Raw genomic sequence first — 288,358 nt, 5'->3', positions numbered from 1 at the left:
GGCTTTCAACATGGTAATGAACAACTGCCCCGAACACATGAAACCGGTCTGCGGTACTAGGGAGTTGGAGCACCTAAGGATAAACAGTCTGTGGCGCGTCTGCCCGGTGAGAAACTCGAGGTCTGCATCAATGTGATCACCGAGGACATGTCCCTACAGCCCCGTGATGTCTACAGGAACCTAAGCGCTTTGCTCGGGAAAAGGCTCACGGAAGCCATCGTGGAAGGCATACTGTACCTTAGCAACAACGACTCTTGCTCTGACGCCTCCATCTCGCTTTCGGTACCAAATGTCATGCTGACAGACGCGGGGATCTCCTGCTCCACTGGTAGGCTTTCCATAGTGAGAAGAGAGCTGTGCGAGAGGACTCTAGTTGACCTGGCAGGTCTTCTGTATCCGACTGTACTCATGTTGCAGATACACACCCCTGACGCGTTCAGCTCTGGGCCCGTAATGTACCCTGAATCTGTTCTTTACATCATGCCATACTGTTGCACCGACGACAAAGTCATGCGAACCTGGATCGAGACCTTCAGGGAGAAAAAGTGGATCAACCCTATCCGGGCCAAGCTCGGAAAGAGGACTCGTCCTCTCTCTGACTGCAGGGAGGTTACCTATCATTGCACAGGTTGTAAAAACGTCTAAAAGGACCCGTTCACCAACAATATCCCTGGCCACAGGCTTATCCAGCGTGTCTACGGTGAGGACAAGAAGAGAAGGATAGGACGGTGTGTCAATGAAAAACGGTGGCTGTCGTGATCCTGGCGCGGCCTCGATCTCCTCAACATTGCCACTGCTCAACAGTTCCCTGAACCTAGATTGACACGAAAAGCAGCGTATATACGATTCTGTATACATGCATCGAATAAACACAGGTGATAGTACACATTATCATCCCAAGCCCGGGTAAAGAAGTCTTTCAGTCAGAAGGAGTATGTGTTCACCCACACCATGAACAAGGTCAGTGAAGCACATCAGCCTGCCATGTTCAAGATCGACTTGCACGGACTCATACCCTTTGGAGACTGCAGCACTCTGTTCATCATTGACAACATGACAGTTACCGCATACAAGCAAGGCACCTTGGAGAAAATACCGGTCAAGTTCACAGTCCTCAATGACAACAAGACAAGGGTCCTGACTAATGATCCGGCTTTCATCTGAGTGGAATGTTGACATCAACGGTGGCTCCTGTATCTGGCACGGACACGGTGCCGTTTAATCGAACCCTATCTGTGTATGATGAGGACAACAGGCAGGCTCTCATCAATGTCTTAGCCTTAATGATGTCAAACAGCCTCTGGGCCTCGGACAGAGCAAAAGGAGCTTTAGACGTTCTGGTCGCCTCTACCCGAGGGGAGTTTCAATTCACATGCGGCCTGTGTTCTACCATAGGCATTGTCAGCGTTACGAAGGGACCCAGTGGAATCTCATCCTTTTCTTTCCCTCAGTGTGCCGACAGCTACGTGTGCATACCGTCCCAGGAACTCAGCACAGACAAGGACTATGATGCTCTCAGAAATGTCCTAGCTCTTTTGCGATCTGCCTCCCTTGACAACCTTGGAATACTACACCGTGTCACTCAGGAGATGGCAACCAACCGAGTCTTCCAAGACCTTGACTGTACATCTTTCCCTCCGAGACACATGTATGGGGGGGACATTGTCATCCCATATGAGGTGATGAAATATGTCACCGCACTGTACCAGACCATGAGCGAGTACGCAGACAACATTGCCATTACAGACGAACATATGCCTCAGATCAAAGTCGTGATAGAGAGCCCCTCTGATAACATAGGTGAAATAACTGGACATCTCTCCATCACCATAATCTACGGATCAACACTCGGGCATATACACCAAACTCATCCATGGGCTGAGGCTTGCGGAAGGATGTGAGGAAGAAGACATTGACAGTCTTGCTACTGTCACACAGTTAAGCACCGAGGTGTTGATCAGGAGAACCCAGTTGAAGTTTATGTTGACTAATCATATAGCCTTAACTTCTCTAGGGTAGGGGGCAGCATTCGGAATATTGGATGAAATGCATGCCCAAATTAAACTGCCTGCTTCTCGGGCCCAGAAGATATGATATGCATATAACTGGTAGATTTGGTTAGAAAACACTCTAAAGTTTCTAAAACTGTTAAAATAGTGTCTGTGATCATGTAGTCAATCAGCTCTCCTATGGTGGAGAAGTGTAGCTGGGGTCCACATTGAAACCCAGAACTGTCGAACATGACCTTGTATACCTTTCCTTTCCCTGTTACAATTTCAAAGAGGTATCCAGCGCTGCATTCATCCATGTAACATATTGCTGCAGCAGTATTGTTGTTTTCACTTCGCATAGTTTTTAGGGTGTTTAACACAGCAGTGTGCTCAGATGACCCTCGGGACCTATTATTTCGGGACATACCAAGAGACAGTCCCCACCATCCACTCTTTAGTGACTGTATCATGGTATGCATCTCTTCCACTACAAGTACGAAAGGGAACCCGCTCTGACCACCAGGTATGGCTCTCGGTCTAGCCATCGGGTACACTCCTGGGAATCTTCCAATCATGTCTTCTATCACTTTCGCAGGGTGACTGTATTCACAGTCTAGGAACTTGGTGCATCTGTACCTGCCTCCAGCGACATATATGGCAAATGAGATAATGCCACATTCCTCTGTCTTCCAAATACATGAACACACTCCTCCCGGTGCCTCTCCAAGGTATTCCGCTATGGCAAAAGCTCCAACCTTTACCTCCGGTCTATTCAAGGAAGACATCATTTGTTCCTCCGATATGGAGCACTACCAGCACCAGCGCTCACCCAGTGACTTTACAAATTAACGCCATGTTCTGTCGAATAAAGGCCAGTTGCCATACGTTTCTTCCATCCAAGCCATGTTGAATAGACTTGATACTTCTTCCCCAGTGTTGAGACAGGCCAAATGATGTAAGATCTGAAGAACAGACCTTGCTATTTAACTGCTTCCCTGTAATATTCGGTTGGGAACACACCCAGAGTTGTATAACAGACAGGCTTGGCTGAGTGCCCAGGGCTGGATAAACAGCCAGAGTTGGAAGACTGGGCGAATGGTAGATAAACCTGACAGGGGTGGAGACAGTAAGCCTGTGTGGATACAACAGCCACCGTGTGATGAGTGGTAAACGTGTTGCTAAACAACCTGTGTGGGGATGTATTGTTAATGGCTGGATATAGAGACACGCTTAGATGCAACTGTAAAGGTTAGAAACCACAGCAACGGTTGCAGTAATAACAAGCCACGGCTGAATAACCCAGCCATTGTGACATGAATGGACTCTTGTTGGAAAGCCCAGACACACTTGGCTGAGTGCCCAGGGCTGGATAAACAACCAGAGTTGGAAGACCGGAGCCCAGACACGCTTGGCTGAGTGCCCAGGGCTGGATAAACAACCAGAGTTGGAAGACTGGGCGAAGGGTAGATAAACCTGACAGGGGTGGAGACCGTAAGCCTGTGTGGATACAACAGCCACAGTGTGATGAGTGGACTCTTGTTGGATAGCCCAGACACGCTTGGCTGAGTGCCCAGGGCTGGATAAACAACCAGAGTTGGAAGACTGGGCCATGGGTAGATAAACCTGACAGGGGTGTAGACAGTAAGCCTGTGTGGATACAACAGCCACCGTGTGATGAGTGGACTCTTGTTGGGTAGCCCAGACACGCTTGGCTGAGTGCCCTCTCTGAACACCTTTCACGTACCCCTTGTGCCTAACCGTAACCCACCATGGAATGTCGGTTGACCGTGACACCTACTGCAACTTTCACGTTTACCAGCCAATTATAGAACTCTATGTCCTTAACTCAAGCCATTGTGCATTTCAGAATTGTAATGATGTCAGAGGACAGTGGTGTAGAACCTGACAACAGCGAGCTGAGCCCGGTAAGATACACACATGATTATACCATACTCTATACACAGCTTGTTCATACTATGTCCATGCTAACCATAGTCATTTAACTTGTACTGATTCTGACCCTCATCTCCATTCCACAGGCATCTACCGTCACCCTGAACCGTTCTGTAGGTACTCGGCTTGATTGAGACTGACTATGTTTGATGTCCTTTCATTCACTGTTGTAAAGTATACCATGTGTATGTGATATATATCCCATTCATTTAATACACATTCAGGAGAGCGATTACATACTCTCTTCTGACGACGAGGGACCTAGGAACCCTGTCTTGGAACAAGAGCATCCACTGGTGCACCCAGAGGTCCTCAACCATGCACAGCCTGATCAGCCTCAACATCACCTAGAATTACCTCCTCTGAACAATGCAGACGATGCCATGGTAGATATGGTAGTGTATACTGTGATTACACTGTGCTTGTGTCTATGACCTGTTGGTAATATGATTATTTCTCTTTCTCTCAAGTATATGGCCAATGACGAGGAGGGAGATGACTAGGTGGCAATCTATGGAGGCCTAACTATACCAACCACTTTTATTCCTTTCTGTGCACAATGGAGGTTGTGTTCTTTGAAAATGGATGCTGTCACTATGTCCTGCTGTGGGTATGGATGTATTGACATGTAATGTTTTGTAATGTACTATTCCAATAAATGTGACTGGTTATTCCATCTCTGAACAATATTGTCTTTATTCACATATGGATATGGACATTGAATAGTACACCACAAGCACTTTGTAATGGCACATGTACCAAGCGATATGACAGTGATTACATATGCTATCCACCTATATCTTTACAAATCTACACAGTGTGTGGCATATCTGACACCTGGTTGACGTTCCAGATCTTCATCCCCAACGATCATGTTCATGGGTCGGGTTGCAAATATGACCTTTTCAAGGCTGCCGATGTGGGACAGTACACTTGTGATCTCTGAGAAGCGTGCACCTGTCCCAATCGTAAACCCCAAGTTATCAAACGCCACCTTGAATCTCTTCCCCTTGGCAGTTACAATATCAAACAGGTATCCCAAACTGTTCTCATCAATATAATGGATTGCGGCAGCTGGGTTGGTGTACACGTTTGTCTTCATTCGTAGAACCTCTATCACTTCACCATGCGGTGGGGACATTTCCAAACTGAGGAATGCAGCTCCCCACCATGAGCCTTTCATCACCTGTACCATGTAACACATCTCGTTCACTATATGTGTCATAGCAAAGTATTTGGGGTTATGTGCCATTCCCCTGGGTCTACGTAGCAAGTGTCCTTCTCCCAGTTTACGGACCAGAACTTTCATAATGTCAATAGGAGTTGAAAATAGACCTTGTACCATGTCAGTACACATGTACCTGCCTCGACTAATAACAACAGTAAAGGTCACCATCGCATCCTGTGTCTTCACCATAATCGAACACACTCCTCCTTGCATGCCACCGAAGTGTGCTGTGATGACATTGTCCCCTGGGCGAATCTTAGCTGTATCCATGAATGCGATAATCTGCTCTTTAGAGACCGATCCCCACCAGCGCTCACCCAGCCATTCTAGGAATGAATTCCATGATCTGTTCAGTATAGACCAATTAAGGCTGCTTTGCATCTGCTGTTGCTTTCTTGACTCCTCCACAGCGCAACCCGTGTCGTGACCATCTTTACAGTAAACTTGTACCTCGCTACCCTCTTCATCGTAGACTTCATCGCGGTCCACCATCTCGTCGTCGTCAATCTCTTCACCGTAGATCTCTTCGCAATACACCACCTCTTCATCGTCAACTTCCTCCTCACTGTCGACATCTTTGATGTGGACCTCGTAGTCTGAAACCTCGGAATCGTAAACGTCGTAGTCCACAAGACTATCCGTTGAATGGAACTGGGGACTAGTTTCCGCGTCCTGGTCTCTGGTATCCTCCATGTCAGCACCGGGAGTATCTCGGTTATGTGTAAAGTCCCCTTGACAGTATCCGTGATAATCATCACACATCCAATCCTCGTAGTCACTTGACCTTGTCGCTCGGCAACTGCTTTCGGAATCGGATGAGTTGGAGCCTGAAGACCTACCGGTTTGCGGTATACCGCTTTTCCCAATCTCATAGACCTTGCAGTACCCGTAATAAGACTGAGTTTGAGACTTCTTGACACAAACAACTGTCTCATAATGGTTCCGATTATTCTCCAAAAATATGCCCTGCTTAGACACCTGTAAACCGTTAGATCTGTATTCAATCCAATGGTTGGTATAGTATGTACCAACCATGGTATAGTATACACCCAACATCTCTGCTGCGGCTTGAATCTCCACTTCGGTCGCCCAACTACCTAGACAGTTCATGTTGGATTTCGTAATGTACTCTGACACTGAACGGTAACACATTCTCAGAATGGTCCTATACATGTGTTGTTTGCTCTGTAGCTGTTGCACGACCACATTTCGAATTGGTTCATGGTACTCCTCTGTACCACATTGCGCTTCACTGACCGGTCTGAAGAAACAATTTCCATCGCCTTTTATTTTCACATTCTTACAAGGGAGCCCCTAACACACCAGATGCAGTATGACTGAGAGCCGTCTTCTTACACTGCACCTTCAGCCTCATGCACAGCAACTGGGCAACTTCAGCTGTAACAGGGTTGAACTGCAGTCATCGCTACTGTCATTCCCCTTTGCTGTGTTACAATATCTGAGTATATCAAAAGTCTAAGATGTGCCATTATACACTATATTCTGCTTTGGAGTGTCTGCTTTGGAGTGCCATTAGTGTAGTCATTAATATATTGCTTTGGGCCCTATTGCCAATGACCATACTTCTGCAGAGACTGAGATAGACCGGACCTAAAGAAAGCGTCATCAATCACACAGAGCTTGACAGAAGCCACCGGAGCCTATACTGGCTTCCATGCTTGCTCACTGAGTCATGATAGGGCGGACCTAAAGAAAGCGTCATCAATCACATAGAGCTTGACAGAAGCCACCGGAGCCTATACCTACATGGAAACTGGAATGTACAGCTCCACTGTCCATAGCGCCACTACACTAACACTATAGCCATGGTTATGGTTTATAATGCTTTTGAATGACATTAAAAGGAAATTATGGTCACACAAGCAAATGTCAAGTGCTACCAATGTATTTTATTGACAAACGAGGTCCACAGCACCATCTTACCAAATTAATACAATATAACAAATCAACTGTTAGGATAGTCCCAGGTGGACACTAGTGGGAGGTCCTGCCTCAGAACTCACACTTTCGCATTCCACCCACGGCACACTGTGTGCCCTCGCGTGTGCCCTTGGGCACCGTGTGAGTTTGGGTATCGATTTTAAAAACGCCCCCCCCGCCCTCTACACTACCTTCCCTGTGTTGTGGACATTGTGCCGTTGGATATGGCTGTTATATATTCTTTCCCTCCCGTCGTCGTCGTATTGTGTCTAAACCCCGAGTCCTCCGGGTCACCCTGTCCCGTGTTGGCTAAAGGCCCAATGAGCGCAAGTGTGACAGTATGCGTGTGAACAGCCTTTGCAGATGTATTTCTTACACCTGCAGCACACCGTGTGTGTTTTGGAGTCCTTCTTGGGTGGGCAGAGCTGACACCTCTTCCTCTTACTTGCCCCGGTGACCGGGGCAGCGCGCGGGGCAGCGGCGGGCTCCTCATGCTGTTGATCACGAGCTGCGGTAGCACTCTGTAGGACTTTGACAAGAGCTGACGTCGCTTCCGTGCGGGGGAGATACTGCCTTCTTTGGATCAACGGCTTCACAAGTGCCTTTCCCAGCTGCTCCAGGAACACCCTCATCTTGTTCCACTTGCGAGGCATCCAGTCAGGCTTGATTTCAACGCCTGACAAAGGCGTTGTAGGAGGACACGTCGAGAATGTTGTGGAAGACGACCAGGGTCCAGCGGGCAGTCATCCATCTGCAGCTGTAGGTGCCGACCACCTTGTCTAGGTTGTCCACGCCGCCCTTGTTGCAGTTGTAGTCTTGGATGACGACTGGCTTCCTGTCGCGGAGATCGCTGACTTGGGCCTGCATGTGCAGGGTGCTCAGAAGTAGCACGTTCTTATTTTTCTTTGCCAGGTAGGACACTAGAGTGGCGGTGGGCGTGAAGGCAAACCTAGAGGACAGGACCTGTCTGCCCTTGGACTCGAGCAGCGCCGGCGGGAGCTCGGCCTTGTTCTTTCTCACCGTGCCCACCATGGTGAGGTTCCTCTCAGTCCCGTTGTCAGATCGAGGACGACGCGTATCCCCCTGGTTCTTCTTGGGGCCTCCGCTGGCCGCCTTACCGGTGTACACTTGCATCTTCCAAGCGTAGCTGGACTTGGCGTCGCAGGCCACCCACGACTTGATGCCGTATTTCGCCGGCTTGCTGGGAATGTACTGACGGAAAGGACAGCAGCCTTTGGCGAGGGGAGAAGAGATTGGCGTCGTTACCGGCTCATGGGGGCCAATGAGTGCTACGTTATAAATATACTAGCTCTCTCTACACACACATGCACACACACGCAGTACCTCTGAACAGGACCAGATGCTCATCCACCATCACGTCAGGCCCTGGGTTGTAGAGGGCAGGCGCGCCTCCCACAGGTCCCAGACTTCTCGTATGGCTGTGAGTTTGTCCGTTGTGAGTCTGGCGGGCCTCGACTGGCGATCGTCGAATCGCAGCAGCCTCGAGTACCTGTGAAAGACCTTGGAGGCTCGGAACACGGTCCTGCCGCTCTCCGCGTCCCACAGGCTGGCCGCAGCCTCGCCTCGGGACCTGTAGACGCCCGCTAGGATCAGCAGCCCTACGTAGGTGCGCAGGTCGGTGGCGTCCATGGCTAGCCAGCCGTCGCCGTATTTTCTCGCCCCGTGCAAATTCGTCATGTCCACAATTATCCTTTCTATCGCCGGTGTGACGAACAGGCGGAAGGCGGACACGATGTCGCGGGCGTGAGTCGCGGCATAGGCCGTGGGGCCCGGAGTCTCGTCTGGCCCGTCATGGCAGAGCGTACGGGCCCTGTGGCGGCGGCCGTAGGCCACGGGGGACCATTCGAATTTGTCATTTTTCGACAGCAACGGCGTCTCCCTTTGGCCCCCGGCCGAGGCGTTCTTTTCCTCACCTTCGTCCTCACCAGGGTCGCATTCCTCCCCGTCTTCGTCTTCTGAAACCTCTTCCTCCCGAGGAGGAGGAATAGTCTTCTTGGTCGACGCCGGAGAAGATCTGTTCTAGGACCTGCGCTGCAGTGAAACGCACGGTCATGGCTGCTCGGGTCCACTGATCGGGTCTACTGATCGGGTCCACTGATCGGGTCCACCGATCGGATCCACTGAGCAGCAGAGGCGGGGGAGAGCACGCGACACGGGGGTAACGATGACTTTGTGTGCCGCTGACAATATTAGTATCCTCTCTACAGCCAACTTACGCCCCCGTTGTGCCCCTGGGGGTGTGTAGCCGTGTGTACAGTTCACCCGTGCACCACTGGGCTGTCCTCTTGCACACACAGCGGGGCATGTCTGGACGTGTGTAGCCCTGGCTGGGTCACTCTGACCCCCAGCGCAGAGCGCAGAGGGGGAGCCCCCAACTCACACAGTACACACAATAGCATGAGCCGCTCCCTGCTGGCTGGCTGGCTGCCTGGGTCACTCTGACCCCCAGTGCAGAGTGCAGAGGGGGAGCCCCCAACTCACACAGTACACACAATAGCATGAGCCGCTCCCTGCTGGCTGGCTGGCTGCCTGGGTCACTCTGACCCCCAGTGCAGAGCGCAGAGGGGGAGTCCCCAACTCACACAGTACACACAATAACATACACCTCGCTATTGGCTGCCTGGGTCACTCTGACCCCCAGCGCAAAGCGCAGAGGGGGAACCCTCTAAACACAGGGCCTGGGTCACTTTGCCCGCGAGGACCACGGGAGGATTAATGAATGTATTTGTCCTCTTGCTCAGTTATGCACCAGGGCCTCCCACTCCTCTTTCTATTCTGGTTAGAGCCAGTTTGCGCTGTTCTGTGAAAAGAGTAGTACACAGCGTTGTACGAGATCTTCAGTTTCTTGGCAATTTCTCACATGAAATATCCTTCATTTCTCAGAACAAGAATAGAATTTCAGAAGAAAGTGCTTTGTTTCTGGCAATTTTGAGCCTGTAATCAAACCCACAAATGCTGATGCTCCAGATACTCAGCTAGTCTAAAGAAGGCCAGTTCTATTGCTTCTTTAATCAGAACAAAAGTTTTTAGCTGTGCTAACATAATTGTAAAAGGGTTTTCTAATGATCAATTAGCCTTTTAAAATGATAAACTTGGATTAGCTAACATAATGTGTCATTGGAACACAGGAGTGATGGTTGCGGATAATGGGCCTCTGTACGCCTATGAAGATATTCCATACAAAATCTGACGTTTCCAGCTACAATAGACATTTACAATATTAACAATGTCTACATGGTATTTCTGATCAATTTGATGTTATTTTAATGGACAAAAAATGTGATTTTCTTTAAAAAACAAGGACATTTCTAAGTGGCCCCAAAGTTTTGAACGGTATTGTATGCAGTGTTGCCAACTAATTTTCAGGGTAAGTTGCTAGAGGCAGGTTGATTTGTTGCTAAAAGTTGCTAAATGACGTTGTCATGTCATAGCTTTCCAAGATGGAGTAGCAGTCGGATGTGTGTTTTTGTCTTGTCCCTTCCTGTCCCTTGTGAACATCGTTTTTCCTTGTTTTTCCCCCAGTATATATATATTTAATATTTTAATGTCACTTTCTATCTACGGACTGAATATACTCTCCTGCAACCCGCCTCACCCAATGTGGTACGGATCTGCTATTTTTAACTGATCAACTGATTAAAAGCTAGCCAGCTAACTGGCTACCAGCTAACTGGCTACTAGTTAGCCACGGCCCACATTCTTTGGCCACTATACCCACCATACGGAGCCCTGTTGATCCTTCGTCTGAACCGTCGCCTGAACCGGAACCCCAACAGAAGTTAGTCAGCTTATTAGCTACTAGTAGTCAGCTAGCCACTGCTAGCGGTCATCAGCCACCTCGAGCACGGACAACTCTCGCCAGTCTGCACAGCGCGACCCAAACCAGAGCAATACGGACCTATTTTTCTCCATATCTCCGGATTCCTACCGTAAGCTCTGAACCTTTTTTTTCTTCACCTGGATGATCGCAACTTGCTAGCTGCTATTCGAGTGGCCATTCCTGGCTAACGTCACAGTCCCGAAGCATGGACCAATTAGCCTGGAGCTAGCCTTGTTAGGCCCATCTCCCGGCTTGCCAAAGAGGTCCATCAGCCACTACTTGGGCTACAGTACCTCTTTTTGCCAACTGGCTTGGACCCCGGCCGACTCATCACGACTGGACCACCGACGTGATTCGCCCGATGGGGTTTTTCTCAACTGGCTCCGCCGTCGCTTCGACCCCTGAAATCCCATCCGCTAGCATGCTAGCCGTGGCCTGCTAGCTGTCCAGAGCAGGTCGGACTGTTAGCTAAAGAGGCCCACCGGACAAATTCTTTGGCCACTATAACTATTCTGCCAATTGGCCTGGCCACTATAACTATTCTGCCAATTCTGCCAACGTAATTAGCACGTGGGGCCACAACAGACTTTCTTCCGTCGCGACGTCTCTCCAAGGCCCTTCTGTTAGCTTGCTAGCCCCGGCCCGCAAGCTGCCTGAAGCCACTCACTGGACTCCTATGATCACTCGGCTACGCATGCCTCTCGCTAACGTCAATATGCCTTGTCCATTGCTGTTTTGGTTAGTATTTATTGCCTTATTTCACTGTAGAGCCTCCAGCCCTGCTCAATACGCCTTATTTAACACTTTAGTTCCACCTACCACACATGCAGTGACATCACCTGGTTTAAATGATATTTCTAGGGACAAAATCTCTTTCATCGTCACTCTATGCACAGGTTTACCCTCACTATATCCACATCCTACCATACCTTTGTCTGGACATTATGCTTTGAATCTATTCTACCATGCCCTGAAATCTGCTCCTTTTACTCTCTGTTCTGAACGTACTAGACGGCCAGTTATTTTAGCCTTTAGCCGTACCGTTATTCTGTTCCTCTGGTGATGTGGAGGTTAATCCAGGCCCTGCAGTGCCTAACTCCACTCCCATTCCCCAGGCGCTATCATTTGTTGACTTCTGTAACCGTAAAAGCCTTGGTTTCATGCATGTTACAATAGTAGCATCCTCCCTAAGTTTGTTTTATTCACTGCCCTAGCACACTCTGTGAACCCGGATGTCCTAACAGTGTCTGAATCCTGGCTCAGGAAGACCACCAACAACCCAGAAATTGTCAGAGTCTAGGTGATGTAGGTAAGGCAGAGTCAGGCGCAGGACAAAGAGATGAGTAATAATAGTAACTTTACTCAAAAATAATCTTCCAACAAGGAGAACGAAAATCCAGAGTCACATAAACTAGACAACTGACAACAATAAACACGCACAAAACCATGATGGCTCCAGAGGGTTAAAAAGGGAAATAATTAAAACGTAATGGGAACCAGGTGTGTACAATCAAGACAAAACAAATGGAAAAAGAAATGTAGATCGGTGGAGGCTAGAAAGCCGGTGACGTCGACCGCCGAACGCAGCCCGAACAAGGAGAGGCACCAACTTCGGCGAAAGTCGTGACAGAAATTTCCATCCCTAACTATAACATTTTCCGACAAGATAGAACTGCCAAAGGGTGCAGCAATCTACTGCAGAGATAGCCTGCAAAGTTCTGTCTTTACTATCCAGGTCTGTACCAAAACAATTCAAGCTTCTACTTTTAAAAATCCACCTTTCCAGAAACAAGTCTCTCACCGTTGACACTTGCTATAGACCACCCTCTGCACCCAACCATATGTGAACTGATTGCCCTCCATCTATCTTGGGAGCTCGTGCTGCTAGGTGACCTAAACTGGGACATGCTTAATGGCAGACTCAACAGCCTTGGTTTCTCAAATGATTAGCCTGGTTCACCAACTACTTCTCTGATAGAGTTCAGTGTGTCAAATCGAAGGGCATGTTGTCCGGACCTTTTGCAGTCTCTATGGGGGTGCCACAGGGTTCAATTCTCGGGCTGACTCTCTTCTCTGTATGAATCAATGATGTCGCTCTCGCTGCTGGTGATTCTCTGATCCACCTCTATGCAGACGACACCACTCTGTGTACTTCTGGCCCTTCTTTGGACACTGTGTTAACTAACGAGCTTCAATGCCATTCAACTCTCATTCCGTGGGCTCCAACTGCTTTTAAATGCAAGTAAAACTAAATACATGCTCTTCAACCGATCACTGCCCGCACCTGCCCGCCGTCCAGCATCACTACTCTGGATGGTTCTGACTTAGAATATGTGGACAACTACAAATACCTAGATGTCTGGCTAGACTGTAAACTCTCCTTCCAGACTCACATTAAACATCTCCAATCCAAAATTAAATCTAGAATCAGCACAACAAAGCATCCTTCACTCATGCTGCCAAACATACCCTTGTAAAACTGACCATCCTACCGATCCTCGACTTTGGCGATGTCATCTATAAAATAGCCTCCAACACTCTACTCAACAAATTGGATGCGGTCTATCACAGTGCCATTCGTTTTGTCACCAACGCCCCATATATTACCCACCACTGCGACCTGTATGCTTTCATTGGCTGGCCATCGCTTCATACTCGTCACCAAACCCACTGGCTCCAGATCATCTACACGTCTGTTAGGTAAAGCTCTGCCTTATCTCAGCTCACTGGTCACCATAGCAGCACCCAACCGTAGAACGCGCTCCAGCAGGTATATCTCACTGGTCACCCCCAAAGCCAATTCCTCTTTGGCCGCCTTTCCTTCCAGTTCTCTGCTGCCAATGACTGGAACGAACTGCAAAAATCACTGAAGCTGGAAACACTTATTTCCCTCACTAGCTTTAAAAGCACCAGCTGTCAGAGTAGCTCACAGATCACTGCACCTGTACATAGCCCATCTGTAAACAGCCCATCCAACTACCTCATCCCCATACTGTATTTATTTATTTATCTTGCTCCTTTGCACCCCAGTATCTCTACTTGCACATTCATCTTCTGCACATCTACCATTCCAGTGTCTAATTGCTATATTGTAATTACTTCGCCACCATGGCCTATTTATTTCCTTACCTCCCTTATCTTACCTCATTTGCACTCACTGTATATAGATTTTTATTTTTTCTACTGTATTATTGACTGTATGTTTGTTTATTCCATGTGTAACTCTGTGTTGTGTGTCGAACTGCTGTGCTTTATCTTGGCCAGGTCGCAGTTGTAAATGAGAACCTGTTCTCAACTAGCCTAAAGGTGAAATAAAAATGTTAACAAATTGCGTGATAACGTAAAACTGCGTCATTACGTAGAATACACAATAACGTTTCTCAAATTGACTGGCCATCTCGGCAAAAAATATGATTTGACATTTGTTCAGGTACAGACTCCCACTCTTTTCTGTACTTCTGGCTGTACAATTTTGATTGAGACATGTTGATTGATGTTGTAAGTTCTGTTCAAGATCAAACATTCGTGACCAACTATATTCATTTGGCTCGTCGAACCCGTACTACTGCTGCTGCAGTCAGCCAACAATGATTTGCAATTTGCTGAAATTGCTGCTGGTCTGCTGCTGCCTCTGCACGAGCTGAGCGCCTGCTGCTGACGTCACTCACAATGCACTTTTGCAGCCAGGCACGTGTGTTGTGACTGAGTGTGTGACAGAGAAAATCGTTTTTGTGTCATTTAGAGGGAAATGCGTTTATTTTAGCATTTCAGTCACTTTTCAAAAGCTGCTAAAAGTTCCAAATACATTTTTAAAAGTAGCTAAATTTGTTGCTAGGTGCTGTTTGAAAAAAAGTTGCCGGGGTAGTCTGAAAAGTTGCTAAATCTAGCAACAAAATTGCTAAGTTGCCATCACTGAGTGTATGTGGCAGGGACTCCAGACAATCACGAATTACAAAGGGTAAACCAGCCACATCATAGACACTGACGTTTTGCTCCCGGACGAGCTAAACACCTTCTTCACCCGCTTTTAGGATAACTGTCACGCCATGACATTAGAGAGCCTTTTTTATGTCTCTTTTTGGTTTGGTCAGAGTGTGATTTGGGTGGGCATTCTATGTTCTTTATTTCTAGGTTTTGGTTTTCTATGTTTTGGCCGGGTATGGTTCTCAATCAGGGACAGCTGTCTATCGTTTTCTTTGATTGGGAATCATACTTAGGCAGCCTGTTTTGCCACTTTAGGTTGTGGGATGTGTTTTTTTGTTAGCTCTACGTAGCCTACGGAACGTGACATTCCGTGACTCTTTTGTTGTTTTGTTTGGTGTTCGAATTTAATAAATAAGCATGAACACGTACCACGCTGCACCTTGGTCTCCTTCCAACGACGGCCGTTACAGAACATCCCACCACAAACGGACCAAGCAGCGTGGTAAGGAGGACTGGACATGGGAGGATATCCTGGACGGAAAAAGGATCCTGGACGTGGGAGGAGATCCTGGCTGGGAAGGATCGCCTTCCATGGGAACAGGTGGAAACAGCTAGGAAGACAGAGGCAGCTAGAAAGGGGGCCCAGCGTTACGAGGGGACACGGCTAGCACGGAAGCCCGAGAAGCCACTCCCCCAAAAATTTTGGGGGGGGGCACACGAGGAGAGTGGCTGAGTCAGGCTGGAGACCTGAGCCAACTCCTCGTGCTTACCGTGGGGAGAGTGTGACTAGTCAGGCCCCATGTTATGCGGCTCTGCGCAGTGTGTCTCCAGTGCGCACTCATAGCCCGGTGCGCTATACTCCAGCTCCCCGCATCGGCCGGGCTAGAGTGGGCATCCAGCCAGGACGGATGGTGCCGGCTCAGCGCATCTGGCCTCCAGTGCGTCTCTTCGGTCCAGGATATCCTGCGCCGGCTCTGCGCACTGTGTCTCTGGTGCGTGTCCATAGCGCAGTACGTCCTGTTTCAGCACCCCGCAGTTGCCGGGCTAGGGTGAGCATCCAGCCAGGAAGGGTGGTGCCAGCTCTACGTTCCAGACCTCCAGTGTGCCTCCTCGGCCCAGTATATCCTGCGCCGGCTCTACGCACAGTGTCTCCGGTGCGCTCTCACAGCCCAGTGCATCCTGTGCCAACGCACCGCAGTTGCCGGGCTAGGGTGAGCATCCAGCCAGCATGGGTTGTGCCAGCTCTGCTCTCCAGACCTCCAGTGCGTCTCCACGGGCCAGTGATGATCCATGGCACGAAGCCTCCAGTGATGATCCATGGCACGAAGCCTCCAGTGATCCATGGCACGAAGCCTCCAGTGATGATCCATGGCACGAGGCCTCCAGTGATGATCCATGGCACGAAGCCTCCAGTGATGATCCATGGCACGAAGTCTCAAGTGATGATCTATGGCACAAAGCCTCCAGTGATGATCCATGGCACGAAGCCTCCAGTGATGATCCATGGCACGAAGCCTCCAGTGATGATCCATGGCAAGAAGCCTCCAGTGATGAGTCATGGTCCGGAGCCTCCAGCGACAGCCTCCAGTCCAGAGCCTCCAGCGACGGTCCCCAGTCCGGAGCCTCCAGTGACGGTCTCCAGTCCGGAGCCTCCAGCGACGGTCTCCAGTCCAGAGCCTCCAGCGACGGTCCCCAGTTCGGGGCCGTCAACGAGGGTCCCCAGTCCAGGGCTGGCAGTGAGGGTCCCCAGTCCAGGGCCCGCAACGAGGGTCCCCAGTTCGGGGCCCGCAACAAAGTTCCCCAGTCCAGGGCCCGCAACGAGGGTCCCCAGTCCGGGGCCCGCAACGAGGGTCCCCAGTCCGGGGTCAGCAACGAGGGTCCCCGCACCAGGGGCGCCACCAAAGTGGAGTGAGCCAGAGGTGGAGCGGGAATCATACTTAGGCAGCCTGTTTTGCCATTTTAGATTGTGGGATGTTAGCTCTACGTAGCCTACGGAACATGACGGTCGTTGCTCTTTTGTTGTTTTGTTTGGTGTTCGAATTTAATAAATAAGCATGAACACATACCACACTGTACCTTGGTCTCCTTCCAACAACGGCCGTTTCCAACAACGGCCGTTACCAACAACGGCCGTTACCAACAACGGCCGCTCCCGAGAACTGTGGGCTCTCGTTCTCCATGGCTGATGTGAGTAAGACATTTAAGCTTGTTAACCCACGCAAGGCTGCCAGACGGCATCTCTAGCCGCGTCCTCAAAACATATGCAGACGAGCTGGCTGGAGTGTTCACGGACATTTTCAATCTCTCCCTATCCCAGTCTGCTGTCCCCGCTTGCTTGAAGATGTCCACCATTGTTCCTGTACCCAAAAAAGCAAAGGTAGCTGAACTAAATGACTATCGCCCCATAGCACTCACTTCTGTCATCATGAAGTGCTTTGAGAGGCTAGGTAAGGATCATATCACCTCCACCTTACCTGACACCCTAGACCCACTTAAATTTGCATACAGCCAAAATAGAGCCACAGACGATGCAATCGCCATTGCACTGCACACTGCCCTATCACATCTGGAGAAGAGGAATACCTATGTAAAAATGTTGTTCATTGACTACAGCTCAGCCTTCAACACCATAATACCCTCCAAGCTCATCATTAAACTCGGGGTCATGGGACTGAACCCCACCCTTTGCAACTGGTCCTGGACTTCCTGACTGGCCGCCCCAGGTGGTGAAAGTAGGAAACAACACCTCCACTACGTTGATCCCCAACACAGGTCCCCATAAGAGTTAGTGCTCAGCCCCCTCCTCTACTCCCTGTTGACCCATGACGTTGTGGCCATGCAGACCTCCAACTCAATCATCAAGTTTGCAGACGACAATAGCAGTAGGCCTGATTACCAACAATGACGAGATAGCCTACAGGGAGGAGGTGAGGGCACTGGCGGAGTGGTGCCAGGAAAATAACAAAACGAAGGAGCTGATCTTGGACTTCACGAGACAGTAGAGGAAGCATGCACCCAACCACATCGATGGAGCCGCAGTGGAGAAGGTGAAAAGCTTCAAGTTCCTTGGTGTACACATCACTGACAATCTAAAATGGCCCACCCACACAGACAGTGCCTTTTCAACCTCAGGAGGCTGAAGAAATTTGGCTTGGCCCAGAAGACATGCTTTTACAGATTTTACAGCACCATTGAGAGTGTGATGTCGGGCTGTATCATCGCCTGGTATGGCAACTGCACCGCCTGCAACCACAGGACTCTCCAGAGGGAGGTGCAGTCTGCCCAACGCATCACCAGGGGCACACTGCCTGCCCTCCAGAACACCTACAGCATCCGATGGCACAGGAAGGCCAAAAAGATGATCAAGGACATCAACAACCCGAGCCACGGCCTTTTCACCCCGCTATCATCCAGAAGGCGAGGTCAGTACAGGTGCATCAAAGCTGGGACCGACAGACTGAAAAACAACTTCTATCTCAAGGCCATCACACTGTTAAATAGCCATCACTAGCTGGCCTACACCCAGCACTCTGCCCTGAACTTAGTCACTGTCACTAGCCAGCTACCAGCCGGTAACTCAAGCTTGCACCTTAGAGTCTGCTGCCCTATGTACATACACATAGGATCACTGGTCACTTTAATAATGGAACACTGGTCACTTTAATGATGTTTGCATACTGTTTTAACTTTTTAGGGATAGGGGGCAGCATTTTCACTTTTGGATGAATTGGTGCCCAAATTGAACGGCCTCCTACTCTGTCCCAGATGATAATACAGTGGGGCAAAAAAGTATTTAGTCAGCCACCAATTGTGCAAGTTCTCCCACTTAAAAAGATGAGAGAGGCCTGTAATTTTCATCATAGGTACACTTCAACTATGACAGACAAAATGAGAATAAAAACCCCAGAAAATAACATTGTAGGATTTTTAATGAATTTATTTGCAAATTATGGTGGAAAATAAGTATTTGGTCACCTACAAACAAGCAAGATTTCTGGCTCTCACAGACCTGTAACTTCTTCTTTAAGAGGCTCCTCTGTCCTCCACTCGTTACCTGTATTAATGGCACCTGTTTGAACTTGTTATCAGTATAAAAGACACCTGTCCACAACCTCAAACAGTCACACTCCAAACTCCACTATGGCCAAGACCAAAGACCTGTCAAAGGACACCAGAAACAAAATTGTAGACCTGCACCAGGCTGGGAAGACTGAATCTGCAATAGGTAAGCAGCTTGGTTTGAAGAAATCAACTGTGGGAGCAATTATTAGGAAATGGAAGACATACAAGACCACTGATAATCTCCCTCGATCTGGGGCTCCACGCAAGTTCTAACCCCGTGGGGTCAAAATGATCACAAGAACGGTGAGCAAAAATCCCAGAACCACACGGGGGGACCTAGTGAATGACCTGCAGAGAGCTGGGACCAAAGTAACAAAGCCTACCATCAGTAACACACTACGCCGCCAGGGACTCAAATCCTGCAGTGCCAGACGTGTCCCCCTGCTTAAGCTAGTACATGTCCAGGCCCGTCTGAAGTTTGCTAGAGAGCATTTGGATGATCCAGAAGAAGATTGGGAGAATGTCATATGGTCAGATGAAACCAAAATATAACTTTTTGGTAAAAACTCAACTCGTCGTGTTTGGAGGACAAAGAATGCTGAGTTGCACCCAAAGAACACCATACCTACTGTGAAGCATGGGGGTGGAAACATCATGCTTTGGGGCTGTTTTTCTGCAAAGGGACCAGGACGACTGATCCGTGTAAAGGAAAGAATGAATGGGGCAATGTATCATGAGATTTTGAGTGAAAACCTCCTTCCATCAGCAAGGGCATTCAAGATGAAACGTGGCTGGGTCTTTCAGCATGACAATGATCCCAAACATGCTTCGTAAGAAGCATTTCAAGGTCCTGGAGTGGCCTAGCCAGTCTCCAGATCTCAACCCCATGGAACATCTTTGGAGGGAGTTGAAAGTCTGTGTTGCCCAGCAACAGCCCCAAAACATCACTGCTCTAGAGAAGATCTGCATGGAGGAATGGGCCAAAATACCAGCAACAGTGTGTGAAAACCTTGTGAAGACTTACAGAAAACGTTTGACCTCTGTCATTGCCAACAAAGGGTATATAACAGAGTATTGAGATAAACTTTTGTTATTGACCAAATACTTATTTTCAACCATAATTTGCAAATAAATTCATTAAAAATCCTACAATGTGATTTTCTGGATTTTCTTTTCTCATTTCGTCTGTCATAGTTGAAGTGTACCTATGATGAAAATTACAGGCCTCTCTCTCATCTTGTTAAGTGGGAGAACTTGCACAATTGGTGGCTGACTAAATACTTTTTTGATCCACTGTATATGCACATTATTATTACTATTGGATAGAAAACACTCTGAAGTTTCTAAAACTGTTTGAATTATGTCTGTGAGTATAACAGAACTCATATGGCAGGCAAACTTCCAAACAGGAAGTGAGAATTCTGAAAAGGGTCGATGTGAAAGTCATCGCCTATTCAATTCCCTGTAATTTATGGATCTGTTTGCACTTCATACGCCTTCCACTAGATGTCAACAGTCAGTAGAACATGGAATGAAGCCTCTAGTGTGATGTGGGACTGGATGGGAGGGGAATGAGTCAGTGGTCTGGCAGAATGCTAGTTTCTAGTCACGTGCACTAGTCATGGAATGGTCATGTGTGCCATTACTTATACAGACATGAAGAAATGCTCCAGTTGGAACGTTATTTGATATATATGATAACAACATCCTGAAGATTGATTCTCTACTAAGTTTGACCAGTTTATTCGACTTGTAATATAACTTTTTGAAGTTTTCGTCCGACGTTTGCCTTCACTTGCGCCAGTGTTTGGACACGTGTACTACACATGCTAGCTAAAGTTGCTAATTTGACATAAGTAATGGACATTATCGAACAAAAAAAACAATTTATTATGGAAATAGGATTCCTGGCATTGCATTCTGATGAAGATAATCAAAGGTAAGGGAATATTTATGATGTAATTTCGTATTTCTGTTGACTCCAACATGGCGGAGAAATGTTATTTATATTTGAGCGCCGTCTCAGATTATTGCATGGTGTGCTTTTTACAAAAGTTTTTTAAAAATCTGACACAGCGGTTGCATTAAGAACCAGTGTATCTTTAATTATATGTAAAACACCCGCAATAACATCTGCTAAATATGTGTATGTGACCAATAAAACTTGATTTGAAGACCATGCAGTATATTAGTTTTCTTTTTAGTATTTTTGCAGTCGAGCACTGAGAACATAAGGGAGAAAGAGAGAGAGGATAGGAGAGGGTGATATTACAAGCAAATAAGTTATGTTCAAAGTCTACCTATGCCTTCACTTTCACCACTCTCTCTCCACATACCATTGAAACAACATCAAGTTGAATAGCAGGGGAGGAAAAGAGAGTTCAGAACCTAATGAAGTCTCTCTGTCTCTCTCTCTGTGCCTCTCTGCCTCTGATATTATTGATATTGTTTGTCACGTTAGGGAGGCCATGCCGCAGGGCTTTCTGGCTAGTCTCTTCTGCTTCCAGTTGGCTCTCTTATCTCTCACAGTAATCCTCCTGGCATGGATCGCTTTGGAGTCAGTCAGGAGCTCCTCACCCCTCCTCACCCCTCCTCTCACCTCCTCAACCCTCTCCACTTCCCTTGCTGGAACACTTTGGAGTCAGGGGCACCCTCCTCTACCCTCCTGCCCTGAGATAGGAGAAAGGGGTACTGCTCTTCTCAGAATCCCGTGGCCCCTGACTTAGGAGAAGAAGTGGCCTAATGTGCCTTTATAAAAAATATACAAGTCCATAACACTGAACAAGTTAGATTTGTTTGTTGTTGTCTGTAATGTCCTAAAGAAATGTCTGTGAAATATGTGTCTCCTCATGATGCACTGACTACTCTTCCAGAGTCTAGAAAGGAGGCAGGATCCAGGACCAGGAATCCTCCTGCTGCCCTTTCCTGCCCAGGCCAAGCCTCAGCTTCAAGACCCCAGAGGGCTGGGTGGTACTGGGGTGGAGGGGTAGATGTCTGGTGGAGGCTTTTTCTGGAGGCCCCACCATGTAGTCCTCATTTCTTCGCCAAACCATTACTGTGACAGACTGTATACAATCACAGACAGATAAGGTTTACAGAGGGATTTATGTTATTCCTTTCTGCTGAACAGATAAACACTGTGCAATGCTTTCCCTGCTCGCTGTTATAAATTAAAAGTGCCTAGCATGACCGAGGAGGGCTTAGCCTAAGTACACTGAAAACAGCAGATTTTCTAACCCGTGTTGCAGGAAAAACCATAGACCCTAAATTCCCTAATCCTTCCAAGTAGAGCAGAATAACAGTAGTTTAGGGCCTAGCTCAGAAGGTGGTGGGGGCTCTCACATACTATAGCCCACACACACACTACAGCCCTCCCTGATTCTGAAAGGTGGTCGGTCCTAGCTTTGGCATTACTCACTCTCCTCTCACTTCAGAAAAATCAACACCTTCTTAAAAAAGACTACCTGTGTCAGGAGTAAAGTTCCCTCTGTGACCACTAGAGAGACATTAACAGGAGGCTTGTGGAAACACTGAAATGTAAATTTGTTCACCTTATACTTCCCTCCATATGTATTTGGATAGCGAAGCTACATTTGTTAATTTGGCTCTATATGCCAACATTTTAGAATTGAGATATCATTTTTCATGTTAGGTGGTAGTACAGAATGTAACCTTTTATTTTAGGGTATTTTCATACACATCTGTTTTACAGTTTAGAAGAAGTCACAAGTATTTAGACAAATTCACTTATAGTGTATTAAGGCAGTAAAAGGTGTTGTATTTGGTTCCATATTCCTTGCACAAAATGACTATATTAAGCTTGTGACTCTACAAACTTGTTGGATGCATTTGCGGTTAGTTTTGGTTGTGTTTTGGTTTATGTTTTGCTCAATAGGAACTTGCCCAATAAGAACTGGGGGCCAGAGTTTTTCCTGACTATGTTAACTGACCAGTATAAACTCTCTTATGTTTCTTGATGTCAGTCTGCAAAAGGGCCTATAATTACATCAATAACTAGTATAGAAGCACAGTGACATTTGGTAAGTAATCCATGCTGTTGTGAACACAAAATAGGAGTTGAAGAAAAATATGCAAGCAATAACTGCATTATTGAAATCGTCCGTCTTCAGTGCCCCTGATGAGTCCACCCGCCCTACACCGTGTTGTGTTGTTGTCTCATGGTTCAACTCCCTACCATGGGCACACCACTCCACCGCTCCAGCCTCCCTCCTTTTGATCTCTGGCTAATTACGTGTCTCTCTCTGTGTCTCTGCCCCTGATGAGACAAGGCCCAGCATGGAAGCACATACACTCTCTTTCTCTCTCTCTTTCTGTCTCTGCATGGCATAATCCTCCACTTCTGAAGAAACAAACAATAATAACCAACAGAAAAAGAAAAGGAGGAAACACAATGAAGTGGAATTATGTCTCAGGAATTTGAGTTGTGTTGGCTCTATGGAAATAAAAGCTTTTTACTCTGGTAGGGAAATGATAAACACATGAACCAATTAATGTATATGAAATTTCAAAATCAATTCAGACGTTGTGCTTTTATGTTTATGATGCTCGGTTACTTTTCAGCCAACCAGCCTGAGCTGCTGTTTGAAGTTAATGTTGTCATGTTGTGTTGTGTACCCCAGACTACAAGACTAACTAAAGTTACAACATCAATGTCATTATTTATGTCCTTTTTTGACTTTTTATTTTCTTTGATCCCTCATCAAGTCTTTTTTAAATTAATCTCACACGGAATCAATAGACGTAGCCCTGACCAAAACAAGCTCTGAATTTCAGATGGCAAACAGGAAGACAATTATTATTCAAATAGACATTTTTCACATGGCGGCCATGAGCCGGATATGCAGCATGAATAAAGTCTATGGTCAATGAATGAGTGAGCGGCATCTCTCTGTGGAACCCTTGGCTGATCTTTCTCCCACCTGCCTGTAGAGGTTTAAATTAATACAGTAATTTTCCATTTAGGTCTCATCTGACGATGGAATCACACGCGGGATGGCATCCGGTACATGGTTTGGCACAGCACTCCATTGTAACCGCAGAGGTTCCATAGACCTCCACCTCTTCCACCTATCCTCTTCCTCCTCCCCACATTAAAAATACTAAAGTTTACTTAAGCAATAAGGCCCGGGGGGGTGTGGTATATGGCCAAGGGCTCTTCATAAACACGACACAATGCGGAGTGCCTGGACACAGCCCTTAGCCGTGGTATATTGGCTATATATCACAAACCCCCGAGGTGCCTTATTGCTATTATAAACTGTTTACCAACGGACTTAGAGCAGTAAAAATAAGTGTTTTGTCATACCCATGGTATACGGTCTGATATAACATGGCTGTTAGCCAATCAGCATGCAGGGCTCAAACCACCCAGTTTATCATTTAGATTATACCACTGCATTGTTGAATACTCGTTTCTGATTGGCTAGAAGGGCATTCTAGAATGGACATTAAAACCAGATAAAGGAACAGTTGGAAAATATATCAGGACAGTTCGAAAATGTATCGGGACACCTTGAACAACTGGGTCGCGTCTTTAGCAACCAAAAGTTGAGAAAGTATGAATTTGCTTATAAAAATGCAAATATCAATGGAAATGTATTTTTTCTAACAGTAAAATATTTTCCAAATACATACTACAGTACTTATTATAGAATTCTGTAGTAAACTGTACTACACGTAAGTGATAAACGCAGACATTCTGTACATTACCTTTGAAAATTAACTCTGCAAAGTGCGTCATTCATTATTTCTAAGATAATGTACAGAACATCTGCGTTTATCACTTTGGTATACTACAGTTTACTGCAGAATTCTATAGTAAGTACTGTGGTATGTACTTGTATTTGTATTTTTCTATGGATCCCCATTAGCTGCTGCCTAAGCAGCAACTACTCTTCCTGGTGTCCAGCAAAATTAAGGCAGTTTATAAAATGTAAAACACATTACAGTACATTCACAGATTTCATAACACACTGTGTACTCTCAGGCCCCTACTCCACCACTACCACATATCTACGGTACAAAATCCATGTCTATGTGTGTGTATATTGCATATGTTATCGTGTGTGTGTGTGTGTGTGTGTAGGCATGCATGTGTCTGTGCCTAGGTTTGTGTTGCTCCACAGTCCCCGCTGTTCCATAAGGTGAAATTTTATCTGAATAGAGTTCCATGTAGACATGGCTCTATGTAGTACTGTGCGCCTCCCATAGTCTCTTCTGGACTTGGGGACTGTGAAGTCTTGTGGCATGTCTTGTGGGGTATGCATAGGTGTCCGAACTGTGCGGCAGTAGTTCAAACAGACTGCCCGGTGCATTCAACATGTCAATAACTCTCACAAGTAGTGATGAAGTCAATCTCTCCTCCACTGAGGCAGGAGAGATTGACATATATATTATTCATATTAGCTATCTGTGTACATCCAAGGGCCAGCCATGCTGCCCTGTTCTTGAGCCAATTGCACTTTTCTTTAGTCCCTTTTTGTGGCACCTGACCACACGACTGAACAGTAGTCCAGGTGAAACAAAAAAAGGGCCTGTAGGCCCGGTCTTGTTGATAGTGCTGTTAAGAAGGTAGAGCAGCCCTTTACTATGGACATACTTCTCCCCATCTTAGCTACTGTTGTATCAATATGTTTTGACCATGACAGTTTACAATCCAGGGTTACTCCAAACAGTTTAGTCACCTCAACTTGTTCAATTTCCACATTATTTATTACAAGATTTGGTTGAGGTTTAGGGTTAGTGAATGATTTGTCCCAAATACATTGCTTTTAGTTTTAGAAATATTTAGGACTAACTTATTCCTTGCCATCCACTCTGGAACTAACTGCTAACTGTTTGTTAAGTGTTGCAGTAATTTCAGTTGCTGTAGTAGCTGACATGTATAGTGTTGAGTCATTCGCATACATAGATACACTGGCTTTACTCAAAGCCAGAGGCATGACATTAGTAAATATTGAAAAAAGTAAGAGGCCTAGGCAGCTGCCCTGGGGAATTCCTGATTCTACCTGGATTATGTTGGAGAGGCTTCCATTAAAGAACACCCTCTGTGTTCTGTTAGACAGGTAACTCTTTATCCACAATATAGCAGGTGGTGTAAAGCCAAAACACACATGTTTTTCCAGCAGCAAACTATAATCGATAATGTCAAAAGCCGCACTGAAGTCTCACAGCCCCCACAAACTTTTTATCACCAATTTCTCTCAGCCAATCATCAGTCATTGTGTATTTCTTTTTATTTTATCGACCCTTTATTTAACTTCTTATGGCTGCAAACCCGTTAACTTCTCTGGGGCAAGTGGGACGCAAACGTCCCACCGGCCAATAGCCAGGAAAAATATTCAAATAACATGATATAAAAATCAAACTTTCATTAAATCACACATGTAAGATACCAAATTAAAGCTACACTCGTTGTGAATCCAGCCGACGTGTCAGATTTCAAAAAAGCTTTTCGGCGAAAGCATAAGATGCTATTATCTGATGATAGCACAAAAGTAAACAAAGAGAGAAGCATATTTAATCAATGCAAGCACGACACAAAACGCAGAAATAAAATATAAATCATGCCTTACCTTTGACGAAATTCTTTTGTTGGCACTCCAATATGTCCCATAAACATCACAAATGGTCCTTTTGTTCGATTAATTCCGTCGATATATATCCAAAATGTCAATTTATTTGGACCGTTTCATCCAGAAAAACACAGTTTCCAACTTTCGCCAAGTCACTACAAAATATATCAAAAGTTACATGTAAACTTTACCAAAACATTTCAAACTACTTTGGTAATACAACGTTAGGTATTTTTAAACGTTAATAATCGATCAATTTGAAGACGGGATGATCTGTGTTCAATACAAAAAGAAAACAAACTGACGCATCTTTTTTTGTAACGTGACTCTCTCAAAATATTTACTTCATGTGACCCTCATTTACGATAGCCCTACTTCTTCACTACACAAAGGAATAACCTCAACCGATTTCCAAGGACTGGTGACATCCAGTGGAAGCGGTAGGAACTGCAAGCAAGTCCATTAGAAATCTGGTGTCTCTAAAAAATCTAATTGAAAAGACAGTGACATCAAAAAAATACAAATTCTGAATGGTTTGTCCTCAGGGTTTTGCCTGCTACATAAGTTCTGTTATTCTCACAGACATGATTCAAACAGTTTTAGAAACTTCCGAGTGTTTTCTACCCGAATCTACTAATAATATGCATATCTTATATTTTGGGGATGAGTAGCAAGCAGTTGAATTTTGGCATGCTATTTTTCACGAAGTGAAAATGCTGCCTCCTGCCCTCAAGAAGTTAACGGGATGATATGACAACAGCCAGTGAAAGTGCAGGGCGCCAAATTCAAACAACAGAAATCTCATAATTAAAATTCCTCAAACATACATGTATCTTATACCATTTTAAAGGTAATCTTGTTGTTAATCCCACCAAAGTGTCCGATTTCAAATAGGCTTTACAGCGAAAGCAACACAAACGATTATGTTAGGTCACCGCAAAATCACAGAAAAACACAGCCATTTTTCCAGCCAAAGACAGGAGTCACAAAAAGCAGAAATAGAGATAAAATGAATCACTAACCTTTGATGATCTTCATCAGATGACACTCATAGGACTTCATGTTACACAATAAATATATGTTTTGTTCGATTAAGTTCATATTTATATCCACAAACCTCAGTTTACATTGGCGCCATGTTCAGAAATGCCTCCAAAATATCCGGAGAAATTGCAGAGAGCCACGTCAAATAACATAAATACTCATCATAAACTTTGATGAAAGATACATGTTTTACATAGAATTAAAGATACACTTGTTCTTAATGCAACCGCTGTGTCAGATTTCAAAGATCTTTATGGCAAAAGCACAATATTCAATAATCTGAGAACAGCGTTCAGTCACAAAAGGAAGTAATACAGTTACCCGCCAAATTGTGCAGTCAACAAAACTCATAAATAGTGTTATAAATCTTCACTTACCTTTGCTGATCTTCATTGGAATGCACTCCCAGGACTCTAACAAGAATTGTTTATTTTGTTCGGTAATATCCATAATTTATGTGTTTTTAACATAAATCCTCAATAACGTTCCAACCGGAGAATTCCATTGCCTTCAGATATGCGATGGAACAGAGCTCCCTCTCATGTGAACGCGCATGGTCAGAGCATGGTCACCTCATGGCAGACCTGACTCATTCCTGTCTCCTTAGGCCCCACTTCACAGAGAGGCATCAGACAAGGTTCTACAGACTGTTGACATCTAGTGGAAGCCGTAGGAAGTGCAAACAGATCCATATCCCACTGTGTATTCAATAGGGGCTGGGTTGAAAATCGACCAACCTCAGATTTCCCACTTCCTGATTGGATTTATTCTCAGGTTTTTGCCTGCCACATGAGTTCTGTTATACTCACAGACATCATTCAAACAGTTTTAGAAACTTCAGAGTGTTTTCTATCCAAAACTAATAATATTATGCATATATTAGCAACTGGAACTGAGGAGCAGGCAGTTTACTATGGGCACCTCTGGGCACCTTTCATCCAAGCTACTCAATAATGCCCCTGCAGCCATAAGAAGTTTATTTAACTTCTTATGGCTGCAGTCCCGTTAACAGGATCGATATGACAACAGCCAGTCGAAGTGTAGGGCGCCAAATTCAAAAAACAGAAATCTCATAATTAAAATTCCTCAGACATTCATGTGTCTTATATCATTTAAAGGTAATCTTGTAGTTAATCCCACCAAAGTGTCCGATTTCAAATAGGCTTTTCAGCGAAAGCACTACAAACGATTATGTTAGGTCACCACAAAACCACAATAACCACAGCCATTTTTTCCAGCTAAAGATAGCTTTCACAAAAACCAGAATAGAGATAAAATGAATCACTAACCTTCGATTATTTTCATCAGATGACACTCATAGGACTTCATGTTACACAATACATGCATGTTTTGTTTGATTTAAGTTCATATTTATATAAAAAAATCTGAGTTTACATTGAGGCGTTAGATTCACTAGTTGTAAAAACATCAAGTGACTTTGCATAGCCACATCGTTTCAACAGAAATACTCAACATCGCGGAAGGAGATATACCTCTCCTTAACCTTTCATTGCTACCCATCCCGGATCCGGGAGCATCCTCATCAAAAAAGCTGACTAGCATAGCCTAGCCTAACGCGACAACAGAGATCATATAATATAATTTTCATGAAATCACAAGTCCTGTTACGGCTGTCCTCGCTGACAGAAGGTGTGGACCAAAACGCAGAGTAGTTAGTGTTCATTCTTTTAATAAAAGTCAACAAAACACAAAAACAACCAACGTGACAAAACCGAAACCGTCCTGTGTGGCAACAAAACCTCCACAGGAACAAACACCCACAAAACACAAGTGAAACCCAGGCTGCCTAAGTATGATTCTCAATCAGGGACAACGATTGACAGCTGTCTCTGATTGAGAATCATACCAGGCCGAACACCAAATCCCAACATAGAAAATCAACCATAGACCAACCCACCCAACTCACGCCCTGACCAACTAAAATAAATACAAGACAAAGGAAAACAGGTCAGGAACGTGACAGAACCCCCCCCTTAACCTTTACTTAGTACTGATCCCGGATCCGGGTTTGAAAATAGACAACATACGGTGTTCGCCACAAATAGTCATATTAAACATTCCTGAAAATACAAGTGTCTCACATGCTTCAAAAGCCTCGAATCTTGCTAATCTAACTGCGTTGTCAGATTTAAAAAATGATTTACTGCGAAAGAATAGGATGCGATTATCTGAGCTCAGCGCTCCATAAATAAATACTTTTCAACCAGCACAAGCGTAACATTATCACAGATTGTGTTGAAAGAAATGGTTTACCTGTTGAAAATCTTTCTCTGTTTGCAATCCCAAGGCTCATTGTTACACACTGAATGGTCTTTTGTTCGGTTAAATCCATTTTTTATAGCCTAACACTAAACATTTTGTGAACGCTTATGTCGTTGAATTTCATGTCATTAAATTTTCGGTGAAACATCCGACCTAAATACATTGACTAAACCTGACGTTATCCAGTCAAGTTTGGTTGCATTGAAATCAACTGTTTGTCTGTAAGTCTGTAACACAACCAAACATGATGGGTCATTTTGCGGGACGTATTGATCCGAAAAAAATGATTGGAAGACATCGACCTCCGACCTCATTTGCGTACCAATCGGATGACCACTGTCTCTTTGATTGACTGTATTTTAACCCAATGACCACTCATCGTCTTGAAATCTAGCTGGTTAGATAGCCAATGAACAGAGGTAAATTGCACTATCAAATGGTAATTTGTTTGGAGACTAACTCACACGGAGAACGTGTGCGCAAGAGAAGTCTTTTCAAAACGCATTTCAACGAGGAAGGTCTGAAAGTTATTACGCACAGCGGTATTTCGGCAACGCGCATCTTCAACTTTATTCAACTTTAATTTCATCGAACATCATGGCGAATAAGTCTGGGAAAGCTAAGTCCAAGACTAGATTTAGCAATGTAGAGGCAATTTTAGAAGAAATTGATCGTGATACAGATACAGAAATGTTATCTGAGGAAGAATCGGTTGGAGCGTGTTCATTTGATTCTGAGACGGAGGCATATTTCTTAGAAGGAGAGGATATCGTTTTGGATTGGTAAGTTCTTGTCATGCTAATGCCGTTGTTTGTAATATAAAATGTTATTAGCGATTGTTTTTAGTTTTAGTTGCAATATATGCACATTTTATGAAATGTGTAACGTACACGTGGTCTATTCATTGTGAGTGAGGGTACGTTTGTATAGCATGTAGCATGTCTACTGTATGTCTACTGTACTTTGACAATATATTATGGTAGCATGGCCTCAGATATGATTTGAAACCAGTGATTGTTTAGTTCCATGTTCTCTCTCTCTAAATAAATAAATAAAAATGTATTTCTGTAGAATGTAACAGCCAACACATAAAGCTAGCATGTGTACTCTACTCCAACACCTACAGCCAGCATGTGTACTGTACTTTGACAATATATTATGGTAGCATGGCCTCAGATATGATTTGAAACCAGTGATTGTTTAGTTCCATGTTCTCTCTCTCTAAATAAATAAATAAAAATGTATTTCTGTAGAATGTAACAGCCAACACATAAAGCTAGCATGTGTACTCTACTCCAACACATACAGCTAGCATGTGTACTGTACTTTGACAATATATTATGGTAGCATGGCCTCAGATATGATTTGAAACCAGTGATTGTTTAGTTCCATGTTCTCTCTCTCTAAATAAATAAATAAAAATGTATTTCTGTAGAATGTAACAGCCAACACATAAAGCTAGCATGTGTACTCTACTCCAACACATACAGCTAGCATGTGTACTGTACTTTGACAATATATTATGGTAGCATGGCCACAGATATGATTTGAAACCAGTGATTGTTTAGTTCCATGTTCTCTCTCTCTAAATAAAAATGTATATGTTTATTATACCTGTTGATACAGGGCTCATATGTGAAACTATTCTAACTGAAAATTTTGATTCACAGTGGCACTGATTCCGACTGGGAGCCCCCAGCAGAGCCCCCAGCGCCAACTTGTTCTTCCAGCCGGACCCCTGCTGTCTCTGGGCCATCTACCGGTGTGAAGGCGCCGACAAAGAAGAGGAAGAGGGGAAGTGTGCCACCTGCTAGAGAAGGGACAGAAGGGCGTTGGCACACTGTCCTAGAAGATGATGTGGAGCCACCCCAGCCAACTTTTCGGCCGAAAAGGGAGCCTGGACCTCAGGTGAACTCGACCACAACTTACAGCCCCCTTGAGCTTTTCCAGTTGTTTTTCACCCATTCTGTTGTAGGTTCACTCGTGTCTAACACGAATAAGTATGGGAAGAAGAAGCAGGGAGGCAAAAAGGTAGCATGGAAGCCTGTATCCATGTCAGACTTTTACTGCTACCTTTCAATGGTCATCTTCATGGGGCTGGTGAAGCTGAAGAGCCTGACTGACTACTGGAAGACGTCATCACTATACCAACTGCCTTTCCCCATGACTGTTATGTCCTGCAAAAGGTTTCTGGTTGTTTCACAGGCGCTACACATCAGTGACCCAAAGGTTGATGAACAGAATGACAAGAAGAAAGGCACAGCAACGTTTGATAGACTGTGCAAAATCAAACCTCTCTACTCCAGCATTGTTGAGGCCTGCAAGACCTACTTTCAGCCAGCCCAGAACCTGTCCATCGATGAGAGGATGGTAGCCTCAAAGGCCAGAATTGGCCTCAAACAATACATGCGTAACAAGCCAACCAAGTGGGGTTACAAGCTGTTTGTTTTGGCTGATTCTGTGTGTGCCTACACATGCAATTTCTTTGTCTATGAGGGGAAGAACACTTGTGCGACTGGTAAGGGACTTAGCTATGACTCTGTGATGGAGTTATTTGATTTCCAACTGCTGGGGAAGGGCTACAAACTATTTGTGGATAACTTCTACACAAGCCCTACCCTGTTCACAGACCTGAGGAAGCAGGAAGTGTGGGCTTGTGGCACCATTCGCACCAACCGGGTGGGCTTTCCGAAGACCAAGGTGAATGACATGCCTAAGCGGGCTGAGCGGGGGGCCATGCGATGGATACGCGAAGATGGCCTGCTTTTTGTAAAGTGGATGGATACCCGGGAAGTCGTGATGTGTTCAACTATACACAAGTCCTTCAATGGGGATCATGTTGCCCGGCGTATCAAGGATGGCACTGGGAATTGGACCACCAAAAATGTCCCCATTCCAACTGCAGTGAAGGACTACAACAAGAGCATGGGAGGTGTGGACCTATCAGATGCGCTGATAGGCTATTATAATGTTCTCCATAAGACGATGAAATGGTACAAGACGTTCTTCTATCATTTCGTCGACATTGCTGTGGTGAATGCATTCATCCTACAGAAGGAAATGGCTAAGAGCTGTGGAAAGCCCTTCCTCACACAGAAAGCCTTCAGAGAGCAGCTCATCAAGGAGCTTGCTGCCTACAGCACCACTGCACCAAGCCCTGTCCCTTCTGCTCCTGCCACAAGTGTTCATCTGCCCAGATATATTTGTGCAGACATGGATGTGCCTAAGGGCCAAAAGGGCACAGCATGGAGGCGTTGCTGTGTTGTTTGTAAGATGAAGTCGCCCATCACATGCACCACATGCTCGGTGACCCTCTGCTTTACATCAGAAAGAGACTGCTATAGCATCTGGCATCGACAGCAGAATATTGTGTAGAGCTTTGGCAAAGTGGGTGGGGTTATGTTATATCTGGAGTACTGTTCCTGTCTTATCCTGTGTGAATTTAAGTATGCTCTCTCTTTCTCTCCTTCTTTCTCTGAGAACCTGAGCCCCAGGACCATGCGTCATGACCCCCTGGCATGATGACTCCTTGCTGTCCCCAGTCCACCCGACCTTGCTGCTGTTCCAGTTTCAACTGTTCTGCCTGCAGCTATGGAACCCTACCTAAACTGTTCATTTTTACTCTTGAGGTGCTGTCCTGTTGCACCCTCTACAACCACTGTGATATCTACCCGGCACAGCCAGAAGAGGACTGGCCACCCCTCATGGCCTGGTTCCTCTCTAGGTTTCTTCCTAGGTTTTGCCTTTCTAGTTTTTCCTAGCCACCGTGCTTCTACACCTGCATTGCTTGCTGTTTGGGGTTTTAGGCCGGGTTTCTGTATAGCACATTGAGACATTAGCTGATGTAGGAAGGGCTATGTAAATACATTTGATTTGATAGAGGACTGAGGGTCTTCCAAATATTGAAAGTGTAAATAGTCACCCATGTTATTTTGTAAATGTATATTTTATTAATTTTTTGGGAGAAAAAAAATTATAAGAACAATTCCAATATTTTTTTTTATAAAAAGAATTTCAAATATTTTTCCTCATTTTTTTTCCTCAATTTTTTTGTGGGGCGTGTTAGAATACCATTTTGGTATTTTGTATATAGTTATTTGTTTCAGAATGTATACCTTCACCAATTTGGCCACTTGGGTACATTTGGGCTACTTGTGTGGGACACCTGGGTGACCTCATGATAAATGTCATGTAGCACACTCATTTTGGAAGTTATCATTCTGAAACTTTGCACAAGTACTGTTGCCTTCTTATGTTTTTCACTGAAATTGTTCCCATGTTCATATCTAGATGTTTGTTTATTCTTGTTCATTTTAATTATGATGATACAACAATTAAAATGAAAAAACGTATGGTTTTTTTCATTGTATTATCAAAACCAGATCTATTGTGTTTTATTCTCCTACATTCAATTCACATTTACACAAACTTCAGAGTGTTTTCTTTCAAATGGTACCAAGAATATGCATATCCTTGCTCCTGGGCCTGAGCTAGAGACAGTTAGATTTGGGTATGTCTTCAGGTGGAAATTGAAAAGGGGGGAGGGGTATTCCCAAGAATTAAGGTGCGAACTCCGGGCGCACCAGTACAAAGTCTAGGGGAGGGTCTGGGTGGGCGTCTGTCCACGGTGGCGGCTCTGGCGCTGGTCGTGGTCCCCACCCCACCATAGTCAACCCCCGCTTCCGTGGCCTCCTCCCAATATCCACCCTCCATGTCAATCCCACTATTCCAAAGGGCAGTAACGGACTGAGGGGCAGCACCGGACTGAGGGGCGGATCCTGGCTGGCTGGCTCTGGCGGATCCTGGCTGGACGGCTCCGGCTGATCCTGGCTGGACGGCTCCGGCTGATCCTGGCTGGACGGCTCCGGCTGATCCTGGCTGGACGGCTCCGGCTGGTCCTGGCTGGACGGCTCCGGCTGGTCCTGGCTGGACGGCTCTGAAGGCTCGGGACAGACGGTTAGCTCAGGACAGACGGTTAGCTCAGGACAGACGGGCAGCTCAGGACAGACGGGCAGCTCAGGACAGACGGGCAGCTCTGACGGCTCTGGACAGACGGGCAGCGCTGGGCAGGCAGACAGTTCAGACCACGCTGGGCAGGCAGACAGTTCAGGCAGCGCTGAGCAGGCAAGCAGCGCAGGCGGCGTTGGGCAGACGGCCGACTCTGACCTGCTGAGGCGCACAGTAGGCCGGGTGCGTGGTGCCGGAACTGGAGGCACTGGGCTGGAGATACGCACCACAGGGAGAGTGCGTGGAGGAGGAACAGGGCTCTGGCAACGCACTGGAAGCCTGGTGCGTGGTGTCGGCACTGATGGTACTGGGCTGGGGTGGGAAGGTGGCGCCGGATATACCGGACCGTGAAGGAGGACACGCACTCTTGAGCACCGAGCCTCCCCAACCTTACCAGGTTGACTGGTCCCCGTAGCCCTGCCAGTGCGGCGAGGTGGAATAGCCCGCACTGGGCTATGCTGGCGAACCGGGGACACCATCTGTAAGGCTGGTGCCATGTACGCCGGCCCGAGGAGACGTACTGGAGGCCAGATATGTTGGGCCGGCTTCATGGCACCCGGCTCGATGCCCAACCTAGCCCTACCAGTGCGGCAAGGTGGAATAGCCCGCACTGGGCTAAGCACGCGTACTGGGGACACCGTGCGCTTTACCGCATAACACGGTGTCTGACCAGTACGACGCCCTCTCACTCCACGGTAAGCCCAGGGAGTTGGCTCAGGTATCCTACCCGGCTTCGCCACACTCCCCTTTAACCTCCCCCCAAGAAATTTTTGGGTGAGCCTCTCGGGCTTCCAGCCGCTCTGCCTTGCTTTCGCCTCATAATACCTCCTCTCCGCTTTCGCTGCCTCCAGCTCCGCTTTGGGGCGGCGACACTCCTCTGGCTCTGCCCAGGGTCCTTTCCCGTCTAGGATTTCCTCCCATGTCCATTCCTCTTTTCCCCATTGCTGTTGTTCTTGCCGTCCTTCTCCACTCCGCTTGGTCCTTTTGTGGTGGGTGTTTCTGTTACGACTGTCCTCGCTGACAGAAGGTGTGGACCAAAACGCAGAGTGGTTAGTGTTCATTCTTTTAATAAAAGTCAACAAAACACAAAAACAACCAACGTGACAAAACCGAAACCGTCCTGTGTGGCAACAAAACCTCCACAGGAACAAACACCCACAAAACACAAGTGAAACCCAGGCTACCTAAGTATGATTCTCAATCAGGGACAACGATTGACAGCTGTCTCTGATTGAGAATCATACCAGGCCGAACACCAAATCCCAACATAGAAAATCAACCATAGACCAACCCACCCAACTCACGCCCTGACCAACTAAAATAAATACAATAAATACAAGACAAAGGAAAACAGGTCAGGAACGTGACAAGTCCAATACAGCAAATGAAAGATAAACATCTTGTGAATCCAGCCATCATTTCCGATTTTTAAAATGTTTTACAGCGAAAACACAATATGTATTTCTATTAGCTAACCACAATAGCAAAAGACTCACCATTTTTCTACCGCATAGGTAGCTATCACAAAACCGACCCAATTTCTCTCGACGCAGAGAACGGAAAACTCCAAAAGTCCCATTAAACGTTGAATAAACTGATGAAACTCGGTTGAAAAAAACCTACTTTATGATGTTTTTCTAATATGTATCAAATAAAAACAAAGCCGGAGATATTAGCCGTGTATACCGAACGCTTATCATAAGACAATATGGAGGTGCTTCCCGCGCCTAGGTAGAGAAAGGAAATTCTGGACACGTCATTCCAAAATCTCTTGTTCGACCTCAGATCAAGCTAGACACCCCATTCCACCTTCCACTGCCTGTTGACATCTAGTGGAAGGCGTATGCAGTGCATGCATATCCATAAATATAAGGCAATTCAATAGGCAGGCCCTAGAACAGAGCATCGTTTTCAGATTTTTCACTTCCTGGTCAGGAAGTTTGCTGCAAAATGAGTTCTGTTTTACTCACAGATATAATTCAAACGGTTTTAGAAACTAGAGAGTGTTTTCTATCCAATAGTAATAATAATATGCATATTGTACGAGCAAGAATTGAGTACGAGGCCGTTTGAAATGGGCACCTTTTATCCATCTACTCAATACTGCCCCTGCAGCCATAAAAGGTTAATGCAACCGCTGTGTTAGATTTTTTTTAATAACTTTACCATAACATACAGCTTGCGTTATTGTGAGACAGCACTTACCAACACGGCGGAGAAAAGGAGTCAACATTTTACACAGAAATACGAAATAACATCATAAATGTTTTCTTACTTTTGCTGAGCTTGCATCAGAATGTTGTACAAGGAGTCCTTGGTCCAGAATAAATCGTTGTTTGGTTTTAGAATGTCCATTTCTTCTGTCGAATTCGCGCCATAATGCTAGCCAAGGTTGCTAACATTCCCATCCTCTCTTGGCGCAAAGAACGGAAAACTCCAAAAGTCCCAATAAACATTGAATAAACTGATAAAACTCGGTTGAAAATACCTACTTTATGATGTTATTATCATATGTATCAAATAAAATCAGAGCCGGAGATATTCGCCGTGTATACCGAACGCTTTTCAGAAAACAATGTCGAGGTCCCTCGCGCCCCGTCGAAGACAAAGTAAATACCGGACCTGTCACTCCAAAAGCTCTTGTTCGGCCTCAGATCAAGCTAGACACCCCATTCCACCTTCCACTGCCTGTTGACATCTAGTGGAAGGCGTATGAAGTGCATGCATATCGATAAATAAAAGCCAGTTGAATAGGCAGGCCCTGAAACAGAGCCTCGTTTTCAGATTTTTCACTTCCTATATGGAAGTTTACTGCCAAATGAGTTCTGTTTTACTCACAGATATAATTCAGTTTTAGAAACTTGAGAGTGTTTTCTATCCAATAGTAATAATAATATGCATATTATATGATCTAGAACAGAGTACGAGGCCGTTTCATTTGGGCACGATTTTTCCCAAAGTGAAAACAGCGCCCCCGTATTGACAAGAAGTTAAGAACAAATTCTTATTTTACAATGACGGCCTGCCCCAGCCAAACCCTTCCCTAACTTGGACAACGCTGGGCCAATTGTACACTGCCCTATGGGACTCCCAATCACAGCCAGTTGTGATACAGCCCAGAATTGAACGAGGGTCTGTAGTGACGCCTCTAGCACTGAGATGCAGTGCCTTAGACCGCTGCGCCACTCGGGTCGCATCCCTCCCCATAATTTGGTTATTTTCATGGTGGTGGTGGAAACGCTGATTGCTGAGACACACACACCCTTTAAACCCCTATGCCTCTTTGACACCCCGCTTTCAAAGTCACTGAGATCTCTTCTTCTAGCTAAGATAGCAAAAATAATGAGTAACTTGGCATTTTTATACATGACCCAAATCATGATGGGATGTTAACTGCTTACTTAACTCAGGAACCACACCTGTGTTGAAGCAACTGCTTTCAATATACTTTGTATCCCTCATTTACTTATGTTTCCTTTATTTTGGGAGTTACCTGTATATACGTGCACACACACACACACAGGCACATGCACGCACAAACATACATGCACACACACACAGCCGCAGTCAGAGTGAAGCAGGAAGCTTGAGGAGAATGTGGGGACGGGAGGAATGGGATGGTTCCCTCTTCATTATTTGGGTTGGACTGATCTGGACTGCAGTGTGTGTGTGTGTGTGTGTGTATTTGGGTTGGACTGATCTATCCTGAACTGGACTACTAACCTTGGCTTTCCATTCAACTCCCACTGTAGTCTCCTGGGCCACCTCAAGGTCCGGGCTCACAGAAGCTTGCCGGAACCACAGCATCTAAAAATAACACACTTACTAACACATGCTCTCACATCACAATGGGTTGGCCTCTATCCTCGCTGTAGGAGACGACTTCTGAGTTCCTGTGTGTATGTGTTTGTTCCTGTTTTCCCTCCATTGCCTTCTCATAACACAGGAATCACACAAGAGGCCTCTTTACTCATTCTGTGTTTCCCCCCGACTACACAACTGCATGGATTCTGCTTTTATTCCTTCCTGTGTTTGGTGCAGTGTGAGATACATAAACCAACCCTTTATGGAGGCAGAAAGACTAACTTTGCTGCGTTATTAGAATTGACAGTGAGTTGTTGAATAATGTTATAGACTTCTGTGGTTTCCAGGTCTGGCCACTAAGATCAATCAGGAACATAAATTCAGTGTTTTCCAGAGTTCAACCTCCCCAGGTGATTTTTATCGCAACACCTTAATGAGCTGACTGTGTCTGTCTGGCACTGGCACACCCTTCTAAACCTTCCCCCTACCTTCAGTGTTGAGGCCAGGGGGATGGTAAACTGCATGGCACTTCCTGTTTGTTTCAGTGCCCAGGATTGTGTTTGACAGGAATACCAGGGAAAAAAAAAAAATCTTAAAAGAGATTAAATGAAAAAGAGTGGAGAGGCTCTGGGCGTTGGGAAAGCCACATAGTAAATCCGGGAGGGTGATGAAGTAGAGGTTAACTGACTTGCCTAGTTAAATATAGGTTAATTAAAAAAATAGAGGTCCAGACATTTGTAAAATCTATGCCAATGTCCACTGAAGCTGTTCTTGTGGTGGCCAAATCCCCTATTAAGGCAGTTTGTGTTTCCTTTATTTTGGCAGTTACCTGTATATTTTATGTGTGCTTGTGCGCGTGCATGTAAGCATGTGTGTTCGGGGGAGAGGTTCAGGCCGGTAATGGTGTTTTAAGTTTGCCCAGTGTACACTGGAAATTGAAACAAGATCACAGAGCTCTCTTGAGGGACCATGCTTAAACTGAAGACTTTGTGGAAGGTTATGTAAAATAGCTTCTTTGTTTGTAATTCTTTACTGGCCAATTACTCCGGCCATTAGAGACAATACTGACTGCTGAGTATGCAGAACAGAAATGGAAATGTATCAACTGTAAGGGGCTATTGTGTGAAGGTCTGGAAAAATGCTGTAGGAGCAAAGCCATTGTCTTGGTTGGCACAATAGCGCTGTCCTAACCTTTGAACTTGGATCCCAGAGTGTGTTTGTTTGTCTCTGAAAGAGTAATTCAGGCAGCGGGAAGTTTTAAGTTATTAGATCTCAGCCTTTTAAGTAAAGGGGGGGGGCAAAACTAGATGAAAAACGTACCTGCTGGGTGACAGAAGGAGCAGTTTCGATGGAGACAAGGGTGGAGTCTCAAATGGCACCCTATTTCCTATATAGTGCACAACTTTTGAACAGAGGCACTATATATGGAATATGGTACCATTTGGGACACATACTGTATGTGTATGAATGAACATGTGCTACGGATAAAATAACCTGGGGGGACTAAAATCAGACAAAAGGGTAGAGGGGGCAAAGAGAGAGAGGGGAGAGACCAGCATCGGACCCTGGGTCAAGTTCAGTAGGGCACACCGCAGCAAAACAGTTACACTCAGTTTCACTCAGTTTCAAAACATTTTCTCCTTACTGGACACAACTCTGGGCTTGTAGTAGTAATGTGGCAGGGTTCCACAGACCTGAGCCGTACATGGTTTGAGGAGTTAGCAAGGGAGCTTTGGTCAACCCGGATTAACCGGAACCACGAAAGTGGCTCACCTTTTAGCCAGGTAAATTTCTATGGCAACGAATCCTTTAGCACTAACCTAGAACTAACCTGCAATCTTTGCGAGAGGGAGGGAATCTGATTTATTTGGTCCTCAGCTCACTTCTCAGACGCTTCATTCAGGATACATGGAGTTAGCCTGCCCAGGGTAACTCCATGTATCCTGAATGAATCGTCTGAGATGTGAGCTGAGGACCAAGTAAATCTGATTTGTTGTCAGAGAAATTTACCTGCGTCATCATCCCCTTCATTTGAGGAAGATGACTGATTTAAATGTTTTGGTTTTTGAAAACATTTTTTAAAGACCTATCACATTACACATTTAGTAATGACATAATGCATTTGAAAATTCACACACAGTAAAACGTGTGTATGACAAATACAAGAATTTTATCAATAGGATTGAAAAAAGGTGCTTGTGCATTGATAACCACACCAAAGCACATCAAAGATGGCATTAAACCTCTACAGGATTGGTGGGTCCCCCTTGGGACGGTTGAGCTAACGTAGGCTAATACAATTAGCATGAGGTTGTAAGTAACAAGAACATTTCACAGGACATAAACATATGTATCTGATATTGGCAGAAAGCTTAAATTATTGTTAATCTAACTGCACTGTCCAATTTACAGTAGCTATTACACAAAAAATACCATGCTATTGTTTGAGGAAAGTGCACAGTTATATCAATTTGAAAAGTTATTAATAAATCAATTATCCACATTTAGACAGTCTAGACACAAAAAGGTGAACAGAAATACAATGGTTCATTGGATCAGTCTAAAACTTTGCACATACACTGCTGCCATTGAGTGGCCAAAATCTAAATTGCGACTGGGCTGGAATAATAGTATGGCCTTTCTCTTGCATTTCAAAGATGATGGTACATAAAGAATACAAAAAAATCATGTTTTTTTCTTTGTATTATCTTTTACCAGATCTAATGTGTTATATTCTCCTACATTCATTTCAAATTTTCACAAACTTCAAGGTGTTTCCTTTGACTATCACTATGTCATTTTAGGCAAAAATTGGGAAAAAAGGGTCCGATCCTTAAAACTTCTTCAGGCTGCAAGCCCGACGCCGGTACACTTATGACAACATCCAGCTCAAGTGCAGGGCGCGAAATTCAAAATCTATTTTTTTTAAATATTTAACTTTCACACATTAACAAGTCCAATACAGCATTTGAAAGATAAACATCTTGTGAATCCAGCCAACATGTCCGATTTTTAAAATGTTTTACAGCGAAAACACCACGTATATTTATGTTAGTTCACCACCAAATACAAAAGAGGACAGACATTTTTCACAGCACAGGTAGCATGCAGGTAGCATGCACAAAGCCAACCTAACTAACCTAGAACCAACCAAACTAACCTAGAAACAACTTCCTCAGATGACAGTCCTATAACATGTTACACAATAAATCTATGTTTTGTTCGAAAAATGTGCATATTTGAGCTATAAATCAGTTTTACATTACTGCTACCATCACAGCTACAGTCATAAATAGCACGGGAGTAGCCAGAGTAAATACAGACACCAACGTCAACTATCTAATTACTCATCATAAAACATTTCAGAAAAATATATGGTGTATAGCAAATGAAAGACAAAGATCTTGTGAATACAGACAATATTTCCGATTTTTTAAGTGTTTTACAGCAAAAACACAATATAGCGTTATATTAGCTTACTGCAATAGCTAACACACAACAGCATTGATTCCAGGTAATCGGTAGCGATAGCACAGTTCGACAGATATATGAAATAGCATCCCAAATCCTACCTTTGTTGATCTTCCATCAGAATGTTGTACAAGGGGTCCTTTGTCCAGAACCGTCTTTGTTTGGATCCAGAACGAACTCTTTCCCTCTTGAATTAGCAAGCACACTGGCCATGCGCGTTAACCTCTCCTTCGCGAACAAAGTCATACAACGCAACACGCCTAAAGTCCCGAATAAATTTCAATAATATAATAAAACTATATTGAAAAAACATACTTTAGGATGATATTGTGACATGTATCAAATAAAATTTAAGCCGGAGAATGTATTCGCCCATAACGACGGCTTTCCAGAAGGCGATTCCAGGTCCAACTTCGCGCTTTCGAAAAAAAAAAAAAATGTCAGACCCTTCATTCCAAGATGATGTATTCAATCTCAGAACAAGATAATCAACTCATTTCTGCTCTCACTTCCTCTTGACACCCAGGGGAAGGTGTATGACGTGTATGTATAGTCCTAAGCGACATGCCCATTTATAGACAAGCTCTTGAACAGACACCTCGCTTTCAGAAATCTCACTTCCGGAAAGGAAGTGGGCTGCAGAAGGAGTTCTGTTTCACTTAGAGAAATAATTCAAACGGTTTTAGAAACTAGAGAGTGTTTTCTATCCAATAGTAATAATAATATGCATATTGTACGAGCAAGAATTGAGTACGAGGCCGTTTGAAATGGGCACCTCTTTCCAGGTTACTCAATACTGCCCCTGCAGCCTGAAGAAGTTAAGAGGACGATAAGTAATAAAATAAAGACGGCGCTTCAACAACTTATTTCACACCATAGCTTGCTGAATTTGCAAGATACGTTTTCTTTCATTTTGACTTCGGCACAAATGACAATATGGCACTGATTCACCCATTGATGTTTCAGCATTGTCTCAGTGAAGAGTTCGACATTGGACTGCATGAGCAGTTACACACCTGCTAGGCAGGTGAGTATTAGCCCCCGTTGTAGTACAGATGAAGCCTGACCTAGAATTTGAAGCTAACTGAAGCTGGCTAACTGAAGCTGACTAGCTTAAAAAAACCTGAGTAGCTCTAGCTTCATTTGTAGTATACCAGTCTGATCTCAAATGTCAACTAGATAAATAAACAGTTTCAAACTAAAGTGGGCCATGCCAACATCTAAGGTGCCACTCTAAGTACGTCTGGCAGGGCCGGCTCTAGACTTTTGGGAGCCCTAAGCAAGATTTGTTTGGGTGCCCTCCGCAACAAGCGGGCAACATTTTTTAGTGGCCTCCCTCTTGACAGCAGAGAGAAAAAGTACTTGTTAAAGTTAATGTTTTTTTCAATCGCTTTGGTGCTATTTTCACAAGTATGTGGTGCATTTTCAAAACTGGTTACACTTGTAATGTATTCACAAAGGTTTTTATTGTGCAATAATTGTCACGTTCCTGACCTTATTTCCCTTATTTTGTATGTATTTAGTATGGTCAGGGTGTGAGTTGGGGTGGGTTGTCTATGTGTGTTTTCTATGTTGGGTTTTTTGTGTTCGGCCTGGTATGATTCTCAATCAGAGGCAGCTGTCAATCGTTGTCCCTGATTGAGAATCATACTTAGGCAGCCGGGGTTTCACATGTGGTTTGTGGGTGTTTGTTCCTGTGTTAGTGTTTCGCCACACGGGACTGTTACGGTATGTTCGTTTATTGTTTTGTATCGTGTATTGTTTTCGTGTTCATTAAATTACCATGGAAACTTACCACTCTGCAAATCGGTCCTCCGATCCTTCTCGCCTCTCCTCGTCCGATGAGGAGGACGACTTAGACTGCCGTTACAGAAACACCCACCACCAAAGGACCAAGCAGAGTGGGAGAGGACAGCAGCAGCGGAAACAGACACAGGACTCATGGACTTGGGAAGAGATCCTGGACGGCAAAGGACCCTGGGCTCAGCCAGGGGAATATCGCCGTCCCAAGGCAGAGTTGGAGGCAGTGAAGGCAGAGAGGCGCTGGTATGAGGAGGCAGCGCGGCGACGCGGTTGGACGCCCGAGAGTCAGACCCAAACATTTCTGGGGGGGGGGGCACACGCGGAGTGTGGCTAAGCCGGGTAGGAGACCTGAGCCAACTCCCCGTGCTTACCGTGGAGTGAGAGGGCGTCGTACTGGTCAGACACCGTGTTATGCGGTGGAGCGCACGGTGTCCCCAGTACGCGTGCTTAGCCCAGTGCGGGCTATTCCACCTCGCCGCACTGGCCGGGCTGGTTTGGGCATCGAGCCGGGTGCCATGAAGCCGGCCCAACGCATCTGGTCTCCAGTGCGTCTCCTCGGGCCGGCGTACATGGCACCAGCCTTACAAATGGTGTCCCCGGATCGCCAGCATAGTCCAGTGCGGGCTATTCCACCTCGCCGCACTGGCAGGGCTACGGGGAACATTCAACCGGGTAAGGTTGGGCAGGCTCGGTGCTCAAGAGCTGTGGTACTCCTTCACGGTCCGGTATATCCGGTGCCACCTCCACGTACCAGTCCTCCGGTGGCAGCCCCCCGCACCAGGCTGTCTCTTCGGGTTCTCACTACAGTTGCTCCCGCCTGTCCAGCGCTGCCAGAGCTTTCCTCTTCTCCAGCGCAGCCAGAGTCTCTCATCTGCCCAGCGCTGTCTGAGCTGCCTGCCTGCCCAGCGCTGTCTGAGCTGCCTGCCTGCCCAGCGCTGTCTGAGCTGCCTGCCTGCCCAGCGCTGTCTGAGCTGCCTGCCTGCCCAGCGCTGTCTGAGCTGCCTGCCTGCCCAGCGCCGTCTGAGCTGCCTGCCTGCCCAGCGCCGTCTGAGCTGCCTGCCTGCCCAGCGTCATCTGAGCCGCCCGTCTGTCCCGAGCCGCCAGAGCCGTCCGTCAGTCAGGAGCCGCTAGAGCCATCCGTCAGTCAGGAGCCGCTAGAGCCGTCCGTCAGTCAGGAGCCGCCAGAGCCGCCAGCCATCCAGGAGCTACCAGAGCCGCCAGCCAGCCAGGAGCTGCCAGAGCCAGCCAGCCAGGACCTACCAGAGCCAGCCAGCCAGGACCTGCCAGAGCCAGCCAGCCAGCCAGGAGCTGCCAGAGCCAGCCAGCCAGGAGCGGCCAGGGCCAACCAGCCAGGAGCTGCCAGCCAGCCAGGAGCTGCCAGAGCCAGCCAGCCAGGAGCTGCCAGAGCCAGCCAGCCAGGAGCTGCCAGAGCCAGTCAGCCAGGAGCTGCCAGAGCCAGCCAGCCAGGACCTGCCGGCGCTGTCAGTCAGCCAGGACCTGCCGGAGCTGTCAGTCAGCCAGGACCTGCCGGAGCTGTCAGTTAGCCAGGATCTGCCAGAGCTGCCTGTCAAGCCGGCGATGCCGGAATTGCCTTTTACTCCGGCGCTGCCGGAGTCGTCGTTCACTCCGGTGCTACCGGAGTATCCTGTCCATTCGGGACCCATGGCTAGGGTTCCCAGGCCAAGGTCGGCGGCGAGGATCGCCGCTCATAAGAGGCCACGGGGGCGATTAAGGAGGCGGACTAAAACATTGTTGAAGTGGGGTCCACGTCCCGCGCCAGAGCCGCCACCGCGGACAGACGCCCACCCAGACCCTCCCCTAGAGTTTTAGGTGGTGCGCCCGGAGTTCGCACCTTGAGGGGGGGGTTCTGTCACGTTCCTGACCTTATTTCCCTTATTTTGTATGTATTTAGTATGGTCAGGGCGTGAGTTGGGGTGGGTTGTCTATGTGTGTTTTCTATGTTGGGTTTTTTGTGTTCGGCCTGGTATGATTCTCAATCAGAGGCAGCTGTCAATTGTTGTCCCTGATTGAGAATCATACTTAGGCAGCCGGGGTTTCACGTGTGGTTTGTGGGTGTTTGTTCCTGTGTTAGTGTTTCGCCACACGGGACTGTTACGGTATGTTCGTTTATTGTTTTGTATCGTGTATTGTTTTCATGTTCATTAAATTACCATGGAAACTTACCACTCTGCAAATCGGTCCTCCGATCCTTCTCGTCTCTCCTCGTCCGATGAGGAGGACGACTTAGACTGCCGTTAAAATAATTTTGTTTGAAGACATCTTTCACCACACAACCATTGATCCAAAATATAAGTTCACTGTGAAATATCATGAGCACATTGATTTATTCACCAAAACAGAACATAATTATATATTTTCAATGTTGTTATTATAACAACCAGTTAATCCAACAGAAAAAAATGCAAGATACATGTTTCAAAATTTCCCTTTGAATTTGATAAGCTACAATTCTGTATATTACAGTACATTTACTGTTTTCACATTAGGCAATCCACTTGCACTACCCATAAAAATGTACTAAACATCAAAGTTCCATAATTTCTATGCCGTGTGTGATAAAATGTGTGATCATTGAAGACATCTTGCAAGCATTGATGCAAAAAATAAATCTATTGTTCAGATATAATTACAACATTCTGTAGGTGTACTGTAATCAAATGAAATAAATTAAAGAAACATATTGTTTATCAGGCAATAGTTTGCATCAAGCCTGTCATGAGCAATTGGCCATAGGTTCTCATTGACATTGCAATAAATGTCCTCATTGTTCATGCCCCTGGGGAAAAAACATTTGGCATGGTGAATCCAAGCCTGGCTGTGTGCTTAGGGTCGTTGTCCTGTTTCATCATGGATCTCTTTGTACTTTGCTCCGTTCGTCTTTGCCTCAATCCTAACTAGTCTCCCAGTCCCTGCCGCTGAAAAACATCCCCACAACATGATGCTGCCACCACCATGCTTCACCATAGGGATGGTACCAGGTTTCCTCCAGATGTTATGCTTGACATTCAGGCCAAAGTGTTCAATCTTGTTTTCATCAGACCAGATAATCTTGTTTCTTATGGTCTGAGAGTCTTTAGGTGCCATTTGGCAAACTCTAAGCAGGCTTTGATGTGCCTTTGACTGAGGAGTGGCTTCCGTCTGGCCACTCTACCATAAAGGCCTGATTGGTTGAACGCTGCAGATATTTTTGTCCTTCTGGAAGAATCTCCCATCTCCACAGAGCTCTGTCAGAGTGATCATTGGGTTCTTGGTCACCTACCTGATCAAGGCCCTTCTCCCCCGATTTCTCAGTTTGTCCGTTTGGTGGTTCCAAACTTCTTCCATTTAAGAATGATGGAGCCCACTGTGTTCTTGGGGACCTTCAATGCTGCAGACATGTTTTGTACACTTCCCCAGATCTGTGCCTCGATAAAATCCTGTCTCGGAGCTCTACGGACATTTCCTCCTCATGGCTTGGTTTTTGCTCTGACATGCACTGTCAACTGTGGGACCTTACATAGACAGGTGTGTGCCCTTCCAAATCATGTCCAATCAATTGAATTTATCACAGGTGGACTCAAATTAAACTGTAGAAACATTTCAAGGATGATCAATGGAAACAGGATGCACTTGACCTCAATTTAGAGTCTCTTTGCAAAGGGTCTGAAAACTTATGTAAATGTTTAAAAAATCTAAAAATACTATTTTCACTTTCTCATTATTGGGTATTGTGTAGATTGCTGAGGAAAATGTTGTATGTAATCCATTTTAGAATAAGACTGTAAACGTAACAAAATGTTGAAAAAGTCAAGGGGTCTGAATACATACAGTATTTCCAGATGAAACTGAATAAGTTTGGTGAAAAAGTGAATGTATGATTTTGTGTGTTGTACTTTGTCAATTGAAAATGTGCTCAGATTTTTTAAACAACATTCTTTTGATGAACTGTTTTGAGTTTTGTACTAAGAGTTTTGAAAATGCACATATACTTGTGAAGATCGTACCAAAGCGATTGAAAAAAACGAATTTCCCGCAATTGTACATATTTTGCCATGGGGCATAGAGAAAATGTTGCAGTTTTAAAGCAAGTTTTCTGCAGTTCTACACATTTTGCCATGGGGCAGAGAGAAAATTGTGCAATTTTATAAACATTTTCATGCAATTCAAAAACATCCAGGCTGCATCACATTCGACCGTGATTGGGAGTCTCACAGGGCGTTGCACAATTGGCCCAGCGTCGTCCGGGTTTGGCCGGGGTAAATAAGAAATTTGTTCTTAACTGACTCGCCTAGTTAAATAAAGGTTAAATAAAAAATAATAAAAAATATATCTACTAATTTTGCCATGGGGCAGGATACATTTTGCAGTTTTAAAAGCAAATTTCATTCAATTCCACTTATTTTGCCATGACTTATACCATGTTAATGATATCTGAGTGAGAGTAACAAAAAAAGGTCCCATGCATGCCCAGTCAGTATTCAGACATGATTACGGCTGGCACAGCTAATTGAGTGACTGTCAGTGACTGACAAAACAAGAGAAAAACTGCTGATGCACAACCAAATTTCAAACGTACATATTGTGTATTCAACTATTCTAACTCTCAACAGCAAGTTGAGACCCTGGTGTTGTACTTCATCTTATGTCTTTTCAGGGACTACGAGAAGGAGTGTGAGATGGAGGGGGCAGCTTTCACATGCACAGGAGATTGGTGGCACCTTAATTGGAGAAGGACGGGCTTGTGGTAATGGCTCGAGCGCAATAGGTTGGAATAGTTTCTATTCATGTTTAATGCCATTCCATTAATTCCGTTCCAGACATTATTATGAGCTGTCCTCCCCTCAATAGCCTCCACAGGTCACATGCATGGGTGAAAAAGAAGTGGGAGAACGATAAGCAAAATTACACAGGAAACTGTTGTCTGTTATCTTGACATATATGATGTGCTGTACTTGGCTAATAAAGTTCCCCTTTTCTCTGAGAGCAACAACACGTTCCCATCTTTTTCCTATGCTTCACCATCACATTCATGTAAGTGTGAAGATATTCATGTTAGAAAGGTGGGCTTTACATGTAGTATTGGTGAAGTTATTACTATAAATTATGACTTCATCTCTAAGGATAATTAATATTTGTTATTCATCAGGGCACCAGTCCATTATTGGACAAAAAGTATCTTCAGAAGACGTGACTTATGAGTTATCTTAACAATAACACTGTTAGACAAAAATGGTAATCATTTATTTATTTTAAGGTATATTTGATGAGCCTAATATCAGATTTGTGAAATTGTATGATTTTCTAGAGCTTGTTTTGTATCAGAGAAACATGCAACAACAGGTAAAATACAAACGTTTAATAATAAAAATAGTAAAATGAATCAATGGTTACACGATGAATGATGATAATGGCATATGATCAATACAGGAGAAAAATAGGAATTGAATAGGTTACCAGCAAATTGATAGAGGATGATATTCTTAATTTGGATGGAGCGACATTTACTCACTCAAGACTACACTTAACAGGTCCCATGGGTGCATACTGTGAAAGATTATGGTCTATGAATATTTTATGGAGGAAGTGACTTAAAAGGGGCAAGTAGTGGTTCAGTTCTAATGTTAAAGTTTTGCAGTTACTTAACGTTAACCTAAAGAGCTGCACATTACACATCATGCCAATGCTGGGAAGAGAAAGGGCAATTAGCTACATAGTTACACTCAATAGATGGATTGGGGGTCTTTGGTCAGATGACAGTGCAGCCGCACTATCTGACAATGAGTCGGATTCACGCAAGCTCGGAGATCAGAGTCCTGGGAGGCTAGGGAATCAGAGTAGTCCTGGGCTGTGCAAGGCAGAACAGGGTCCAACATACTGTAGGTTTGGCGAGGAATGCCAGCCTTCGCGGTCGTTGACTGATACAGTATCTAGATGGGATCAGTCGGATGCAAGCTGGTGATCCAGAATCCTTAGTTTGGCTTCAATGGAAATAGGACAACTTGCAAGAGTCCTTGATAGTCACTTCTGAAAGCCAAATAATTCACTGGAATTGAGGTGTGAAACATTCCTCAATTCTTTTAATCCCTCCATTTGAGGGAGTGTTCAAAATGTCCTGCCAAACCATCTTACCCTGCTGATTGGTTCAAGCGCGAAAAGGGGGAGAGAGTCATCTAAGCCTCCCCTGACCTCTCTCCTTCATGTTTGTGCCAATTTGAGAAAGTATCCATAGCATGTTCTTCATGTACCAAACACTCACAGAAGCAGTCCAAAAGTGAAGGAAATTAAGTTTGCATTCCATAGGCACCAAACATGCCTTCGTTAGGTCACACATTGGACTGCTTCTGATGCAAGAAGGAAAATTTGATTTAAAAACAGATTAAAAAAACACCTTATGGAACAGCGGGGACTGAAGCAACACAAACATTGACACAGACACATGCATACACACACACACGATAACATATGCACTATACATACACATGGATTTAGTACTGTAGATATATGGTAGTGGTGGAGTAAGGACCTGAGGGCACACAGTGTGTTGTGAAATCTCTGAATGTATTGTAATGTTTTTAAATTGTATAAACTGCCTTAATTTTGCTGGACCTAAGGAAGAGTAGCTGCTGCTTTGGCATAATAAATACAAATAAAAAATACAAATACACATTGTATGGTTACTTGTAATAAGCATATTATACCTTGTAATAACATAGGAAAAACTAGATCATATCACACAACATACCTTACACTTAGCCCAACATTTTGTCAGTCATTCATGTTTGATGTGCTGTTAGAAAGGTGTTTTAGATTACCTCTTGGTCCTGTCATGACTTGCCCTTTTGGGTGAGGATCATAGGCGCCAGACTCCCCCCCCACACACACAAAATACCTGCAGGAAAACTCTATCTCCCACTCTTACAGAAATGGAATGTTAAATCCCTTTGTTACGACAGAGAGAGAGAGACATTGCAGTATGGTAACATCAAAAGGTTGAATAATGAAACAATACTTCTGTAATCCAAACAGTTGGAAGGGTCCATGGGTACTTAAGAAGAATCATGTCTAATTCATTACTAATTTGTATTGTTACTAAGGACAGTAGAACAACATAACTGTATCTCTGAATGTGTATATTTCCCAGTGATCAGATTCACATCTAGAATGAACTTATATGATTAAATATGAAACTATATGTTGTTTTTCATATGAAGTCTTAACCAGTCAGTGAGCACACCCACGTGAGCACAGACATTATGCCAAACATCATGGAAGGCCCCTTTTTCCAGAGAGAAGAATAGTGGGACTGATAGCGTGAGCTGGAAGGTACGAAATGGTTACACAGTCTGAAACTTTCAACACAGAAGAAGAGCATCTCTATAGACCAGAGAGCATGGATCTGTAATTACATTTTGAAATGGTTGGCAATTTACCACTCTATAGATCAGTTACATGCAGCGCCAGCTGAATACATAAAAAATGGGTAAGAAATCTACAAAACTAAAGACTACACATTCACAGTCTTCAGCTGTATATGTAAAATAGTCTAGGAAACTTGACCAAAGACGAGAGAAGAACATTTCCCTATCAAACGACCAGTGGTTTGTCTGATGTATCCAGTATAACAGACACTCTGAGAAATCTGAGCACTACAACTACTACTAGGCTACCTGGGGTGGCAGGTAGCCTAGTGGTTAGAGCATTGGGCCAGTAATCAAAAGGTTGCTGGATGAAATTCCTGAGGAGACAAGGTAAAAATCAGTTGTTCTTTCCCTGAACAAGGCAGTTAATGCAACCGCCGTGTTAGATTTTTTAAAATAACTTTACCATAACAAACAGCTTACGTTATAGCGAGACATCGCCCGCAAAAAGGGCGGATAATAGGACTCAACATTTTCCACAGAAATACGAAATAACATCATAAATTGTTCTTACTTTTGCTGAGCTTCCATCAGAATCTTGAAGAAGGAGTCCTAGGTCCAGAATAAATCGTTGTTTGGTTTTAGAATGTCCTTCTCTCCTGTCGAATTCGCTCCACAAGGCTAGCCAATGTTGATGACGTTCCCAATTTCTCTCGACGCAGAGAACGGAAAACTCCAAAAGTCCCATTAAACGTTGAATAAACTGATGAAACTCGGTTGAAAAAACCTACTTTATGATGTTTTTCTAATATGTATCAAATAAAAACAAAGCTGGAGATATTAGCCGTGTATACCGAACGCTTATCATAAGACAATATGGAGGTACTTCCCGCGCCTAGGTAGAGAAAGGAAATTCTGGACACGTCATACCAAGAGCTCTATCTGTTTTACTCACAGATATAATTCAAACATTTTTGAAACTTGAGAGTGTTTTCTATCCAATAGTAATAATATAATAATATGCAAATTGTACGATCTAGAATAGAGTACGAGGCAGTTTAATTTGGGCACGATTTTTCCCAAAGTGGAAACAGCGCCCCCATCGTTTTTTGGGACTTTTCTCTAGTTTCTCTAGTTACACTACTATTCCGCCATTAATTTCGGTGCGGTCTCGCTTTAACGCACGCTGTATGTCGTAGTAACGTTAATTTTAAAAATCTAACACAGCGGTTGCATTAAGAACTAATGTATCTTTCATTTGCTGTCCAACCTGTATTTTTTAGTCAAGTTTATGATTAGTTATTGATTAGATTAGGTGCTTCTCCCAAGATTTCTCCCGACATTTTGTTGGCAGCTTGGCTACTATTCTCATTGTATAACCACGATTTGTGCCGCTAAATATGCACATTTTCGAACAAACAATATATGTATTGTGTAATATGATGTTATAGGACTGTCATCTGATGAAGTTTTGAGAAGGTTAGTGAAAAATGTAATATCTTTTGCTGGTTTATTCGCTATCGCTAACGTGCATGAATCAATGCTGCTGTGTGGTTGGCTATTGTAGTAAGCTAATATAATGCTAAATTGTGTTTTCGCTGTAAAACACTTCAAAAATCTGAAATATTGGCTGGATTCACAAGATCTTTGTCTTTCATTTGCTGTACACTGTGTATTTTTCATAAATGTTTTATGATGAGTATTTAGGTTATTCACGTTGCTCTCTGTAGTTATTCTAGTTGCTTTGGTGAGAGTTGTGATGGTGGCTGCAATGTAAAACTATGATTTATACCTGAAATATGCACATTTTTCGAACAAAACATATGCTATACAATAAATATGTTATCAGACTGTCATCTGATGAAGTTGTTTCTTGGTTAGTGACTATTTATATCTTTATTTGGTCGAATTGGTGATAGGTACCTATGCAGGAAAAAAATGGTGGGGTGGTCTTTGGTCTTTTGCTATGGTGGTTAGCTAATAGAAATACCTATTGTGTCTTCCCTGTAAACCATTTAAAAAATCAGAAATGATGGCTGGATTCACAAGATGTGTATCTTTCATTTGGTGTCTTGGACTTGTGATTTCATGAATATTTTATTATATGATATCCCTGTCGCTTTAGGCTAGGCTATGCTAGTCAGCTTTTTTGATGGGGGGATCCCGGATCCGGGATTGTGACTCGTTAGTCACAAACCTAACGAGTAGTCACAGTTACCGTTTTCTGATTTTTCTGAATTAAAGATAGAAATATATCTTACATTTCAGCCATTTATTAATTGTTACCTTCTATCAGTGTCACGTTCCTGACCTGTTTTCTGTTAGTTTTTGTATGTGTTAGTTGGTCAGGACGTGAGTTTGGGTGGGCAGTCTATGTTCTGTGTTTCTATGTTGGTTTTGGGTTACCTGATATGGTTCTCAATTAGAGGCAGGTGGTTTTCATTTCCCCTGATTGAGAGCCATATTAAGGTAGGTGATTTCACATTGTTGTTTGTGGGTGGTTGTCTCCTGTGTCTGTGTTTGTTTGCACCATACGGGACTGTTTCGTTCGTTCGTCGTTATGTGTAGTCATTTTCCTGTTCGTGAGTTCTTCGTGTTATGTAAGTTCTTATGTTCAGGTTCGTCTACTCCGTTTGTTGTTTTGTTTAGGTTCAAGTGAAGTTTGTGTTTTCGTCTTTACTTAAATAAATCATGTCATATCAACACGCTGCATTTTGGTTTAATCCCTGCTCCTCCTCTTCGGATGAAGAGGAGGAGGAACGCCGTTACAGAACCACCCACCAAACCAGAACCAAGCAGCGTGAATTCGAGCAGTGGCCTGCTACACAGGATTATTGGAGTTGGGAGGAAATATTGGACGGAAAAGGTCCATGGGCACAGCCGGGAGAATATCGCCGTCCCAAAGCTGAGCTGGAGGCAGCGAAAGCAGAGAGGTGGCGATATGAGGAGGCAGCAAGGAGACGTGGCTGGAAGCCGGAGAATCAAGCGCAAGACCGGAGTTATGAAGGTACGCGGCTAGCACGGAAGCCCGTGAAGAAACCTTAAAAATGTATTGGGGGGGAGCTAAGAGGTAGTGGGCCAAGGGCAGGTAGGAGACCTGCGCCCACTTCTCAGGCTAACCGTGGAGAGCGGGAGTACGGGCAGACACCGTGTTACGCAGTAGAGCGCACGGTGTCTCCTGTACGTGTGCATAGTCCGGTGCGGGTTATTCCACCTCCCCGCACTGGTAGGGCTAGATTGAGCATTGAGCCAAGTGCCATGAAGCCGGCTCTACATATCTGGCCACCAGTGCGTCTCCTCGGGCCGGCTTACATGGCACCAGCCTTACGCATGGTGTCCCCGGTTCGCCTACATAGCCCGGTGCGGGTTATTCCACCTCCCCGCACTGGTCGGGCGACGGGGATTATTCAACCAGGTAAGGTTGGGCAGGCTCAATGCTCAAGGGAGCCAGTACGCCTGCACGGTCCGGTATTTCCGGCGCCACCTCCCCGCCCCAGCCCAGTACCACCAGTGCCTACACCACGCACCAGGCTTCCAGTGCGTCTTCAGAGCCCCGTTCCTCTTCCACGCACTCTCCCTATGGTGCGTGTCTCCAGCCCAGTGCCTCCAGTTCCGGCACCACGCACTAAGCCACCTGTGCGTCTCCAGAGTCCTGTACGCACTGTTCCTTCTCCCCGTACTCGCCCTGATGTGCGTGCCCTCAGCCCGGTACCACCAGTGCCGGTACCACGCACCAGGTCCATAGTACGTTTTGAGAGTCCAGTGTGCCCTGTCCCTGCTCCCCGCACTAGCCTGAAGGTGCGTGTCCTTAGCCCGGTGCCTCCAGTTCCGGCACCACGCACCAGGCCTACAGTGCGCCTCATCCGGCCAGAGCCATCCGTCTGCCCAGTGCCATCTGAGCCATCCGTCTCCCCAGCGCCATCTGAGCCATCTGTCTCCCCAGCGCCATCTGAGCCATCCGTCTCCCCAGCGCCATCTGAGCCATCCGTCTCCCCAGCGCCATCTGAGCCATCCGTCTGCCCAGTGCCGTCTGAGCCATCCGTCTGTCCCGAGCCATTAGAGCCGCCCGTCTGTCCCGAGCCGTCAAAGCCGTTAGTCAGTCAGGCGCCGCTAGAGCCATTCGTCAGTCAGGATCTGCCAGAGCCGCCAACCAGACAGGATCTGCCAGAGCCGTCAGCCAGCCATGAGCGTCCAGAGCCGTCAGCCAGCCATGAGCGTCCAGAGCCGTCAGCCAGCCATGAGCGTCCAGAGCCGTCAGCCAGCCATGAGCGTCCAGAGCCGTCAGCCAGCCATGAGCGTCCAGAGCCGTCAGCCAGCCATGAGCGTCCAGAGCCGTCAGCCAGCCATGAGCGTCCAGAGCCGCCAGGCAGCCACGAGCGTCCAGAGCCGTCAGCCAGCCACGAGCGTCCAGAGCCGTCAGCCAGCCACGAGCGTCCAGAGCCGTCAGCCAGCCACGAGCGTCCAGAGCCGTCAGCCAGCCACGAGCGTCCAGAGCCGTCAGCCAGCCACGAGCGTCCAGAGCCGTCAGCCAGCCACGAGCGTCCAGAGCCGTCAGCCAGCCCAGAGCTGCCAGTAAGCCAGAACTGCCCCTCAGTCCAGAGCTGTCTCTCTGTCCGGAGCTGCCCTTCAGTCCAGAGTTGCCCCTCTATCCTGAGCTACCTCTCTATCCTGACCTACCTCTTTGTCTTGAGCTATCTCTCTATCCCGGTGCTGTCCCTTGTCCCGGTGCTGCCCCTTGTCTCGATGTTACCCAAAAAATTAAGTGGGTGGAATAGGAGGGTGGTCAGTCGTAGGGGGAAACGTAAGCTGGGATTGACTATGGTGGGGTGGGGACCTCGCCCAGAGCCTGAGCCACCACCGTGGTCAGATGCCCACCCAGACCCTCCCCTAAACTTTGTACTGGTGCGCCCGGAGTTCGCACCTTAAGGGGGGGGGTTATGTCACGTTCCTGACCTGTTTTCTGTTAGTTTTTGTATGTGTTAGTTGGTCAGGACGTGAGTTTGGGTGGGCAGTCTATGTTCTGTGTTTCTATGTTGGTTTTGGGTTACCTGATATGGTTCTCAATTAGAGGCAGGTGGTTTTCATTTCCTCTGATTGAGAGCCATATTAAGGTAGGTGATTTCACATTGTTGTTTGTGGGTGGTTGTCTCCTGTGTCTGTGTTTGTTTGCACCATACGGGACTGTTTCGTTCGTTCGTCGTTATGTGTAGTCATTTTCCTGTTCGTGAGTTCTTCGTGTTATGTAAGTTCTTATGTTCAGGTTCGTCTACTCCGTTTGTTGTTTTGTTTAGGTTCAAGTGAAGTTCGTGTTTTCGTCTTTACTTAAATAAATCATGTCATATCAAGACGCTGCATTTTGGTTTAATCCCTGCTCCTCCTCTTCGGATGAAGAGGAGGAGGAACGCCGTTACAATCAGTCTCATTTTGAATATTGCAAAATCCTTGGATATCTGCACAAACCCTAGCATAAATGATGAATCAGCGATACACAAATTGTCTTAATTATTTATTTACTAACTTACCAAAAAGTCACACAGAATTACATAAACACACAAACAGAATAGCTTACACATTGATTAGTACATAATGCAATGAAAAGTCCCAAGTGGACTAACCCGATATGTTGGCTTGATAGACAATGGAAAGGGGTGGGGACAGATAAAGAGCGGGAAGAATGGACAGAATGGACACAGTACATACAGTTGATAACTATGCTCATGGAAATGTTAATACCTTGCAAATGAGCGGCTGCTCATTCAAAAAAAATAACTTGTATGTCTTGTCGTCTCTCTGTTGAAATCACCCGGTCACTTTTCTGTCAATAGTAATTCATCAGAAGTCCCTGTTTGTGTTCCCCAGAAGTCGCAATGTCTATTTTTTAGACATGGCAAGTCAGTTAACTTCTACTTGGTCACCATCCCGGTTCCGGGAGCATCCTCATCAGTAAAAAAGCTGACTAGCATAGCCTAGCATAGCACCACAAGTAAATACTAGCATATAAATATCATGAAATCACAAGTCCAATACACCAAATGAAAGATACACATCTTGTGAATCCAGCCATCATTTCCGATTTTTAAAATGTTTTACAGCGAAAACACAATATGTATTTCTATTAGCTAACCACAATAGCAAAAGACAACCGCATATTTTCACCATTTTTTTACCGCATAGGTAGCTATCACAAAACCGACCAAATAGAGATATAATTATTCACTAACCAAGAAACAACTTCATCAGATGACAGTCTTATAACATGTTATACAATAAATCTATGTTTTGTTCGAAAAATGTGCATATTTGAGGTATAAATCATAGTTTTACATTGCAGCTACAATCAAAAATATCACCAAAGCAGCTAGAATAATTACAGAGAGCAACGTGAAATACATAAATACTCATCATAAAACATTTATGAAAAATACATGGTGTACAGCAAATGAATGATAAACATCTTTTGAATCCAGCCAATATTTCAGATTTTTTAAGTGTTTTACAGTGAAAGCACAATATAGCATTATATTAGCTTACCACAATAGCCAACCACACAAACGCATTTATCAGCAGCAAAAGGTAGTGATCGCAAAAACCAGCAAAAGATATTAAATTATTCACTAACCTTGAAAAACTTCATCAGATGACAGTCCTATAACATCATGTTACACAATACATATATGTTTTGTTCGAAAATGTGCATATGTAGCGGTACAAATCGTGGTTTTACAATGTGAATACGTAGTATTCAAAATTCTAGTATTCAAAATTCACAAAATTCTCCGGAGATATTTTGGACAGTCACCTAATCTAATCAAATAACTCATCATAAACTTTACTAAAAAATACATGTTGTACAGCAAATGAAAGATACACTAGTTCTTAATGCAACCGCTGTGTTAGATTTTTTAAAATAACTTTAGTACGACATACAGCTTACGTTATAGCGAGACAGCGCCCGCCAAAACGCTGGATAATAGGACTAAACATTTTCCACAGAAATACGAAATAACATCAAAAATGGTTTCTACTTTTGCTGAGCTTCCATCAGAATCTTGTACAAGGAGTCCTTTGTCCAGAATAAATCGTTGTTTGGTTTTAGAATTTCCTCTTCGCCTGTCGAATTAGCAACCATAGCTAGCCATGTGGCGCAAACGTGCCCAACTTCACACTTCACAAGAAAATTCCAAAACTCGCAATAAACGTTCAATAAACTGATACAACTCAGTTGAAAAAAACTACTTTATGATGTTTTTATCACATCTATCAAATAAAATCAGAGCCGGAGATATCTAACGTGTGTACCAAAAGCTTTTCAGAAGGCAATCTGGGGTTCCTTCTTGCGCCTTCGAAGACAATGAAATTTCCAGTCACGTCATTCCAAAAGCTCTTGTTCGGCCTCAGATCAAGCTAGACACCCCATTCCACCTCCCACTGCCTGTTGACATCTAGTGGAAGGCGTATGAAGTGCATGTATATCCATAGATTTCAGGCAAATTAATAGGAAGGCCCTGGAACAGAGCCTCGATTTCAGATTTTTCACTTCCTGTCAGGAAGTTTGCTGCAAAATGAGTTCTGTTTTACTCACAGATATAATTCAAACGGTTTTAGAAACTTGAGAGTGTTTTCTATCCAATAGTAATAATAATATGCATATTGTACGAGCTAGAATAGAGTACAAGGCAGTTTAATTTGGGCACGATTTTTTACAAAGTGAAAATAGCGCCCCTCTATTAGAAAAGGTTTTAAGAACACATTTTTATTTACAGCAGTGGGTTAAAACATTCCCCAACCAGACACCGTTGATTGATGGCAGCTTTCGCGCAAAACTGAACACGCGAACCACTGCTTTTAATCAGGGCAAGTTGACCGGAAACATGACCGAATACAAACAGTGTAGCTCTTCCCTCCGCAAGGCAATCAAACAAGCTAAGCGTCAGTACAGAGACAAAGTGGAGTCGCAATTCAACGGCTCAGACACGAGAGGTATGTGGCAGGGTCTACAGTTAATCATTACAAAAGAAAAACCAGCCCCGTCGCGGATCACGATGCCTTGCTCCCAGACAGACTAAACAACTTTCTTGCTTGCTTTGAGGACAATACAGTGCCACTGACACGTCCCACTACCAAAACCTGCAGGCTCTCCTTCACTGTAGCCAATGTGAGTAAAACATTAAAACGTGTTAACCCTCGCAAGGCTGCAGGCCCAGACGGCATCACCGGCCGCGTCCTCAGAGCTTGCGCAGACCAGCTGGCTGGTGTGTTTACAGACATATTCAATCAATCCTTACCGCAGTCTGTTATCCCTACATGCTTGTTCCTGTTCCCAAGAAAGCTAAGGTAACTGAGCTAAATGACTACCGCCCTGTAGCACTCACTTCCGTCATCATGAAGTGCTTTGAGAGACTAGTCAAGGACCATATCACCTCCACCCAACCTGTAAGTCTAGACCCACTCCAATTTGCTTACCGCCCCAATACGTCCACAGACGACGCAATCGCCATCACACTGCACACTGCCCTAACCCATCTGGACAAGATGAATAACTATGTAAGAATGCTGTTCTTCGATTACAGCTCAACATTTAACACAATAGTACCCTCCAAACTCATCATTAAGCTCGAGACCCCGCCCTGAGCAACTGGGTCCTGGACTTCCTGACGGGCCGCCCCCAGGTGGTGAGGGTAGGTAGGAAACATCTCCACCCTGCTGATACTCAACACTGGGTCCCCACAAGGGAACTGCGTGGCCATGCACGTCTCCAACTCAATCATCAAGTTTGCAGATGACACAACAGTAGTGGGCTTGATTACCAACAACGACGAGACAGCCTACAGTGAGGAGGTGAGGGCACTCGGAGTGTGATGCCAGGAAAACAACCTCTCACTCAACGTCAACAAAACAAAGGAGATGCTCGTGGGCTTCAGGAAACAGCAGAGGGCGCACCCCCCTATCCACATCGACGGGACAGCAGTGGAGAAGGTGGAATGTTTTAAGTTCCTTGGGGTAAACATTATGGACAAACTGAAATGGTCCACCCACACAGACAGCGTGGTGAAGGCGCAACAGCGCCTCTTCAACCTCAGGAGGCTGAAGAAATGTGGCTTGTCACCAAAAACACTCACAAACTTTTACAGCTGCACAATCGAGAGCATCCTGTCGGGCTGTATCACCGCCTGGTACGGCAGCTTCTCCGCCCATAACCGGAAGGCTCTCCAGAGTAGTGAGGTCTGCCCTCCAGGACACCTACACCACCCGATGTCACAGGAAGGCCAAAAAGATCATCAAGGACAACAACCACCCGAGCCACTGCCTGTTCACCCCGCTATCATCCAGAAGGCGAGGTCAGTACAGGTGCATCAAAGCGAGGACCGAGAGACTGAAAAACAGCTTCAATCTCAAGGTCATCAGACTGTTAGCTATCACTAACATTGAGTTGCTGCTACCAACATACTGACTCAACTCCAGCCACTTTAATAATGGAAAAATAGTTGTAATCAATTTATCACTAGCCACTTTATATTATATCATGTTTACTTACCCTACATTTCTCATCTCATATGTATATACTGTACTCTATACCATCTACTGCATCTTGCCTATGCGGTTCGGCCATCACCCATTTATATGGTTTTATGCACATATTCGTATTCATTCTTTTACACTTGTGTGTATAAGGTAGTTGTTGTGAAATTGTTAGGTTATATTACTTGTTAGATATTACTGCATGGTCGGAACTAGAAGCACAAGCATTTCGCTACACTTGCATTATCACCTGCTAACCATGTGTATGTGACAAATACATTTGATTTGAGTATGCTATTCTGTTCTTCTGAAAAATACTAAATTTTCTTCATATCATGCTTTATTAGACCTTTCTAAATGTATTGTGAAGGTGTAGGCTATATTACATGGATTTATTAGACTTTTTAAAATGTAGATGTTTCAAAGGTCTGTATCAGTGGCTTGTAGGCAACATGTGGAAGCCAGGAGATGCTGGATGTGTTTTTAATAATTAACGGTCATTTACCATGAGACCGACAGTTATCTGCTTGACAGTCACCGGCTGACAAAATTTTGTGACCGCCACAGCCCTAGTGTAGATTGATGAGAGAAAAAAACAATTTAATACATTTTAGGATAAGGTTGTATAGTAAATAAGTAGAATTATGGAGTGAAGTTTTGAATGAAATTGAAATATGACAAATTTAATATTGTAATAGAGAGTGATAGACAGAGAGAGTTTCATTTAGGCTGGTTGGAAAGACGGACAAGAAGGCAATTAGAAAGCCAGTGGCCAATTAGAAAGCCAGTGAGAGAGCAGCAGAAGCAGCAGATTCCCTGTGAGGAGAAAGAACACAAGACACTGGCTTTGTGTGACCAGGAAGAGCGACAGAGTCAGTCATACACACACTGAGACAGTGACTGCTCCAACACACTGAAGACAGTGACATGACAGAGCTGTAGTTTTGTCTCTGAAAGAGAGCTTTATGCAGAGACTGGCACCACAAGAGAAGAATATCTTTAGTTTGAACTGATTGCTTTCTTATTTATTTAAATGTTATATATTTTTACTTGAAATATTCCTCAAATCTGCTGAGATTTCAGTAAGTTTGAATTGAGTGGATCAGTGGATTCAGTGGATTGTCTCTTGACTCAGTGTGAGGAATGAGGAGACACAGGGTTTGTTGGGCTGATGCTATACTCTTGTGTTTGGTAAATTTATTTAACTAGGCAAGTCAGTTAAGAACAAATTCTTATTTACAATGACGGCCTACCCCGACTAAACCCTAACCCGGATGACGCTGGGCCAATTGTGTGACGCCCTATGGGACTCCCAATCATGGCCGGTTGTGAGGCAGCCTGAAATCGAACCAGGGTCTGTAGTGACACCTCTAGCACTGATATGCAGTGCCTTAGACCGCTGCGCCACTCGGGAACCCCTTATAGTGTGTGCTGATATTGGGACTAGAGGGGGACTGCAGCAGGGTGCCAAGGTCTATGGTCTCCCCTCATGGGAGGAGAGAATCCTTTTGGAACAGTACACAGATCATTGGGGACAACAGAAACCAGTAATTCAAGACAAAACCACATGTGAAGTCACCATTGAACAGAACTGACTTGCCTAGACCCTCCCAACACCGTCTCCCCAGCCGCTCCCTGCCGCTGAGTGAGGGAGTCAGTTAGACTCAGTAAGCTTTCCTCTTCCCAAGGCCAGAGGAAAGGACAGGCAAGGACAGGCTAGGACAGGGAGCCCCCCACCCCACCCCTCTCTCTCTCTCTGTTTCTCTCTCTCTCCCTCCCCACTTTAATAAGACCATTTATTTTACAAGACCATTCCCCCCGTCTCTCTCTCTCTTCCTCCCCACTTTAATAAGACCATTCCCTGGGTGTCAGGGAGCTGGAGAGGGGCCCCTGGAGCAGAGGTCAGGGTCACACACACAGAGGGAGGTACCCTGGACACCTTCTTCACATCTCATCTGAGAAACACACCCTGAAGCGGATGGGTTACTTTGAGGCTCAACAGTTTAGGCTTATAGGTGTGTTGTTTGTTTGTGTGATGTTGGTGAAAGATGTTTTGGTAGTTGAATTAGTTCAATTAAGCTGGAAGGTGTAAGGAAATAAGAGAGGATGAAAAGAGGATCAGATGGTCGTGCATGCACAGAGACAAACACAGACACACAGACACCTCTGTAGCCACTGGGCTCCTGAGGGTTTGAACTTGCCATGTTTAATTACTTGTATGGCATTCACCACATAAGGGGAGCTGTGAACTCAAATTTCTACTCGTGATTATATACTAGAAGCAGCCTTTCAGGGGGAAAGCTAATAGATTGTTTCAGTACACACAGTGCGACCTTCTAGGCAGGTTAGAGCAAAAATTCAACACGACCGCCATGTTCTCTCCACAAAGAGTGGTTTGTTCAAGATACCCTGTTGTTCAAGAAGCTACAGTGAAACAAGTCAGAGTTCTCCCACTAAATCTAAGCAGTCACTCTAAAAATATTAATATTCACCGGCAATTCTGAGTTAATTCCTAAACTTAAACACTTTGAAATTCCCGAGTGGCACAGTGGTCTAAGGCACTGCATTTCAGTGCTAGAGGTGTCACTACAGACCCTGGTTCGGTTCCAGGCTGTATCACAACCGGATAGGGAGTCCCATAGGGCGGTACACAATTGGCCCAGCGTCATCTGGGTTAGGGTTTGGCCAGGGTAGGCCGTCATTGTAAATAAGTATTTGTTCTTAACTGACTTGCCTAGTTAAATAAAGGTAAAAAAATAAACATTGAATTTTTACGTTTTACGTTTGAGAAATATGGATGAACATCTAATTCTGACGTGAGACTGTGAGAGCTAGTTGCCCACAAATGCCGCAGTTTTAAAACACACACAGACACTGTGGAATGCAACGATAACTCCAAGATAAGTCCGATATTTTGATTTGCTGCAATGCCTTGTGAGCGAGGCGAGCGGAGCGCCCTGGAAAAATGCCTCTGACTACTCCAACGGCATGTCTCTCAGCATTTGCTTCACTCATATGTGACTGACATTGCTTTTACAATGTTGAATACAGATATTGTTTGGTGGAGTGAGGGAGAAAAAAAAGAGGGCATAGGGTAATAATGTTGGTCTTGTGTTGTCCCGGGCCTCCTTTTGCCATGCAAGTCTTTATCACGTTCACACATCGGGAGCACACACACACATCCCTATGGATAAACTATTACTTCCCTTAAGTGCTGCTAAGAAAAATACTTTTATTTGACACTGTATTCCAAACAGTAACGTTCCTGTAAATGCTTTAGCCCAGTGTAAACATGAAATGGAACAGAACCTCCATTAATTAGCCCTATGATTAATACCATGATATGTGAATATTATTAAACAAATCAAGCTGTTTCTACACCTGCGTAGTAGAAATAAACTAAAAGATCAGTGTAATTTTCAATGAAAACAGAAACAATTCAACATTCATAATATCCAGGGCAGGCAAGAGATGCCTGTCTTATTCAGAGCACAGTTGGAGGGAGGCAGAATATAGAGTGAAATATTATCTAAATTCAAAGTCTTGTTGCACACAGGCCTCCGCTTTGTACCCCTTCTACCGACTGACAAAATATGACACGCACTCAGTACACCTGTCACACCCTGGCCTTAGTATTATTTTGTTTTCTTTATTATTTTAGTTAGGTCAGGGTGTGACATGGGGAATGTATGTGTTTTTGTAGTGTCTAGGGTGGTTGTATGATTTAGGGGGTTAAATAGAGTAGATGGGTTTGTGTTTAGTATAGGTGTCTAGCTGTGTCTATGGTTGCCTGAATGGTTCTCAATCAGAGACAGATGTCATTAATTGTCTCTGATTGGGAGCCATATTTAAGGCAGCCATAGGCACTAGGTTAATGTGGGCAATTGTCTATGTTCTATGTTGCATGTGTGCACTTAGTTCGGTTTAGCTTCACGATCGTTTGTTTTGTTCATTTTGTAGTGTCTGACACGGGCAGTAAGCGGGTGCAGAGTTTCACTCTGTCTGAGAGAGCATGGTGATTTCAAATGCTTCTGTTAAATACCACAGACAGGAGAAGGATGGGGTTATCTGCAGCTTGATTCATATGAGATCTGGGGTCTGTGCCGACACATTGGAGAGGAGTTGCCAGGAGAGAAGAAAGGAGAGTAGGTATTCTAACATTTACAGTGTCACCTTCCCTCCCGTTTCCTCTCTTTTTCCTCTCCATGCCTACCCCCTCCTGCATCATCTGTGTCATGGGAATAACTAGTTAGGTAAGTACCAGGTAAGTTACTCTTGTCTAGTGACACCAGGTTCGTTTCAATCCCCAGAACACACTATACAGCACAAAAGGTTGCAATTACATACACAATCTTTATTGTAGCAAGTAAATCCATGCAAAGGGAGTAGTCAGTACTCCTTAGTAGATCAAATCAAAACTAACAGACATGAACAGCAGGTCCACCTGGGGCCTACAGCAGTAAGAACTGACCCTGGCAAGCGCACAGACAAGTCCAGAGGCAAAAACAGTCCTAAAGAGGCCCTATTTACTTTCCCTGACCAGAAGTAAAAACAGGCAGTGTAAATCAAAAAAGAAATGGCAAATTCATGCGGCAAAAAGTAAATATTCCAAAACACAGCAAATCCCAAACTTGGCATACAAAATCACACAATTCTGTTTCCATGAGTAGCACTGTTAAGCACAGCAACCAATACAATTCTGTTTCAATGGATAGCACACTATGGCACAGCAAATCATGCAATTTTGTTTCAATGAATAGCACCCTAGGGCACAGCAAACTATGCAAGGTACTCATTATAACGGAAAAGCGAAAGCGAGATAGAGACAACAACATAGTTTGCCCCTCATCTCCTACAGTCAATATACCCATCCAACAGTTTCTTAGTTTGTTAGGATAATTTCATTGTCAAATCAAATTGAATACAACAGGTGTAGAACTTAACATGAAATGCTTACTTACAAACCCTTAACCAACAATGCAGTTGTAAGAAAAATAAGACTAAAGAAAATATTTAAGAGTAACAATAAAATAATAAAACGAGGCTGTATACAAGGGTACCGAGTCAATGTGCGGGGGTACTGGTTTGTCGCGGCAATTGAGGTAATACGTATATGTAGGTAGGGGTAAAGCAAAGATAATGAACAGCGAGTAGCAGCAGCGTCCATAATTCTTCTCCACATATAGTTCACTCGTGTCACCCGTGTCTCTTTCTCTCTTCTTAGATCAAAAGGATTGTCTGACACCCAAGGTGTTCCTTCAGTTGTCTTTCAAACCTGGAATAAATACTTGAACGTGAATGTTTGGAAATAGATTTGAACTGTATAGTCTTTGTTGTCTGAGTGCACATTTCAATATTGGTCCTCATATTGGAAAATAACAGTGACTCCAGCAATATGAAATCACAGTTTGTATCCCAAATGGCACTCTATACTGTTAATTTCCTATATAGTGCACTACTTTCGACCAGAGCCCTAAATAGGGAATATGGTGCCATTTGGAACTCAGCCACACGCTTTCTAACAGGCATATTATGAGCGCCACGAGCACCACATAACAGTTGATGCTTCACAGTGTGGTGATTGACTTAAAATGTTCCCCTCCTTACCAAACGCCGCTGGTTGGAAAATCCTCTTCACTGGAGCATCGCACAAAACATCTCTTCACCATGGAGAGAGAGGAAGGAGGGAAGCAAGCTGCAGGAGGCTAGAATACTGCATGGCTTTCCTCTCTTCTCTCTCTCTCTTGCCGCTCTGTTCTGTTCGGCTCGGCTTGACATTCTTGGATCCCGGCCGGTAGGAGAGAGAGAAGTTGAACTGGGTGAATAATAGGGCTCACCGAGCCTGCCTGGAATTGAAGCACTTGGCGGTGCAGACATATTCCTGGTTATCTGGTCGGTCCACACAATGAATGGATGTTCCGCCCACACCAGCCAGTGCCTCCACTCCTCCAACGCCATCTCCACCGCGAGAAGCTCACGATTCCCCACATCGTGGTTCCTCTCCGTGGTGTTGAGGCGGTGGGAGAAGAAGGCGCATGGATGCAACTTGAGGTCCAGGGCAGATGGCTGGGACAGGACAGCCCCCACTCCGACATCCAAAGCATTGGCCTCCACCACGAACTGGCGGGATGGGTCAGGATGAACCAAGATGTGAGCTGTGGTGAAGCGATGTTTGAGATCCCAGAACGCCCGATCAGCAGCTGGGGACCACGTAAACTGAACCTTGGGATAGGTGAGTGCAGACAGGGGGAAGCCAGGGTGCTGTATCCCCGGATAAAGCGGAGATACAAGTTGGCGAAATCCAGGAACCGCTGTAGCCGTACTCTGGACGTAGGCTGGGGCCAATTGACCACCGCTCTCTCCTTCCCAGGATCCAACTGTACGCTCCCTGCAGTGATGATGTATCCCAGAAAGGGGATGGTGGAACGATGAAAATCGCACTTCTCTGCTTTTACAAAAAGCTGGTTTTCCAGGAGGTGTTGGAGAACCTGTTGGATGTGGAGCAGGTGTTCTTGGTTGTGACAATGTGATATTAGGTTGCTTCTTGTGTAAATATTTTCAGGCTGGATTTTAATGATTTGTATGGGAGAAGATGAGGATGTCATCGAGGTAGACAAAGACTAACCGGTTCAGCATGTCACAGCTCAGCCTTCAACACAATAGTACCCTACAAGCTCATCGTTAAGCTTGAGGCCCTGGGTCTCAACTCCGTCCCGTGCAGTTGGGTCCTGTACTTCCTGACGGGCCACTCCCAGGTGGGGAAGGTAGGAAACAACATTTCCACTTCGCTGATCCTGAACACTGTGTGCTCAGCCCCCTCCTGTACTCCCTGTTCACCCATGACTGCATGGCCAAGCACGTCTCCAACTCAATCATCAAGTTTGCAGATGACACAACAGTAGTGGGCTTGATTACCAACAACAACGAGACAGCCTACAGTGAGGTGGTGAGGGCACTCGGAGTGTGATGCCAGGAAAGCAACCTCTCACTCAACGTCAACAAAACAAAGGAGATGCTCGTGGATTTCAGGAAACAGCAGAGGGCGCACCCCCCATCCACATCGACAGGACAGCAGTGGAGAAGGTGGAATGTTTTGTTCCTTGGCGTAAACATCATGGACAAACTGAAATGGTCCACCGACACAGATAGTGTGGCGAAGAAGGAGCAAAACCGCCTCTTCAACCTCAGGAGGCTGAAGAAATTTGGCTTGTCACCTAAAACTCTCTCAAACTTTTTCAGATGCACAATTGAGAGCATCCTGTCAGGCTTTATCACCGCCTGGTACGGCAGCTGCACCACACACAACTGCAAGGCTCTCCAGAGTGTGGTGCGGTCTACACAAAGAATCACCGGGGGCAAACTACCTGCCCTCCAGCACACCTACAACATCTAATGTCACAGGAGGGACAAAAAGATCATCAAGGACAACAACCACCCGAGCCACTGCCTGTTCACCTCACTATCATCCAGAAGGCGAGGTCAGTACAGCTGCATCAAAGCTGTGACCGAGAGACTGAAAAACAGCTTCTATCTGGACTGTTAACCTCTCCCGGGCAGGTGGGACGCAAACGTCCCACTGGCCAATAGCCAGGGAAAATACAGCGCGCCATATTCAAATAACATGATATAAAAATCTAACTTTCATTAAATCACACATGTAAGATACCAAATTAAAGCTACACTCGTTGTGAATCCAGCCAAGCTTTTCGGCGAAAGCATAAGATGTTATTATCTGATGATAGCACCATTGTAAACAAAGAGAGTAGCATAATTCAACACTGCAAGCACGACACAAAACGCAGAAATAAAATATAAATCATGCCTTACCGTTGACTAAATTCTTTTGTTGGCACTCCAATATGTCCCATAAACATCACAAATGGTCCTTTTGTTCGATTAATTCCGTCGATATATATCCAAAATGTCAATTTATTTGGACCGTTTCATCCAGAAAAACACAGCTTCCAACTTTCGCCAAGTCACTACAAAATATATCAAAAGTTACATGTAAACTTTACCAAAACGTTTCAAACTACTTTGGTAATACAACGTTAGGTATTTTTAAACGTTAATAATCGATCAATTTGAAGACGGGATGATCTGTGTTCAATACAAAAAGAAAACAAACTGACGCAACTTTTTTCATAACGTGACTCTCTCAAAAAATGTACTTAATGTGACCCTCATTTACGATAGCCCTACTTCTTCACTACACAAAGGAATAACCTCAACCAATTTCCAAGGACTGGTGACATCCAGTGGAAGCGGTAGGAACTGCAAGCAAGTCCCTTAGAAATCTGGTGTCTCTAAAAAATATAATTGAAAAGACAGTGCCATCAAAAAAATACAAATTCTGAATGGTTTGTCCTCAGGGTTTTGCCTGCTACATAAGTTCTGTTATTCTCACAGACATGATTCAAACAGTTTTAGAAACTTCAGAGTGTTTTCTATCAAAATATACTAATAATATGCATATCTTATATTCTGGGGATGAGTAGCAAGCAGTTGAATTTTGGCATGCTATTTTTCCCAAAAGTGAAAATGCTGCCCCCTGCCCTCAAGAAGTTGACAGCCATCACTAACAGTGAGAGGCTGCTGCCTACGTACAGACTTAAGTCATTGTCCACTTTAATAAATTGATCACTAGTCACTTTAATAATGCCACTTCAATAATGTTTACATCTCTTACATTACTCATGTCATTTGTATATACTGTATTTTATACCATCTATTGAATCTTGCCTATGCCACTCGATCATCCATATATTTATATGTACACATTCTTATTTAACCTTTTCTCAATATAGGGGGTGCTGTTTCAACGTTAGCATTTATCGTCTCCAAATTAAACTGCCTCATACTCAATTCTTGCTCGTACAATATGCATATTATTATTACTATTGGATAGAAAACAATCTCTAGTTTCTAAAACCGTTTGAATTATGTCTGTGGGTGAACCAGAACTCTTTCTACAGCGAAACTCATGACAGGACATGCGAAGCTCTGAAAAATAGTCTCTGATCTCGGATCAGTTGAAAACTCTGTGTGTGCCTTATGGCTTGACATGAACTGCACCCGCCTTCCCCTGGATGTCAGTAACCAATGAGAAGTGGAATGGTGTCTCTACGTGTTTGTCAGAGTTTATAAAAGGGAGTGGAGTGAGATGACCCTTCCTTTTGACGCTCGCCAGGACGCAAGGGAGGACATCAGAATCGCATGCTCAAAAGCTCTCGTTATTGATCAAAGATCTATCCGTCTGTGATTTAGTTCGATATAGGTGTTAGAAACATCATAACGAAGTTATTTGAAACCGATTTATATCAGTTCATGCGAGTATATTGCTATTTTTCTGAATTTCCTTAGTATTGCGTTTGACGATTTGGGCATGTGTGTGCCGTGAAGCTATCGTTAGCTGCTAGTTCTGAAGTTGAGGAGGTCGTTTTACAACAAAGCAACGATACTTTTGGACAAAGGACACATTGCCCAAGATACTGATGGAAGCTCGTCCAAAAGTAAGAGTTATTGATGATTTTATTCCGTATTTATGTGGAAAAATTTAAACGCAGTTGTCGGCCATTTTTTACGGCACTAGTCTGGCTGTAACTCACAATGTATGTCTTGTAACGTTAATTTTAAAAATCTAAATCAGCGGTTGCATTAATAACCAATGCATCTTTCATTAGCTGTCCAACCTGTATTTTTTTTGTCAATCTAATCGATAAATAATCGTAATCATAGGTGCCTTTCCAAGATGGCGCCGGCCCGAATGCATGCCATGTTTTCCAAGGAATACCTAGGATAGGATAAAGTAATCCTTCTAACCCCCCCCCTTAAAAGAGTTAGATGCACTATTGTAAAGTGGTTGTTCCACTGGATATCATAAGGTGAATGCACCAATTTGTAAGTCGCTCTGGATAAGAGCGTCTGCTAAATGACTTAAATGTAAATGTAAATGTAATGTTTTGACAGATTACATTGCATAACCAAGATTTTTGATGCTAAATATGCACATTTTCGAACAAACTCTATATGCATTGTGTAATATGATGTTACAGGACTGTCATCTGAAGAATTCTGAGAAGGTTAGTGAAAAAATTAATATATTTTGGTGGCGATAACGGTATCGACCCTTTTGGCTTGATTCAATGCTGGGTGATGTTAGCTCATGTGGTATGCTAATATAACGATATATTGTGTTTTCGCTGTAAAACACTTAGAAAATCTGAAACATTGTCTGGATTCACAAGATCTGTGTCTTTCGATTGCTGTATGCTGTGTATTTTTCAGAAATGTTTTAGGATGAGTATTTTGGTAATTGACGTCGGTCTCTGTAATTATTCCGGCTGCTTCCAACGCTATTTCAGATTGCAGCTGCAATGTAGAAATGTGATTTATACCTGAAATATGCACATTTTTCAAAAAAAAACTATCCTATACCATGAATATGTTATCAGACTGTCATCTTATGAAGTTGTTTCTTGGTTAGTGGCTATATATATCTTTATTTAGTCGAATTAGTGATAGCTACTGATGCAGGAAAAAAATGGTGGAGAAAAAAAGTGGTGTCTTTTGCTATCGTGGTTAGCTAATAGATTTACATATTGTGTCTTCCCTGTAAAACATTTTAAAAATCAGATTGGCTGGATTCACAAGATCTGTATCTTTCATCTGGTGTCTTGGACTTGTGATTTAATGATATTTAGATGCTTGTATTTACTTGTGACGCTATGCTAGGCTATGCTAGTCAGCTTTTTTACTGTGGGGGGTGCTCCCGGATCCGGGATGAGTACCAACTAAAAGTTAATCCCTTTAGATTTGTGTGTATTAGGTAGTTGTTGTGGAATTGTTAGATTACTTGTTAGATAACACTGCATTGTCAGAACTAGAAGCACAAGTATTTCGCTACACTCACATTAACATATGCTAACCATGTGTATGTGACAAATAAAATTGTATTTCTGTTTGATTTGATACTTTCAGTTGAGTGTACTAGCGCTTCACTTGTCTACTGGAAGTTGATGGTGTTGCTATCCAACTTCTTGTTAGCTAGTTAGCATAACAAATTACTAGCTAGACATCTTTTAACTTCATTAACAATGTCCATTGAGAACGCACAATGACTAGACCACTTAGGCTAAGCTAAGAATGACATGACTAAAAAAGTCAATACATGTTGGTTAGTTAGTTTGATAGTGTAAAGTAAATTTACAGGCAATTCAATGTATTAGCAGCCAACTAATGTTAGGTAGAGCCAACCACACACAAGTCAGAGTTATATTATAAAGTCCATCTTTAATTATATATGAGCTTCACCATAGCCCTTTTTGACTCTCAGATCAATTCAGTGTCTATAAATTAATTCTCTGAGAGTGTCTACAAAACAATTCTTAGTATAATTTATAGCCAAGATACACCCCTCCTAACTTACATGACAAATAACAGATCTTAGGAACATTACAAAGAACCTTTTACTTGAAAGAGGAGTATCCCATATCTAGATAGCATTAGCTATAAATTATCGTTCAGTTTGGTCTCCTAAGACGAGGTTTCAATCTCGTGCTTGGTACCAAAACATTACCTCATCCAATGGCATATATCAATTGTCAATTCTAGATACCCCCATCTCAAATACACCCCCTCCTGGATAAGCTCAGAAAAGACAGTGAACCTCTTAGGTCATATACTAGGTCAAGATAAGGGCAACCTCAGAGGGGACATACAATAGTTACAGACACATTTCCAAGCCTCCTCCTCCCCTTCTGATATTCTTCATAGCATCACATGGTTTAACCTCTACTTAATCACCCTCCCGGATCCAGGATCATCCTCATCAGAAAAGCTGACTAGCATAGCCTAGCCTAGCGCCACAGGGATATCATGTAATATAATTTCATGAAATCACAAGTCCAATACAGCAAATGAAAGATAAACATCTTGTGAATCCAGCCAATATTTCCGATTTTTTAAAGTGTTTTACAGCGAAAACACAACATATATCTATGTTAGCTCACCACAATAGCGCAACACACAACGCCATTTTGTCACCGCAAAGATAGCTTTCACAAAACCCACAAATAGAGATAAAATTAATCACTAACCTTTGAACAACTTCATCAGATGACAGTCTTATGACATCATGTTATACAATACATTTGTTTTGTTCTAAAATTTGCATATTTATAGCTACAAATCTGGGTTTTACAACGCAGCCATCGTCACAAATAACACCAAATTGTCCGGAGAAATTTTACACAGCGACGTAATCTAACCAAAAAACTCATCATAAACTTTGCTGAAAAATACATGTTGTACAGCAAATGAAAGATACAGTTGTTCTTAACAGATACATTGACATATGAAGACAAGCCTGACCTCTCCCCTCTCTGGGCCCCAAGTGACTAAGCCCTAGCTAAGGAAGGGAAAATGCAACTGCCAACCCTATTTTCCAAAAGGAACCATTCTAATGACAAGTATCTCACAAGCATATGATGAAAATAACATCTTATCTATCTATGTTACCTAACTAATTCTGATTCAGCCACGACAGTAGCGAGATAACATACTGGAACATACAAGCATCTGCTGTAATGATATGCTATGCGGTTAGTAAGGCTAGCGTAGCTTACAAATTACAATTTACATTGTTGGCTGACAATATTACATTGCTCAACATTTCTTAAGATTTCCAATAATTAGTTAAAGCAATGAATTTGTATCCGCTCTCTTCGGACCTCGACTGCATATTTTCCGCCATTTTCTTCAAATCTGATATATATTTTTAGCCACACCCTTTTTTAAATGAAGAATTGCATTATGGGCCCTAAAAGCTCGGAAATAGTATCCACTGCTTGTATACTTCGTATTTTGGCCAATGTAGTACGACATCCGGGAACATTTGGCATGCTAACTATATCCATACTATGACCAATAAGCATACTACATACTCAATTTACATCACAAATAGTATGGTAAGTGCGGTTAGTAGAGATGAGATGAGTCTGTAGTTGGATATGATGTTGTGGACAAAGTTGGGTTTCTTCTGAAAGGGGGTGACTGCAGCTGTTTTGAAGAGTGATTATCCCTCCCCGTGCACCAGGGACTTGTTGATGAGGGTGGTGACAAACTGAAGCAGGCTAGATGAGCAGGTTTGGAGCATGGATGTAGGTATAGGGTCAAGGGAGCTAGTGGTGGCCTTCATTTTAAAGATGATTGACTGCACAGCGGTGGATGGGACTTCTGTGAAGTTGCTAAGGGGAGGGGTAGTCTGAGTTGGGGGCTTAGGAGATGGGCTGCAGGTCATCTTAGAGGCCATGCTGTTTGTTCTGATGGTGTCAATCTTACTTTTGAAAAAATTTGAGAAGCAATTGCACCGCTCAAAAGAGGCTGCAGGGGGTCATCATACTGTATGTTAGTGTGTGTGTTTATCTAACTATACTGACTGTCTGGTAGGAGGGAAAGGGAATGGGGGGAGTGAGGGAGGGACGGATGGATAGAGGGATGGTGGCATATCAAAACTGGTCCCATAGCTTATCAGTGACAGGACATCATGTCTGAAATGCCTAAATAAGCCTCAGGCTATGGTAGGTGACCACTCTGTCTCTCAGGCTGACAATCTTAACCCTACCCCATCCTTAAACACAAATCCTTTTACTGTGACAGTTTCTTAGTTCCACTATGTCCATTAATTGCTCATTTGCCTAATGGATGTGAACTTAAGAGCCTGTAGTTGGTAGGGATTGGGAAGGGTGGGGGGGGGTGTGTGTGTGTGTGTGTGTGTGTGTGTGTGTGTGTGTGTGTGTGTGTGTGTGTGTACATTTATGTGTGTGCGTGTGTGTGACCCCTCAGGGGAGTTTGAGCAGCACTTTGCAGGATTATTTAGGCTGACTTTCATCTTGGTTGCTGACTTGGTTTCCGGGCATGGGCTTGCAGAGTGGTCTGACCTCATGACCTCTGGGGTTTTTGTTCACTTGTCTCACAGAAAAATTCCTAAAGTGAAGTGTTTCTCTTCTATGTCTATCCTTTTGCTCTGCTTTTTAAATATAATTTGCTAAGCTCCTCTGCCATAGGTTTTCCCCTCAGCAGAAAGATTGAGTGTCGTTATTGGAGAGATCGCCCACAAGTCAAGTTTGCAAAATGGTCTTTTCAACGACACTAAGAGGAGATTCTTCCACTGAAGCTAAAGGAATGTGACTCTCTGTGGGATGACATTGAGGTTGATCATTGTAGGATCACAAAGCATATAACACATTGTCAATGTCCCAAATGACACCTGTCCCCTATATAGTGCACTACTATATAGTCTATAGGCTCTGGTCCAAATTAGTGCACTATATAGGGAATAGGGTGCCTTGATATGCAGACATGTTCTTCAGGGGATCACAATCACTGAAAAGGCCTGGGTCATAAACACTACATACGGACACTATTTCTCCCATATCCTTGTGAGTGTGGTTTAGCTTAATTTTTGATGGTCTTACAGCTAAATTGGATACTAAAATGTCACAAAATGAAAGTTATTTATATTTATGTACAGTATGTATGCATCGTGGTTTCCGTTAGGAAAATGTGGCATAGCATTTTAATTTTACGGAAATTTGAGAAATATACCAGACCCATGTGCATTGGATGAGTAACCTAATTAGGGCGTCCACCCACGGGGCTCAGAATGACAGAAATCACATTTAGATTATGGTTTTTCATTTTAACAGAACATACAAATCGAGGATGCAACAGCGTGTGTTCTTCTTACCGAATTCCGATGCATACTTTGAAGATGTTTAACCTCTCTAGGGGGTGTGGGACGCTAGCGTCCCACCTGGCCAATATCCGGTGAAATTGCAGAGCGCCAAATTCGAAAACAGAAATACTCATAATAAAAATTCATAAACATACAAGTGTTATACATCGGCTTAAAGATTAACTTCTTGTTAATCCAACCGTTGTGTCAGATTTCAGAAAGGCTTTACGGCGAAAGCATACCATGCGATTATCTGAGGACAGCGCCCAGCAGACAAAACATTACAAACAGTTACCAGCCAAGTAGAGCAGTTACATACCTTTGATGATCTTTATATGGTTGCACTCACAAGACTCCCAGTTAGCCAATAAATGTTTGTTTTGTTCGATAAAGTCCCTCTTTATATCCAAAAACCTCCGTTTTGTTGGCGCGTTTTGTTCAGTAATCCAATGGCTCCAAGGCGGTCACAACAAGCAGACGAAAAATCACAAAAGTATCTGTAAGGTTCGTAGAAACATGTCAAACGATGTTTATATTCAATTCTTCAATCCGTTGTTTTTCGTCATAATAATCAATAATATTTTAACCGGACAATTGCTTTGTCAATATAAAAGAAAAACAAGAAAGGCGCGATCTCGGTCGTGCGCAGTAAACAGATCTGGGGACTTTCCACTATCCACTCAGAGAGGTCTTACTCTCTCATTTTTCAGAATACAAGCCTGAAACAATTTCTAAAGACTGTTGACATCTAGTGGAAGCCATAGGAAGTGCAATCTGAGTCCTAAGTCATAGGATACTGTATAGGCAGTCAGTGGAAAACTACAAACATAAAAAAATCCCACTTCCTGGATGGATTTTTCTCAGGTTTTCGCCTGCCATATCAGTTCTGTTATACTCAGACATTATTTTAACAGTTTTGGAAACTTTAGAGTGTTTTCTATGCAAATCGACCAATTATATGCATATCCTAGCTTCTGGGCTTGAGTAACAGGCAGTTTACTTTGGGCACGCTTTTCATCCGGAGGTGAAAATAGCGCCCCCTACCCTAGTGAGGTTAAATAACTGCCACATTTACTCTTCCTCAGCCATAAAGACAAGCAAAATCACTAGCCTATGTCAATCTAATATCCCCATAGTAATATCCCCCTTAGTAGAAAAGTTAACCTATTCTAATGGTCAGCAAGAAAGAAATAGCCTATTCCAAACAACGATTTATTCTGGACCAAAGACTCCTTGTACAAGATTCTGATGGAAGCTCAGCAAATGTAAGAACAATTTATGATGTTATTTCGTATTTCTGTGGAAAATGTTCTATTCTCCGACGTTTTGGCGGGCGCTGTCTTGCAATAACGCAAGCTGTTTGTTATGGTAAAGTTATTTTTAAAAATCTAACACGGCGGTTGCATTAAGAACCAGTGTATCTTTCATTTGCTGTACAACATGTATTTTTTAGTAAAGTTTATGATGAATTCTTTGGTCAGATTAGGTGAGTGTCCAAAATAGCTCCTGACATTCTGGGGAAATGTTGCTACATTTTCACAATGTATAACCACGGTTTGCAGCTCTAAATATGCACATTTTCGAACAAAACATAAGTGTATTGTATATCCTGATGTTATAAGACTGTCATCTGATGAAGTTGTTCAAGGTTAGTGATTAATTTTATATCTTTTGCTGGTTTTTGCGAATGCTATCTATGCGGTGAATAAATACGGTTGTGTGTTTGGCTATTGTGGTAAGCTAATATAATGCTATATTGTGTTTTCGCTGTAAAACACTTAAAAAATGGGAAATATTGGCTGGATTCACAAGATGTTTATCTTTCATTTGCTGTACACCATGTATTTTTCAGAAATGTTTTATGATGAGTATTTAGGTATTTCACGTTGATCTCTATAATTATTCTGGCTGCTTTGGTGATATTTTTGATGGTAGCTGCAATGTAAAACTATGATTTATACCTCAAATATGCACATTTTCAAACAAAACATAAATTTATTGTATAACATGTTATAAGACTGTAATCTGATGAAGTTGTTTCTTGGTTAGTGACTAATTATATCTCTATTTGGTCGGTTTTGTGATAGCTACCTAATGCGGTAGAAACATGGTGAAAATATGCGGTTGAGTCTTTGGCTATTGTGGTTAGCTAATAGAAATACATATTGTGGTTTCGCTGTAAAACATTTTAAAACTCGGAAATGATGGCTGGATTCACAAGATGTTTATCTTTCATTTGCTGTATTGGACTTGTGATTTCATGATATTTATATGCTATTATTTACTTGTGGCGCTATGCTAGGCTATGCTAGTCAGCTTTTACTGATGAGGATGCTCCCGGATCCGGGATGGGTGTTAAGTAAAGGTTAACTCCACCTGTTTGAACTCGTTACCTGTATAAAAGACACCTGTCCACACACTCAATCAAACAGACTCCAACCTCTCCACAATGGCCAAGACCAGAGAGCTGTGTAAGGACATCAGGGATAAAATTGTAGACCTGCACAAGGCTGGGATGGGCTACAGGACAATAGGCAAGCAGCTTGGTGAGAAGGCAACAACTGTTGGCGCAATTATTAGAAAATGGAAGAAGTTCAAGATGACGGTCAATCACCCTCGGTCTGGGGCTCCATCCAAGATCTCACCTCGTGGGGCATCAATGATCATGAGGAAGGTGAGGGATCAGCCCAGAACTACACGGCAAGACCTGGTCAATGACCTGAAGAGAGCTGGGACCACAGTCTCAAAGAAAACCATTTGTAACACACTACGCCGTCATGGATTAAAATCCTGCAGCGCACGCAAGGTCCCCCTGCTCAAGCCAGCGCATGTCCAGGCCCCTCTGAAGTTTGCCAATGACCATCTGGATGATCCAGAGGAGGAATGGGAGAAGGTCATGTGGTCTGATGATTCAAAAATAGAGCTTTTTGGTCTAAACTCCACTCGCCGTGTTTGGAGGAAGAAGAAGGATGAGTACAACCCCAAGAACACCATCCCAACCGTGAAGCATGGAGGTGGAAACATCATTCTTTGGGGATGCTTTTCTGCAAAGGGGACAGGACGACTGCACCGTATTGAGGGGAGGATGGATGGGGCCATGTATTGCGCGATCTTAGCCAACAACCTCCTTCCCTCAGTAAGAGCATTGATGATGGGTCGTGGCTGGGTCTTCCAGCATGACAACGACCCGAAACACACAGCCAGGGCAACTAAGGAGTGGCTCCGTAAGAAGTATCTCAAGGTCCTGGAGTGGCCTAGCCAGTCTCCAGACCTGAACCCAATAGAAAATCTTTGGAGGGAGCTGAAAGTCCGTATTGCCCAGCGACAGCCCCGAAACCTGAAGGATCTGGAGAAGGTCTGTATGGAGGAGTGGGCCAAAATCCCTGCTGCAGTGTGTGCAAACCTGGTCAAGAACTACAGGAAACGTATGATCTCTGTAATTGCAAACAAAGGATTCTGTACCAAATATTAAGTTCTGCTTTTCTGATGTATCAAATACTTATGTCATGCAATAAAATGCTAATTAATTACTTAAAAATCATACAATGTGATTTTCTGGATTTTTGTTTTAGATTCCGTCTCTCACAGTTGAAGTGTACCTATGATAAAAATTACAGACCTCTACATGCTTTTTAAGTAGGAAAATCTGCAAAATCGGCAGTGTATCAAATACTTGTTCTCCCCACTGTATATATGAAATAGCATCACAAAATGGTTCCTACTTTTGCTGATCTTCTATCAGAATGTTGTACCTTTGGTCCTTTGTCCAGAACCGTCTTTGTTTGGATTCAGAACGTTCTTTTTCCCTCTTGAATTAGCAAGCACACTGGCCATGCGGCGCTAAGCTCTCCAACGTCAACAAAGTCAAACAACGCAACACGCCTAACGTCCCGAATAAATTTCAATATTCTAAAGAAACTATATTGAAAAAACATACTTTAGGATGATATTGTAACATGTATCAAATAAAATCAAAACCGGAGATCATATTCGTCCATAACGACTGCTTTCCAGTAGGCAATAACAGGTCCCTCCACGCGCCTTGCAGAAAACAGAAAATGGGGGACACGTTGTTCCAAGAGGGCTCATTCAACGTCAGACAGAGATAATCAACTCATTTTTCCTCTCACTTCCTCTTGACATCCGGGTGAAGGTGTATGACGTGCACGTATAGTCATACGTATAATGCCTTTTATAGGCAGACCCTTGAACACAGCATCGATTTCAGACTTTCCACTTCCTGGTCAGAAAGTGTGCTGCCAAATGAGCTGTGTTTTACCCACAGACAAAATTCAAACGGTTTTAGAAACTAGAGAGTGTTTTCTATCCAATAGTAATAATAATATGCATATTGTACGAGCAAGAATTGAGTACGAGGCCGTTTAAATTGGATACGATAATCCCCCAAAGTGAAAACAGCGCCCTCTGGTCCTCATCAGGTTAACATCCTGACTGATGTCTTGAGATGTTGCTTCAATATATCCACATAATTTTCCTGCCTCATGATGCCATCTATTTTGTGAAGTGCACCAGCCCCTCCTGCAGCAAAGCACCCCACAACATGATGCTGCCACCCCCGTGCTTCACGGTTGGGATGGTGTTCTTCGGCTTGTAAGCCTCCCCCTTTTTCCTCCAAACATAACGATGGTCATTATGGCCAAACAGTTCTATTTTTGTTTCATCAGATCAGAGGACATTTCTCCAAAAAGTATGACCTTTGTCCCCATGTGCAGTTGCAAACGATAGTCTGGCTTTTATATGGCGGTTTTGGAGCAGTAGCTTCTTCTTTGTGGAGCGGCCTTTCAGGTTATGTCGATATAGGACTCGTTTTACTGTGGATATAGATACTTTTGTACCTTTTTCCTCCAGCATCTTCACAAGGTCCTTTGCTGTTGTTCTGGGATTGATTTGCACTTTTCCCACCAAAGTACTTTCATCTGTAGGAGACAGAACGCTTCTCCTCCCTGAGTGTTATAATGGCTTCGTGGTCCCATGGTGTTTATACTTGCGTACAATTGTTTGTACAGATGAACGTGGTACCTTCAGGTGTTGGGAAATTGCTCCCAATGATGCACCAGACTTGTGGTCTACAATATTTTTTCTGAGGTTTTGGCTGATTTCTTTTGATTTTCCCATGATGTCAAGCAAAGAGGCACTGAGTTTGAAGGTAGGCCTTGAAATACATCCACAGGTACACCTCCAATTGACTCAAATAATGTCAATTAGCCTATCAGAAGCTTCTAAAGCCATGACATCACTTTCTGGAATTTTCCAAGCTTTTCTGGAATTTTCCACACAGTCAACTTAGTGAATGTAAACTTCTGACCCACTGAAATTGTGGTACAGTGAATTATAAGTGAAATAATCTGTCTGTAAACAATTGTTGGAAAAATTACTTCTGTCATGCACAAAGTAGTTGTCTTAAACGACTTGCCAAAACTATAGTTTGTTAATTTACTTAATATCCATCCCGGATCCTCCTCATCAAAAAATCTGACTAGCATAGCCTAGCCTAATGGGACAGGGATATCATATAATATAATTTTCATGAAATCACAAGTCCAATACAGAAAATGAAAGATAAACATCTTGTGAATCCAGCCATCATTTCCGATTTTTTTAATGTTTTACAGCGAAAACCACAATATGTATTTCTATTAGCTAACCACAATAGCCAAACACACAACCGCATATTTTCACCATGATTCCACCGCATAGGTAGCTTTCACAAAACCGACAAAATAGAGATATAATTAGTCACTAACCAAGAAACAACTTCATCAGATGACAGTCTTATAACATGTTATACAATACATTTATGTTTTGTTCGAAAAATGTGCATATTTGAGGTATAAATCGTAGATTTACATTGCAGCTACCATCACAAATAGCACCGAAGCAGCCAGAATAATTACAGAGAGCAACGTGAAATACCTAAATACTCATCATAAAACATTTATGAAAAATACATGGTGTACAGCAAATGAAACATAAACATCTTGTGAATCCAGCCAATATTTCCGATTTTTTTTAAGTGTTTTACAGCGAAAACACAATGTAGAATTATATTAGCTTACCACAATAGCCAAACACACAAACGCATTTATTCACCGCAAAGGTAGCTTTCGCAAAAACCAGCAAAAGATATAAAATTAATCACTAACCTTTGGACAACTTCATCAGATGACAGTCTTATAACATGTTATACAATACACTTATGTTTTGTTTGAAAATGTGCATATTTAGCGCTGCAATCGTGGTTATACATTGTGAATATGTAGCAACATTTTCCCAGAATATCCGGAGATATTTTGGACACTCACCTAATATGACCAAAGAACTCATCATAAACTTTACATAAAAATACTTGTGGTATGGCAAATGAAAGATACACTGGTTCTTAATGCAACCGCTGTGTTAGATTAAAAAAAATAACTTTACCATAACATACAGCTTGCGTTATTGCGAGACAGCGCTCACCAAAACGGCGGAGAATAGGACTCAACATTTTACACAGAAATACGAAATAACATCATACATTTTTTCTTACTTTTGCTGAGCTTCCATCAGAATGTTGTACAAGGAGTCCTTGGTCCAGAATAAATTGTTGTTTGGTTTTAGAATGTCCATTTCTTCTGTCGAATTCACGCCACAATGCTAGCCAAGGTTGCTAACATTCCCATCCTCTCTTGGCGCAAAGAACGGAAAACTCCAAAAGTCCCAATAAACGTTGAATAAACTGATAAAACTCGGTTGAAAAAAACTACTTTATGATGTTTTTCTAATATGTATCAAATAAAATCAGAGCCGGAGATATTCACCGTGTATACCGATCGCTTATCAGAAGACAATGTCGAGGTCCTTCGTGCGCCTTGGAAAACTGACAAAATGGCTGACCTGCCACTTCAAAAGCTCTTGTTCGACCTCAGATCAAGCTAGACACCCCATTCCACCTTCCACTGCCTGTTGCCATCTAGTGGAAGCCGTATGAAGTGCATGAATATCGATAAATATAAGCCAGTTGAATAGGCAGGCCCTGACACAGAAACCCCATTTTCAGAATTTTCACTTCCTGTCTGGAAGTTTGCTGCCAAATGAGTTCTGTTTTACTCACAGATATAATTCAAACAGTTTTAGAAACTTGAGAGTGTTTTCTATCCAATAGTACTAATAATCTGCATATTGTATGATCTAGAATAGAGTACGAGGCCGTTTAAATTGGGCACAATCTTTTCCAAAGTGAAAACAGCGCCCCCCTATTGACAAGAAGTTTTAACAAGAAATGTGTGAAGTGGTTGAAAAAACTAGTTTTAATGACTCCAACCTAAGTGTATGTAACCTCCGACTTCAACTGTAAATATATGGATGGGAAAGTGGCCCAGGCAGCCATAGGGGGTGAGAAGAGAGGGTGGAGTAGATGGAGGGTGTGGGAGTTGGGTGATTCTGTTAAATTAACCAGCACTGAACATGATCAGTGTTGTAGATGCAGAGTTTGCCTCAAACCACAATCTGGATTTTTCATTTTGGTTAGTGTACAAATTATGGTTTGGGTCAACAGATTAAAATTCAGTCAATTCAGGAAATGAATATAAATTCTATGAAAATCTTCATAGAAACTATATATAATTTTCATTAGCTCAGAGGGTGACTGACGTGTTCTGTTCTTATTGAGTGTTTGGGTAGAGGTGGGGTTAAAGGTGAGGGTGTTAATGTTGTTTGTATAGGGACGTAGAGGGGGTTGTGGATGATGGACAGCCCACTGTAGAGGGGGACCGGGTGGGGGCCAGGAGGGGGCCAAGGTGGGGGGTCATACTGTCAACCCATGATGGAAGCCAAACGCTGCATGAGTAATTTCATAAATAAAGTGGCTGGTGGGTCTTCTTGGACATGCCTACTCTATCCTCTCCAAATAGAGGCTAATGTTCCTGACCTCCTCACCACTGGCTGGGGCCATGGCAGCTGGCCTACGTCATCGTTGAGTGTTTGTCTGTGTGTCTGCGTGAGTACGTGTGTGTGTGTGTTTGGTGTGTGTGTATGCTTGCATGTGTGTGTCTGTGGGCAGGGTAGGTTACTTTCTAAATGTAATCTTTTTCATTTACTAGTTATCTGTCCAAAATTATAATCAGTAAGGTAACGTTTAGATTACCCAAACTGAGTTACGTAATCTGATTACTTTTAGATTACTTTCCCCTTAAGAGGCATTAGAAGAAGACAACAAATATCCATCAAACGCATTTGGTGTCATCTTAGTAGTCTCTAACTTGTAGTCAGACTTGCTCATGTGGAACAAACTTAAACCTTTTTCAATGCTGAATTGAATGTCATTGAGAAAACAGGAAGGTCAAAATTTATGTTTTTCTCTTGCAAACATACTTGTGACTTTGTGACTGAAGTAACAAAAGAAGCAATCATCTAGTTTTTCAAAAGCATCTGTATTCTGAATACAAGATTTTTGCTGGTAACGTAACTGATTACAGTTAGTATTATTTTTTGTTGCTGTCAGATTACATGTAACTGTAATGTGGGTATATGAGTACCCTTGCCTTGCTGTACCCCATACAATCTGTCAGGAAAATTTTCCAAGCCCAAGGAACAGAAGCATAATACCTTTTCCGATCAGGAAAGAATTCCAACCTCAACCAGTATTCCCTAACCCTGCCACGACACTGAAGCATGCATGTGAGCCTCAATTGTTCCGGACGACTGTGTGACCGATGTGCTACGGAGACCGTGAAGAGGGCACGACAACGCCTATTCCCCCTCAGGAGACTGAACATTTTTGGCATGGGTCCTCAGATCTTCAAAAAGTTCTACAGCTGCACAATTGAGATCATCCTGACTGGTTGCATCACTGCCTTGAATGGCAACTGCTCTGCCTCCAACCGCAAGGTACTACAGAGGGTAGTGAGTACGGCCGAGTACATCACTGAAGCCAAGCTTCCTGCCATCCAGGACCTCTATACCAGGAGGTGTCAGAGGAAGGCCATAAAAATTGTCAAAGACTCCACTCACCCTAGACTGTTCTCTCTGCTACCGCACGGCAAGCGGTACCAAAGTGCCAAGTCTAGGTCCAAAAGATTTCTTAACAGCTTCTACCCCAAGCCATAATTCTCCTGAACAGCTAATCAAATTGCTACTAAGACTATTTGCATTGTCCCCCCCCCCCCCCCTCGCCTCTTTATGCCGCTACTACTCTGTTTATTATCTGTGCATAGTCACTTTAACTCTACTTACATGTACATATTGCCTCATTTGCCTCGACTGACCTGGGCCCTCGCACATTGACTCTGTAACGGTACCCCCTGTATATAGCCTCGCTACTGTTATTTTCCTGCTGCTCTATAAAGATATATATATATTTTTTTTTTTACTTATCTATTTTTTACTTAAACATCTATTTTTCATAAAACTCCATTGTTGGTTAAGGGCTTGTAAGTAAGCATTTCACTGTAAGGTCTACACTTTCGGTGCATGTCACAAATGAAATTAGATTTTATTTGAAAGGCCAACCACTGGAAACCAGTCAAGCTGATACATCAGTCTGTAGTCCAGTCTGTGCTATGACGTCCTGTCACTGATTTGTCTCCATGGTGGGAAGATAAATCAGCAGGCCTGGTATAAACATGTCAGTGTGAGGGTAGGGGCCAGCTCCCGGTTCACCTGGCCCAAGCACAGAGCTCCTGGCCTTTGGGAGGTCATCAGACAGACTGGGAATGGCATGGAAGTAAGGAACACAAACCTGACCCGGCTGTCAATAACTCTGCCAATGCCCCAGCAGGAAAGAGAAGGCAGTCCCATTAACACATCCCCACATCCTCACAGCCCCAAGGTCACAGCCTGGTTGTCCAGTGACAGTGCAGAATGCCTCAGAGGTTTCTTCATCGACTCCATCCTCCATCAGGACAAATCATATGATCCTGGGAGTCCTGGTCGTAGGGAGAGCCCTGCTATGAGGTCAGGCATTTAGCGAGAAGGTGCCATGGTGTGGTATACCGTCATGTCTGCGGCCAGAGGTGAGGGGGGAGGTAAAGCGAGCAGAGCACTCTTTAACAGTCACAAAGCATCCCAGTCAGAGAACAGATATAGAGGTGTGTTAGATGGAATATGGCCCTGGCTGTTTACATCATGTGGAGAGGACACCTAGATAGACTTCATAGTCTCCATATCCTCAGGACCCTGGGGGTCAAGCCATTAAAGCTAGGGATGAGATAGCAGTCCCCACTCTGACTGGAGCTCTTTGATAACATGAGGGATGCGTGTGTGTCAGCCATGAGGACTCAGATAAACAGGCACTCTCTGCCCACTAAAAGCTTCTGTTGTCTGGGCTATGTGATAGTGGAGGATGGGGGGTGGGGGTGGAGGTTCAGACATAAGACACAAGGAGGTCGGCAAGGCGGGGGGGGGGTCCCGTCTCTTGCTCACTCTCTGTCTATCTCTCTGGCACAATGTGAATATTTTGTCTATGTCTAGTGGTTTGTGTTTAGTTGTGTGTATTTAGACAAAAGTGATAGAGAGTGTTCTGCCTATCCCTCTTCTTGGGGCCAATGTGACCGGGATACACACACAAACAAACAGCCAGTGGTCAATGTCTCTGATATCATTATCAAAGCAGGCGCTGCTTGGCTCTGTTCTGGCTTTATCACACACATTTACACATTGGAGCGCACTGACCCAATGATGAGGTAATGCTTTAGACTCACAAAACAGATGTATTATACTGAAACCAATTTCATAATCAACTTCTTATAACACTGACTGTTTTCAACTGTCATGTTAATAACTTTAAAATAGTTTTTAATTGAACTAGGCAAGTCAGTTAACCTTTAGGGGCCACGGGTGCCGCTAGCGGCACTCCTCCCACATTCCATTGAAAAGGCAGAGCGGCAAATTCAAAAAATACATTTTTTTAAAATATTTAACTTTCACACATTAACAAGTCCAATACAGCATATGAAAGGCAGACATCTTGTGAATCTAGCCAACATGTCCGATTTTTAAAATGTTTTACAGGGAAGACAAAATATGTAAATCTATTAGCTAACCACCTTAGCAAAAGACACCACTTTCTAACACCAATCAGTTTTTACGTCCATCACCAGCTATCACTAATTCGACCAAATGAAGATATATATAGCCACTAACCAAGAAACAACTTCATAAGATGACAGTCTGATAACATATTTATTGTATAGCATATGTTTTTTTTGAAAAATTTGCATATTTATGGTATAAATCATAAATTACATTTCAGCTACAATCAGAAAGCAGCCATAATATTTACAGACACCAACATCAAATACCTAATTACTCCTCATAAAACATTTCTGAGAAATACATACTGTGCAGCAATTGAAAAACAGGATTCTTGTGATTCCAGACAATATTTCCGATTTATTAAATGTTTTACATCGAAAACTAAATGTAGCGCTAAATTAGCATAGCCACGCCAGACAGACACACTTGGGCGCGCGCGACCAGTTGACATGCACGACAGATATATGAAATAACATTATAAATTTGGTCTTACTTTGGCTGATCTTTCATCAGAATGTTGATCAAGTTGTCCTTAGTCCAGAAGAGTCGTTCAATCCATTCAGAATGGCAACTTTCCATCTTCATTTAGCAGGGGTACTAGTCGAGTGGCACGGATCTCTCCAACGTAAACAAAGTAAACATTACGGAACACGGCAAAACTCCCGAAAAAATTCAAATAATCTGATTAAACTATATTGAAAAAACATACATTACGATGACATGGTCTCATTTATCAAATCAAATCCGAGCTGGAGATAGTTCACATCCGAAACGGCAGCAAAACAAAACATGATATCTCTCCCAAGTCGCGCGCTTCTGACTTCCTGAAATTGACGGTCACGTCAAAGAAATAGGTCTTATTTCACGTCAGAACAAGATAAACGCAAGATTTCTCCTCTGACGTCCTCTTGACACCCAGAGGAAGGCGTACGAGGTGTGTTTCGGGTCATAGGTGGCATGACCATGTATAGGCAGAGCGTTGAAGCGAGCATAAACATCTTGCATTTTACTTCCTGGTCGGGGAAAGTGCTGCCAAAGGACTTGTGTTCCACTCAGAGAAAAAATTAAAACGGTTTTAGAAACTAGAGACTCTTTTCTATCCAATAGTATTAACAATATGTATATTGTAAGAGCAAAAATTGATTAAGAGGCCGTTTGAAAATTTGCACATATTTTCCAGTTTTTCCAATACGCCCCCTATAGCCCAAACAGGTTAAGAACAATTTCTTATTTACAATGACGGCCTACACCGGCCAAACCCGGATGATGCGGAGTCAATTGTGTACCGGCCTATAGGACTCCCAATCAAAGCCAGTTGTGATACAGTCTGGATTCAAACCAGGGTGTCTGTAGTGACGCCTCTAGCACTGATATGCAGTACCCTTGACCGCTGCACCACTGGGGAGCCTAAGTTAACTTCATGCGATAATATTATAGGCCTAAAGTACCGTTTTTTCTTATGACTGAAAAGGTATGTTTTCTAAGCACTGGCCACACTAAAGACAACTGAGCTGAAGAATTCCTTTTCCATGGCAAGTAAGATGCACAGATGCGCTTCCTCTTTCTGCCCTGAGGTGGGCAGTTATGAGCAGACATTTGGAGAGCTCTGCAGGTTTAGGGCTGTCACTGCTATTTCCAGATCTAATAGAGCGTGTGTATACACCAGTGGAGGCTGGTGACTTCAAAAATTGAGGAGGATGGGAGACCCATGGTATAGGCGCGGAACGCACAGAGACGTCAATGTGTATTTCAAAAATTGTCAAAGAGTAATTATTTTAACTTTTAGTTGGTACTCATCCCGGATCCGGGAGCACCCCCCACAGTAAAAAAGCTGACTAGCATAGCCTAGCATAGCGTCACAAGTAAATACAAGCATCTAAATATCATTAAATCACAAGTCCAAGACACCAGATGAAAGATACAGATCTTGTGAATCCAGCCATCATTTCTGATTTTTAAAATGTTTTACAGGGAAGACACAATATGTAAATCTATTAGCTAACCACGATAGCAAAAGACACAACTTTTTTTTCTCCACCATTTTTTTCCTGCATGGGCAGCTATCACAATTTCGACTAAATAAAGATATATATAGCCACTAACCAAGAAACAACTTCATCAAATGACAGTCTGATAACATATTTATGGTATAGGATAAGTTTTTTTAGAAAAATGTGCATTTTTCAGGTATAAATCACATTTCTACATTGCAGCTGCAATCTGAAATAGCGTTGGAAGCAGCCGGAATAATTACAGAGACCGACGTCAATTACCAAAATACTCATCCTAAAACATTTCTGAAAAATACACAGCATACAGCAATCGAAAGACACAGATCTTGTGAATCCAGACAATGTTTCAGATTTTCTAAGTGTTTTACAGGGAAGACACAATATGTAAATCTATTAGCTAACCACGATAGCAAAAGACACCACTTTTTTTCTCCACCATTTTTTTCCTGCATCAGTAGCTATCACTAATTCAACTAAATAAAGATATATATAGCCACTAACCAAGAAACAACTTCATAAGATGACAGTCTGATAACATATTCATGGTATAGGATAGTTTTTCTTTGAAAAATGTGCATATTTCAGGTATAAATCACATTTCTACATTGCAGCTGCAATATGAAATAGCGTTGGAAGCAGCCAGAATAATTACAGAGACCGACGTCAATTACCAAAATACTCATCCTAAAACATTTCTGAAAAATACACAGCATACAGCAATCGAAAGACACAGATCTTGTGAATCCAGACACTGTTTCAGATTTTCTAAGTGTTTTACAGCGAAAACACAATATATCGTTATATTAGCATACCACATGAGCTAACATCACCCAGCATTGAATCAAGCCAAAAGGGTCGATAACGTTATCGCCACCAAAATATATTAATTTTTTCACTAACCTTCTCAGAATTCTTCAGATGACAGTCCTGTAACATCATATTACACAATGCATATAGAGTTTGTTCGAAAATGTGCATATTTAGCATCACAAATCTTGGTTATGCAATGTAATCTGTCAAAACATGGCATGCATTCGGGCCGGCGCCATCTTGGAAAGGCACCTATGATTACGATTATTTATCGATTAGATTGACTAAAAAAATACAGGTTGGACAGCTAATGAAAGATGCATTGGTTATTAATGCAACCGCTGATTTAGATTTTTAAAATTAACGTTACAAGACATACATTGTGAGTTACAGCCAGACTAGTGCCGCAAAAAATGGCCGACAACTGCGTTTAAATTTTTCCACATAAATACGGAATAAAATCATAAATAACTCTTACTTTTGGACGAGCTTCCATCAGTATCTTGGGCAATGTGTCCTTTGTCCAAAAGTATCGTTGCTTTGTTGTAAAACGACCTCCTCAACTTCAGAACTAGCAGCTAACGATAGCTTCACGGCACACACATGCCCAAATCGTCAAACGCAATACTAAGGAAATTCAGAAAAATAGCAATATACTCGCATGAACTGATATAAATCGGTTTCAAATAACTTCGTTATGATGTTTCTAACACCTATATCGAACTAAATCACAGACGGATAGATCTTTGATCAATAACGAGAGCTTTTGAGCATGCGATTCTGATGTCCTCCCTTGCGTCCTGGCGAGCGTCAAAAGGAAGGGTCATCTCACTCCACTCCCTTTTATAAACTCTGACAAACACGTAGAGACACCATTCCACTTCTCATTGGTTACTGACATCCAGGGGAAGGCGGGTGCAGTTCATGTCAAGCCATAAGGCACACACAGAGTTTTCAACTGATCCGAGATCAGAGACTATTTTTCAGAGCTTCGCATGTCCTGTCATGAGTTTCGCTGTAGAAAGAGTTCTGGTTCACCCACAGACATAATTCAAACGGTTTTAGAAACTAGAGATTGTTTTCTATCCAATAGTAATAATAATATGCATATTGTACGAGCAAGAATTGAGTATGAGGCAGTTTAATTTGGAGACGATAAATGCTAACGTTGAAACAGCACCCCCTATATTGAGAAAAGGTTTTAACCTAAAATTTAATAAAGACATTTATAGTACAATATTATAGGGAATGGGAGGGCACATGAGACGTGGCTTCAGTTCATGTCAGGAGAGAGTTGACAATGGCAGTGGTCATCAGCTCATAATCAGGGAACAGAAGGGGACATAGCTGGAAATACAAATAGCAGAAACGTTCCATTACAGCTGCGCCATTGAAGATTTAAACAACAAGTTTCTCCATGAAGTTAAACACAGACTGCGCATCTCACCCACTTGACACATCAAAGTAGCCCAATACATTTTCCTGAATAATGCCCTGATCATCCAAATACCCAACAATAACTGCAAGCTGACTGGTGGCACCATAGGTCCAAGAGTGTTTTTTTTTTTTTAACCCTTTGGGCTTGGAGTTCTTCCTTATCTGTTAATCTAACCAGGAAAACTCTGGACCCTATAAGGTATGACAGTGATTAATCAGTTGTAAAAATGTTTTATATGGGCTATGATGGCACCAGTTTTTCCTAATCAGGTCACATGGTTTTTAAAAAATGAAGAAAAACTCCTGGCCCTGGGAAGGATGACAACACTGTCAAACTGCAGCAACCTTATACTTGTTCATATTAATTATATTTAGACTAGATTAGGAGGGGATTTCCTCTACCCAGACACAGAGACAACAACTGATAGACAATAGAACTCACAGGGCTGAGCTTGCTTTGTGCATGTTAGCGTCATACAGGCCTATGCAACTGTAGGACTTAAAACATTTATTCACATCTCAAATCAAACTTTATTTGTCACATGCGCCAAATACAAGTGTAGACTTCAACATGAAATGCTTACTTACAAGCCCTTAACCAACAGTGCAGTTCAAGAAGAGTTAAGAAAATATTTCCCAAGTAGACTGAAATAATAAGTGATAATAAAAAGTAACACAAAAATAATAACAATAACGAGGCTATATACAGGGGGCACCGGTACTGAGTCAGTGTGCAGGGGTACAGGTTAGTTCAGGTAATTTGTACATGTAGGTGGGGGTGAATAATAATAGATAATAAACAGCGAGTAGCAGCAGTGTACAAAAGGGAGGGGGGGGTCAATGTAAATTGTCAGGTGGCGATTTTATTAATTGTTCAGCAATCTTATGGTTTGGGTGTAGAAGCTGTTGAGGAGCCTTTTGGTCCTAGACTTGGTGCTCCGGTCCCGCTTGCCATGCGGTAGCAAAGAAAACAGTCTATACAGCCAGAAGAGGACTGGCCACCCCTCATAGCCTAGTTCCTCTCTAGGTTTTTCCTAGGTTCCGGCCTTTCTGGGGAGTTTTTCCGAGCCACTGTGCTTCTACACCTGCATTGCTTGCTGTTTGGAGTTTTAGGCTGGGTTTCTATACAGCGCTTTGTGACCTCCCTATAGGCCGTCTCATCGTTGCCGGTGATCAGGCCTACCACTGCTGTCAGCAAACTTAATGATGGGGTTGGAGTCATGTTTGGCCATGCTGTCGTGGGTGAACAGGGAGTACAAAAGGGGACTAAGTACACACCATTGAGAGGGCCCCAGTGTTAAGAATCAGCATGGCAGATGTGTTGTTGCCTAATCTTACCACCTTGGGGTGGCCCGTCAGGAAGTCCAGGATCCAGTTGTGGAGGGAGGTGTTTAGTCCAAGAGTCCTTAGCTTAGTGATGAGCAGCATTCTCACATAGGTGTTCCTTTTGTCCAGGTGAGAAAGGGCAGTGTGGAGTGCGATTGCGATTGCGTCATCTGTGGATCTGTCGGTGCGGTATGCACATTGGAGTGGGTCTAGGATGTCCGGGAGGATGCTGTTGATGTAATCTGTCATCTGATTGATCTATCATCACTTATTACGTTGATTGATTAATTCCAGTTAATAATTTTGGATTGAAAATGTATAGGCAGCCTAGCCAGCCCAATTTTGAATATAAACCAAATTCGATTACATTCACATTTTCTCCTGACACACAAATGGACTATGAATACATATAGTTATCAATTAGTTACCCCAACCAGATGAACAGGGTGTATAGGCTGTATGCAGCTGCTATTATTTGTAGCATACAGTTAATCAGACTGAACATTTGTCTTGTTTTCATCCCATACAGCATGTCAGATCTCTAATGTTTAGGTGTAGTCTTCCACCAGGTGGCTGATGAGATATGTTGACACAACTGCCATATTGCATCTCCATCCCAAAGCCTTTGCTTGGAAGTGTACTTCGCCAGACTGCCAGGAACCTTGCCCTCATCCAGGCCAAGGTGTCGTGACACAGTAGTGATGACACCATAGACCTTGTTGATCTCTGCACCAGACAGGATGCTTTTGCCAGCATACTTGGGGTCCAACATGTATGCTGTGGCGTGTATGGGCTTCAGGCAGAAGTCTTCACGCTTTTTGATGTATTGCCACTATGAGGTCAACCTGTCTTGATTTTAAACTTCCTGGAGCAACCACAAGTGGTTTTTAAGGCACTTCCGGTTGGCACAGGAAGCTGAAAGTAAACACATATCCTCAGTGGGGTAGGCTTTTACAGAACCCTGAGTTTAAAGTATTTAAGATAAGAACTGACTGATTTAAACAGGGTTGAAATCAGTGTTTTTCACAAACTGCAGGTTGGGTATATCAAAACACATTTAGGGTGAATTGAATCACTTGTGGTTGCTCCAAGAAGCTTAGAATCAAGACAGGTAGACCTCATAGAATTGTGCCTCATAGAATTGTGCTTCTAACCCTAACGGTTCTGCCGCTGTCACCCAAAAGCACCTGAAATTTAGGCCAGGCTTCATTTTGGCTCTACTTTTTCTGCACGGTCCCTGCGGTCAGACCGAGTGAGCTACGGTCAAGCGGGGCGTCTCGTTGATCTCGGCACGGCCTAGAGATTATGGTAATGCCATTGCAGGCTCTGTGTGTCTGTAAGCCCCGCACTGTCACTCCATCCTAGCTGTGTGTGTGTGTGTGTGTGTGTGAGGTTTTTATTTTGACATCTGTTGGGAGAAATGACTGATTTACAGTTCATGAGGGTTGCCTAATCACACATATGACGTTTTGGAAAGATCTGGCCTTTTTAACCCTTCCAAACAGCCCATATGACCCCAATTTAAGGCACTTCCGGTTGGCACAGGATGCTGAAAGTAAACACCTATCCTCATTGGATTAGGCTTTTACAGAATTCTGAGTTTAAAGTCATTATGTTAAGAACTGATTGATTTACACAGGGTTGAAATCAGTGTTTTTCACAAACTGCAGGTTGGGTATATCAAAACACCTTTAGGGTGATTTTAACGGGATTGCAGCCCTAAGAAGTTTTAACAGTGAAAACAGGGTGTTTACATCAAACAGTTTGCAATGACTTCTCTCCCCATAGGAATACATTACCTGCTCCCCTAATTCAACCCTAATTCAACCTGAAGCCTATGTGAGTTATGAATGCCTTATGAACCTGTCTTCGTTGACAATTCATCAGGCCACTATGAGGTCTACCTGTGTTGATTATAAGACTCCTGGAGCAACCAGAAGTGGTTAACGGGATCGATATGACAACAGCCAGTGAAAGTGCATGGTGCCAAATTCAAACAACAGAAATCTCATAATTAAAATTCCTCAAACACAGTGGGGCAAAAAAGTATTTAGTCAGCCACCAATTGTGCATGTTCTCCCACTTAAAAAGATGAGAGAGGCCTGTAATTTTCATCATAGGTACATTTCAACTATGACAGACAAAATGAGAAAAAAAATCCAGAAAATCACATTGTAGGATTTGTAAAGAATTTATTTGCAAATTATGGTGGAAAATAAGTATTTGGTCACCTACAAACAAGCAAGATTTCTGGCTCTCACAGACCTGTAACTTCTTCTTTAAGAGGCTCCTCTGTCCTCCACTCGTTACCTGTATTAATGGCACCTGTTTGAACTTGTTATCAGTATAAAAGACACCTGTCCACAACCTCAAACAGTCACATTCCAAACTCCACTATGGCCAAGACCAAAGAGCTGTCAAAGGACACCAGAAACAAAATTGTAGACCTGCACCAGGCTGGGAAGAATGAATCTGCAATAGTTAAGCAGCTTGGTTTGAAGAAATCAACTGTGGGAGCAATTATTAGGAAATGGAAGACATACAAGACCACTGATAATCTCCCTCGATCTGGGGCTCCACGCAAGCTCTCACCCCGTGGGGTCAAAATGATCACAAGAACGGTGAGCAAAAATCCCAGAACCACACGGGGGGACCTAGTGAATGACCTGCAGAGAGCTGGGACCAAAGTAACAAAGCCTACCATCAGTAACACACTACGCCGCCAGGGACTCAAATCCTGCAGTGCCAGACATGTCCCCCTGCTTAAGCCAGTACATGTCCAGGCCCGTCTGAAGTTTGCTAGAGAGCATTTGGATGATCCAGAAGAAGATTGGGAGAATGTCATATGGTCAGATGAAACCAAGATAGAACTTTTTGGTAAAAAGTCGTCGTGTTTGGAGGACAAAGAATGCTGAGTTGCATCCAAAGAACACCATACCTACTGTGAAGCATGGGGGTGGAAACATCATGCTTTGGGGCTGTTTTTCTGCAAAGGGACCAGGACGACTGATCCGTGTAAAGGAAAGAATGAATGGGGCCATGTATCGTGAGATTTTGAGTGAAAACCTCCTTCAGTCAGCAAGGGCATTGAAGATGAAACATGGCTGGGTCTTTCAGCATGACAATGATCCCAAACACACCGCCCGGGCAACGAAGGAGTAGCTTCGTAAGAAGCATTTCAAGGTCCTGGAGTGGCCTAGCCAGTCTCCAGATCTCAACCCCATAGAAAATCTTTGGAGGGAGTTGAAAGTCCGTGTTGCGCAGCAACAGCCCCAAAACATCACTGCTCTAGAGGAGATCTGCATGGAGGAATGGGCCAAAATACCAGCAACAGTGTGTGAAAACCTTGTGAAGACTTACAGAAAACGTTTGACCTCTGTCATTGCCAACAAAGGGTATATAACAAAGTATTGAGATACATTTTTGTTATTGACCAAATACTTATTTATTTTCCACCATAATTTGCAAATAAATTCATAAAAAATCCTACACTTCACAGTAGAGGCATCAGACAAGGTTCTACAGACTGTTGATATCTAGTGGAAGCCGTAGGAAGTGCAAACTCATCCATATCCCACTGTGTATTCAATATGGGCTTGGTTGAAAATCGACCAACCTCAGAATTCCCACTTCCTGTTTGGATTTTTTCTCAGGTTTTTGCCTGCCATATGAGTTCTGTTATACTCACAGACATCATTCAAACAGTTTTAGAAACGTCAGAGTGTTTTCTATCCAATACTAATAATAATATGCATATATTAGCAACTGGGACTGAGGAGCAGGCCGTTTACTCTGGGCACCTTTCATCCAAGCTACTCAATACTGCCCCCCAGCCCAAAGAGGTTAAGCTTATGTATTTGTTTATTATGAGAGTTTTTTGTTTTGTTGAGTTTCACGCTCTGCATTTCACCGGATGTTGTTTGAGACAGTGGATTACTGAACAAAACGCGCTAACAAAATGGGGGGTTTTGGATATAAAGAGGGACTTTATCGAATAAAACAAGCATTTATTGGGTAACTGGGAGTCTTGTGAGTGCAACCATATCATCAATATCATCAAAGGTAAGTGATTCATTTTATTGCTATTTCTGACTTTTGTTACTCCTCTTCTTGGCTGGTTACTGTTTGTAAGGGAATACCCCCCTGAAATGGACAAAAATGAATGGGAACTTATTAGCACCATACGAAACATATACACAATGTACAATACCACTCAAATGGATGCCATTTCATTCAACACTTATTGCAAATCTCATATGGCAAATGTCATGTGTCATATAGCAAAAATCCAATAGATGGCGAGCGCGCTCTACAGTAAATTTTCATATTGCAAAAGCACATCAAGTCAAGACCCAAGGGTCAAATTTTGAACATGTGAAATATTTTTCAAAAACCTATCACACCCTTAAAAAAGTGCTTTCTGGACCGTTTTTCCGAAATTCTTTCGATATTTATGACAATTATACATGTAAAACAACTGTATGAACATACTTTTTTAAACTTGTCCATAAGAAATATGTTTGGTCCATTTGCAAAAGGATTTCATAGGAAGTCAAAACTCGAAGTCAAAAGTCAGTGAACCATTACCAAATGCCATAGGAAATGTCCAAATGCAATTTGAAAGTGCAAAATCAGGTTGTTTTGTCCATTTGCAATATGATATCATAGGAAGTCAAAAGTCAGAAAACCATTGCCAAATGCCATAAGAAAGGTCCAAATGCAATATGAAAGTATTGAAAGTGCCAAATCAGGATGTTATGTCCATTTGCCATGTACGATCATAGGAAGTCGGTTTCCAAACCCAAAAGTTTGCGAAATTGACTGGCCCGATAAAATCGGGTTGACTGGGCAGTGATTCTGGTTCCTCTCCATCGCTTGTTGGTGTTGATTTCAGAATGTGAATTTGGTGATGGTCTATCACTGTTTAAACATATTGCAAATGGACAAAAGTCAGCCAGCAAGTCACCGTCCATCAGTCAACTAGATATCGTTCTGACACCAAACTGATACAAACTGACACCACACTTTTTCCAACTCGTTTAGAAGCAAACTATCACAAATTTCAGAGCAGGCCCAAAATTCACAGTGCCTTCTGTTTAAACAAAAATAAAACATTAAACACGTATTACGTTCTAGCTGCGGGTCCAGTTCTGACATTATGTGTAGGCCTATGTGAGGCGACCCTGAATCCCGAGATTCGGCTCGATAGGTCATTCGGTGCCCGAGCAATGTTCTTAATTGGTGCTGAAAATATACTTTTCCAGGCGTTGCTACGGGGTCCTTGAATGAGCTATCGGACAGAAACGTTGGGGTCCATCACCGAGAAGGTTTCAATGCACCTAATCTTGCGACTCTGAGGCTTTTCTAAATGTCGTCATTTTCGTGATGGTCATAATGAATTGAAGTTATTGCAAATGTACAAGACTGTTTCTCGGTCTGAGAACTTTCTAGAGCCACATAACTCACCACGCACTATCAACTTCAGCTCTAGAACAGGTTTCTAAAGTTTCAGAGCTCTAGGTCTGACGGTTCTTTGATAGTTCGAACGTAGGTAACTACTGTGTGTATGTAAGCCCCTCACTGTGTTACTCCCCATTGACTGTGTGTGTGTGATTTCAGAAAATCACAGAAATTCACAGAAATCACGTAGAGCTCCGAAACCTGTATTAAATGATTAGTCTGAACACGTCGCAACTGGATCTGTAACATTTTTGGGAAAAAACCTAGAATTGTTTGAACATCACCAATTGTACATTGTGTGATTTCTCATAAATTACGATAGATAAATGGCTGGTTCTTTTTTTCCTGACACCGTAGGTCATGTACTTCGACGTGAAGCGGTGAAATTAGCACTCTATGACCGTTTTTGACTTTTAATCCCAGAAAATGGTTCTTAACTCAAAAAGCGCTGAGGCCTCGACGCCATGTTGTTTCTGGGCTAAAAGCCCATTTGGCCAAGCCCGTGCTCCCGGGTTTTGTCTTTGAAGTCTTTTCCGTTTAGGAGAAATGGCCATGTCATTTTAGTGCTGTTTTGAACATTTGCATTAGCAGCCAGTTGACATCTGGTGTAATTTTCAGGAACAAGCGGAAAAATTACCAACATTTGAAAATGTTATAAAACGGAAACCAAATGTCCGAGAGACTTTATTTGATGACTTCTCGGAAGATCTGGCCCTGGGGCACGGCCTGAGGCTGTCGGCATATTTAAAAAACATTTGCGGACGTCTAGTAAGAGACTGTACATTTACAATATTCAGATCCTCATCAATCATACAGCAAATTCTGTTTGCGTCTCTTATGTAGGTAAACAATCATCGGCCAGAGCATCAAGTGTGCGCTCCGAGAGCGAAATGAGATAGGTGGGGCTAAAGCTTAAGAGGGTGTGAGCAATGCTGAATGGGTGTAGACAACAAAGAGCTCTTCACTAGATACCAAAACATTCAAAGGCCATTTTCTCAAAAGTGAGTTTACAAGTTTATCAACATTCAAATCAGAATTACTTTTCCATTGTTCCTCAAATGCATTGTATGATATACCATTTTGTAGCTCTGAGTCTCTACTTTTATCCAATGTAAAAAAAAACATTTCACATTTTGCTTCATAAGAGCGAAGCCAGGTGGTGAGTCACATAAGGAAATCAGTCAATTGAAATACATTTATTAGGCCCTAATCTATGGATTTCACAACTGTTGGTCATGGATAACTTACAAAAAAGAGGGACGTGGATCAAAAAACCCTTCAGTATCTGGTGTGATCACCATTTGCCTCATGAGGCGCGACACATCTCCTTCGCATACAGTTGATCAGGCTGTTGTTTGTGTCCTGTGGAATGTTGTCCTATTCCTCTTTCAATGGCTGTTCGAAGTTGGTGGATATTGGGGGGAACTGGAAGACGTCGATCTAGATCATCCCAAACATGCTCAATGGGTGACAAGTATAGACAGTATGCAGGCCATGGAAGAACTGGGACATTTGTTGCTTCCAGGAATTGTGTACAGAGCCTTGCGACATAGGGCTGTGCATTATCATGCTGAAACATGAGGTGATGGCATGACAATGGGCCTCAGGATCTCGTCACGGTATATCTGTGTGTTCAAATTGCCATAGATAAAATCCAAATGTGTTCGTTGTCCGTAGCTTATGCCTACCCATACCATTACCCTACTGCCACCATGGGGCACTCTGTTCACAACAATGACATTAACAAACCACTTGCACACACAACCTTGAAATAACCTATATTTCCGTACCCAGAAAATGTCAAAAACTTCCCAGGAAAATGTTCAGGGAACCAACCTAAAAGTGTTCTCAGAACAGGTGAAATGTTAACATCAATTCTCAAAAAAAAAAAAAAAGTTTAGTTAGCCGGGCGAAGAAGTTATGGCTTCATTCCAAGATTCAATGGGAAATGTAAAACATACTTTCCCACAACTTCCAAGGAACCAAATGTGCTAGCTGGGTCACAGCAGGGGAAGGTCAGGGCCCCTTTTTCCTACTTGGCTTTGTTGTTTTAAATTTTTTTTATTTAACCTTTATTTAACCAGGTAGGCTAGTTGAGAACAAGTTCTCATTTACAACTGTGACCTGGCCAAGATAAAGCAAAGCAGTGTGACACAAACAACACAGAGTTACACATGTGTACAGTCAATAACACAATATAAAAAATAAAGTCTATATACAGTGTGTGCAAATTTCGTGAGGAGGTAAGGCAATAAATAGGCCATAGTAGCAAGTAATTACAATTTGGCAAATTACACTGGAGTGATTGATGTGCAGATGATGATGTGCAAGTAGGAATACTGGTGTACAAAAGAGCAGAAAAGTAAATAGAAACAATATGGGGATGAGGTAGGTCGATTGGATGGGCTATGTACAGCTGCAGCAATTAAAGTTAGTGAGGGAAATATAGGTCTCCAGGTTCAGCGATTTTTGCAATTCATTCCAGTCATTGGCAGCAGAGAACTGGAAGGAAAGGCGGCCAAAAAGCTGTTGGCTTTGGGGATGACCAGTGAGATATACCTGCTGGAACGCATGCTACGAGTGGGTGTTGTTATCATTACCAGTGAGCTGAGATAAGGCAGAGCTTTACTGGTTTGCATTCTTAAACCACAAACTCCTCACCACACCCCAAAACTAGCCCCCACATACACACAGACTGACAGGTAACCTGTCTCGAAAAGGTAATGGAAATATATTGTAGAATAATAGTGAAGACATGAAAACTATGAAATAACACATATGGAATCATGTAGTAACCAAGAAAGTGTTAAACAATTCAAAATGTTATATTTTATATTCTTAAAATAACAGCTTTGTACACTCTTGGCATTTTTAGCACTTTTTTGGTTACTACATGATTCCATTTGTGTTATTTCATAGTTTTGATGTCTTCACTATTATTCTACAATGTAGAAAAAAGTAAAAAATATTTTTAAAAACTGGAATGAACAGGTGTGTCCAAACTTTTGACTGATACTGTAAGTTCACACCCCTGAGTCAATACTTTGTAGAAAAACCATTGTCAGTGATTACAAGTCTTTCTGGGTAAGTCTCTAAGAGCTTTCCACAATAATTGTGCAACATTTGCCCATTATTCTTTAAAAATGTCTTCAAGCTTAGTCAAATTGGTTGTTGATCATTGCTAGACAAACATGTTCAGGTCTTGCCATAGATTTTCAGTGGGTTTAAGTGAAAACCGTAACTCGGCCACAAACATTCACTATTTTCTTGGTAAGCAACCCCAGTGTTCGTTTGGCCTTGTATTTTAGGTTATTGTCCTGGTAAAAGGTGAATTTATCTCCCAGTGTCTGGTGGAAAGCAGTCTGAACCAGGTTTCCTTCTAGGATTTTGCCTCCCCAGTCCTTAACGATACATGCATACCCATAACATGATGCAGCCACGACTATGCTTGAAAATATGAAGCTCTTTACCGTTGTCACGTTCCTGACCTGTTTTATGTTATTTTTGTATGTGTTTAGTTGGTCAGGGCGTGAGTTGGGGTGGGCATTCTATGTTTTGTGTTTCTATGTTTAGGTCACTTGTAATTAGCCTTATATGGTTCTCAATCAGGGACAGGTGTTTGACGTTTTCCTCTGAGAACCATATATAGGTTGGCTGTTCACACTGTTTGTTTGTGGGTGATTTCTCCTGTGTCAGTGTATGTTACGCCACACGGGACTGTTTCGGTTTGTTTGTTTGTTTGTTTGATGTAGTCTGTTCCTGTTCGTGAGTTCTTTGTGTCTTTATGTAAGTTCCATGTTCAGGTTTCGTCTACGTCGTTTTCTTATTTTGTAGTTTGTTGAAGTGTTTTCGGTTTTCGTCTGTACTTTAATAAACTTAATTATGTATTCACAACCCGCTGCATTTTGGTCCTCCGATCCTTCTCTCCTCTCCTCGTCCGAGGAGGAGGAAGATCTAGACACCCGTTACAACCGTCTTATTACACACACAGTATAGTATACTGTTTGGTCTTGATGCCTTAGCTCTTTTTACTTACTCTCTTATTAAGTGTACATAATGCAAAAAGAGAAAAAAGAGACCTTTTTCAACCCCACTTTCATTATGCATCTGATATCCATAGACCACATGGATTTACCACACGTAATGTGGGTAAAATACATCCATAGGAGACTTTCTTTACATTGTAGTCTGTACTCTATACTGTAAGCTCTGTTGTGGGGTTAATTAGGCCATCCCAGCTCAGGCAATGCGGTTCTACTTTCCTGCTGCAAATGGCCTGCAACTTGCCAGAGTGTGCCAAGAGAACCACGATGAGAAAGGGAGGTAGGGAGAGAGGCGGAGGGAGGTGGAAGGGTGTAGAGGGGAGAGATGTGGCTTCCGTAAGTCTTGCCTACAAACAGGCCTCTACCTGGCACTGTGATAGTCAGCGAACGGCAAGAATCAGATATGGATCAGTGTCCTTGGAAACTGCTTCAAAAACCACCCTATTCGGTTTTAGCTTTGTAGACATTTTCACCCATACGTTTTGCTAAAATTATGCTAATTATTTGTCAACCCAATGCAACATTTTCTGAACTTTCCTGATTTCTGATTTGGGAGATTAGAAATGATAAATGGCGTACAGTAATAGCCTGTCATAATTATACAGATCGGAATCAGAATAGTTAGCAGGTAGATGCTGTCAAAACACAGCATCATACAGATGTAGGATCTTAATTTGAGCCAGTTTGCTACAGCAGGAAAATTTGAATAATTTTTAAGTAGGGGTTGATCCATTTTTTGTTAGGGTAAATCAAGTCTGACATTTAAGTGGAAATTACAACTTCAGCAACAAAAAAATTATCTAAATAAGTCAATCTCATCTGTATTCCCTTTAGTGCACTATGGGCTCTGGTCAAAAGTAGTGCACTAAATAGGGGATAGGATGCCACTTGTGACATACCTTTAATTTCTCAGTATTGTCCTCCTGGACTGTGCATGTCTACATGGCATATCTGGGATGTTTTCTTCTCTTTAACAGCTCTCTAATCTAGCGGGTCTCATGGGCTGCTGATTTACTATCTCAGTGATATGGAAGGCAGCTTGGCAGCCTCCCCAGTCCTCTGGTCTGATAGTATCTGGTACAACAAACACCAGCACAATATTTATCAAGACGTTTAGCTGACGCACATTCTTCTCTCCCTCGCACGTCCTGTACTCCCTCCCTCCCTCCCTCCCTCCCAAGGTCTCACAAACTCACTGCAAAAATGTACGCTCCTTCTGCATCTGAAACAAGCAGAATAGGGTTCCTCTCTCTCGCTCTCTCCCCTCCTCCCTGCCTCCCTCCCTGCAAGGATCAGAGACATCAGACCAACTTGGAGAGAAGAGAACAGTGACAAACACTTTTATCAGTCCCAGCCCTGTCAAAGAGATCTCTCGCTCCGATGTCTGGGACATCCCAGGTAAAAACATAACTTTACCCAACGTAAAATGTGTCTAATCCCACCACTGAGCATGAAAGCATATTAAGGAAACCCACACAGTCCTCCAAGAGAAGAACAACAATCTAGATACTTTTGTATTTATAGAGGTACTGTCACGCTATGGGTCAGCCTGGTTTCTCCCTTCTCTCCAAATACAAAGAGATTAGTTAAAGTAACAAGTTCTTATAGGATTAAAAGCGCACTGGTATTTCAATTGAGATGGTTACTACTTGGCAGACGGTAAAGTTACTGATTAGGGAAAAGTAGTCAAACTTTTCTGGGGGAACCTTTTCAGAAAATCACTTCTAATACTCACTTTCGGCTGTGTAAATTCATATATTTATTTTCAACCTTCAGCAAAAAAATGGTTATCCAGATTCACTTTAAGAACAGTACTGTGGGTAGCCTACCCTAGGTTACAGGGATGTGACAGATCCTGGTGTCGCCCTTGTGTCCCTGTCCTTCTGTCTCGGAGGCCGTATGACAGTTAGCATCCCCCCTCTCTGGGACTGACAACATGGAATCACCAGAGCTCTTGCTGTCTCTCTCTCTGCCTCTCTCTCTGTCTTTCTCCTTCTCCCAACCCTGTCTCTCTCTTTTTCACTCTCCCTACCTCTCTCCCCCCGCTCTTTCTAACATTTACTGTACATAATTGGATCCAAATGGAGACAATTTGTGGCCACAGTTGTCTCCACATACACTCACAAGTTTATTAGATACACCACCGTGGCTTGCTATATAAAGCAGTCAGACAGGCATTGAGTGTAGTTACTGTACGATTGAATGTTAGAATAGGCAAAGCAAGCGACTTTGAGCGTGCTATGATCGTCGGTGCCAGGCACGCCAGATCTATTATCTTAGAAAACGCCGTAGTACAACAGTGGTGTGCAGAACGACATCTCGGAACGCACAACTCGTCGATCCTTGTTACGGATGGGCTATTGCAGCAGAGGACCACACCAGGTTCCACTCACATCAGCTAAAAACAAGAAGAAGAGGCTCCAGTGGGCACGCGATCAATAACACTGGACAATTCAGGAGTGGAAAAACATCGCCTGGAACATGACAGCGAGTTCAGTTTAATTGAGTGGCCTGCACAGTCCCCAGACTTCAACCCAATATAACAGGCTGTTGGCAGCATGAATGTACTGCCATCCAATCTGCAGCAACTGCGTGATGCCATCAGAATGGACAAACATCCCTGTGGAACATTTCTGACACCGTGTAGAATGCCCCCAAGTATTCAGCCTGTTTTGGAGGCAATTGGGGGTCCGATCCGGTACTAGATGGGTACCTAATAAACTGTCCAGTGAGTGGAGTCAGTGGAGGCTGCTGAGGGGAGGACAGCTCATATTATTGGCCACAATGGAGCAAATGGAATTGCATCAAACACATGGAAACCATATGTGTGATGTATTTTATACCATTCCACGCATTCTGCTCCAGCCATTACCACAAGCCTGTCCTCCCCAATTAAGGTGCCACCAACCTCCTGTGGTGTATATTCACAACACCAGGCATGGCCCACATAGAAGCACACTGCCGCTTTGCTCTGCCGGCATGGCCAGTCGACTCAAGGTCACATTACATTTCTTCTTTAGGAGGAAGCGTGAGGAAGTACACTATAATTGAAAAAGGGTAGGCCACACTCGCCTATACATTTCAAACTGACAAACTCTAAAATTATGAAAATGTTTGCATCTGGATTCATCTATATAGACCATATTTTAGTCCCAAATGGTACCCTATTGCCCATGGTCCTTGGTCAAATGTAGTGCACTATAAAGGGAATAGGGTGCTATTTGGAATGCAATCGTAGGGGGATGGTTTCTTCTGTACAATAACATGCAAGAAATAAGTTACTGCGGTGCTCAGCCACTGGTCACAACTGGGATAAGAAATCCTTTATTTAAAAAGAAGCAACACTTTCACTTGTGGAAAAGTGTCCTTTTTCTCTACTTAACAGACAATGACTGTGCTGTTTGAACTAGTCGTTAAAGTGTTTATTGTAAGCTTGCGGCAAAAAATAAATAAATAGCTCTCTCATGAGAGACAAGCATTAAATGTTCATTGAAAAACAATGTTCCACTTTTAGATGCCCTTATGTCATAAGAATTATTCACAGAATCACTGTTTTCATACCGCCTGGGCTATACTGTCGAGGGATCTGAGGTATGTCTCTTCTACTGTGAGTGGGCGAGCGTCCAGTGTCCCGGCTTAAACCTCTGTGTCCGGTAGAAAGCTATTCATGTGCTTGAACACATGACAACAATTCTGAGAATGGCTCTCAAAACCACCAGATGATTTAATATTTCAATGCCCTTTGTTCCACTCACACATATTGCACAATTACACTTTCTCTAATATAAAATTGCAGCACAGGTGTATACAAACACTATTAATGCTCTTTATTACTATACACACCACTCAATGTGTAATTACAATGTAAGTACATCACTTTTGAGTATTGCTCAATAGGAACAAATTAGGAACAAACAATAGGAACAAATTAGTCTATATTAACTGATTTTTTCCCGGACTGGATCCCGCAGTGTCACTATGGAACACCGGGGCCAGATTCTTAGATTCCCCATTATGCCAATATTTTTCCATTAGACACCCCATTATTCCCGGGAAGTCAAAACCGAAACTGAAACTAAAATAAACACTGTTGCAATGCTTTAAAATGACTGTCTCTGACTGGGGCCACCGCTCCTAGTGTTTATGGCGTCCACTTACATATTTTTTTCCATTACTCCATCGGAGTCTATCAGTGTTGAGTGGACACAGTCACGCACACAGGAAAGACCTCCTACTACCATTAAATATTAATGCACTCACAGAAGGCCACCTACTGGTGTAATAACGTATTACTGTGGGCTACAACAGTTTGGTTGGAGTTGATGATGCTTGCAGTGCTATCCCTCTCAAAGTAAAATGTGTGCAATATGTAAGAGTACTGGGCTAGACTACTCATCAGAAGCGTCGCTCCACACAGACTCCTGTCAGGGGTTTTCAGATGAGGAGGTGTTGGAATCTAGAGAAGGCCAAACCCTTGCCTGACGTCATCGTAGCGTTTCCAGGGACACGGGAGCGCCGGCCTAGGTCCGAGGGCAAGGGGTGAGGAGGAAAAGTTAAAAGCCATGTGTTTACACAGCGTCATCTCTCAGCACCTCCTTAACTTATCTAGGGTAGGGGGCAGCATTTTTATTTTTATTTATTTATTTTACCGTTATTTTACCAGGTAAGTTGACTGAGAACACGTTCTCATTTGCAGCAACGACCTGGGGAATAGTTACAGGGGAGAGGAGGGGGATGAATGAGCCAATTGTAAACTGGGGATTATTAGGTGACCGTGATGGTTGAGGGCCAGATTGGGAATTTAGCTGTATTGTATTGTATTGTATTGTATTGTATTTTCACGTTTGGATGAAAAGCATACCCAAATTCAACTGCCAGTTACTCATCCCCAGGAGATGAGATACGCATATTATTGGTAGATTTGGATAGAAAACACTCTGAAGTTTCTAAAACTGTTTGAATCATGTCTGTGAGTATAACAGAACTTATTTAGCAGGCAAAACCCCGAGGACAAACCATTCAGATTCTTTTTTTTTGAGGTCACTGTCTTTTCAATGAGATTTCATTGGGAAACCAGATTCCTATGCGAATTGCTTGCAGTTCCTACGGCTTCCACTAGATTAATGAAGAAATACGGCCATCTTCAAGTCGAGGCACTCCAGGTGGCCTGGACATGTGCTTTAATCAAACAGCAGGCATGCTACATTTCGTTTTATTCCTGTATTGAAAACATATCATCCCGTCTTCAATTTTATCGATTAATAACGTTAACCTCTACCGCTTCTCTCTCCCGGATCCGGGATCCTCCTCATCAAAAAAGCTGACTAGCATAGCCTAGCCTAACGGGACAGGGATATCATATAATATAATTTTCATGAAATCACAAGTCCAATACAGCAAATGAAAGATAAACATCTTGTGAATCCAGCCATCATTTCCGATTTTTAAAATGTTTTACAGCGAAAACACAATATGTATTTCTATTAGCTAACCACAATAGCCAAACACACAACCTCATATTTTCACCATGTTTCCACCGCATAGGTAGCTTTCACAAAACCGACAAAATAGAGATAAAATGAGTCACTAACCATGAAACAACTTCATCAGATGACAGTCTTATAACATGTTATACAATACATTTATGTTTTGTTCGAAAATGTGCATTTTTGAGGTATAAATCATAGTTTTACATTGCAGCTACCATCAAAAATAGCACCAAAGCAGCCAGAATAATTACAGAGAGCAAAGTGAAATACATAAATACTCATCATAAAACATTTATGAAAAATACATGGTGTACAGCAAATGAAAGATAAACATCTTGTGAGTCCAGCCAATATTTCCGATTTTTTAAGTGTTTTACAGCGAAAATACAATATAGAATTATATTAGCTTACCACAATAGCCAAACACACAAATGCATTTATTCACCGCAAAGGTAGCTTTCGCAAAAACCAGCAAAAGATATAAAATTAATCACTAACCTTTGGACAACTTCATCAGATGACTGTCTTATAACATCATGTTATACAATACAATTATGTTTTGTTCGAAAATGTGCATATTTATAGCTACAAATCCTGGTTATACATTGTGAATACGTAGCATCGATTCACCAGAATCTCCGGAGATATTTGGGACACTACTCACCTAATCTGACCAAAGAACTCATCAAAAACTTTACATAAAAATACTTGTTGTATGGCAAATGAAAGATACACTGGTTCTTAAACACTGTTTCCCATGCTTGTTCAATGAACCATAAACAATTAATGAACATGCACCTGTGGAACGGTCGTTAAGACACTAACAGCTTACAGACGGTAGGCAATTAAGGTCACAGTTATGAACATTTAGGACACTAAAGAGGCCTTTCTACTGACTCTGAAAAACACACAAAAAAGATGCCCAGGGTCCCTGCTCACCTGCGTGGACGTGCCTTAGGCATGCTGCAAGGAGGCATGAGGACTGCAGATGTGGCCAGAAAAATAAATTGCAATGTCCGTACTGTGAGATGCCTAAGACAGCGCTACAGGGAGACAGGATGGACAGCTGATCATCCTCACAGTGGCAGACCATATGTAACAACACCTGCACAGGATCGGTACATCCGAACATCACACCTGCGGGGCAGGTACAGGATAGCAACAACAACTGCCCGAGTTACACCAGGAATGCACAATCCCTCCATCAGTGCTCAGACTGTCCGCAATAGGCTGAGAGAGGCTGGACTGAGGGCATGTAGGCCTGTTGTAAGGCAGGTCCTCACCAGACATCACCGGCAACAACGTAACCTATGGGCACAAACCCACCGTCGCTGGACCAGACAGGACTGGCAAAAAGTGCTCTTCACTGAAGAGTCACGGTTTTGTCTCACCAGGGGTGATGGTCAGATTCTCGTTTATCGTTGAAGGAATGAGCGTTACACTGAGGCCTGTACTCTGGAGTGGGATCGATTTGGAGGTGGAGGGTCCGTCATGGTCTCGGGCGGTGTGTCACAGTATCATCGGACTGAGCTTGTTTTCATTGCAGGAATTCTCAACGCTGTGCGTTACAGGGAAGACATCCTCCTCCCTCATGTGGTACACTTCCTGCAGGCTCATCCTGACATGACCCTCCAGCATGACAATGCCACCATCCATACTGCTCGTTCTGTGCGTGATTTCCTGCAAGACAGGAATGTCAGTGTTCTGCCATGGCCAGTGAAGAGCCCGGATCTCAATCCCATTGAGCATGTCTGGGACCTGTTGGATCGGAGGGTGAGGGATAGGTCCATTCCCCCCAGAAATGTCCGGGAACTTGCAGGTGCCTTGGTGGAAGAGTGGGGTAACATCTCACAGCAAGAACAGGCAAATCTGGTGCAGTCCATGAGGAGGAGATGCACTGCAGTACTTAATGCAGCTGGTGGCCACACCAGATACTGACTGTTACTTTAGATGTTGTCCCCCCCCTTTGTTCAGGGACCCATTATTCAAAATATTTTTACAAGTTAAGTTTGCTGAAAATAAACGCAGTTGACAGTGAGAGGACGTTTCTTTTTTTGCCTAGTTTAGATCCTACTGTAGCTTCTAGCCTTGCATATAATCTGTAGCTTCTAACGTCTAGCCTGGCTTTGAATTTTTATTCAAATTCTAGATTAGCTTCTATCCCAGTTTATCTTCTTGTGAATAGGGGGCGCTGTTTTCACTTTGGGAAAAAATTGTGCCCAATTTAAATGGCCTCGTACTCTATTCTAGATCGTACAATATGCATAGTATTATTACTATTGGATAGAAAACACTCTCAAGTTTCTAAAACTGTTTGAATTATATCTGTGAGTGAAACAGAACTCATTTGGCAGCAAACTTCCAGACAGGAAGTGAAAAATCTGAAAACGATGCTCTGTTCCAGGGCCTGCCTATTCAATTGCTTAATATTTATGGATTTGCATGCACTGCATACGCCTTCCACTAGATGTCAACAGGCAGTGGAAGGTGGAATGGGGTGTCTAGCTTGATCTGAGGTCGAACAAGAGCTCTTGGAATGACGTGACCAGAATTTCCTTTCTCTACCTAGGCGCGGGAAGAACATCAGCATTGGCTTCTGAAAAGCGTTCAGTATACACGATGGATGTCTCCGGCTCTGATTTTATTTGATAGATGTGATAAAAACATCATAAAGTAGTTTTTTTCAACCGAGTTGTATCAGTTTATTCAACGTTTATTGGGACTTTTGGAATTTTCCTTTCTTTGCGTCAGGAGAAGATGGGCATGTTCTCGCCACATGGCTAGTTAAGGTTGCTAATTCGAAAGGAGAGAAGGACATTCTAAAACCAAACAACGATTTATTCTGGACAAAGGACTCCTTGTACAAGATTCTGATGGAATCTCAGCAAAAGTAGGAACAATTTCTGATGTTATTTCGTATTTCTGTGGAAAATGTTGAGTCCTATTTTCCGCCCTTTTTGCGGGCGCTGTCTCGCTATAACGTAAGCTGTTTGTTATGGTAAAGTTATTTTAAAAAATCTAACACGGCGGTTGCATTAAGAACTAGTGTATCTTTCATTTGCTGTCCAACATGTATTTTTTTTTAAAGTTTATGATGAGTTCTTTGGTCAGATTAGGTGAGTGTCCAAAATATCTCCGGACAATTTGGTGAATCGATGCTACATATTCACAATGTATAACCACGGTTTGCAGCTCAAAATATGCACATTTTCAAAACAAAACATAAGTGTATTGTATAACCTGATGTTATAGGACTGTCATCTGATGAAGTTGGTCAAGGTTAGTGAATAATTTTATATCTTATGCTGGTTTTTGCGATCGCTACCTTTTGCTGCTGATAAATGCATTTGTGTGTTTGGCTATTGTGGTAAGCTAACGTGTATTACCTAATTACTCATCATAAAACATTTCTTAAAAATACACAGCGTACAGCAATTGAAAGACACAGATCTTGTGAATCCAGACAATATTTCAGATTTTCTAAGTGTTTTACAGCGAAAACACAATATAACGTTATATTAGCTTACCACAATAGCAAACATCACAACAGCATTGATTCAAGCAAAAACATAGCGATTAGTATAAGTCACCAAAAGATATACATTTTTTCACTAACCTTCTCAGAATTCTTCAAGTGACAGTCCTATAACATCATATTACACAATGCATATAGAGTTTGTTCGAAAATGTGCATATTTAGCGGCACAAATCGTGGTTATACAATGAGAATAGTGGCCAAAACTTAGAGCAATCTGTCCGGCGCCATCTTGGAGAAGCACCTATTCTAATCGAAAACTATTCATAAACTTGACTAAAAAATACAAGTTGGACAGCTAATGAAAGATAAATTAGTTCTTAATGCAATCGCTGTGTTAGATTTTTAAAATTAACGTTACTAGACATAGTGTGCGTTACAGCCAGACCAGTGCCTGCAAAAATGGCGACCAAACACTTTTACATTTTTCCACATAAATACGGAATAACATCATAAATAGCTCTTACTTTTGGACGAGCTTCCATCAGAATCTTGGGCAAGATGTCCTTTGTCCAAAAGAATCGTTGCACGGTCCTAAAACGTCCTCTTCACCTTTGGAATTAGCAGCTAACAATAGCTATGTCGCACAGACATGCCCAAACGTCAAAGCGCAATACTAAGGAAATACCGAAAATAGCAATATACTCGCATAAACTGATATAACTCGGTTTAAAATAACTTCGTTATGATGTTTCTAACACCTATATCGAATTAAATTACAGACGGATATAGCTAAGGCCGATAACTGAGCGTTTCAAAATGCCATCTTAAGGTCTTGCTTTGCGCAATGACGAACGACGAAAAGAGAGCTCACTTCGTTCCTTGGCCTTTTATAAGCTCTGAGAGCTACGTAGACACTCCATTCCACTTCTCATTGGTTACTGACATTCAGGGGAAGGCGGGTGCAGTTCATGTCGACCCATAGGACACATACAGAGCTTTAAACTGATCCGAGAACAGAGTCTCGTTTTCAGACCTTCGCAGTTCCTGTCATGGATTTCGCTGCAGAAAGAGTTCTGGTTCACCCACAGACATAATTCAAACTGTTTTAGAAACTAGAGATTGTTTTCTATCCAATAGTAATAATAATATGCATATTGTACGAGCAAGAATTCAGTACGAGGCAGTTTAATTTGGGAACGCTAAATGTCGAAGTTGAAACAGCACCCCCTGTAGTGTCAAGAGGTTTTAACAAACATAATCGATAATATTTAAACCGGACAGTAACCTACTCAATAAGAGAGAAAAAGAAAATGGAGCGCTACCCTCTCGCGCGCAGGAAATAATCTGAGGACACCTGACTACTTCTGAAAAATCTTGCTAATTTTTTTAAATAAAAGCCTGAAACTATGTCTAAAGCCTGGTCACAGCCTGAGGAAGCCATTGGAAAAGGAATCTGGTTGATACCCATTTAAATGGAAGAAAGACGGGCCAGGAAACACAGATTTAAAAAAATATATATCACTTCCGGGTTAGATTTTCTGAGGTTTTCGCCTGCAGAATCAGTTTTGTTATACTCACAGACAATATTTTGACAGTTTTGGAAACTTTGGAGTGTTTTCTATCCAAATCTGTAAATTATATGCATATTCTACAATCTGGACCTGAGAAATAGTCCGTTTACCTTGGGAACGTTATTAAAAAAAAAAAAAAAAATCTGACACCTAGCGTCAAGAGGCTAAACAATTGCCTCACAATGTATTCAGCTGTACAAATGGAGATATACATAATGGCTAATCCCTGGCTGTGACCCCACTCTCCTAGGGTGTCTCAGGAGGGGTTGGAATATGAAAAAACACATTTACATTTCAAATATCACATTCGTACATGTTACCTACTTGTACCTGCAGTGAAAAAGGTAAAATATAAGCACATTTCAGTTACTGAATTTAAAGCTTTAATCCAAATGCAAATGACTCGCGCTATCAGGTTTCAGGTATGACCCAGATGCAAACAGTGTCAAATAAACAAACTTTTATTTCTAGTACAGGGGTAGGCAAAGGTCAGTAATCCATAGAGGTGGGGCAAGGTATACAACGGCAGGCAGGTTCAGGGTCAGGGCAGGCAAAAATGTCAAAACCGTGAAGGACTAGAAAATAGGAGCAAGAACAGACAGGAGCAAAGGAACAAATGCTGGTAGGTTTCACGAAACAAAACTGGCAACAGACAAACAGAGAACACAGGTATAAATACACTGAGGATAATGGGAAAGATGGGCAACACCTGGAGGGGGGTGGAGACAAATCAAAAAGGAGACAAAGGAAACAGGAGACAAAGGGCTGTGAGACATAGTTTTAACTCTGGACACATGGAAGGTGGAATGTATACGGAGGGTACGGGGCAACAGAAGATGAACAGCAGAGTGACTAATGACCTTGGAGATGGAAAAGGTTCTGATAAACTGGGGGGAGAGTTTGCAGGATTCCACTTGGAGGGGCAGATCCCGGGAGGACAGCCGTACCTTCTGCCCGAGATGATATCGGGGTCCAGTGGCGATCCGCTTGTCGTCGATACCTCAAAGTGTTCTTAAGGCCCAACCGGGCTTTCCTCCAGGTATGACGACAGTGGCGAGCAAACATCTGGGCCAAAGGTCTGCCGACCTCTTCTTGCTCAGGGAAGAGCGGGGGTTGATACCCCAGGGAACACTCGAAGGGTGATAGGCCCCTAGCAGAACAGGGAAGGGTGTTGCGGGCATATTCGATCCACACAAGCTGCTGGCTCCAGGTGGTGGGGTTGGCGGTAACCAGGCAGCGCAGAGTAGTTTCTAGGTCCTGGTTGGCTTGCTCCGACTGGCCGATGGACTGGGAGTGGAACCCGGTGGAACGGCTGGCCAACGACCCAATGAGGGTGCAGAACGCCTTCCAGAACTGGGACAAGAACTGAGGACCCCGGTTGGAGACCATGTCTACTATCAGTCCATGGATCCGGAAGACATGCTGCACCCTGAGCTGGGCCGTCTCTTTGGCAGAGGGTAGCTTGGGGAGAGGAATGAAGTGGGCGGCATTGGAAAACCGATCCACTGCGGTCAGGATGGCGGTGCTGCCATCAGACAGGGGGGACCTATGACAAAGTCCAGGAAGATGTGAGACCAAGGACGGTGAGGGACAGGCAGAGGTTGGAGGAGTCAAGCCGGAGCTTGCCGAGGAGTATTGTTCTGTGCACAGATCGTGCGAGCGGCAACGAATGCGGAGACATCAGGAAACATGGCAGGCCACCAAAACTGTTGCCAGGCTCCGATGGGAGCCCGGGTGGCAGGCAAGCCTGGAGGAGTGGGCCCACTCCAGGACCGAGGAGCAGACCATGTCAGGAACGAATATCCGGTTATCTGGGCCCCCCTGGCGTTCAGCTTGGAACACTGCGCCTCACGAACCTGCTTCACTATTCCCCAGCTGAGTGCCATCGCCAGGCATGAGGTGGGAAGGGTGGTCTCAGGTTCCGGGGTAGTAGCCGTTGGACTATAGCGGTGTGACAGTGCATTCGGCTTGATATTCTTTGATCCCAGCATTGATTGAGAGGGAGAAGTTGAACCAGGTGAACAGTAGGGCCCACCTAATTTGCCTGGGATTGAGGCGCTTGGCAGTGCGGAAATATTCCAGGTTCTGTGGTCGGTCCACACAATGAAAGGATGTTCCGCTCCCTCCACCCAGTGCTTCCACTCCTCCAATGCCATCTCCACCGCGAGAAGCTCACGATTCCCGACATTGTAGTTCCTCTCCGTGGCGTTGAGGCGGTGGGAGAAGAAGGCGCAGGGATGTAACTTGAGGTCCAGGGCAGACCGCTGGGACAGGACAGCCCCCACTCTGACATCTAAAGCACCTAAAACTGGTGGGACGGGTCAGGATGAACCAAGATGGGAGCTGTGGTGAAGCGGTGTTTGAGATCCCAAAACACCTGGTCAGCAGCTGTTGCTGTAGCCACAGATAAAGTGGCGATAAAAGTTGGCAAATCCCAGAAAACATTGCAGTTGTACTCTGGACGTAGGCTGGGGCCAATCCACCATCCCCCTCACCTGGGATCCATCTGTTCACTCCCTGCAGCAATAATGTAACCCAGAAAGGGGATGGTGGAGCGATGGAATTCGCACATCTCTGCTTTTACAAAATGCTGGTTCTCCAAGAGGCATTGGAGAACATGTTGGACATGGAGGACGTGTTCTTGGGTGGAGCAGGAGAAGACGAGGATGTCATCGAGGTAGATGAACCGGTTCAACATGTCGCGGAGAACATCATGTTATTAACCAGAGCATGGAACACAGCAGGGGCATTGATAAGGCCAAATGGCATGACCAGATAATCGACTGCTGGCCATGTTGAAGGCAGTCTTCCACTCGTCCCCTTCCCATATTCGCACCAGGTGGAACACAGTGGCCCCCTGGAGCGGCTCCAAGGCCGAGGAGATGAGGTAGTGGGTAGCACTTCTTCACCGTGATGACGTTGAGACCCAGTAGTCAATGTATGGGTGCTGGGTTTTGTCCTTCTCCACAAAGAACTGTGTATTAGCGGAGGAGGCAGAAGGATGGATCAAATCAAATCAAATGTATTTATATAGCCCTTCTTACATCAGCTGATATCTCAAAGTGCTGTACAGATACCCAGCCTAAAACCCCAAACAGCAAGCAATACAGGTGTAGAAGCACGGTGGCTAGGAAAAACTCCCTAGAAAGGTCAAAACCTAGGAAAAAACATAGAGAGGAACCGGGCTATGAGGGGTGGCCAGTCCTCTTCTGGCTGTGCTGGGTGGAGATTATAATAGAACATGGCCAAGATGTTCAAATGTTCATAAATGACCAGCATGGTCAAATAATAATAATCACAGTAGTTGTCGAGGGTGCAACAGGTCAACACTTCCACCACTCCTGCTGTCTCTAGAGAGTTGAAAACAGCGGGTCTGGGACAGGTAGCACATCCGGTGAACAGCTCAGGGTTCCATAGCCGCAGGCAGAACAGTTGAAACTGGAGCAGCAGCACGGCCAGGTGGACAGCAAGGAGTCATCATGCCAGGTAGTCCTGAGGCATGGTCCTAGGGCTTAGGTCCTCCGAAAGAGAGAAAGAAAGAAACAGAGAAAGAGAGAATTGGAGAGAGCATACTTAAATTCACACAGGACACCGGATAAGACAGGAGAAATTCTCCAGATATAACAGACTAACCCTAGCCCCCCGACACATAAACTACTGCAGCATAAATACTGGAGGCTGAGACAGGAGGGGTCAGGAGACACAGTGTCTCCTGTGGCCCCATCCGATGATACCCCCAGACAGGACCAAACAAGCAGGATATAATCCTACCCACTTTGCCAAAGCACAGCCCCTACACCACTAGAGGGATATCTTCAAGCACCAACTTACCATCCTGAGACAAAGCCGAGTATAGCCCACAAAGATCTCCGCCACAGCACAACCCAAGGGGGGGGGGCGCCAACTTAGACAGGAAGACCATGTCAGTGACTCAACTCACTCAATTGAAACACCCCTCCTAGGGACGGCATGGAAGAGCACCAGTAAGCCAGTGACTCAGCCCCTGTAATAGTGTTAGAGGCAGTGAATCCCAGTGGAGAGAGGAGAACCGGCCAGGCAGAGACAGCAAGTGCGGTCGGTTCCTTGCTCCAGTGCCTTTCCGTTCACCTTCACACTCCTGGACCAGACTACACTCAATCATATGACATACTGAAGAGATGAGTCTTCAGTAAAGACTTAAAGGTTGAGACCGAGTCTGCGTCTCTCACATGGGTAGGCAGACCATTCCATAAAAATTGAGCTCTATAGGAGAAAGCCCTGCCTCCAACTGTTTGCTAAGAAATTCTAGAGACAATTAGGAGGCCTGCGTCTTGTGACCGTAGCGTACGTGTAGGTATGTATGGCAGGACCAAATCGGAAAGATAGGTAGGAGCAAGCCCATGTAATGCTATGTTGGTTAGCAGTAAAACCTTGACATCAGCCCTTGCCTTAACAGGAAGCCAGTGTAGGGAGGCTAGCACTAGAGTAATATGATCAAATTATTTGGTTCTAGTCAGGATTCTAACAGCCATATTTAGCATGAACTGAAGTTTATTTAGTTCTTTATCGGTAGCCGGAAAGTAGAGCATTGCAGTAGTCTAACCTAGAAGTAACAAAAGCATGGATACATTTTTCTGCATCAATTTTGGACAGAAAATTTCTGATTTTTGCAATGTTACGTAGATGTAAATAAGCTGTCCTTGAAACAGTCTTGATATGTTCGTCAAAAGAGAGATCAGGGTCCAGAGTAACGCCGAGGTCCTTCAGTTTCTTTTGAGACAACTGTACAACCATCAAGATTAATTGTCAGATTCAACAGAAGATCTCTTTGTTTCTTGGGACCTAGAACAAGCATCTCTGTTTTGTCCAAATTTCAAAGTAGAACATTTGCAGCCATCCACTTCCTTATGTCTGAAACACAGGCTTCCAGCGAGGGCAATTTGGGGGCTTCACTATGTTTCATTGAAATGTCCAGCTGTGAGTCATCTGCATAGCAGTGAAAGTTAACATTGTGTTTTTGAATGACATCCCCAAGAGGTAAAATATATAGTGAAAACAATAGTGGTCCCAAAACGGAACCTTGAGGAACACCGAAATTTACAGTTGATTTGTCAGAGGACAAACCATCCACAGAGACAAACTGATATCTTTCCAACAGATAAGATCTAAACCAGAACATAACTTGTCCGTGTAGACCAATTTGGGTTTCCAATCTCTCCAAAAGAATGTGGTGATTGATGGTATCAAAAGCAGCATAAAGGTCTAGGAGCACGAGAACAGATGCAGAGCCTCGGTCTGAAGCCATTAAAGAGGAGTCCGTAATTTGCTTTCTAATGATCATGATCTTTTCCTCAAAGACGTTCATGAATTTATTACTGCTGAAGTGAAAGCCATCCTCTCTTGGGGAATGCTGCTTTTTAGCGACAGTATCAAAAATACATTTTGGATTGTTCTTATTTTCCTCAATTTAGCTGGAAAAATAGGATGATTGAGCAGCAGTGAGGGCTCTTTGATACTGCACGGTACTGTCTTTCCAAGCTGGTCAGAAAACTTCCAGTTTGGTGTGGCGCCATTTCCGTTCCAATTTTCTGAAAGCTTGCTTCAGAGCTCGGGTATTTTCTCTGTACCAGGGAGCTAATTTCTTATGACAAATGTTTTTGGTTTTTAGGGTGCGACTGCATCTAGGGTATTGCGCAAGGTTAAATTGAGTTCCTCGGTTAGGTGGTTAAAACCTCTACCGCTTCTCCCTCCCGGATCCGGGATCCTCCTCATCAAAAAAGCTGACTAGCATAGCCTAGCCTAACGGGACAGGGATATCATATAATATAATTTTCATGAAATCACAAGTCCAATTGTAACGGTTTTCTTCCTGGGCTGAAAGAGAGGACCAAAATGCAGCGCGGCTAGTGTTCAACATGTTTAATAACGAACAAGTGAACACTACAAACAACAAACAAAATAACAAACCGTGAAAACCGAGACAGTCCTATCTGGTGCAGAACAAACACAGAGACAGGAAATAAACACCCACAAAATCCCAACACAAAACAAGCCTCCTATATATGATTCTCAATCAGGGACAACGATTACCATCTGCCTCTGATTGAGAACCATATTAGGCTGGACATAGAAACAGACAAACTAGACACACAACATAGAATTCCCACCCAGCTCACGTCCTGACCAACTAAACACATACAAAACAACAGAAAACAGGTCAGGAACGTGACACCAATACAGCAAATGAAAGATAAACATCTTGTGAATCCAGCCATCATTTCCGATTTTTAAAATGTTTTACAGCGAAAACACAATATATATTTATATTAGCTCACCACAATAGCCAAACACACAACGCCATGTTTTCACCATGTTTTCACCGCCAACATAGCTTTCACAAAACCCACAAATAGAGATAAAATTAATCACTAACCCTTGAACAACTTCATCAGATAATTAAATCAGAATAATTACAGAGAGCAACGTGAAATACCCAAATACTCATCATAAAACATTTATGAAAAATACATGTTGTACAGCAAGTGAAAGATAAACATCTTGTGAATCCAGCCAATATTTCCGATTTTTTTTAAGTGTTTTGCAGCGAAAACACAATATATATTTATATTAGCTCACCACAATAGCCAAACACACAACGCCATTTATTCACCTCCAACATAGCTTTCACAAAACCCACAAATAGAGATACAATTAATCACTAACCTTTGAACAACTTCATCAGATGACATTCATCTTATAACATCATGTTATACAATACATTTATGTTTTGTTCAAAAATGTGCATATTTAGAGCTACAAAAACCTCATCATAAACTCTTACAAAAAAATACTTGTGAAATGAAATGAAAAATACACTGGTTCTTAATGCAACCTCTGTGTTAGATTTTAAAAAATTACTTTAGTACAACGTACAGCATGCAATATTGTGAGACAGCGCACAGCAATTCTCCGCCTTGTTGGAGCCAACATAAACCACAAAAATACGAAATAACATCATAAATATTCTCTTACCTTTGTTGATCTTCCCATCAGAATGTAGTGCAAGGAGTCCTAGTTCCAGAATAAATCGTTGTTTTGTTTTAGAATGTCCATTTCTTCTGTCGAATTAGCAACTTTGGCTAGCCATGTGGAGCGCACATGTCCCAGAACTCTGGACGCATGGAACGAAAAATTCAAAAATTCACAATAAACGTCGAATAAACTGGTCAAACTCGGTTGAAAATCCATCTTTATGATGTTTTTCTCATATGTATCCATTAAAGTCCGAGCCGGAGCATTTCGTTGTGTATACCTAACACATTTCAGAAGACAATGTGGGGTTCCCTGGTGCGCAGTTGAATGCTGCCAATAAGGCGGACCTGTCACTCCAAAAGCTCTCATTCGGTCTCACATCAAGCTAGACACCCCATTCAACATTCTACTGCCTGTTGACATCTAGTGGAAGGCGTATGAAGTGCATACAGATCCATAAATATAAGCCAGTTGAATAGGCAGGCCCTGACACAGAGCCCCATTTCCAGAATTTTCACTTCCTGTTTGGAAGTTTGCTGCCAAATGAGTTCTGTTTTATTCACAGATATAATTCAAACAGTTTTAGAAACTTCAGAGTATTTTCTATCCGATAGTAATAATAATATGCATATTGTATGATCTAGAATAGAGTACGAGGCCGTTTTCCCAAAGTGAAAATAGCGCGCCCTATTAAGAAGAAGTTAACTGATTTTTGTCCTCTGACGTCCTTGGGTAGGCAGAGGGAGTCTGGAAGGGCATCAAGGAATCTTTGGGTTGTCTGAGAATTTATAGCACGACTTTTGATGATCCTTGGTTGGGGTCTGAGCAGTTAATTTGTTGCAATTGCAAATTTTATAAAACGGTGGTCCAATAATCCAGGGTTATGAGGAAAAACATTTATTCCACGGGCCAAAACTAGGTCCAGAGTATGACTGTGGCAGTGAGTAGGTCCGGAGACATGTTGGACAAAACCCACTGAGTGGCTTAAGCCATGTTTCAGTCAGGCCGATAACATCAAGATTATGATCAGTGATTAGTTCATTGACTATGACGGCCTTGGAAGTGAGGGATCTAACATTAAGTAGCCCTATTTTGAGATGTGAGGTATCACAATCTCTTTCAATAATGGCAGGAATGGAGGAGGTCTTTATTCCAGTGAGATTGCTAAGTCGAACACCGCCATGTTTAGTTTAGCCCAACCTAGGTCGAGGCACAGACACGGTCTCAATGGGGATAGCTGAGCTGACTACACTGACTGTGCTAGTGGCAGACTCCACTAAGCTGGAAGGCTGGCTAACAGCCTGCACCCTATTTCATTGTGGAGCTAGGAGAGTTAGAGCCCTGTCTATGAACCCAGCAGCTAGGGAGTCCTCATTGTAGGTCTCCATAACCTTGGTCTCTGGACCCAACAGAGAGTACAGTCATCCCCGGGGTAGAGTGGTGCCTGGGAGAAGGTCAATCCCACAGTCATATTGTCGGTGCGGAGCAGCGACTAGGCCCGGGACTTACTGAACACCTCCCGGAGGTCTTGGTACTCCGTGGGAATGGTGGACAGGGCCGGGGCAAATTCTGAGCCCACAGGAAGACGTCCTGAGGAGGGCTGAGCTGACTTCTGGCAAGGGGTGTGGCAGAACGGGCTCCAGCCCATGATGGCACCAGCAGACCAGTCAATGAGGTGATTGTGCTGCTGAAGCCAGGAGAATCCCAATACCATGGGAACCTGAGGAGACTTAATGAGCAGGAACTGGATCATCTCGCTGTGGTTCCCTGACACACGTACATTGATGGGGGTGGTATTGTGGGTGAACCGGCCTATAGAGCGCCCGTCCAGTGCTCTAACGTCCATGGGAATTTAGGGGGGCTGAGTGGGGCTCTCCAGCTCGGAAGCCAGGGTAGCGTCAATAAAGCTCTCATGAAAAGGGATGCGAGTAAGAGGAGAAGAAAAGTTATCCATATGGCCCACCAGAGTACTCACCCCTACCGGTGAGCCTGGTCTTTTAATGGACAGGTGGAGACAAAATGACCAGTAGTCCCACAATACAGACAGCTCTTAGTGTGAAGCCTGTTTAGCCTTTCAGCTGGAGACAGCCTAGCTCTGCCTCATTGCATGAGCTCGGGAAGAGGTGAATCAGCAGTCTTCGAAGGCTCTCGGGGGAACTCGGGTAGCCTCGGGTTCTTTCAGCAACGGAGCCATCGGGGACTTCCGGGATACCTCAAAGGTGAAGTGGAATCGAATCTCCTCTCCTTCCTTCGTTCAATCCGAAATATCAAAGCAATGAGCGAGTCGAGATCCGTCGGTAATTCCCGGGCTTCAAGCTCATCCTTTACTTCCTGCAATACTCCGTGTAGGAACATGTTGAACAGCGCTTCCTGGTTCCAAGCACTTTCAGCTGCCAATGTGTGGAGATCCACCGCGTAGTCTGCCACACTATGGGAGTCTTGACATAGCTGGAGCAGCTTGCGAGCAGCCTCTCTCCCGGACAACAGAGAATCAAACACCCTCCGAACCTCCTCCATGAACTCCTCCGGACTGAGGCAGCGTTATGATGTACGCTATCCTTGAGCGGTCTGAGGAGAGCGAAGAAGGCTGCAGATTGAAAATGAGGGAGCACTGCGAGAGAAAAGCCTGGCAGGTTCTGGAATCTCCAGCGTAGCGTTCCAGAGGTGGTAAGCGGGGTCCTCGGGACACTGGGGTAGGCTGGGAGATCACCATTGTGGTAGGCTGCCTAACAGACAACCCACAGAATTGCTCCAGCAATGTTTTAAATGCTCGGTCATGGCGTTCGGCCAAGGTCTGGAACCCTTTCATGAGACTACGAAGCAACTCCTTGTGCCTTCCAATGGTGGCTCCTTGGAAGGAGAGGGCATTGCAGAGCTGGTCCGAGTCTGCTGGGTCAGTCATATCAGGTTCGTTCTATCAGGTATGACCCAGATGAAGAGTGTCGAAGAAACAAATGTTTTTTCTAGTACAGGGGCAGGCAAACAACGGGTCAAAGGCAGGCAGAGGTCAGTAATCCAGAGAGGGTGCAAAAGCTACAGAACAGCAGGCAGTCTCAGGGTCAGGGCAGGCAAGGGTCAATAATCCAGAGAGGTGAGGCAAGGTAGAAAGCGGCAGGCAGGCTTAGGGCAGGCAGAACGGTCAAAACCGGGAAGGACTAGAAAACAGGAGCAAGAACAGACAGGAGCAGGGGAACAAACGCTGGTAGGTTTCACGAAACAAAACGAACTGGCAACAAAGACCACAGGTATAAATACACTGGAGATAATAGGGAAGATGGGCGACACCTGGAGTGGGGTGGAGACAATCACAAAGACAGATGAAACAGATCAGGGTGTAACACGTGCTGCTTTTCTTGAATTGTGGAGGGAGAAGAAGTTACATAATTACATTTGATTACCGGTAATGAGTTAGGAAAACCTTTCTCAAAAACCTCCCAGCAAGATGTATCACTTCATGATGCAAAAGTGGTATATGGTTAACCAAGAGCTCTTACTTGACTATGTCCCAAATGGCACCTATTTTTGACCAAAGCCCTATGGGCCCTAGTCAAAAGTAGTACTCTACATAGGGCCATTTTGGATGAACAGTGTGTCATTTGGAAAAATTGGTTGGTCAACAACTTCCTGATTTTTAACAAGACCCCCCTGAATGGCTCAGACTCAACCTTAAGGGAAATATCCACCCTCCATATTCACAGAGAGAGAACTGAATGACTGCATCACACTGTAGCTTGCTACATTCCTGCGGGGTGAAGTTTTTGGCTCTACATATGTGTGGGCACAGATGTAAGAGCCTTTTAAAGCAAAAAATATAAAAATAGTGATACTTGGCATGACAATTTGTATACGAGGTATTGGATTTATGGTATGTTTTTTGTAGCCCACTTTAGACTGTTTCTCCCTTGCTGCAAATCTGTGTGTACGCGTGCGTACGTGTGCGTGCCTGCGTGTATGCCTACTTGCCTCTCTGTCTGTTTGTGTGCCTACGAGTGTTTGGGCCTGCTTGCCTGCGTCCGTCCATTAGAGTCTGTGTGTGTCCATATCCAATATTACACGCAGTCCATCTGCCCGCCGTAAGGCTAGGCTAAACGCAAACAGACCTGGGTTTCCTCCCGGTGCCTGTAATTCTAATTCTATTCAAATTAACTTTCAGGCTCCGCCAGCAACTGGTTTTGGTTCGCCAATTTGTGAGGAAGTGCGGTCGCTGCCTCCCCGAGAGATCAAATGTAGCCTGGGACAATATCTCCAGTTAACAGGGAAATTCTATATAAGAAACAAACGGAGAGGGAGATTGTTGACTCGGGATATTGCTAATGTTTTACATTAGCTGAAACAGAGAGCCTCGTCTTTCATGGCTGTGTGACATGCAGCCAGTCTATCTGCAACAGGGAAGTGATACTGTGCCTGACAACTGCACAGAGTTTTTAGTCTGAAATGGCACCCTATTCCCTATATAATGCACTACTTTAGACCAGGGCCCAAAAGTAGTGTAGGGTGCCATATCAGACACAGCCCAAGTCATCATCCAGAAGGGATATACACTTAACATCACATTCCACACAAACACACTTTGTGTGTTGTAAAAATGAAATATACTATACTGTGCAGCACGGTCTTATCAGCCAAACATAGTCCATCTGTCACGATCGTGTGGAGGAGAGACGGACCAAAACGCAGCATGTGGAAAATAAGCCATCTTCTATTATTTTTACTACGAAGATGAACATGAAACGAAACACTATTACAAACTATACAAAAACAACAAACGACCGTGAAGCTATAAACGTAGTGCACACACACATGCTACAAACGTTCAACATAGACAATTCCCCACAACCAGCTAAAGCCTATGGTTGCCTTAAATATGGCTCCCAATCAGAGACAACAATAACCAGCTGTCTCTAATTGAGACCCAATTCAGGCAACCATAGACTTTCCTAGATACCTACACTCAACCATAGAGTTCAACGAGAGTCTATGGTTAGACTACTATACTAAACATAAACCCAACTACTCTAATAAACCCCCTAAACCTTACAACCACCCTAGACACTACAAAAACCACATACATTCCCCAAGTCACACCCTGACCTAACCAAAATAATTAAGAAAACAAAGAATACTAAGGCCAGGGCGTGACATAACCCCCCCCCCCTTAAGGTGCGAACTCCGGGCGCACCAGCACAAAGTCTAGGGGAGGGTCTGGGTGGGCGTCCGTCCACGGCGGCGGCTCCGGCACTGGTCGTGGTCCCCACCCCACCATAGTCACTACCCGCTTTCGTAGCCTCCTCCAAATGGCCACCCTCCACATTAACCCCACTGGATTAAGGGGCAGCACCGGACTAAGGGGCAGCACCGGACTAAGGGGCAGCACCGGACTAAGGGGCAGCACCAGGATAAGGGGCAGCACCAGGATAAGGGGCAGCACCAGGATAAGGGGCAGCACCAGGATAAGGGGCAGCACCAGGATAAGGGGCAGCACCAGGATAAGGGGCAGCACCAGGATAAGGGGCAGCTCCGGACTGAGGGACGGCAGCTCCGGACTGAGGGACGGATCCTGGCTGGATGACGGCTCTGGCGGATCCTGGCTGGACGGCTCATGGCTGGCTGACGGATCTGGCTGCTCATGGCTGGCTGACGGATCTGGCTGCTCATGGCTGGCTGACGGATCTGGCTGACGGATCTGGCTGCTCATGGCTGGCTGACGGATCTGGCTGCTCATGGCTGGCTGACGGATCTGGCTGCTCATGGCTGGCTGACGGATCTGGCTGCTCATGGCTGGCTGACGGATCTGGCTGCTCATGGCTGGCTGACGGATCTGGCTGCTCATGGCTGGCTGACGGAGCTGGCTGCTCATGGCTGGCTGACGGATCTGGCTGCTCATGGCTGGCTGACGGATCTGGCTGCTCATGGCTGGCTGACGGATCTGGCTGCTCATGGCTGGCTGACGGAGCTGGCTGCTCATGGCTGGCTGACGGATCTGGCTGCTCATGGCTGGCTGACGGATCTGGCTGCTCATGGCTGGCTGACGGCTCTGGACGCTCATGGCTGGCTGACGGCTCTTGACGCTCATGGCTGTCTGGCGGCTCTGGCAGATCCTGTCTGGTTGGCGGCTCTGGCAGATCCTGTCTGGTTGGCGGCTCTGGCTGGTCATGGCTCGCTGACGGCTCTGGCTGGTCATGGCTCGCTGACGGCTCTGGCTGGTCATGGCTGGCGGAAGGCTCTGGCTGATCCGGTCTGGCGGAAGGCTCTGGCTGATCCGGTCTGGCGGAAGGCTCTGGCTGATCCGGTCTGGCGGAAGGCTCTGGCTGATCCGGTCTGGCGGAAGGCTCTGGCTGATCCGGTCTGGCGGAAGGCTCTGGCTGATCCGGTCTGGCGGAAGGCTCTGGCTGATCCGGTCTGGCGGAAGGCTCTGGCTGATCCTTTCTGGCGGAAGGCTCTGGCGGCTCCTGTCTGGCGGAAGGCTCTAGCGGCTCCTGTCTGGCGGAAGGCTCTAGCGGCTCCTGTCTGGCGGACGGCTCTGTAGGCTCATGGCAGACGGGCGGCTTTGCAGGCTCATGGCAGACGGGCGGCTTTGAAGGCTCAATACAGACGGGCAGTTTATGCGGCGCTTGGCAGACGGACAGTTCAGACGCCGTTGGGCAGACGGGCAGTTCAGGCGCCGTTGGGCAGACGGGCAGTTCAGGCGCCGCTTGGCAGACAGGCAGTTCAGGCGCCGCTTGGCAGACGGGCAGTTCAGGCGCCGCTTGGCAGACGGGCAGTTCAGGCGCCGCTTGGCAGACGGCAGACTCTGGCCGGCTGAGACGCACTGTAGGCCTGGTGCGTGGTGCCGGAACTGGAGGTACCGGGCTAAGGACACGCACCTTCAGGCTAGTGCGGGGAACAACAACAGGGCACACTGAGTTCTCAAGGCGCACTATAGGACTGGTGCGTGGTACCAGAACTGGTGGTACCGGGCTGAGGGCACGCACCTCAGGACGAGTGCGGGGAGAAGGATCAGTGCGTACAGGGCTCTGGAGACGCACAGGAGGCTTGGTGCGTGGTGCCGGGACTGGAGGCACTGGGCTGGAGACACGCACCACAGGGAGAGTGCGTGGAGGAGGAACAGGGCTCTGGATACGCACTGGAAGCCTGGTGCGTGGTGTCAGCACTGGTGGTACTGGGCTGGGAACACACACCACAGGGCTAGTGCGAGGAGCAGTAACAGGACGCACAGGACTCTGGAGACGCACATGAGGCTTTGTGCGCGCTGTAGGCACTGTCTTAACCAGACGGCTAGCACGCACCTCAGGACGAGTATGGAGAGCTGTTCCCGGTGACATTAAATCACCAACACGTTCATTCGGACGGATGCCGTGCCTCATGCACCAAACCAATACATCCCTCATAACTCTCTCCTCCAATTTCTCCAATTAACTCCTTTACTGTCTCTGCGTCACTCTCCTCCAAATCCGCCCTCACCGGCTCCTTACGGTAAGCAGGAGGAGTTGGCTCACGTCTCCCGACTGACCCAACTAAACTACCCGAGAGCCCCCCCCCAAGAAATTTTTGGGTTTGACTTACGGGCTTCCAGCCTTGTTTCCTTGCTGCCTCCTCATATCTCCGCCTCTCTGCTTTCGCTGCCTCCAGCTCAGCTTTGGGGCGGTTATATTCTCCTGGTACTTCGCGGTCCAGAATTTCCTCCCAATTCCAATAGTCCTGTGTAGGTGGGTCCTGTTGTTGTTGCACACGCTGCTTGATCCGATGTTGGTGGGGAATTCTGTCACGATCGTGTGGAGGAGAGACGGACCAAAACGCAGCATGTGGAAAATAAGCCATCTTCTTTTATTTTTACTACGAAGATGAACATGAAACGAAACACTATTACAAACTATACAAAAACAACAAACGACCGTGAAGCTATAAACGTAGTGCACACACACATGCTACAAACGTTCAACATAGACAATTCCCCACAACCAGCTAAAGCCTATGGTTGCCTTAAATATGGCTCCCAATCAGAGACAACAATAACCAGCTGTCTCTAATTGAGACCCAATTCAGGCAACCATAGACTTTCCTAGATACCTACACTCAACCATAGACACAGCTAGACTACTATACTAAACATAAACCCAACTACTCTAATAAACCCCCTAAACCTTACAACCACCCTAGACACTACAAAAACCACATACATTCCCCATGTCACACCCTGACCTAACCAAAATAATTAAGAAAACAAAGAATACTAAGGCCAGGGCGTGACACCATCCTTCATGATAAAGCAATATTATTGTTCCTCCTCTTCTCTCTGCGTTCACTTAGAGGGGGCCACTGTGCAGACACAAAGATACAACCTAAGTGTACTGTAGGTCTGATAAGATCCAGAGAGTGAGTAAGGTAGCTGTGGTTATATCCTGTTTCGTCAACACCACCCATCATCCATCATCCACAGGCCCTATCCATGGGTCAGGCCCTATGTGGGCACAACAGCACTATCAGTGCATTCATTAGAGAAAATAGAGAGAGACAGGATGAGAAAAACAGAGAAAGAGAGGAAAGAGAGATAGAAAGACAGACAGAAAGAGAGAAATGGAGAGAAACAGGGAGAGAGAGCGAAAGAGAGAGCAATATTTAACAACACAGGAAGCTTTGGTTCTAGCCAGGAATCCTATGAATAGTATTTTGGATGGGAGCCACCCCTTTGCAGAGTAATCACAAAGGTATTATCGCTCCCTCCTTCACTGCATACAGTACAGGGCTGTGTTAGAGTACAGGGCTGGCAAACAGTGGATCTAAAACGAATGAATCTCTTTCAATGTTGCAATCACCTAAAGGGATCTCTCTCTGAGTTGTTGTAGCCAAGGATATCCATTCTTTATAAAGCCTTGTTACATCCCATTTCCCCTTCCCGTAAATATGATTGCACTTTTATCAAAGTAACAGACAGCCTAGTGGTTAGAGCATTGTGCCCTTGAGCAAGGCATTTAACCCTTTGAAGAACTCTTTTGGCTTCCACGTAGAACCCTATTTTGTTCCAGGTAGAACTTTTTCATCACTGTAAACCCCAATGTGCTGTAATTACTCAAAACTTTTGAGGAAACCTTTTGCACTATCTGACTACAGTCACTTAAAGTGATTTTATAGTCATTGCTCACACTGATAGAGTCACTGTGACCCTGTAAGGGGTCCAGATTTGAGTAACCACCCCACTAAGCCACACCTCCAATATACAATAGTAATTTACAAAATCAACAATGTCTATTTCTGATCAATTTAATGTTATTGTAATGGACAACAAAATAGCTTTTCTTTCAAAAACAAGGACATTTCTAAGTGACCCCAAACTTTTGAACGGTAGTGTATAATGAGAGAACACCCCACTCTGACCATTTTAATCGCCCTAGCAAAGATGTTTAGGCTGTTTTCATGTTATCCAGAGTCTTGGTGACTGTAACTGTGCTGTTGGCAACAATTGAATTATGCTTTTTTGCCAACGTTTACTGACACCGGGCATATTCAACGGGTGTTGAACGTTCGGAAATTCATCAGATATTCTGTGCTCTGGCACACTCAGATGAGGGTGCTTTGAAATCAGGGTAGATTGCCAGACTGAATTTACGAACACACCCGAAAGGGTTACTTGCATAGTGGAGTCTTTTGTTAAGACGTAGCTAGGTAGCTAGGTAAACAATTAACCATAATCCCATCTCATGATGTTACTACCTTGCATGAATCTGCAGGTAGCTAACCAACAAGTTCAATGTTAGCTAGCTAGCCTAACCAGCTCTGCTAGGGTGTAAAATGGTCAGAGTGAGCTGTTCTCTCATTTGTGTCTGGAAGTAGCTAGCCATCGTTAGCCAGTTAGCTTCAGTGCTTGACTGCTGTTGCTAGGTCAGAACACTCGGATCAACCCTACTCGTAGGCCAGAGCATCCAGTGTGCGCTCTCAATTTACGAACTGCCAATTTGACAACGCTCTGAGTTTACAAACACCCAGAGCACACTCTGAGCACACTCTGGCAGTCCAGATGGATTTTACGAACACACCCATAGTATAAACCAGCCTTTAGTCTTGAAATCTTTGCTTGTTTAGTACATGGCCTTACATGTGAATCCTTAAACAATTGGGTGTGGTTAAAGCTTAAGAGTGTGTGAACGATGCTGAATGGGTGTAGACAAAGAAGAGCACTCCAGCAGGTGTACCAAAATATTCAAGTCCATTTTCTCAAAAGTGAGGTTACAAGTTCATCAACTTTCAAAGCAGAACTACTTTCCCATTGTTGCTCCACTGTAGTGTATGGTATACCATTTTCTATCTGTTAGTCTCTACTTTTATCTAATGTAAAAAACACTAATTCAAGTTTTGTTACATAAGATCGAGCCGGTTGGTCACAAATGAGGAGTGGAAAAAACATCACCTGGAACATGACAGCGAGTTCAGTTTAATTGAGTGGCCTGCACAGTCCCCAGACCTCAACACAATAGAACTAGCTGTTCGCAGCATGAATATACTGCTGTCCAATCTGCAGCAACTGTGTGATGTCATCGCATCAGCATGGACCAACAACCCTGTGGAACGTTTCCGACACCTTGTAGAATGCTCTGAAGAATTCAGGCCGTGCTGGAGGCAAAAGGGGTCTGACCCGATACTAGATTACCAATTTGTAAGTCGCTCTGGATAAGAGCGTCTGCTAAATGACTTAAATGTAAATGTAAATGTAGATTGGTGTACCTAATATATTGTCCTGCTGAAAGGTGGAAAGCAGAGTGAACCAGGTTTTCTTCTAGGATTTTGCCTGTGCGTAGCTGTTTTCCATTTTTTTCAATCTAAAAACTGCCTAGTCCTTGCCGATGACAAGCATACCCATAACATGCAGCCACCACTGTGCTTGATAATATGAAGAGTGGTGCTTAGTGATGTATTTTGTTGAATTTCCCCCAAACATAACGCTTTGTATTTGGGACATAAAGTTACATTTGTCAAATTATTTGCAGTTTTACTTCAGTGCCTTGTTTCAAACAGGATGCTTGTTTTGGAATATTATTATTTTGTAAAGTCTTCCTTCTTTTCACTCTGTCAATTAGATTAGTATTGTGGATCAACTACAATGTTGTTGATCCATCCTCAGTTTTTTCCTATCACAGCCATTCAACTCTGTAATTGTTTTAAAGTCAACATTGGCCTCATGGTGAAATCCCTGAGCGGTTTCCTTCCTCAGCAAAAGAGTTAGGAAGGAAGCCTGTATCTTTGTAGTGACTGTGTGTATTGATACACCACCCAAAGTGTAATTAATAACTTCACCATGTTCAAAGCGATATTCACTGTCTGCTTTTTGAAAATGTTTACCCATCTACCAATAGGTGCCATTCTTGCCTGGCATTGAAAAACCTCCCTGGTCTTTGTGGTTGAATCTGTGTTTGAAATTCACTGCTCGACTGAGGGGCCTTACAGATAATTGTATGTGTGTCGTACAGCAATGAGGTAGTCCTTCAAAAATCAGTCCATGCAGTTTATTATGTGACTTGTTAAGTACATTTTTACTCCTGAACTTATTTAGGCTTGCCATAACAATGAGGATGAATACTTTAATTTTTTTAATTAATTTGTAAACATTCTAAAATCATAATTCTACTTTGACATTATGGGGTATTGTGTTTAGACCAGTGACAGAAAATCTCAATGTAATCAATTTAATCCTGTCGGTACAGTTTAAAACATTTAAACAACTATATTTTTGAACTCATCAAATTACTCAAACTCCTGACGTTAAAGTTTAAACATTGAGGTAAACACTAATGCTCAGATACTATTTAAAAGAAACAAAAAAATAACAAATAAAATGTAGAACCCTTCTTGTTTTCCAAAGAATCATCAAAGAACCCTTTCTTCACAAAAACGGTTCTTCGGCAGTAAAAGGTTTTATGTAGAACCCTTTGCCTTACAAAGAACCCTCATCTTCGAAAAAGGGTTCTTCAGATGAAAACGGTTCTTGTTAGAACGTTATCCCCCCGTAAAAACCCTTTTGGAGACATTTTTTCTAAGAGTGTAGAGAGGGCTTCCAAGCCATACTGACGTCTTTAAGTCTGTGTCCCAATTCTCAAATGGCACATAAATCCCTATACTACTTTTGACCAAGGCTCTGGATGTAGGATCTTAATTTGATCACTCTTTTGTTGCTGAGAATTTTCCTGCACAGCAGGAAATGCAAACTTGTAGAATATCTGAGGTTTAAACAGGCTTCTAAAGTTCCACTAAAATGTCATACATGATTTGCCCTAATAAAAAATGTATCAACCCCTACAAAAAATGTCCATTAATTATAATCAACATAATAATTAACATTTCCTGTTGCTGGTTATTTTCCTGCTGTAGAAAACTGTCTCAAATTAAGATCCTACATTTGCATATAGGGAATTAGGGTGCCATTTGGCATGGCTGGGAGGGAGACGGAGGGAAACACGTAATGGCCAGTGTTACCACCACAAATTTCCTCATCAATATATCGTTCTAGTAGAACAAAGTGAGCGAGCAGACGCATGGCTGTTTGCCAGAGGGAGAATAAAGGGAATGAAGGAAAGAAAAAGAGAGGGGGAAAAAGTGAGAGGGAGAGGGAGAAAGAGAAGGATCTGTGCTGAAGCACTTAACCTGCGCTGATTCAGTTTATTACCTCCCTCCTCCCTCCTTCCTTCCCACCCCCCTGTGAGGATGCTAAGGCAGGGCTGGTGCCAACCCACCGGGCCACAGTGGCGAGGCCCATGTGGTGGGAACCGGGATGACAACTAAAGAGTTCAGCATGTGTCCCAAATGGCTCCCAATTGCCTATATTGTGCATTGCTTTTGATCAGGGCCCAATGGTCTCTGGTCAAAAGCAGTGCGCTATATACACTGTAACAGAAAACTGTAATTTTAGATATTATCAACAGTAAAAAAATTGAACATTTTACTGCAGCATACTGTAAGTTACGGTGCATTGTGGGAAAATTGCTGTATTTCAAATGGTACTGTAATTCCGCCCCACAAAATACAGTACCGTACTATTTCTTTGGAGCGCCAAAAACCTTTTGACCACTAGTGGGTACATGGTATTGTTGTTTCTGGTGCATTAACATATTTTGAGGCGCGCCTTGTAAGAGGCTATATTAGTTGCACCCGTGAGTGAGAATGCTGCACCAATTTAACTCCAATGTGGTTATAGTGCCCTATCAAATGTATATGCATAGCGGACAGATTTGAGTGGCAACTACTCTTAAACCTAAAGTGCTGTCCACAGTGATTTCACAGTCTACGGAAATGGGAAAGGGGGACACCTAGTCAATTGTATGTGTCCTCTGCATTTAAACCAACCCCTCTGAATTAGAGAGGTGCGGAGGGCTGTCTTAGATACGAAGCTCTGTTTGATTTGAAGCTCTGTTTGATTTGCGTTAAAAAAAATTCAGCTGCACAAAAGTACGTAGAACTACATAGAGAACTATGCAAACAAACTTCCGTTGGATCCATTGCGTGGACTGTGTAGATCCCTTCAAATGGTTGAGCATTTTGCGATGTCCTTTTTTTTCTTCCTGTAGTTGCTGCCAGTTTGGAAGCCTTTGAACCTCTACCACTTCTCTCTCCCGGATCCGGGATCCTCCTCATCAAAAAAGCTGACTAGCATAGCCTAGCCTAACGGGACAGGGATATCATATAATATAATTTTCATGAAATCACAAGTCCAATACAGCAAATGAAAGATAAACATCTTGTGAATCCAGCCATCATTTCCGATTTTTAAAATGTTTTACAGCGAAAACACAATATGTATTTCTATTAGCTAACCACAATAGCCAAACACACAACCGCATATTTTCACCATGTTTCCACCTCATAGGTAGCTTTCACAAAACCGACGAAATAGTGATAAAATTAGTCACTAACCAAGAAACAACTTCATCAGATGACAGTCTTATAACATGTTATACAATACATTTATGTTTTGTTCGAAAATGTGCATATTTGAGGTATAAATCATAGTTTTACATTGCAGCTACCATCAAAAATAGCACCAAAGCAGCCAGAATAATTACAGAGAGCAACATGAAATACATAAATACTCATCATAAAACATTTATGAAAAAGACATGGTGTACAGCAAATGAAAGATAAACATCTTGTGAATCCAGCCAATATTTTCGATTTTTTAAGTGTTTTACAGCGAAAACACAATATAGAATTATATTAGCTTACCACAATAGCCAAACACACAAACGCATTTATTCAACACAAAGGTAGCTTTCGCAAAAACCAGCAAAAGATATAAAATGAATCACTAACCTTGAACAAATTCATCAGATGACAGTCTTATAACATCATGTTATACAATACAATTATGTTTTGTTCGAAAATGTGCATATTTATAGCTACAAATCCTGGTTATACATTGTGAATACGTAGCATCGATTCACCAGAATCTCCGGAGATATTTTGGACACTCACCTAATCTGACCAAAGAACTCATCATAAACTTTACATAAAAATACTTGTTGTATGGCAAATGAAAGATACACTGGTTCTTAATGCAACCGCTGTGTTAGATTTTTAAAAATAACATACAGCTTGCGTTATTGTGAGACAGCGCTCACCAAAACGGCGGAGAATAGGAGTCAACATTTTACACAGAAATACGAAATAACATCATAAATGTTTTCTTACTTTTGCTGAGCTTCCATCAGAATGTTGTACAAGGAGTCCTTGGTCCAGAATAAATCGTTGTTTGGTTTTAGAATGTCAATTTCTTCTGTCGAATTCGCACCACAATGCTAGCCAAGGTTGCTAACATTCCCATCCTCTCTTGACGCAAAGAACGGAAAACTCCAAAAGTCCCAATAAACGTTGAATAAACTGATAAAACTCGGTTGAAAAAACCTACTTTATGATGTTATTATCATATGTATCAAATAAAATCAGAGCCGGAGATATTCGGCGTGTAAACCGAACGCTTTTCAGAAGACAATGTCGAGCTCCCCAGCGCGCCTTTGAAGACAAAGAAAATTCCGGACCTGTCACTCCAAAAGCTCTTGTTCGGCCTCAGATCAAGCTAGACACCCCATTCCACATTCCACTGCCTGTTGACATTTAGTGGAAGGCGTATGAAGTGCATGCATATCGATAAATAAAAGCCAGTTGAATAGGCAGGCCCTGAAACAGAGCCTCGTTTTCAGATTTTTCACTTCCTGTATGGAAGTTTGCTGCAAAATGAGTTCTGTTTTACTCACAGATATAATTCAAACAGTTTTAGAAACTTCTGAGTGTGTTCTATCCAATAGTAATAATAATATGCATATTGTATGATCTAGAAAAGAGTACGAGGCCGTTTCATTTGGGCACGATTTTTTCCAAAGTGAAAACAGCGCCCCCCTATTGACAAGAAGTTTTAAGGCCTCTGGAAGTACAAGTGATATGTTATAAATATTCATTCATATGCTGTAATGTGTAAACTCTTTTCCTAGCAGACAACCTGCTTGCACCAATCCCTTGTAATTAAGGTAAAATATTGAAATACAAACCCCTCCCCTCATTTATTCCGATTACGGTAGCATTCACTTTTCAACAGTATAACACAGTACATTTTACGCTGTTGTACTTTCTGTCATTACACAGTACTTGCTTTGATACTGTATTTATATTACCGTAGGTGTACTGTAATATTAAATACAGAATTTGACTTGCCACTGAGCTGCCTGTAAATTACTGTAAATTAATAAGGTGTCATTTGGAACACAGACTGAAGACTCTGTAGAGCCAGGGCATTTCTGGGGGACATTAGTTCATACCTCATTAGACCAGAGAGAGATGAACATTAATTTGCCACAGTAGGTCTAAGAACACAGCACCCAACCAATTTGTAAAATTTGAAAATTGCTTGTCCTGTCATTCCTAGGTCTAGGGAGACTAGAGAGCTGGGATGTTGCTTTGTTTTACTGTGTAAAGGGAGTAGGATAATATTTAGCATATGCGTTGGAGGGGAGGCTAGGAGAAGATACATGCATACACACGTGCACACACGTGCCCACACACACACACACACACACACACACACACACACACACACACACACACACACACACACACACACACACACACACACACACACACACACACACACACACACACACACACACACACACACACACACACACACACACAACCAGTGACTGAGATTGAGAAAACAAGCAGCAACATCTCCTTCCCTGCACATACACATTCCTCCGAGGGCACAGTCGGTGATGGAGTCGGTGGCATGGCATGGCGTGGCAAGAAGGTGGTATGATATGGTGATATGCCCAGAGCCAGTCTCTATCAATGAGGTTGCAAAACCACTAAATGAGATAACACTTATAACTTAAAATATCAGGAATAACAAGTAAATTAATATTTATTTATTCATAGTTTATTAATGGCTTTCTAAAGCTTATTCATGAAAGTTACCAGTGTTACCTTACATGCTCTTTAGGACTACAGCCACATAGCAGCTTCATCAGGAAGCTCTTTACACAATGCCAAACATAGAAAAAAGTGTTATCTGCAGTAAAAAAAAACATTTCCATCATAAAACCGATAGCTTTTCTTTTTCACAGTTGCTGTTTTCCTGTGGGCCTGTGGTGAACCAGGAGGCTAATGGAAGTGAATGAGTCAAGAGCATTGATTGAAGTTGGCACAGTAACGTTAGCTCCTTTGTGTTTTGGGAGAATATTCATCCATCCATCTTTGTCTCCATGCATCCCAGTCGTGCAAACTCATGCACGTGCACACGCACACACCTGCTGTGGTAATCAGTGGTGTGTGCTCATGCTGGTTCACTCAATGGCCAAGGAGGCTTGGAGAGATGCCTGGACATTGTGATTCATCAGTCATTTCTAGCTTTGTTCTTAACAGTACTGGGGAGAGAGTCCAGTAAAAGACTGACGTACTGCTGCCCTACAGGCATTCTCTCTACAGTATACCCCTACTACAGTGGTTCACTGTTTCCTCATGTCTTTACACAAGCCCTGAAAGCATGCACACACAAATCATAATATGTACAGTACATCCCACATATCCGGTGGTAGAAAAATCGAAATGCACTTATTTATTTGAAAATAAATAGTCTTAGGAAAAGGCTTAGTCAATCTCTTTCTATTTTCCCTCTCCTTTTTCTCAATCACCATCTCCATCATTACCCTTGAGTTTTTTCCTTTTTACATTTTAGTCATTAAGCAGATACTCTTATCCAGAGAGACTGACAGTTAGTGCATTCATCTTAAGATAGCTAAGTGGGACAACCACATATCACAGTCATAGTAAGTACATTTTGCCTCAATAAAGTAGCTATTGAAAGGTATACTGCAATTGTTAGTTCATGAAAGGCATTTTTTTCTTATTGTTATGGGGCTGTGGGGTGAGGAGAGGGTTTGGGGGGGGGGTGTAAATATTGCTTAAAAGTAAAATGAGCAATATGTAATTTGGGACAAATAAGTCAGTGGTAGTGTTGTACAGGGGCGTCAGGGCAGGGCCAGATCAACATTGCTGTGTCTGTATGTTTGAGTCCCAAATGGCATCCCAATGGGTCCTGGTCAAAAGTAGTGCATTACATAGAGAGTAGGGTGCCAATGTTTTTTTTTTTTTCACAACAATGTGTTGTGTGTTCTGTGGTGGTTAGCCAGGGCGATTTCACTGGCGCGTTGGGCTGCTGACTGAGATATAGCAGAGAGCGTTCTGTCTATGGTGCCGGCTCTCACTGGCAATTAGTCAACATAAATCAGACTAACCCCGAGGTAGGACACACAGGAGAGGAAAGGGAGAGGGTGAGAAGCAGGGAGAGGCAGTGAGGAGTAGGGTTGGGTCTTAAAGTGTGTTATGGTTCACTCCAAAACTCTTACCCATAATACGCTCTCACAATATGAGTTATTATAGCCACCACCGCATGTCATCACTGTGGAATAAATTGTACTTTATATTACAGTAATTGACAATGAACATTTTCTTATATAATTTTAAAAAGACCAGAGTCAATAGGGCTCTTGTCAAAAGTAGTGCACTACAGGTATGGGATCTTAATTTGACCAGTATTGTCACAGCAAATTAATCCTGCATAAGCAGGATTTGAAAATGTAGTAAATCATGTTGCTTGATTGGTGGTTAGGCTATTAGCTGGCCAAAATTAGACTACATGACAAGTGCAATACTGTTAATATAACCATTTGTTAGTGGGGGTTTTCAGTGAATTTATGTATATTACAAAGCTTATCTGCTTTTCCTGCGGTGCATGAAAATTCTCAGCAACAAAAGAGAGATTACAATTAACAAAAGAGAGATTAAAATTAAGATCCTACATCTGTATATAGTTAGTAGGGTGCCATTTGGGCCGAAGATACTGTCTAAACTCTAAACAAAATGTAGGCTCAGTTCGGCATAGAATCAGAACATACCATAGGTTCCACTCTTTAGAATAACTATATGTCACCAAAGTGCCAAGACCTTCCTAGATAGATGGGTTTCTAAAATAGAGCTCTTGTAGTAGGAATCATCAACATGTTTAATTTAAGGAATTTTCATTGCATTGTGCGGTCATAAATTATTTTCCAAAATGGCCGATTTTTTTTCTCTCTTGTTTCTCAAACAGGAAATTGTGCTTTGAATTGACAAAAGCCTTCCAGAACGGTATAAAGGTACTCCTCTGAGACAAAGTGCTTTCTTGACTCAGGGTCCTTTGGGCTCTCTCACCCTCTCACCCTCCCTCCCTCCTACCCCCATGTAGGTCCAAGTGTTTGGAAAAGGAAGCAAGAAGGCCTTGTGGATCACGTAACTCAAACTGATTTGGCTCAAGCTTTGTGACAAGGAAATTGTTATTTTTGAACGGAGACAAGCACAGGGAGCTACTCGGGTTGTGTGGCAGATATTATTTGATATTATGAGGTTTCTAAAGAAGTGAAGGTTTTCCTAATAAAAAAAGACAGCAGGGGTACGTGACCCTAGAAGGCATTTTCAGGGAAAAGGTTACAGTTTAGTGTTGTAGCTTAGGAAGAGAAGAGAAGCGTGGGTCAGTAGACTATAGTTGCTACCAGAGTAAGTGGTAGGAACATGATCCACTTGCATTTATTGTGGAAAAACATTTCCACTGGGAAAAGTTACAAAGCAAAATAGAAAAACTATGTATAGGGCATGAGGAATTGATATACTGCATCTTATTGCAACAGAGTAATTTGGGCATATCCTGGAAGACTGATGTTCAAACTATTTGTTATATTACCTCATGTCTATATGAAAATGATTACATTTCATGTGTTCAGTTGGGTTTACAGAGTTTCAAATCCTCATACTCTAGCTCTCCCTAGAGGCTAAATATCAATGTTTCAAAGTTCATCTATGTGTTTATTACACAGCTCCATCGAATACAATCAATGCACCACGTCAGCATTGCACAATAACCAGGCTTATTATCATCCCCACCCCCCTCTTCCCTCCATCACTTGCAGGCCTACAGGTGTCCTCCTGTAACATAGGTTTCACTGCAAATGGCACCCTATTCCCTACATAGTGCACTAATTATTTCCAAGGAAGAGGGTGCCACTACATTTTTATATAGGGAAGAGGGTGCCATTTTGAATGCAGCCGTAATTGACCTGGGCAGATTGAGAAGTGGATTTTTCCTGCGCCTCACAAAATGTCACTCAGGTAAAGCTACTTATCAAATTAAATATGGAATCACAAAATGCCTGCCTTTGTTAGCAGCCTCTGTGTGTGGGAGGGAAAGGGGAAGAGAAGGAGGTGGATAGTAGTCTATTCATGTCGCTCTACTGGGTGTGGAGATGATGGCTTGTACCCATCTAGTCATCTAGTCTGCATCCCAAATGGCCTGTAGCCTCTGGGCAAAATTAGTGCACTGTATAGGGAATATGGTGCTATACCACCACATCGTATGGAGCTGGGAGGAACTCTGTACTGTACAGTACTTACCTACCTGGCTGGCATCTGTGGCACAGTAATACTCTGTTAACCACTAACGACACCAACGGTCTTTCTGTCTGTCTGTCTCATCACCTCAACTCTCTCTCTCTCACTTTCCCTCTCTCTATCCCACTCTCTCTCTTCCTTCCTCCCTCCCTCAATCAATCAATGAATCAATTACATGTATTTATAAAGCTCTTTTTACATCAGCAGATTTTTTATTTTATTTTATTTTACCGTTATTTTACCAGGTAAGTTGACTGAGAACACGTTCTCATTTGCAGCAACGACCTGGGGAATAGTTACAGGGGAGAGGAGGGGGATGAATGAGCCAATTGTAAACTGGGGATTATTAGGTGACCGTGATGGTTGAGGGCCAGATTGGGAATTTAGCCAGGACACCGGGGTTAACACCCCTACTCTTACGATAAATGCCATGGGATCTTTAATGACCTCAGAGAGTCAGGACACCCGTTTAACGTCCCATCCGAAAGACGGCACCCTACACAGAGCAGTGTCCCCAATCACTGCCCTGGGGCATTGGGATCTTTGTTTAGACCAGAGGAAAGAGTGCCTCCTACTGGCCCTCCAACACCACTTCCAGCAGCACCTGGTCTCCCATCCAGGGACTGACCAGGACCAACCCTGCTTAGCTTCAGAAGCAAGCCAGCAGTGGTATGCAGGGTGGTATGCTGATGTCACACAACCTTTAGGTAACCCAACCAAAAACCCAAAAGGGCAAACACCCAAGATGTAGAAGCATGTGGCTAGGAAAAACTCCCTAGAAAAGCAGGAATTTAGGAAGAAACCTAGAGTGGAACCAGGCTCTGAGGGGTGGCCAGTCCTCTTCTGGCTGTACCGGGTGGAGATTATAAGAGTACATGGCCATTAAGGCCAGATCGTTATTCCAGATGTTCAAACGTTTATAGATGACCAGCAGGGTCAAATAATAATCCCAGTGGTTGTAGAGCGTGCAACAGTTCAGCACCTCAGGAGTAAATGTCAGTTGGCCTTTCATAGCCGAGCATTCAGAGTTCGAGACAACAAGTGCGGTAGGGAGGGAGACAGAGAGGGAGGGAGAGAGAAAGAAGGAGATGGAGAGAGATGGTTGAAAACAGTAGGTCCGGGACAAGGTAGCACGTCCGGTGAACAGGTCATGGTTCCACAGCTACAGGTAAAGCAGTAGAAACAGAATCAGCAGCACGACCAGGTGGACTGTTCGTCGCTGTCATGTTCTGCCTCTGTTCTGTCAGACAGATGAACTCTGCCTAGAAGGCCAGCACGTCATTTCCGGTCACAACTTGTAGAGTTGTTTACGTGCTACTGTGCATTTTGTTGATAACCTTACTTTGCTACCTGATAACTTTACGGTTTTTACTTTTTAATTACCGTTTATATTTTTAGTTTTTCCCCTCGCTCGACTTTTTTTAATTCAACTTTTTCACTCCGGACGCTTTATCTGGACGTGGTTCGTCAGGACCTTCACCAGCCGAAGCTAAGTAGTAACATTAACATGATGCCTTCTAATTGCAGTCGCTGTACTCATAATATACAGGAGAACGATCGCCTTACGGCGATGATAGCTGAGCTGCAAGCCCAGCTTCAGACGCAATCGTTAGGCAAGGGTAATTTCAGTGTAGGAAAGGATGAAACAGCGTCTGTGCCACCAGTAAGTACAGACAGTAGTATAAATCCCCTCGCACAGTCCCCGCAGCCAGACAACTTTCTCATGGTTTCTGAAGGGAAATGCTGTAGGAATGCTCAACCGGTGTCACTCATTCAGCCTACAGAAACTTTCAACAGGTTCTCCCCATTAACCTCTTTGGGCTGCAGGGGCAGTATTGAGTAGCCTGGATAAAATGTGCCCATTTCAAACGGCCTCGTACTCAATTCTTGCTCGTACAATATGCATATTATTATTACTATTGGATAGAAAACACTCTCTAGTTTCTAAAACCGTTTGAATTTTGTCTGTGAGTAAAAGAGAACTCATTTGGCAGCACACTTTCTGACCAGGAAGTGGAAAGTCTGAAATCGATGCTGTGTTCAAGGGCCTGCCTATAAATGGGCATGATACGTATGAATATACTTGCACGTCATACACCTTCCCCTAGATGTCAAGAGGAAGTGAGAGGAGAAATATGTTGATTATCTTGGTCTGAGATGGAATGCATCCTCTTGGAATGAAGTGTCACCCATTTTCGGTTTTCTGGAAGGCGCGTGGAGGGACCTGTAATTGCCTTCTGAAAAGCTGTCGTTAAAGGCGAATACTATCTCCGGCTTTGATTTTATTTGATACATGTCACAATATCATCGTAAAGTATGTTTTTTCAATATAGTTTTATTAGATTATTGAATTTTTTTCGGGACGTTATGCGTGTTGCTTTGTCTGCATATGTTCAGGAAGGATAGCTTCGCGCCACTTGGCCAGTGTGCTTGCTAATTCAAGAGGGAAAAACGACGTTCTGATACCAAACAAAGACGGTTCTGGACAAAGGACCCCTTGTACAACATTCTGATGGAAGATCAGCAAAAGTAGGACCCATTTTGTGATGCTATTTCATATATCTGTCGAACTGTGTACTAGTAGTTTTGCGCACAGAATTTGGCCACTCTCTCGCTAATACATAAGCCTTATGTCGTAATGAAGATATTTTTAGAATTCTAACACTGCGATTGCATTAATAACTAGTGTATCTATTGTGTATCTATCATTTCCTATACAACATGTATTTTTGTAATGTTTATGAATAGCTATTTGGTCAGAATAGGTGAGAGTCTAATAGAAATATCCGCACATTCTGGGAAAAAGATGCTACGTTAGCATAATGGATAACCACTGATTTCAGCTCTAAATATGCACATTTTCGAACAAAACATAAGTGTATGTATAACCTGATGTTATAGGACTGTCATCTGAGGAAGGTTTATGAAGGTTAGTGAAAATTAATATCTTTTGCTGGTTTATTCGCTAACGCTAACGTGCCTATTGCTATCGCTAACGTGCCTTGATGAATGAATGCGGTTGTGTGGTAGGCTATTGTAGTAAGCTAATATAATGCTATATTGTGTTTTCGCTGTAAAACACTTAAAAAATCGGAAATATTGGCTGGATTCACAAGATGTTTGTCTTTCATTTGCTGTACACCATGTATTTTTCATAAATGTTTTATGAGGAGTATTTAGGTATTTCACGTTGCTCTCTGTAGTTATTCTAGCTGCTTTGGTGATATTTGTGATTGTAGCTGCAATGTAAAACTATGATTTATACCTGAAATATGCAAATTTTTCGAACAAAACATAGATTTATTGTATAACATGTTATAAGACTGTCATCTGATGAAGTTGTTTCTTGGTTAGTGACTAATTATATCTTTATTTGGTCGAATTTGTGATAGCTACCTATGCTGTGTAAAATTGTGAAAATATGCGGTTGAGTCTTTTGCTATTGTGGTTAGCTAATAGAAATACATATTGTGTTTTCGCTGTAAAACATTTTAAAAATCGGAAATGATGGCTGGATTCACAAGATGTGTATCTTTTATTTGGTGTCTTGGACTTGTGATTTCATGATATTTATATGCTAGTATTTGCGCTATGCTAAGCTATGCTAGTCAGCTTTTTTACTGATGAGGATGCTCCCAGATCCGGGATGGTAACTCGTGAGAAGTTAATGCAAATTAGTGCTAGTTTGACCACCAGAGGGCATCTTTGAGAAGCATTTGATACTCTTCCATATCGGTATTACCAGAGAATTTAGAACCTTTTTGTAATAACATATGTATATGGGATTGATTTTAAGAAATTTGGCTTAATAAATTTGATTAATATCATGGTGTTTCTCTTCCGGGAAAACCGAAAAACAAAACCCACAGGGTTTCCGTTAGATGGCATGGAAAATATGGCGCTGTACAACGTGACAGTCGGGAGTAGGCTATAGCATAAGAGGATTCTGAGGATTCTAAATTGTTTGCCTTCATAAGACAACTTTGTTCCAATATTTCAGTAAAACAATGATATTTATTCCCATAGTGATTCGTTATGGATCCATAACTAAATCAACATCTGCATTTTGAAACCGTATTTTTATAAATATTTTATTAACAAAAGCATAAAGATGCTGATGAAGAAATATAGTACTGTACAGTATATGCTTTTACATTTGGATAATAAAGCATTTAAAGCATTTTGAAGATATAAGCCACCTGCATTTGTTTTTTAGGCTACTATGCAGTCTGACAAGAAAACATAGCTTGCAATACTTACTGTAGTAAAGATTGGAACGTGCCTAATTGTTATGTTCATACAAATATTTACACATGTTAAGTTTTCTGAAAATAAACGCAGTTGACAGTGAGGACGTTTTTTTTGTTGCTGAGTTTATTTACTTGCTTATTGTGTAGTGGAGGATAAAAACTCTATGCCTATGGAGGTGTAGCTGGTTACAGTATGTAGCCAATCTGTGTATGGACCCTAAAACGTTAGGTTCTGAACTAATATTCATACCAATCTATGAACCTCAGATATCATAGATGTTGTATCAAAATCAAGTCTGAATTGCATTAATGAAGCCTATGGATAGAGGAGAATATAATAACTCTATTGTGCCAAGGATGCAAGTCCTATATACAGTTGAAGTCAGAAGTTTACATACACTTAGGTTGGAGTCATTAAAACTTGTTTTTCAACCCCTACACAAATTTCTTTTTAAGAAACTATAGTTTTGGCAAGTGGGTTAGGACATCTACTTTGTGCATGACACAAGTAATTTTTCCAACTATTTTTTACAGACAGATTATTTCACTTATAATTCACGGTATCGCAATTCCAGTGGGTCAGAAGTTTACATACACTAAGTTGACTGTGCCTTTAAACAGCTTGGAAAATTCCAGAAAAATATGTCATGGCTTTAGAAGCTTCTGATAGGCTAATTGACATAATTTGAGTCATTTGGAGGTGTACCTGTGGATGTATTTCAAGGCCTACCTTCAAACTCAGTGTCTCTTTGCTTGACATCATGGGAAAATCAAAAGAAATCAGCCAAGACCTCAGAAAAACATTTGTAGACCACCACAAGTTTAGTTCATCCTTGGGAGCAATTTGCAAATGCCTGAAAGTACCATATTAATCTGCACAAACAATAGTACGCAAGTGTAAACACCATGGGACCGCGCAGCCGTCATACTGCTCAGGAAGAACGCGTTCTGTCTCCTAGAAATGAACGTAATTTGGTGATTTGAAAAGTGTAAATCAATCCCAGAACAACAGCAAAGGACCTTGTGAATATGCTGGACGAAACAGGTACAAAGGTATCTATATCCACAGTAAAACGAGTCCTATATCGACATAAGCTGAAAGGCCGTTCAGCAAGGAAGAAGCCACTGCTCCAAAACCATCATAAAAAGCCAGACTACGGTTTGCAACTGCACATTTAATACACACAGCATACACACAAAGATCAAACTTTTTGGAGAAATGTCCTCTGGTCTGATGAAACAGAAATAGAACTGTTTAGCCATAATGACCATTGTTATGTTCGGAGGAAAAAGGGGGAGGCTTGCAAGCCAAAGTACACCATCCCAACCGTGAAGCACGGGGGTGGCAGCATCATGTTGTGGGGATGGTTTGCTGCAGGAGGGATTGGTGCACTTCACAAAATAGATGGCATCATGAGGAGGAAAATTATGTGGATATATTGAAGCAACATCTCAAGACATCAGTCAGGAAGTTAAAGCTTGGTCGCAAATGGGTCTTCCAAATGGACAATGACCCCAAGCATACTTCCAAAGTTGTGGCAAAATGGCTTAAGGACAACAAAGTCAATGTGTTGGAGTGGCTATCGCAAAGCCCTGACCTCAATCCTATAGAACATTTGTGGACAGAACTGAAAAAGCGTGTGCGAGCAAGGAGGCCTACAAACCTGACTCCGTTACACCAGCTCTGTCAGGAGGAATTCACCCAACTTATTGTGGGAAGCTTGTGGATGGCTACACGAAACGTTTGACCCAAGTTAAACAATTTAAAGGCAATGCTACCAAATACTAATTGAGTGTATGTAAACTTCTGACCCACTGGGAATGTGATGAAAGAAATAAAAGCTGAAATAAATAATTCTCTCTACTATTATTCTGACATTTCACATTCTTAAAATAAAGTGGTGATCCTAACTGACCTAAGACAGGGAATTTTTACTTGGATTAAATGTCAGGAATTGTGAAAAAGCTAGTTTAAATGTATTTGGCTAAGGTGTATGTAAACTTCAGACTTCAACTGTACTTAGTAAAGTTAATACTTATGTAAATGTGATATATCAGTTTTTTATTTTTAATACATTTGCCAACATTCCTGAAAACCTGTTTTTGCTTTGTCATTATGGGGTATTGTGTGTACATTGATGAGTAAAAAAAACTATTTAATCGGTTTTAGAATAAGGCTGTAACGTAACAAAATGTGGAAAAAGTCAAAGGGTCTGAATACTTTCCGAATGCACTATAATGGAGAATTTAAAAATAAAATCACATACACACTATGCGCCCATAGTGTTTTTGAAATACGTTTTTTTATTTTACCTTTATTTAACTTAGCAAGTCAGTTAAGATTATTATAATTTGTTTTACATTGACAGATTACCGGGGAACAGTGGGTTAACCGTCTTGTTCAGGGGCAGAACGACAGATTTTTATCTTGTCAGCTAGGAGATTTGATCCAGCAACCTTTCAGTTACTGTTCCAACGCTCTGAACACTAGGCTACCTGCCACACAGTGTTGGAACTATGGAGAACAGGAGAAATGCTAAATATAGAATAAATCAACTTTAAGGACTTCGTCCCAAATGGTACCCCATTGCCTAAATAGAGCACTACTTTTGACCAGGGCCCATAGGGCGCTGGTTATCAGTAGGGCCCTGGTCAAAAGTAGTGCAATATATAGGGGATATGATTGCATTTGCGACACATTTATAGCCCTCTCATAGAGCCCAGCCCGTCCAGGGCCCAGCCAGGCGGCTTTGGAAAATGCTATGACAGGACTGGCAGGGGATGAAGGGCTGTGGGGTGGAGGGAGGGAGGGAGGGAAGAAGAGAGGGAATGGAGGAGGAAGAGCTACATTTCAGAGGTTTTTCAGACATCATATTTGTCTAACATTTCTACTAATTTATAACAAGTTCAGTCACAGTTCATGAAACACAGCACCTCCATTTACCTCCAGGTTTCTACCCAAACAAGACTCTGCTTATGTTCCACGCTGCATACTGCACAAACACAGAGATCGAGTGAGTGTGTGTGTATGATGCTAAGCAGTGTTGTCCTAGGGGGGAATTCTCTCTCTACGTGTATTCTCACCTTGAACTTGAGCATGAGAATAGCATGCTATTCAACCCACTATTCGTTGCAGGTGAAGATCAAAGAAACCTGTGGCACAGGTGTGTCTACAGATATGCCTTATTCTGACTTTGACATAATTCCATCATAATTATACCACCTTTACGCGCAATGAAACAATGAATATGGTTAAGAAACCTGTCGGTTCCAATTGGAACAACATCTACTTTATTTTTTCCAATATAAATAACACCGGACATGTCTGGACTTTTCACTGTATTTTTTACAATTTGTAAATATTAGCCACCATCCGTAGCCATCGTCAGTTATACCCACACACATTTATAACTTTCACTGACTTTAGTGTTAGTTTCCTTTCATTTTGTTAAATTCCATTACATCGTCCTGAGGATTGCTAGCAATAGTGGATCATATTAGGCTAATATATTACAAATTGTACAATAATTTGCGACATGTATCCTATTTGAAACATTACGGAATGCAGACCATAGGTAGCAATTTAAACCTGGAGCCTGGCGCACGGTTCACGACGACTGGAGCGTTGTTATCATAGATCCATGATTAGTGAGATTTATTCCAATTTACATGGCTTTCTTTCACTGATCCCGAATATTCTGAACTGTTCTCTACATATATTCTAGTGAATCTGTCAAGAAAATTCAAATTAATGGTACAACGAATTTAAAGGGATGGCTTTAGATAAATGTACTGAAAACCCTATTGAATAAAATCTCCACGAGAAGAGAGAGATGTACATTTCCTCAGCGAAAAGAATGTACTGAGCAAATGTTAAATTGGCTTTTAACCAAATTACTGTACGACAGCCCACGAATTCACCCCGCACACCTTAATTGACAAACATACAAACCGAAAGAAAGGCAAAGTCTTCTCATGCTTTGTTGATTTCAAAAAAGTATTTGAATCAATTTGGCATGAGGGTCTGCTATACAAATGATGGAAATTGGTGTTGTGGGAAAAACATGCGACATTATCAAATCCATGTTAAAAATATGGTTAAAATTTGCAACAAAAAAAACACACATTTCTTTCTACAGGACTTAAGCTCCACCCTCCTCAACATATATAACCATGAATTGGCGAGGGCACTAGAACAGTCTGCAACACCCGGCTTCACCCTACTAGAATCTAAAGTCAAATATCTACTGTTTGCTGATGATCTGGTGCTTCTGTCCCCAACCAAGGAGGGCCTACAGCATCACCTAGATCTTCTGCACATTCTGTCAGACCTGGGCCCTGACAGTAAATCTCAGGACCAAAATTATGGTGTTCCAAAAAAGGTCCAGTTGCCAGGACCGCAAATACAAATGATATCTAGACACTGTTGCCCTAGAGCACACAAATAACTATACATACCTAGGCCTAAACATTAGCGCCACAGGTAACTTTCACAAAGCTGTGAATGATCTGAGTGACAAGGCAAGAAGGGCATTCTATGCCATCCAAAGGAACATAAAATTCGACATACCAATTAGGATCTGGCTAAAAATAATTGAATCAGTTATAGAACCCATTCCCCTTTATGTTTGTGAGGTCTGGGGTCCGCTCACCAACCAAGAATTCACAAAATGGGACAAACACCAAATTGAGACTCTGCATGCAGAATTCTGCATAGTAGAACACCAAATAATGTATGCAGAGCAGAATTAGGCCGATACCCGCTAATTATCAAAATCCAGAAAAGAGACATTTAATTCTACAACCACCTAAAAGGAAGCGTTTCCCAAACCTTCCATAACAAAGCCATCACCTACAGAGAGATGAACCTGGATAAGAGTCCCCTAAGCAAGCTGGTCCTGGGGCTCTGTTCACAAACACAAACACACCCTACAGAGCCCCTGGACAGCAACACAATTAAACCCAGCCAAATCATGAGAAAACAAAAAGATAATCACTTGACACAGTGGAAATATATATATTTTTTAAACAGAGCAAACTAGAATGCTATTTGGCCCTAAACAGAGAGTACACAGTGGCAGAATACCTGACCACTGTGACTGACCCAAATTTAAGGAAAACTTTGAATATATACAGACTTGAGAAAGGCCGCCATAGGCAGACCTGGCTCTTTTTATTTTATTTTATTTCACCTTTATTTAACCAGGTAGGTCAGTTGAGAACAAGTTCTCATTTACAACTGCGACCTGGCCAAGATAAAGCAAAGCAGTGCGACAAAAACAACAACACAGAGTTACACATGGGATAAACAAACGTATTGTTAATAACACAATAGAAACATCTGTATACAGTGTTTGCAAATGAAGTAAGGAGGTAAGGCAATAAATAGGCCATATTGGCAAAGTAATTACAATTTAGCAATTAACACTGGAGTGATAGATGTGCAGATGAGGATGTGCTAGAAGAAATACTGATGTGCAAAAGAGCAGAAAAACAAGAAGACAGCTCTCAAGAGAAGACAGGCAATGTGCACACTGCCCACAAAAGGAGGTGGAAACTGAGCTGCGCTTCCTAACCTCCTGCCAAATGCATGACCATATTAGTGACACATATTTCCCTCAGATTTCACAGATCCACAAAGAATTTGAAAACACACCCAATTTTGATAAACTCCCATATCTACTGGGTGAAATACCCCAGTGTGCCATCACAGCAAGATTTGTGACCTGTTGCCACAAGAAAAGGGTAACCAGTGAAGAACAAACACCATTGTAAAAACAACCCATATTTGTGTTTATTTATTTTCCCTTTTGTACTTCAACCATTTGCACATAGTTACAACACTGTGTACAGTGCCTTGCGAAAGTATTCACCCTCCTTGGAATTTGACCTATTTTGTTCCCTTACAACCAGGATATAAAATATATTTTTGGGGGGTTTACATCATTTGATTTACACAACATGCCTACCAATTTGAAGGTGGAAAATATGTTTTATTGTTAAACAAACAAGAAATAAGAAAAATAAACAGAAAACTTGAGCGTGCATAACTTTTCACCCCCCCAAAGTCAATACTCTGTAGGGATATGTCTTTATAAGCTTGGCACATCTAGCCACTCCAGCTCCAGCTCCTTCCAGTTGGATGGGTTCCTGCTGGTGTACAGCAATCTTTAAGTCATACCACAGATTCTCAATTGGATTGAGGTCTGGGCTTTGACTAGTCCATTCCAAAACATTTAAATGTTTCCCCTTATACCACTCAATTGTTGCTTTAACAGTATGCTTAGGGTCATTGTCCTGCTGGAAGGTGAACCTCCATCCCAGTCTCAAATCTCTTGAAGACTGAAACAGGTTTACCTCAAGAATTTCCCTGTATTTAGTGCCATCCATCATTCCTTCAATTCTGACCAGTTTCCCAGTCCCTGCCGATGAAAAACATCGCCACAGCATGATGCTGCCAGCTCCATGCTTCACTGTGGGGATGTTGTTCTCGGGGGGATGAGAGGTGTGGGATTTGTGCCAAACATAGCGTTTTCCTTGATGACCAAAAAGCTTAATTTTAGTCTCATCTGACCAGAGTACCCTCTTCCATATGTTTTGGTAGTCTCCCACATGCCTTTTGGCAAACACCAAATGTGTTTACTTATTTTTTATTTTATGCAATAGCTTTTTCTGATCACTCTTCTGTAAAGCCCAGCTCTGTGGAGTGTACAGCTTAAAGTGGTCCTATGGACAGATTCTCCAATCTCCACTTTGCAACTCCTTCAGGGATGTATTTGGTCTCTTTGTTGCCTCTCTGATTAATGTCCTCTATGCCTGGTCCATGAGTTTTGGTGGGCGGTCCTCTCTTTGCAGGTTTGTTGTGGTGCCATATTCTTTCCATTTTTTAATAATGGATTTAATGATGCTCCATGGGATGTTCAAAGAATCTGATATTTTTTTTTAACCCAGCCCTGATCTATACTTCTCCACAACTTTGTCCCTGACCTGTTTGGGAGAGCTCCTTGGTCTTCATGGTGCTGCTTTCTTGGTGGTGCCCCTTGCTTAGTGTTGTTGCAGACTTTGGGGCCTTTCAGAACAGGTGTATATATACTAAGATCATGTGACAGATCATGTGACACATAGATTGCACACAGGTGGACTTTATTTAGTTAATTATGTGAATTCTGAAGGTAATTTGTTGCATCAGATCTTATTTAGGGGCTTCATAGCGAAGGGGGTGGGTACATATGCATGCACCACTTTTCAGTTTTTAATTTATTAGAATTTTTTTAAACAAGTAATTTTTTTCATTTCACTTTACCAATTTGGACTATTTTGTGTATGTCCATTACATGAAATCCAAATAAAATTCGATTTAAATTACAGGTTGTAATGCAACAAAATAGGAAAAACGCAAGAGGGCTGAATACTTTTGCAAGGCACTGTATAGTCATATTATTACATTTCAAATGTCTTTTTTCTTTTGGAACTTCTGTGAGTGTAATGCTTACTGTTTATTTTTATTGTTTATTTCACTTTTGTTTATAATCTAATTCAATTGTTTTGGCAATGTAAACAATGTTAACCTCCATTAAAAGTTGCGAGCTTGCACTGCGGGACCTAGAGGTACCCAGCATCACGGCTTCAGTGCTCCAGACCACCACAAGGGGGAGATAGAGCAATCATTATGCATTTGGGTCCCAAGGTTTTTATATGACCAATCATATCGAGTGGTTCCAATGACGAATTTTGAAGCGAGCCACGCTTGCCTCGTGGCGTTCTTCAACAAAGATGGCTGATAAAACATTACGGTGGAACCAGATGTAAGTTGTTATAATGGCATAATGAGTCAAGCAAAACATGTACAATTGAGAGGAATATGTTAGTTAACATAGAGACAAACGTTTGTGCATATATTTTTGTCATAAAGTTAATTTACGAAAATCACTATTTAGCAAGTTATCTGACTAGCTAACATTAGCCAGCTAGCTAGTGTTAGGAAAATTAATTTGTAATTCGTGTTGTTTAATGTTTTAGGGACACCTGAGAAAAGACGACAGCCTGGTTTGCTGGTTGTGAAACAGTGGATGTAAAGAGTCTAGCTAGCTAAAGCATTTACTGCAAATTGAATGTGCAATTGTGTAAGCTTGCCTTGCAATGCAGCTGAAGTAACATAGCTAGCTAACTATTTACTTGCTTATTGTGTAGTGGAGGATAAAAATAACTGTATGCCTATGGATGTGTAGCTAGCTACAGTTTGTAGCCGATCTGTGTATGGACCCAAAAACGTTAGGTTCTGAACTAATATTCATACCAATCTATGAACATCAGCTATCATAGTTGTTGTATCAACTTCAAGTCTGAATGGCATTAATGAAGCCTATGGAAAGAGTAGAATATAATAACTTTATTGTGCCAAGGATGCAAGTCCAATATACACATGTACTGTAGTTATTACCACGCAGGAGATTCCTACATTGTAGCCTGTACATTGAATATATTCACTGATCATGTACTCTTCCTTGGCAAATAAAGGTGCGGTTCAGGTATGAATCTCTGAGACATTCTTTTTCAGTCATATCAAACTCCATTATTTGAATGATGCTGTGTCTGCATGTATGTATTACAATTATACACTTCAACAGTGTTTACCACTCCTGCTCCTGGGACATCAATGATTACACATTGTAACTATGCAATAGACTAGAAACATGATTGATTTGTAATTAATATATACAGAAAAAAAACAATGCCTATCTAACTCCATCTGCATTAATCTGAGGACACAGGATAGTATTTCAATTAGATACTTAATTTCAACCAGTGGAGAATGTGAAATGCTTTATTGAAAGAAGTTCATTATCCACGTGTTATAAATACATAAATGGGTTATAATTATGATAATTGTAATATTATAAATACAAGTTCAATCTGTACTTCAATGCACATATGGTGTGCATTATAAAACAAGGAAGAAAGACGAGGTGTCCTCTCTCACATCAAAACATACGTGCAGACGATTGACATAGAGATGATTAAGCCTTATTTTTTTTATTCTAACACGGTCAGACAACTTAAATCAGGAGGTGAAATGCAAAACTGACCTTGGATCATTAACTCTGGGACTACTACATCTCTATCTGTATTTCAATGTAAAGCATCTCTTTAATAATACTTCCTGTTGACCCGACCAAGTGACGTCTCACCTATGATCTTGCTGTGCCCTCTGTGTCAGCCAGTTCAGTTTGGGAGGGGTTCACCGAAACAGCTGATATGACCTAGATGATTTCGGGAGAAGGGGGAGAGGTATGAAGTGAAGAAGAGAGACTGTTATTGTGTGTTTGTGATCTCACCTGGTGTCCACACTAAGTGGCTACAGAGTACTTTATGCTGAAAAACAGACACATGAGGACAAACAATAGAAGATAATGTCAACAGAATATACTGTATGTGACGCAGACACCTATCGGAGTGTACCTGAAACATTTAAATATAGAGGGTTATGTGTCTCACCACTTGGTTATTGCAAGGCTATCCCCCAGGGAAATCATGACTTGACATTAACAGATAGTCCAGTTGAAATTTCTGTGTTCATGTGGTGTAAATCAGAAAATTAGCAGCTGACATCTTAAGGGGTTTTTAATTAATGCATGTGAGACAGGTTCCATATACAACAAGACAGGCAGAGATGGAGAAAATGAACACAAAACAGTTTAATTACCTCTGGTTATGGACCACGGCCTGTTCCTCGGACAGTGAACATCTGGCAGTGTCTACATTTTCAACCCTGTGGTCAGCTCGCTCTCTGAAAGTAATGAAAATAGCTTATTTTTTATAGATAAGAAAACAATAACTGAGATATGACCGTTCAGTCTAAAGCAGCAGATGTCATATTTAGGATATGTCAATACAGCCCAGTGGTGCTTACCTGAGATGTCATCTTCGTAGGTGTCCACTTTGACTTCCTTTGTGTCGAAAAAAAATTGCTTTCAGAACAATTTTTTTAAATTGAAAATAAAAAACGTTTTGCTCTCGACAACAAAAAGACACAAATGTACCTCCATAGCATATAACAATTTGCCTGTGAACAACCACACCTTCATACAAACGTGCTACTGTATGCAGAATTCTTGATGCACAACCGAAGATGCTGCCATATCCTGCCAGCACACCCACAAGCGAGCCACTCAGGAGCAGAATGATGACGCGTGGAAAGAGTAAGAATGAGATGGGAACAGCAATTTGTTGCAAGTTGGGGAGGAGGGCTAATAGCTGAACAATAGACTATTCAATAGACTATTCAACCTTTACTAAAGAATAGTCTAATAGCGGATTTCGGTGTGAAACCCCCCCTCCTATCACAGACCAGATTTGCCCTAACGACCAAGGGGTAGCTTGCTACTCAATGTAATAAAGTAATGACTTTTCAAATAAGTTACCCTTACGAACCACATAGCATATCATTACAGCAGTATGTACCGGTATGTTAGCTAGCTACCTAAAGTTAGTTGTTACACATCAAACTTGACAGTATATTAACTATAGGCTATCTAACTACCCAAAGTATTCTTAGCTTAGCTAAATGGTATAGTCGTTGTGCTTTCTCAATGGACATTTGGGTGCTTTCATAAATTCGCTCTGGCTATCTATAGTCTGTACAATAGAATGAGTCAAAATTCAACCAAGGCTGAAAAACGGCTTAAGAACGTTGGCTAAACTGGAACACTAGCGCGAGCCCATAGCAAACTAACAGAATCGAACGTTCGCAGAGCCTGTTTTGACTGGAGTGATGCTTAGAATTCCATTAAAATGTATCCCTTTTTATTTTACCATTACAATCTGTTTGTCGGACGAAAAAATATATAATACTTGTGTAGAAAGTAAACATTTGCACCTCGATGGTGTCAACTGTGTATATGTCTGGGTAATGAAATAGTAGGGAAAAAATTACTTCGGACTATTTCTGGTCTAGCGATTGATGACAAACGTGCTCGCTGCCCAGACTTACATAATTACAAAGAGGAGATTCTCCTGATTAAAATGGTGCCATGCAGCAGTTTGGCTTCTGTCCCTCTCCTCGCCCCTACCTGGGCTCGAACCAGGGACCCTCTGCACACATAGACAACAGCCCTCGAAGCACCGTTACCCATCGCTCCACAAAAGCCGTGGGGAACAACTACTTCAAGGTCTCAGAGCAAGTGACGTCACCGATTGAAACGGTATTAGCGCGCACCCCGCTAACTAGCTAGCCATTTCACACCGGTTACACCCGACTTAAAAAAAATCTAAATATACACATTGCGAGATATTTGGCAAAATAGACAGACATGCCTATATTTCCCTTATAGGAAACAATGGGAAGACCACAGAGTTCCAACATTATTTTTGTTGTTTACATTTTAAATATAAAACAACATGAGCAGGTCTTATTGCCAACAATAGCGAAGCAGGCATTGTGACGTGGAACAATTAGCTGGGAATAGAACGTTCGGAAGGCGAGTTGGCACACGATGCTCAATAGAACTAATAGGAGCTGGCAGGGTGAAAAATGCACTAAAATAAGGCCTGTTTTTTCGGGGTTACTTCAAAATGACGGCAAGCAGCTGGGAAATATGGTCATGTTATGAAACTGGGCTCCACGGCAGATCCAATGAACTTCATCAGAAAAGAAAGTAGTTGAAAATGTAATGTGTCCAGCCTTCTATCTACATGGATTTCAGAGCACTCTCGTCTGAGTGTACCAACACGCAGAATAATTACTTTAAGAGTGCTCAACACCTGTTGAATATGGCCGGTGTCAGTAAACGTCGGGAAAAAAGCGTAATTAATTAAAAGAGAGAGAGAGAGAGAGAGAGAGAGAGAGAGAAAACAACACGAGAGAGAGCAGACAGCACGAGAGATCAGACAACACGAGAGAGAAATAGCAAACACGAGAGATGGAGAGAGAGAGAGAGAGAGAGAGAAAGAGAAAGAGAGACCAGATGACACAAGAGAGAAGAGCAGACAACACGAGAGAGAGAAAAAGAGAGAGAGAGAGCAGATAACACAAGAGAGAAGAGCAGACAACACGAGAGAGAGAGAGAGCATACATCACGAGAGAGAGAGAGAGGGTGGCACCGTCTGAGTTGACAAAGAGGGCAGATAGGGGGACTGGTGGGACAGGAGCGCTAGCCACAGACAGATCTGAGAGGAGACGCTAGCTGAGAGTAGCTGACGCCTTTAGACAACAATGCATTGCTTCTCCTTCTGTAATCTTGTGATTCACCCTGTTCAATAGAGAGAGACACTTGATAGGAGATGAGAATGATGCTATGACCTCAGACTGCCTGCCTGGCTTCAAGGGGTTTTCATCTCTATTCTAGCATCTCTGTTACACTTGTAGCAACTTGTCTAACTCTTTTTCTAGCCTGCAGTGAAACACATCTGCGTCCCAAATCATATTCCCTGTATCAGGGGTGGGCAACTCCAGTCCTCGGTGGCCTGATTGGTGTCACACTTTTTCTCAATCCCTAGCAAACACAGCTGATTAATCAAATTGCATTCTAAACTGAAGATAATGATTAGGTGATTATTGGAGTCAGGTGTGTTAGCTGGGGCTGGGGTAAAACTGTGACACTAATCAGGCCCCTGAGGACTGGAATTGCCCACCCCTGCCCTATATAGTGAATTACTTCTGAACAGGGAGCCCTATGCTGTAGCATCCTATTTGGAGTAATATACTACTTGTGTCCAGCGTACTGTTAATTAAAATGAAAGTCTACTGAGCATGATTCAGGTCTTACACTGACGTAATTAATCTATCAGGACTAACATGCACTAACACGCTGCCTTCCCAAAAGTTACATTTGTGTGTGTATCTGCAAGTGTGTGTTTTTATGGCCTCATTTACATATGTGTAATGCTATAAAAAACTTTTTTGAGGAAAGGAAATTAGTTAAATATGGAGTTATGCTATTTTAATCAGTCACCCTGTGCACTGTGTTTGGTTTCGAGCACGTTGGAATGACAAGATGATAGATGTTGGGTCCTAATGCTTTCCGTGTACATAGCAGCTTTTATGCTCAGATTTGAAAGAGCCCTGATCTGTTTCACCTGTCTTTGTGCTTGTCTCCACCCCCATTCAAGGTATCGCCAATGTTCCGCATTATCCCCTGCGTATTTATACCGGCGTTCTGTGTTTGTTGCCAGTCCGTTTTGTTTCGTGAAACTTGCCAGCATTTGTTCCCCTTCTCCTGTCTGTTCTTGCTCCTGTTTTCTAGTCCTTCCTGGTTTTGACCGTTCTGTCTGCCCTGACCCTGAGCATGCCTGCCGTTCTATACCTTGCACCACCTCACTGGATTATTGACCCCTGCCTGCCCTGACCCTGAGACTGCCTGCCGTTCTGGACCTTTTGCACCCTCTCTGAATTACTGACCTCTGCCTGCCTTTAACCTCTTGTTTTTCTGGCCCTGTACTAGAAATAAACTTGTTGTTTCGTTAACACTGTCTACATCTGGGTCATGACTGATCCAGCAGACTCGGATGCCCCCGACTCCCAAGGAGCCACCATTCGAAGGTACAAGGAGTTGCTTTGTGTTCTCATGGAAGGGTTCCAGACCTTGGCCGAACGCTATGACCAAGCGTTTAAAACATTGCTGGAGCAATTCCGTGGGTTGTCTGTTAGGCAGCCTACCACAATGGTGATCTCTCAGCCTACCCCAGTGTCCCCGAGAACCCTGTTTACCTCCTCTGGAGCGCTACGCTGGAGATTCCGGAACCTGCCAGGCTTTTCTCTCCCAGTGCTCCCTCATTTTCGAGTTACAGCCTTCTTCATTCCCCTCAGACCGCTCGAGGATAGTCTACATCATAACGCTGCCTCAGTCTGGAGGAGTTCGTGGAGGAGGTTAAAAGGTGTTTGATTCTCTGTTGTCTGGGAGAGAGGCTGCTTGCAAGCTGCTCCAGCTACGTCAAGAGTCCCGTAGTGTGGCAGACTACGCACGGATTTCCGCACATTGGCAGCTGAGAGTGCTTGGAACCCGGAAGCGCTGTTCGACATGTTCCTGCACAGAGTATTGGGGGAAGTAAAGGACGAGCTTGCAGCCCGGGAATTACCGACGGATCTCGACTTGCTCATTGCCTTGACCATGGGCGACTACGGGAGGAAGGAAGGAGAGGAGATTCGATTCGAAGTCCCCGACGGCTTCGTTGCCGAGAGAACACGAGGCTACATGAGTTCCCAGAGAGCCTCTGAAGACTGCTGATTCACTTCTTCCCCGGCCCATGCAACGATGCAGATTTAGGCTGTCTCCAGCTGAACGGCTATACAAGCTTCACACTAAGAGCTGCCTGTGTTATGGAATTACTGGTCATTTCGTTTCCACCTGTCCACTAAAAGACCAGGCTCACTGGTAGGAGTGAGTACTCTGGTGGGCCATATGGAGAACTTTAACTCTCACCTTACTCGCATCCCTATTCATGCCTTGTTGCTGTGGGGGACCTTTCGAAATCAACTCTGGGGGCCGATGAGAGCTTTATGGACGCTACCCTGGCTTCCAAGCTGGATATCCCCACTCAGCCTCTCTCCATTCCCATGGATGTTAGAGCACTGGACGGGTGCTCTGTAGGCCGGGTCACCCACAGTACCACTCCTATCAACCTACGTGTGTCAGGGAACCAAAGCGAGATGACCCAATTCCTGCTCATTAACTTCTAATTTCTTAACTTCTAACGGTAGCGTCCCACTTGGCCAAAATCCAGAAAAAATGTAGCGCGCCAAATTCAAATATACTACTATAAAAATCTATCTTTCATGAAATCACACATGAAAGACACCAAATTAAAGCTACACATGTTGTGAATCCAGCCAACATGATTTCAAAAAATATTTACGGGGAAAGCACACCAAACAATTATGTTAGCTCAGTACATAGCCACAGAAAAACACAGCCATTTTCCCAGTAAAAGATAGTAGTATCAAAAAGCAAAAATAGAGATCAAATTAATCACTAACCTTTGATGATCTTCATCAGATGACACTCATAGGACATCATGTTACACAATACATTTATGTTTTGTTCGATAATGTGCATATTTAAATCCACAAATCTCGGTTTACATTGGCGCCATGTTCAGAAATGCCTATAAAATATCCGGAGTAATTGCAGAGAGCCATGTCAAATAACAGAAATACTCATCATAAACTTTGATGAAAGTTACATGTTTTACACAGAATTAAAGATACACTTGTTGTTAATGCAACCGCTGTGTTAGATTTAAAATAAACTTTACGTAAAAAGCACACCATGCAATAATCTGAGACAGCGCTCAGATTTAACAACTTTTCTCCGCCATGTTGGAGTCAACAGAAATACGAAATTACATCATAAATATTCCCTTACCTTTGATTATGTTCATCAGAATGCACTGCCAGGAATCCTAGTTCCACAATAAATCGTTGTTTTGTTCGATAATGTCCATTACTTCTGTCCAATTAGCAACTTTTGCTACTTAACTACTTTTGCGTGTCCAAACGCTCGCGCAGATGCAGGCAAACGTCGGACGAAAACTTCAAAAAGTTATATTACAAGTCGAATAAACTGGTCAAACTTAGTAGAGAATCAATCTTCAGGATGTTGTTATCATATATATCCGATAACGTTCCAACCGGAGCATTTCTTCATGTCTGTATAAGTAATGGAACGCAAGGCGATATCATGAGGAAAGCGCATGAGCAAGAACTGGCAATCTGCCAGACCAGTGACTGAAACACCTTCCATCCGGCCCCACATCACACTAGAGGCTTCATTCAGCGTTCTACTGATTGTTGACATCTAGTGGAAGCCGTAGGAAGTGCAAACAGATCCATATATTACAGGGAATTGAATAGGCGATGACTTTAACCTCTTTGGGCTGCAGGGGCAGTATTGAGTAGCCTGGATAAAAGGTGCCCATTTCAAACGGCCTCGTACTCAATTCTTGCTCGTACAATATGCATATTATTATTACTATTGGATAGAAAACACTCTCTAGTTTCTAAAACCGTTTGAATTATATCTGTGAGTAAAACAGAACTCATTTTGCAGCAAACTTCCTGACAGGAAGTGGAAAATCTGAAATCGATGCTCTGTTCTAGGGCCTGTCTATAAATGTGCTTGATATTTATTAGTATACATGCACTTCATACGCCTTCCACTAGATGTCAACAGGCAGTGAGAGAAGAAATGGAGTGTTTTACATCATCTGGGGTCGAATAAAAGCTCTTGGCATGACGAGACCCCAATTTCCTGTATTCTCGAACGCACGAGAAGTGACCTGGTATTGCCTTCTGTAAAGCTGTCGTTATAGACGACTAATATCTCCGGCTTTGATTTTATTTGATACATGTGACAATATCATCGTAAAGTCTGTTTTTTCAATATAGTTTTATTAGATTATTGAATTTTTTTCGGGACGTTAGGTGTGTTGCTTTGTCTGCGTATGTTCAGGAAGGAGACCTTCGCGCCACTTAGCTAGCTTTCCGTGCTAATTGACTGGAGAAGAGGACATTCTAAATCCAAACAACGATTGTTCTGGACAAAGGACCCCTTGTACAACATTATGATTGAAAATCATCAAATATAGGACCCATTTTATGATGCTATTTCATATATCTGTCGAACATGTGAACTATTAGTTTGCGCCCAGATTTTGGGCACGCTCTCGCCATAACGTAAACTGCATGTCGTAATGAAGTTATTTTTAGAATTCTAACACGGCGATTGCATTAAGAACTAGTGTATCTATCATTTCCTATACAACATGTATTTTTTAGTAATGTTTATGAATAGTTATTTGGTCAGAATATGTGAGTGTCAGAAAAATATCCGGACGTTGTGGGAAAAAGAAGCTACGTTAGCACAATGTATAACCACTGATTTCAGCTCTAAATATGCACATTTTCGAACAAAACATAAGTGTATGTATAACCTGATGTTATAGGACTGTCATCTGATGAAGCTTATCAAGGTTAGTCAAAAATTATATATCTTTTGCTGGTTTGTTACGATCGCTAACTTTCGCTGCTGGTAAATGCCTTGTGTTTCTGGCTATTGTGGTAAGCTAATATAATGCTATATTGTGTTTTCGCTGTAAAACACTTAAGAAATCGGAAATATTGGCTGGAATCACAAGATGCCTGTCTTTCATTTGCTGTACACCATGTATTTTTCAGAAATGTTTTATGTGCATATTTGAGCTATAAATCAGTTTTACATTGCAGCTACCATCACAGCTACCGTCAGAAATAGCTGCAATGTAAAACTGATTTATAGCTCAAATATGCACATTTTTCGAACAAAACATAGATTTATTGAATAACATGTTATAAGACTGTCATCTGATGAAGTTGTTTCTTGGTTAGTTTGGTTGGTTCTTGGTTAGTTAGGTTGGTTTTGTGCATGCTACCTGTGCTGTGAAAAATGTCTGTCCTTTTTTGTATTTGGTGGTGAGCTAACATAAATATACGTGGTCTTTTCGCTGTAAAACATTTTAAAAATCGGACACGTTGGCTGGATTCACAAGATGTTTATCTTTCATATGCTGTATTGGACTTGTTAATGTGTGAAAGTTAAATATTTCTAAAAAATATATTTTGAATTTCGCGCCCTGCACTTGAAGTGGCTGTTGTCATATTGCGCCCGGCTTCGGGCTTGCAGCCCAAAGAAGTTAACTTCTTATGGCTGCAGGGGCAGTATTGAGTTGCTTGGATGAAAGGTGCACAGAGGCGCCCAGAGTAAACGGCCTGCTCCTCAGTCATAGTTGCTAATATATGCATATTAGTATTGGATAGAAAACACTCTGAAGTTTCTAAAACTGTTTGAATTATGTCTGTGAGTATAACATAACTCATATGGCAGGCAAAAACCTGAGAAGAAATCCAACCAGGAAGTAAGAAATCTGAGGTTGGTCGATTTTCAACTCATCGCCTATTGAAAACACAGTAGGATATGGATCTGTTTGCACTTCCTACGGCTTCCACTAGATGTCAACAGTCTGTAGAATCTTGAATGAAGCTTCTACTGTGATGTGGGGCTGAATGAGAGGGGAATGAGTCAGTGGTCTGGCAGAGAGCCAGGTCCTGGTCAAGCGCATTCCACATGATATCGACTTGCGTTCCATTACTTCTATAGACACAAAGGAATTCTCCGTTTGGAACGTTATTGAATATTTATGATAACAACATCCTAAAGATTGATTCTATACTTAGTTTGACAAGTTTCTTTGACCTGTAATATAACTTTTTGAAGTTTTCGTCCGACGTTCGGCTGGACCTGCACGAGCGTTTGGATTTGTGTACTGAACGCGCTAACAAAAGTAGCTACTTGGACATAAATGATGGACATTACCGAACAAAACAAACATTTCTTGTGGAAGTAAGAGTCCTGGGAGTGCATTCCGACGAAGATCAGCAAAGGTAAGTGAAGATTTATAATGCTTTTGATGAGTTTTGTTGACTGCACAATTTGGCGGGTAACTGTATGGCTTCCTTTTGTGGCTGAACGCTGTTCTCAGATTATTGAATATTGTGCTTTTGCCATAAAGACTTTTGAAATCTGACACAGCGGTTGCATTAAGAACAAGTGTATCTTTAATTCTATGTAAAACATGTATCTTTCATCAAAGTTTATGATGAGTATTTATGTTATTTGACGTGGTTTTTGGATATAAATATGAACTTAATCGAACAAAACATATATGTATTGTGTAACATGAAGTCCTATGAGTGTCATCTGATGTAGATCATCAAAGGTTAGTGATTAATTTTATCTCTATTTCTGCTTTTTGTGACTCCTGTCTTTGGCTGGAAAAATAGCTGTGTTCTTCTGTGATTTTGCGGTGACCTAACATAATCGTTTGTGGTGCTTTCACTGTAAAGCCTATTTGAAATCGGACACTTTCGTGGGATTAACAACAAGATTACCTTTAAAATGGTAGAAGATACATGTATGTTTGAGGAATTTTAATAATGAGATTTCTGTTGTTTGAATTTGGCGGCCTGCACTTTCACTGGCTGTTGTCATATCATCCCGTTAACGGGATTGCAGCCATAAGCATTAATGGGCTTTGTCACACCCTGATCTGTTTCACCTGTCTTTGTGCTTATCTCCACCCACCTCCAGGTGTTGTTTCGTCGACACTGTCTACATCTGGGTAATACCTGAAACCTATCTTGCCTTGAATTGAGATGCTTGGCGGTGCGAAGATATTTCAGGTTCTTGTGGTCGGTCCACACAATGTAAGGATATTCCGCCCCCTCAAGCCAGTGCCTCCACTCCTCCAATGCCATTTCCACCGCGAGAAGCTTACGATTCCCCACATCGTAGTTCCTCTCCGTGGCATTGAAGCAGTGGGAGAAGAAGGCGCAAGGATGTACCTTGAGGTTCACGGCAGACGGCTGGGACAGGACAGCCCCAACGCCGACATCCGAAGCATCGGCCTCCACCACGAACTGGCAGGACGGGTCAGAATAAACCAAGATGAGAGCTGTGGTGAAGTGGTGTTCGAGATTCCAAAACACCCGATCAGCAGCTGGGGACCACGTGAACGGAACCTTGGGAGAGGTGAGTGCAGATTAGGGGGGAAGCCAGGGTGCTGTTGCCCCAGATAAAGCGGTGATAAAAGTTGGTGAATCACAGGAAATGTTGCAGCTGTACACTGGACCTTCCCGGGATCCATCTGTACACTCCCTGCAGCGATGACGTAACGCAGAAAGGGGATGGTGGAGCGATGGAATTCGCATTTCTCAGCTTTTACAAAATGATGGTTCTCCAGGAGGCATTGGTGAACCTGTCGGATGTGGAGCATCCGTTCTTGGGTGGAGTGGGAGAAGACGAGGATGTCAATGAGGTAGACGAAGACGAATCGGGTTAACATGCTGCGGAGAACATCATTAACCAGAGCCTGGAACACAGCAGGGGGTTTGGTAAGGTCAAATGGCAAGATCAGATACTTGTAGTGACCGCTGGCTGTGTTGAAGGCAGTCTTCCACTCATCCCCTTCCCGTATCCGCACCAGGTGGTAGGTGTTCCGTAGGTCCAGCTTGGAGAACACGGTGGCCCCCTGGAGCAGCTCGAAGGCTGAGGAGATGAGCATTAGCGGGTAGCGGTTCTTCACCGTGATGTCGTTGAGACCCCAGTAGTCGATGCACGGATGCAGGGTTTTGTCCTTCTTCTCCACAAAGAAGAACCCTGTGCCCGGGCCTTACTGAACACCTCCCGGTGGTCCTGGTACTCCGCGGGAATGGCGGAGAGGTCCAGGGCAACTTCCAAGCACCCAGGAAGATGTCCCGGGGCAGGTTGCACTGACTTCAGGCAATGGGTGTGGCAGAACGGGCTCCAGCTCATGATGGCACCGGCAGACCAGTCAATGAGGGGATTGTGTCGCTGGAGCCAGGAGAATCCCAATACCACAGGAACCTGAGGAGACTTCACTTCTTTGATATAGGGGGCAGCATTTTCACTTTTGGATGAATTGCATGCCCATAGTGAACTGCCTCCTACTCTGTCCCAGATGCTAATATATGCATATTAGTATTACTATTGGATATAAAACACAGTTTCTAAAACTGTTTGAATGATGTCTGTGAGTATAACATAACTCATATGGCAGGCAAAAACCTGAAGAAAAATCCAAACAGGAAGTGAGAATTCTGAGAAGGGTCAATGTTAACAAGTCCTTACACAGAATAAGTGTCAGCAAAATGACCAAACTTTGTTGAAACAACAGCAATGATATAGTGAATATAATGCATATAGAAGTCTTTTTACTAGCAAGTAATCTGGTTTAGTATACTTCCCAAATGGTACCCTGTTCTCTACATACAGTATGTGCACTTATGAGAACATCCCTATGGACCCTGGTCAAAAGTAGTGCACTATATAGGGCATAGGGTGCCATTTGGGACACACAGTTAAGTCATCACTTCTTTGATATTAGCAGCATGAAAAAGAGGCTTCACAGTGAGAGTGGACTCTCCTCACCGATGTGTGTGTCTGCCTTACTGAAGACAGAGACTTCCAAGTTGGCTGTGTGTGTGTTTGTGTGGGTGTGTGTGTGTGTGTGTGTGTGTGTGTGTGTGTGTGTGTGTGTGTGTGTGTGTGTGTGTGTGTGTGTGTGTGAAATTTATTTTACTAAGCCTTTTCACGGTGACGGCTTTCCAGCCCAATGAAAGTAATATGTTAGCGCTGAAGGGAGGAAGAGGGAAGAGGTGGGAGGAAGAGGGGGAGGTGGGAGAAAAATTGACTCAGCGGAGTCAATCACCACCTTCCGGAGACACCTGAAACCCCACCTCTTTAAGGAATACCTAGGATAGGATAAAGTAATCCTTCTAACCCCCCCCCCCCCTTAAAAGAGTTAGATGCACTATTGTAAAGTGGTTGTTCCACTGGATATCATAAGGTGAATGCACCAATTTGTAAGTCGCTCTGGATAAGAGCGTCTGCTAAATGACTTAAATGTAAATGTAAATGTAAATACAAATCCACTGCTGTTCTTTCTCCTACAAGAATAATCCATTGTTTTTCTCTGATGCCTGGGCCATAGGCTAAATATGAAGGGTGGTTTCTGGTTGGAACTGGATTCACGGATGTCTTTTCTAAATGTCTATTTAGCCCTGTCAACATGGAGGCCCTCCCTGTACATGGTAAACTGACTGAACAAAGGAGTGTACTTCATTATTTTCTGTCAGTCATTCTTGTAGATGTACAGTACCAGTCAAAGTTTGGACACACCTACTCATTCAATGGTTTTTCTTTATTTTTACTATTTTTTACATTGTAGAATAATAGTGAAGACAACAAAACTAGGAAATAACACATATGGAATCGTGTAGTAACCAAAAAATGGTTAAACAAATCCAAATATATTTTCAAAGTAGCCACCCTTTGCCTTGATGACATCTTTGCACACTCTTGAATTCTCTCAACCAGCTTCACGAGGTAGTCACCTGGAATGCATTTCAATTAACAGGTGTGCCTTGTTAAAAGTTAATTTGTCGATTTTTTCCCTTCTTAATGCATTTGAGCCAGTCAGTTGTGTTGTGGCAAGGCACGGGTGATATACAGAAGATAGCCCTATTTGGTAAAATGCCAAGTGGCCAAATGGCAAGACCAGCTCAAATAAGCAAAGAGAAACGACAGACCATCATTACTTTAAGAGATGAAGATCAGTCAATACGGAACATTTTTAAGAACTTTGAAAGTTTTTTGAAGTGCAGTCGCAAAAACAGTCAAGCTCTATAATGAAACTGTCTCTCATGAGGACTGCCACAGGAAAGGAAGATCCAGAGTTACCTCTGCTGCAGAGGATAAGTTAATTAGAGTTAACTGCACCTCAGAAATGGCAGCCTAAATACAGTTGAAGACTGAAGTTTACATACACTTAGGTTGGAGTATTTAAAACTGATTTTTCAACCACTCCACAAATTTCTTTTGAACAAACTATAGTTTTGGCATGTCGATTAGGACATCCACATTGTGCATGACACAAGTCATTTTTCCCAAACAAATTTACCGGCAGACTATCTCACTTATAATTCACTGTATCACAATTCCAGTGGATCAGAAGTTTACATACACTAAGTTGACTGTGCCTTTAAACAGCTTGGAAATTTCCAGAAAATTATGTCATGGCTTTAGAAGCTTCTGATAGGCTAATTGACATCATTTGATTCAATTGGAGGTGTACCTGTGGATATATTTCAAGGCCTACCTTCAAACTCAGTTTCTCTTTGCTTGACATCATGGGAAAATCAAAAGAAATCAGCCATGGTTCATCCTTGGGAGCAATTTCCAAACGCCTGAAGGTACCACTTTCATCTGTACAAACAATAGTACGAATGTATAACCCCCATAGGACCACGCAGCTGTCATACCGCTCAAGAAGGAGACGCATTCTGTCACCTAGATATGAACGTACTTTGGTGGGAAAGTGCAAATCAATCCCAGAACAACAGCAAAGGACCTTGTGAAGATGCTGGAGGAAACAGGTACAAAAGTATCTATATCCACAGTAAAACGAGTCCTATATCAACATAACCTGGAAGGCCGCTCAGCAAGGAAGAAGCCACTGCTCCAAAACCACCATAAAAAAGTCAGACTACGGTTTGCAACTGCACATGGGGACAAAGATCATACTTTTTAGAGAAATGTCCTCTGGTCTGATGAAACAAACATATAACTGTTTGGCCATAATGACCATCGTTATGTTTGGAAGAAAAAGGGGGCGGCTTGCAACCCGAAGAACAACATCCCAACCATGAAGCACGGGGGAGGCAGCATCATGTTGTGGGGGTGCTTTGCTGCAGGAGGGACTGGTGCACTTCACAAAATAGATGACTTCATGAGGCAGGAAAATTATGTGGATATATTGAAGCAACATCTCAAGACATCAGTCAGGAAGTTAAAGCTTGGTCGCAAATGGATATTCCAAATGGACAATGACCCCAAGCATACTTCCAAAGTTGTGGTAAAATGGCTTAGGGACAACAAAGTCAAGGTATTGGAGTGGACATCACAAAGCCCTGACCTCAATCCCATAGAACATTTGTGGACAGAACTGAAAAAGCGTGTGTGAGCAAGGAGGCCTACAAACCTGACTCAGTTACACCAGCTCTGTCAGGAGGAATGGGCCAAAATTCACCCAACTTATTGTGGGAAGCTTGTGGAAGACTACCCAAATTGTTTGACCCAAGTTAAACAATTTAAAGGCAATGCTACCAAATACTAATTGAGTGTAGGTAAACTTCTGACCCACTAGGGATGTGATGAAAGAAATAAAACTGAAAGAAATAATTCTCTCTACTATTATTCTGACATTTCACATTCTTAAAATAAAAAAATAAAGACAGGGAATTTTTACTAGGATTAGATGTCAGGAATTGTTTAAATGTACTTGGCTAAAGTGTATGTAAACTTCCGACTTCAACTGTAAATGCTTCACAGAGTTCAAGTAACAGACACATCTCAACATCGACTGTTCAGAGGAGACCTCTTGAATCAGGCCTTCATGGTTGAATTGCTGCAAAGAAACCACTACTAAAGGACACCCATAATAAGAAGAGACTTGCTTGAGCCAAGAAACACGAGCAATGGACATCCAAAGAAATCTGTTCTTTGGTCTGATGAGTCCAATTGTGAGATTTTTGGATCCAACCGCTGTGCCTTTGTGAGACGCAGAGTAGGTGAACGGATGATCTCCACATGTGTTGTTCCCGCCGTGAAGCATGGAGGAGGAGGTGTGATGGTGCGGGGGAGCTTTGCTGGTGACACTGTCAGTGATTTATTTAGAATTCAAGACACACTTAACCAGCATGGCTACCACAGCATTCTGCAGCGATACACCATTCCATCTGGTTTGTGCTTAGTGGGACTATCATTTGTTTTTCAACAGGACAATGACCCAAAACACACCTCCAGGCTGTGTAAGGGCTATTTGATCAAGGAGAGTGATGGAGTGCTGCATCAGATGAGCTGTACTCCACAATTACCCGACCTCAACCCAATTGAGATGGTTTGGGATGAATTGGACTGCAGAGTGAAGGAAAAGCAGCCAACAAGTGCTCAGCATATGTGGGAACTCCTTCAAGACCGTTGGAAAAGCATTGCTCATGAAGCTGGTTTAGAGAATGCCAAGAGTGTGCAAAGCTGTCATCAAGGCAAAATGTGGCTACTTTGAAGAATCTCAAATATTAAATATATTTTGATTAATGTATGATTCCATATGTGTTATTTCATAGATTTGATGTGTTCACTACTATTCTACAATGTAGAAAATAGTAAAAATTAAGAAAAATCCTTAAATGAGTAGGTGTGTCCAAATTTTTGACAGGTACTGTAAATCTTGCTTTAGACTGTAATAGCTCTGACAGTGTGGTGTCCCTCCCTGTACAGTGGCTTGCGAAAGTTTTCACCCCCTTGGCATTTATCCTATTTTGTTGCCTTACAACCTGGAATTAAAATGGATTTTGGGGGTGTTTGTATCATTTGATTTACACAATATGCCTACCACTTTGAAGATGCAAAATATTTTTTATTGTGAAAACTTGAGCGTGCATAATTATTCACCCCCCCCCCCCAAAGTCTATGCTTTGTAAAGCCACCTTTTGCAGCAATCACAGCTGCAAGTCTCTTGGGGTATGTCTCTATAAGGTTGGCACATCTAGCCACTAGGATTGTTGCCCATTCTTCAAGGCTAAACTGCTCCAGCTCCTTCAAGTTGGATGGATTCCGCTGGTGTACAGAAATCTTTACTTCATACCACAGATTCTCAATTGGATTGAGGTCTGGGCTTTGACTAGGCCATTCCAAGACATTTAAATGTTTCCCCTTAAACCACTCGAGTGTTGCTTTAGCAGTATCCTTAGGGTCCTTGTACTGCTGGAATGTGAACCTCCGTCCCAGTCTCAAATCTCTTGAAGACTGAAACAGGTTTCCCTCAAGGATTTCCCTGTATTTAGCGCCATCCATCATTCCTTAAATTCTGACCAGTTTCCCAGTCCCTGCCGATGACAAATATCCCCACAGCATGATGCTGCCACCACCATACTTCACTGTGGGGATGGTTTTCTTGGGATGAGGAGAGGTGTTGGGTTTGCGCCAGCCATAGCATTTTCCTTGATGGCAAAAAAGCTAAATTTTAGTCTCATCCAACCAGAGTCATTTCTTCCATATGTTTGGGGAGTCTCCCACATGCCTTTTGGCGAACACCAAACGTGTTTGCTTATTTTTTTCTTTAAGAAATAGATTTTTCTGGCAACTCTCTGTAAAGCCCAGCTCTGTGGAGTGTACGGCTTGAAGTGGTCCTATGGACCGATACTCCAATCTCCGCTGTGGAGCTTTGCAGCTCCTTCGGGGTTATCTTTGATCTCTTTGTTGCCTCTCTGATTAATGCCCTCCTTGCCTGGTCCGTGAGTTTTGGTGGGCAGCCCTCTCTTGGCAGGTTTGTTGTGGTGCCATATTCTTTCCATTCTTTAATAATGGATTTAATGGTGCTCTGTGGGATGTTCGAAGTTTCTGTTTTTTTATAACCCAACCCTGATCTGTACTTCTCCACAACTTTGTCCCTGGCCTGTTTGGAGAGCTCCTTGGTCTTCCTGGTGCCACTTGCTTGGTGGTGCCACTTGCTTAGTGGTGTTGCAGACTCTGGGGTCTTTCAGAACAGGTATATATATACTGAGATCATGTGACAGATCATGTGACAGATTGCACACAGGTTAACTTTATTTAACTAATTATGTGACTTCTGAAGGTTGCACCAGTTTGCACCAGATCTTATTTAGGGGCTTCATAGCAAAGGGGGTGAATACATATGCAAGCACCACTATTCTGTTTAAAAAATATATATTTTCATATCACCAGTTTGGACTGTTTTGTGTACGTCCATTACATGAAATCCAAATAAAAATAAATTTAATTCCACATTGTAATGCAACAAAATAGGAAAAATGCCAAGGGGGTGAATACTTTTGCAAGGCACTGTATATGATCATACAAAATGCTGATGTACCGTGTGCTGACAGCAGAACATATATGTCATTCTACTCTTCTGTTCTTACCCTGGAGAAATGTGAACGTTAGACTGCAATAGCTGTTTTTGTTTATTTTTGTTTGTTTGACATAAATGACTGTAAAACACCAGCAAATCAGCTCCAGGTGATTTTTATTTTGGAAATTCCAAAGTATTCCCATGCATAATAAAGATGCATTGTATATATGATGGTATACTCATGTAAGCAAGGTCTGAAATGATTACTTTTAAGTCAAATATTATATCTGTTTGGGCTTCTTGCGGTCAATTTGCATATACAAATGATTTGTAATTATGTTCCAGCCCCCTTACCATCCTCTTAAAACTTCTTCAGGATTGGTAGGTTCCCTGTGGGACGGTTGAGCTAATGTAGGCTAATGCGATTAGCATGAGGTCCTAAGTAACAAGAACATTTCCCAGGACATAGACATATCTGACATTAGCAGAAAGCTTATATTCTTGTTAATCTAACTGCACTGTCCAATTGACAGTAGCTATTACAGTGAAATAATATCATGCTATTGTTTGAGGAGAGTACACAGTTTTGAACATTAATATTAATATTAATAAACAAATGAGGCACATTTGGGCAGTCTAGATGCAAAATTTTGAACAGTAATGCAATGGTGCATTGGATCATACACATCTAGTGGACAAAATCTAAATTGCTTGGGCTGAAATAATACATGATGGACTTTCTCTTACATTTCAAAGATGAGGGTACAAAAGAATGTAAAAAGAAATTTTGTTTTTGTCTTTGTATTATCTTTTACCAGATCTAATGTGTTATGTTCTCCTACATTCCTTTCACATTTCCACAAAGTTCAAAGTGTTTCCTTTCAAATGGTACCAAGAATATGCATGTCCTTGCTTCAGGGCCTGAGCTACAGGCAGTTAGATTTGGGTATGTCATTTTAGGCTAAAAAAAATTAAAAAAGGGGCGTATCCTTAATAACCTCTTGTCACGCCTGCTCCCGCTCTTCCTCCTCCTGGCGCTCGAGCATTATGCACTCAAGCCACCATCAGTAAGCACACCTGCCTTCCCCCGTCACATGCATCAGTGATCATTGGATTCACATGGACTCAATTACTTGTGTCATTACCTTCCCTATATCTGTCTGTTCCCAAGCTTGGCAGAAAGCTTATATTCTTGTTAATCTAACTGCACTGTCCAATTGATGCTCAGTTCCCTGCCTCAGGATTGATTGTCATATGTTCATGTTACCCGTGTTATGACGCTGTTCCTGTCTTGGTCTATGTCTGTTCCCTATTAAACCGTACCTGCTTCTCCTCTCCAGCGTCACTCCTTACACCTCTTATTAAGAGTTAAGAAATAAGAAGACCGTGGCTGAATCAAGTTGAGGATCCCTACCTGTATATGATATGATCTGCTCATGATGCCCCTCCTAGTAGACTGTGCTGATACAGGAGGTGAAAATCGGAGTGTACTTTGTCAGACATTCCAGAGCGCCAGCCTCCCACACCCCTCAAATGATGTCTCCCTGCTGAGTTTCTATCCACAATCACACTTAATTACATAACATTCTTGTCAGCCTACTGTATGTGTGCGGGAGAGGCAGAGAACAGGTTCTAATGTAAATTCAAGACAGAACCTCATATAGAGTTTTATTGAGGGGACATACTGTGAAGGACAATGTTGGAAGGATCTTCTGTCAAAAATATTAATCTCTTTCTAAATGAGGATTCTGTTAGCAAATGAGAAACTAAATTTCAAGAGTTCACATGGGGAAAATCCCCCTGATAATTAATGAAAGTCATAAGATTTTCATAAACGTAAAAAAGTGGGGGTTATTTCCCATACTTAATGGCTCACTGGAACTGATCATTTATTTTCAATTTTCAAAATCACCACAATCTCCACCACCACAAGAGAAATCTTTATGTATCCTATCTAATGTCTGATCATCTCTGACTAGACTAGATTACGTATTGTACTGTACGACTGATAGCACATGCTCAGTCACATTGGCCCTCCATGACTGTGTCCCAAATGGCATCCTATTCCCAATATAGTACACTACTTTTGACCAGGAAGGGGATGGTCAAAAGTGGTGCACTATGTAGGGAATAGGGTGCCATTTTGGATGCACACTTCTCTTTCTGCATGGATCCTGATATCTAACCATGAGTCCCTAACAAAATCCCACTTTTTTGTCCACTCCGGACTGGCCGTCTTTTTTTGGTGCGGTCCAGACCGGCCTTCATTTAAAAGTCCACAGACATTTATTTTTGGTCTGAACCGGCCTATATTTGTCCCAAACATAGACGTCTATAATTGGTTTGGATTTGGTCTGGTCTGGACCGTCCTTGATTTGTCCCAAACATAGATGTCTACAATTGGTTCAGATTTTGTCAGGTACAGACCCGGACGAAGTCTGAACCAATCATAGACATCTATGTTTCGCAAGTTTGGACAGCACAATACAGCACAGCACATCAGAGTACAGTACATTAGAGTACAGTACAGTAAAGAAAAGTAGAGTATATTACATTACAGTAGAATACAGTAGAGTACAGAACAGCACAGTAGATGTATAGTGTATAGTACAGTATAATTTATTATATTCTACACTACTTTACTCTAATCTCCTCTACTCTACTGAACTAAACTGTACTGTACTGTACTCTACTATACTCTGCTGAATTAAACAATATTGTGCTTCTACATCTGCATTGCTTGTTGTTTGGGGTTTTAGGCTGGGTTTCTGTATAGCACCTTGTGACATCGGCTGATGTAAAAAGGGCTTTAGAAATGTATTTGATTGATTGATTGATATTGTACTGTACTGAATTCAACTAATACACAGCATGTTTTTACATTTACGTTTTGATAATTCAGTAGACACTCTTATCCAGAGTAATTTACAGTTAATGCATTCAACTAAGGTAGATAAACAACAACATATTACAGTAAAAGCAACTTTTTTTTTTACTGAGATTGTTATTGTAGTTGAAGTGGTCTGTTGTTTTGTCAGTTGGTTGGATTACTGAACATCATCGCTGCCAGTTACAAATCTTTTGAAAAACATAAACGCATGTGACAGATTGGAGATGTTGCAAACTTCAGTTGGCTCCTCTTTCTTACATGTATATCAAATGGATAAAAAATATTGTGATATAGAATCAATTACCATGTCGGTAGTGCTTTATAATAACTCCATGTAATAAAGCATTTACAATGGATTAGTAAATCACTTATTCATCATTACTCCCACATTTGTAAATGTTAGTAATCTTGTTATTCACACATTTATAAACAACTTTTAAAGTATTTAGTAATGATTCATAATAGAATTCATCAGATGTTTAATTTAGGTCCTTACAAACAATTTACTAATCATTAGTTAAGTATTTTTGTGTGGCCTCATCTAAGGTGTGTGCTATTTATGCTTTATAAATACTTTATACATTTTTTGAGTGACCAGTGTAATTTCTCACAAAATAAAATGTATTGAACATTTTATTCCCAAAAAGTCACACTGTTGTAATAGTGTGATGTTTAACTTCAGACACTCTATGCTGAATAAAATGATTAATCACTTATTCTGAGTGAGTAAACTGGGAATTCCGGCAGGCAAAGTCTCCACCCCCAAAAGGAAAATCAGTCCCTGATTATAGGGGAACAATGATAAAAAGCAGTGGAACTGGCTTCGAGGTCAATAGTTAATTTTGAGGGGTTTAGGCTATTTTGAGACCCTAAAGGAAAAATCCACTCAAAAATAGGTTTTTTCGTATTTTTTTCAGTAGTCCACTGTATAAATAGCCCACGCAAAAATACTTAACTAATGATTAGTAAATGGGTTATAAAGACCTATAAACATCTTACGAATGGAGTAATGAATAAACCATTTACTAATCAATTATAAATGCTTTATTACGTGGAGTTATTATAAAGTGCTACCAAGCTCTAAATTATGTCTTTTTAACTTTCATTCAGAACCTAAAATGAACCTAACTTCACCGTCTGGAAGTCTTTTCAACATAAGTTTGCTTACCGGGATAAATCTCTTACAGCAACACTTGCCATTTAAAACATAATAGCAGCGAGGCGGGCGAGGGAGGAGTGCCAAGAAGATGTGGCAGCTTCCTCTGTACAGCCTCCATTCCAGCCCAAACTGGAGACAAGACCAGCAATTATTTTTATTCTTGGTGATTTCGGTTTAGGGTAGCGAAAAGGGGGGTTGGTGAGGGAAGGAGTTTGGTTGTCTAAATATAAAATGTATGAAAGAAAGCATGCAAAGCTTCAATCTCTCCCATGAACCCGAAAGACACATCCATATGATAGTTTATTTGTTCTACTAAATGAGGCGCAGAGCACCAGGGTTGCACATAAAACCTAAACTGTGTTATGTCTGCGACTCGTATTTCTTTATTTGTGATGTCCAGTCAATTGAATTTATGACAGGTGGACTGCAATCAAGTTTTAGAAATGTCTCAATGATGATCAATGGAAACGGGATGCACCTGAGCTCAATTTCGAGTCTCATAGCAAGGTGTCTGAATACTTATATAAATAAGGCATTTATAGATTTTCTTTTTCAAAATTTGCTAAACAATCTAAAAAACGGTTTTCGCTTTGTCATTATGGGGTTTTGTGTGTAGATTGATGAGGAGAAAAAATATTTCATCTATTTTAGAAGAAGGCCTTAATGTAACAAAATGTGGAAAAAGTCAAGGGGTCTGAATACTTTCCAAAGGCACCGTATGCTATCGCAAAAATTATATAGTTTTATATTTGGTTTTGTTTATGAAGGGCTTAGGTAGCATTAGAATATGATTTTTATTTTATTTCAAATATCACAATAGCATTTTCATTTGTTTATGTTGCTGTAGGCTATATTACAATTATGAAACAGAACTCATCCGTGTTGGAACACGGTAACAGCTTCTTTTTATAACAACAAAATAAATAAAATACCTCAAACAACAAGATGCACAGTCAGCAAGACGCACAGTCAAATGATGAAAACATCAGTAGCCTAAACATAATTTTAAGCGCCAAGTGTGCTTGATAAATAGTGAAATTCAGCACAAAAGCAATAATGGCATTATAATTAATATAAGTGTCGATATGAAAGCAGTAAAAATAGTCAATTATTGTCAGCTCGTGCTTACATGATGTGCGTATTCACGCAATGGCATCAGTTTGATTTAATTTAGCTGTCCAAACAGTCGACACAAATCTTTGCCACTTTCACTTGCTTGACACACTTCCCACAAACACTTTGATTGCAAATATGCAATTTGCAATCAATATGTAACCACACCTGACACCACTTACTAAACCATCTGCCCATTTCTATTTGTTAGGTCTATCAGTCCCATTTTTTTTTTACATTGTTCACATGTTGTGGAAGCCGTCTCATGTGTTTCCAGCTCTGGGCATCAATAATTCACTTTTAGCTTGTCAATAAAAGATTACTTTCAAAATATATATTTTTTTAAATGTTATTTTGTGTGTGCTTGATCTTGTGTATTCTGAGCTATGTAACTCCTATCTATCTTCTGATAATATCCTCATAATCTCCCAGATGTCTTCATTACAAATATACCACGTTTTGGCATGTCAGTATCATGTGATCCAAGATGGCGTAGCAGTGTAGACGTGTCTGTTTAGTGCTCCCGGGCACGTTTGTATTTTTTCGTACTTCTTGTATATATTTTATTATTTTTTTTCTATCTCTTTTCGATTTTTAATTCGATTATTCCTTCCGGTAACCTACCTCACCCAATGTGGTACGGAATCGCTATTTTTTTTTTTTTTAAACTTCGGAACACATTCAAGAACCCCCAGTAGCTAACCAGCTACAAGCTACCAGCTACAAGCTACTTAGCCATTTTTAACCGATGCTAGCAGCTTTTACCTTCGGCACAGACACCAGCCCTGATATTAGCCTGGGTATTACTCACCAATTTACCAGCATCGGACTGTCTCTCGACAACAACACCGGATTCCTGCCGTAATCCCTGAGCCACTACTTCTGATCCTCACAGCTAGCCTGCAGCTAACGCAGCTAGCACAGCTAGTGCCACTGCTACGAAGCTAGCATCAGTTAGCAAACACAATTCTACAATCACAACCTCTCTTTCGCCATCCGGCTTGGATTCTCTGTCGACACGACCACATCTGGTCTGCAGACGAATACCCCATCCGCTGTACCCTCAACCGGCCTCCGTCTGAGCAGACCCCCTTCGTCTGAGCAGACTCACCCCCCCGGGCTACTAACTTTAAACACCGCGTGCTAGCTTAGCGGCGACTTCCCTGCTCCATCTACGGCTGCCCCCTGGACACTATGATCACCTGGCTACATAGCTGATGCCTGCCGGACTGTCCATTAATTCATGGTACTCCATTCTGTTTGTTTGTGTTTTAACTCAGGCTCTGTGTGTAGTTAATCCGACCCTCTCTGCCTAGTCGTCGCCATTTTTACCTGCTGTTGCTGTGTTAGCTGACTAGCTGCTGTTATCTCACCTGTTGTTTTAGCTAGCTCTCCCAATCAAGACCTGCAATCACTTTATGCCTTACTGTATGTCTCTGCCAAATATCAATATGCCTTGTATACTGTTGTTCAGGCTAGTTATCATAGTTATCATTGTTTTGGTTTGCAATGGACCCCGTAGTTCCACTCTCCGTACCTCTGATACCTCCTTTGTCCCACCTCCCACACATGCGGTGACCTCACCCATTGAGACCAGCATGTCCAGAGATACAACCTCTCTTATCATCACCCAGTGCCTGGGCTTGCCTCCGCTGTACCCGTGCCCCACCATACCCCTGTCTGCACATTATGCCCAGAATCTATTCTACCACGGCCATAAATCTGCTCCTTTTATTCCTTGTCTCCAACGCTCTAGGCGACCAGTTTTGATAGCCTTTAGCCGCACCCTCATCCTACTACTCCTCTGTTCCTCGGGTGATGTGGAGGTTAACCCAGGCCCTGCATGTCCCCAGGCACCCTCATTTGTTGACTTCTGTGATCGAAAAAGCCTTGGCCTCATGCATGTCAACATCAGAAGCCTCCTCCCTAAGTTTGTTTTACTCACCGCTTTAGCACACTCTGCCAACCCTGATGTCCTTGCCGTGTCTGAATCCTGGCTTAGGAAGGCCACCAAAAATTCTGAGATTTCCATACCCAACTATAACACTTTCCGTCAAGATAGAACTGCCAAAGGGGGAGGAGTTGCAATCTACTGCAGAGATAGCCTGCAAAGCTCTGTCATACTTTCCAGGTCTATGCCCAAACAGTTCGAACTTCTAATTTTAAAAATTAATCTCTCCAGAAATAAGTCTCTCACTGTTGCCGCCTGCTACCGACCCCCCTCAGCTCCCAGCTGTGCCCTGGACACCATCTGTGAATTGATCGCTCCCCATCTAGCTTCAGAGTTTGTTCTGTTAGGTGACCTAAACTGGGATATGCTTAACACCCCGGCAGTCCTACAATCTAAGCTAGATGCCCTCAATCTCACACAAATCATCAAGGAACCTACCAGGTACAACCCTAAATCCGTCAGCATGGGCACCCTAATAGACATTATCCTGACCAACCTGCCCTCCAAATACACCGCTGCTGTCTTCAATCAAGATCTCAGCGATCACTGCCTCATTGCCTGTATCCGCTGCGGGTCCGCGGTCAAACGACCACCCCTCATCACTATCAAACGCTCCCTAAAACACTTCTGCGAGCAGGCCTTTCTAATCGACCTGGCCCGGGTACCCTGGATGGATATTGACCTCATCCCGTCAGTTGAGGATGCCTGGTCATTCTTTAAAAGTTACTTCCTCACCATATTAGACAAGCATGCTCCGTTCAAAAAATGCAGAACTAAGAACAGATATAGCCCTTGGTTCACTCCAGACCTGACTGCCCTCGACCAGCACAAAAACATCCTGTGGCGAACTGCAATAGCATCGAAGAGCCCCCGCGATATGCAACTGTTCAGGGAAGTCAGGAACCAATACACGCAGTCAGTCAGGAAAGCAAAGGCCAGCTTTTTCAAGCAGAAATTTGCATCCTGTAGCTCTAACTCCAAAAAGTTCTGGGATACTGTAAAGTCCATGGAGAACAAGAGCACCTCCTCCCAGCTGCCCACTGCACTGAGGCTAGGTAACACGGTCACCACCGATAAATCCGTGATAATCGAAGACTTCAACAAGCATTTCTCAATGGCTGGCCATGCCTTCCTCCTGGCGACTCCAACCTTGGCCAACAGCCCCGCCCCCCCCGCTGCTACTCGCCCAAGCCTCCCCAGCTTCTCCTTTACCCAAATCCAGATAGCAGATGTTCTGAAAGAGCTGGAAAACCTGGACCCATACAAATCAGCTGGGCTTGACAATCTGGACCCCCTATTTCTGAAACTGTCCGCCGCCATTGTCGCACCCCCTATTACCAGCCTGTTCAACCTCTCCTTCGTATCATCTGAGATCCCCAAGGATTGGAAAGCTGCCGCGGTCATCCCCCTCTTCAAAGGGGGAGACACCCTGGACCCAAACTGTTACAGACCTATATCCATCCTGCCCTGCCTATCTAAGGTCTTCGAAAGCCAAGTCAACAAACAGATCACTGACCATCTCGAATCCCACCGTACCTTCTCCGCTGTGCAATCCGGTTTCCGAGCCGGTCACGGGTGCACCTCAGCCACGCTCAAGGTACTAAATGATATCATAACCGGCATCGATAAAAGACAGTACTGTGCTGCCGTCTTCATCGACCTGGCCAAGGCTTTCGACTCTGTCAATCACCATATTCTTATCGGCAGACTCAGTAGCCTCGGTTTTTCTAATGACTGCCTTGCCTGGTTCACCAACTACTTTGCAGACAGAGTTCAGTGCGTCAAATCGGAAGGCATGTTGTCCGGTCCTCTGGCAGTCTCTATGGGGGTACCACAGGGTTCAATTCTCGGGCCGACTCTTTTCTCTGTATATATCAATGATGTTGCTCTTGCTGCGGGCGATTCCCTGATCCACCTCTACGCAGACGACACCATTCTGTATACTTCTGGCCCTTCTTTGGACACTGTGATAACTAACCTCCAAACGAGCTTCAATGCCATACAACACTCCTTCCGTGGCCTCCAACTGCTCTTAAACGCTAGTAAAACCAAATGCATGCTCTTCAACCGTTCGCTGCCTGCACCCGCACGCCCGACTAGCATCACCACCCTGGACGGTTCTGACCTAGAATATGTGGACATCTATAAGTACCTAGGTGTCTGGCTAGACTGCAAACTCTCCTTCCAGACTCATATCACACATCTCCAATCCAAAATCAGATCTAGAGTCGGCTTTCTATTTCGCAACAAAGCCTCCTTCACTCACGCCGCCAAACTTACCCTAGTGAAACTGACTATCCTACCGATCCTCGACTTCGGCGATGTCATCTACAAAATGGCTTCCAATACTCTACTCAGCAAACTGGATGCAGTTTATCACAGTGCCATCCGTTTTGTTACTAAAGCACCTTATTCGACCCACCACTGCGACCTGTATGCCCTAGTCGGCTGGCCCTCGCTACATGTTCGTCGTCAGACCCACTGGCTCCAGGTCATCTACAAGGCTATGCTAGGTAAAGTGCCGCCTTATCTCAGTTCACTGGTCACGATGGCTACACCCACCCGTAGCACGCGCTCTAGCAGGTGTATCTCACTGATCATCCCTAAAGCCAAAACCTCATTTGGACGCCTTTCCTTCCAGTTCTCTGCTGCCTGCGACTGGAACGAATTGCAAAAATCTCTGAAGTTGGAGACTTTTATCTCCCTCAACAACTTTAAACATCTGCTATCCGAGCAGCTAACCGATCGCTGCAGCTGTACATAGTCCATCGGTATATAGCCCACCCAATTTACCTACCTCACCCCCCCCCATACTGCTTTTATTTCCTTTTCTGCTTTTTTGCACACCAGTATCTCTACTTGCACATGATCATCTGATGATTTACCACTCCAGTGTTAATCTGCTAAATTGTAATTATCTGATTTATTGCCTACCTCCTCATGCCTTTTGCACACATTGTATATAGATTCTCTTTTTTTTTTTTTTTTTTTTTTTTTTTCTACCATGTTATTGACTTGTTTATTGTTTACTCCATGTGTAACTCTGTGTTGTTGTCTGTTCACACTGCTATGCTTTATCTTGGCCAGGTCGCAGTTGCAAATGAGAACTTGTTCTCAACTAGCCTACCTGGTTAAATAAAGGTGAAATAAAATAAAAAATAAAAAATAAAAATGTAATTACAAATTAATTGCAGTTAATTTTGGGTATGTCTATTTAGGTGGAAATCTATATTTTACCATTACATCTAAGAGGTTTTAAACACTAACTGTTTTAAAGTCACCATTGGCCTCATGGTGAAATCCCTGAGAAGTTTCCTTTCTCTGGCAACTGAGTTAGGAAGGGCGCCTGTGTCTTTGCAGTGACTGGGTATATTAATACACCATCCAAAGTGTCTTAATAAATGTACATTGCTCAACGAGATACAGTATTCAGTGTCTGTAAAAAATGTGCAATCCCTAAATACTATTTGTTCTGTAAGAAAACATAATTTCCACCATATCAACCTCACTCAAACATTGTGGTGGTGTTATGGGGTATCTAGGGTACATTCACTTCTCCAAAGTGTCCAAATGTGGTAATTGCACACTGGATGAACCTAAAAGTTACTGTTCACTATAGAAACTACATTTCAACAACACCAACCTCTCTTGAACATTGTGGTGGTGTCCAAGTGTTTTCTTCATATTTTTCATGCGCAAAGATATAGTCACTCGGTGGACATTCAATGTTGCCATTAAGTCATAAATCATCAGATAACTTTGGCAATAGGCTAGATTTGTAAATACTAATGAAATTGTTAAATTACGAGCCTTGTTGGTTAAGCCATAGAAAAAGTTTTTCAACCTTCCCACTAGCCATGATTGGCTGAGATAATGAGTGGGCTGGACATGCCGAGAGAGAAGTTCGGATTGGTCTGCCATATAGAAGGCTTCTGTCAGTCTGTGTTGGTCAGTCTGTGTCAGTCTGTGTTGGTAATCCTGTCGAATGCAGTTTTTTTTAAATGTATTGTGTAGTGGAGCTGCATAAGTGTTGCTCTCCACTTTCTGAAGGATCAAGTTTTGAAATCAGTGGAATTAGAGTTTGATAGCTAAAAAGATGCAGAAAACATCTGTCTCCGGATTACATCTTCAAACTAAGGGCAACCGTGGTATGGCATCCATGACAGGGAGACGCGTCCATCATGCATGATGATGTATACAGGTAAGATAGTCTAGCATTAGCTAGCTACATTTTTAGATATTACACATTTCTAATTTTGACAAAGTGGCTTCATTTCAAGCTAAAGTGTACTGTTAGCTGGCTAGCTAACATTAGCTGGCTGGCTCCCTAGCTGATGTTAGCTAGCTAACTAGCTAACATGTTAGCTAGCTAGCCGAATGCTAGCTAGCTAACATTGAACCTAGTTGGTTAGCTTCCAGCATATTCATGCAGGGTAGAAATGACATGATTTGGCACTATGTTCATTGTTGTTTAACTAGCTAACGTTAGCTTAGTACTATTCTGTTTCTTTTCATCCTAAAAAAACCTCCCTAGTCATTGTCGATGACAAGCATACCCATAACATGATGCAGCCACCACCATGCTTGAAAATATGAAGAGTGGTGCTCAGTGATGTGCTGTGTTGGATTTGCCCCAAACATAACGCTTTGTATTCAAGACATAAAGTTGATTTCCTTAGCAAATTTTTTGCAGTTTTACTTTACTGCCTTATTGCAAACAGGACGCATGTTTTGGAATATTTTTGTACTGTACAGGCTTACTTCTTTTCATTCTGTACTTTAGGTTAGTATTGTGGAGTGACAATAATGTTGTTGATCCATCCTCAGTATGAGAACGGTAGTATGAGAACGGTAGCCCCTTGGCTATTGACCTGTGCCTTAAATTATTTGGTCTGACATACTACCATATATGGGCATACGATTGTATAAAGGCAGGCTGAGCCGATGACCTCATTTCAAGATGGCTGCTACCTACGGCCCGGTTAGTTTTGTGAAGCATAAACAAAATAAACACAGAACACATTGATTCACACCGGAAGCCGGGCCTCCACAGATCATGAGGTTGTCCTATTTGTCTACCTTTGACCTTCCGTTATTGAGCATCAGCCCCGAATTATTATTTTTTTTACATTGGATAAAAGTAGAGACTCAAAGCGTAAAAATGGTTTATCATACACTGCATTTTTGAGGATCAATGGGAAAGTAATTCTGCTTGAAAGTTGATAAACTTGTAAACTCACTTGAGAAAATGGACTTTGAATGTTTTGGTATCTAGTGAAGAGCTCCTCTTTGTCGACACCCACTCAGCATCGTTCACAACCTCTTAACTTCTTGACGCTAGGGGCCAGATTTATTTTTATTTTTAATAACGTTTCCAACGTAAACTGACTATTTCTCAGGCCCAGGTCGTAGAATATGCATATAATTTACAGATTAGGATAGAAAACACTCCAAAGTTTCCAAAACTGTCAAAATATTGTCTGTGAGTATAACAAAACTGATTCTGCAGGCGAAAACCTGAGGAAATCCAACCCGGAAGTGCTTTTTTTTTTAAATCCCTGTTCTGTTGCCTGCCCCTCCTCCATTTAAAGGCGTATCAACCAGATTCCTTTTCCAATGGCTTTCTCAGGCTGTGACCAGGGTTTAGAGATAGTTTCAGGCTTTTATTTAGAAAAATTAGCGAGATTTTTCAAAACGAGTCAGGTGTCCTTTGATTAGTTCCTGCGAGCGAGAGGGGTAGCTCGACATTTTCTTTCTCTCTTTTATTGAGTAGGTTACCGTCCGGTTGAAATATTATCGATTATTTATGTTAAAAACAACCTGAGGATTGATTATAAAAAACGTTTGACATGTTTCTACGAACAATGCGGACACTTTTTGGAATTTTCTTCTTCCTTTCAGGACCGGAACGAGCATGTGGTTTTCTGAACATAACGCGCAACCCAAATGGCGTTTTTTTGTTATAAAACTTATCGAACAAAAATAACATTTATTGTGTAACTGGGAGTCTCGTGAGTGCAAACATCCGAAGATTATCAAAGGTAAGCGATTCATTTTATTGCTTTTCTGACTTTCGTGACCAAGCTAATATAAGGCTAACTGTTCTAGCATTGACTGATGCACTCACAAATGCTTGGATTGCTTTCGCTGTAAAGCATATTTTCAAAATCTGACACGATAGGTGGATTAACAACAACCTAAGCTGTGTTTTGGTATATTTCACTTGTGATTCCATGATTATAAATATTTTTGGGATTATTTTTGAATTTGGCACTCTGCAATTCAGTGGTTGTTTAGGAAAATGATCCCGGTAACGGGATCCGTAGCGCCAAGAAATTAAGCTTTAGCCCCACCAATCTCGATTCGCTCACGGAGCGTTCAGAGGGAACACTTGCCGCTCTGGCTGATGATTTGTTTACCTATCGTTAACATGAAAAGAGCCTAACCAGCTCCGCTGGCAACAATTTCATTACACTTTTTTGCAGACGTTTACTGACACAGGCCATATTCAATGGGTGTTGTACACTTTAGCTTCAGACATGTAGCGAGCTAGCTTGGTAAACAATGAAACTAACTAGGCAAACAAAATGTAAGATCCCACACGTCACATAACCTTAGCTAACGTTTGCTGGCTGGCTCGTTAGCTAAGGTTATGTGACATGTGTGATCTTAAATTTTGTTTACCTAGTTAGTTTCATTGTTTACCTAGCTAGCTCGCTACATGTCTGAAGCTAAAGAGGTTTTAAGCGATTAGAAATCCAGTGCTTTAACCTTTTCTCAATAGGGGGTGCTGTTGGCACTTTGTAAAAAATTTGTTCCCAAATTAAACTGCCTCGTACTCAATTCTTGCTCGTACAATATGCATATTATTATTACTATTGGATAGAAAACACTCTGTAGTTTCTAAAACCGTTTGAATTATTTCTCTGAGTGAAACAGAACTCATTCTGCAGCACACTTCCTGTCAAGTGAGATTTCTGAAATCGAGGTCTCTGTTCCAGGGTCAGTTTATAAATTCCCATGTAAGCTATGGGGCTACATGCACTGCATACGCCTTCCCCTAGATGTCAGTAAGCGGTGAGAATTTGAATGGAGTGGATTGCACCATCTGGGGCACTATAAAAGCTTTTGGAACGGAAGGTCCGACCTTTTCAACGGGGGGCCTGACGCAGGAGGGACAGCAGCATGGCGTCCTGAAAAGCTTTCGTTTTAGCAGCTCTATATCTCCGGCTCTGATTTAATTAGATTTTTGTCTTAACTTCATAAGGTAGTTAATTTAAACCGACTTATAGCAGTTTATTGCGATTTTCTGGAATTTCTTTGTCATGCGTCGTCGCGAGTTGGACACCTCTACGGCATATGGCTAACGTTAGCTGCTAATTACACGGTTGAAGAGGATATCTTTCAACCAAAAGACGATTGTTCTGGACAAAGGACACCTTGCCCAAGATTCTGATGGAAGCTCAACAAATAGTAAGAGGTCTTTATGCTATTAATTCGTATTTATGTTGAAAAATGTGAAACAATAATTCCGCCATGAATTGCGGTGCGGTCTCGCTTTAGCGCACGCTGTATATCGTAGTATCGTTAATTTAAAAAATCTAACAGCGATTGCATTAAGAACTAATGTATCTTTCATTTGCTGTCCAACCTGTATTTTTTAGTCAAGTTTATGATTTAGTTATCGATTAGATTAGGTGCCTCTCCAAGATGGCGCCGGACAGATTGCTTGAAGTTTGACTACTAATCACATTGTATAACCACGATTTGTGCCATTAAATATGCACATTTTCGAACAAATCCTATATGCATTGTGTAATATGATGTTACAGGACTGTCATCTGATGAAGTATATGAAGGTTAGTCAAAAATTATATATCTTTTGCTGGTTTGTTAGGATCGCTAACCTTTGCTGCTGGTAAACGGCTTGTGTTTCTGGCTATTGTGGTAAGCTAATATAATGCTATATTGTGTTTTCGCTGTAAAACACTTAAAAAATCAGAAATATTGGCTGGATTCACAAGATGTTGGTCTTTCATTTGCTGTACGCTGTGTATTTTTCAGAAATGTTTTATGATGAGTATTTAGGTATTTGACGTTGGTCTCTGTAATTATTCTGGCTGCTTCGGCACTATTTCAGATTGCAGCTGCAATGTAGAACTGTGATTTATACCTGAAATATGCAAATTTTTCTAACAAAACATATGCTATACAATAAATATGTTATCAGACTGTCATTTGATGAAGTTGTTTCTTGGTTAGTGGCTATTTATATCTTTATTTGGTCGAAATTGTGATAGCTACCTATGCAGGAAAACAATGGTGGGAAAAAAAAGTTGTGTCTTTTGCTATCGTGGTTAGCTAATAGATTTACATATTGTGTCTTCCCTGTAAAACATTTTAAAAATCAGAAATGATGGCTGGATTCACAAGATGTGTATCTTTCATCTGGTGTCTTGGACTTGTGATTTCATGATATTTAGATGCTAGTATTTACTTGTGGCGCTATGCTAGTCAGCTTTTTTACTGATGAGGGTGCTCCCGGATCCGGGATGAGTAGCAAGTAAAAGTTAAAACAAAGGTGTTATTGTACACTGATGTTTTCTTTTAAATCCACAATTAGAATAGCTCCAAAGCCTCATAGAGGATCTAGATACTTTTTCAAACCTCTCTGGATTAAAACCATATTATATGTTGGATCACAAAAAAAATACAACTTTTCCATTACCGTGTAGTTTACCAATAAAATGGTCTGACAGGGATGTGGACATATTCTGTATACATATCACAAAATAAATAAATGATCTCACTCCAATAAATTTGAATAGAAAGTTAGAAAAATAGATAAGATCTTGCTACTATGGAAAGGAAAATACCTGTCTATTTGTGGAAAAATCACCCTGATTAACTCTTTAGTCATATCACAGTTTACCAATTTGCTTATGGTTTTGCCTAAACCTAGCGACCTGTTTATTTAAATTATATGAGCAAAAAATATTCAATTTTATTTGGAATGACAAGCCAGACAAAAATAAAAATGCCTATTTATATATTGAATATGAAGGGCATATATTATTAAATATTAAAGCATTAGAACTCTCACTAAAGGTGTCAGTCATACAAAAGTTATACTTAAATTGGAACTGGTCCTCTAGCAAATTAGTAAGAATGTCTCAACAATGTTCAAGCATGGCCATTTTCCTTTTATTCAAATTACAACTGCTCACTTTCGGGTTTTTGGAAACAAAATCATCTAAAAAATATCTTCTTTTTTTTTTAAGCCATAGAAAGTTGGTTGCAATTTCAATTTAATCCACCAGAAAAGACAGAACGAATAATACAACAAATATTGTGGTTAAACTCAAATACACTAATTGATAAAATAAAGTGATTTGTTGATAAAAAAAAGTAGCATCTTTGTAAATTATATCATAAATAAGACTGGTGGAGTTGTTACACATGCAGCTAACAGAAATACATGGAAATGTCTGCTTGTCACGTTCCTGACCTGTTTTCTGTTAGTTTTTGTATGTTTTAGTTGGTCAGGACGTGAGTTTGGGTGGGCAGTCTATGTTTTCTGTTTCTATGTTGGTTAATGGGTACCTAATATGGTTCTCAATTAGAGGCAGGTGGTTTTCATCTCCTCTGATTGAGAATCATATTAAGGTAGGTGTTGTCACATTGTTTGTCGTGGGTGGTTGTCTTCCGTGTCTGTGTTTGTTTGCACCATACGGGACTGTTTCGTTCGTTCATCGTTTTATGTAGTCATTTTTCCTGTTCGTGCGTTCTTCGTGTTATATGTAAGTTCGTATGTTCAGGTTTGTCTACATTCGTTTTGTTGTTTTGTAAGTATTCAAGTGAATACTCCCCGCACTAGCATGAAGGTGCGTGTCCTTAGCCCGGTGCCTCCAGTTCCGGCACCACGCACCAGGTCTACAGTGCGCCTTATCCGGCCAGAGCCATCCGTCTCCCCAGCGCCATCTGAGCCATCCGTCTCCCCAGCGCCATCTGAGCCATCCGTCTCCCCAGCGCCATCTGAGCCATCCGTCTCCCCAGCGCCATCTGAGCCATCCGTCTGTCCCGAGCCATTAGAGCCGCCCGTCTGTCCCGAGCCGTCAGAGCCGATAGTCAGTCAGGAGCCGCTAGAGCCATTCGTCAGACAGGATCTGCCAGAGCCGCCAACCAGACAGGATCTGCCAGAGCCGCCAACCAGACAGGATCTGCCAGAGCCGCCAACCAGACAGGATCTGCCAGAGCCGCCAACCAGACAGGATCTGCCAGAGCCGCCAACCAGACTGGATCTGCTAGAGCCGCCAGTGAGCCATGAGCGTCCAGAGCCGTCAGCCAGCCATGAGCGTCTAGAGCCGTCAGTGAGCCATGAGCGTCCAGAGCCGTCAGCCAGCCATGAGCGTCTATAGCCGTCAGCCAGCCATGAGCAGCCAGAGCCGTCAGCGAGCCATGAGCGTCCAGAGCCGTCAGCGAGCCATGAGCGTCCAGAGCCGTCAGCGAGCCATGAGCGTCCAGAGCCGTCAGCCAGCCATGAGCGTCCAGAGCCGTCAGCCAGCCATGAGCGTCCAGAGCCGTCAGCCAGCCATGAGCGTCCAGAGCCGTCAGCTAGCCATGAGCGTCCAGAGCCGTCAGCCAACCATGAGCTGTCCCTCAGCCCAGAGCTGCCATGTATCCAGAACTGCCCCTCAGTCCAGAGCTGTCTCTCTGTCCGGAGCTGCCCTTCAGTCCGGAGTTGCCCCTCTATCCTGAGCTACCTCTCTATCCTGACCTACCTATCTGTCCTGAGCTACCTTGTCCCGGAGCTGTCCCTTATTTTGATGTTACCCGGTATATTAGGTGGGTGGAGTAAGAGGGTGGTCATTCTGAGGGAGAGACGTAAGCTGGGATTGACTATGGTGGGGTGGGGACCTCGCCCAGAGCCTGAGCCACCACCGTGGTCAGATGCCCACCCTGACCCTCCCCTAGACTTTGTGCTGGTGCGCCCGGAGTTCGCACCTTAAGGGGGGGGTTATGTCACGTTCCTGACCTGTTTTCTGTTAGTTTTTGTATGTGTTAGTTGGTCAGGACGTGAGTTTGGGTGGGCAGTCTATGTTTTCTGTTTCTATGTTGGTTAATGGGTACCTAATATGGTTCTCAATTAGAGGCAGGTGGTTTTCATCTCCTCTGATTGAGAATCATATTAAGGTAGGTGTTGTCACATTGTTTGTCGTGGGTGGTTGTCTTCCGTGTCTGTGTTTGTTTGCACCATACGGGACTGTTTCCTTCGTTCATCGTTTTATGTAGTCATTTTTCCTGTTCGTGCGTTCTTCGTGTTATATGTAAGTTCGTATGTTCAGGTTTGTCTACATTCGTTTTGTTGTTTTGTAAGTATTCAAGTGAAGTTCGTGTTTTTCGTCTACACTTAAATAAATTCATTATGTACGCTGCAGATTTTTTCCAAAGTGAAAACAGCGCCCCCCTATTGACAAGAAGTTAACCTTTTCTCAATAGGAGGGCGCTATTTTCACTTTGTAAAAAATCGTGCCCAAATTAAACTGCCTCGTACTCTATTCTAGCTCGTACAATATGCATATTATTATTACTATTGGATAGAAAACACTCTCTAGTTTCTAAAACCGTTTGAATTGTATCTGTGATTAAAACAGAACTCATTTTGCAGCAAACTTCCTGACAGGAAGTGAAAATCTGAAATCGAGGCTCTGTTCCAGGGCTTTCCTATTAATTTGCCTGAAATCTATGGATCTACATGCACTGCATACGCCTTCCACTAGATGTCAACAGGCAGTGAGAGGTGGAATGGGGTGTCTAGCTTGATCTGAGGCCGAACAAGAGCTTTTGGAATGACGTGTCTGGAATTTTCATTGTCTTCGAGAAAATAACACCAGATTGCCTTCTGAAAAGCTTTCGGTATACACGTTAGATATCTCAGGCTCTGATTTTATTTGATATATGTGATAAAAACATCATAAAGTAGTTTTTTTAAACCGAGTTATATCAGTTTATTGAACGTTTATTGCGATTTTTGGAATTTTCTTTTCTTTGCGTCATGTGAAGTTGGGCACGTTTGCGCCACATGGCTAGCTATGTTTGCTAATTCGACAGGAGAAGAGGACATTCTAAAACCAAACAACGATTATTCTGGACAAAGGACTCCTTGTACAACATTCTGATGGAAGCTCAGTAAAAGTAGGAACCATTTATGATGTTATTTCGTATTTCTGTTGAAAATGTTTAGTCATATTTTCCGCCCTTATTTTGGGCGCTGTCTCGCTATAACGTAAGCTGTATGTCATACTAAAGTTATTTTTAAAAATCTAACACAGCGGTTGCATTAAGAACTAGTGTATCTTTCATTTGCTGTACAACATGTATTTTTTAGTAAAGTTTATGATGAGTTATTTGATTAGATTAGGTGACTGTCCAAGATTTCTCCGGACAATTTTGTGCATTTTGACTACGTATTCACATTGTATAACCACGATTTGTACCGCTAAATATGCACATTTTCGAACAAAACATATATGTATTGTGTAACATGATGTTATAGGACTGTCATCTGATGAAGTTTGTCAAGGTTAGTGAATAATTTTATATCTTTTGCTGTTTTTTTGCGATCGCTACCTTTGCGGTGAATGAATGCGGTTGTGTGGTTGGCTATTGTAGTAAGCTAATATAATGCTATATTGTGTTTTTGCTGTAAAACACTTAAAAAATCTGAAACATTGGCTGGATTCACAAGATGTTTGTCTTTCATTTGCTGTACACCATGTATTTTTCATAAATGTTTTATGATGAGTATTTAGGTATTTCACGTTGCTCTCTGTAGTTATTCTAGCTGCTTTGGTGATATTTGTGATTGTAGCTGCAATGTAAAACTATGATTTATACCTCAAATATGCACATTTTTCGAACAAAACATAGATTTATTGTATAACATGTTATAAGACTGTCATCTGATGAAGTTGTTTCTTGGTTAGTGACTAATTCTATCTCTATTTTTGTGAAAGCTACCTATGCGGTGGAAACATGGTGAAAATATGCGGTTGTGTGTTTGGCTATTGTGGTTAGCTAATAGAAATACATATTGTGTTTTCGCTGTAAAACATTTTAAAAATCGGAAATGATGGCTGGATTCACAAGATGTTTATCTTTCATTTGCTGTATTGGACTTGTGATTTCATGAAAATTATATTATATGATATCCCTGTCCCGTTAGGCTAGGCTATGCTAGTCAGCTTTTTTGATGAGGAGGATCCCGGATCCGGGATGGATATTAAGTAAAGGTTAAAGAAAAAGGTAAGCAAACACGTTTAGTGTTCACCAAAAGGCATGTAGCAGACTCCCCAAACATATGGAAGAAGGAACTCTGGTCAGATGAGACTAAAATGTAGCTTTTTTATCCATCAAGGAAAACGCTATGTCTGGCGCAAACTCAACACCTCCCATCACACCGAGAAACCATCCCCACATTGAAGCATGGTGGTGAAAGCATCATGCTGTGGCGATGTTGTTCATCGGCAGGGACTGGGAAACTGGTCAGAATTGAAGGAATGATGGAGTGCGCTAAATACAGGGAAATCCTTGAGGGAAACCTGTTTCAGTGTTCCAGAGATTTGAGACTGGGATGGAGGTTCACCTTCCAGCAGGACAATGACCCTAAGCATACTGCTAAAGGAACACTCAAGTGGTTTAACTTCTTTGGGGTAGGGGGCAGTATTTTCACATCCGGATGAAAAGCATGCACAGAGTAAACGGCCTGCTACAAAGACATAAAAGCTAGAATATGCATATTATTAGTAGATTTGGATAGAAAACACCCTGAAGTTCCTAAAACTGTTTGAATGATGTCTGTGAGTATAACAGAACTCATCAGGCAGGCAAAAACCTGAGAGAAAATCCAACCAGGAAGTGGGAAATCTGAGGTTGGTCGATTGTCAACTCAGCTCCTATTGAAAATACAGTGGGATATTGGTAATGTTGCACTTCCTAAGGCTTCCACTAGATGTCAACAGTCGTTAGAACCTTGTCTGATGCCTCTACTGTTTAGTGGGGCCGAAGGAGAGAGGAATGAGTCAGGTCTGCCATGACCTGAACATGCTCTGACCATGCGCGTTCACGTGAGAGCAAGCTCTATTCCATCGCAATTCTGAAGACACAGGAATACTCCGGTTGGAACATTATTGAAGAATTATGTTAAAAACATCCTAAGAATGATTCAATACTTCGTTTGTCATGTTTTTACGGACTGTAATATAACTTTTTAAACTTTTCGTCCGTACTTTCCGCTGGACCTGCCCGCGCGTCGTGAGTTTGGAAAGTGTACTGAACGCTAGAACAACAAGGAGGAATTTGGACATAAATGATGGACATAATCGAACAAAACTAACATTTATTGTGGAACTGGGATTCCTGGGAGTGCATTCTGATGAAGATCATCAAAGGTAAGTGAATGTTTATATTGTTACTTCTGACTTCTGTTGACTGCATAATATGGCGGCTATATTTGTGTCTTGATTGGGCTCTGAGCGACGACTCAGATTATTGCATTGTTTGCTTTTTCCGTAAAAAAAAATTGAAATCTGACACAGCGGTTGCATTAAGGAGAAGTGCATCTAAAATCCCATGCATAACTGTTGTATCTTTTAGCAATGTTTATTATGAGTATTCCTGTATATTGATGTGGCTCTCTGCAAAATCAAAGAATGTTTTGTGACTTCTGAACGTAAGGCGCCAATGTAAACTCAGATTTTTGGATATAAATATGAACTTTACCGAACAAAACATACATGTATTGTGTAACATGAAGTTCTATGAGTATCATCTGATGAAGATCATCAAAGGTTAGTGATTCATTTTATCTATATTTCTGCTTTTTGAATCCTCTTTTTTGAATCCTCTCTTTGGCTGGATCCTCTCTTTGGAAAAATGGCTGTGTGATTCTGTGAATAGGCACTCACCTAACATAATCGTTGGGTTTGCTTTTGTCGTAATGCTTTTTTGAAATCGGACGCCCTGGCTGGATTTACAACAAGTGTATATTTAAAATGGTGTAAAATACATGTATGTTTGAGGAATTTTAATTATGGGATTTCTGTTGTTTTGAATTTGGCGCCCTGCAGTTTCACTGGCTGTTGAAGAGGTGGGACGCTAACGTCTCACGTACCCTAGAGAGGTTGGGGAAACATTTAAATGTCTTGGAATGGCCTAGTCAAAGCCCAGACCTCAATCCAATTGAGAATCTGTGGTATGACTTAAAGATTGCTGTACACCAGCAGAACCCATTCAAGGAGCTGTAGCAGTTTAGCCTTGAGGAGTGTGCAAAAATCCCAGTGGCTAGATGTGCCAAGCTTATAGAGACATACCCCAAGAGACTTGCAACTGTAATTGCTGCAAAAGGTGGCTCTATAAAGTATTGACTTTGGGGGGTGAATAGTTATGCATGCTCAAGTTTTCATATTTTTTGTCTTGTTTCTTGTTTGTTTCACAATAAAACATATTTGCATCTTCAAAGTGGTAGGCGTGTTGTGTAAATCAAATGATACAACCCCCCCAAAATCAATTTTAATTCCAGGTTGTAAGGCAACAAAATAGGGAAAATGCTAAGGGGGTGAATACTTTCGCAAGTCACTAAAATTGCAGCATTACAGAAAAAATGGAAGAGGCAAGTTGTAAGGTTATGTATTTATTTTCTTAGTCAACCTTGTGTTCTGTTTCATTTTGTTCTTGAATATAGCCCTGTCTTTCATTTTTGTTCATTGATTTCACCTGTGTTAGTTACTCACCTGGTCTCATCAGCTCCTTATTTCGTTCAGTTCATTCTGTTTGTGCCTTTGTGAGGTATTGTTCGTGTTGACTCTACTAAGCCTTTTCCTAGCTTGTTTGTGAGAACCAGTTACAACCTTCAGTCTTAGTTTTGATTCACTTGCCTGTTTGCCTACATGTGTATGACCATTGCCTGCCTGTGACCACGATTCCTGCCTTCTGTGAAGGCGAAAAAAACACCGGCCGCGCTCTGCGCATTAACCTACACCTTTTTCTCACTGAGTAATCATTACAGAATACCTCACCCCAAAAACGGAATGGATTCAGCGGAGCTACAGCGGCGCCTAACCCAGCAAGAGGAGCGTATGGAGGAAATCTGCCATCTTCTCCGCCGGCCTATCCCTACTCCTCCGATGCCAGGTATCGTAACCTATAGCCCTCCTTCATTCCTATCCACGCCTGGAAAATATGACGGTTCACCTGGGAAATGTCTGGGATTTCTGATGCAATGCGGCAAATACATTGAGCACAACCCCACTAACTTCACCAGGCAAGAGCAGGGTGGATTTTGTTGTCTCTACTCACAGGCAAAGCCCTGGATTGGGCCACCGCCATATGGACTGCCAACAGCACAGAACTCGGATCCGAGATCCATTTCCACACCCTCTTCAAAGAGGTATTCGATCACTCTCCTTCCAGTCGTCATATAGGAGACCTCATAGAACTTCAATAAGGACGCAATTCAGCTGCCAAGTACGCCCTCGAGTTCCGCACCATGGCTGCAGGGAGTGGATGGAGTGAGGCTGCTTTACCGGAGCTGGCCTGTAGAGGTGACCATCAGGATTTAAATCGATATATTCGTATGTCCATCTCCGTTGACCACCTCATCGCCGACCGCCGAAGAACTCTGCCACCCAGGAACCCACAACCTTCTCTTTCCATGATTCTGTCATCCCGTCCGAGTCTTCCAGAGCCCATGCAGTTGGGCCATGCTCCTCTCCCGTGTATCAAATGTCAAAGGCGGATCCAAGAAGGGCTCTGCTATACTGTGGAGGGAAAGATCATCTACTCAGCCATTGCCCTGTTTGCCCCCCATGGAGAGATGAGAATGGTCCCTCCACTGCCATGCAGGTAGGCATGTCCTTATTTCTAAATATCTCCCAGAAGCAATTCTCTATCCCAGTATTGATAACCGTGAAGGGGGTTACTAAGTACGTAAAGGGTTTGATAGATTCGGGAGCAGCAGATAATTTTATCGATCACCAGCTAGTACAAGAGCTTGACATTGCTCTAACACCTGTCACCCCTCCCTTAAGGATTAACACCCTGGACGGGCAGCCATTGGGCACGGGCTTCATTACGCACCTGACACAGATCGTCACCCTCCAGATTGGAGTCTTCCAAACTGAAACCATTCAACTCATGGAACTCTCATCCCCTCCAACAGCCACTCATCCTCGGACACCCCTGGCTTTGTCGTCACGACCCTGCCATCTCGTGGCGACAAGGTGAACTACTGTCCTGGTCTTCTACCTGCTTCACCAGTTGTCTCAGCCTACTCTGCATGCCACCACCATTGAGGACTCTGCCTCTGCAGTGCCACCCACCATACCATCTGAATACGCCCAGTACAGCAATGTCATCAGCAAAATCAAGGCCTCTACTCTGCCACCACATCGCCCAGGGGACTGTGCTATTAACTTACTCCCTGGAGTGTCCCCACCGAAGGGCCGTGTTTACCCCCTATCTATCCCGGAAAATGGGGCAATGGAGAACTACATTGATGAAACACTCAAACGGTTTAATTTGTCCTTCTTCCCTGGCTGCGTCCAGCTTCTTCTTCGTTGAAAAAAAGGACGGTGGTCTCCGTCCATGTATTGATTACCGTTCCCTGAATGACATCACGGTCAAGAACCATTTCCTTCTTCCTCTGATCCCAGCGACCGTTAAACAAGTGGGCTGCGCCAACATCTACACAAAACTCGACTTGCGAAGTGCATATAATCTTGTCCGTATACGTGAAGGCGACAAATGGAAGACAGCCTTTATCACTGCACGAGGGCACTACGAATACCTGGTCATGCCCTACGGCCTTACTAATGCCCTCGCCGTCTTCCAATTATTTATGAACAAGGTTTTCCAGGATATGATCAACCGCTTTCTCATTGTCTACATTGATGACATCCTGATTTGCTCCCACTCCCTGAAGGAACACATACAGCATGTGCAAAAGGTTCTTCAATGGCTCCTTGACCATAACCTTTATGTGAAGACTGAAAAGAGCACCTTCCATGTAACCTCGGTAAACTTCCTCAGTTTCGTACTGACACCTGGACGGGTCAGCATGGATGAGAACAAAGTCCCCACCGTCAGTAACTGGACCAAACCCACCACCGTTAAGCATGTCCCAGTTTAGGTCACCTAACAGCATGAGCTCTGATGTCCAGGGCACAACTGGGGGCAGAAGGTGGTGTATAGCAAGCGGCAACGGTGAGGGACTTGTTTCTGGAAAGGTGGATTTTTAAAAGTAGAAGCTCAAATTGTTTGGGCACAGACCTGGATAGTAAGACAGATCTCTGCAGTAGACTACAACTCCGCCCCCTTTGGCAGTTCTATCTTGTCGGAAAATGTTATAGTTAGGGATGAAAATTTCAGGGTTTTTGGTGGTCTTCCTAAACCAGGAATCAGACACGGCTAGGACATCCGGGTTGGCAGAGTGGGCTAAAGCAGTGAATAAAACAAACTTAAGAAGGATGCTTCTTATGTTAACATGTATGAAACCAAGGCTTTTACGGTTACAGAAATGAGAGCGCCTGGGGAATGGGAGTGGAGCTAGGCAATGCAGGGCCTGGATTAACCTCTACATGACCAGATGAACAGAGGAGGAGTAGGATAAGGGTACAGCTAAAGGATATAAGAACTGGTCGTCTAGTACGTTCGGAACAAAGAGTAAAAGAAGCAGGTTTCTTGGCACGGTAGAATAGATTCAAGGCATAATTTACAGACAAAGGTATGGTAGGATGTGAATACAGTAGAGGTAACCTATGCATTGAGTGACGATGAGAGAAATATTGTCTCTAGAAACATAATTTAAACCAGGTGAGGTCACCGCATGTGTGGGAGGTGGAGGTAAAGGGTTAGCTAAGGCGTATTGAACAGGGCTAGAGGCTCTACAGTGAAATAGGGCAATAATAACTAACCAAAACAGTAATTGACAAGGCATATTGATATTAGGGAGAGGCATGCATAGCCAAGTGATCATAATGGTCAAGTGAGTAGCTCGGCGGGCTGGAGACATGGCGATTCAGACAGCTAGCGGGCCGGGGCTAGCAAAGTCCTCAACTGGCAGCTTCATTAAATAGTACCCGCAAAACAACAGTCTCAACATCAACAGTGAAGATGCAACTCCTGGATGCTGGCCTTCTAAGCAGAGTTGCAAAGAAAAAGCCATATCTCAGACTGGCCAATACAAATAAAATATAAAGATGGGAAAAAGAACACAGACACTGGACAGAGGAACTCTGCCTAGAAGGCCAGCATCCCAAGTAGCCTCTTCACTGTTGACGTTGAGACTGTTGTTTTGTGGCTGCTATTTAACTTCTTATGGCTGCAGGGCGGTGCCGGTACACTTATGACAACAGCCACATCAAGTGCAGGGCACGAAATTCAATTTATTTTTATTTTTTATATTTAACTTTCACACATTAACAAGTCCAATACAGCTAATGAAAGATACACATCTTGTGAATCCAGCCAACATGTCCGATATTTTAAATGTTTTACAGGGAAAACACCACGTATATTTATGTTAGCTCACCTCCAAATAGAAAAAAGCACAGACATTTTTCACAGCACAGGTAGCATGCACAAAACCAACATAACTAACCAAGATCCAACCAAACTAACCAAGAAACAACTTCATCAGATGACAGTCCTATAACATGTTACACAATAAATCTATGTTTTGTTCGAAAAATGTGCATATTTGAGGTATAAATCAGTTTTACATTGCAGCTACCATCACAGCTACCGTCAAAAATAGCACCGAAGCAGCCAGAGTAATTATAGAGACCAACGTGAAATACCTAAATACTCATCATAAAACATTTCTGAAAAATCGATGGTGTACAGCAAATTAAAGACAAAATCTTGTGAATCCAGCCAATATTTCCGATTTTTTAAGTGTTTTACAGCGAAAACACAATATATCATTATATTAGCTTACTACAATAGCCTACCACACTACCGCATTCATTCATCAAGGCACGTTAGCGATAGCAATAGGCACGTTAGCGATCGTAACATACCAGCAAAATATATATAATTTTTGACTAACCTTGATAAGCTTCATCAGATGACAGTCCTATAACATCAGGTTATACATACACTTATGTTTTGTTCGAAAATGTGCATATTTAGAGCTGAAATCAGTGGTTATACATTGTGCTAACGTAGCATCTTTTTCCCAGAATGTGCGGATATTTCTATTAGACTCTCACCTATTCTGACCAAATAACTATTCATAAACATTACAAAAAAATACATGTTGTATTTGAAATGATAGATACACTAGTTCTTAATGCAATCGCAGTGTTAGAATTCTAAAAATAACTTCATTACGACATAAGGCTTATGTTATAGCGAGAGCGTGCCCAAAACCTGGGCGCAAAACTAATAGTACACAGTTCGACAGATATATGAAATAGCATCATATAATGGGTCCTACTTTTGATGAGCTTCCATCAGAATGTTGTACAAGAGGTCCTTTGTCGGGAACAATCGTTGTTTGGTTTTAGAACGTCCTTTGTCCCTCTTGAATTAGCAAGCACACTAGCCAAGTGGCGCGAAGCTCTCCTTCCTGAACAAAAGCACACAACGCAACACGCCTAACGTCCCGAATAAATTTCAATCATCTAATAAAACTATATTGAAAAAACATACTTTACGATGATATTGTGACATGTGTCAAATAAAATCAAAGCCGGAGATAGTAGTCGCCTATAACGACAGCTTTCCAGAAGGCAATTCCAGGTCCATCCTCGCGCTTTCCAGAAAACAGGAAATGGGTGACACGTCATTCCAAGAGGATGTATTCCACCTCAGACCAAGATAATCACTCCATTTCTTCTCTCACTGCCTCTTGACATCTAGTGGAAGGTGTATGACGTGCATGTATACTAATACGTATCATGCCCATTTATAGGCAGGCCCTCGAACAGAGCATCGTTTTCAGACTTTCCACTTCCTGGTCAGGAAGTTTGCTGCCAAATGAGTTCTGTTTTACTCACAGATGTAATTCAAACGGTTTTAGAAACTAGAGAGTGTTTTCTATCCAATATTAATAATAATATGCATATTGTACGAGCAAGAATTGAGTACGAGGCCGTTTGAAATGGGCACCTTTTATCAGGGCTACTCAATACTGCCCCTGCAGCCCAAACAGGTTAACTTCTTGCAACTATAGGGGGTGCTGTTCCGCATTAGCATTTTTTGGTCTCCAAATTAAACTGCCTCGTGCTCAATTCTTGATCGTACAATATGCATATTATTGTTATTATTGGATAGAAAACACTTTCTAGTTTCTATAGCCGTTGGAATTTTGTCTCTGAGTGGTACAGAACTACTTCTACAGCACTTTTCCTGACAGGGAGTCAGATTTCAGAAATTTTTACCCCTGATCTGGGGTCGGTTTTAAGGTGCCAGTAGATGCTATGGAGAAACCGACACTGCCTACGTCAGAGCCACTATAAAACACGAAAACGTGGAAATACCGACCTCTTCCTGCATGCGTCTTGCGCAAGATGGACATCAGACCTGCCTCCTTCCAAATTGTTGTTTAGCCAGTGATATTTCTTCGGTCATGTTTTTAGTCGTTATAGTTGTTAAAAACATCATAATGTAGTTAATTTGAACCGTTTTATAGCAATTTATATCCGTTTAGTGCGATTTTGAGGAATTTCTTTGTCGTGCACTCTGAAACTTTGGGCACGTTTCGGGGTCCCGTTCGATCGTTAGTGGATATTTCGAAGGACAGAGGACATCTATCGACCAAAAGAAGATTAGACCCAAGAAAGGATACATTGCCCAAGAATCTGATGGAAAATCACCTCATAGTAAGAAATATTTAATATGATAAATCGTTGTTCTGTCGAAATATTTTAAACGCATATTACGCCATTTTGTTTGTTATAGCTTCTCTTGGCGAACGCTGTATAAGAAAGTAAGGATAATTTTAGAAATGTAAATCAGCGATTGCATTAAGAACTAATTTGTCTTTCGATTCCTGTCAACCCTGTATTTTTTAGTCAAGTATATGATTAGCTTTCGATTAAACTAGATCACTCTGAAAGATGACGTCCGACATTTTGAGGCTTGATTTCCTACTATTTTCATTGTGTAACCACGGTTTTGTATGGCTAAATATGCACATTTTCGAACAAACTGTATATGTATGTTGTAAAATGATGTTACAGGAGTGTCATCGGAAGAATTCGGAGAAGGTTAGTGAAAAAATTAATATATTTTGGCGATGATTACGTTATAGCTCTCTTTGGCTTGAATCGATGCTCTGGTAACGTTTTCACATGTGGTATGCTAACTTATCGATTTATTGTGTTTTCGCTGTAAAACGCTTAGAAAATCTGAAATATTGTCTGGAATCACAAGATCTGGGTCTTTCCATTGCTATGCTTTGTCTATTCTTATGAAATGTTTTATGATGAGTAAATTGGTCATACACGTTGCTCTCTATAGTAATTCTAGTCGTGTTGTGATGGTCGGTGCAATTGTAAACTGTGATTTCTACCTGAAATATGCACTTTTTTCTAACAAAACCTATCCTATACCATAAATATGTTATCAGACTGTAATCTGATGAGGTTTTTTATTGGTTATTGGCTATCAATATCTTAGTTTAGCCGAATTGGTGATAGCTACTGGTGGAGAGAAAAAATGGTGGACAAAGAAATTGTGTATTTTGCTAACGTGTTTAGCTAATAGATTTACATATTTTGTCTTCCCTGTAAAACATTTTAAAAATCTGAAATGGTGGCTTTATTCACAAGATCTGTATCTTTCATCTGGTGTCTTGGACTTGTGATTTAATGATATTTAGATGCTACTATCTACTTGTGAAGCTATGCTAGCTATGCTAATCAGTGTGTGGGGGGGTGGGGGGTGATCCCGGACCCGGGGTAGAGGCTCATGAAAGGTTAATGAAGCTTCCAGTTGAGGACTCCTTACGTACTTTGGTGCGTAAAGTGCAAATCAATCCCACAACAACAGCAAAGGACCTTGTGAAGATTCTGGAGGAAACAGGTACAAAAGTATCTATATCCACAGTAAAACGAGTCCTATATCGACATAACCTGAAAGGCCGCTCAACAAGAAAAAAGCCACTGCTCCAAAACCTCCATTAAAAAAAGCCAGACTACGGTTTGCAACTGCATATGGGGACAAATATCGTACTTTTTGGAGAAATGTCCTCTGGTCTGATGAAACAAAAATAGAGCTGTTTGGCCATAATGAATATCGTTATGTTTAGAGGAAATAGGGGGAGGCTTGCAAGCCAAAGAACACAATCCCAACCTTGAAGCACGGGGGTGGCAGCATTATGTTGTGGGGGTGCTTTACTGCAGGAGGGACTGGTGCACTTCACAAAATAGATGCCATCATGAGGTAAGAGAATTACGTGGATATATTGAAGCAACATCTCAAGACATCAGTCAGGAAGTTAAAGGTGTTTCGCAAATGGGTATTCCAAATGCACATTTGTGGCCTGCTGGAGGTCATTTTGCAGGGCTCTGGCAGTGCTCCTCCTTGCACAAAGGCGGAGGTAGCGGTCCTGCTGCTGGGTTGTTGCCCTCCTACGGCCTCCTCCACGTCTCCTGATGTACTGGCCTGTCTCCTGGTAGCGCCTCCATGCTCTGGACACTACGCTGACAGACACAGCAAAGCTTCTTGCCACAGCTCGCATTGAAGTGCCATCCTGGATGAGCTGCACTACCTGAGCCACTTGTGTGGGTTGTAGACTCCGTCTCATGCTACCACTAGAGTGAAAGCACCGCCAGCATTCAAAAGTGACCAAAACATCAGCCAGGAAGCATAGGAACTGAGAAGTGGTCTGTGGTCACCACCTGCAGAACCACTCCTTTATTGGGGGTGTCTAGCTAATTGCCTATAATGTCCACCTTTTGTCTATTCCATTTGCACAACAGCATGTGAAATTTATTGTCAATCAGTGTTGCTTCCTAAGTGGACAGTTTGATTTCACAGAAGTGTGATTGACTTGGAGTTACATTGTGTTGTTTAAGTGTTCCCTTTATTTTTTTGAGCAGTGTATTTTGCAATCTATATGGCACAGCTGTTCATTATTTGGTCCTGAAATGAAACTGCTATATATTTTTATTTACCACAACTTTCTTTAACTTTTACTGCCTCAGAAACCCGGATCCGGGAGCACCCCCCACCCCCCACACACTGATTAGCATAGATAGCATAGCTTCAGAAGTAGATAGTAGCATCTAAATATCATTAAATCACAAGTCCAAGACACCAGATGAAAGATACAGATCTTGTGAATAAAGCCACCATTTCAGATTTTTAAAATGTTTTACAGGGAAGACAAAATATGTAAATCTATTAGCTAAACACGTTAGCAAAATACACCACTATTCTAACTCCATCAGTTTCTTACTCCTTCAGGTGCTATCACCAATTCGGCTCAACTAAGATATTGATAGCCAATAACCTATAAAAAAAACCATCAGATGACAGTCTGATAACATATTCATGGTATAGGATAGTTTTTGTTAGAAAAAAGTGCATATTTCAGGTAGAAATCACAGTTTACAATTGCACCGACCATCACAAATCCACTAGAATTACTAGATAGAGCAACGTGTATGACCAATTTACTCATCATAAAACATTTCATAAAAATAGACAAAGCATAGCAATGGAAAGACCCAGTTCTTGTGATTTCAGACCATATTTCAGATTTTCTAAGCGTTTTTCAGCGAAAACACAATAAATCGATAAGTTAGCATACTACATGTTCCAACGTTACCAGAGCATCGATTCCAGCCAAAGAGCGCTATAACGTAACCACCGCCAAAAGATATTAATTTTTTCACTAACCTTCTCAGAATTCTTCCGATGACACTCCTGTAACATCATTTTACAACATACATATACAGTTTGTTCGAAAAGGTGCATATTTAGCCATACAAAACCGTGGTTACACAATGAAAATACTAGGAAATCAAGCCTCAATATGTCTGACGTCATCTATCAGAGTGATCTAGTTTAATTAAAAGCTAATCATATACTTGACTAAAAAATACAGGGTTGACAGGAATCGAAAGACAAATTAGTTCTTAATGCAACCGCTGATTTACATTTTTAAAATTATCCTTACTTTTCAATACAGGGTTGGCCAAGTGAAGCTATACCAAACAAAATGGCGATGTATGCGTTTAAAATATTTCGACAGAAACACGGTTTATCATATTAAATATTGCTTACTTTGAGCTGATCTTCCATCATATTCTTGGGCAATGTATCCTTTCTATGTTATAAACGTCTTTTGGTCGATAGATGTCCTCTGTCCTTCGAAATGTCCACTAACAACGACCGAGACCGCGAAACGTTCCCAAAGCTAGAAAGTGCACGACAAATAAATTCCTCAGAATCGCACTAAACGGATATAAATTGCTATAAAACGGTTAAAATTCACTACCTTATGATGTTTTTAACAACTATAACGACTGAAAACATGACCGGAGAAATACTGCTGGTTAGAAAACGATTTGGAACGAGGCAGGTCCGATGGCCTTCACGCTTGAGGCGCACGTTGAGAAAGAGGGGTCTCTGTACATTTTTGTCATTTATAATGGCTGTGAACGTCCCATAGAGTTCATTGAAAACGTGATGACGTACAGACACCCAGAGGAAGACGTAGGTAGTGTCGGTTTCTTCATAGCATTCACTGTGGCCTTATAAACAGACCCCAGATCAGAGGTAAAAATTTCTGAAATCTGAACCCTGTCATGAAAAGTGCTGTAGAAATTGTTCTGTACCACTCAGAGACAAAATTTCAACTCCTATAGAAACTATAGACTGTTTTCTATCCAATAATAACAATAATATGCATATTGTACGATCAAGAATTGAGTACGAGGCAGTTTAATTTGGAAATGTAAAAAAAAAAATAATGCTAACAGCTCCCCCTATTGACAAAAGGTTAACCAATTTTGGTCTTTAATGCAGGGCCGACAGACAAGTTCCTTACTATTACGGATACAAGTATTCTGTGTGTATCCTGTGTGTATTTCTGTTCTCTTCTTCTCCCCTACTCACAGGTGACAATCATCATTCCCCAATCAGTCATCAATCAGTCGCTAATCGGAAGACACCTGCTCCTTTTCCCTTACCCAATCACAGTCCCTTTCCCTTGGTTTAAAAACCCTGTCAGTTGTGTTTTCTAGAGCTCAATCTCTCTGTAAATTCCATATGTTGTAGATCTTTGTCACTTTGTCCCCACCTGTGAGTATTGTTTTGGTTATGGTGTTTGAGTGTTTGTTTGATGGTGGGAAAAGGGGGAAACCAGACAAGTCGCCCTTGGGCATACACTACCCGTAGGTAAACGTTGTTAAATACACTCGTTAGACCTGGGCGGACCACCCACTGTATTTTTGGTTAGTTAGTTAGCTGTTGGTGAAGTAGGCTAGTCTAACTTAGGGGTATTTTTGGATACTTATTATTTCTTTCCTTGGGTCCAGCTCAGCCCCTTTTCCTGCCCTACTTTACCGTGTGTTTAGAAATAATGTTTGACGGTAATTAAGTTGTCTGTGTTATTTCGTTCTCACCGTTACTTTGTCACTGTTACACTTTGCATGAGTTATGTTACGGGTCTCGTTACCATCCCCCCCTAGACTGTCGGGCCAAAGGGATTCGTAATACTTACCTTTCCCCCCTTCCACTTGTGTAATGAATACTCAGGAAGAAAAAGGTGTAGATTCATACGCAGAGCACAGCAGATGTTTATTTCGCCTTAGCAGAAGGCAGGAATCGTGGTCACAGGCAGGCAATGGTCATACAAAGGTAGGCAAACAGGCAAGTGAATCAAAACTAGGACTGAAGACTCTAACTGGTTCTCACAAACGAGCTAGAAAAAGGTTTAGTCGAGTCAAAACGAACAATACATCACAAAGGCACAAACAGAATGAAACTGAACTAGATAACGAGCTGATGGGACCAGGTGAGTAACTAACACAAGTGAAATCAATGAACAAAAATGAAAGACAGGGCTACGTTCAAGAACACAAAGAAAGAGAACACAAGGTTGATTAAGAAAATAAATACAGAACCTAACAGTACCCCACAAGGGAGGCTCCTGACGACCCAATGGCACCGGAGGGTGGAGCGGGTGGGCACAGGCAGCCCGGGGTGAGGTCCTGCAGGCTGGTTCAACAAGGTCGTGGACTGACCTGACGTTCTGCGTCGTTGCTGATGTCCAGTGGGTCTGTTCGGGGGTCAACCCCGAGGTTGGGGAGCATGACGATCCGGACGGTTATGGTGGAATGCCTGAATCATCTCTGGGTCTAGGATGTCCTGGTCGGGGACCCAGGACCAGTCTTCAGGCCCATAACCGTCCCAGTCCACTAGATAGTGGAAGCAACCTCTTAGGCGTTTCGAATCAAGGATGGCCTGAATGGCATAGGCAGGTTCTCCTCTGATGTCTAACGGTGGGGGCGCACTGCGGGTTGAGACTGGAGGATGAAGAGGAATGTAGGTGACCGGTTTTAACTTCTTGTCACTACAGGGGGTGCTGTTTCAAATTCGACATTTTGCGTCTACAAATTAAACTGCCTCGTACTCAATTCTTGCTCGTACAATATGCATATTATTATTACTATTGGATAGAAAACAATCTCTAGTTTCTAAAACCGTTTGAATTATGTCTGTGGGTGAACCAGAACTCTTTCTACAGCGAAAATCATGACAGGACATGCGAAGGTCTGAAAACTAGGCTCTGATCTCGGATCAGTTTAAAGCTCTGTGTGTGCCCTATGGATCGAAATGAACTGCACCCGCCTTCCCCTGGATGTCAGTAACCAATGAGAAGTGGAATGGTGTTTCTACGTATTTCTCAGAGCTTATAAAAGGGCAAGGAACGAGGTGCGCTCTCTTTTCGACTTCCGCCATTACGCAACGCAAGATCTCAGGATAGCATTTTGAAACGCTCAGTTATCGGCCTTAGATATGTCCGTCTGTAATTTAATTCGGTATAGGTGTTAGAAACATCATAACGAAGTTATTTGAAACCGATTTATATCAGTTTATGCGAGTATATTGCTATTTTCGGAATTTTCGTAGTATTGCGTTTGAGGATTTGGACATGTGTGTGCCACGTAGCTACTGTTAGCTGCTAGTTCCGAAGTTGAAGTGGACGTTTTACAACAAAGCAACGATTCTTTTGGACAAAAGGACACCTTGCCCAAGATTCTGATGGAAGCTCGTCCAAAAGTAAGAGCTATTTATGATTTTATTCCGTATTTATGTGGAAAAATGTAAACGCATTTTTCGGCCATTATTGCGGCACTAGTCTGGCTGTAACGCACACTGTATGTCTAGTAACGTTAATTTTAAAAATCTAAATCAGCGGTTGCATTAATAACCAATGCATCTTTCATTAGCTGTCCAACCTGTATTTTTTTAGTCAATCTAATCGATAAATAATCGTAAACTTAGGTGCCCTTCCAAGATGGCGCCGGCCAGAATGCATGCCATGTTTTGACTGATTACATAGCATAACCACGATTTGTGATGCTAAATATGCACATTTTCGAACAAACTCTATATGCATTGTGTAATATGATGTTACAGGACTGTCATCTGAAGAATTCTGAGAAGGTTAGTGAAAGAATTAATATATTTTGGTGGTGATAACGTTATCGCGCTTTTTGCCTTGAATCAATGCTGGGGTGATGTTAGCTCATGTGGTATGCTAATATAACGATATATTGTGTTTTCGCTGTAAAACACTTAGAAAATCTGAAATATTGTCTGGATTCACAAGATGTTGGGCTTTCATTTGTGTATTTTTCAGAAATGTTTTAAGATGAGTAATTAGGTAATACACGTTGCTCTCTGTAGTTATTCTAGTCGCTTTGGGTGAGTTTTGTGATAGTGGCTGCAATGGTAAACTGTGATTTATACCTGAAAAATGCACATTTTTCTAAAAAAACATATGCTATACCATAAATATGTTATCAGACTGTCATCTTATGAAGTTGTTTCTTGGTTAGTGGCTATATTTATCTTTATTTAGTCGAATTAGTGATAGCTACTGATGGAGTAAAAAAGTGGTGGAGTAAAAAAAGTGGTGTCTTTTGCTAACGTGGTTAGCTAATAGATTTACATATTGTGTCTTCCCTGTAAAACATTTTAAAAATCAGAAATTATGGCTGGATTCACAAGATGTTGGGCTTTCATTTGCTGTATGCTGTGTATTTTTCAGAAATGTTTTAGGATGAGTATTTTGTTAATTGACGTCGGTCTCTGTAATTATTCCGGCTGCTTCCAACGCTATTTCAGATTGCAGCTGCAATGTAGAACTGTGATTTATACCTGAAATATGCACATTTTTCTAAAAAAACATATGCTATACCATAAATATGTTATCAGACTGTCATCTTATGAAGTTGTTTCTTGGTTAGTGGCTATATATATCTTTATTTAGTCGAAATTGTGATAGCTGCCCATGCAGGAAAAAAATGGTGGAGAAAAAAAAGTTGTGTCTTTTGCTATCGTGGTTAGCTAATAGATTTACATATTGTGTCTTCCCTGTAAAACATTAAAAAAATCGGAAATGATGGCTGGATTCACAAGATCTGTATCTTTCATTTGGTGTCTTGGACTTGTGATTTCATGAACATTTGATTATATGATATCCCTGTGGCTTTAGGCTAGGCTAGTCAGCTTTTTTGATGGGGCGGATCCCGGATCCGGGGTTGTGACTCGTCAGAGACACATGGAACAGAGACACAGAGACACATGGAAGGATGAGGAGATTTTATACTGATGGGGTAGCTGGAGTCGGTACGTGACATGCGATGGGTTATCTTGACGGGACCAATGAAGCGAGGACAGAGCTTTTTGCAGGGGAGGCAGAGCCAGATGTCTCTGTTAGAGAGTCACACACGCTGTCCGGGGTGAAAGAGTGGCGTCGGTTGGCGGCGTCTGTCGGAAAAGCGTTTCTGGGTATTAGAGGCTTCTTGCACATGGTGGTGAGCGGTCTCCCATACCCTCTCACTACGCCGGAACCAGTTGTCGACAGCTGGTACAGTACCAGGCTCCGGCTCCTAGGCAAACATGGGGGGTTTGTAACCAAGTACACACTGAAATGGAGTAAGGTAGAGGGATGAATGCATGATTGAGTTCTGAGCATATTCGGCCCAGGCCATATACCAACTACAGTAGTGTGAAGAGGCAGAACATTGTTGGCGGAGGTACTTCCTTATTTCTTGGTTCAGGCGTTCTGTCTGGGGATGGTACATGGAGGAGAAGCTAAGGGCGACCCCCAGTCGGTCACAGAAGGAGACAAACTGGGGCTCACGGTCGGAGACCATGTCTTCCGGAATCCCATACAGACGGAACACCTGCTCGAACGTACACTCAGCCAATTCCATGGCGTTAGGTAAATGAAGAGGAACTAGACGACACATTTTTGAAAAACGCTATACTATGACAAGGATGGTGGTGTTACCAGAGGATTCAGGAAGGTCTGTGATGAAGTCAACAGCTATGTGGAACCAGGGTCTGTGAGGGATTGGCAAAGGTTGAAACTTACCGGAAGGGAGATGAGGGCTTTTGGTTTGGGCGCAGAGAGTACGTAGAGATTATGTAATCCCTTACGTCGGATGCCAGTGAGGACCACCAGAACTTACAGGCTAAAAGTTTGGTGGTTCGTGTAATGCCCGAATGTCCTGACCCCAAGGACGTGTGACACCATTGCATCAGTTGGGGTCTAACAGCTGCTGGTACGTAACTCTTCCCAGCTGGTGTCTCAGGAGGAGGGCTTCTTGTATGGCAGAGTGCACCTCCCACTGTACTGGTCCCATAATGCAAGAGGAAGGAAGAATGGGTGTAGGGTCTGAGTTACTGGTCGGGTGGTCAAACTGGTGGGAGAGAGCATCAGCTTATAATTTTGTCTTTCCAGGGATTTAACTAACCTGAAAATGGAAGCGTGTGAAGAAGAGAGCCCAGCGGGGTTGTCTGGAGTTTAACCTCTTGGCACCACTGATATATTCCAGATTACGATGATCTGTTAGGACGAGAAAGGGATGTTGGGCGCCCTCCAACCAGTGGCGCCACTCCTTGAGGGCCAGCTTGATGGCAAGGAGTTCTCTGTTCGCCACATCGTAATTCCTATCAACGGAGGATAACTTCCTGGAGAAGAAGGTACAGGGATGTGATTTGGGAGGTGTTCCCACCCAGTAGTTGGAGAACCCAATGAAACTTTTTTGTAGTTTTCTATTGAATGCCATTACAGTATCCATTTACTTAGGACTCAAATTGCACTTCCTATGGCTTCCACTAGATGTCAACAATCTTTAGAAATTATTTCAGGATTGTATTCTGAAAAATGAGGGAGTAAGAACACTCTGAATGAGTGGACACTGCAGTGGCCCAGAGCTTTTTCATGCGCGAGACCAAGAGCACGCCTTTCTTTTTTACATTTTATATTGATGACGTTATTGTCCGGTTGAAATATTATCGATTATTTAGGCTAAAAACAATCTAAAGATTGATTATAAACATCCTTTGACATGTTTCTACGAACTTTACGGATACTATTTGGATTTTTCGTCTGCCTGTTGTGACTGCGTTTGAGTTTGTGGATTAGTGAACAAAATGTGCAAACAAAATTGAGGTTTTTGGATATAAACATGAACTTTATCGAACAAAAAAACATTTCTTGAGTAAATGGGAGTCTCATGAGTGCAACCATATGAAGATCATCAAAGGTAAGTCATTCATTTTATCACTCCCCTACTTGGCTGGTTACTGTTGTAATGATTTCTCTGCTGGCACTGTTCTCAGATAATCGCATGGTATGCCTTCGCCGTATGCCTTTTTGAAATCTGACACCGTGGTTGGATTAACAAGAAGTTAATCTTTAAACCGATGTATAACACTTGTATGCTTCATTAATTTTTATAATGAGTATTTCTGTTTTTGAATTTGGCGCTCCGCAATTTCACTGGATGTTGGCCAGCTGGAACGCTACCGTCCCACGTACCCTAGTGAGGTTAACACCCCGGCCATCCTACAATCTAAGCTTGATGCCCTCAATCTCACACAAATTATCAATGAACCTACCAGGTACAACACCCAAATCTGTAAACATGGGCACCCTCATAGATATCATCCAAACCAACCTTCCCTCCAAATACACCTCTGCTGTCTTCAACCAGGATCTCAGCAATCACTGCCTCATTGCCTGCGTCCGTAATGGGTCTGCGGTCAAACGACCACCCCTTATCACTGTCAAACGCTCCCTAAAATACTTCAGCGAGCAGGCCTTTCTAATCGACCTGGCCCAGTATCCTGGAAGGATATTGACATCATTCCGCAGTAGAGGATGACTGGTTATTCTTTAAAAGTGCTTTCCTCATTCAAAACATTTAGAACCAGTAACAGATATAGCCATTGGTTCACTCCAGACCTGACTGCCCTTGACCAGCACAAAAACATCTTGTGGCGTACTGCATTAGCATCGAATAGCCCCCGCGATATGCAACTTTTCAGGGAAGTTAGGAACCAATATACACAGGCATATAGGAAAGCAAAGGCTAGCTTTTTCAAGCAGAAATTTGCATCCTGTAGCACAAACTCCAAAAAGTTCTGGGACACTAAAGTCCATGGAGAATAAGAGCATATCCTCCCAGCTGTCCACTGCACTGAGGCTAGGAAACACTGTAACCACCGAAAAATCTACGATAATTTAGCACATTTTTCTATGGCTAGCCATGCTTTCCACCTGGTTACCCCTACCCCGGTCAACAGCCCTGCACCCCCCACAGCAACTTGCCCAAGCCTCCTCTATTTCTCCTTCACTCAAATCCAGATAGCTGATGTTCTGAAAGAGCTGCAAAATCTGGACCCCTACAAATCAGCCAGGCTAGAGAATATATACCCTCTCTTTCTAAAATTATCCGCCGAAATTGTTGCAACCCCTATTATTAGCCTGTTCAACCCCTCTTTTTTATTGTCTGAGATCCCCAAAGATTGGAAAGCTGCCGCGGTCATCCCCCTCTTCAAAGAGGGAGACACTCTAGACCCAAACTGCTACAGATCTTTAAAACCTCTTTGGGGTAGGTCGGACGCTAGCGTCCCATCTGGCCAACATCCAGTGAAATTGCAGAGCGCGAAATTCAAAATATAAACTTTGTAATATTAAACATTTATACAAGTGCTATACATCAGTTAGAAAGTTTAACTTCTTGTTAATCCAGCTGCTTTGTCAGATTTCAAAAAAGCTTTACGGCGAAAGCATACCATGCGATTATCTGAGGACAGCGCCCCGCTTACAAAAGCATTAGACACATTTTCCAAACAAGCAGAGGCGTCACGAAAGTCAGAAATAGCGATAAAATAAATCACTTACCTTTGAAGATCTTCCTCTGTTTGCAATCCAAAAGGTCCCAGCTACAGAACAAATGGTCATTTTGTTCGACAAAGTCCTTCTTTATATCCCAAAAAGTCTGTTTAGTTGGTGCGCTTGACTCAGTAATCCACCGGTTTCCCTCATTCAAAATGCATACAAATGAATCCCGAAAGTTACCAATAAACTTCGTCCAAACAAGTCAAACAACGTTTCTAATCAATTCTCAGGTACCCTAATATGTAAATAAATGAACAAATTTAAGATGGAGAATAGTATGTTCATTACCAGAGATAAATAACGAAGTGCGCGCCCTCACCGACGCGAGCCACAACACTAAAGCCAAAATGGGAGCCACCTAGAAAAACTACAAACTCTAGCAAAAAAAAATTTTAAACAAGCTTTGGTCACCTCGGTCATCCAAACTTCCGAATACTGCCCCCTACCCCGAAGAAGATATCTATCCTACCCTGCCTTTCTAAGATCTTCGAAAGCCAAATTAACAAACAGATCACCGACCATTTCGAATCCCATCGTACCTTCTTCACTATGCAATCTGGTTTCAGAGCTGGTCATGGGTGCACCTCAGCCATGCTCAAGGACCTAAACGATATCATAACCGCCATCGATAAGAGACAACACTGTGCACCTGTTTTCATTGACCTGGCCAAGGCTTTCGACTCTGTCAATCATCACATTCTTATCGGCAGACTCAACAGCCTTGGTTTCTCAAACGATTGCCTAGCCTGGTTCACCAACTACTTTGCAGACAGAGTTCAGTGTGTCAAATCGGAGGGCCTGTTGTCCAGACCTCTGGCAGTCTCTATGGGGGTGCTACAGGGTTCAATTCTCGGGCCGACTCTTTTCTCTTTATACATCAATGACGTCGCTCTTGCTGCTGGTGATTCTCTGATCCACCTCTACGCAGACGACACCATTCTGTATACTTCTGGCCCTTCTTTGGACACTGTGTTAACCTTTTCGGGCTAGGGGGCAGTATTTTCACGTCCCGATGAAAAGTGTGCCCAAAGTAAACTGCCTGCTACTCAGGCCCAGAAGCTAGGATATGCATATAATTGGTAGATTTAGATAAACACTCTAAAGTTTCTAAAACTGTTTGAATAATGTATGTGAGTATAACAGAACTGATAAGGCAGGCGAAAACCTGAGAAAAATCCATCCATCAAGAAAGAAATTGAGATCACTCTCTTTTCAAATCTTTTCTATGAGGATCTAGATTTCTGTGGCACTTGCTTGCAGCTCCTATCGCTTCCACTGGATGTCAACAGTCTTTAGAAATTGGTTGATGTTTTTCCTTTGAGAAATGAAGAAGTAGGGCAGTTGAGAACGAGGGTCGAGTGAGGTGTACTGTTTGTTAGAGGCGCGTGACCTGAAAGCTCGCTCCACTTTGTTTTTATCCGCTATTGAACGCAGTTTATCCCGTCTTAAATTGTATCGATTATTTATGTTAGAGAATACCTAAAGTTGTATTAGGAAAGTTGTTTGACACTTTCGGAACATATTTACAGGTAACTTATTAGATATTTTGTAGTCATGTTGCGTGAGTTGGAACCGGTGTTTTTCTGCTCAAACGTGCCAAATAAATTGACATTTTGGAGATTTAACGATGGAATTAATCGAACAAAAGGACCATTTGTGATGTTTATGGGACATATTGGAGTGCCAACAAAATAAGATCTTTAAAGGTAAGGCATGAATTATATAGTTATTTCTGTGTTTGGTGTCGCGCCTGGCGGGTTGAAATATGAAATATTTCGCAACAAAGCATCCTTCACTCATGCTGCCAAACATACCCTCGTAAAACTGACTATCGTACCGATCCTTGACTTTGGTGATGTCATTTACAAAATAGCCTCCAACACTCTACTCAGCAAATTGGATGCAGTCTATCACAGTGCCATCCGTTTTGTCACCAAAGCCCCATATACTACCCACCACTGCGATCTGTATGCTCTCGTTGGCTGGCCCTCACTTCATATTCGTTGCCAAACCCACTGGCTCCGGGTCATCTATACGTCTTTGCTAGATAAAGCCCCGCCTTATCTCAGCTCACTGGTAACCAAAGCAGCACCCACCCATAACAGGCGCTCCAGCAGGTATATTTCACTGGTCAACCCCAAGGCCAATTCCTACATTGGCCGCCTTTCCTTCCAGTTCTCTGCTGCCAATGACGACTGGAACGAACTGCAAAAATCTCTGAAGCTGGAGACCCATATCTCCCTGACTAACTTTAAGCACCAGCTGTCAGAGCAGCTCACAGATCACTGCACCTGTACATAGCCCATCTGTAAATAACCCATCCAACTACCTCATCCCCATAATGTTATTTATTTTGCTCCTTTACACCCCAGTATCTCTACTTGCACACTCATCTTCTGCATCTATCACTCCAGTGTTTAATTGCGTATTGTAAATATTTCGCCACTATGGCCTAATTATTGCCTCCCTTATCCTACATCACCTCCCTTATCCTACATCATTTGCACACACTGTATATAGACTTTTTGTATTGTATTATTGACTGTATGTTTGTTTATTCCATGTGTACCTCTGTGTTGTTGTTTGTGTCGCACTGCTTTGCTTTATCTTGGCCAGGTCGCAGTTGTAAATGACAACTTGTTCTCAACTAGCCTACCTGGTTAAATAAAGGTTAAATAAAGGTTAAATAAAATGAATATAAAACTTGTGAGGCGTCTGTTTTTTAAACTAGACACTCTAATGTACTTGTCCTCCTGCTCAGTTGTGCACCGGGGCTTCCCACTCCTCTTTCTATTCTGATTAGAGCCAGTTTGCGCTGTTCTGTGAAGGGAGTAATACACAGCGTTGGAGGAGATCGTCAGTTTCTTGGCAATTTCTCGCATGGAATAGCCTTAATTTCTCAGAGCAAGAGTAGACTGATTAGTTTCAGAAGAAAGGTCTTCGTTTCTGTCCATTTCGAGCCTGTAATTGAACTCACAAATGCTGATGCTCCAGATACTCAACTAGTCTAAAGGCCAGTGTTATTGCTTCTTTAATCAGCACTACAGTTATCAGCTGTGCTAACATAATTGGAAAAGGGTTTTCTAATGATCAATTAGCCTTTAAAATGATAATCTTGGATTAGCTAGCACAATGTGCCATTGGAACACAGGAGTGATGATTGCTGATAATGGGCCTCTGTACGCCTATGTAGACACTCCATTAAAAAATCAGCTGTTTCCAGCTACAATAGTCATTTACAACATTATCAATGTCTACACTGTATTTCTGATCAATTTGATGTTATTTCAATTGACCCCAAAAAATTGCTTTTCTTTCAAAAACAAGAACATTTCTAAGTGACCCCAAACTTTTGAATGGTAGTGTATGTTTGTAAACTTACAATTTAAAGGTACCATAAAGATTGAGTGTCCATATAGCTGTACCATGATATTTGCATTGCTACTAAGTAAACCTCCAATTGTTTTCCACTAGTCCACCCGCTAAAATCTCCCCCCATCCCAAGTTGGGTTGACGTCCCAGTAACTGGCAGACCACCCCTGTCCCACTGGATCGTAGAGTCTTTAAGAGATTGGAACCCATCATTTAAAAAGAGCACATAGTCCCACCCACAGAACTGCAGCAGATGGACCGCCAAAAGCATTTCCAACGCACTCACCTGGATTGTATTATATACAATTATTTTAAAAAGCGCAAACCACCACATTTAACCATGGAAAGGTGACTGGGAGTATGGCTCAATATAAACAGTGTAGTTAATCACTCCGCAAGGCAATCAAACCAGCAAAATGTTGGTAGAGAGACAATGTGGAGTCACAATTCAATGGCTCAGACACGAGACGTATGTGGCAGGGACTACAGACAATCACGGACTACAAAAGGAAAACCAGCCACGTCACGGACACCGACGTCTTGCTTCCAGACAAAATAAACACCTTCTTTGCCCGCTTTGAGGATAATACCGTGCCACCGACACGGCCCGCTACCAAAGACTCTTTCTCCATGGCCAACATGAGTAATACATTTAAATGTGTTAACCCTCGCAAGGTTGCCGGTCCAGACGGTATCCTTAGCCGCATCCTCAGAGCATGCGCAGATCAGCTGGCTGGTGTGTTTAAGGACATATTCAGTATTCATATTCATATTCATATTCTCCATATCCCAGTCTGCTGTCCCTACATGCTTCAAGATGGCCTACATTGCCCCGTAGCACCCGTAGCACTCGCTTCTGTCATCATGAAGTGCTTTAAAAGACTAGTCAAGGATCATATCAATTTGCTTACCGCCCCAAGAGGTCCACAAACAATGCAACCGCCATCACATTGCCTTATCTCATCTGTACAAGAGGAATACCAACAGTTGAAGTCAGAAGTTTACAAACACCTTAGCCAAATACATTTAAAGTTCGTTTTTCACAATTCCTGACATTTAATCCAAGTACAAATCCCTGTCTTAGGTCAGTTAGGATCCCCACTTTATTTTAAGAATGTGAAATGTCAGAATAATAGTACAGAGAATGGGTCAGTGGGTCAGAAGTTTACATACACTCAATTAGTATTTGGTAGCATTACATTTAAATTATTTAACCGAGGTCAAACATTTCAGGTAGTCTTCCACAAGATTCCCACAATAAATTGGGTGAATTTTGGCCCATTCCTCCTGACAGAGCTGCTGTAACTGAGTCAGGTCTGTAGGACGCCTTGCTCACACACGCTTTTTCAGTTCTGTCCACACATTTTCTATAGGATTGAGGTCAGGGTTTGTGATGGCCACTCCAATACCTTGACTTTGTTTTCCTTAAGCCATTTTGTATGCTTGGGGTCATTGTCCATTTGGAAGACCCATTTGTGAACAAGCTTTAACTTCCTGGCTGATGTCTTGAGATGTTGCTTAAATATATCCACATAATTCTCCTACCGCCTGATGCCATCTATTTTGTGAAGTGCACCAGTCCCCCCTCTAGAAAAGCACCCCCACAACATGATGCTGCCATCCCCGTGCTTCACGGTTGGGATGGTGTACTTTGGCTTGCAAGCATCCCCCTTTTTCCTCCAAACATAACGAAGTTCATTATGGCCAAACAGTTCTATTTTTGTTTCATCAGACCAGAGGACATTTCTCCAAAAAGTACAATCTTTGTCCCCATGTGCATTGCACTGTGTAGTCTGGCTTTTTAGTGTAGTCTGGCGGTTTTGGAGCAGTGGCTTCGTCCTTGCTGAGCGGCTTTTCAGGTTATGTCGATATAGGACTTGTTTTAATGTGGATATAGATACTTTTGTACCTGTTTCCTCCAGCATCTTCACAAGGTCCTTTGCTGTTGTTGTGGGATTGATTTGCACTTTTTGCACCAAAATACTTTCATCTCTAGGAGACAGAAGCTGTCTCCTTCCTGAGCGGTATGACAGCTGCGTGGTCCCATGGTGTTTATACTTGCGTACTATTGTTTGTACAGATGAACGTGGTACCTTTAGGCGTTTGGAAATTGCTCCCAAGGATGAACCAGACTTGTGGAGGTCTACAAATCTTTTTCGGAGGTCTTGGCTGATTTCTTTTGATTTTCCCGGCACAGTCAACTTAGTGTATGTAAACCTCTGACCCACTGGAATTGTAATACTGTGAATTATAAGTTAAATAATCTGTCTGTAAACAATTGTTGGAAAAATGACTTGTGTCATGCACAAAGTAGACGTCCTAACCGACTTGCCAAAACTATAGTTTGTTAACAAGAAATTTGTGGAGTGGTTGAAAAACGAGTTTTAACCACAAAGGCTAATATAGATAGCTTGTGCAATGTATAGTGGCAGAGTTTTTAGACACATAGCAACAGTATCTTATTAAAAGGCCTGCAGAAAAACATGAATCTTAAGGTCCCCTTAATCAATAATGGGGAGAGTCTTTGGGACCCACCCCCTACACATGCACGCCTCCAACTCAATCCTCAAGTTTGCAGATGACACAACAGTAGTGGACTTGATTACCAACAACGACGAGACAGCCTTCAGGTAGGAGGTGAGGGCTCTCGGAGTGTAGTGTCAGGAAAATAACCTCTCACTCAACATCAACAAATTAAAGGAGATGATCGTGGACTTCAGGAAACAGCAGAGGGAGCACCCCTCCATCCACATCGACGGGACAGCAGTGGAGAAGGTGGAACATTTTAAGTTCCTTGGCGTACACATCACTGACAAACTGAAATGGTCTACCCACACAGACAATGTAGTAAAGAAGACACAACAGCACCTCAGGAGGCTGAAGAAATTTGACTTGTCACCTAAAAACCTCAAACTTTTACAGACACAATTGAGATCATCCTGTCGAGCTGTATCACAGCCTGGAACGGCAACTGCACCGCCCACAACCGCAGAGCTCTCCAGAGGTATCTCTATGCAGTCAGACGTTTCATTATTTTGTGCCAACAAGGCCACAATAATTTGCCCCCTCTCTGATTGTCCGAGTGTGACCCCCTCTCCATGGGTTACTGCAGCTAGTGTTGCCAGCAATGCAACTACATGGCTGGGGTCACCCCACCAGAATTACCACTGGCTAGGTACAAGGTCATCAAGGTTCTCATTGGCAGCTTTGAGAAATTCCTTGTATATTATACTCACCCATCTGGGGGCTTTGGTTTTGTCGGACCAACCCTGCCAAGCAGGCTCAGAATCTTGAGGGGGCGGTGCTGCTTTAGTGGGTCTCTGAATTTATTTATCTTTCTGTCTTGGCTGCGTATAGGCTACTTGCAGTAGGCCTATAAAACAGATAAGGACTTCTCCTTAGTGTATGTCTCGCTCAGGTTGGTGTCTAGAGTATAGGGTTGGGGACCGTTCCATCATGATAGGACAATAAATATATTAACTGCATTTATAATTTATTTTGAAACGTATATCCCATATCTCCACAAAATTAAAAGCTCTCTCTGTCACAACTCCTGCTCGTAGACACACATGGGCTCTGGCATTTACAACCATTTTCTTTTTCCACCCACTTAACTCCACACTTTTCCAAACACAAAAACACCCCTCCCCACCTTCCATCACAATATACCCACACGTACCCACATACTGTGCCTTCTATGTCCTCTGTTTGCTGTGTTTTTATCCCTACCATGTTGATTCCTAATTTCAGGCTTTTGAGTACGTTTGTGTTCCAGGGGCTCGCGAGTGGCGCAGCGGTTTAAGGCACTACATCTCAGTGCTAGAGGTGTCACTACAGACCCTGGTTTGATTCAAGGCTGTTTCACAACCGGCCGTGATTGGGAGTCCCATAGGGTGGCGCACAATTGGCCCAGTGTCGTCCGGGTTAGGGGTTGGCTGGGGTAAGACGTCATTATAAAAAATAAGTTGTTCTTAAATCTTCTTATGGCTCTTTTCCCGTTAACGGGATCGATTTGACAACAGCCAGTGAAAGTGCAGGGCGCCAAATTCAAACAACAGAAATCTCATAATTAAAACTCAAACATACAAGTATTATACACCATTTTAAGGATAAACTTGTTGTTAATCCCACCACAGTGTCCGATTTCAAAAAGGCTTTACGACGAAAGCATACCATGCGATTATGTTAGGTCAGCGCCTAGTCACAGAAAAAACAGCAATTTTCCAGCCAAAGAGAGGAGTCACAAAAAGCAGAAATAGAGATCAAATTAATCACAATCCTTTGATGATCTTCATCAGATGGCACTCATAGGACTTCATGTTACACAATACATGTACGTTTTGTTCGATAAAGTTCATATTTATATCCAAAAATCTCAGTTTACATTGGCGCGTTATGTTCAGTAATGTTTTGCCTCCAAAACATCCGGTGATGTTGCAGAGAGCCACATCAATTTACAGGAATACTCATCATAAACGTTGATGAAAGATACAAGTGTTGGGCATAGTATTAAAGATATACTTCTCATTAATGCAACCGCTGTGTCAGATTTCAAAAAAGCTTAACGGCAACAGCACACCATGCGATAATCTGAGTACAGCGCTCAGCCACCATACAGATACATGCAATGTTGTGGAGTCAACAAAAGTCAGAAATAGCATTATAAATATTCACTTAATTTTGATGATCTTCATCGGAATGCTCCCCCCCAGGAATCCCAGTTCGACAATACATGTTTGTTTTGTTCGATAAAGTCCATCATTTATGTCCAAATACCTCCTTTTTGTTCGTGCGTTTAGTCCAGTAATCCAAATGCACAAGTTGCGAGCACTAAGTCCAGACAAAGTCAAAAAAGTTCTATTACAGTTCGTAGAAACATGTCAAACGATGTATAGAATCAATCTTTAGGATGTTTTTATCATAAATCTTCAATAATGTTTCAACCGGACAATTCCTTTGTCTTTAGAAATGAAAAGGAACGGAGCTCGCGCTCACGGCCGTGCACGTGACTAAACTAAAGGCTTTCTGCCAGACCCATGATTCAAACAGCTCTTATTCTCTCCCGTTTCACAGTAGAAGCCTGAAACAATGCTCTAAAGACTGTTAACATCTAGTGGAAGCCTTAGGAAGTGCAATCAGAGCAAATTTTACACTGTATATTGGATAGGCAATCACATGAAAAACTACAAACCTCAGATTTTCCACAGGTTTTTGCCTGCCATATGAGTTCTGTTATACTCACAGACATCATTCAAACAGTTTTAGAAACTTCAGAGTGTTTTCTATCCAAATCTAATATGCATATCTTAGCTTCTAGGCCCGAGTAGCAGGACGTTTACTCTGGACACGCTTTTCATCCGAACGTGAAAATAGCGCCTCCCAGCCATAAGAAGTTATTAACTGACTTGCCTAGTTAAATAAAGGTTAAATAAATAAAAAAATGTGAAGATGTATTATTTCAATAATTATCCTTTCTTCTAATCCTGTCTTTTATCTCTTCAATAATACTATAAATAGAAAGTTGAATACTAATTACAACATTCCCTATCTTGAATGGAATTGTGTATTTGTAGTTTGTTTGTTTATCAATTGTTGTATTTTATTGTTTTCCTATTTTTTTGTATTACAATCCCTACCATGGGAGGGGAATACCTAACACCTTTATTGTGTGTTCCATTATTCGACCCCTCTATGGGAATTTGTAATATTTAGAATAGCCATGGAGTAGTCTTGCTGTCTCGGGACAGTTAGTTATGAATATCGTTTCTCGACTACGAGAGCTACACGTTTCCCTTTTAATCTATTCACCTTGAAGAGTGGGTACAGAACTTTGCGCCATTCTGCAGTTTCCTTCCGGAACTGATTATCATGACTATTTTTGTGCCATCGAGTCTTTTGGCCAGGCTTTTAACCATTATTTCATCTTTAAAGTATGCAAATTTGGCAGCGATTGGGCACTCACATCTCTGACCTCTCTGTCCGAAACGGTGTACACATTATTATCTTTACAAGACTTACTATTTTTGTCGCATTGTCGAGAAGGAACCTGCAAGTACGAATTTTGTTTGACAGTGTATACCATATGTATCCTGTACATACAACTAATAAAAATAAAAACTTGAGGGGAGTCCACTCTCCCTGTTAAGCCTCTTTTTTCCCCTGCTTATATCTAGAATTGATGACTAAACTATGCACCCTATGCCCTATAAAGTGCACTACTTTTGACCAGGGCCCATTGGGCTTATGTGCACTATGTAGGGAACAAGGTGCCATTTGGGACGTATCCTAAACGGTGCTAATAAAAAGCCTTGTCTCTGCATTATACTCACTACAGTATTGCTGTTGTTTCAATAAAGTTTGGTAATTTGGCTGACAATTCTGTGTAAGGACATGTTTATGGGCTTATTCAAGTCTGAGCATAAAAGCTGCAACATAGTTGAAACGAAACGATGCACATGTGACTGAGTCACACGTTTGTATTAAAATAACATGACTCCATATTAAAACTAATTTCCTTTCCTCAAAAAAGCTTTTTACAGAATTAGAAACATGTAAATTAGTCCATAAAAACACACGCTCGCAGACACACACAAATAAATATAACTTTTGGGAAGGCATCAGGCTATAGTGCACACACACGTCAATAGAGAGAGAAAGGGAGATGTATTTACTGCCGGCCCTCAGTAAACAGGAAAGGACCGTTCTGGAAACCACAAGGCTTATTAAAGCCATCGTCCTTTCCGGTCTGTTCAAGGGAATTTCCTGAGCCAGCATCTCCACACCACGCTATGTCTCATACTATCCACACATCCGCACAGTTCAGAATGTGTGTGTGTGTGTGTGTGTGCATGTTCGTGTGGGTGCGTGTTTGTGGGTGTAGTTATCAGAGTGGGGCCGTCTAAGTCTGAAGGGTCCTCTCTACTGAAGTGTGACTGAGGTTTCACAGACAGACCTATCAGACTACTGGCCCTTAAGCACGTTCTCCTTCTCGCTCTCTCTCCCTTTCCTTTTCAGCCTACTGAACCTTATCTACTCTCTCCCTGTACTCTTTTAAACACTCTCTCCTTCTTTTCTGTCTCTGTCTCTCCTTTACATTCTCCTTCCATATCTCCCTCTCCTCTTGTCTCCTTCTCCTCTTCACCTTCTATCTCTCCTTAAGCACTCCATATAATTTCCAGTCTCCATCTCTCCTTCTGCTCTTGAGTCTCCCTCCAATCTCTTTTTCTCTCATCTTCAGTCTACACTATTTTCTTCCTCTCCAGTCTCCTTCCCTCTCTCCATTCTTCAGTTCAGGTCCCTGTATTGTCTGTTACTCCAACAGAGAGATTTACTAGTGTGTTGAAACTGTTGTTGTTTTGTTGTTGTCTGTCACAGTTTATAATGACAGTGGGATACATAGTGTCTACCCACCTCATCTCCATGTCTTCCATCCCCCTGTGATCAGTTTATAGCTTGCTTGCGACAGATGAAGTATGAAGATGGGCGAAATAAATTAAATAGACCAAAGTCAATTTCTCTTCGCCCCCACTCTCAATCTCAAGACACAGCACCGCCCTATTGAGACAGCTGCTGTGGGTTCCACTCCCAAAAAAGACTTACTGAAATCTGCGTTCCAAATGGCACCCTATTCCCTATGTAGTGCACTACTTTTGACCAACGCCCACAGGGAATAGGGTGCCATTTGGGACACAGCCCTTGTCTCTTTACAAAAATAGAGGATGCAGCTCTGTCGATGGGCCTGATGTCTGCAACAATGCCAAGAGGAGATGATAGGTTTCAGTAAAACCAGTGAGATTTAGGAGTCCTGGACGGCTTACAAGACAAAATACCAATGGGAAGGGGAATTGGGTCGACGTGTAGTATGTCTAGGGAAGTCTCGACCAGTTAAAACAAACATGAAAATAAATGACTTTGCTATGAGACAGCTATGATCAGTGTTTGTGTCTGTCACTCTACTGTATGTGTTCTGGGGAAGTGTTTGTGTGGTGGTTTGTCACAACTGTCATAGGATACGTCCTGACTGGCAGCCCATAGGGTTCTGGTCAAAAGTAGTGCACTATATAGGGAATCATGTGTGATTTGGGACACACATTTAGTCTACAATCTATCTTCAGTATTGACACTAGCATCCTTCTGATGACTATGCATCTCTGGAGTCTCTCACCCTGTGTTTAACACTAGAACCTCCAAGATGGTCAATCTGACTGTTTTCAATTTGTTGATTTCAATTTTGTAATAAAAAAACAAAACTTGAAACCACCTGTCTCTGACTTTTCCTAAATATGTGTATTTTGAACTCTAGCAGTACTTTCAGTGCCGTGATGGTCAGAATGACCATATGGATATTTAACCCTTAGCCGATCATTTCCACGCCCCCTGCGGAACTCAAATTAACATAATACAAAAATCCCCAGCAAAATACATCTGTTTAATAGCCGGTCCTCGAGGAGTACCAGTAGCCACGAGTCTAATACCAGTAGCCACGAGTCTCCCGGGTGGCGCAGTGGTCTAGGGCACTGCATCGCAGTGCTAGCTGCGCCACCAGAGTCTCTGGGTTCGCGCCCAGGCTGGGCTGGGTTCGCGCCCAGGCTCTGTCGCAGCCGGCCGCAACCGGGAGATCCGTGGGGCGACGCACAATTGGCATAGCGTCGTCCGGGTTAGGGAGGGTTTGGCCGGTAGGGAGGGTTTGGCCGGTAGGGATATCCTTGTCTCAGTATGTAAAAATGTAATAAAAAATGTATGCACTCTACTGTAAGTCGCTCTGGATAAGAGCGTCTGCTAAATGACTAAAATGACTAAAATGTAATAAATCCATTTAACAAGGAAAAGCTTGGCCTTGTTGCATCCCCCTTTGTACCAATGTAATTTGGAAGTGTTTATAACAGTCTTAGGTAACATTAGAATATGAAATGTAAATGTTTGAAAGAACATAAGGCTGTAGGCTATACTGTAGTGCATTCAGAAAGTATAACACCCCTTGACTTTTTCCACATTTTGTTGTGTTACAGCCTGAATATGAAATTTATTAAATTTAGATTTTTTTGTCACTGGCCTACACACAATACCACATGATGTCAAAGTGGAATGATGTGTTTTGACATTTTTACATTAAAAAAGAAAAGCTGACAAGTATTCAACCCCTAAGCTCAGGAGTAAAAATGTGCTTAACTCCCTAGAATCAATTGACGCACTGGTGCGTCGATCTAAGTTACAAGTTACATTAAAAAAAACATAAAAATCGGTAATCTTAAGCTAAAGATATCCGCCTGTGTCACACTTCAGCAGAGCTAGTGCAGTATTTACAGACCATGAGACATCCCGAAAATCGGTCATCTCATTAAAACATCTGTAGCGTCCGAACGGTTTAACATACAAACTCTTATGGAAAGGGGAGACTCTCACCAACACGATGGTGTTCTTCGTTTGGCTCTACGACCCGCACAAGTGCCAGGAGACATGTCTGAAGTCGGTACTGTCGATGTGCCAACTTCTGTTTAGTAGCGTCCAAACAGTTTGAGCTGGAACCCCACAAGTGTCACAAGAGTCATCTGAAGGTAACCAGTACCGGATAAAAAAAAACTAATGGTCAGTATTAAGGTAGTTTTGTGCCTACCCAAAAGGGGTTCAATATGTGTAAAATATATATATATATACAGTATATATTTCCTGAGTTTTTTTTTATATGTCCTAGAAAACATTTTTTTTTACTGTCCTTTTTGCCATTTATGAATTTGCTTCAGTAGTGAAGGCCAAAATCTATATATTATTTTATACCTGGACACTGTGTGCAATAATAGTGTTTAATTGGTAGATGGGTACATTTTTTAAAATAAAATAGCAGACATGGAATATCCCTTTGAGCATGGTGAAGTTAAAAATTGCACTTTGCATGGTCACTACAAATATACAGGCATCCTTCCTAACTCAGCTGCCAGAGAGGAAGGAAACCACTCAGGGATTTCACCATGAGGCCAATGGTGATTTTAAAACAGTTACAGAGTTTAATAGCTATGATAGGAGAAAATTGAGGATGGATCAACAACATTGTACTGTAGTTACTCCAAAATGCTAACCTAATTGACAGAGTGAAAAGAAGGAAGCTTGTACGGAATACAAACATTCCAAAACATGCACAAGGTTTGCAACAAGGCACTAAAGTAATACTGCAAAAAAATGTGGCAAAGCAATCAACTATTTGTCCTGAATACGAAGTGTTGCTGTTTATAACTCGAGTTCTGTTTGTGATATTAAGATTATAACAACGACAGTGTGTTATCAAATCAAAGTTTATTTGTCACGTGCGCCGTTTACAACAGGTGTAGACCTTACAGTGAAATGCTTACTTACAGGCTCTAACCAATAGTGCAAAAAAAGGTATTAGGAAAAACACATAATAGCACAATTGGTTGGGCGCCCATAAAACTGCTGCCATTTCATCCGGCGCCATTTTATATGGACTTATTTAGGAAAAGTCAAGGAGGGGTACACTACTAAAAACGTCAGAGTAAATAAACATTTACATTTGTTGTGAGTCATTAAAATGCTCTCTGCCTTTCTAGTGTTAATATACACAATCACAAAAAAATGCATTAATATTTATTTTAGGAAGATCATAAAAAACATGATACAAGACAATTTATTTATGTTTTGAGTTTTATTTATCTGTGCTTAGTAGCCAAAGCTAAAGCTACGCCATGCCAATCTAATACTGTACCATGCCAATGAAGTCAACTTGTTCATTTAGCAGACAATCACAGGCCCGGCCCTACCAGTCAACACACATATATTTTACAGTAAGAATATAATGGAATACAACAGAAGAAAATAGAAAGTATATTTTTCCAGAATGGCTATTGCTGATTGTCACCAGTAGCCTACCCACATGAGGAAGGCATGGGGCCACGGTTACTATAGGAAAAAGTTAGATTTTGAAACACAGACAAACTGCGCATTTTGTATAGTTGTTTGGCAAAAATAGGTGCATTAGAAACCTTAAAATCTGGTCTTTCTGATAGAGTACAGCAATCAAAACATCTGGCCTGCATGGACCTCTGTAGGATGATATGTAAGAAGTGCTATTTGGTAAGCTCCTTGCTTCTTTGTCAATGCATGCTGTCAGGTCATCAGTCTCTTCATTCTTTATTTGACAATTGATTATATTGTCATCCATCAGATTATTGTCAATTTAATCTGGTCTTTAGACCACATCTATTAGTATTATTATGATATGTGTGAAATTAGATTCAATATAGGTTAGGTGTAGTTTGAATGGGCCAGCTGGGCAATCAACTGTTGTCTTACAGTCAGAAAATACATAATCTTAATTTAGTATTTATAGTCTATGCTCTTCTGGATCAATCAATACCTTTTCTGACTGATTACAATTTACATTTGGTGTCCTGTGGATTCTTATGACCTATTTTAACATAATAAATGCATTAATTTAGTAATTGATTTATTATGGAATATTTATACAATTTAAGAATGACGATCATTGTCATTGTAGTAGTAGCTCTGTGTTAAACCCGTCGCTCAGTTGGTCATTGTGTTCAGCGCCCCACAGTCACCGGGTCAGTTCTCCCAGCGCTGCACACACACACATGCGCACACATACACGCACGCACGCACGCACACTCACTCACTCACTCACTCACTCACTCACTCACTCACTCCAAATAGATCCCAGTTGCCCTTTAGTCCCGGGCCTGACCAGCGGAGCCACCACAAACCTTCCTCCTAGTCCTGCATCCAAAGAAGAAATGTCCGATCATCAACTGAATCCAAATGAATTGGCTCTTCTTTCAACAGAGAATAGAACCACATGTAGGCTTATCTAAATGTGGTTAAAATTATAAGAGGAGTAACAAGACAAAGCCCTCCATTGATTATTGATCCCCAACCTTGGACTTGTTCCAATCAGACCAATAAGGGCCTTGTCAGCTCTTGCACATGAACACATGCACTGGTATGAACAACACCCTGCCAATAGTTACAAACTCCCAAACAGATAACCTGACATCCTGATTACTCAGAAATAGAACTTGGTTGAGGCACACTCCCTACAAATGTAGGATCTTTCATCACCCTGTGGCCAGAAAACTTTCCTGCAATGTAGGACATTTAGGTTTAAAAATGCTTCAGAAGTTTGTAATTTCCACTTTGAAATTTCAGACTTGATTTTCTTTTACGAAAAATGTATCAACCCCTACAAAATGTTCATTAATTATAATTCACATAATTATTCACATTTCTTGTTGCTGCAGCACTATTTTCCTGCTGTAGCAAACTGGCTAAAATTATACTCTGGTCAACCATTTGCCATCAGGCCGGGCGGTGACAGTTTTAACAGTTTGATTTAAACACAGTCAGTCCCATTTTGTTGCCGAGATATTAAAGCAATGCTTTGGTTACCAGCTCTCAGTTCTGATTCACAGGCAAAAACTGAATGACATTTTTCTCTTACTTTGTGTAGGACAGGACTTTGATAAGTCATCTTTTCTGTTTGCTAGAAGTTTAGAAAAACATACAGTATTTGAGTATATCAATTCTTTCAGTGGACAGATAGATGGTAATGTAAACATTGCTAGTTTGTCTCTGTGAAATGCTTGTGGCACTGTCTGTCTGAGGCAGTACAGGCTGACAAAAAAACAGTCCCCACAGGGTTATGGGCTAGGGTTAGTTTTAGGGTTAGGTTTAGGGTTAGGTTTTTGGGTTAAGGTTAGGGTTAAGGTTAGGGTAGTAGTATGGGTAAGGATTAGAATTAGGTTTAGGGCTAGGGAAAATCCGATTTTGAATGTGACTGAATTGTGTGTCCACACAAGGTTAGCTGTACAAGACTGTGTGTGTGTGTGTGTTTGTGCCCCCTGTCCCCAGCACACCACCCTCCACCCTTACTCCCTACCGATAGGAGTGTCTTTGAAGAGAGGCCTGATGGAGAGGGAGATAAGATGGGGCTCTCAGGATGAGGAAGCCTGGTCCGACTGCTGGGCGTCCGGGCAGGCCCTGACATGCTGTGTGTGTGTGTGACGGTGAGCTCTGTGACTAGATTAGAGGCAGCAGTTGGTGCAGATTCTAGATTCTACTTTTCCCTGGAGCGGTGTGTGTGTGCTCTGCTGGGACCCCCTGGAGTAACAGTGGCTCTCTGTGGTTGGAGAGGGGCACCCCAGACCGCCCCAGCCCGCTCCCTGTAACCCTACCCTAGTGATAACCATCGCACCCTGGGCCAGGGCCCACCGCCTACCCCCAGAAGCCCCCCACCGCCCCCACCTTGGGGTCACCGAGGAGGGGCAACACTTTCACGTCAATGCAGGCCTGTCTGGAGGTCTAGCATAGCTCCACTGAATCTGATAACTGAATCACACATCCACATTGCTTTGTTTTAAGCCTGGACCACGTTCAACTCACAAGGTTGGCCTTTCACTATGTGATGTCTGTGTTGCTGACTGTTGAGGAGGCAGGTATTGGGAAACTATAGAAATATTGGAACATTGAAGTAAATCAAGCCATAGTTGTGAGAGTTTATATGAAATTATCACTATATAATAACAGCATTACAATATAACTGGCCACTTATTTCCTACCTGTGATTCTAAGACTGACCGAGAGGCAATCTGTGAAGTAAAAATGGTTTGTGTAATTGAAGAAAAACTGAGGAAAAGCTTTCATTGAATGTCTGGGCTGGGAGAGAGAATCTGCATACCAAAATGGCACCGTATTCCATTTATAGTACACTACTTTCGACCAGAGCCCTAATGCACTATATAGGGAATATAGTGCCATTTAGGCCAGAAAGTGTTAATTTCTTGTTCCTCGAGGGGCCTGGGAGCGAGTCCAGTGGATATTTGGAGTGATTGGGTATGGTATGGGGTTTGTATCTAAATATTTGCCCAACCTGGCTTCATTACAGATCAGATAGAGGTTCTTTTCTAAAGCCGCCATTCCTTCCCTTCCTAAAATAACCTCTTGCACTAGTATGGCGGGAGAGCACTTAGTGCATTAGGGCCCTCCCCTCCCCTCTCCCCTCCTCTTCTCGCCTATCCTCACCTCTTCCCTCTTCTAAACAGATGTGAAGTGTGTGTCACTACTATGGTTTCTGCAAACATACAGAGCCTTGACTGACATCCTCTACTCTGTAAACTAGCTTTAAATTGTTCTGATCATCTGTTAAAACTAAAATTCCAGTTGTTTGAAAAGAAAAGATGAGGATTGGGGTGGGGTGGGCTCACCTGTTGTTTTTCAGACTACATACCCTGCTATTTAAGTGAAGTTAATACTATCCTTCCCACGCTCCCACCAGCTGCCTGGTGCCACAGAGAGGCATCACCACCCTGAACCTCCTCAGCCTCCACTTTACCATAAAGCCCTGCCACTCCAGCAATCTGGATAAATACACAAGAGCACTCAGTATATGGTCCATATCACCCATGAGAGCTTCCATGTATTTTAAGTAGAGCAACAAGAGAGAAGGGTGTATATCTCTTTTCTCTCTCTCTCTCTCTCTCCCTCTCTTCCTCTCTCCCTCCCTCGAAATCGAAAATTGTGATTCTATTTTAAGAATTGAACCGAAACCAAACCGACTTCAAAAAGCACTAATTGCTCAGCACTAGTATTTACTAACTGTAAGGATCGGCGCTGGTAGAGACGAGAAGCAGGTACAGGGAGTAAACATTTAATGAAAGACGGACATGAAACAGGACAGGACAGCGTCTGGACATGAACACATAAAGACATTAATGCTGACACAGGGAACAAACGGGGGAGCAGACAATTATAGATGGGGCAATCAACAATGGGAAGGAGTCCAGGTGAGTCCAAGCAGGCGTGACAGTAGACCCCACTCTAGGGGCGCCACCCGGCGTCCCACCTGAGCGAGCCTGACGGGCCGACCAAGACATGGGCGCTGGACTAGCCGGCTGGGGTGTAGAAGCCCGAAGAGCCAGCAGCGGCGTGGAAGCCTGGCGAGCCGACTGAGCCGTGGGAGCCTGACGATCCAGCTGAAGCGTGAAAGCCTGACAATCCTGCTGAGACGTGGGAGCTTGGCGAGCCGGCTGAGGCGTGAAAGCCCAACAAGCTGGCTGAGGCATGACGTGGAATGGGAACCTGTTGACTCAACCAGGGCAAGAAGCCTTCTCGTGCCAGCTAAGACGTGGAATACCGACGAGCTAGCTGAGGCACCTCCGGTTCCATCGGCGACGGCATCCGGACCCGACGTCACCAACCAAAAACAAAAACCTTCCTGATGCTTCGTATAGTGTCAGCATTCTGTAAGAATCGATGATGTTAGCGACGAGAAGCAGGTACAGGGAATTAACATTTAATGAAATACGGACATGAAACAGAACAGCGTCTGGACATGAACACATAACGGCATTAATGCTGACACAGGGAACAAATGGGGCAGCAGACAATTATAGATGGGGTAATCAACAAAGGGAAGGAGTCCAGGTGAGTCAAATGAGCGCTGATGCGCGTAATGATGGTAACAGGTGTGCGTAATGAAGCCTGGCAGCCTGGCGCCCTTGAGCGCCACAGGGGGAGAGCGGGAGCCGGCGTGACAACTAACACTGAGGTATAGTATAAATCCAGCCCTGGTAGTGGCCGTACAGCTAGCAGGGCTTCACAGGTTGTTTGCCCTGAATCTCTGGATCTTGTAATTGCTTTTGTCCCCAGCCATAAAAGCAATAAATCCTTATCGGTAGATAAGTAAAGCTGGGGCCAAGGAGAAGCATAAATATTTCCCAATTATCAATGATCCTGCAGGGTGGCGCCCCATTTACCGCTTGTGCTTCAAGCTTCAACCGCGGTGTTATCATAAAGTTGGATCATACTGCCATGGCGACTAATGGCCAGTAGGGATAAGATATTCCATAACGTTGCTGCCCTGCAGTTTAGTCAGGGTAGCTGTAAATAAGAGCCAGTGGCTGTGTAGGGGCAGTAGAGAGCAAGGCTAATGGCAGTTGGAGCATGGTCTTTTAACTGGCGAGAACACATGCATGCACTCTCCCTGAGCCCCTTCTTTCTTTCTGACTGACTTGCCATAGAGAGAGAGAGCTGCCTGTCTGCCGGTGTGTCTGTTGTGGGGTTAGGTTACTGTTTGTGTTGATCCAGTTCTGGGTTACATGAGTCGAACACAGCTGAGGTGAACATGCTTCATACATTTGCCTGGATTGACCTAAATCCTATAACTGTTCTAAAAAAAAACAGTGGGCTCCATTTAACAGTAATGTAAGATTTAAGAGATCTGTGCTTCAACAGAATGACAAGTAAAGTATTCTACAGGACCAAGTTAGAGGAGGCAACAATTCATCCTAACCACAATGAACGGCTGTCTATGAGCTTCCAGGCCTGCGAACGCAATCACATTGTTAACCCTCAAAAAGATCAGGTTGCAAAATCACCATGTTTTTTAAGTCACCGTAAGTCTACTGGTATTGTACAAGCAGTGGATTCAGATTTAACATATTTGTAAATCTTGAGTTCAGGTACAAACCTTTCATTGGTAAAATCAAATAAACCTCACCCTTCTATAGAAACATTGATTGATGTCCATTAACCCTGTCAAATTAATGTAATAATAGATGAGAAAGACAGGCTCCAAATAAGAGCGGTTTGTGTTCAATTCCGTGTCTTTTAGAGTAGGTCACAGGGTTTGTTTATGGCAGGGTGAACAAGAAGGGAAGCACTAGGGCTCGTGTTGAGGTGGATCAGCCTACCCCTCTATCGGTAGACTGCAGACGGTCTCTACCTCTAAAGACACAGATATGGATACAGGACGCAGAGAGACAGGACACAGATACAGTCACAAACACTGAAAACACAGACAGAGAAAGAGACACAAACATAAACAGAGTGAGAGACAAAGACACTGACACAGACACTGACACTGTGTCACGCCTGCTCCCGCTCCCCCTCTCTGGCGCTCGAGGGCGTCAGGCTGCCCATCATTACGCACACCTGTCACCATCATTACGCGCATCAGTGCATCATTGCACATTCCCAAACCAGAAACCGTGGATTGATGGCAGCATTCGCGTGAAACTGAAAGCGCGAACCACTGCTTTTAACCAGGGCAAGGTGACCGGAAACATGACCGAATACAAACAGTGTAGCTATTCCCTCCGCAAGGCAATCAAACAAGCTAAGTGCCAGTATAGAGACAAAGTAGAGTCGCAATTCAACAGCTCAGACACAAGAGGTATGTGGCAGGGTCTACAGTCAATCACGGATTACAAAAAGAAAACCAGCCCCGTCGCGGACCAGGATGTCTTGCTCCCAGACAGACTAAATAACTTTTTTGCTCGCTTTGAGGGCAATACAGTGCCACTGACACGGCCCGCTACCAAAATCAGTAGTGGAGTGGGTAGTAAGTTTTAAGTTCCTGGGTGTACACATCACGTACAAACTGAATTGGTCTACCCACACAGACAGCGTTGTGAAGAAGGCGCAGCAGCATCTCTTCAACCTCAGGAGGCTGAAGAAATTCGGCTTGTCACCAAAAGCACTCACAAACTTCTACAGATGCACAATCGAGAGCATCCTGTCGGGCTGTATCACCGCCTGGTACGGCAACTGCTCCGCCCACAACCGTAAGGCTCTCCAGAGGGTAGTGAGGTCTGCACAACGCATCACCGGGGGCAAACTACCTGCCCTCCAGGACACCTACACCACCCGATGTCACAGGAAGGCCATAAAGATCATCAAGGACAACAACCACCCGAGCCACTGCCTGTTCACCCCGCTATCATCCAGAAGGCGAGGTCAATACAGGTGCATCAAAGCAGGGACCGAGAGACTGAAAAACAGCTTCTATCTCAAGGCCATCAGACTGTTAAACAGCCACCACTAACATTTAGTGGCCGCTGCCAACATACTGACTCAACTCCAGCCACTTTAAAACCTTTTCTCAATAGGGGTGCGCCATTTCGACTTTGTAAAAAAACGTTCCCAAATTAAACTGCCTCGTACTCAATTCTTGCTCGTACAATATGCATATTATTATTACTATTGGATAGAAAACACTCTAGTTTCTAAAACCGTTTGAATTATATCTGTGAGTAAAACAGAACTCATTTTGCAGCAAACTTCCTGTCAGGAAGTGAGAAATCTGAAATCGGGCACTCTGTTCCAGGGTCAGTTTATTAATTTGCATGTAATCTATGGGTCGACATGCACTGCATACGCCTTCCCCTAGATGTCAGTAAGCAGTGAGAATTGGAATGGGGTGTCTAGGTAGATCTGAGGCCGTACAAAAGCTCTTGGAACCGGGTGTGCAGTCTTGCGTCATGGCGCAAGACAGACCTCAGGATTGCATTCTGAAAAGCTCTCGTTATAGGCGTTAGATATATCCGGCTCTGATTTTATTCGATATAGGTGTTAAAAACATCATAATGTAGTTATTTTAAACCGAGTTATATCAGTTTATATCAGTATATTGCGATTTTCGGTATTTTATTTGTGCTGCGTTATGGTGAGTTGGACACGTCTTCGCCACATGGCTAATGTTTGCTGCTAATTCCAAAGTTGAAGACGACAATCTACAACCGAGCAACAATTATTCTGGACAAAGGACAACTTGCACAAGATTCTGATGGAAGCTCATCAAAAAGTAAGAACTATTTATGATGTTAATTCGTATTTCTGTTGAAAAATGTTAAACTATTATTCTGCCATTAATTTCGGTGCGGTCTCGCTTTAACGCACGCTGTATGTCGTAGTAACGTTAATTAAAAAAATCTAACACAGCGGTTGCATTAAGAACTAATGTATCTTTCATTTGCTGTCCAACCTGTATTTTTTAGTCAAGTTTATGATTAGTTATTGATTAGATTAGGTGCCTCTCCCAAGATTTCTCCCGACATTTTGTTTGCAGTTTGGCTACTATTCTCATTGTATAACCACGATTTGTGCCGCTAAATATGCACATTTTCGAACAAACCATATATGTATTGTGTAATATGATGTTATAGGACTGTCATCTGATGAAGTTTTGAGAAGGTTAGTGAAAAATTTAATATATTTTGCTGGTTTATTCGCTATCGCTAACGTGCATGAATCAATGCTGCTGTGTGGTTGGCTATTGTAGTAAGCTAATATAATGCTATATTGTGTTTTCGCTGTAAAACACTTAAAAAATCTGAAATATTGGCTGGATTCACAAGATCTTTGTCTTTCATTTGCTGTACGCTGTGTATTTTTCATAAATGTTTTATGATGAGTATTTAGGTAATTCACGTTGCTCTCTGTAGTTATTCTAGCTGCTTTGGTGAGATTTTGTGATGGTGGCTGCAATGTAAAACTATGATTTATACCTGAAATATGCACATTTTTCGAACAAAACATATGCTATACAATAAATATGTTATCAGACTGTCATCTGATGAAGTTGTTTCTTGGTTAGTGACTATTTATATCTTTATTTGGTCGATTTTGTGATAGCTACCTATGCAGTAAAAAAATGGTGGGGAAAAAAAGTTTAGTCTTTTGCTATCGTGGTTAGCTAATAGAAATACATATTGTGTCTTCCCTGTAAAACATTTTAAAAATCAGAAATGATGGTTGGATTCACAAGATGTGTATCTTTCATCTGGTGTCTTGGACTTGTGATTTCATGATATTTAGATGCTAGTATTTACTTGTGGCGCTATGCTAGGCTATGCTAGTCAGCTTTTTTACTGATGAGGGTGCTCCCGGATCCGGGATGAGTACCAAGTAAAAGTTAATAATGGGAATTGATGGACATTTATGTAAAAATGTATCACTAGCCACTTTAAACAATGCCACTTATGTTTACATACCCTACATTACTCATCTCATATGTATATGTATATACTGTACTCTATGTCATCTACTGCATCTTGCCATATTTATGTAATACATGTATCACTAGCCACTTTAAACAATGCCACTTTATGTTTATATACCCTACATTACTCATCTCATATGTATATACTGTACTCTATACCATCTACTGCATCTTGCCTATGCCGTTCTGTACCATCACTCATTCATATATCTTTATGTACATATTCTTTATCCCTTTACACTTGTGTGTATAAGGTAGTAGTTGTGGAATTGTTAGGTTAGATTACTCGTTGGTTATTACTGCATTGTTGGAACTAGAAGCACAAGCATTTCGCTACACTTACATTAACATCTGCTAACAATGTGTATGTGACAAATAACATTTGATTTGATTTGGACTCACCTGGACTCCTTCACTTTGTTGATTGCCCCCTCTAAATCTGTCTGTTCCTCAGTTTGATCCCCGTGTATGCATTAATGTCGTTTTGTTTTCCCTGTCCTGACGCTGTCCGTGTTATGTTTCATGTCCATTATTTATTAAATGTTCACACCCTGTACGTGCGTCTCCCAGCGCCTGCCCTTACACACTGACATATAGACACACACACTAACATGAATGCTCCTGCTCCCGGCATGTCCCCAAATTCAGGCTATAACATCATCATACTTAGAACAGAGATGGGTTCTATGGTTCCATGGTTCTATGGTTGTGTGGTTCTATAGTTCTGTGTTTGGAGGAAAACAGGACAGACTGGTGCCAGGCAGAGAGAGCAGTGGTTGTATGGGTGAACAACCTCTCTCCCCTGGTGTGCCTGCACTCACACCCACCCACCTAGCCCCCAGGCAAATAAACCACAAACAAACCCTGCCGGGCCCCCAGGCTGTACGGCACCAAGCAGCCCTGTCCTATCCTACAGACAGTCTACCACTGTCACCTCCCTGACTGACTCCCAACATTCACATCTACAGTTAAAGTCGGAAGTTTACATACACTTAGGTTGGAGGTATTAAAACTCGTCTTTCAACCACTTCACACATTTCTTGTTAACAAACTATAGTTTTGGCAAGTCGGTTAGGACAGCTACTTTGTGCATGACACAAGTAATTTTTCCAACAATTACTTCACTTATTATTCAATGTGTTACAATTCCAATGGGTCAGAAGTTTACATACGTACACTAAGTTGACTGTGCCTATAAACAAAATGGAAAATTCCAGAAAATTATGTCATGGCTTTGGAAGCTTCTGATAGGCTAATTGACATCACTTGAGTCAATTGGAGGTGTACCTGTGGATGTATTTCAAAGCCTACTGTCACGCCCTGACCTTAGAGATCCTTATTATTCTCTATGTTTGGTTAGGTCAGGGTGTGACTCGGGTGGGAAAGTCTATGTTTTCTATTTCTTTGTTTTTGGCCGAGAGTGGTTCCCAATCAGAGGCAGCTGTCTATCGTTGTCTCTGATTGGGGATCATATATAAGTTGTCAATTTCCTTTTGGGTTTTGTGGGATCTTTTTTTCTGTTTAGTGTCTGTGCCTGACAGAACTGTTCGCTCTCGTTTTTTGTCATTGTTATTATGGTGTCATCAATAAAAAGACGATGTACGCCTACCATGCTGCACCTTGGTCCACTCTTCCTTCTACAAACGAGAGCTGTTACAGAAGATCCCACCAAAAAACGGATCAAGCAGTGTGGCCAGGAGGACTGGACATGGGAGGACATCCTGGATGGCAAAGGATCCTGGACGTGGGAGGAGATCCTGGCCAGAAGGGATCACCTCCCATGGGAACAGGTGGAAGCAGCGAGGGAGGAACGGCAACGAGACCAGTAGTCACGGCAATGACGGAAGCCCGAGAGGCAGCTCCCCCCAAAAATTGGGGGGGAGGGGCACACGGGGAGATTGGCGGAGTCAGGGTTTAGACCTGAGCCAACTCCCCGTGCTTACCGTGGGGAGCGTGTGACCGGTCAGGCACCGTGTTATGCGGTGATGCGCACTGTGTTTCCGATATGCACCCACAGCCCGGTGCGCTCTGTGTCAGCTCCCCGCATTTGCCGTGCTAGGGTGGGCATTCAGCCAGGACGGATTGTGCCGGTTCAGGGCTCCTGGTCTCCGGTGCGTCTCTTCGGCCCAGGATATCCTGCGCCGGCTCTGCGCACTGTGTCTCCGCTGCGCCTTCACAGCCCAGTGCGTCCTGTGCCAGCGCCCCGCATTTGCCGGGCGAAAGTAAGCATCCAGCCAGGATGGGTTGTGCCAGCTCTATGCTCGAGACCTCCAGTGCGCCTCCACGGCCCAGTGTATCCGGTGCCTGCTCCACGCACCAGGCTTCGAGTGCATTGCCCCAGTCCGGTGAGACCTGTACCGGCTCCACGTACCAGGCCTCCAGTGTGTCTCCCCAGCCTGGTAAGCCCTGTGGCAGCTCCACGCACCAGGCTGCCAATACGTCTCCTCAATCCGGTGAGACCTGTTCCGGCTCCACGTACGAAGCCTCCAGGGATGATCCATGGTCCGAAGCCTCCAATGATGATACATGGCACGAAGCCTCCAGTGATGATCCATGGCCCGGAGCCTCCAGTGATGATCCTTGGCCTGGAGCCTGTAGTGATAATCCATGGCACGAAGCCTCCAGTGATGATCCATGGCCCGGAGCCTGTAGCGACGATCCATGGCACGGAGCCTGCAGCGATGATCCATGGTACGGAGCCTGCAGCGACGGTCCCTGGTCCGGAGCCTGCAGCGACGGTACCAAGTCCGGAGCCTCCAGCGACGGTCCCCAGTCCGTTTCCTGCAGCGACGGTCCCCAGTCCGGAGCCTCCAGCGACGGTCTCCAGTCCGGAGCTTACAGGGGGGTTCCTAGCCTGGAGTCCCCGACGACGATCTACGGTCCGGAGGTCCCGGCGACGATCCCTGCACCAGAGGCACCACCGATGTGGGGGGAGCCTCAAGCGGAGCGGGGTCTGCATCCCGCACCGGACCCTCCCCTATAGGTTCAGGTTTGCGGCCAGAGTCCGCACCTTTGGGGGGGGTTACTGTCACGCCCTGACCTTAGAGATCCTTATTATTCTCTATGTTTGGTTTGGTCAGGGTGTGACTCGGGTGGGAAAGTCTATGTTTTCTATTTCTTTGTTTTTGGCCGAGAGTGGTTCCCAATCAGAGGCAGCTGTCTATCATTGTCTCTGATTGGGGATCATATATAAGTTGTCATTTTCCTTTTGGGTTTTGTGGGATCTTGTTTTCTGTTTAGTGTCTGTGCCTGACAGAACTGTTCGCTTTCGTTTTTTGTCTTTGTTATTTTGTCTTGGTGTCATCAATAACAAGACGATGTACGCCTACCACGCTGCGCCTTGGTTCACTCTTTCTTCTACAAACGAGAGCCATTACACCTACCTTCAAACTCAGTGCCTCTTTGCTTGACATCATGGGATAATCAAATGAAATCAGCCAAGACCTCAGAAAAAGATATTGTAGACCTTCACAAGTCTGGTTCATGCTTGGGAGCAATTTCCAAATGCCTGAAGGTACCACATTCATCTGTACAAACAATAGTACGCAAGTATAAACAACATGGGACCACGCAGCCGTCATACCGCTCAGGAAGGAGACGCGCTCTGTCTCCTAGAGATGAATGCATGTTGGGGCGAAAAGTGCAAATCAATCCCAGAACAACAGCAAAGGACCTTGTGAAGATACTGGAGGAAACAGGTCCACTGGTCTGATGAAACAAAAATAGAACTGTTTGGCAATAATGACCATCGTTATGTTTGGAGGAAAAAGGGGGAGGCTTGCAAGCCGAAGAACACATCCCAAGCGTGAAGCATGGAGGTGGCAGCATCATGTTGTGGGGGTGCTTTGCTGCAGGAGGGACTGGTGCACCAAACAAAATAGATGGCATCATGAGGATGGAAAATGATGTGGTTATATTTAAGCAACATCTCAAGACATCAGTCAGGAAGTTAAAGCTTGGTCGCAAATGGGTCTTCCAAATGGACAATGACCCCAAGCATACTTCCAAAGTTGTGGCAAAATGGCTTAAGGACAACAAAGTCATGGTATTGGAGTGGTCATCACAAAGCCCTGACCTCAATCCCATAGAAAATGTGTGGGAACTCACCCAACTTATTGTGGGAAGCTTGTGGAAGGCTACCCGAAACGTTTGACCAAAGTTAAACAATTTAAAGGCAATGCTACCAAATACTAATTAAGTGTATGTAAACTTATAACCCACTGGGAATGTGATGAAAGAAATAAAAGCTCAAATAAATCATTCACTCTACTATTATTCTGACATTTTACATTCTTAAAATAAAGTGGTGATCCTAACTGACCTAAAACAGGGAATTTTTACTAGTATTAAATGTCCGGATTTGTGAAACTGAGTTTAAATGTATTTGGCAAAGGGGTATGTAAACTTCTGACTTCAACTGTACCTCTACCTACACACAGTACTGTACGAGGGCTGTGATGTCACTTTATGTTTATGACATGATGCAACCTTGAGAATATCACTATATGGCTCCTTGTTATCAAATTCTGGTTACTCAACAGTATACAAGTATGTTGTTAGCTGGTCTTTATACACAGACTAATTCAACTCAAGTGAAATTATACAACCAAAAAAACCACCAGCATGGATGTGACAATTCCATCATTTCACTTGTTGAACATTTCATAGAAGGACTCTAAACTTGTGTTGCAATATTCTAATAGTTTGCAAATAGTTTGCTTATTGTTCTATGTCTCTCACTGTCTCTCACACGTGTGCGCACACACACACACACACACACACACACACACACACACACACACACACACACACACACACACACACACACACACACACACACACACACACACACACACACACACACACACACACACACACACACACACACACACACACACACACACACAGGCATTTAACCTCTTATTGAAAGAAGCCTTTATTTTGATGTTCGGCGGTCATTTTTCAAATCGAAGACAAGGAAGAGAGAATATTGACGTTGGTTGCGAGATACAGAAGAAGAAGAGAGAATATTTCCACAGCTCCACGAGCTCTTTTCGCAATTGGCGAAAGCATTATATTTGAAATAAGTTTTAAGGTTTAGCATCGGGTTTATGTTTCCTGAACAACTTTTACGAAAGTTGAGTCGCTGTATAAGTTAACGTTAGACCTTTGGCTCCATTAACAGACAGTTTATCAGATAAGAGAGATCGGTTCCCAATTTAGCCTAACATTATGTTTAAATCTGTGCTAGTAATACACACATACAGCACAGTTTCGTAAGTTTCAGTATATGAATGTTTAGCTAATGTGGGGTAATTAGTAGGCTACAGCTGTCAGTGTTCAGCAAGTTAACATTCAACAATTTGAAATCCCTTAACTCAGTTAGATTTTCTTACTTGAACTCAAAACGAACAATTGTTATTATCAATCTGTTAACGTTACTCAAAAGATTACCAGAATTTGCAGATAGCCTGTTTGCTATCGTAAAGGTGTAAGAAATTATAGCTAGCTTACTGCAGAGTAGTGCTAGTCATGATCTAACTAGTAACTTAGGCTGGTAGTTGATTTTAAGGTACAGTTAATGATAATGGGGATGTGTAATTAAGATTGACATTGGACTAAAATGTGGTTAATTGGATGCTTAGATGTAACCATAGACTGTCTTATTTTTGCATAGGGTCAATTAAACATGAAAAGAAAGGAATAAACTTTTTTTTAAGGAAGCACAAACAGGCAGATCAGGTGCAAACAGACCCCAGCCCTTGCATCACCACCGGACCCCAGAGCAGCTCCCTACCTGAGGCTAGTTAGAGTCAGTGTGGTCAGACTTCACAAGGACCCAGTCTACCACCACCAGGTCAGAGCATCTAGATGATTTTGTCAGATTAAGCCTCACTTTAAAATGTTAGTTGTTGTTTTGATGGCTGTGGCATTTTTATTGTGATTATACACTGAGGTTCTTGTGTTATTTTAATGTAATAGATGTATCAAGGGATGACACAGAGACCTCTGGCTCTGAGCAAGACAGTGAGCCAGAGCTGCCAGGAGATGTCATCGAGCCCCTCCCAACTGCATAAAGCACCAGATATGCTGTTCCAAAAGGACCCAATGGTAAGCCAAACCTATACTTTAAACTACACATTTTAGTTAGCAGCTGTTAGTATCTAATCTTGTGGATCCCTTAATTATACATTTCCATAGAGATATGACACATTATTTTACGTGTATTTCAGACATTTCAAGATCCAGAGAAGAGGGTCCTGTACAGCCATGTTTGAAAACATTTCCCAGACCTCAGCATGGTACTAGGAAAAGGGCTTTCAACAGCTCCTGGTATAAAGACAATTCATGGCTTGAATATTTTGTAAGTCAAGATTCTACTTATTGTTTCGCCTGTAGGCATTTTTCTCTGCCCAATACATCTAAATCTGCCTTCACATCAAAGTCAGGTTCATGTAACTGGAAAAAGGCGCTGTTTAAAGATTCTGGGTTTAAGCTCCATTCGAAGGCAGAGCATCATATCAATGCTATGTATGCTTGGAATCAGTATAAAAGGGCTATTGACAGAAACTCATCAATGTTAGATGTCATAAATGAGGACCGGGAAAAAAAGTGTAGAAAACTGTACTTACATTAAAACAATTGCAGATGTGCTCCTATTAACTGGCACTCAAAATATAGCGCAGAGAGGTCATCGACTGATGACTCTCACAAGGGTAATTTTTGACAATCTTAGAAGAAATAGCAAAGCATGACCATCTCAAAGAGAAAAAGATGAATGCATGTGGCAATGCTAAGTACACAAGCCACCAAATCCAGAACAAAGTTCTTGAGGGCTTAGCTGAGATGGTACAAAGTGAAATAATAAGAGAAGTAAAATGTAGTTAAGTTTATAGTGTAATAGCAGATGAAACCAAAGATTTAAATAAAAAATAAAAAATGTCTTTAGTTGTGAGGTACTATTACAACGGGCCATCGACGAAAGCGTTTTACACTTTCAGTCAGCTGAAAGGTTAGATGCAGCAGGTCTCACAAAAAGAATAATTGATTGCCTTGAAAAACATGGTCTGGACTAGTGGAAGGGACAGACGGTCTACTCTTCTTGACTTTGTTGTGTTTCTAGAACCTTATAAAGAGGTCTTCCATGAGCTATTTTGACTTTGTAAGATTTCTGCTGTTACACCAGCCAGCAGTGCTTCAGCTTTAAAACTGATTAAAACTTCTTCGGGATAGGGGGCAGTATTCGGAAGTTCGGATGACTGACGTTCCCAAAGTAAACTGCCTGTTACTCAGGCCCAGAAGCTAGAATATGCATATTTTTGGTAGTATTGGATAGAAAACACTCTGACGTTTCTAAAACGGTTTAACCTTTCTAGCGCAGGGGTTCCGCTAGCGGAACACCGACAACATTCCGCTGAAAAGCCAGCGCGCAAAATATTATTATATATTTTTTTAAATATGTAACTTTCACACATTAACAAGTCCAATACAGCAAATGGAAGATGAACATCTTGTTAATATACCCATGGTGTTCGATTTCAAAAATGATTTACAGCGAAAGCACAACATATGATTATGTTAGGTCAGAGCCAAGTCACAAACACACACAGCCATTTTTTCAGCCAATGATAGGAGTCACAAAAAGCAGAAATATAGATAAAATCACTAACCTTTGATGATCTTCATCAGATGACACTCATAGGACATCATGTTACACAATACATGTATGTTTTGTTCGATAATGTGCATATTTCCATAAAAGAATCTCAGTTTACATTGGCGCGTTACGTGCAGTAATGTTTTGATTCCAAAACATCCGGTGATTTTGCAGAAATACTCATAATAAACATTTTTTTTTTTACCTTTATTTAACCAGGTAGGCTGGTTGAGAACAAGTTCTCATTTACAACTGCGGCCTGGCCAAGATAAAGCATAGCAGTGTGAACAGACAACAACACAGAGTTACACACGGAGTAAACAATAAACAAGTCAATAACACAGTAGGGAAAAAAATGAGTCTATATACATTGTGTGCAAAAGGCATGAGGAGGTAGGCAATAAATAGGCCATAGGAGCGAATAATTACAATTTAGCAGCTTAACACTGGAGTGATAAATCATCAGATGATCATGTGCAAGTAGAGATACTGGTGTGCAAAAGAGCAGAAAAGTAAATAAATAAAAACAGTAAGGGGATGAGGTAGGTAAATTGGGTGGGCTGTTTACAGATAGACTATGTACAGCTGCAGCGATCGGTTAGCTGCTCAGATAACAGATGTTTAAAGTTGATGAGGGAAATAAAAGTCTCCAACTTCAGCGATTTTTGCAATTCGTTCCAGTCACAGGCAGCAGAGACCTGGAAGGAAAGGCGGCCAAATGAGGTGTTGGCTTTTGGGATGATCAGTGAGATATACCTGCTGGAGCGCGTGCTACTGGTGGGTGTTGTTATCGTGACCAGTGAACTGAGATAAGGCGGAGCTTTACCTAGCATGGACTTATAGATGACCTGGATCCAGTGGGTCTGGCGACGAATATGTAGCGAGGGCCAGCCGACTAGAGCATACAGGTCGCAGTGGTGGGTGGTATAAGATGTTTTAGAAACAAAACGGATAGCACTATGATAAACTGCATCTAGTTTGCTGAGTAGAGTATTGGAAGCTATTTTGTAGATGACATCGCCGAAGTCGAGGATCGGTAGGATAGTCAGTTTTACTAGGGTAAGTTTGGCGGCGTGAGTGAAGGAGACTTTGTTGCGAAATAGAAAGCCGATTCTTGATTTAATTTTGGATTGGAGATGTTTAATATGAGTCTGGAAGGAGAGTTTACAGTCTAGCCAGACACCTAGGTATTTATAGATGTCCACATATTCTAGGTCGGAACCATCCAGGGTGGTGATGCTAGTCGGGCGGGCGGGTGCAGGCAGCGAACGGTTGAAAAGCATGCATTTGGTTTTACTAGCATTTAAGAGCAGTTGGAGGCCATGGAAGGAGTGTTGTATGGCATTGAAGCTCGTTTGGAGGTTAGATAGCACAGTGTCCAAGGAAGGGCCAGAAGTATACAGAATGGTGTCGTCTGCGTAGAGGTGGATCAGGGAATCGCCCGCAGCAAGAGCAACATCATTGATATATACAGAGAAAAGACTCGGCCTGAGAATTGAACCCTGTGGTACCTCCATAGAGACTGCCAGAGGACCGGACAACATGCCCTCTGATTTGACACACTGAACTCTGCAAGTGCAAGTGTTATTCACAGAATTAAAGATAAACCTATCCTCTATGCAACCGCTGTGTCAGATTTCAAAAAAACTTTACGGAAAAAGAATAATCTGAGGACGGCGCTCAGAATCCAAAATAGTCAAAGAAATAGCACCAACAGAACATTTTGGCAACATTTTGGCGCCAACAGAAGCTACAAAAAACACTATAAATATTCACTTACCTTTGATGATCTTCATCAGAAGGCAGTCCCAGGAATCCCAGTTCGACAATAAATGACTGATTTGTTCCATAAAGTTCCATAAAGCCCATCATTTAGCCACTTGTTATTAGCATGTTCAGCCCAGTAATCCATCTTCATGAGGCACGAGAATTTCCTCCAGACAAAAACTCAAAAAGTTCCGTTACAGGTCGTAGAAACAAGTCAAATGATGTATGCAATCCATATTTAGGATGTTTTTAACATTAATCATCAATAAGGTTCCAACCAGAGAATTTCATTGTCTGAAGAAAAGCATTGGAACGAGAGCATACTCTCTCGTGACCGCGCATCTTGAGCCCGAGGCACTCTGCCAGACCAAAAAGAGCTCCTATGAGCCCCTCCTTTATAGTAGAATCCTAAAACCAGTATCTAAAGACGGTAACATCTAGTGGAAGCCCTAGGAAGTGCATGCACATCCATAACTAACAGGGATTTCAATTGGCACTGTTTTGAAAATCGATTTCTCACTTCCTGTTTGGATTTCTTCTCAGGTTTTTGTCTGCCATATGAGTTATTTTATACTCACAGACATCATTCAAACAGTTTTAGAAATGTCAGTGTTTTCTATCCAATACTACGAATAATATGCATATATTAGCATCTGGGACAGAGTAGGAGGCAGTTCAGTTTGGGCACGCAATTCTTCCAAAAGTGAAAATGCTGCCCCCTATCCCAAACAGGTTAAATAATGTCTGTGAGTACAACAGAACTGATGTGGCAGGCAAAAACCCGAGGAAGTCAAGACTTGAAATGGCTGTCTATGGGACAATTAAAGGAATACCTCCCAGATTGCAGTCCCTATGGCTTCCACTAGATGTCAACAGTCTTTAGAAAGAGTTTAAGGCTTGTTTTTTGAAAAACGAGCTAGAATTTGTAGTTTTTCTAGGTGGCTCTCATTTTGACTGTAGTATTGTGTCACGCGTGGATGAGGGCGCGCACTTCGTTATTTATCTCCGGTAATGAACCTACTATTCTACGTCTTAAATTGTATTGTTTATTTACATATTAGGGTACCTGAGGATTGATTAGAAACGTTGTTTGACTTGTTTGGACGAAGTTTATTGGTAACTTTTGGGATTCCTTTGTAAGCACTTTGAACGAGGGAATCAGGTGGATTACTGAATCAAGCGAGCCAACTAAACTGACTTTTTTGGGATATAAAGAAGGACTTTATCAAACAAAACAACCATTTGTTATGTAGCTGGGACCCTTGGGATTGCAAACAGAGGAAGATCTTCAAAGGTAAGTGATTTATTTTATCGCTATTTCTGACGCCTCTGCTTGTTTGGAAAATGTTTTTAATGCTTTTGTACGCGGGCGCTGTCCTCAGATAATCGCATGGTGTGCTTTCGCCGTAAAGCCTTTTTGAAATCTGACAAAGCGGTTGGATTAACAAGAAGTTAAGCTTTTAAATGATGCAAGACACTTGTATTTTCATGAATGTTTAATATTACGAATTTTGTATTTTGAATTTCGCACTCTGCAATTTCACCGGATGTTGTCGAGGTGGTAAGCTATTCCAAAGAGGTTTTAAAACCCACCTTAGGACAAGAATGGTTGATGCCAGGTTAAGTCACCTCGGAATTCTCAGTGTTGAGTCAAGGAGGGCATGCTCCCTCAACATGGATGAGTTTGTGAAACATTCAGCCTGTTCTCACCAGAACTGCAGAATAATAGGTGGTCTCTCTGGTCATGATTAAAATCTGTACTGTGTACTAGCTAGTACACTGACAATTCTAAAATGATAAATCCAAGGGTATCATGTCAAACAGATTTAAATTTGTCTTGATTAGGCCAATTCCAAAACTTTTCTTTGCTATTCGTTAACATAATATATATATGAGCATAAATATGATACTGTAAGTTTGTAATGTTGATGGGCACCAAAATTATTAATATTTTTCAAATCCATTTCTGCTTGATACCTGGTATGTCAAATTGCAGTGTATTTTTTGAAAATGTACTTTTTTGTAGATAAACGATGAAATGTATGTAACACACAAATTATATCTTAGCTCCTTGGTGCTTGAGCTTCATTTTCTGAAAATATTTAGGATGTTCAACACTTATAGACCCAGATTATAAATTCATGAAAACAGAGTGACCCAAGTCTCTCCAGTGAGTGAATACAGTGAGTGAGTACAGTGAGTGAGTGAGTACAGTGAGTGAGTGAGTACAGTGAGTGAGTGAGTACAGTGAGTGAGTGAGTGAGTGAGTGAGTGAGTGAGTGAGTGAGTGAGTGAGTGAGTGAGTGAGAGAGTGAGAGAGAGACTTTTCAAATAAATTGTTATTAGTGCCGAATACAACAGGTTGTAAACATAAGAGTGAAATGCTTACTTACGAGCCCCTAACCAACAGTGCAGTTTCCCAAAAATATGGATAAGAATAAGAGATAAAAGTAACAAGTAAAAAATAACAATATATACAGGGGGGTGCCGGTACAGAGTCAATGTGCAGGGGCAGCGGTTAGTTGAGATAGTATGAACATGTAGGTATAGTTATTAAAGTGACTATGCATACAGTAGATGACAACAGAGAGTGAGAATTCTTCATTCATGCTCCTTAGATGCCAGGTTATGTTTACACACTCATTTTCTTTCATGGTCTATGGACCCCCTGATGTAGCCTTGGCCACCCCATGTATAAAACTCTAGTTAAGCCACTGGGCATGGGCCATTGTGTTTGGGTAGAAATAGTCCCATCAGATGTCACAGAGCAGAAGTTTTAATACAGTTTTTTAACTGACACTGTAACTTGGCTTCTTCTGGTCATAATGGTAGGGTTATATAGCTGCAGTCTCATTCCCAATGGACTGACTCTTTAAATAACTTTTATTATACTACCTTACAGACCTGGTTAGGGAGGCCTTAACTACCCATGTCATCCGTCTCTTCACCAACATGCAAATATACACTGACACACACACTCACATACACAAAAACATCTCCCTGTAAACATGGGCATCTGGCAGAGACAGACATCACACCCACACTCCAACACCACTAGGGTCAGAGGGTAGGTCGAGGAGGAATGTTTTGGGGAGGATAGCTTATGTTCTCTGGGCCTGTCTAATGAAACATACACATCCCTGGAAATGCAGAACAAGCATGATTCACCAACCAATTAAAGTGCGCTCCAACTCCAAGCTGAAAACTGGAAAGATGGAAAGAAGAAAACAACATCCTTCCATCCACTGGGTTCCCAGGAGCCTCACACAAGATTTAACTCTGTTGTTGGACTGTGTGTGTGTACGTACATGTGTCTGTGCGTTTGTGTGCATGTGCGCTTACCTCTGTAGTGTCTGTCTGGGAGTGTTTGAGTGACTCCAGCAATTATCCAACAATTTGGTATATGCAGTGATTTGTTTTATTTCCCAGACAGGCTTAGTTCCACTGAATAGTTGTCCCAGTAATTGTCTTTTTACATCACAAAGTTCAGGAGTCAGCTCAAATAAAAATTTGCTGTAATGAGTCCTTTGAAAACATAGCGAGTTAGAGAAGCCACAATCTTACACAGACTGACTGAGAGATCATATGGACTGCGGCTTAGAGAGAAAGGAGGAAGAGAGAGAGATTGTGGAGAAGGATAGAGGGTGGGAGGGAGAGAAAGAGAGAGTTAATGAGGTGCTTTCAGAGAATGAAAGAGATGAGCAAAAATTAGGGCGACTGGTAGAAAGAGCAAAAGCAAGACAGAAAGAACAACAGGCAGAGAGAGCAAGACTGGGGGGGAGAGGAGAGAGAGAGAGAGAGAGAGAAGAGAGAGAAGAGAGAGAGAAGAGAGAGAATATGCAGCATAGAAACCACTTGGATGGGGCAGTAAACATTAGGAGCCACATATCTCAGAGAGAGGAGATTTTCTCGCCGTTTTCTTTTTCCTCATCCTTCACACTAGCCTATAAATCCTCTCTGATCTGTGAGCAGCAGACAATAGGCTGGAAGAGAGAGAGAGAGAGAGAGAGCGAAAGATCAAGAGCAAGAGAGAGGAAACGGAGCCGCGCTTCCTAACCTCCTGCCAAATGTATGAGAAAGATTTTCGAAAACAAACCCAATTTTGATAAACTCCCATATCTACTGGGTGAAATACCACAGTGTGCCATCAAAGCAGCAAGAATTGTGACCTGTTGCTACAAGGGCAACCAGTGAAGAACAAACCCCATTGTAAATACAACCCATATTTATGTTTATTTATTTTCCCTTTTGTACCTCAACTATTTGCACATGGTATACATGGTATATAGGCATAATATGACATTTGAAATGTCTTTATTCTTTTGGAACTTCTGTGAGTGTAATGTCTACTGTTAATTTGTATTGTTTATTTCACTTTTGTTTCTTATCTACTTCACTTGCTTTAGCAATGTTAACATATGTTTCCCATGCCAATTAAGCCCTTGAATTGAATTGAAAAATTGAGAGAGAGAGGGACCTGGCTGCTACTGTATGTTGGAGATATAATTGGAACTGTGTTTAGCCATGGCTTTCATGTCACGTAGACTACTTACATAAACCTACAAAAACCTTATTCTCTCTCAGGCTGCCTTTTTGTAAGCTACTTTGCATCACACCACATACACAGTTCCTTCTGCTAAATTACAGCCCATCCCATTTCTGTCTTCTACACTGTTGCAGTAGAGACACTGCATCATTGCAGTACATTGCACCATAGGTCTTCTGCATCATATGATCACCTTATATGACCTTTTCAGATCTCTGCAATGCCTGATGATGAATAAGAAGCATTTTCAGTTTTAATTATGTTTTAATCATGTTTACCGTCGCTAGGGAGAGACGACCCTGTTTGCTCTCCAGTGTTAAATTCGCTGTGCCTCCCGGCAACACTATGCAATCTTGTTTTAGAAGGGAAAATCCGTAAATTTACAGCCACAAACTCAATATTTACCCAACACTGGAGACGATTAGCCCCGTGCTACACTCTTAAACATAAAAGGGGCAAGTTGGAACCAAATAAGGTTCTTGTTATAAGGGAACCATTTTAGGGTCTCTGAAGAACCATACAAAAATCCAAAACCAGAAATGTTTCAGCCCACCAGGACCAGAATTGAATAGCCCTGCTGTAGGGTTTTAATGCAACCGCTGTGTTAGATTTAAAAAATAACTTTAGTATAAAGCACAGCATGCAATAATCTGAGACAGCGCTCAGCCATTCTCCGCCATGTTGGAGTCAACAGAAATACGAAATTACATCATAAATATTCTTACCTTTGATGATCTTTCATCAGAATGCAGTGCCAGGAATCCTAGTTCCACAATAAAGCGTTTTTTGTTTTATAATGTCCATAACATCTGTCGAATTAGCAACTTTGGCTAGCATGTGTAGTTCACGTGTCCATCGAACTTTACGCTAATGAACGAAAACTTCAAAAAGTGATATTACAAATCGAATAAACTGGTCAAACTCAGTTGAGAATCAATCTTCAGGATGTTTTTCTCATATATATCCAATAACGTCCCAGACGGAGCATTTCTTCATGTCTATCTAACGCATTGCAGACAAGGACATCACATGCGTAGTGTGCGTGGCCAAGAACTGGCAATATGCCTGACCAGTCACTCCATTGGCTCTCATCCGGTCCCACATCCCCTTTTTTCCACCAAACATAACGATGGTCATTATGGCAAAACAGTTATATTTTTGTTTCATCAGACCAGAGGACATTTCTCCAAAAAGTACAATGTTTGTCCCCATGTGCAGTTGCAAACCGTAGTCTGGCTTTTTTAATGGAGGTTTTGGAGCAGTGGCTTTTTCCTTGCTGAGCGGTTATGTCGATATAGGACTCGTTTTACTGTGGATATAGATACTTTTGTACCTGTTTCCTCCAGCATCTTCACAAGGTCATTTGCTGTTGTTCTGGTTGATTTGCACTTCTCGCACCAAAGTACGTTCATCTCAAGGAGACAGAATGAGTCTCCTTCCTCAGCGGTATGACGGCTGCGTGGTCCCATGGTGTTTATACTTGCATACTATTGTTTGTACAGATGAACGTGGTGTTTGGAAATTGCTCCCAAGGATGAACCAGACTTGTTGAGGTCTACAATTGTTTTTCTGATGTTTTGGCTGATTTCTTATGCTTTTCCCATGATGTCAAGCAAAGAGACACTGAGTTTGAAGGTAGGCCTTGAAATACATCCACAGGTACACCTCCAATTGACTCAAATGATGTCAATTAGCCTATCAAAAGCTTCTAAAGCCATGACATAATTTTCTGGAATTTTCCAAGTTGTTTAAAGGCACAGTCAACTTAGTGTATGTAAACTTCTGACCCACTGGAATTGTGATACAGTGAAATAATCTGTCTGTAAACAATTGTTGGGGAAATTATTTGTGTCATGTAAAGTGCATGTAATTTGTTTAAGTGGTTGAAAAATGAGATTTAATGACTCCAACCTAAGTGTATGTAAACTTCCAACTGTACATAAAATAAGTTCTTAAAATGTATTTACATTGGGTCTAATGTGTGTGTGTGTGTGTGTGTGTGTGTGTGTGAGAGGCATGTTTTTCAACTCATAAAAAAGCACACAGGATTTCCTAAAACTGTACACATTAAGCAATAGTATTTTACAATATTATCAATCACACTTTGATTTGATAGATATTTAGAGTAATTATGCAGATTTGATAATGGATATATAGGAGTAGATATCTCCAATCCTCAAATAAAATGGAGCATAAATAAAATAAACAATGTATTTAGATTGGGTCTAACGTGTGTGTGTGTGTGTGTGTGAGTGAGTGAGAGGGAGGCATGTTTTTAAACTCAGAAAAAAAGCACACAGAATTTCCTCATACTGTACACATTAAGCCATAGTCTTTTACAATATTATCAATCACACTTTGATTTGATAGATATTTAGAGTAATTATGTAGATTATGTAGATATTGAGAATGGATATATAGGAGTAGATATCTCCAATCCTAAAATAAAATTAAGTAATTACAATTTATTGTAAAGTAATTACAACTTATTTACATTGTGGAAAATATGTGTGAGTGTGTGTGTGCATGTTGTTTTATTTTTCCTTGTCAGCCTCCCATCTCTGATAGGCCCAGTGTATGCACTTCTGGGTGAGGCTGTCAGGCAGTGGTGGAGTGCATGGCAGATTGAAAGAGAGATGCACAAAGTGAAAGTGTACAGCTCAACAACATGTCTGTGTGTACATCTGCTGGTGTGAGTGAGGATATGCAATATAATTCTGAATTACCTGTATCCATCTGGGAATCCTCAAAAGCTTCTCCCTTCACGGCCAGTGTAGTAGGAACTGGTGCAGCCGGTAAATTAAATACCACAGCATCTAAAAGAGAGAGGCACAATTTTCTTAACTGGCAATAATCATACAACTATCAGATCAAGCGTTAACTGGCGATAGCCGACACCCGCATAGCTGATTTCTTGGCGGTGTCTGAGGTGTAACTGTGTTGGATCTGTCAAATCAGTAGGCAGCAGCTCTTGATCATTGTCACAGCTCTAACACAGTTCTACCTCAGACACCGCCAAAACAACCGCTATGCGGATGTCGGTTAAAGCGGATGTGATTAAATAGAGCGCCAAGTGAGGGAGAATGTGTATGTGTGTATACATACGCACTGATAACATACGCACTGTACACACACGTACACATGGATTTTGAGGTGTAGATATGTGGTAGTAGAATAGTGGCCTGAGGGCACACACTTAATATGTTTTGAATGTATTGTAATATTAAAAAAATTGTATAACTGCTTTAATTTTGCTGGACAAAATACAACAAATTAACTGAGTTTGTGTGTGTATCTGGCAACCCACGCAGCATACATCATTTTCCCAACTACTCATTGTACTTGCCCTTGCAATCTGATGTGTGTGTGTGTTCTGTGTTATTATGACTTAGAAGTGTCAACCTAACCCCATACTTGTAGTAGTACATTCAGTGATTAGCTTTGGAAAAAAATTACTATCAACAGTGTACAGTAAAAAGGATATCAAATATTCAGATCTGGACAGACAAGTGGGTATCTGTATAAGCACTTTGTGACAACTGCTGATGTAAAAGGGGCTTTATAAAATACATTTGATAGATTGCTTGTATATGCTTCTATTCATGTCAGTAACTCTAAATCTAAATATGACATTGAGTTGTCTTACATTTCCTCAATAGGAAGTTGTACCTTAAGCCAACACTTTTACCTGGTCTCTCCTCCTGGCGACAGGGGACTTCAGGTTTGGGAATCGAGGGCCTAGAGAATTGGAATATTAACAATAATTAGTGTCCACTTTTATGAATGAATGAAATTCAATATTGGTTAGCTGTGTATCTCATCTGATTGAGAATTGATGATGATATACTGTATGTCTATTTTCTTTTGAAATACTGCCACCAAATCACACAATTCTATCTAGTGAGAGTGCACACAACCATTAGCTTATTTTACCAAGTAAAAAATAACATAATTTTGTCAAGGGACCCAATGACCAATGAATAACAAAACAGTATGAAGGCTATTGCTGCTGTATACTGTACTGTATCCTAAACCAACTACTAGCCGGTCACAAGGGTACTTTGTTATCATTTAGTAATGCTGTACTGTAGCCTACTGCATCCCCATATCAACCAACTTGCCAACTAGTAGTGACAAGGCTGTATCGTAAACAAAATATCTATCTATTTAGCTTGTATGATTGCATGTAAAACAACTTTACAGATGATTACAAAGTTCGAAAGCAAAGTTGACTTTCCAGTATGCTGCTCTCTCTCATGAACTAGAGTGAGGCATCCAGATATGAGGCTAGCTAGCGTCGTTAGCATTAGCTAGCTAGCAGCGCCAGCATGTTAGCTATGAAAGTATATATCCAGCAACAATGTCAAGGTCAAAAACGAAAAAAACTATGTTAAGCCATGCTGACTTCGTAAGATAAGTGAAATCGGACTGAAATAATTAAGACTGAACGTACATTTCTGTGACTAACTAGCTAACTTTAGCTTGCTAGCTCAGTGACCGGTGACGCTCCTATTCCTGTTTACAGACGTCCTGCATGGAGAAGCGCCACTGAGTCAACATGTGGCCAGAATTATATTACATCCGGGTTGGTTTACAAACCCCATTGACAATGCCACGCGGGGTAGCGTTGGGGCAGTAACCGAAAGGTTGCTTGATCGAGACTCCCGAGCTGACAAGGTAAAGATCTGTCGTTCGTCACCTGAGCAAGGCATTTCACCCACTGTTCCCTTGGCGCCGTAGAACTGTATGTTGATTAACCTTTCTAGAACCTCAACCCCGGATCCGGGATCACCCCCCACCCCCCACACACTGATTAGCATAGATAGCATAGCTTCAGAAGTAGATAGTAGCATCTAAATATCATTAAATCACAAGTCCAAGACACCAGATGAAAGATACAGATCTTGTGAATAAAGCCACCATTTCAGATTTTTAAAATGTTTTACAGGGAAGACAAAATATGTAAATCTATTAGCTAAACACGTTAGCAAAATACACCACTATTCTAACTCCATCAGTTTCTTACTCCTTCAGGTGCTATCACCAATTCGGCTCAACTAAGATATTGATATCCACTAACCAAGAAAAAACCTCTTCAGATGACAGTCTGATAACATATTCATGGTATAGGATAGTTTTTGTTAGAAAAAAGTGCATATTTCAGGTAGAAATCACAGTTTACAATTGCACCGACCATCGCAAATCGACTAGAATTACTAGATAGAGCAACGTGTATGACCAATTTACTCATCATAAAACATTTCATAAGAATAGACAAAGCATAGCAATGGAAAGACCCAGATCTTGTGATTCCAGACAATATTTCAGATTTTCTAAGCGTTTTACAGCGAAAACACAATAAATCGATAAGTTAGCATACTACATGTGAAAACGTTACCAGAGCATCGATTCCAGCCAAAGAGCGCTATAACGTAATCACCGCCAAAAGATATTAATTTTTTCACTAACCTTCTCAGAATTCTTCCGATGACACTCCTGTAACATCATTTTACAACATACATATACAGTTTGTTCGAAAAGGTGCATATTTAGCCATACAAAACCGTGGTTACACAATAAAAATACTAGGAAATCAAGCCTCAATATGTCTGACGTCATCTATCAGAGTGATCTAGTTTAATTAAAAGCTAATCATATACTTGACTAAAAAATACAGGGTTGACAGGAATCGAAAGACAAATTAGTTCTTAATGCAACCGCTGATTTACATTTTTAAAATTATCCTTACTTTTCAATACAGGGTTGGCCAAGTGAAGCTACACCAAACAAAATGGCGATGTATGCGTTTAAAATATTTCGACAGAAACACGGTTTATCATATTAAATATTGCTTACTTTGAGCTGATCTTCCATCATATTCTTGGGCAATGTATCCTTTCTATGTTATAAACGTCTTTTGGTCGATAGATGTCCTCTGTCCTTCGAAATGTCCACTAACAACGACCGAGACCGCGAAACGTTCCCAAAGCTAGAAAGTGCACGACAAATAAATTCCTCAGAATCGCACTAAACGGATATAAATTGCTATAAAACGGTTAAAATTAACTACATTCTGATGTTTTTAACAACTATAACGACTGAAAACATGACCGGAGAAATATAGCTGGTTAGAAAACGATTTGGAACGAGACAGGTCCGATGGCCTTCACGCTTGAGGCGCACGTTGAGAAAGGGCGGTCTCTGTACATTTTGGTCATTTATAATGGCTGTGAACGTCCCATCGATTTCATTGAAAACGTGATGACGTACAGACACCCAGAGGAAGACGTAGGCAGTGTCGGTTTCTTCATAGCATTCACTGTGGCCTTATAAACAGACCCCAGATCAGAGGTAAAAATTTCTGAAATCTGAACCCTGTCATGAAAAGTGCTGTAAAAATTGTTCTGTACCACTCAGAGACAAAATTTCAACTCCTATAGAAACTATAGACTGTTTTCTATCCAATAATAACAATAATATGCATATTGTACGATCAAGAATTTAGCACGAGGCAGTTTAATTTGGAGACCCAAATATGCTAATGCGGAACAGCACCCCCTATAGTTGCAAGAAGTTAAGGCAGCGCCCTGCACCTCTCTGATTCAGAGTGGTTGGGTTAAATGCAGAAGACACATTTCAGTTCAATGCATTCAGTTGGACAACTGAATAGGTATGCACTTTCCACCCACGACTGTGTTTGCTAGTAACAGAGATATGGTTGTTGTATTTATTCATTTCAATCCAGTGGCCTTCACCAAGTAAGATCCTAAGTGAATATGTTGTCATTAAAATGTAATTATTTAAGACAATACAGTTCTTCATAAGACCTTATTTTAAAGGCCTAGTTGTCATAGTTTATAGGCCCCATCAGGACTGCAAGTCACATTATACTGGCTTGCAAAGTAATATGTAATTCCTATTGGAATCAGCCAGAGTGGGGATAGCCAATATTTAGATGTTTTATTCATCCGCAACTGTCACGTTCCTGACCTGTTTTCCTTTGTTTTGTATTTGTTTTAGTTGGTCAGGGCGTGAGTTGGGTGGGTTGGTCTAGGTTTGATTTTCTATGTTGGGATTTTGTGTTCGGCCTGGTATGATTCTCAATCAGAGACAGCTGTCAATCGTTGTCCCTGATTGAGAATCATACTTAGGCAGCCTGGGTTTCACCTGTGTTTTGTGGGTGTTTGTTCCTGTGTCAGTGTTTGGGCCACACAGGACTGTTTCAGGTTAGTCACGTTTGTTGGTTGTTGTATTTTGTAGTGTTTGTTGTTTTCCCATTAAAATATGAATACTTACCAATCCGCATCTTGGTCCGATCCATGCTCCTCCTCGTCTGAGGAGGAGAACGACTACGACAGCCGTTACAGAAACACCCACCATAACAGGACCAAGCGGATTGGAGAAGGAAGGCAAGAACAACAGCAATGGGGAAAAGAGGAATGGACTTGGGAGGAAATCCTAGACGGTAAAGGACCCTGGGCAGAGCCAGTGGAGTGTCGCCGCCCCAAAGCGGAGCTGGAGGCAGCGAAAGCGGTGAGGAGGTTTTATGAGGCGAAAGCAAGGCAGAGCGGCTGGAAGCCCGAGAGGCTCACCCAAAAATTTCTTGGGGGGGGGGGGGGCTAAAGGGGAGTGTGGCGAAGCCGGGTTGGATACCCGAGCCAACTCCCCGGGCTTACCGTGGAGTGAGAGGGCGTCGTACTGGTCAGACACCGTGTTATGCGGTGGAGCGCACGGTGTCCCCAGTACGCGTGCTTAGCCCAGTGCGGGCTATTCCACCTTGCCGCACTGGGAGGGCTAGGTTGGGCATCGAGCCGGGTGCCATGAAGCCGGCCCAACATATCTGGCCTCCAGTACGTCTCCTCGGGCCGGCGTACATGGCACCAGCCTTACAAGTGGTGTCCCCGGTTCGCCTGCATAGCCCAGTGCGGGCTATTCCACCTCGCCGCACTGGCAGGGCTACGGGGACCATTCAACCTGGTAAGGTTGGGGAGGCTCGGTGCTCAAGAGCACGTGTCCTCCTTCACGGTCCGGTATATCCGGCGCCACCTTCCCACCCCAGCCCAGTACCATCAGTGCCGACACCACGCACCAGGCTTCCAGTGCATTTCCAGAGCCCTGTTCCTCCTCCACGCACTCTCCCTGTGGTGCGTGTCTCCAGCCCAGTGCCTCCAGTTCCGGCACCACGCACCAGACCTACTGTGCGCCTCAGCAGGTCAGAGTCGGCCGTCTGCTCAACGCCGCCTGCGCTGCTTGCCTGCTCAGCGCAGCCTGTGTCTGAACTGCCTGCCTTCCCAGCGCTGTCTGAACTGCCTGCCTTCCCAGCGCTGTCTGAACTGCCTGCCTGCCCAGCGCTGCCCGTCTGTCCCGAGCCTTCAGAGCCGTCCAGCCAGGACCAGCCAGAGCCGTCCAGCCAGGACCAGCCAGAGCCGTCCAGCCAGGACCAGCCAGAGCCGTCCAGCCAGGACCAGCCAGAGCCGTCCAGTCAGGACCAGCCAGAGCCGTCCAGCCAGGATCAGCCAGAGCCGTCCAGCCAGGATCAGCCAGAGCCGTCCAGCCAGGATCAGCCAGAGCCGTCCAGCCAGGATCAGCCAGCCAGCCAGGATCCGCCGGAGCCTTCCGCCAGCCAGGATCCGCCGGAGCCTTCCGCCAGCCAGGATCCGCCGGAGCCTTCCGCCAGCCAGGATCCGCCGGAGCCTTCCGCCAGCCAGGATCCGCCGGAGCCTTCCGCCAGCCAGGATCCGCCGGAGCCTTCCGCCAGCCAGGATCCGCCAGAGCCTTCCGCCAGCCAGGATTCGCCCCTCAGTCCGGTGCTGCCCCTCAGTCCGGTGCTGCCCCTCATTCCGGTGCTGCCCCTCAGTCCGGTGCTGCCCCTCAGTCCGGTGCTACCCCTCAGTCCGGTGCTACCCCTCAGTCTGTTACTGCTCTTTGGAATAGTGGGATTGACATGGAGGGTGGATATTGGGAGGAGGCCACGGAAGCGGGGGTTGACTATGGTGGGGTGGGGACCACGACCAGCGCCAGAGCCGCCACCGTGGACAGACGCCCACCCAGACCCTCCCCTAGACTTTGTGCTGGTGCGCCCGGAGTTCGCACCTTAAGGGGGGGGGGGGTTCTGTCACGTTCCTGACCTGTTTTCCTTTGTTTTGTATTTGTTTTAGTTGGTCAGGGCGTGAGTTGGGTGGGTTGGTCTAGGTTTGATTTTCTATGTTGGGATTTTGTGTTCGGCCTGGTATGATTCTCAATCAGAGACAGCTGTCAATCGTTGTCCCTGATTGAGAATCATACTTAGGCAGCCTGGGTTTCACCTGTGTTTTGTGGGTGTTTGTTCCTGTGTCAGTGTTTGGGCCACACAGGACTGTTTCAGGTTAGTCACGTTTGTTGGTTGTTGTATTTTGTAGTGTTTGTTGTTTTCCCATTAAAATATGAATACTTACCAATCCGCATCTTGGTCCGATCCATGCTCCTCCTCGTCTGAGGAGGAGAACGACTACGACAGCCGTTACAGCAACCTGCATTCAGAATTACTGCCATGGTTGAGAAGACAAAGATATGGGACTACCAAAGTAACAGATTGGAATAGTTTAGAAAAAACTATTGTAACGGTGTTCCTCCTCCTCTTCATACGAAGAGGAGGAGTAGTGATTCGACCAAGGCGCAGCGGGTTGTGAATACATAATGATTTATTTACAAGACGAACTAAACACACGAAGAACACTTGATATATTACAAAACAACAAAACGATGTAGACAGACCTGGACGACGAACTTACATGAAACACGAAGAAATCACGAACAGGAAAATGACTACACAAAATGACGAACGCACGAAACAGTCCCGTATGGTGTAACATAGACACAGACACAGGAGACAACCACCCACAAACAAACTGTGTGAAAACACCTACCTTAATATGACTCTCAATCAGAGGAAATGAAAAACACCTGCCTCTAATTGAGAGCCATATTAGGTCACCCTTTAAACCAACATAGAAACAGAAAACATAGACTGCCCACCCAAACTCACGTCCTGACCAACTAACACATACAAAACTAACAGAAAACAGGTCAGGAACGTGACAACTATGTTATTTATATTTGAGTAGCATAAGATGAATGAATTAATCAATCTACGTACATGCAAAAACATATATATTAAAACAAACAATAAAAAAATCTACCTGCAATAGAACATGCTGGGAAATATGATAATCTTGGTTTTGGTTAAACTTTGGTTATTAACACTCCCACATCCTCCCTCCTGGGTGCACGTTTTGGTTTTTGCCCTAGTACTACACAGCTGATTCAAATTCAAATAACCAGTTCATCATCAAGCTTTGAATGACCTTTGTAGTGCTAATACTGAGTTTGGGAAACCCTGTTTTACACCACTGAATGTTAATTTAACTCTGTTCAGTGTTAATTTAACTTGAATCAACAGTAGAAATGTTACACTGAATGTTACACGAGTTACCATTGACCAATTCGCTGTGTGCTATGAAAGGGACACATCTGCAGGCTCCCATACATTTCAAGAGCCTTTTAGAATTCTGAAGAGCCGTAGATACCACGTCGAGAACCCCACACTCAACTTAAAAGTTATTTATTGGGCAAGAGTTCTCCAAGGAACCTTAAGAGCTGAGGAAGAAACATTTAAGAACCTTTTTTTCAGTTTAGTGGCAGACAAATGTTAATGGTCACAGAGAGAGGAGTGTAGCATTAGTTAGCAACATACTAATTTAGCTGCTGCTGTGTATGTGTATGCCTGGGCGTATTTAATAGATGGCACATAATGCATAAAGTACTGCTGCACGCAGTGATCCAGAGACCTAAGCTGGGTTTTGTTTGAAATGGCACCCTTTTCTCTATAGTGCACTACTTTTGACCAGGGGCTGTAACACACCATATAGGAAAAGGGGTGCCATTTGGGACACAGTCCTAATGATCGCTTTTCTTTCCACACTCCCTCGTCTCCTGACCCATCCGGACTAGCAATCACAGGAACTTGCTTGCGCAACCTCTTCCCTGCAAGGAACCCACTGCCAGGGTCTCTGTGTGTGTGTGTATGTGTGTGTGTGTGTGTGTGTGTGTCTGGTGTGTTTGTGCATGTGTGCGTGAGTGTGAGTGTGTGTGTGTGCTTGCGTGCGTGCATGAACTTATTATTTTTATTGTGAATTATCTTGTTCTACAAACTTCTACTTTCATTACAGTCTTTTCTTTGAGTCAGCATTCTATATTGAGTGACCTGCAGGAACAGAATTATAGAAAAACTCCCCTGGAACATTATGTTATCCTGTAAAAATATGCAGCTGTTAAGATTATCTTTGTTTCAGATTCAAATGGCACATTATTACCTCTGAAGTGCACTATTTTTAACCAGAGCACTATGAGCCATGGTTAAAAGTAGTGCACTACATGGTGAACATGGTACTATTTGGGATGCAACAAGGGAATTCAAACCCCCAGGCCCCTGTGACCTTGGTAAGTCAGCTGCTCCCTCTCTGTATGCCTGTCCCTTTCTGTTTAAGAAACTGTAGTCCAAAAGCAGAATTAACACAGAACACACACAGCCTCTCTCACACACACATACACACACACACATACACGCACGCACGCACGCACGCACATACACACACACACACAAACACATAACGTGCATGTAGACACACACACAAACATATTTGATTTAATTCAGATCAGATTCTCTTTCTCTATATGCACACAGTGGGCTTTCAATGGAAGGCTAGAGGAACCAATTCAAATTAAGTTAATTTAAAAAAAATTACAGATATTAGTAGATGTTTGGGGAATTTCACCTTACAGTTTTAGGATACTCAAACAAACTTCAATTTATAATAATAATAATAATAATAATCATTATTATTATATGCCATTATAGCATAGACTTTTTATCCAAAGCGACTTACAGTAGTAGTGTGCATACTGTATATTTTCATATGGGTGGCCCCCGTGGGAATCAACCCACAATCCTGCAAAAGCCTTGCTCTACCATCTGAGCCACACAGGCCCACTTCCTCCCATCTCTTTACCATTGCAATGGACTGGTCCACCACATGATGTTGTATACTGTTCCTCAGAGCCATAGAGTCAGTGATGCTCTTTTTATTGAGTTACTCTAGGCATTAGCACTGGCCTTGTGTCTGTGTCCCAAAATGGCACCCTATTCCCTATAGTGCACTACTTTTGACCACAGCCCTATGTGCCCTGGTCAAAACTAGTGCACTACATTATGTCTGATATCATGGCTAGTAGGAGCTCTTACAATTGCAGCTCTTACAATAGGGTGCCATTTGAGACGCTGCCTGTCTCTGCTCCACACAGTCATCTGTTCAAGTGTGGCTCCATCAGATCTACAGCCAGGGCTTTGTACAGTAGACAAACACACACACGCACACACACTACAGTACACACATGCAAGCATGCACACACTACAGTACACACATGCAAGCATGCACACACACAGACACCGTCCCAAAAGCCCTGATCATAAGCTAATTTAATTGGATTGGTATAACTTGTTTTTCAGTCCCTCAATCTAATTTGGCTGGAGCCAGCCTCTCAGATATGATTGTCAATACAATCGTCTCTCCTTCTCTCTGTCCAGGGGAGGAGAAGGAGGATGGGTGGGTGGATTGTATGGGCTGGCTGTGATGGAATCCACCCAACTGAGCCAAGCAGGAGTTACTGTGGGTGTGTCACAAATGGCACCCTGTTCCCTATATAGTGCACTACTTTTGATGAGAGCCCTACGGGCCCTGGTCCAAAATAGTTCACCATAAAGGGAATAGGATGAAATCATGGCTAATAGGAGCTCCTACAATTGCATGCATTTCCCTTATCAAGGTACACTGTAACAAATGACTATTTGGATCAACTGGTTACAAGTAAATGGGTTCTCCAAAAAAAACAAGCATTTGTTGAAACCTAATATACACTCTTAGAAAAAAAGGTGCTATCTAGAACCTAAAGGGTTCTTCAGCTTCAGAAAACCATTTGAAGAACCCTTTTTTTGTTCCAGGTAGAACCTTCCCACAGAAGGCACAGCAGACCTTTTCGTAAGATTGTATGATTCAATGCAAACTGTTACATTTTATTATTAGCAAACCTATATTTCAAGTTCAAACCTATTTCCTTCAACACTCAATGAACTTTTCCCCTTTGGTTAAACGTAATACATTTGTTTGTTCCATACCATGAAATAGTGACTCCAAACACTTTCACAATAACTGGCTGCAATATCGTAACCCAGTGGTGACATGCACCTCACCATTGTAAACATTTCCAGGCTCTAAAGTATCACAGTACTTACACATATTATAAAATTTAAAAAGTAAATAATTTGTATTTTCATTTCACATTCAAATACAAATTCAGTACATTTCACAGTACTTACACATAAAATCACTTAAGACTCAGTGTTGGCAGTGAACAGAAACAATTGTGCAACATTTTCAAAACAGAACACATTACCTGGAATGACATTCACCCTCAAGGGTGGCCAAACATAACCACCTGAAAGCCACGCCCCCAATAGGCCATGCCTCTAACTCTTCATTGCACCCCATCTGAAAGGTAGCCCGTTCCTTTATTTCTGCCAACCGACCTAGTCATGATTGCAGTAATGTGTTTAAAGGTCCCACCAACACCTCAGTATAACCTCACCTTTCATCTTACTGGCTTTGGCAAACATTAAATCATAAACATTCAATTGTCGTCGAACATCAAACCTGTCAGTTATGAAAAAGTGGCTAATGTTAAACACAAAAACGACAGTACTATGACATCAGCAGCCTGGTCAAAAAACAAAATATTTAGGATATGTCAATCTAGCAAGCCAGGAGACTTATGCAACTTTCTAACAATGTTTTGGTTCGTTATTAGCTTGTTAGCTAGCTAGGGATAGCAGGCAGACTAGTGGTTAAGATTGTTGGGCCAGTAACCAAAAGGTCACTGGTTTGAACCCTGTTATGCCCTTGAGCAAGGCAATTAACCCCCAACAACTGCTCCCAGGGTGGCAACAATGTTGTTTAACACATTACCGCTCTGATTCAGAGGGGTTGTGTTAAATGCGGTAGACACATTATGGTTGAATGCAATCGTACGTCAATGCGTCAATCCAAGATGGCAGCATGTCAAGTCGTTTGTCTGTGACTAGTACATTTTAACCTACTAATAACCTATTTATTTATGGTTGAGTAATTTCCTTGTTGTGTAGAGCAAACTGTTTTGTTTTTGCTGGTGTAAAGATCACAGGTCTCCCTCAACTCGGCACTTCATTACTTGAAGTTTACCAAAGTAACCCTATCTCTGGCTGGCCTGAGTTCCTTCTTCGTCCACGGAGTGTCTCGTCCAAGCATCTCCTTTTTGCTCTTCGCCTGGCTGTCAGTGGCAGCTCAACAATCCCTAACCCGTTCTCTCAATCGACCTCAACACCCAATCTACTCACATGCGCAAACACTCACATACAGACTCATACATACACGCTGTTCCTCTCTCCCCTTACCTTCCTTGGCCTCTATTTCTTACATTTCTCAGAGAAAATGACAATTTTCGTGGTATTGCTTTGTGCACTGACTTTATTGAACTCTGGAGAAAACGAATATTGTCGCTGGGTGAGTACATCTGACAATGTGCTCTCCCGTCCATTAGATATTTTGTCTGCAGGAACTCGCTCTTTTTCACTCGGTTCACTCGTCCAAGTGCCGATGCATTTGTGGCAAGATGTGAACAGTACGAATGTGTCACTACCAAAGTCTAATGGTTTTAAATGACTGTTTTGTATTGTCTGGAAACTCACTTGTAGAATTTGCTTGCAGTAGGACTCTTAAAAAAGAGAAGCCATGCAAGGTTATTAAACAGAGGTGCCTAGTTATTCTTCTTTTGTTGATATCAGGTAACGTGCAACCTAACCCTGGCCCTGATATGCAATGTCTCCAAACCCCCTCTCATTTTAAATCTAGATCTGGTTTTGGTATTTTTCATTTAAATGTACGCAGCCTGTTGTCAAAAATTGATGGGGTTAGGATTTGGGCTAAATCAACTGATGCTGATGTAATTGTGTTTTCTGAAACCTGGCTCAGCAAGTCTGTTTTTGATAAGGATATTTGCATAAGTGGTTACAATGTTTATCGCACTGATCGAGTTAAGAAAGGTGGGGGTGTGGCTATATATGTAAAAACTAAATTCCCCGTAAGTGTGGCAAAGTCTGAAACTATTTGTAAACAGTTGGAATTTCTTGCTTTGAATATTGAGGTTTCAAAGGGTCTCTCTATAACTGTGATTGGCTGTTATAGACCCCCCTCTGCTCTCGGTGATGCATTTTCTTCTCTGACGCACCTTATGTCTAAACTTCTTTACAGTGAAATTATCTTGATTGGTGATCTCAACTGGTGTTGGTTAAAGCCGGTGTCTGATGATTTAAAAATGTTTTGTAATTCTATGATTCTTACCCAGTTGATTAACTCAGCCATTCGCCCAAATTTCAAATGCCCAGATAAATCTACCCTGATTGATTTGATATTGACAAATGTTCCACATAAATATTCTGCGGTTGGTGTTTTTTGTAATGATTTAAGTGACCATTGTGCTGTTGTTGCTGTTAGAAATACTAAGGTTCCTAAGACAAACCCACGTTGTATTCGTAAGAGAAATTAGAAGTGTTTTAACGAGAAGGCTTTCCGTCATGATTTGTTTTATTTTGACTGGAGCAAGATTGAGCTTATCCCTGATGTGGAAACTGCATGGAAATTCTTTCATTATGTTTTTATTCCAAATAGTAAACAAACATGCCCCATTCCGCAGGTTCAGGGTTAAAGGGTGGGATAATCCATGGTTTTCTTCTAAGCTGTCTTGTATTATTCACGAATGTAATCTAGCCTGGGCTAAAGCAAGGAAATCATGTTCTGATGCTGATTGGCTTATTTTTAGGTAGTTACGAAACAAGTGTTATTTTCTTCTCGGGAAGGCCAGGTCTGAATATTTTATGTCTGTTTCCACTGATAACCTGAATGACCCTGGAAAGTTTTGGAAGGCTATTAAGTCTATGTCTGGAAACAGTGATCTTAATGAATTACCATCATGTGTATTGAAGGACTTTGTTGCTGTATATGACAAAACTGAAATGCTGAATTGTTTCAATGAGCACTTTGTATCATCTGGTAGGCTGTTTGATTCAGTGTCCTCTGTCTTTGTACAACCCTGTGTGGTTGAACCAGTGAGAGCTGGTCAAACTTTTAGCTTTTTGCCATTCTCAGTGCAGGTGGTACATAAAGCCCTGAAATCCTTAGATCAGAGAATGCCTGCAGGTCCTGATCTTCTGGATCCCTGCTTTTTAAATCTGGCAGCTGATTTCATAGCTGAACCACTTACATATCTGTTCAATCTAACCCTGGAATGTAATGAAATTCCAAAGATCTGGAAATCAGCATTTGTCCTACCACTTTTAAAAGAGGGAGATCCAACTCTTTTAAATAATTATAGGCCAATCTCAAAGCTGTCACCCCTGGTGAAAATACTTGAAACCCTTGTGAGTGAACAGCTAAAATAGTTTTTATTTACTAACAAAATTTTATCAATGTACCAATCGGGCTTCAGGACGAAGCATAGCACAATTACAGCAGCCATGAAGGTTTTAAATGATATCACTGAAGCCCTTGACAAAAAACAGCACTGTGTCTCACTTTTTATGGATCTCTCTAAGGCTTTTGATACAGTTGATCATGGGCAGAGATTGTCTAGTGTAGGTCTTTCGGAGCATGCAGTTGCATGGTTTGCTAACTATCTGTCTGATAAAACTCAGTGCACTCAATTTGATGGGCTCATTGTAACGCTCGTCTTCCTCCTCTTCTGAGGAGGAATAGTAGGAAGGATCGGAGGACCAATGCGCAGCGTGGTAAGTTTCCATACTTTAATAAAGCAAATTGGAACACTGAACAAAAACAATAAAGTGAACGAACGAAAACGACACAGTCCTGTCTGGTGACATACACAAAGACAGAAAATAAACACCCACGAAACACAGGTGGAAAAAGGCTACCTAAGTATGATTCTCAATCAGAGACAACTAACGACACCTGCCTCTGATTGAGAATCATACCAGGCCAAACGCAAAAACCAACATAGAAAAACGAACATAGATAACCCACCCAACTCACGCCCTAACCATACTAAAACAAAGAAATAACAAAAGAACTAAGGTCAGAACGTGACACTCATGTCTGTTAAAATGTCTGTCTGTAATGGTGTGCCCCAAGGCTCTGTACTTGGTCTTCTCTTATTCACTATTTATATAAATCATTTAGACAAAAATTTCCAAAATGCGCAACTTCATTTTTATGCTGATGATACTGTTATTTACTGTTGTGCCTTGTCTCTTACAAAAGCTTTCCAGAACTTGCAAACTGCTTTTTATACTGTTCAACATACCTTGTGTCAATTGAAGCTTATCCTCAATACTGACAAAACTAAACTAATGGTGTTTTCTAAAGCAAGAAATAGACCTCTGAACTTTTTAACTAGTAATACCTATCAGGGCAATGAGATTGAGACTGTAACCTCATGTAAATATCTTGGAATTTTAATTGATGACGGCCTCTTTTAAATTGCATATTCAACAACTTACAAAAAACTTTAAGCTGAAATTGGGATTTTATTTTAGGAATAAGGCGTGTTTTTCTTTTGAAGCCAGAAGGAGGCTAGTATCAGCTACATTTATGCCTTTACTAGACTATGGGGATATTTTATATATGAATGCTTCCGCTCAGTATTTGAGATCAATTGTACCCTTTACCATGGCACTTTGAGATTTATTTTAAACTGCAAAACCCTTACGCACCACTGCGTAGGCTCAGTCACTGATATACTTTTATTTACAAAGCCATTGTGGGTTTACTACCTTTTAATTTGGTCATTTTTATTGTTCAGAAATGTGGTGGGTACTCTCTTCGGTCGCTGTACTTTATCCTGCTAACTGTTCCAAATGTCCGAACTGAATTTGGTAAAAGGGCTTTTATGTACTCTGCGCTATCTTCTTGGAACACCTTACAAAATACTTTTAAACTGGAAGAACTTGTCCCGATTGGTATTTTTAAATCACTGATGAATGATCTTGAGACAGATTCCCTGACCTGTCAATATTTTTTATTTGCTGTTTTTGATTTTGTTATACTCTTGTGAATTCTATGGTTTTTACTAAATTACTTGTAGTTTTTCATGTTGTTTGTCTGTACATTTTGTAATGACTTGGTGCTGCCTATCTTGGCCAGGACGCTCTTGAAAAATAGATTTTAAATCTCAATGAGCCCTTCCTGGTTAAATAAAGGTTAAATATTTTTTATTTTTTTTATTCAGTTGTGCAACTGACTAGCTATCCCCTTTCCCTAGTTGCATGGCTAGCTGGCTAAGCAGCTCATATAATTAACAGGACATATCTGACAATATTTTGACTCTAGCAAACATTTTATTTAAGCACATTACAAGGTCATTATTTACCATGTATGGAGAGCTACAAAAATCAAGTTAACTTAATGTTGTGAATGTGATGAAATAAAAACAGACAGTCCATTCTGTCTGAGAACATGAAGCTGCCTGGCCTGTCGCAATCAGGTTACCATCACAACAACCACAACAACAAGGTCAAAGTTGTAGACTGCACACAAGATACGGTCTATAAGGGTTATCCGGCAAGCATGTGGTAAAAATACCAACATGTTTCAAGCCCAAGAACACTAAGGTAACCTGCCTAAATGACTACGGAACCATAGCAGTCACATCTGTAGCCATGAAATGCTTTGAAAGGCTGGTCATGGCTCACATCAACACCATTATCCCAGATACCCTTGACCCACTCCAATTTGCATACCGCACCAACAGTGTCACAGATGATGCAATCTCTATTGCACTCCACACTGCCCTGTCCCACCTGGACAAAAAGGAACACTTATGTGAAAATGCTATTCATTGACTACAGCTCATCGTTCAACACCATAATGCCCTCAAAGCTCATCACTAAGGTAAGGCCCCTGGGAATAAACACCTCCCTCTGCAAATGGAACCTAGACTTCCTGACGTGCCGCCTCCAGGTGGTAAGGGTAGGTAACAACACATCCACCACGCTGATCCTCAACATGTGGGCCCCTCAGGGATGCGTGCTGAGTCCCCTCCTGTACTCCCTGTTCACTCATGACTGCATAGCCAGGCACGACTCCAACACCATCATTAAGTTTACCGATCACACAACGATGAGACAGCCTATAGGGGAGGAGGTCAGAGACCTGACCGTGTGGTGCAAGGACAACAACCTCACCCTCAACGTGATCAAGACAAAGGATATGATTGTGGACTACAGGAAAGGGAGGACCGAGCACGCCCCCATTCTCATCGACGGGGCTGTAGTGGAGCATGTTGAGAGCATCAAGTTCCTTGGCGTCCACATCACCAACAAACTAACATGGTACAAGCACACCAAGACAGTCGTGAAGATGGCACGACAAAACGTATTCCCCCTCAGGAGACTGAAAAGATTTGGCATTGGTCCTCAGATCCTCAAAAGGTTTTATAGCTTCACCATCGAGAGCATCCTGACAGGTTGCATGGCAACTGCTCGGCCACCGACCGCTAGGCACTACAGATGGTAGTGCGTATGGCCCAGTACATCACAGAGGCCAAGCTTCCTGCCATCCAGGACCTCTATACCACACAGTGTCAGAGGAAGGCCCTAAAAGCCACCCTAGTCATAGACTGTACAGTACTCACTGCTACCGCACAGAAAGCGGTACCGGAGCGCCAAGTCTAGGTCTAAGAGGCTTCTAAACAGCTTCTACCCCCAAGCCATAAGACTCCTGAACAGCTAATCAAATGGCTACCCAGACTATTTGCACCTACCCTGCTGCTACTCTGTTATCATCTATGCATAACAACTTTAATAACCCTACCTGCATGTACATAATTACCTTAACACCGGTGCCCCCGCACATTGACGCGTTGACTCTGAACCGGTACCCCTGTATATTGCCCCGCTATTGTTAATTACTGCTGCTCTTTAATTATTTGTTTTTCTTCTCTTACTTAATAAAAAAAAATGTTGTATGTATTTTCTTAAAACTGTATTGTTGGTTAAGGGCTTGTAAGTAAGCATTTCACTGTAAGGTCTACACCTGTTGTATTCAGCGCATTTGACAAATACAATTTGATTTTATTTATTTCAGGACGACACACTTTTTTTTACTGACATATCTTAGTTTTATCTCCCGGGAAGGCATTTATACACACAATCAACCCATTAAGACCCTGTGCGTTCCAAATGGCACCCTATTCCCTATATAGTGCACTAGGCTAGTTTTGACCAAAGCCCTAGTAAAAATATGTGCACTTCAAAGGAAATAGGGTGTCAGTTGTGACACATTCCAGGTTAGATTGGAAGGAAACCAAGACCTCAGAGCAGGTGCAGAGTGTAAGGAGAGAGTGAGAGAAAGAGAGAGAGAGAGAGAGAAAAAAAAACACGAGAAAACAAAAAGATAATTACTTGACACATGACACAAAAAAACTGAGCAAACTAGAATGCTATTTGGCCCTAAACAGAGAGTACACAGTGGCAGATTACCTGACCACTGTGACAGACCCCAAAATTAAGGAAAGCTTTGACTATGTAACGACTCAGTGAGCATAGCCTTGGTATTGAGAGAGGCCGCCTTAGGCAGACCTGACTCTGAAGAGGAGACAGGCTATATGCACACTGTCCACAAAATGAGGTGGAAACTGAGCTGAACTTCCTAACCTCCTGCCAAATGTATGACCATATTAGAGACACATATTTCCCTCAGATTACACAGACCTACAAAGAATTCGAAAACAAATCCAATTTTGATAAACTGCCATATCTATTGGGTGAAATACCAGTGTGCCATCACAGCAGCAAGATTTGTGACCTCATGCCACAAGAAAAGGGCAGTGAAGAACAAACACCATTCTAAATAGAACCCATATTTATGTTCATTTATTTTCTATTTTGTACTTTAACTATTTGCACATCGTGACAACACTGTGTATAGCCATAATATGACACTTGAAATGTCTCTATTCCTTTGGAACTTCTGTGAGTGTAATGTTTACTGTTCATTTTACATTGTTTATTTCACTTTTGTTTATTATCTCTTTCACTTGCTTTGGCACTGTAAACACATGTTTCCCATGCCAATAAAGCCCTTTGCATTTAATTGGATTGAGAGAGAGAGCACCCAGACTGTTTTCAATGTGAAAGAGACAAAAAAGCCACTGAGAAAAATAACAATACAAAACATCCTCAAAATCTCTCGCATGTCCATGTCTATTTTCTGGCAAAATCCATAGCAAAGAGAATGTTCAGCTTAATCACAAGATACTGCTATGAAGTAGTAAGCACTCAAAGACTATTAAACTCTTAGTTGAAGTCTGTGAACTTGGTTAAATTATCACAAGAGACACGTGTTTACATAAGGCGCTTGCTGGCATAAGAGTGTCTGTGTAAACAAAACTAACTACTCAGTGTATATTCAGAAAGGTCAAAAGGTTTTTAGTTGTCTCTAAACTATGTGAAATTGGACTGTATGAAGGACAAAATAAACTGATATGTGAGTTTTCAGGAAAAATGAAGACTATCAGCACCATCTCTGCTATTGTGTCGAGCCTCACAATGAACTGTGTTCATTGTGAGGAAAAATCCAACCAGGAAGTGGGAAATCTGAGGTTTGTAGGTTTTCAAGTCTTTGCCTATCCAATATACAGTGTAGAATTTGGTCCGATTGTACATTCCAAGGCTTCCACTACATGTCAACAGTCTTTAGAACCTTGTTTCAGGCTTCTACTGTGATGGGGGAGAGAATAAGAGCTGTTTGAGTAAGGTGTCTGGCAGAATGCTATGAGCTCAGTCAGGCGCGCACCCGTGAGAGTTAGCTTCGTTCCTTCGCATTTCTAAAGACAAAGGAATTGTCCGGTTGGAATATTATTGAAGATTTATGTTAAAAACGTCCTAAAGATTGATTCTATACATCGTTTGACATGTTTCTACGAAGTGTAATATAACTTTTTTGACTTTTCGTCTGGACTAAGTGCCTGCGCCTCATGAATTTGGATTTGTGAACTAAACGCGTGAACAAAAAGGAGGTATTTGGACATAAATGATGGACTTTATCGAACAAAACAAATATTTATTGTGGAACTGGGATTCCTGGGAGTGCATTCTGATGAAGATCATCAAAGGTAAGTGAATATTTATAATGCTATTTCTGACTTCTGTTGACTCCACAACATGGCGGGTATCTGCATGGCTTGTTTTGGTTCCTGAGCGCTGTACTCAGATTATTGCATGGCGTGCTTTTTCCGTAAAGCTTTTTTGAAATCTGACACAGCGGTTGCATTAAGGAGAAGTTTATCTAAAATTCCATGCATACACTTGTATCTTTTATCAATGTTTATTATGAGTATTTATGTAAATTGATGTGGCTCTCTGCAAAATCACCGGATTTTTTGGAAGCAAAACATTACTGAACATAACACGCCAATGTAAACTGAGATTTTTGGAAATAAATATGAACTTTATCGAACAAAACATACACGAATTGTGTAACATGAGTGTCATCTGATGAAGATCATCAAAGGTTAGTGATTCATTTTATCTCTTTCTAATTTTTGTGACTCCTCTCTTTGGCTGGAAAAATGGCTGTGTTTTTCTGTGACTAGGTGCTGACCTAACATAATCGCATGGTATGCTTTCGTCGTAAAGCCTTTTTGAAATCGGACACAACAAGTTAACAACAAGTTAATCCCACCACACAAATGGTGTATAATACTTGTATGTTTGAGGAATTTTAATTATGAGATTTCTGTTGTTTGAATTTGGCGCCCTGCACTTTCACTGGCTGTTGTCATTTCGATCCCGTTACCGGGATTTGAGCCGTAAGAAGTTTTAAAACGTAAATAATCTATAAAAATTAAGATGGAATACACTGTGTTCAATAGAGGATAAAATTAAAGTGGAGTGAGCTTCAGTTCGCGCGCCCCAAACAAAACAGTACACTAGACTCGACACCCAGAAAGGAGAGGGCTACTTCTTCATTACTCAAAATAAAAACATCAACCAATTTCTAAAAACTGTTGACATCTAGTGGAAGCCAAACTGACTGAGTATAGTGTGGCCTGTGATAGAGAGAGTGTGTGGCCTGAGAGAGAGAGAGAGTGAGAGAGAGAGGTGCAACACTATCAGGAGGGCATCTTACCCTGGCTATTTTGTAAACAGCAAGAACAATGTGTTGTCTGCGGGCAGGCGTCCCATAGTATGTTTTCAGCAGGTGTCTCATAGGCAACCGGGATGAAATATTATTTTTTCCTAATTACTCAGCGATGGATAGAGCTAGAGACACCATATTGTATGGTAAGCAACTTATACATGTCCTCTACTATTAACAATAAGTTAGTTTAGTTTAAATTAAATAGACCAAAAACAGAACTACCGCAATGTTACTTTTGTACCTGTTGGAGTAACACAATATCTCCATGTTTCTGGCCTGTAATGCTCATTACTTTCAACAAATGTACTATCAGTCATAATTTCATGCGTGTCAATTTAAATAATTTATGCTATAGGTTCTACATTTATGAAAATGAACTATGCGTTAAATTCGATATTTCGCGCAACCACAATATTGTTCCTTATAATATTAATCAGAGTAAAATGGATCACATAATAGCTATATTAACCATCCTTTTCTCATCTCACTTTAATGAGAATGTAGTAGGAGATGTTTTTCACCATTTACAATGGCTATTCATGGTTAGCCCTACCAATCAAGAGCGCTCCAGCTGTCCTTGTCATGCGCTCTCCTCGTGTCTTGATAGAATAAACATGCTTATAACATTTCCATTGCTTGAAAGGAAATTGACCCCCAGAATCATAAAGATATATATGTTTAATGTCACGACTTCTGCCGAAGTCGGTCCCTCTCCTTGTTCGGGCGGCGTTCGGTGGTCGACGTCACCGGCCTTCTAGCCATCGCCGATCCACTTTTCATTTTCTATTTGTTTTGTCTTTGTCTTACACACCTGGTTTCAATCCCGCAATTACTTGTTCATTATTTAACCCTCTGGTCCCCCATGTTTGTTTGTGAGTGATTGTTTTTATGTAATACGGTCCGTTTATTGTGGGCTCGCTTATTTTGTATTGTATTTGTCTATTTCGAGTAAAATACGTTTATTTACTCATATCTGCTGTCCTGTGCCTGACCCTTCTACACCAGCTACACACAGATTACAGAATCACTCACCCGAAGAATGGAGTCAGCAGGAGCAGACGCCCTCCCTTCAGAGATAGAGGAGCGGCACGCAACCATATTGCAACATCTGGGCACCGCCATGGATCGCATGCTGCAGAAGATGGATCATTGGGAGAGAGGAGCAGGTAGTCCAGCGCCTCCACCACCCCTCCTTCACCTGGTTCCAGCGGGATTCGGCTCGCACTCCCGAGGGAGTATGATGGGACGGCTGCCGGATGCCAGGGGTTCCTACTCCAGCTTGAGCTCTACCTGGCGACCGTCCAACCAGCTCCTTCGGGACGTGAGAGCGTGTCCGCCCTCGTCTCCTGCCTCTCAGGCAAAGCCCTGGAGAGGGCCAATGCCGTATGGAGTGAGGGAGACGCGGCGTTGGACCATTATGCAGAGTTCACCCGCCACTTTCGGGCAGTTTTCGACCACCCGCCTGAGGGTCGAGCGGAGGAGGAGCGCGCAGGATTTTGCATTGGACTTCCGGACCCTGGCCGCCAGCGCGGGATGGAACGACAGGGCCCTGATCGATCACTACCGGTGCAGTCTGCGTGAGGACGTCCGTCGGGAGTTGGCCTGTCGAGACACCACCCTCACATTGGACCAGCTGGTGGACCTGTCCATCCGGCTGGACAACCTGCTGACTGCCCACGGACGTTTGGAACGGGGCCTGTCAGTTCCATCCCCCTGCACCTCCGCTCCGACGCCCATGGAGCTGGGAGGTGCTGCACTTAGGGCGACTGGAGGAGGGGCCATTCCCTGCACCATCTGTGGCAGCAGAGGGCACACTGCTGGTCGGTGCTGGGGGGGTTCCTCAGGGAGTCGAGGTAGCAGGCAGGGCACTATCGTGTCACCCCAGGTGAGTCGGCACCAGGCTCACCCAGAGCCCCCTGTTGCTCACATGTATGTGTTTATTTCATTTCCTGAGTTTTCCCCGCATTCCCAGCATAAGGCGCTCGTAGATTCAGGCACAGCTGTGAATTTTATTGACCGTTCATTTGCCCATAATTTAGGGATCCCCCTTGTTCCTGTGGATATGCCCTTCCCTGTGCACACCCTAGATAGTCGTCCATTAGGGTCAGGGCCGATTAGGAAGGCCACTGCTCCACTTGACATGGTTACGCAGGAGGGTCATAAGGAGAGAATCAGTCTCTTCCTTATGGATTCTCCTGCGTTTCTCGTGGTGCTGGGCCTACCCTGGTTGGCCTGTGATGACCCCAATATTTCGTGGCAACAGTTTAAAATGATAAACATTCAACATTGGCCATGCTGTCAATGAAGCATTATTTGTGCCGCGTTCAAAACAACTGTTAACTCGGAGCTGCGAAAACTTGACTTCAGTGAGTTCAAGACGGGAAGTCAGTAATAAACAAGCTCTGACTGGGAAAATAAGTTTTGAAAAGTCATCCAACTGGGAATTGTAAATCCAGCCTCTTTCTAAAGCTACGACCTGAAGATCAATGACGTCATCATGATTCGACCCTGATTTTCCCGAGTTCCCAGTTGTTTGAAAGCACCACAAATTCAGCGAATGCCCGACTATGATGACAAAATGTGCCCACCAAGGACTGCCTTGTCACCTTCCTGTTCAAGTGAACACAGCACAATAAGGTGAGTCCAAAAATGTATTGTATGCTGCTGCACAAATTATGTAATATGCCAGGGAGATATGTATACTGTAGCTAAGAAAGTAATACTAAGTGTATGCTGTGTAGTAAGATGTGCCTCACCCTAATAATTTGGTCCATTTAACCCTCTTAATTTTGCCTGTTTTAGAGAAATGTATTCATCGAATATTGTAAGAGCTTTCATTGTCTGCATATATGCCCCATTTATTTATCCTACGGTTCTGACTTGGTGTACAGGGAGAACACTGTAAGAACAGCCCATGTTCTGAATTCTGTCGCTGTACATTTCAAAAGTGCTAAACAAATAGTTATATTGACTACATCCGTCCTAGCTCGCTCATGAATGTTTTAATCGAAATGAAGGATTGCCTCTTACCTGCTTGTCATCCCCTTATGCCATAATTTGTACGTCTCAATTGTCATTAGAAACCACATTTGTTTAAAACTTCTTCTAACTAGGGGGCGCAGTTTTCACTTTTGGCTAAAAAGGCGTAGCCATTTGAAACGGCCTATTTCTCAGCCCCCGAAACTAGAATATGCATATATTAGTCAGATTAGGATAGAAAACACTCTGAAGTTTCCAAAACTGTACGAATTTTGTCTGTGAGTTAAACAGAACTGATATTGCAGGCGAAAACCTGAGAAAAATCCAACCAAGAAGTGGCCATCTTTTTGAGACCTCTCTGTTCCAATGCACTCCTATTGCCCATGTAAAGTCATATCAATAAGACTTCTTTTTATATGTCTTCCCTAAGGTGTCAACAGCCTTTAGACATAGTTTCAGGCTTTTATTATGAAGAATGAGCGTGAAAGGACACATTGCGTAAGTGGATAGGTGGGGGCTCTCCGAGTGATTGTTGCGCAAAAGTGGAAGGCAGCCATTGTTTCTCTCGGTCCAAGTGAAAAGCCAACTGTCCCGGTTGATTTATTATCGAATAGATATTTGAAAAACAACCTGAAACAACGTTTGACATGTTTATGTGGACATTATGGATATAATTAGGATTTTTTTCCGGCGTTGTCGCGAACGCTTTTTCCGGTGGATTCCTGGGCATGACGCAGCAAACAAACGGAGGTATTTGGATATAAAAAATATCTTTATGGAACAAAAGGAACATTTGCTGTCTAACTGGGAGTCTCGTGAGTGAAACCATCCGAAGATCATCAAAGGTAAACGATTAATTTGATTGCTTTGCTGATTTTTGTTACCAAGTTACCTGACGCTAGCTGTTCTTATTGTTTTGTCGAGCGATCGATACATTTACACAAATGCAAGTATTGCTTGCGCTGTAAAGCATAATTTCAAAATCTGAGACGACAGATGGATTAACAAAAGGCTAAGCTGTGTTTTGCAATATTTCACTTGTGATTTCATGAAATTACATTTTATTAAATACCGTTCGCGCTAGGCTACGCTATGCTACTCAGGGTTTTTGATGACAAATATCCCTGATCCGGGATGGGGAGTCCAGAAAGGTAAGCAAGGCAGCAATATCAGCTATGTTTTGCTGAAAGGCAGTAAATGAGGCTAAATGAACTGTTTCGCTGCTAGACAAAGCTCTGCTGACAGCCAGCTGTAGCAGTGGTAAGATGTTTGGAAGAATTTAGTGTGTGCGTTTTTCTGTAATGACATCAAAAAGTGGGAAAGCATTTCTTAGAGAAAGTTGTTTAAAAATCAACAAAACAACAAATTAGATCACGATATTCCAACGTAATAACATAACAACTCAAGATGTTCTATTGAAATAATAGTGTTAAAATGTATTATTTGAAAAGTTTGTAATTTCCACTTTAAAACTTCTTAGGGATCAAATCCCGTTAGCGGGATCGATTTGACAACATCCGGTGAAATGGCAGAGCACCAAATTCAAATTAAATTATTAGAAATATTTAACTTTCATAAAATCACAAGTGCAATACACCAAAATACAGTGTAACTTCTTGTTAATCCAGCTACCGTGTCAGATTTCAAAAAAGTTTTACGGCGAAGGCAAACCATGCGATTATCTGAGGACAGCACCCCATCATACAAACACATGAAAATCATATTTCAACCCGCCAGGCGCGACACAAAACTCAGAAATAACGATATAATTCATGCCATACCTTTGAAGATCTTCTTCTGTTGGCACTCCAAAATGTCCCATAAACATCACAAATGGTTCCTTTGTTCGATAAATACCGTTGTTATTTTCCCAAAATGTCCATTTATTTGGCACGTTTGATTCAGAAAAACACCGGTTCCAACTCGCCCAACATGACTACAAATGATCTAATAAATTACCTGTAATCTTGGTCCAAACATTTCAAACAACTTTCCTAATCCAACTTTAGGTATTTTAAACCACTCGAGTGTTGCTTTAGCAGTATGCTTAGGGTCATTGTCTTGCTGGAAGGCCCCAGTCTCAAATCTCTTGAAGACTGAAACAGGTTTCCCTCAAGAATTTCCCTGTATTTAGCGCCATCCATCATTCCTTCAATTCTGACCAGTTTCCCAGTCCCTGCCGATGGAAAAACATACCCACAGCATGATCATGCCACCACCATGCTTCACTGTGGGGACATAGCGTTTTCCTTGATGGCCAAAAAGCTCAATTGTTGTCTCATCTGACCAGAGTACCTTCTTCCATATGTTTGGGGAGTCTCACACATGCCTTTTGGCGAACACCAACTGTGTTTGCTTATTTGTTTTTTTAAGCAATGGCTTTTTTCTGGCCACTCTTCCGTAAAGCCCAGCTCTGTCGAGTGTACGGCTTAAAGTGGTCCTATGGACAGATATTCCAACCTCCACTGTGGAGCTTTGCAGCTCCTTCAGGGTTATCTTTGGTCTCTTTGTTGCCTCTCTGATTAATGCCCTCCTTGCCTGGTCTGTGAGTTTTGGTGGGCAGCCCTCTCTTGGCAGGTTTGTTGTGGTGCCATATTCTTTCCATTTTTTAATAATGGATTTAATGGTGCTCCGTGGGATGTTCAAAGTATCACATTTTTTTATAACCCAACGCTGATCTGTACTTCTCCACAACTTTGTCCCTGACCTGTTCGGAGAGCTCCTATGTCTTCATGGTGCCACTTGCTTAGTGGTGTTGCAGACTATGTGGTCTTTCAGAACAGGTGTATATATACTGAGATCATGTGATAGATCAGGTGGACTTTATTTAACTAATTATGTGACTTCTGAAGGTAATTGGTTGCACCAGATCTTATTTAGGGCCTTCATAGCAAAAGGGTGAATATATATGCACGCACCACTTTTCTGTTTTTATAATTTTTTGTAACAATTTTATTTTTATTTTTTCACTTCACCAATTTGGACTATTTTGTGTATGTCCATTACATGAAATCCAAATAAAAATCAAATTAAAGGTTGTAATGCAACTGTCACGATCGTCGTCAGGGTGGAAATGACCGGACCAAGGTGCCGCGTGGTGGGCGTTCATTTCTTTTAATGCTTTAAATGTCGCCAACAAAATAAGAAATACCAAAAACGACCCTGACGCTGACTAGGGCTATACAGGCCACTAACACAGACAACTACCCACAACTAAGGTGGAAAAACAGGCTGCCTAAGTATGATTCCCAATCAGTGACAACGATAGACAGCTGTCCCTGATTGAGAACCATACCCGGCCAAAACATAGAAACAGAAAACATAGAAATAAAGAAACTAGAATGCCCACTCTAGTCACACCATGGCCTAACCAAAATAGAGAATAAAAGCCTCTCTATGGCCAGGGCTTGACTGCAACAAAATAGGAAATGTGCCAAGGGGGTGAATACTTTTGCAAGGTACTGTACTGTTTGATATTTGTTATGATCATGTCATAATTGAGACATTATTATGTAGACCTTATGACATGGTGACCCTGTAGTATAATTTATTTTGTATTGACATTTGGAATCCAATGTTACATGATGAAAAAAGGATGAGGCAACTGTCAAACAACTATATAATGCTACAGTAAAAATGAACCTAGTTATAGGCAATAGTACAGACAGTCCACTGGCTGGTACAGGCCATGTTAAGCCCCAGCCGCTATATAACCTATGGGTTCATGAGTGGCGACAGCTTATCTGTCCCTGTGGATTTAATCAATAGACTGGTGCTCTCACTTTCCATGTTTACGTGAACCCTCCGAGGCCTGCTATCGTTTACGCTGGACAGCTATACTTTCCTGCTTGGGGTAAACACACACACACAGGCTGCCCTGCCACGCTGGCCACATCTAACATATGGTTCACCACAGACTGTTTGACTGAGTGACGGAATATCAATTTGTATTGAATCTGTTTCAATGTGAAAGAAGTCATGAGAGATACTATGAATGACAAAGTTATGAAATACAACCGCTTTCAAATAAATATAGCATTATGCTGGCCACTGGTGAACTAGTTAGCTTAGGGCACCAAAAGGTTGCTGGTTGAAAAACCTGAGCTGATAAGGTGAAAAATCTCTTCATGTGCACTTGAGCAAGGCACTTAAAACTTCTTTGGGACAGGGGGGCAGTATTGAGTAGCTTGGATAAAAAGATGCCCAGAGTAAACTGCCTGCTACTCAGTCCTAAAAGCTAGAATATGCATATAATTAGTATATTTGGATAGAAAACACTCTGAAGTTTATAAAACTGTTTGAATGATGTCTGTGAGTATAACAGAACTCATATGGCAGGCAAAAACCTGAGAAAGAATCCAACCAGGAAGTGGGAAATCTGAGGTTTGTAGTTTTTCAACTCATGGCCTATCGAATACACAGTGCCTATGCGGTCATATTGCACTTCCTAAGGCTTCCACTAGATGTCAACAGTCTTTAGAACCTTGTTTGATGCTTCTACTGGGAAGTGGGGGCGAATGAGAGGGGATTGAGTCAGAGGTCTGCCAGAGAGCCACGAGCTGGCCACGCGCATGCACGTGATAGTTAGCTTGCGTTCCATTGCAATTCTACAGACAAAGGAATTCTCCGGTTGGAACATTATTGAAGATTTATGTAAAAAAACATCCTAAAGATTGATTCTATACATCGTTTGACATGTTTCTACGGACTGTTACGTAACTTTTTGACTTTTCGTCTGCACCTAATGATCGCGCCTGATGAATTTTGATTACTGGGCTAAACGCGCGAACAAAAAGGAGGTATTTGGACATAAATGATGGACATAATCGAACAAAACAAACATTTATTGTGGAACTGGGATTCCTGGGAGTGCATTCTGATGAAGATCATCAAAGGTAAGTGAATATTTATAATGCTATTTATGACTTCTGTTGACTACACAACATGGCGGATATCTGTTTGGGTTGTTTTGGTCTCTGAGCGCTGTACTCAGATTATTACATGGTGTGCTTTTTCCGTAAAGTTTTTTTGAAATCTGACACAGCGGTTGCATTAAGGAGAAGTGGATCTAAAATTCCATGCATAACAGTTGTATCTTTTAGCAATGTTTATTATGAGTATTTCTGTAAATTGATGTGGCTCTGCAAAATCACCAGATGTTTTGGAACTACTGAACATCACGCGCCAATGTAAACTCAGATTTTTGGATATAAATATGAACTTTACCGAACAAAACATACATGTATTGTGTAACATGAAGTCCTATGAGTGTCATCTGATGAAGATCATCAAAGGTTAGTGAATAATTTTATCTCTATTTCTGCTTTTTGTGACTCCTATCTTTGGCTGGAAAAATGGCTGTGTTTTTCTGTGACTATGTACTCACCTAACATAATCGTTTGGTGTGCTTTCGTCGTAAAGCCTTTTTGAAATCTGACACATTGGCTGGATTCACAACAAGTGTAGCTTTATTTTGCTGTATTGCATGTGTGATTTCATGAAACTTTAATTTTTATAGTCATTTATTTGAATTTGGCGCTCCTCATTTTAACTGGATGTTGGCCATGCGGGACGCTAGCGTCCCACATATCCCAGAGAGGTTTTAACCCAAATTTGCTCCAGGGATCCTGTACTACTATGTTTTACCCTGTAAAACAAAACATTTCACTGGACCTATCTAGTGTATGTTACAATTAAACATCTTTATTTAAATGTTACAACAATACATACTGAGTGAGTAACAGAATTTTCAACATAACAATTCTACTGTTTCATATAATATATTATATCATATATGCCATTTAGCAGACACTTTAATCCAAAGTGACTTACTGTAGTCATGTTTGCATGCATTTTACGTATGGGTGGTCCTGGGAATCTACCCTGGCGTTACAAGTGCCATGCTTTACCAACTGAGCAGGAAGTAGGGAGTACATTTCCACTGCAGGTCTGTTTCTCAGCAGCACAAACTCCAATGACATACTGACAATTAAGCTTTCTGAAAGCCCTGATCCATGTATGGATTTCTCGATCCTGTCCTCTCGCTTTTTTCCACAGTTCTCTTCCCCTGAATCAATTCCATGCAGGGCCTGTATTGTATTAGATAAAGGTGTTTTGATCCAGCAGTCAATGACTGTGTCTCTGTGTCTGCAGTAGGGGCCAGTGAGAGGCTGGGGTGAGACTTGGGGTGACACGGGGGGAGACAGGGAGCAGAGTCACTAATGTGCTTGTTTGTGCGAGTGCGCGCGTGTGTGTGTGTGTGGGATGTAGAGGAGCAGAACACGCAGGCTTGGAGGCCATTGATAATACGTCAATTGTAAGTAAGAATTTATTCTTAACTGACTTGCCTAGTTAAATAAAGGTTAAATAAAACATTGATTATCAGGCAGTGTTGAGCCGCTCGCTCTCCCTGCTGTCTGTCTACAGTCTACACCAATGGTAACGAGGGGACGGTGTGTGTGTGTGTGTGTGTGTGTGTGTGTGTGTGTGTGTGTGTGTGTGTGTGTGTGTGTGTGTGTGTGTGTGTGTGTGTGTGTGTGTGTGTGTGTGTGTGTGTGTGTGTGTGTGTGTGTGTGTGTGTGTGTGTGTGTGTGTGTGCACGTGCAATTGTGTGTGACAACGACAAGTCCAGTCCCACCTTGGAACTTTCTATTACTGCTCGCCCCAGCTTACTTCTCCACCGTCAGCCTAAGCCCATAGCCTCAGGCTTTTGAGTTTTCCAGCATAACTCAGCTCATCCCCAATTCAAGTGGTGGCTCCCCTGGCCCGATAGTGGTGCCAGCCCTAGCCCCAGCCCCAGCCTCCACAGTGGTCTGATCAATAGAAGACAGGCTCCAGGAACAGCCTGCATCATGACTGGAGCCCTCAATAAATATACATCACATCCAAATGACATTGATTTCTCTTTTACACTTTTCATTTACTTTCATGAAATCTGTCTTCCTATCCTTCTTTCTCCCCCTCTCTCTTTCTCCTCCTTCACTGCTATGTCATGATGGGTGGAAAAGTCCTCTGCATCTCAACGTATTCCCTGTGGCGTATTGAACATGTCTCAACGTATTGAACTTGTCTCAACCATATGTGAACACTGAAATGTACACTGTTTGTTGCTGGCCAGTATAATAGTTAATTTAGTGACAAATTGTTATACAATTTAGGGGGTGATATTCTCACTCTTCTTTGATGGCTTCCATCTGATTCCATTGGGTTGCATTGCTACAGGAGGTAGTAACAATGTGCAGCTAGCTACAGAGTCCTTCCTGCCGCTACCCTCCCACAAAGTCTCAACATGCCATGGCCTTCCCACTTAGTGCACTACTTTTGACCAGGGCCTATAGGGTGCTTTTTGAGACACACCCATCCACAGCACTGAGCTCATCATACTTATCTCACCCATTTAGCTGTAAGAGAGTTCCTAAGCCATCTGATTTACTAAAGCTGTTGAAGTTAGCTGGAAGCACAGCAGCATTTTGGGTTCCCCCACCATAGTGGCAGCTTCTTTACTACAGGTACATGTGTTAATCCAAACCTTCTTCCTGAGTCCTCTCCTAAACTGAACCTATGGGTGATCTGTGTGGGGATTGACTTGTAGCCCTTTACACTCGTACCGGTAAACTTGTTGAAATTGCAGATTTGTGCACTGATAAACGCCTAAATTGGAATGCAGTGGCTGTACAGTAACATGCTATACCTGACGTCTGAGGTTCACAGCGCTGTATGGTTTTTGACTAATAGCCATTCTGAACTTCAGCACCTTGCGCGACAAGAAGTTGCTCCCATCCCAAATTGGGCAACTTTTGCTAATTCTTTTATGTCTGAGTGAGGGAAATGCTGTAAATTAAGATTACTCTATGTATTTTGGAAGATGAGATGTTGGATTATGATAAATACCACTTTGACGTCATACAAGAAATCCAAATACCCGTCCAGATGTGTACTTCAAATTTCCATATGATAAAACTCATGTAATATACAGTGTCAATGTTTATGATCACTATGTGTAATGTACAGTTAAAAGATGACATGGCTTCATACCCAAACTCCTTCGGCTACAGTACCGGAGCATAATTGAACAACTGCTCATCTACTGTACGGCAGCATCTGTTACCACAATATGCTCAGAGTCTCACAACGCAACAAAATCTTAAAGATCACAAAAACATAATCTATCTAAACTGATTGGCCTCCCCACTCCTCAACTCTCCCTTCTGAATGATTGCACTATCACCTGCAAAATTTGCCACATAATCTGACCACCCACTTCACCTTTGCTTTGATCTCCTCCCATTAGGTCGGGGATACCAGACAATTCTGTGGCGCACTGCGCGTTTTGGGATGAGTTTCATGCAGGGGCTATCACAATATTGAACAATTCCATGTTATTTCTCCCATGCGTGGCGGAGGTGGTGATTCTGATTCTGATACACTGGGTTGTTCTAAACAGAATGAGCCTATGTTTGTCTATTGTGAAGAAAATTTGCTGCGGCACTCGCAACTGAATTCACTCATGACTCTTGTCTATATGCACCAAAATAATTATCTGTTCCCTGAATTGCATTGTGAAAGGCTAGCACTGTAATATCATATTTTATAACTTAGCTAGTCATGTTGGCAATAGAACAAGCTTTCAAATGATGCCCACCTGACTCAGATTGCTATTTTTATGCACCTCCGGGATGCTGGCCTTCTAGGCAGAGTTGCAAAGAAAAAGCCATATCTCAGACTGGCCAATAAAAAGAAAAGATTAAGATGGGAAAAATAACACAAACACTGGACAGAGGAACTTTGCCTAGAAGGCCAGCATCCCGGAGTCGCCTCTTCACTGTTGACATTGAGACTGGTGTTTTGTGGGTACTATTTAATGAAGCTGCCAGTTGAGGACTTGTGAGGCGTCTGTTTCTCAAACTAGACACTCTAATGTACTTGTCCTCTTGTTCAGTTGTGGAGTAGGAGGCACCGGGGCCTCCTACTCCTCTTTCTATTCTGGTTAGGGCCAGTTTGCGCTGATCTGTGAAGGGATCAGCGCAAACACAGCTTTGTACCAGATCTTCAGTTTCTTGGCAATTTCTCACATGGAATAGCCTTCATTTCTCAGAGAAAGAATAGACTGATGAGTTTCAGAAGAAAGCTCTTTGTTTCTGGCCATTTTGAGCCTGTAATCGAACCCAGAAATGCTGATGCTCCAGATACTCAACTAGTCTAAAGAAGGCCAGTTGTATTGCTTCTTTAATCAGCGCTACAGTTTTCAGCTGTGCTAACATAATTGCAAAAGAGTTTTCGAATGATCAATTAGCCTTTTAAAATAATAAACTTGGATTAGCTAACAAAACATGCCATTGGAAACACAGTGATGGTTGCTGATAATGGGCCTCTGTACACCTATGTAGTAGATATTCCATAAAAAATCTGCCTTTTCCAGCTACAATAGAAATTTACAACATTAACAATGTCTACACTGTATTTCTGATCAATTTTATGTTATATTAATGTGCAAAAAATGTGCATTTCTTTCAAAAACAAGGACATTTCTAAGTGACCCCAAACTTTTGAACATGTAGATGTTCCAAAGGTGTGCATCAGTGGCTTGTAGGCTATTTGTGGAAGTCAGGAGCTGCTGAATGTGTTTATGTTAATTAACGGTCAATTACCGTGAAACCGGCAGTTATTTGCTAGACAATCACCAGCTGACAAAATGTCATGACCGCCACAGCCCTAAGTGCATGTTCACGTGCAATGCAGAGACGGAGAGAGACAGAGATGTGTGTGTGTGTGTGTATGTGCCCTGAATATTCTAGTACAGTTTCTAACATTTCTTAGACGTATGTCTCAAACTTGGCCATTATAATACACTACATGACCAAAAATGCTCGTCGAACATCTCATTCCAAAATTATGGACATTAATATGGAGTTGGTCTTCCCTTTGCTGCTATACCAGCCTCTACTCTTCTGGGAAGGCTTCCCACTAGATGTTGGAACATTGCTGCGGGGACTTCCTTCCATTCAGCCACAAAAGCATTCGTGAGTTTAGGCACTGATGTCGGGCATTTAGGCCTGGCTCGCAGTCGGCGTTTCAATTCATCCCCAAGATGTTTGATCCGGTTGAGGTCCAGATCCGGTTGAGGTCCAGACCACTCCAGATGACGCTTGGCATTGTGCATGGTGATCTTAGGCTTGTGTTCTTGTGCTGACTTGTGCTGACGTTACTTCCTGAGGCAGCTCGGAACTCGGTGGTGAGTGTTGCAACCAAGGACAGATGATTTTTATGCACTTCAGCACTCGGCCGTCCCGTTCAGTGAGCTTATTTTTTTTAACCTTTATTTAACTAGGCAAGTCAATTAAGAACAAATTCTTATTTACAATGACTGTCTACCCCGGCCAGACCCGGACGATGCTGGGCCAATTGTGCGCCACCCTATGGGACTCCCAATCACAGCCAGATGTGATACTGCCTGGAATGGAACCAGGGACTGTAGTGACACCTCTAGCACTCTTGCACTGAGATGCAGTGTCTTAGACCACTGTGCCAATCGGGAGCCCGGGAACATTAGTAGTGATTGTACGTTGTGTATGTCAATAACATATAACTTGCAGTCATTCCTCCATCCTTCTCTCAGAGACCTATTTTCATATGTCCATATCTCTCCCTCTCTCTCTCTCTCTCTCTCTCACTCTCTTTTCCCTCCCTCCCCTATGTCAGAGGGTTTGAGGTGATCAAAGGGTTTTCTCTGGGAGGGTTGAATCTAGGGGAATGTCTATCCAGTATGCAATCCAAATGGTACCCTATTTCCTATTTAGTCCACTAAGCCCATAGGCCTCTTTCAAAAATAGTGCCCTAAATAGGGAATAGGATCTTTACTGTAGCTACAGTTGAAGTCGGAATTTTACATACACCTTAGCCAAATACATTTAAACTCAGTTTTTGACAATTCCTGACATTTAATCCTAGTAAATATTCCCTGTCTTAGGTCAGTTAGGATCACCACTTTATTTTAAGAGTCTGAAATGTCAGAAAAAATGTCTGTTTGTACAGATGAACGTGGTACCTTCAGGCGTTTGGAACTTGCTCCCAAGGATGAACCAGACTTATGGAGGTCTAAAAAAAAATTCTGAGGTCTTGGCTGATTTCTTTTGATTTTCCCATGATGTCAAGCAAAGAGGCACTGAGTTTGAAGGTAGGCCTTGAAATACATCCACAGGTACACCTCCAATTGACTCAAATTATTTCAATTAGCCTATCAGAAGCTTCTAAAGCCATGACATAATTTTCTGCTGTTTAAAGGAACTGTCAATATAGTTGTCTGTAAACTTCTGAAGCACTGGAATTGTGATACAGTGAATTATAAGTGAAATAATCTGTCTGTAATCAATTGTTGTAAATCTTACTTGTGTCATGCACAAAGTAGATGTCCTAACCGACTTGCCAAAACTATAGTTTGTTATCAAGAAATTTGTGGAGTGGTTGAAAAACGAGTTTTAATGACTCCAACCTAAGTGTATGTAAACTTCCGACTTTAACTGTATATACAGGGTCAGGCAGATGAGAAGGCCTGTTGTCGCAAGTATCCCAACCCAAGTGTAAGGCCTTTGTATTTGTATAAGGCCTTTGTATTTATTTCTCATATGTTTTCTGTAATGATGCTGATTTATAATCACTAGAAAAGGTGCATTTTCTGAAGAAAATGTGTGCTTGCTTCAGCTGACTAAATATAGGTTGGTTTAATAAAGCATTTTCTGTAATTTATCTGCCTTTCTTTGGCCTGATTTTGTACATCAGTAAGCTACACCAACAAATATCCATCACACAGTCCTGGTTGTTGTTTGTTGGGTTTCCCTCTCATGTTAACCAACCTGTACAACATTAGACCGGTAACCTAAAGATCGCTGGTTTGAATCCCCGAGCCGACTAATTGATCAAATATGTCGATGTGCCCTTGAGCAAACCCTTAACCCTAATTTCTCCTGTAAGTCGCACAGGATAAGAGTGTCTGGTAAATGATGCAAATGTGATAGGTATGTCATTGGTTTTCCTCTATCAGTCATTGATTGGAAGGGTTACAGGCAGTGTACTGTCCTTTTTACTTGGAGTTCCACAAAAATACCTCTTGTTCAAATCAAATCAAACTTTATTTGTCACATGTGCCGAATACAACAAGTGTAGACCTTACCGTGAAATGCTTACTTACAAGCCCTTCACCAACAGTGCAGATCAAGAAGAGTTAAGAAAATGTTTACCAAGTAAACTAAAGTAAAAAGTAACACAATAAAATAACAATAACGAGGCTATATACAGGGGGTACCGGTACCGAGTCAATGTGCGGGGGTACAGGTTATTCAAGGTAATTTGTACATAGGGGTAGGGGTGAAGTGACTTTTTATCGTCACCTTTTTTCTTCGTTTTTTGTGTGTGGCAAATAATACATACACAGAGGTTTGAGAGGATAAGAGAATGACAACAATTGTGTGAATGGATGAATGAATGTAGAGCGCTGTGGAGGGAGAGCAGAGTGGGTGTCTGTCTCGCTGGTCGGTCTCAGAAAGTTCTGATAAGTCTGGCATGTCTAATACTAAGCATCTCTATTTGTAGCTCTAGCCTGTGGGCCTGGAGAACGCCAAGATGCTTGTGGGAAAGAGACAAAGCTGGATGTGGGAAACGTCCCTCTTTTGATACGGAGCCTGAGGATCAGCAGTGTGTTGTGTGTACCAAATGGCACCCTATTCCCTTGACCAGGTCCCAAAAGTAGTGCAGTAAATATGGAATAGGGAGCCATTTGGGATGCATTCCAGTGTGTTATCTCTATCTCTGTGAGGGAAAGTTCAGCCCAGTTTAGACAGAGCCAGTAGCAGACACAGAGAGGAGGTTGTTGTGTTGTGTTGTGTGTGACTCTGTGGCCATGATCTCATCCCTACGGCAGAACTATTACAGAGATCCTTTAAGGACGGGCCGTTTGATAAATCAGACAGATAAACTGTTCTCGGCATAATCACTGGCACTCATTTCAACTAGCAAACGCAGCCTATTAGATTAAAAACAAGAGGGAAGGATGAATGCACACAATATCGCTTCTGAAAGCAGGCTTATTTCCTCTCCCTCTTTCCCTCCTTCCACTCCTGTCTTTTTCCACCCTTCCTCTTCTTCTTCTGTTGGCTCCTCGGCTGCCCCGTGTCACATGGTTGAGTGGTCAAGTCAGCACTTTAAGCAGAGCTCAGTGGGAGAGGAGAGGAGTCTGGAGGGGTGGTGGTGCTGGGAGATGAAATCAGTCTAAGTAGGCCAAGCACTTAGAACTGAAGGGAACACAAACACCTCTCACTTCTCCTCACTACTCCACCCCCATATCTTTCTCTCCCTCTTCTCCCCCAAAACACTCTACCCCCACCTTATCTCTCCTTCTCCCACTCAACACTCACCCCCTCCACCCACACACACCCCTTCACCTCTACTTGTTTGGTCCTTGGCCACAGGGTTTACTGTGTCAACCAGCTCATCTCCCCACTTTCACACAGCATAGAACTCAATCCCACGCCCACGCATGTGTGGGTAGCAAATGGCACACTATTCCCTATATAATGCACTACTTTTGATCAAGGACCGATAGAGTGCCTTTGTGAGTGAATCAATACTAGTCCATGACCTGGGGCTGACATGATGGAATGGATAGCTGACGTCCTCTGAACGAATTAATCAAAAACCAGTAAATTCCCCTCCGGTTAGCTTGCCTAGTTTCACTTTAGTTTCCCCTGTAAAATAGAGCCAACGGAATGGTTCCCAAAAGTGCAAACTATTCATATGATCATAAGCATTAAACATGCATTTAATTCAGGTCATTATAGTGAAAGAGAATGTGTTCTCAATTACTTACATGGTTGAATAAAGGCTAAATAACATTGTTAATTATCCAAAATACCCAGAAAGTGGCAATAATTCAGTTATTCTGATTATAAAATCAGGTTTAAGTACGGAAGATTAAGACAGACAAAACCCTTCAGTACAGAAACACGTTTAATAAATGTGACACTCAGTACAGTTAACCAGAGGAATCCATCAGCCTAATTCAGTGCATGTCTAAAACACCTGCAGTAGAATTGTTCATTTGCTGAATCAAAGGGACAGGGAGAGGAAGGGGGCTGTGGGTGATAGAAATTGACTGCCACCCTCACCCCCCACCACTACCACCCTCAGGCTCATTAACTCAATTCATAATAGTCCCTTTCTCCCCCCCCCCCCCCCCCCCCCTCCATCCCGGCTGGGGGAAGTTGGTGGCTGAGCTCATTAGGCAAAGGCCACATAACTTCTCTCACTCTCTCCGTCCAAACTTAAAATGGCAGAGGTTTTGTTTTATGTAAGCTCTTCATTTTCCCACATACTAGTATCGCCATCTCCATCCAAACTCCAGGTGCTTTGATACTTGATTCCTTTCTTTCTGACTTTTATTTCCTTTATCTGTCTTTTTGTTCTTTCTTTCATTTGTCCTTGCTGCCTCAATCTTTTTT

The 288,358-nt window shown here is 42.7% G+C and overlaps 1 protein-coding gene and 1 long non-coding RNA gene across 2 annotated transcripts; one reads left to right on the top strand and one right to left on the bottom strand.

Moving 5' to 3' along the window:
* Positions 1-30,552: 30,552 nt before the first annotated feature.
* LOC139532929 (piggyBac transposable element-derived protein 4-like) lies at positions 30,553-33,808 on the top strand. Its single transcript, XM_071331085.1, has 2 exons — positions 30,553-30,644; positions 31,533-33,808. The coding sequence occupies exons 1-2, from the start codon at positions 30,553-30,555 to the stop codon at positions 33,235-33,237; spliced, it is 1,797 nt and encodes a 598-aa protein (XP_071187186.1). The 3' UTR covers positions 33,238-33,808.
* A 118,432-nt stretch (positions 33,809-152,240) lies between these two features.
* On the bottom strand, positions 152,241-153,222 carry LOC139532082 (uncharacterized). Its single transcript, XR_011666493.1, has 2 exons — positions 153,136-153,222; positions 152,241-152,692 (listed from the first exon to the last, which is right to left on the bottom strand). It is a non-coding gene; the product is annotated as an uncharacterized lncRNA (long non-coding RNA).
* Positions 153,223-288,358: the final 135,136 nt, after the last annotated feature.

This window comes from Salvelinus alpinus, chromosome 10 (genome assembly GCF_045679555.1).
Source record: "Salvelinus alpinus chromosome 10, SLU_Salpinus.1, whole genome shotgun sequence".
Taxonomy (NCBI): Eukaryota; Metazoa; Chordata; class Actinopteri; order Salmoniformes; family Salmonidae; genus Salvelinus; species Salvelinus alpinus.
This window is presented reverse-complemented; position numbering and strand designations above follow the sequence as displayed.

Excerpts from the sequence above, each read along its gene's own strand:
- LOC139532929 (XM_071331085.1), top strand. The coding sequence starts at position 30,553 with ATGTTATCTGAGGAAGAATCGGTTGGAGCGTGTTCATTTGATTCTGAG. Across the intron at positions 30,645-31,532 it reads GAGGATATCGTTTTGGATTG|TGGCACTGATTCCGACTGGG; the intron begins GTAAGTTCTTGT and ends TTTGATTCACAG.